We start from the raw sequence: 235803 nt of genomic DNA, 5'->3' as shown, positions 1-235803 counted from the left end.
TATTAGTCTTATTTAGTTTATAGAAGTTATTAGAAAAAAAATTGCATTTTTCTAAATAATTTCTCTAAATTCGACTAAATTTTATATGAATATTTGAAAAAAATTATCAGATAGTTTGACATGTTAGGGGAAATTTTTCCAGACTATTTGTTAAAGAAAATTTCAACATTCGTGCAAAGAAGATGCTGTAAAGACTATTCGGAACACAGTCGCGAAAATTTTAGGGGAAAAAAATACAAGGAAAATATTTATAACATTTTGTTTAACCCGTTCCACGATGCAATTATCCAGTGCTGTAATGTTGGTTGCATAATCGATTCATTTTGCAGTAAACATTGATAGCTTTGTTAAACCTAAGTTTCTAATTTGAATCTGTCTGCCGATCATCTTTCTTTATATAAAATTCTCGTCCTCCCACTCATCTCTCTTAGCCCTTAGGGATCTATTACACTCAGTCAAAAAACCAATTTTAAAAAATAAGAGGTGGTTACAGCGGAGAACGACGACATTCAACAATTCGAAACACGCTCACTCTAACAAAGGAAATAAAGCTTATATCCATGTACAAGAGCCTAATTCTCACCAGTTCACTTAAAATCAAAGATCTTAAACCCTTAGTGGAGCACTAAGAGAAAAAGACTGCTGCAAAACTACGACTTTGTTGACGTTGATGAGAAAATGACCTCTTCGCTTTTAAAAAATGCCGAATTCGTGTTTTAGGTAAGTGCATTTCGCATAAAACCCGGCCCTGTGATAGACGAGCTAATAAGCGTTAATCCCTGCCATTAATTAGCCGTCGTGTCAGCCGGCACAATCCCTCAATTTCGAGATCTCCCGCACGTGCAACAAAGTCATTACTCGCACGACAGGACAGACTTCATCAGAAATACATTATTGTACGCGATGTGAAATACCAATGTGTTTTATATCCCCATTCCTTGAGACTTATTTCCCCAGGCTGTTAGAGAAAAATTGGATTGCCGTATGCTGAATTAATATACGAAACCATTTTCCGTCACGAATAATTCGGCAAACCCTCCGAGCGGCCTAGACTCAAAATACATAATTTCGATAGTATGAATTTATCGGCGCTCTATGCGATTCAACGTAAAACGGAGACTGTTGCAAATAACCGCCGCCGGCGACAACGCAATTAAATGATAACATGGATTCTGACCGGGATTAACTGAACAACAGGGATAAAATAGCGCCCACGATGGGATCGTGCCGATTGCTCCAGCCGCCGCTATCTATTATTGCCTGTTTTAAAAACTTATTCAAATTTTATAATGCAATCTCGGAAGGGCGGCCTATATGTTATCGGAATTCTTCAGTTATAGGACTTTACACCCAACCGCTCCGGATTCGAGTTTATGTCATGTTTGGCTTTTTAGGGGTTGCCGTGTTATTCTTCTCGGGGGGGAAAATCAAATCGGAATGACGCCGCCCGACCTGATTTCGCCTCACCTCCGCCATTTATTTTTTACGCACAAAATCGAAATTATGGAGAACCCCAATTCCTCCGCTGACCAATCGCAGCCGAGATTTAGCTTAATCTTAGACGCCGCTTAAACCACTACAAACACGTGGAAAATTTAAAACGGAAACGACTCACTCTCTTATTTACTTGCGTATACAGATCCGCGTCGGCTTATGCGAAACAATTCCGTTTATAGTGTGAAAAATCATCCGAAATATGTTTACTGCATATAGGTTGCGTGTTTCGAATTTAAACAATTTTTTCGCCCGAACTCGATGTCCCTGTCGATACGGGTTCCCGGTTTCTTTGATTAAAACACGCTTTTTGTTCTTCGTAAAGTTTTGAGTGTTTTACAAGGGCGGCTTACCTCAGCCATGGTAATCTGGCTTGCTGTTGATTTAACGGTATTTATGCTAAAATTAATGGTTCAAGTTTTAAAAGTGAGGGTGGCGTTAAATAAATGTTTCCGAAAACTTCTCTAAAGGATATAATTTAATTTCGAGATAAAATATTTGTTTTTGGATAAATTCGTAAAACCCGCGCAGCTGCGCTTCCATGGTCTTCAATTAATTGTTGCTTTGTTGGTACCTTTTTCAAAAACGTTGTGTACTCACCGGCTTCCTGGGTCGTGATGTGGACGACGAAACAAAAAGAGTATAAATAAACGAGTTTTATTTTGCATACAGAAAAGTAATTAAAATTTTCAATAGTCAAACATACAGGTCCTAATAGTAGGGGTGATTGTTCCGGAAAGTCCGTCATAAACAAAATACAAGTATAAACAATAAAATATTAAATCGTAACACATGAGTAATAAATGTATCATTTAAAGCTATCCTCTGAATAGTAACAAATTTTTAACACTTCAGTCTTTGGATATGATGTGATGTGGCGTTCTCGGGCACTCCTCAAGTTCAACAACTAAACGAAATCAATGGAAACTATTTAGGCCGCTCGGCAACGTTTCGTTGATTTGCACGGTTTTGTTCGATCACTTTAGAATTTTGATATACGTATTTGATTACGGCAGTAGGGGCACACGCAATCGAACGGAATTAACACAATCACGCTTTTTTCGCCGTAACTACGCAATCAATCTAGTTTTGGGAGGGAGTCGCAATTAGGGTGGCAAAAAACGACGTTAAAATTGCACAAAATCGGTATTTGTGTTGTAATCCAATTATGGGCAAAGGGCTGATGGAATATTCGATAAGCGTGTTTGGGCCGATAACCTTTTAGTTGCTTTGATCGAACGAGCTTGACAGAGAACGGAAAAAGTTGGCCAAAATATTACCACTTGGGAGTTTATAAACTAAAAAAAAAAAATGCATACATAATTTCTTTTGAAATTTGATTTGATGTCCGAGTCTACTGTAGCTCTACCGAGGTAGTTTTCCCAAAAAAAGAGCTAAATAATTTTGTTTATGAACAGTGGTACCAATAGTAAAAAACCATTACACGATAAATAGCGAGTATGATATTGCGAGTGACGTCACTCAGAGGGTAAACACGGGCACTTCGCCTGTATTTCGTAATGTCTTTCACGTATTTTTTAGAAATTTATTAAGTGCACTTTATTTTTTAATATTTTTAATGAAATTATAACTATGCCGCTTTTGGGTAAAAAAGACACTTGGGGCCCTCGCCTCCTTTAAAAAAGTACAGTTGAGACCCCCGAGAAGGTTTCACATTCTTAAAAAAGATATTTGGGGCCCCCGAGGTTTTACATAAAAAAAAAATTTGGCGCCCCGAAAAGATTTTGCATTTTAAAAAGACAGTTGGAACCCCCGAGAAGGTTTTGCATTAAAAAAAAAAACATTCGATCCCCCGAGAAGGTTTTATATTTTTAAAAAAGACAGTTGGGGCTATAGAGAAGTTTTCACCTTAAAAAAATGACATTTGGGGCCCCCTAGAACGTTCTACATTTCAAAAAAGAGACAATTGGGTCCCCCGAGAAGGTTTTACATTTTTAAAAAACAGAGTTGGTATCCCCGAGAAGGTTTTACATTTCAAAAAAGAGACAATTGGGACCCCCGAGAAGGTTTTGCATTTAAAAAAAGACATTTGGTGCCCCAGAGAAGGTTTTATATTTTTAAAAAAGACAGTTGGGGCTCCAGAGAAGTTTTCACCTTAAAAAAATGACATTTGGGGCCCCCTAGAACGTTCTACATTTCAAAAAAGAGACAATTGGGTCCCCCGAGAAGGTTTTACATTTCAAAAAAGAGACAATTGGGACCCCCGAGAAGGTTTTGCATTTAAAAAAAGACATTTGGTGCCCCAGAGAAGGTTTTATATTTTTAAAAAAGACTGTTGGGCCTCCAAAGAAGGTTTCAAATTAAAAAAAATGACATTTGGGGCCCACAAGAAGGTTTTACATTTCAAAAAAGAGACAATTTGGACCCCCGAGAAGGTTTTACATTAAAAAAATGACATTTGGGGCCCCCGAGAAGGTTCTACATTTCAAAAAAGAGACAATGGGGACTTCCGAGAAGGTTTTACATTAAAAAAATGACATTTGAGGCCCCCGAGAAGGTTTTACATTTCAAAAAAGAGACAATGGGGACTTCCGAGGTTTTGCATTAAAAAAAAAAGACATTAGACGGCCCCGAGGTTTCATATTTTTAAAAAGACTGTTGGGGCTCCAAAGAAGGTTTCACATTAAAAAAATTACATTAGGCGGCCCCGAGAAGGTTTTATATTTTTAAAAAGACTGTTGGGGCTCCAGAGAAGGTTTCACATTAAAAAAATTACATTTGGGGCCCCCGAGAAGGTTTTACATTAAAAAAAAAGACAATTGAGACCCCCGAGAAGGTTTTGCATAAAAAAAAGACATTTGGCGCCCCCGAGAAGGTTGCATATTTTAAAAAGACTGTTGGGGGTTCAAAGGTTTCACATTAAAAAAAATGACATTTGGGACCCCCGAGAAGGTTTTACATTTTAAAAAAAGACAGTTGGTATCTCCGAGAAGGTTTTATATAAAAAAAAAAAACACATTTGGCGCAGCCTAGAAAGTTTTACAATTTTAAAAAAGACCGTTGGAACCCCCGGGAAGCTTTCACAGTATTAAAAAAATACATTTGGGCCCTCCGAAAAGGTTTTACATTTTCAAAAAAGACAATTAGGACCCCTGAAAAGGTTTCACATTCTTAAAAAAAGACATATGCCGCCCCTGAGAAGGTTTTACATTTTTAAGAAACACAATTGAGACCCCTGAGAAGGTTTCACATTCTTAAAAAGATATTTGGCGCCCTCGAAAAGGTTTTACATTTTAAAAAAAGACAGTTGGAACCCCCGAGAAGGTTTTGCATTAAAAAAAAACATTCGGTCCCCCGAGAAGGTTTTATATTTTTAAAAAAGACAGAGAAGTTTTCACATTAAAAAAATGACATTTGGGGCCCCCTAGAAGGTTTTACATTTCAAAAAAGAGACAATTGGGACCCCCGAGAAGGTTTTGCATTTAAAAAAAGACATTTGGTGCCCCAGAGAAGGTTTTATATTTTTAAAAAAGACTATTGGGGCTCCAAAGAAGGTTTCAAATTAAAAAAAATGACATTTGGGGCCCACAAGAAGGTTTTAGATTTCAAAAAAGAGACAATTTGGACCCCCGAGAAGGTTTTACATTAAAAAAATGACATTTGGGGCCCCCGAGAAGGTTCTACATTTCAAAAAAGAGACAATGGGGACTTCCGAGAAGGTTTTGCATTAAAAAAAAGACATTAGACGGCCCCGAGAAGGTTTTATATTTTTAAAAAGACTTTTGGGGCTCCAGAGAAGGTTTCACATTAAAAAAATGACATTAGGCGGCCCCGGGAAGGTTTTATATTTTTAAATAGACTGTTGGGGTCCAGAGAAGGTTTCACATTAAAAAATTACATTTGGGGCCCCCGAGAAGGTTTTACATTTTCAAAAAAGACAATTGGGACCCCTGAAAAGGTTTCACATTTTTAAAAAAGACATATGGCGCCCCTGAGAAGGTTTTACGTTTTTAAGAAACACAATTGGGACCCCTGAGAAGGTTTCATATTCTTAAAAAGATATTTGGCGCCCCCGAGGAGGTTTTACATTTTTAAATAAAGAGGGACGTATTCTCACCTTTTTGAAAAAGTGGGGTACTTTCATCAATAAAAAATTTGTAATGGAGATATACACATAGATAATGCACAATGCGAGAAAAAAAGAAAAAAAAACGAAAGGCCGAGTTTGAAATCGAACGCGCGACGTTCGGTTCGCACTCCTGACTCTTAACTACTACACCACGACCGGGATGTTAATGGTAAGCCGTTATTACACCGTGCAAAAATTTGGACGGTTAGGGAAAAACTCAAAACGGATTCGTACACCACAGTTTTAGGACTATATTGTTGCATAATAATTAAATCAAATAAACATAGAATTCTTTGAAATGACATCATCAAATTGGTGGTGGGGATGATTAGCACAATTTTCGTTAGCATTTAACCATCAACATGATATTTCTAATATACATACAAAATTTGACAATAATAGGTCCAGCAGTTTCGAAGTTTTTAGGTGTCTAATTAAAATGGATACGGACAGACAGACAGACCGGCATACGAAAACGGGAGACTACTTTTTTCGTACTTTTGGAGTCATGAAACGTCGAGAAAATGAAGGTTCTATGTCACAAGAAGTTAACGTTGAAGAATACGATTCTCCAGATAGCCCAATGATCAACATAGGAGAGATTTTGTTAAACGGTAAATAAATGTCATCCTTCTTTGACTAGGGAAAGAAATGACAACCAACAAAATGCTGCTGATTACTTAAAATTTTGTCATTTAAATAATCCAAAATATGACGCATTAGAACATTTAACAGGGTACATTTGTCATAAAATGGGGGTTACGCAGACTAGTACTTGCCAAAATAAGACTGATTTTGGCAGATGACCTACTCTTCTAAGAAAACAAAGGGCGAGTGGGTGGGGCTAGCATTTGCCAAATAACCTACCCTCTAAGAAATAAAAGGGGGGCGGGCCGGGCTAGTATTGGCCAAAATAAGACTCATTTTGGCCAAGAAAATAAAGAATAGGTCATCTGCCAATATCAGTCTTATCTTCGCAAGTATAAGACTAATTTTTGCAAATGATATATCCTATAAGAAAACAAGGGTGGGTGGGCGGGGCTAGTACTTGTTAAAATAACACTGATTTTGGCAGATGACCCACTCTTCAAAGAAAATAAAGGGTGGGTGGGCGGGGCTGGTACCTTTTCTTATAAGAGTAGGTCACCTGCCTTTTATTTTTTTAAGGCCGTTTTACACCATCAATAATTATAGCCAGAATTGTGGCTGTAAATTTGTAGACAAAATTGTGTTATTTACTTGGACACACTAATTAACTATCAGAAGGTGGACTCATATAGCCTCCTGAAGAACTTGTTACAAAAATGGCTGAGTTGGAAGTAATTTTTAATAGATTTAATGAAGACGACATCAAAATTACAAAAAACTGTTTAAAATCTGTTATATCATTTTAACAATTCCTCTGTGTGACGTCACCGCGCGACCTGTCCCACTTTGATCCGCCCGAGCATCCCACCTTGCGAATTATTGAATCGTGGTAAAAAACGGCCCCGTAAAGCCCCAGTTGCCATATTTTCCCGCCCTAACCTAATTGATATATTTTTGTTTCGTCTCAGCCCCGAAACGTATCCCAACATTATATGCTTTTCCCATATATCAGAATATTCCGCCTTTCGACGCCCCGAAAAACTGCAATAAATATCCCCATCGATAAAAATCACAAAGGTCGGAAGCGAGACGTATAAATTCTCCTTTATTTCGGACACGGTCCCCGCCGACAGATAAGCATAAGGAAAAAGATCCGCCGACCCCAAAACATTGCCACCCTAAACTCCCCGTCAAAGCCAGCGCGATTCCGTCGCGTGCATGAATCAAGTCAGTGCAAATGGGGTTGCGAGCTGCCACTTAATCGAAAACACTCCCGTCCGATTTCATCAGACACTTGGGTAGGTCCTTGGCGACGACGTTGCAGGTGTCGTTGACGTCGTTGACGATGGGTGAAAACGGCACGTTCACGGTTGCTGATTGCACAAACTCCTGGACGACGATGGCGGTCTCCGCCGCCGTCGATGGTGGATTCGGAGGCGTCGGATGGGCGAGCCGGAGGGCTACGCGCTGCTGGAGAGCATGCCGACGCTGTACACTCAGATCCGAAACGAACCGGCTTTCACCTGCAACGAGACTTGAGTGAGTCCGGGGCTGCGGTGCGGACAAGTCGGGGCTGAATTATGAATGGGGTGTGAGGGCGAATTTGCACCAGGAAATACCGGAGCAGGAATTCCGGCAGCCGGTAATCTGCCGGCGGCGATGGAGTTTTTGATGGATTCGGGCTATTTGGAGGCTGTCTAGGTCGGGCGGGAATTAGAAATTTAAATTTGGGTGGACTAGGAGGGGTTTTGCACAAAAAAAAGTATTTAGCTAAAAACATGTGCCGTTTTTGAAAAAAATCAGTCAGTATAGAATCCTGTAAAATTTCGTCAGATTTTTTATAGAAAATTCTCGTCTTCTAATTCGTTTCCGTTATTATGGACGTAACGTCCTCACTCACAATCCAGTTTTAAAATGCAAGGGATAGTTATAACGGAGAACGAAGACAATCAACAATTCGAAACACGCTTCCTCTAGCAAACGAAATGAAGCTTATATCTATGTACGAGAGTCCGACTCACATCAATCCACTTAAAAAAACACCTCCAGATTCCCTGTGGAGTATCAAGGTAGAAACAATTCTGCAAGTTGGAAGAGTTTTGGGTACCGAACGAACAAAATTATAACAGAATTTGTAAATGTTGGTGAAGATGAGTAATTTTTGGTCGTTATTTTGGGTTTCAGTTGTTCGAAAATTCCAGCAATTTTTTCAAAATTGTCTTTCATGTGAGGCCAGAGCTGATTTGGAATTCCAAGAGGTTTTCCCTACCGCTCTATCCAGTAAAGTATTTTTGAGTTTTCAGATTTTTTTTGTAGCATTTTTAATTTATTATGACTCTTTCTTGTTAACTGAGTAAAGAATGTCGTGCTTTCACTCAAACAAAACGAATAAATATTTTGAATAATTTACACAAGTGAAACATTTAAACAGCCAAAGACAAAATAAAACTTAATTACTTACATCGCCCCATGCTCAGTAATTATAGGAATATCACTCGGGCCTCAGAAAGATAAACAGCGTTAACAAACATCATCGTTCAACAATTATCAGGAGAGCTGTTTTACGCGTAATGATTAAAGTGTTTTTAATAGAGATTACGTCAACAACACGTCCTTTTGTAGACTTTTTCAGAGTTTAAACTATTTGCTCTTCATTTTTTCAGAACAGTTCAAACAGAAATTCTGTGCAAATAACAAGAGCGCCGAGACTCGCATTTAATATGCAACGACGATTATTATTAACAGTATTTTAGTTCCGGCCGACCGAATGATGCTTTTCATCCGAATGGCGCTTTTACAATCCTCGAAACAACTTATTTTAAACATGTTTGTGCAAATTTCGCAGTTAATGAAAGCAAACTTAATGCATTTGGTAGTTGTCGGCTAGAAAATTCACTTTAGTACCGGTTTATAGTTTGCGTTAGAGTGCAGGAATTTGCATAAATGCTAATAAAACATGTACAACTAAACTAAATTAACAGTGCCCTGAGATGTTTTATGGCTTTCATAGAAATCGTGATAAATAGCTGACCCGATTTATGCACGGTTTCACAATAACAATTGGAATTTATGGTTGGGAAGTAAAGTGTTTAAGTCGATATTATGGAGCTTCTGCGATAGAATGAACATTGTAAATGTGGATGCTTCAGGACTGGCTATCCTGACGATCTGATGCACAAAATTTAGTTTAAAATGAACAAGAATTCGACGCACTTGATGAGTTTTTTTTTTTGTGTTGGTACTTCCGAAAATTGACAGTGTCCGATAGGACTGGTTATCGGTTCGAAACGGAACCCGGAATCACCGTTCCGGACGTATAGTTAAAGAAGGATTTCGTTTAAAATGGTGAAAAAATTGAACAACTGATGCCAGAAAAGAACTCAGCGGTACAAAATTAGTCGAGAAATTGGCCAAAAAAATAGAAATTTGAAACTGAGAGAAAGGACCAGTTTTCGATCAATTTTATCAAACTAAATGATTTTTACAAAAGCACGTTTTTGCCATTATTTGAAAAAAAACCGTGGAAATAGTCAGATTCGCTATTTCGCAAAAATTTCTCACCAGAACATCTTTATTTTTAAACCAATTTGATGATTCTTTGAAAAATTGATAAAAATGGTGGATGCGCCGGGAAAATAATTAAGTTTTAATGTGCCTTTTAGGAAACCAAATAGCTTATTTTGGAAAAAGTTCCATAGTTCTTTAAATATTTTAACGTCTGAATAAATTGGACTAACAAATAGAAATTTTGAATTGAGAGAAAGAACCCATTTTCGGGTAAATTTTATCAAACTAAATTATTTTCCCAAAACCACGTTTTTCACATTATTTGGAAAAATACCGAGGAAGTAGTCAAAGATTCGGAATTTTGCGAACATTTCTGACCAGAATATCGTTCCTTTAAGACAGAGTTAAAAAAATAATCAAAATTTTTAATTTTTTAATTTTTTGTTTTTTCAATTTTTCCTGTCTTCAGTTTTTCGGTTTTCAATTTTCTGTTTCGGTTGTTTATTTTTCTTTATTTATTCAAGTTTTGGCTTTTTCATGTTTTGATTTAATTTTTTTTTCAATCTGAAATTATTCAATTTTTGGATTTTTTAACTTATCGATTTGTAATTTTTCTAGCTTTCATTTTAAATATGTAATAATAATTTTTAAAATTTTCACTTTTTTTTAGTTTCGTTTCTTTATTTTCATAATTTTTTCAATTTTTCTTTTTCCAATATGAAATTTTTGAGTTTTTCAATTTTTTGATTTGCAATTTTACGTTTCGGTTTTTTATTTTCTTTATTTTATAGTTATTCGATTTTTCAATATTTCGATGTTATAATTTTTTGGTTTTGCAGTTTTAATTTTTTCAATTTTTCATTTCTTCAATTCTTCGATTTACAATTTTTGAATTTTTGAATTTTTATTTTTTTTTTGTTGTTTCAATTTTACGGTAAGGAAGTCATCAAGTTTTCATTTTTAAATTTTTCAGTTCTTCCAGCTTCACTTTTTAGTCTTTCCAATATTTCGATTTGCACTTTCACGAGTTTTTAATTTTAAATGTTTCAGTTTTTCGCTTTTTCAATTTTTCGTGTTTTCAATTTTTCGAATTGCAATTTGTCGTTTGGGTTTTTTTATTTTTTTTTTCAATTTTTTGGGTTTTCAATGTTCTGATTTTATCTTTTTTTTTCAGCGTGAAATTTTACAAATTTTGAATTTTTCAATTTTTTGATTTGCAATTTTTCGTTTCGGTTTTTTATTTTCTTTATTTTATAGTTATTCGATTTTTCAATATTTCGATGTTATAATTTTTTGGTTTTGCAGTTTTAATTTTTTCAATTTTTCATTTCTTCAGTTCTTCGATTTACAATTTGTCAATTTTTCAATTTTTATTTTTTTTTGTTTCAATTTTACGGTAAGGAAGTCTTCAAGTTTTCATTTTTAAATTTTTCAGTTTTTCAAGCTTCAGTTTTTAGTCTTTGCAATCTTTCGATTTGCACTTTCACGAGTTTTTAATTTTAAATGTTTCAGTTTTTCGCTTTTTCAATTTTTCGTGTTTTCAATTTTTCGAATTGCAATTTTTCGTTTGGGTGTTTTTATTTTTTTTTTTTCAATTTTTTGGGTTTTCAATGTTCTGATTTTATCTTTTTTTTTTCAGTCTGAAATTTTTTCTAGTTTTAATTTTAAATAGGTATATGATTATAACTTTTAAAATTTCTCTCTTTTTCGTACGATTTTAAAATTCTTCCATTTTTCAATTATTGGAATTTAGAACTTTTTCATTTATTCCATTTTTTATTACTTGTTATTTCATTTTTCAATTTTTCGATCATTCAAAGTGACAGTCATTCTGGACTCTACAATTTTGACGATTCTATAAATTTTCGATTTTGCAGAGTTTGGGTTTTCCAATTTTCCGCTTTCGCAATTTTTCTTTATCCAATTTTCCTACTCATTGTTTTTTTTTCGATTTTTTAGTGTTTCAATGTTGTAGATTTTAGTTTCTTCAATTTTTCGATTTTCCATTTTTTCAGTTTTCTGGTTTTTCAATTTTTCAATTTTTGATTTTACAACTTTTCAAATTAAAAAATGGAAAAATTGTAAAACTGAAAACTCAAAGATGGAAAAACGAAAAAATGTAAAATTGAAACTTTGAAAAATGTAAAAACTGGAAATAAAGAACTTGAAAAGTTTGGAGTTCTCGTTTCTTCAGTTTTTTGATTTGCAACTTCTCGATTTTCCACTTTTTCGATTATTCAGTTTTTCATTTTTTCCGATTTTTTAACTTTTCGAATCAAAAAAATGGAAACATGCAAAACTTAAAAGCTGAAAAGTCAAAAATGAAACAAGAGAAAGTATAAAATGAAAACTTCAAAAAATCTAAAAATTGGAAATCATGAAATTGTAAAATCGGATAATTGAGAAAACTGAGGAATTGCAAAATCAAACACTGAAAATTTGAACAATTCAATAAACAAAAAATATAAAATCGAAAAAAAAATGGAAAAACAAAGGAAAAGAAAAAATAAAATCGAAAAAAAAATGGAAAAACAAAGGAAAAGAAAAAATAAAAAATCGATAAAATGAAAATTTAAAAATCTGGAAAAAGAAAAGTAAAATTCAAGAACTTGAAAAATTGTGAAAACGAAAAATTGAAAACTCAAAGGATTAATAATGAAAAACTGAGGTATCGAAAAATGAAAAACTGTAATATCGAAAATTGCACAATTGAAAAATTGAAGAAATGAAAAACTGAAAAATTTGGAAGTCGAGAAATTGAAGAATTGAAAAAATTGAAATTGTCAAAAAACTAAAAATTGTGAAAACCTAAACCTGGAAAAATGTGAAAACTGAAAAATGAAAGAAAATGAAAAAACAAAAAATTGTAAAATCCAAGAAAAAACGTAATATTGTAAGATCGAAAACAGTTTGAAAATTAAAGAAATTGGAAAATTGAATAATTGAGAAATCGAAAAGTTGCGATATTGAAAAATTTAAAAATAGGAAATTTGAAGAATGGCAAAATCAAAGATTGAAAATTTGAAGAATTGAATAAACGAAAAATTATAAAATCGAAAAAAATATTGAAAAATTAAGGAAATGAGAAAACAAGAAATTGTGATATAAAATCTAGAAAACGAAAATTAAAAAATAGGGGAAAATAAAAAATAATACTCAAGAAATTGAAAAATTGAGAAAACGAAAAACTGAGAAGGATTTCGTTTAAAATAGCGAAAAATTTGTCTAGAGACTAAATTTCATTCAGATCAAAAATTTTTATTTTGAGTTCATTTTTTCGAATTTGTGAAATTTTCAGGATTTAAACCATGTCAAACCATCTTCCTTAAACACATCTGATTTGTCAAAAAATTACTCTTTCAACTAATTTGAACTTCCTGAACAATAATCAGAGGCTAAAACATGCCTCCGGAACTTGTTGATTTAAAAAAAAAGATTAATATTCGACACTTTCCAAAAAATGACACCTTTAATTCCAATCGGACGTAGAATCCGTACTAAAAATCAACCAATGTAGCTAAAAAACTCTTTAAATTTTTAGTTTCGTTTTTTTATTTTCATAATTTTTTCAATTTTTTGATTTGCAATTTTTCGTTTCGGTTTTTTATTTTCTTTATTTTCTGGTTATTCGATTTTTCAATATTTCGATTTTGTAATTTTTTGGTTTTCAGTGATTTTTTCAATTTTTCATTTTTTCAATTCTTCGATTTACAATTTTTCAATTTTTCAATTTTTATTTTTTTTGTTATTTCAATTTTGCGGTAAGGAAGTCTTCAAGTTTTCATTTTTAAATTTTTCAGTTTTTCAAGTTTCAGTTTTTAGTTTTTCCAATCTTTCGATTTGCACTTTCACGAGTTTTTAATTTTAAATGTTTCAGTTTTTCGCTTTTTCAACTTTTCGTGTTTTCAATTTTTCGAATTGCAATTTGTCGTTTGGGTGTTTTTATTTATTTTTTTTTCAATTTTTTGGGTTGTCAATGTTCTGATTTTATCTTTTTTTTTTTTCAGCGTGAAATTTTACAAATTTTAAATTTTTCAATTTTTCGATTTGTATTTTTTCTAGTTACCTAGTTTTAAATAGGTATATGATTATAACTTTTAAAATTTCTCATTTTTTCGTACGATTTTAAAATTCTTCCATTTTTCAATTATTGGAATTTAGAACTTTTTCATTTATTCCATTTTTTATTACTTGTTATTTCATTTTTCAATTTTTCGATCATTCAAAGTGACAGTCATTCTGGACTTTACAATTTTGACGATTCTACAAATTTTCGATTTTGCAGTTTTTGGGTTTTCCAGTTTTCCGCTTTCGCGATTTTTCTTCTTTCCAATTTTCCTACTCATCGATTTTTTTTCGATTTTTTTAGAGTTTCAATGTTGTAGATTTTAGTTTCTTCATTTTTTCGATTTTCCATTTTTTCAGTTTTTTGGTTTTTCAATTTTTGATTTTACAACTTTTCAAATTAAAAAATGGAAAAATTGTAAAACTGAAAACTCAAAAATGGAAAAACGAAAAAATGTAAAATTGAAACTTGAAAGGTTTGGAGTTCTCGTTTCTTCAGCTTTTTGATTTGCAACTTTTCGATTTTACACTTTTTCGATTATTCAGTTTTTCATTTTTTCCGATTTTTTAAGTTTTCGATTTTTTAACTTTTCGAATCAAAAAAATGGAAACATGCAAAACTGTAAAGCTGAAAAGTCAAAAATGAAACAAGAGAAGGTATAAAATGAAAACTTTAAAAAATCTGAAAATTGGAAATCATGAAACTGAAAAATTGAAGAAACGAAAAATTGAAAAATCGAAAGATTAAAATTGGAAACACAAAAATTGCAAAATTGAAAAAACCAAATATAAGATCGAAATGTTGAAAATTAAAGAAATTGTAAAATCAGATAATTCAGAAAACTGAGGAATTGCAAAATCAAACACTGAAAATTTGAACAATGAAAAAACAAAGGAAAAGAAAAAATAAAAAATTGTGACATAAAATCGACAAAATGAAAATTTAAAAATCTGGAAAAAGAAAAAGAAAATTCAAGAACTTGAAAAATTGAGAAAACGAAAAATTGAAAACTCAAAGGGTTAATAATGAGAAACTGAGGTATTGAAAAATGAAAAACTGTAATATCGAAAATTGCAAAATTGCAAAATTGAAAAAATGAAAAACTGAAAAATTTGGAAGTCGGGAAATTGAAGAATTGAAAAATTAAAATTGCCAAAAAACTAAAAATTATGAAAACAGAAACATGGAAAAATGTGAAAACTGAGAAATGAAAGAAAATGAAAAAACAAAAAATTGTAAAATCCAAGAAAAAACGTAATATTGTAAGATCGAAATACAGTTTGAAAATTAAAGAAAATGGAAAATTGAATAATTGAGAAATCCAAAAGTTGCGATATTGAAAAACTTAAAAATAAGATTGAAAATTTGAAAAATTGAATAAACGAAAAATGATAAAATCGAAAAAAAATATTGAAAAATCAAGGAAATGAAAAAACAAGAAATTGTGATATAAAATCTAGAAAACGAAAATTAAAAAATAGGGGAAAATATAAAATAATACTCAAGAAATTGAAAAATTGAGAAAACGAAAAACTGAAAAGGATCAAAAACTTTTATTTTGAGTTCGTTTTTTCGAATTAGTGAAATTTTCAGGATTTAAACCATGTCAAACGATTTTCCTTAAACACACCTGATTTCTCAAAAAAATACTCATTTAACTAATTTGAACTTCCTGAGCAATAATCAGGGCCTAAAACATGTCTCCGGAACTTGTTGATTTAAAAAAAAGATTAAAATTTCTACACTTTCCAAAAAATGATATATTTGTCCGTCAATTCCACACGGACGTAGAATCCGTACTGAAAATCAACCAATGTGGCTAAAAAACTCCAAAAAATCGAATAGTGAAAACCGAAACCCGGAATCTTATCCTGTTCCGGACTTACATACTGTCAAATTTTAAATTTAGTTTTTCAGTTTGGATTAAAAAGGATTTCGTTCAAAATAGCGCAATATTCAACAACTGATGTCAGAAAAGAACTCAGAGATACAAAATTAGTCCAGAAACCGTCCAGTTTTTAACACTGTAGTCAGTCGCAGCGCTGTCAGCGAGACATCTGACAGCAGTAACTATAATATATAGTCTGAATGAATATTCATCCACGTCATTTCAACATGACTAGAAATCAACCATAGATCCGATAATATATCATCTATATTAATTATTATGACATCTGAATCCAGAACTCGGCAGAAGCCAAAGTTGCTCCAAAAATTTCCTTCCAGACGACGAAATCGAATACATTCGAAAACAAAGAGAACGAAAATAATTGCATTTTATTGAAATGCATACTCTAAATACATGTTTATTTTAAGTCGTCGTCTGTACGATTCAGTTTTCTACCTTACTAAATAAACAAAACTAGCGACTAATTCGTCGTCCTGGACTGATTAAAGCGACATCGTTGTTTGTGTTTGTTTCCAATTTACTTTTTCCCGAACCGAGTCTAACTTTACCTGATGTACTTGTTAGTTGCAGATTTCAATTCATGTTTATTCATGCAAATAACGAGATGTGTATGTCGGCTAACTACGTCGGGTGTGGTGCGGCGCGAATGTGGAATTCCACCAACAAAGATGTTATAAATGGAGTTCAAACAATGATGAAGAAACACATTTAGGGTAAGAAATTTCATAAGCGCCTCCCGACTCTTAAGCAAATAGACGTAAGTAATAGATTCAATTAAGAGCACTTAAGTTAAGCGTTCCACTCTTCCCGTCAGACCTCATAAGCGCCTTGGGGGAATACTTATATGAAATGAAATTTTATCAGATTAGGGACATCGCACGAGATAACGCCGCGAAAAATATCGATAGTGTGGGAGGTGAGAGAAGCGCCTCCAGCGAGAGCGCGCTGTGAATATGTGAAATTAAAACTCCAGAAAAGTGTAATGTGTACGTACACAGGCTGCGTCGTTATCGTTCGTTATAAATCGATCCTCGACGTTCAATTTTCTCACAAAGAGAAACCCTCGTTGCGGAAAACACTCTAAAGCCACATTCGACGTGTCACCAATTCCTCGGCTAACAATAGTCCCGCGCAAAAATAAATACTAGAGAAAATTCACCTGTCCCGATCGGCTATAGATTTAAAGACAATTTCCTGCAAGGAAACGATCAAATTTAGTTTTAAGTCTTGAGGGAAAACTCTGACCTGGAGAGCACTCGGGGCGGCGGAAGTGATGATCTTCCTGACCTCGGTTCTCATTCCCACCGTGCAACTTATCGTGTGTCGATGCTGGAGGGATAGAAGCTGTAAACGATATTTTCTAGGAAATAGACAACCCACGGCCACACTTGCTTTGGTTAAAATATTGCGCTAACCCTATCTATTGTTAGCCTTGTTACATCGTTCCGAATTTATGGGTGCCTACGAGAACGAAAATCCTGGAATCTCTTTATTCATGATAAAATTCAAATTATGGGGCCCGCAGTTCGCGTCCGGGTTCTCTGCGGCAGAGCCGTTCCTTGACAAATCTCCACGACAAGGTCGTCGGATTTAATTATTTTCTAGACAAAGATCATGCTGTTAACGTAAAAATAGACCGAAAAAGTGAATCCGGTGACACCGGAGCCGAAAGCTAAACTAATTTTCATCAACTTCACTTGTTGGTCGTGCATGCCGCGATCGCACAAAAAAATAATTAAAACTCGTGTTCGACGACATGCCATCACAGTGTACATTTTTATCGGGGGAAAAATAAACACAAACACCACACCCTCCATCCACTCGGCAACTTTCTACTTACCCGAGACGCGCAAAAACTCAAACAGAAACAAAGAAGTAGTAGTAGCACTGCGCTGGCTAACAAATAAACTGACCACGACAATTCACAGGTCCCTGAAACAAATAATTAACAAATTAGATAAAAAAAACCCAAGTGGTGTCGGGGTTTTATCGTCCTTGCCAACACCAAATTGAGCGAGAATAGGTGCGAGCAGAAAAGGCGAGAATTACTGATCCAAATCCGGGGAATGAATATTGACCGTTCAATAAGTAACTGACAGGCAATAATTCGAGGGAGACGATGGATGAGACCGCTCATCGTAAGAATGAGTTTCGGGGGCGCAAATATGAAAACAATATCTCTTCGGGGTTGATAAATTTAGAGCTTTTGTTAAACGGAAATGGACGGCAACGCAGCGATTCCGGTTTTTCTAAATTGTTTGCTAGAAAGTAGAATCGGCGGAATTTTCAAAACGTGAAGTCTGTAGCGTGTCGTCCACTGAGTGTGAGTTCGGTATCTATTTTAATAACAATTTTTCAATTGATGATCCGAGGATTTTGGTATTTGGGGATTTTGAAGTTTTGAGCATTTTGAGGTTTTAATGATTTGAGAAATTGAAGATTTTGAAGATTTAGTGATTTGAGGATTAATTCTGAAGATTTTGAGGAATTCAGGATTTTGAGGATTTGATGATTTGTTGATTTGAGAAATTTCCGGATTTGGTAATTTAAGAATTTTGAGTATCCTCGGACTTTTGAGGATTTCGTGATTTCAAGATTTTGAGGGATTCAGGATTTTTAGGATTTGAGGATCTTGAGGATTTGGTGAGTTGAGGATCAGGTAAATTGAGGACTTGGTGATTTGGTGATTTTGAGGACTGGAGGATTTTGATGAATTCGTGATTTGAGGATTTAAGAATTTGGACAATTTGAAGATATGGAGGATTAAGGAATTCAGGATTTTTAAGATCTGATACCTTGGTGATTTGAAAATTTTAAAGATTTTGAAATTTTGAAGTTTTGAGGATTCTGATGATTTGGCGATTTGAGAAAATTAAGGATTTGGTGATTTGAAAATTTTGAGGTTTGGGGATTTTGAGAATTTCGTGATTTAAAGATTTTCAGGAATTCAGGATTTTTGGGATGTGATGATTTGGTGATTTGAGCATTATGATTATTTGAGGATTTTGAGTTTTTGGTGATTTGAAAATTTTGAGGTTTTGAAGATTTGAAAAACTGAAGATTCTGAGGATTTGGTGATTTCAGGATTGAGGTTTTGACGATTTGGTGATTTGGTGATTTTGAGGATTGGAAGATTTTGTGGATTTTGAGGAATTCGGGATTTTGAAGAATTCAGGATTTTGAGGATTTAGTAATTTGAGAATTTTGAGAATCCTCGGATTTTGGTGATTTCGTGATTTAAAGATTTTGGAGAATTCAGGGTTTTTAGGTTTTGAGGATGTTGAGGATTTGGTGATTTTGAGGATTGGAGGATATTGATGAATTCCTGATTTGAGAATTTTCGGATTTTGAGGTTTTGAGAATTTCGAGGATTTAAGAATTTGGACAATTTGAAGATATGGAGGATTTGAGGAATTCAGGATTTTTAAGATCTGATACCTTGGTGATTTGAAAATTTTAAAGATTTTGAAATTTTGAAGTTTTGAGGATTCTGATGATTTGGCGATTTGAGAAAATTAAGGATTTGGTGATTTGAAAATTTTGAGGTTTGGGGATTTTGAGAATTTCGTGATTTAAAGATTTTCGGGAATTCAGGATTTTTGGGATGTGATGGTTTGGTGATTTGAGCATTATGATTATTTGAGGATTTTGAGTTTTTGGTGATTTGAAAATTTTGAGGTTTTGAAGATTTGAAAAACTGAAGATTCTGAGGATTTGGTGATTTCAGGATTGAGGTTTTGACGATTTGGTGATTTGGTGATTTTGAGGATTGGAAGATTTTGTGGATTTTGAGGAATTCGGGATTTTGAAGAATTCAGGATTTTGAGGATTTAGTAATTTGAGAATTTTGAGAATCCTCGGATTTTGGTGATTTCGTGATTTAAAGATTTTGGAGAATTCAGGGTTTTTAGGTTTTGAGGATGTTGAGGATTTGGTGATTTTGAGGATTGGAGGATATTGATGAATTCCTGATTTGAGAATTTTCGGATTTTGAGGTTTTGAGAATTTCGAGGATTTAAGAATTTGGACAATTTGAAGATATGGAGGATTTGAGGAATTCAGGATTTTTAAGATCTGACACCTTGGTGATTTGAGAATTTTAAAGATTTTGGAATTTTGAAGTTTTGAAGATTCTGATGATTTGGCGATTTGAGAAACTTAAGGATTTGGTGATTTGAGAATTCTGAGGTTTGGGGATTTTGAGAATTTCGTGATTTAAAGATTTTCAGGAATTCAGGATTTTTGGGATGTGATGATTTGGTGATTTGAGGATTATGATTATTTGAGGAGTTTTTGGTGATTTGAAAATTTTGAGGTTTTGAAGATTTGAGAAACTGAAGATACTGAGGATTTGATGATTTCAGGATTGAGGTTTTGACGATTTGGTGATTTGGTGATTTTGAGGATTGGAAGATTTTGTGGATTTTGAGGAATTCGGGATTTTGAAGAATTCAGGATTTTGAGGATTTAGTAATTTGAGAATCCTCGGATTTTGGTAATTTCGTGATTTAAAGATTTTGGAGAATTCAGGGTTTTTAAGTTTTGAGGATGTTGAGGATTTGATGATTTGAAGATCTGGTGAATTGAGGATTGAGGTTTTGACGATTTGGCGATTTGGTGATTTTGGGGATTGGAGGATATTGATGAATTTGAGAATTTTCGGATTTTGAGGTTTTGAGAATCTCGAATTTGGGGATTTTTTTAAGGATTTCGTGATTTGAGAAATTAAAGATTTTTGAGATCTGATACTTTGGTGATTTTAAGATTTGAGGACGTGGTGATTTGAGAATTTTAAAGTATTGATGATTTGAGGATTTTGATAATTTTGAGAATTGGAAAATTTTGAGGACTTCATGATTTCAGGATTCTGAGAAATTCAGGATCTTGAGGACTTGATGAGGTTTGGAGATTTAGAGATTTGAGAATTTTGAAGTTTGGGGATTTTGATGATTTCGTGATTTAAAGATTTTGAGGAATTCAGGATTTTTGGGATTTGATGATTTGAGGATTTTGAAGCCTTGACGATTTGGTGATTTAAGAATTTGAAGTACCGAAAAAGTGGGAAATTGAGAAATCGAAAAATTGGAAAAATTTGAAAATAAACAAACTGAAATGTCGAGAAATCGAAGAATCGAACTATTAAAAATTAAAAAATCGAAAAACATGAAAAAGTTTAAAAAAATGAAAAAAGAAAAATCTAGGAATAAAAATAGAAAAACTGAAAACTTCCTAAACCAAAATCCAGAAAACTTCAGAAATCAAAAAACTGGAAAGTCGAAACTCCAAGATATTGGAAGATCGATAAATCGAAAGCCGAATAAATCGAAAAATCAAATATTTGAAAAATCGAAAAATCGGGAAATTGAACAATCGAAATATCGAAATCTCGATAAAACATCATAGATCGTATAATTAAAAATTTAAAAATCGTAAACTTGAAAAATTAAAATATCTAAACTCCAGAAGTCGAAAAATCGAAAAATTGAAAAATCGAAAAGGAAAAAAAATTGAAAAATAGAATAATCGAAAAATTTAAGAATCGAAATGTTGAAAAATCCAAACACTGAAAAATTATGGAAGTATTTAAAGATCGAAAATTGGAAATTTTAAAAATGGAAAAATTGTAAAATCGAAAAATTAAGAATTGAAAAACTGAAAAATCCAGAAATCAAAAAATTGAAGTATTAAAAATGAAAAAATCCAAAAAATATGAAAAATTAAAAAAAAACGAAAAATTGAAAAATCTACAAATTAAAATAGAAAAACTGAAAAATCGAGAAACTGAAAACTCCCAAAACCAAAATCTCGAAAACTCTAGAAATCAAAAAATTGGAAAGTCGAAACATATTGGAAGATCGATAAATCGAAATCCGAAAAGTCTAAAAATCGAAAAACCCAAATATCCAGAAATCGAAACATCAAAAGATCGGGAAATCAAATAACCAAGAAGTTCAAAATCTTAAAAATCGAGAATTCGAATTATAAGTTGAAAAATTTAAAAATTTAAAAGAATCGATAAATCGAAAAATCGAATATTTGAAAAATCTAAAAATCGGAAAATTGAATAATCGAAATATCGAAATCTCGATAAAATATCATACATTTTAAAAATCGAAGAAATGAAAAATTTTAAAATCGTAAAGTTGAAAAATCGAAAAATCTAAACCGCAGAAGTGGAAGAATTGAAAAATCGAGAAATTGACACATCCAAAAAGATCGAAAAATTGAAAAAATTGAAAAGGAAAACAATCGAGAAATCCAAAAATTTAAGAATCGAAATGTTGAAAAATCCAAAAACTGAAAATTGAAGAATCGAAAAATCTAAAAGTCGAAAATTGAAAATTTTAAAAATGGAAAAATTGAAAAACCGAAAATTCCAGAAATCGAGAAATGGGAAAGTCAAAAAAAATTAAAAAATCAAAGAATTGAAAAATCGATTTATCGTGAAATTGAAAATTAAAAAAAATCGTGAAATTGAAGAATTGTGGAAAGGGGATGATGAACGAAGAAATTTTGATTTTTTTTGACAGACAGACAGACGGAAACGGTTCATTTATTTCTTTATATTCTAGGGGTCATGAAACGTCGAGAAAACATAAAAGTAGCCGGTCGCCCGATGGACTCGATTATAATGTTTTCTTAAGTTTCGTCGTGGAAGTAAAAATGGTCGAAAGTTATTCGACTGAACTTCGAAACCTGATTTTATTATTTTCACTGGAGGCGGCGGATTTTCCGTGGTCCGCCCTCAATGCGCCGCCTGCGATTTCGTATCTCGGCCGCCGCAAAGCCCGCGTTTGGCGGAAGTCCGGGTCTATTTTGGCGCGTTTAAGCGAAAAGTTCGGAACTTTTCAAGTGCAGTCGTGCTAATTTAGACAATGGACCCTATGCGTTGTAAGCGGTCGAAGTTCTGACCGTTTTCGGGGATTTATGAGAAATTTGTATTTAAAACTCTTCCCCGATCAACTTTTCCCGTCCGCTTTATGCGAAATTCGTCGCGCCCGGAGTGTCCGCACTTCAACTTTCGTCCGGGTTCGGCAACTTTTTTCACACAACACTTAACCTTTTATTTATTATTAATTTGTTTTATTTTCGGAGTCGGTGATTTAATTTAACAGCGCGGAAAGTAATTCCGGGAATAAATTCTGTCTTTGGATGTATCGCCAGGGATGAAGTATCTTCTATTGTCTCGTTTTGATTGCGAATTTGGAAAGTTGGCTAGTTTCATCAGGGAGCTGGATTTCTTCGAGAACTTCGGGCCATAAATATTTGGCTAAATGTACTCGGCCAGCGAGTAATCTCACCGAGCTAGAAAAGTTTGTAAACGCGGAGGTGGCGGACTCGAGCATATTTACTCTATGAATTTATTAACATATAACGGGAGGTATGGCGGCGCGATAAATTTCGTTTTAATACGGGAATGGCTTCGAGAGTTTATGCCTTTGCTTTTTATTTCGCTCCGAGAGAAAACGTCGAACCGTATTAAAATTTATCTTGGATTTTTTCTTTTTTTTGGAAAAATATTAATGCACAAAAATATTCGACAAACCAGGGGGAAAAAATAAGGGAAAGGTCGGTCTGAAATTTATTTTGTCGCAAAACAAATTCTTTTTGATCTCGTCTTCTAATTCCGATATGGATTTGGTTGTTCAAAGAACACACTTTGATGGAGGAACGCAATACACTGTGGGGGTGTTCCTTTCATGTTTTAACATTATTAATTTCCAAAAACGTCCCAGACAGACGGAGGGAAAAAATCGTAAATAAATTGCTGCTGCTCAACTCTTTGTTTATAACAAAACGTATCAAGACACTCTAATCTAGTCTTGTTGATCACAATTAGAACAACATAAGATGAGCAAATTTCGTCTAGTTATGCAGTAGCAGTTTGCTTTCCAACTAGAGACAGCGAACTTAAACAATCGCTTTAATAAATTTCTATTTGATATTAAGCAAGGTACAACCGTCTGCAGCAAAACTAACATTTGCATCTGCAGTTAACAGCGTCCTGTTTGCAATTTCGCGAATTGTTTAATTTAATAAGTTTCGAATTTAATCTTGTGCTAAGCTAACGGGAATCTGGCATTTCATTAATTAATTCAGCAGGAAGTGAATAAAGTAACGAGAAATGAACCCTAACGACACCTCGAAGACACTTTTGATCTCCCCAACGACAAATTACTTTTTAAAATTGCACATCTACTTCAAAGTAGCTTCCATATTTTGATCAGGTCTGATACAGTAATCTTCTCGGGAGGAATGGCAAGCTGTAATTTACTCGGGCGCACATTTGGTTACGTTAAGCTCGCCTTTGCACATTCTGATGTCTTGGCAACATCTAGTTTTATATTCATCCACAGAACTTCATACTTGACATAAATTCAATAAAATCTGTAAGTGGAATAAGCGGCGGCTTCGCGCCTCAATTTTTACCTCCCGATACACCGTAATTTCGTGAAATCCTCGTTAAAAAAATTGTTACTCGTCTCTGTTCTTCCATTAAAAGTTCAAAGTGCCGTCTCTGAATTACTGCCTTCCCGGCAACTATTTGCACACAGACAAAGGAATGTTTCCTATTTTGAGAAAAATTTTTGTTTACGACGAACAATGTGAGCATTACGCCGAACTCCGCGCCACTGGAGGAAACACAATGACGTGAATGTGTTTCCAACAAAGGCGAGTTCGTGAGCATTAGTCTTTAGCACAAGGCCGGACTCTGCGCAAATGCAGCGAAAACTTGAAATTGTAGTTCGCAACGAAACTGTGAGTTTTGTTTGAAGGGTATAATGCGCTTTGTTTAAATGTGGATTAATATTCAGGGCTCTGGATGGAAAATGCATGAGGAAGGGAGCACGTTTAGCAAAAACAATAGATCGGCTTAGGAGTCAGGGCTCGCCTTCGTCTCGTCCACGAGAGACTGTCAAATTGCGCTTAACTAAGGTCGCTTAAATATGCAACTTCTGGACCGTCCGACGTGTCCCGAACTAAACACTCTTGTTAGCTATTAAGCAGAATTTTCGATTTTACTCTTCCCTCGCAGCCGGTATTTATAAATCGAATTCGAAACTTTTATGCTTAAATTTGTACTTCGGCAAATGGAGCCGACGTGCGGACGATTTTAATGCACTTCCTCGTTCGAGGAAATTTCTAAATTATGCGATTGACAGGGCGGAAAAATTAAGCCTCTCGGGCCCGAAATCACCAATGTTTAATTTCGGCCGCATCTACATAATGGACAGCTGAAAGGGATTTCCATTTTCCATTTCGACGATATAAGAATATTATTTTAATATGAAGCCGAAATGTAGATTCCCAGAAAGTGCCCGAGTGAACTAGGTCAAGCAAACGGAGGGTCAGTGTTGTCCTTTTTTCTAAGTCGAACTGTTATGAAAGAAAACGCTTGCTCTAGATTCGAAGTATCGGAGCGTCTCGTCAAGGATCAACCGGAAATGTGGATTTACGAGTCCGTTTTTGCTGTAGCCACACATGATCAGCTTAATACGATAACAATTAAAGCGCTAGCATCTGCACCGAACACTCTATCTCCGTTATTACTAATTTGAATTAATTAATGACAAATCTGGTGCAACAGTTTTGCTTGTTGTAAATTGTGGACGTAGACGGTCTTTTAAAATCCCGTTCTTTATTCGTCGGAAGAGTACGAACTAAATCCTCCGCGTTAAATGTTTATCTTTGAGTCGTTTGAAGCGGGATCGTCGAATAAAAACGCGTCCGAGGATTTATTTTTTTAATAAGACGTCTTGTCGAAAAATAGTGCGTTCAAAGAACCTCAAGCAGCTTTTCGCGCGGCATTCAAACGGACTGTTTTCGGGAGCGATTTTGCTCTCGGAATTCCGCTAACTGAAAAATGAAGATTTAACAACAGCTTGGCTGAATCGACTTTCCTGAAATTTAATACGAACGAATCAGTTGAACAAAGTGGAGGAGTAGAGGGCAGCATAATGCCGGAGTTTCCTTACAGGTATCTCATTCACCCTTCTCGTTTCCCTTGACATTGTGAATTTTCGAGCCTATATAACGGTCCAAATTATCTACGATGTATAATTCATAGTTTGAACATGAAGCGCTTTAAATCCCAATTTAGCCGTAGGCTGAAACTGCTCTAATATTTCTAGTTTCCTGTAATATTTCGGAATTAAATTCGCCGAATGACTTTCGGGGAACTTCAAAATTAGTTTTTGTTTTATGCAGGAGGGATAGGGGCGTGTTTTTGTTACGGGATTGTTCTATCGGATCTTTGTTTGTCTTTGAAATGCGCAGCTGGCCGAGTATTGTTTTATGTTGCCGACGATGGGTTATGGGGGTCTATGGAATCTCAACTTCCTCGTCGGACTTTCATTCGCTTCATTTAAATTGAAAAAAATAATTTTAAAGATAAAATAGGTTTTTATGTATCAAGGCATAAACTTGAAATAATATCCGTGGTACATACAAAATTTTATATCGTACCGTGCAGTTTTTGATATTTACAAAAAAAAAAGAAACGGCATTTTTCACATTCTTTTACTGGTTGCATTTACTCCAGAACTCTTTTTTATGCTCGGATTTAAACAACAAATAAAGTAGAAAAATATGTTGTTGACGAATAATTTTTACACAAACACAATAAATTTTACCTGTTACTAGATACCGTGCTTTTTACATACATATACAACCAGTAATACACTAAAAATTATAAGTAATATTTGGTTTTCAGCCGACAGCGTTTTCTGTTGTACTTACTACGGAAACTATTCTTAATGCCCTAGGGTATTATTTAATCAGAAACGAAAAATTCCCAAAACAGAAAAATGATCAAAAACTAAAAATCGAAAAAAATTAAAAATCGAAAAACCGAGATAGCTAAATTGACACATCAAAACAAAAGCAAAAAATTGAAAAATGAAATAACGTAAAATTTAAAATATCAAAAAATTGAAGAATAACAAAAATGAAAAATCGAAAAAACAAAAAATACCATACTGAAATTTCGAAAAATTGGGAAATGGACATATCGAAAGACCGCGAAATGGAAAAACCGAAAAGTCGAAAAATCTAAAAATCGGAAAACTAAAACATTGAAAAATCGACACTTCAAAAGATCGACAAGTCGAAAAATCGAAACGGCATAAACTTGAAATATCGAAAAATTAAAAATTGCAATACTGGAAAATTTAAAATATATGTCGAAAAATCGAAATATCGAAATCTTGATAAATCCTGAAATCGAAACGTGAAAATTTTAAAAATGGAAAAATTAAAAACCCGAAAAATCTAAAAGCAAGAAGTCGAAAAATTGAAACATTGAAAAATCGAAACATCAAAAAAATTTAAAAATAGAAGAACTGAAGAAAAGAAAAATTGAGAAACCGAGAAGTCGAAAAGTAGAAAAATCGACAAATGAAAACAACAAGAAATGGAAAATAGAATTGAAGAACTGAAAAATCGAAAAATTTGAAATTTAAAAAATCGAAAAAATGGAAATCGGAAAATCGGAACCAACATATCGAAAAACTGAAAATTTGAACAGGAAAAAAATTGAGAAATCGAAAAATTTAATAATCTAAATGTTGAAAAATCTAAAACTGAAAAATCGAAAAATTGAAAGATTCAAAAATTAAAAACTTGGGAAATCAAATAACAGAAAAATCGAAAAATTCAGGAATTGAAACCGATAAATTTAAAACTGGGAAGTCGAAAAATCGAAAGATCCAGAAATTAAAACATCAAAAAATTTAAAAATTCGAAAAGTTCAAAAAATTGAAGAACTAAAAAACGAAAAATCGAGAAATCGAAACAACAAAAAATTGAAAAGTCGAAAAAGAATAAAATCGAGAAATCGAAAAATCGAAAAATATAACAATCGAAATGTTCAAAAATTCCAATCGAGAGAAATATCGAGAAATTGATAAATGGATAATAAATCGAGAAATCTAAAAACTGAAAAATCGAAGAAAAATTGAAGAATCGAAAAACTGAAATATCGAGAAATCGAGAAATCGAAAAATTGAAAATTTTAAAAATCGAAATATTGAAGAACTAAAAAACTTGAAAAATAGAAAAATGGAAGAATTCAAAAACTTAAAAATCGAGAAGTCGAGTCGTCGAGCAAGCAAAATATTAAAAAGTCGAAAAATCAAAAATCTAAAAATCGTAAAACACATCAAAAGATCGAGAAATCGAAATAACGAAAAATCGAGGAATCGGAACAGCATAAAATTGAAATATCGAAAAATTAAAAATTGAAAAAATTGAAAATTTAAAATTCAAAAGTCAAAAAATCGGCAAAAATCTTGATAAATCCAGAATTCGAAAATTGAAAAACTGAAAAATCGCAAAATTGAAAAACCAAAAGAATCTATACCAAGAAATCGAAACATCAAAAAATATAAAATCTAAAATTTAAAAATTCGACAAATTGAAACAGAAAATTCGGAAAACTGAAAAATCGAAAAATCGAGAAAGCAAAGAATCTAAAATTGAAAAAACTGAAAACTTGAAAAACTGAAAAATTAAAACCGAGAAATCGAAAAACAAAAAATTGAGAAATTAAAACTATCAAAAAGTTGAAAAATCTAAAACTAAAAAATTCGAAAAATTGAAAAAATCGCAGAACCGAAAAATCGAGAAATCCAAAAATCTAAAATTTAAAAAATTGAAATCGAGAAATCGGAACATTAAGGAACATCAAAATATCAAAACATTGAATAATTGAAAAACTGAAAATTTGAAAATGGAAAAAAATCAGGAAATCGAAAAGTTTAGAACCGAAATGTTGAAGAAACTCAAAACTGAAAAATCGAAGAAAAATTAAAGAATTGAAAAATTGAAAAATCAGAAACCTGAAAAATCTAAAATTTAAAACTTATATATAATAGAAAATCAAAAAATGTAGTAATCGAAATGTTCAAAAATACTAAAACTGAAATATCGAGAAATTGTTGAATACACTGAATCGAAAAATAGAAAAACTAAAAAATCAAAGAAAAATTGGAGAATCGAAAAATAGAAAAACTAAAAAATCAAAGAAAAATTGGAGAATCGAAAATTGAAAAACCAAAAAATCTAAAAATCAAAAAATTGAAGAATTGAAATTCGGTCAAATCAAGAAATCTAGTAGTCGAATCAAAACATCTAAAAGTCAAGAAATCGAGAAATGGGAAAATCAAAAAATGGAAAATTCGATAAATCTGCAAGTTGAAAAGTCAAAAAATCGAGAAATCGAAAAGCCGAAAAATCGATTAATTCAGAAATCGAAAATTTAGAAACGCCAAAAATATCGGAAAATTGAGAAACAGAAAAATTGAAAATCGAGAAATTGAAAAATTGAAGAATCAAATGACTAAAAAAATCTTAAAACTGAAATACCGAAAAACTGAAATCGGAAGCTGAAAAATCGAGAAATTGAAAATTCGAAAAATTGTTATACAGTTTTGATTTTTTTATAACAAACTACGAGAGTTTGCAAAATTTCAAAGCATTCGATTTTGAACTTAAATTAAATTGTAAAATGTTATTTTTTTTCCAAAAATTTGGATATCCACGGTTGGAACACATTTGGAACAGATTTGTGGAATAATGGAGCAAGTAGTTCCGTTATTTTATAAAATTTAGACAACGTCTACCAATGTAAAATTTGGACATGACGTCATTCTATTGCTGCTGGGGATGATCAGACAAATTTTGGTTAGCGTTTTTAACCACAGAGAAGTAGACAGAAATGACAGATGTATTTTTTCGTACTGAGTGGATCATGAAACGTCAAGAAAACATGAAAGTAGTTAGTCGTCTGATTTTTTATTGTAGCGATTCCTTTTTCATTATCTTCTAGGGTATAGTTGTCTTGAAACGTTTATGCCACTTTCAAAGACGTCTAGAAATTGCAACTATCATAACTGACTTTAAACAAGTTTCACAAAAAATGAATTTTAAGATATTTTAGAGCGTTTTAAAAATTTAAAAACCCCGTCTAGGACGTCAAGTCTGTTTACGAGTCACGATCTCCGCCAAAACAGTTTTGTTCCTTTTGTCGTCGTCAGCAATAATGGTGATTTGGCCAAATAAAAATAAAACTTCCACAGCACCGCCCTTTCATCGATGATAGCCTCGAGTACTAAGAATTCGAAATTAATTGGCTGTAATAAACGGAAATAACAAAGCCCTCATTACCTATTCATTTTAAAAACTAGTACAATGCGAAAGTTTGCGCAAAGTTCGAATTTCCCGACAGATGAATATACAATTAATTAACGATTTTTCCCACATTGTTCTCCGTTCCGTCGGCAAACTCGCCGCACTTTTTATTCCTCCCAGTGCGTGTTCGGCTCGCAAAATTAGCGTATGTAGTTATGCCCGCGGCCAAAACAGGTGTTCCTTTCCAAGGCGGCCTACGAAATTTGTATAATGTTGATCGAAACCCCAGAAATTCCTCCCCTTCCGGATACCGCCACACATCAAACGACAAGACAACATGGCAGATATCAAGGCTCCGGCGATAGGGTTTCTGGGCTAAAAGCCATTCCCGCATGGATCTTATTACTTAATATGCGGGTTATCAGAGTCGCTTTCTGAACGACAATCGCCTTAGATTATACTAACCTAGTCGGTATATGTGGCTGGAGTTTCCGCAGGACTCCCGCACTTCGCGATTGTCCCATCCCACAGGATAAACCGCAGCTCCCACCATCACGAGAAGAGCTGGAACAAAACGTTAAATATTTAATGGCCGAGGAATCATCATATCTCACTTTGCTATGACACAATAAAATGGGATTTTCGTGTCGGAAAGCCGGCGAATTTATTCCGCCTTTTTCTTATTCGATAAACAAGATGTGCCGCCGGGGCAACGGACCGGACACGACTGCCGCTAAAATAAATATCGGCCGGCCGGAGCCCCGGGGGCCCGGAATTAACGCCGAAAATTGTTTATCCTTAATGTGGACGTAAATATGGACACTGCTGTTATACGTGTGTATTGAAATACATTCTAGAGCCGACTGACTTTTTATTAAAATAAAGATAAACTCTTTTACAAAAACTACAAGAATAAAAACTTATACATTTATGACATCTCCCTTTTTAACTTAAACAATTTTCTCTAAACTATAGTACTACTATTTTGTTATTTAAATCTACCATATGTTAAACGATTGGGCTGCTTTATTACCCTTCCGCTTGATGTTTGCTCTGGTACTACAAACTTTTCATCTTCTGCAACATTTTCTTCTTCCTCTGAATCCTGGCTTACATCTATCACAGAACTGTCTAAATCATTACTACAAGATGCCTGATTATCTGTTACATTTTCAGAATTCTGAGGATCCTCTACATTACTTAATTTAATAAATTTTGTATTTCTAGTTAACATATTTCCATCATCAAATTTAATATGATATGACCTTGGCCTACATGTGGATTTACTCGCTATAACACCTTTATTCCATTTTTTCTCACTTAATCTATTTTTTACCAATACATGTTGGTTTCGTTTAAAATTAGTACTTCTACTTCTTACATTCCTATCATAATAATATTTTTGTTTATTCTGTCTTAAACAAAGATTTCTTCTAATTTGTGTATAATTGTTTTTTACAGGTTTTAATAACGAATCATGAACAGGCAAAATATCTTTAAGTCTTCTTGACATTAGCAATTGAGCTGGAGATTTAATTTTATTATCAAGAGGTGTATTTCTATACATTAACAATGTTAGATAAAAATCTTTGTTGTCACTTTTAGCCTTAATTAACATTTTTTTCAAAGTCTGTACATTTCTTTCTACTAACCCATTAGATTGAGACCAAAGAGGACTTGAAGTAATATGTTGGAACTCCCACGCATTTGATAATTTCTTGAATATTATACTACTAAACTGAGGTCCATTATCAGTTATGACGACTTTAGGAACCCCATGTTAATTCAATAATTATTTGTTCTGATGACTGGGAATCGATCAATTTCGCTATTTCAATGTATTTTGAAAAATAATCCACCACTAATAAATAAACGTCAGTTTCAAAATAAAATAGATCACATGCCACCTTTTCCCACGGCCGATTCGGAATTTTATGGGGTAACATGGGCTCTTTGTATTTATTTTTTCCAAATTGTTGACAAATTTTACAGTTTTTTATTAAATTTTCTAATTCGTACTGCATGTTAGGCCAAAAAAACATTCTCGAGCTCTGTTTTTACATTTACTGATACCCAAATGTCCATAATGAATTCTTCCCAAAATCTCGTCTCGCAACCTAGTAGGAACAATTAATTTTGAATTTTCGTACAACAGTCCCTCAGCCTCTGTAATGTCACATTTATAAGGATAATATTGCCTTACTAAAGGATTAACTTTTTTAAACAAGGAAGGCCACCCATTTCGTACATAATAAAACAATAACTTCATTTCTGGATCGTGGGCCATCATTTTTTTTATTTCATAAATTTTTAAATCAGTAGCGTTTAATCCCTTTCGTAAAATACAAATTTGTGCTTCTATTTCCTGCTCTAACATTTCATCACCCTGAGTACCTGATAAATGTGCACGCGATAACGTATCTGCGATAATAAGCTCTTTTCCTGGTTTATAAACTAATTTAATATCGTATCGTTGAAGACGCAAAAACATTCGCTGCAATCTAGGAGGACAACTATATAATGGTTTATTAAAGATATGTACCAATGGTTTGTGGTCGGTTTCCATGGTAATCCGTTTACCGTATATGTACTGGTGAAATTTTTTACAAGCGTAAACTAACGACCGTTTTTCGGTTTTTCGATTTTCGCCATATTTTGATTTTTGAATTATTTTTCAATTTTCCAATATTTTAAAATTTCTAGTTTAGATTTCTCGATCTGTTGATTTTTCAGTTTTTAGATTTTTTTATTTTAGATTTTCGAATTTTTATTTTTTGATTTTCTGATGTTTGGATTTCAATTTTACGATATTTTAATTTTTCAATGTTTTTGATTTTAGGTTTTTCGATTTTTAGTTCTTCAATATTTTTCTTAATTAATCAATTTTTTTATTTTCCCATTTCTCGACTTCCCAAAGTTTCGATTTTTCAGTTGTTCAATTTTTCGATTTTTCAGGTTTTTGATATTTCAATTTTTCGATTTTTTAAGGTTGCGATTTCTCGACTTTACCTTTTTTGACTTTTCGATTTCTCAATTGTCCAATTTTTTAATGCCTTAATTATTCGATTCTTCAATTTTTCTTGAATTTTTCGATTTTTCGATATTTAAGTTTTGGTTTTTTTTTTAGTATTTCGACTTTTCGATTTTTCAAGTTCAAGATTTTTCGGTTTCTCGACTTTTTACTTTTTGGATTTTCAATTTTTCGTCTTTTAAACTTTAGATTATTCAATTTTTCGACTCTATTTGCGCGTATTTTTTCTCCGTATCGGTTAAAGATTTTGAGGCGTACATACATGGACTATCGTTTTGCAATAAACAGGCTCCTACGCCATCTATACTTGCATCTGCTGTGACAACTATAGGCTTTTTTGAATCAAAAAATTGTAAAACCGGATATTTGATAATTTGATTTTTTAGCTCTTTAAATGCGTTTTCATGGCATTCCGTCCAATGCCACGACACTGCCTTTTTTAATAACTGCCTTAACGCAGCTGTAATCTTCGATAAGTTTTTTATAAATTTCCCGACATATGTGACAAACCCTAAATATCTCTGTAAGTCTTTTTTATTTTGTGGAACCGGCATTTCGGTGATAGCCTTAATTTTTGAATCATCTGGATAGAAACCTTCGCCGCATATCTTATGACCCATATAAACAACTTCTGAACATGAAAATTTACACTTATTCAAATTAAAGTTTATGTTATTTTTTCTAGCAATGTCTAAAACTTGTTTCAATATTCTGTCATGTTCTGTCTGATTATTTGCATAAATTAATATATCATCGATATAAATTTCTACTCCTGGAATCTCAAAAATTTCCTTAAATTTTTTATGAAATACTTCTGGAGCACAAGTAAGACCAAATGGTAGACGTAAAAATTTATACCGTCCAAACGGTGTGGGAAAAGTGCATAGATCCGAACTTTCTTTATCAAGTGGTATTTGCCAAAACCCTGACATAGCATCTAAAGTCGAAAATACTTTTGCACCTGCTAGTTTACTAGTTAGTTCCTCAAAAGTGGGTAACTGATAATGTTCTCGACAAATATTTTGATTTAAATTTCTTGTATCTAAGCATATTCTCAAAGTTCTGTCTGGCTTATGTACAAGCACTATTGGATTAACCCATTCTGTTGGATAATCTACTTTAGAAATTATGCCCTCTTTATCCATTTTTTCTAAGCATGCTTTGAACTTATTAACAAGAGCAAAAGGTACTTTCCTTGGCGCATGAACTACTGGACTAATGCTACTTTTTAATTTAATTGTATAGGGATCCCTCAGACAACCTATGCCTTTAAAAACATCGTTATAACTTTCTACTATTCTATTACAGCTAATATTATCAACCCGTTTAATTAAATTCAGTTGTATGCACGAATTAAGACCTAATATAGTAGGACATTCATCTCTTACTACACAAAATTCTAAGACATAATCATTTCCTTGGAAAGTACAACATAGCTTACATTTTCCTAACACAGGAACTCTTCTGTGGGTAAAATTAGTTATAATTAAATTAATGTTCTCCATTTTTTCTAAATCAAACCCTAAACTTTTTAATGTACTTTGACTAATGACATTAACCATTGCTCCCGTGTCTAGCTTAATTTTAATTTCTTTTTTTCTCTCGACTCTCATTACAATACTCCATTCTCTACAACTATTCTTTTTTTGTTTTTTACCTATTAAACCTACGAACACTTCTTTTATCTCATTTTCCACCGCATATACGCTTCTCTTGAAACACATTTTTTTAAAATGACCATAAGCACCACACTCACTACATTGTTTTGTATACGCTGGACATCGTTTTTTTTCATGATTGTAGCCGCATCTTTGACACATCGTAGTTTTGCTGTTGTTGCTGCCCTTTTTCGTTTTCCACCTCTTCTCACCTGCTCTTGACTTGCCATCACTATAACCACCAGCCCCACTTTCTTTACCACTGCACTTCTGTCTCGCTCGCACTATCCCTATCTCACCTTTTTCGCTGATTTCTTGATTTTGTTTTTGTGACTCTTCCACTGATAAGCACACCCTTATCGCTTTATCCAATTTCATTTCGGAATCTTCAAGGAGCCTTTCTCTCAATTTCTCAGAAATCAATCCACAAATTAAGACATTACAATTGAGATCATTCTCTATCTCTCCCCATTTGCAATTTTTTGCCAAATTCTTCAATTCTGTTACGTAATACTGAGTCGTTTCACCTTGTGTCTGTTTTCTAGTCAAAAATTTGTGCCTTTGGTACACCAAATTCGTTTTCGGCGTAAAATATTCCGTAAACTTCTCGATTAAATTTCCGATTTTCCCTTTCTTATCCGCTTCAATCTCAAATGTATTAAAAATTCTCAAACCTTCATCTCCTATGTAATGAAGTAACTGTGCACACTGTAACTCTTCCGACTTCTTATTTGTTTCAGAGGCCACAAGGTAATTTTGAAATTTCTGCACCCAAAATTTCCAGTTTTCAGCCAAATTTCCCGACATCTCAAGTGGCGATATTCCTCGCATTTCACTCATTGTGAAATTTGATGCCGTTTTTCCTTAACAAAATCACTTTATGCATTCAAAATTATCGTCGCAGCGCCATGTTATACGTATGTATTGAAATACATTCTAGAGTCGACTGACTTTTTATTAAAATAAAGATAAACTCTTTTACAAAAACTACAAGAATAAAAACTTATACATTTATGACAACTGCGAACTACTTACTAATGGTTCAGGTGGCGGATTTGCTGAAAGTGTTAATTGCGAATTACGCGTCCGTCAAAAATGAACAAGTGAAATTTACATTGGCCATTTGCCCCTTCGGCATCTAATTTAAATGAGGCCGGTGTCTGCGTCGAAACAAATTTAATCAAGTTAAAGGAAGCTTTCATGGCTTGCTAAAACCACGGCCCGTTGTGTATCCGAGTGAATTTTTTCTCGCTTTACGATAAAAACACAACTCCGGTAAATCGTCCCTTCCGCTTAAAGCCGCGTCGGGGGCGGGCCAATTTGGAGGTCAGACGCACGAAATTCAAAAGAGCAGGACGACGTTTTTCAAGAAAGTATCGTTTGTGTATAATAAATTTAAATTTCGCCTCGACAATTATCTCGGAATCTCTTTTTTGGCGTTCCGTTAGAGCGCAAGCTTTCAGTTAAGTTTTTAGCTAGCTAGCTGAGCTATTTTCATTTATTCCGCCCTCTAGACAGACAACGAAAGCTGTTAAATTGTTCTTTCTCTCCCCTCGCGGGCTCCCGTTACGGAATCTGCATAATTAAACCAATAACTTTATAAACTCTGAATACACAAATACCTAAATTAAATGATCTTGACAAGCGTTAATTTCGGCAAGAATGGAAATAGCGACCGTACAATGTTTCTTTAACTAGCGAGAGAGCTTTGCCGCTAAATTCAATTCCGATGCGAGTTGAAGCGCTCTGTTTGATCAAGACGGGCTTTGAAGCGTTTTTATTCGCAAAATATCATACCTAGACTTTGAAGAGATTTCGTCTATCATTAGACGCTCCAAGAACAAGTTTTCTTTTTCTAGGAAGTTGTATTTTCATGCTCGGGTTGCATGCTGCTCTGATGAAACGGAACATCGCCGATAAGCGCTGCGCCGCCAGACGGCGGTTTTCAACTTAACTGTTCGAATAACAGTGGATTTTATGCGAACTTTTTTGCCAAGAGAGCTGAAAATGGGTACTTTGCACGATCTGGATTCCGGTGTAAAAGAACCGCATCGAAATAAAGTGTCCTAATTGAATTTCGTGTTTGGTTCGACGTACAAAATCTGCATGATTTAAAAAAAAATTAAATTAAAATCGATGACTGGACAGCTGGCCGAAGTCTAAATCTCGTTCCTTCACACACTCGCTAAGCTCCTGTTGAGGGCGGCGCCCGATAGATTTAAGCTCGTTTATTCAGTATCGCAAAGCTCCTTATTTAGCACTCGATTACGAGTAAGCCATTTATGAGTTGAAACTCATAAACGCGTTAAAAGAAGCTTTCCACTATATTATAAAGAAATTTTCTAAGAAACTTAATTCCGAACCAATTTCGAGCGCGAAAGAAACGAAGCGCTTTTTGTTCGGAATTCCGCGAGAATCAGAGTTCCTCAAATTATTCTTCTAAAAGAGACAAAGAGTAAAATGGCGAGTGGAAAAGTGTAATCAAGTTAATTCAATATTGTTGGTCTGCGGCCTGCGGCTCTTTATCGATTAGAGTCTAATCAGATAACAAGTTGCTCTAAAAGTTTCTCGGTGGCGAGTTATCGAACCGGAAAAGTGTTTGATGTTAACGAATTGAAAAAATGGTCAAATTATATACTTTTCATTTAAAAATTTTCACGTTCGGTTAGGGCGCCATTACCGAGATCAAAAGGAAACAGTAATGGAATACGAATGGCAAGCAAAAACGCTAACTTGGTGCAAATTTAATAACCACGCGCTCGCATGTACAGGGTGTTCGCCAGACACTACAAGAAATTGACATTTGACACGAATAAAGTTTCCTTGTTTTTTAAGCAAACTGTGTTGTAGTATCACACAATAAAATATGTTCAACTCAGAAAAATTAAAATTAAGTTTATCATGGGTAGTGGTGTTTTTTTTTTAACACTCTGAGAAATCGAATAAACTGACGAATATTAACAATTCGAAAACGACGAAACCTCGGAATGAAATATATAAAAATTATCTTCTGTTTATCTTCTATTTCAATTTTGCGACTTTTATAACACGACTTAAATTTTTCGATTTTTCAACTTTTCGCGGTTTCGATTTTTTACTTTTTCGATTTTTTAAATCTTACATTTTTCGTTTTTTCAGTTTTTGATTTTTCTATTTGTTGATGTTTTGATTGCTCGATATTTTCAATTTTTCGAATTTTTAAATTTTAGGTTTTTCACTTTTTTGTTGTTTCTATTTTCGAATTTTTCATTCTCGTTTTTACATTTTTCGATTTTTCAATTTTTCGGAATTAATTTTTCAGTTTTTCGATGTTTCGATTTTTCACTTTTTCGGTTTATCGGTTTTTTTAAGTTAAAATTTTTCAATTTTGAATTTTCCCATTTTTCGATTTTTGGTTACTTCCACTTCTCAATTTTTCGACTTCTCGATCTTTTAATTTTTCGATTTCGCTATTTTTCAATTTTTCGGTTTCAATTTCTGGATTTCTCAGGTTTTCGATAATTTTTCTTCCCGATTTTTCAATTTTCCAATTTTTCAATTTTTCAATTTTTGGCGATTCTAAATTTTTGGATTTTTCGATTTCTCAATTTCTCGTTTAATGGATTCTTTCATTTTTCGACTTTGCGATTTTTCGTGTTTCCGATTTCTCAATTTTTTGATTTCTCAAATTTTTCCATGTCTATGTTTTGGAATTTTTTAGATTTTTCGACTTTGTTTTGCCGATTTTTTACTTACTCGATTTTCAAAATTTTGCGACTTTTTAAACCTTACAATTTTCGGATTTTGGATTCGTTGATGTTTTGATTTCTGGATTTTGTTAAGTTTTCAATTTTTCGAATTTTTTAATTTTAGATTTTCCACCTTTCTGTTGTTTCGATTTCTCAGTCTTTCGATTTTTAGCCTTCTCATTTTTAGATTTTTCGATGATTTAATTTTTCGGAATTAATTTTTCAGTTTTTGGATATTTAGATTTTTAAATTTTTCGATTTATCGGGTTTTTTAAGTTTAAATTTTCCTATTTATCGATCTTTAGCTATTTCGATATCTTAATTTTTCAATATTTTGGCTTCTCGACTTATCGTCGATCTTTTGATGTTTCGATTTCGCGTTTTTTCAATTTTTCGATTTCTAGATTTCTAGTTTTTCGATTTCTAGATTTCTAGTTTTTCGATTACTCGTATTTTCGATTATTCGAATTTCCAATTTTTCGACGATTCAGTTTTGGGATTTATGTATTTAAATTTTTCGATTTTTCGTCTGCGATGTCTCGATTTCTCAATTTTTCGATTTCTCAAATTTTCACTGTTTGTTTTAAGATTTTTTAATTTTGGTATATTTCAGGATGTATTTTGATTTTTAAATTTTTAGATTTTTCGACTTTGTTTTTTGGATTTTTTTACTTATTCGATTTTCAAAATTTTGCGACTTTTTAAATCTTACATTTTTCGGTTTTTCGATTCGTTGATGTTTTGATTTCCAGATTTTGTGAATTTTCAATTTTTCGAATTTTATTAATTTTAGTTTTTTGACTTTTTTGTTGTTTCGATTTCTCAGTCTTTCGATTTTTTGCGTTCTCAGTTTTCGATTTTTAAATTTTTCGGAATTAATTTTTCAGTTTTTGGATATTTAGATTTTTCAATTTTTCGATTTATCGGGTATTTTAAGTTTAAATTTTTCAGTTTTGAATTTTCCCATTTTTCGGTCTTTTAGCTATTTGGATATCTCAATTTTTCGAACTTTTAAATTTTAGATTTTTCACTTTTTTGTTTCGATTTTTCATCAATCTTACGATTTTTTGCCTTCTCGTTTTTGATTTTTCGATTTTTCAATTTTTCGGAATTAATTTTTCAGTTTTTCGATATTTCGATTTTTTAATTTTCGACTTAAGGGTTTTCTTTCGATTTTTGGCCTTCTCGTTTTTAGATTTTCCAGTTTTTCAATTTTTCGGAATTAACTTTTCATATTTTCGATGTTTCGATTTTTCAGTTTTTCGGTTTTAAGTTAAAATTTTTCAATTTTGAATTTGCCCATTTTTCGATTTATAGTTACTACCATTTTTCAATTTTTCGATTTTTCGACTTCTCGACTTTTCGATTTTTCGATTTTCCAATTTTTCAAAGTTTCAGTTTTGGAGTTTATGTATTTAATTTTTCGATTTGATAATGTTTTGATTTCTCGATTTTGTAAATTTTCAATTTTTCGAATTTATAAATTTTAGGGTTTTCACTTTTTTGGTGTTTCGACCGCTCAGGCTTTCGATTTTATGCCTTCTCGTTTTTAGATTTTCCAGTTTTTCAATTTTTCGGAATTAACTTTTCATATTTTCGATGTTTCGATTTTTCAGTTTTTCGGTTTTGAGTTAAAATTTTTCAATTTTGAATTTGCCCATTTTTCGATTTATAGTTACTACCATTTTTCAATTTTTCGATTTTTCGACTTCTCGACTTTTCGATTTTTCGATTTTCCAATTTTTCAAAGTTTCAGTTTTGGAGTTTATGTATTTAAATTTTTCTATTTTTCAAAATTTTGCGACTTTAAATCTTCCATTTTTCGATTTTTCAATTTTTTAATTTTTCGATTTGATAATGTTTTGATTTCTCGATTTTGTAAATTTTCAATTTTTCGAATTTATAAATTTTAGGGTTTTCACTTTTTTGGTGTTTCGACTGCTCAGGCTTTCGATTTTATGCCTTCTCGTTTTTAGATTTTCCAGTTTTTCAATTTTTCGGAATTAACTTTTCATATTTTCGATGTTTCGATTTTTCAGTTTTTCGGTTTTAAGTTAAAATTTTTCAATTTTGAATTTGCCCATTTTTCGATTTATAGTTACTACCATTTTTCAATTTTTCGATTTTTCGACTTCTCGACTTTTCGATTTTTCGATTTTCCAATTTTTCAAAGTTTCAGTTTTGGAGTTTATGTATTTAATTTTTCGATTTGATAATGTTTTGATTTCTCGATTTTGTAAATTTTCAATTTTTCGAATTTATAAATTTTAGGGTTTTCACTTTTTTGGTGTTTCGATTGCTCAGGCTTTCGATTTTATGCCTTCTCGTTTTTAGATTTTCCAGTTTTTCAATTTTTCGGAATTAACTTTTCATATTTTCGATGTTTCGATTTTTCAGTTTTTCGGTTTTGAGTTAAAATTTTTCAATTTTGAATTTGCCCATTTTTCGATTTATAGTTACTACCATTTTTCAATTTTTCGATTTTTCGACTTCTCGACTTTTCGATTTTTCGATTTTCCAATTTTTCAAAGTTTCAGTTTTGGAGTTTATGTATTTAAATTTTTCTATTTTTCAAAATTTTGCGACTTTAAATCTTCCATTTTTCGATTTTTCAATTTTTTAATTTTTCGATTTGATAATGTTTTGATTTCTCGATTTTGTAAATTTTCAATTTTTCGAATTTATAAATTTTAGGGTTTTCACTTTTTTGGTGTTTCGACTGCTCAGGCTTTCGATTTTATGCCTTCTCGTTTTTAGATTTTCCAGTTTTTCAATTTTTCGGAATTAACTTTTCATATTTTCGATGTTTCGATTTTTCAGTTTTTCGGTTTTAAGTTAAAATTTTTCAATTTTGAATTTGCCCATTTTTCGATTTATAGTTACTACCATTTTTCAATTTTTCGATTTTTCGACTTCTCGACTTTTCGATTTTTCGATTTTCCAATTTTTCAAAGTTTCAGTTTTGGAGTTTATGTATTTAAATTTTTCTATTTTTCAAAATTTTGCGACTTTAAATCTTCCATTTTTCGATTTTTCAATTTTTTAATTTTTCGATTTGATAATGTTTTGATTTCTCGATTTTGTAAATTTTCAATTTTTCGAATTTATAAATTTTAGGGTTTTCACTTTTTTGGTGTTTCGATTGCTCAGGCTTTCGATTTTATGCCTTCTCGTTTTTAGATTTTCCAGTTTTTCAATTTTTCGGAATTAACTTTTCATTTTTTCGATGTTTCGATTTTTCAGTTTTTCGGTTTTGAGTTAAAATTTTTCAATTTTGAATTTGCCCATTTTTCGATTTATATTTACTACCATTTTTCAATTTTTCGATTTTTCGACTTCTCGACTTTTCGATTTTTCGATTTTCTAATTTTTCAAAGTTTCAGTTTTGGAGTTTATGTATTTAAATTTTTCTATTTTTCAAAATTTTGCGACTTTAAATCTTCCATTTTTCGATTTTTCAATTTTTTAATTTTTCGATTTGATAATGTTTTGATTTCTCGATTTTGTAAATTTTCAATTTTTCGAATTTATAAATTTTAGAGTTTTCACTTTTTTGGTGTTTCGATTGCTCAGGCTTTCGATTTTATGCCTTCTCGTTTTTAGATTTTCCAGTTTTTCAATTTTTCGGAATTAACTTTTCATTTTTTCGATGTTTCGATTTTTCAGTTTTTCGGTTTTAAGTTAAAATTTTTCAATTTTGAATTTGCCCATTTTTCGATTTATAGTTACTACCATTTTTCAATTTTTCGATTTTTCGACTTCTCGACTTTTCGATTTTTCGATTTTCCAATTTTTCAAAGTTTCAGTTTTGGAGTTTATGTATTTAAATTTTTCTATTTTTCAAAATTTTGCGACTTTAAATCTTCCATTTTTCGATTTTTCAATTTTTTAATTTTTCGATTTGATAATGTTTTGATTTCTCGATTTTGTAAATTTTCAATTTTTCGAATTTATAAATTTTAGGGTTTTCACTTTTTTGGTGTTTCGATTGCTCAGGCTTTCGATTTTATGCCTTCTCGTTTTTAGATTTTCCAGTTTTTCAATTTTTCGGAATTAACTTTTCATGTTTTCGATGTTTCGATTTTTCAGTTTTTCGGTTTTAAGTTAAAATTTTTCAATTTTGAATTTGCCCATTTTTCGATTTATAGTTACTACCATTTTTCAATTTTTCGATTTTTCGACTTCTCGACTTTTCGATTTTCCAATTCTTCAAAGTTTCAGTTTTGGAGTTTATGTATTTAAATTTTTCTATTTTTCAAAATTTTGCGACTTTAAATCTTCCATTTTTCGATTTTTCAATTTTTTAATTTTTCGATTTGATAATGTTTTGATTTCTCGATTTTGTAAATTTTCAATTTTTCGAATTTATAAATTTTAGAGTTTTCACTTTTTTGGTGTTTCGATTGCTCAGGCTTTAGATTTTATGCCTTCTCGTTTTTAGATTTTTTCGATCTTTAGCTATTTCGATATCTCAATTTTTCGATTTTTCGACTTCTCGACTTATCTTTTGATGTTTCGATTTCGCGTTTTAGGTTTCAAATTTTTCGATATTTCAAGTTTTAATTTTTGGCGTTTCTAAATTTTTGGATTTTTCGATTTCTCAATTTCTCGATTTTAATTTTCCCACTTTTCGATTTCTCAATTTTCCGATTTCTCTGTTTAAGTTTTGGATTTTTCGATTTCTCAATTTTTCGATTTTAATTTTTCCATTTTTCGATTTGTCAATTTTCCAATTTCTCTGTTTAAGTTTTGTAATTTTTCAATTTTGGGATTTTTCAAGATTTCGATTTTTGAATTTTTAATTTTTGGACTTTGTTTTTTTTATTTTTTACTTACTCGATTTTTCGAAATTTTGCGAGTTTTTAAATCCTACATTTCTCAACATTTTCATCTATTCGATACTTTAATTATTGTATTTTTCGATTTGAAAATTCTTGGTTTTTCAATTTTTTGGTTTTGATAATATTTTGGTGTCTCCTTCAAAAACGAAACATCACATATTAAAAAAAAGATGCTAGGAGCCCCAAAGATTCTGTAAATTTTTTTCCAAATATAGAACTCCCCGGATCCTCGAGATTTTTTAAAAGTATTTTAAAAACATTTATATTAATTAATTTTATATTAAAAAAAAAAACAGTAGGCGCCTGCAAGACTTTCTCTTTTAAACGCACAACATTGGTCTAAAATTATTTAGACAGATCTTCCCTCGCCTCTGAAGTAAAAATATATTATCAGTACATGCTTAACTTCAATTGTTTGTGTTTATACATCGAAGGAATGCGACAATTAAGCAAAAATTCGAGCCATCAAAACATCAACAAATCGAAAAATCTAAAAATGTAAGATTTAAAAATTCGCAGTATTTTGAAAAATCGAATAAGTATAAAAAATCAAAATCACGAAAAGTCGAAAAACCGAAAAATTTAAAAGTCGAAGTTAAAAGTCTCAAAATTGAAATAGATAGAAGGTAAATAGAAGATAATTTTTATATATTTCATTTCGAGGTTTCGTTTTGTTTTATTTTCGAATTGTCAATATTCGTCAGCGTTTGTTGTTAACTAAATAATTTTAACCAAGGCGAGAAATCAGTAAATTTTGGTAAAACTGTTGAAATGAATGAAAACATTGCTATACATGTTCAAAACGGGGTTGAGAACTACAATTAAGGCACGTAATTATAAGATACCTCTCATGTTTTTCATTATCAATTATTATAATTATCAAAGGTCTTCTCTGAATAAATCGGTGGTCACAAACACCCTTTTAGTCGCCGAACATGCAAACAGCATTACGCCAGGTGAAAGCAGGCCGTCTGCGCGTTTCATTAGACCAGTTTTTGCGAAGAGCGTTTGTTAATATTTAAAAATGCTTTTAAATCTCGTTTGGGTTTCGTTTGTTGAAGTTATTGCATTAACCTCCCGTTTTATAATGCACGAAGCACGCCGAAATAATCTTCGATTGGTTATAAAATTTGGCAAAATGTAACGAGAACGGTAAAGCTGGAAGGTCTCCGAATGCGGGCAAAGCAGGTCGAGATTCCGGCGTCCTCCACCCTTAAATTTTCATTATAAAATCGGCGCTCGCTGACCGCAGAGCTCGAAAATATAACTCCGTTGATTTTTGATATAATCCTGATACGTGAATGTTTTATGAAGCTCTATCTCCGAGCTCCAGCTCGGCGTCAAAGCAAATTTCACCTCTGGGAATTCGGAATTCACCGGGAAACCTTGGAACGCATGCAGGTCTAGGGATTCCATATGGGTTCAGGGCCACACTTGATCCTCTAACCTCCTACAAAATATATGAAAATTTATTCCGAACAAAGATATCCGCCCCAGGATACACCGAAACGCGTATTTTCTAAACAAAGACGTCGCGCGCCGCAATTTTTGGTTCGAATTCCGGCCATAAATCCCCGATCCGGTCGAGTTAATTGCGCCGCGATTTTTCGCGTAATTCGCGTAATTAAACGGAATTACGGCCTTAAATAAAATGGAAATCGCTAATGAGCGCGTCGGGGGCGGCGGTGACTTTGATCGGAGTAATTGCTGTTGTCCTTCGCGCCGCAGGACTGCGTTTTTGTCCTGCACGGGCTTGTTTTGCCGGATCGCGTCGCTCGGGCGAAATTGAATTTTTTCCGCTCCATCTAGGGGACGCCGTTAAAATTTTATGGAACCCTAATGGCTTCTGCCGAATGAAGATGATCCACTGGTCACATTCTCTCTCCGGACATGTTGTTCCGTAATTATTTGTCGCTGTCACTTCCATACTTTCGACTCATGGAACAACGACGTGCTCGCAGGGTTGTTACTGTGACAGAGGGGCCGGACAAAACAGATTATAATCGAACGGGGATGTTAACATAACGCGATTGTTAGCCGACTTTTTACGTCGGGGGCGGAATCTGCACACGATTTATTATCGCCACGAGGGAGACGGACTGCTGAAGACGTCATCCGACAACCTAATCTGTCACTCTATCGAAACGAAGGGCGAGATTATAAGCGGTGACGAAAGCAGGGCGCACCTGTGCAAAGAGTACGATCAAACCTTGACCTGAAAATTTCGTCCTATAGCTTTAAAAAATATATACCTTAGGGTGATTAAAAAAAAAAAATTATTTTTTTTTTTTCGTGCAAAGAGGTTCAAAAGTTTCTTTTCAACGTAAAAAAATACCAGTTAAAATTTGAGCTCTTAATATTAATATTAAGACCGTCCGCATCGCGTTTTTCTATTTCCCATAAGAATAACATGGGAAAATTTTTGTTTGCACCTTCTGATTTTTATTGCTAGCCCGTCGTGTGTCGTGAAAAAAATTCAATCACAAATGTTTATAGAGAATTGAACGCTCTACAAAAGGTGTCTCCTATGATTGTGCGAGAAACCTGATAGTTGAAGAGTTATTTTAGGCTAAAGTTAAATTTATCCAAATTTTGACGTTTTTGATGCATTACAATAAATTTGATGGTCTTATTGGAATAAATCACCACAAAAATTTATACACATTTTAAATTTAGTTTTTTAAACAGTAATTGTTTATAATTTTATGCTATAATAAGGCCAGTAAAACTCTTTCCGAACATTTTCAGCATCAGTGGGTTAAAAAATCATAGTCAGGTTTCTCGCAAAATCATAGGAGACACTTTTTGTAGAGCGTTCAATTCTCTATAAAAATATGTGATTGAATTTTTTTCACGACACACGACGGGCTAGCAATAAAAATCAGAAGGTGCAAACAAAAATTTTCCCATGTTATTCTTATGGGAAATAGAAAAACGCGATGCGGACGGTCTTAATATTAATATTAAGAGCTCAACTTTTAACTGGTATTTTTTTACGTTGAAAAGAAACTTTTGAACCTCTTTGACACGAAAAAAAAAATTATTTTTTTTTTTTAATCACCCTAATATACCTACTTATTTCGAACTAACAAACTTGAGCCCATGAAACCTCCTAATTTATATTCATCTCTAGTGTGCAATTTTTGATGAAAAAAATTATAAACTTGACTAATTTTTAGACCACTTTAAATGGACACATTCATACATTTTTAGAAAACTCAATAACACGACTAAAAGTTTTAGCACGCAAATCCCTATAGCCAGAGTTAATAAAGGCACTGTAAAATAATATAGTAAAAAAAAGATTATTAAAGTTATTTAAACACAACATTCTCCTCCCTCGAAGCACACATAAATCTGTTTACCCTAATTATTTGTAATTTTCTCTATATATAAAAAAATAAATAAAATTTCTGTAAAACCTCGCTTTTTGACATATTTGGTTTTATGTTTTACTTAATACGGGTAGTTTTCTTTGAACAACACGAAATTCAAAAACATTTTACATGGTAATTTCTCGCAGAAAAATAAAGATTTTGTAATTAAGCTCCACCCTCTGGCTTACAACGATTAGAAAAAATCATCACGAATGAAATAGGGCGGGCGGGCGGGGCTTACATTTTGCTATTTTTATTTCTTAACTGCGAGTCATCTGTCCGCAACAAAAAACTTAAAACATGTATAAAATGGTAAATTTGTGTAGACAAATATGGATTTTGACCATTAAGCTCCGCCCCTTGGTCTGACAACAAATAAAAACTTCATCACGATTGAGATCGAGACGAATGGGTGTGGTTTACCTTTTGGCTTTCTTGTGTACTTAATACATATAGTTTTCTTTAAACAACATGATTACATAAGAACACGTTTCACATGGTAAATTCTCCCAGAAAAATAAGGATTTTGCAATTAAGTTCTGTCCTCAAGCTTACGACGAATAAAAAAAATCATCACAAATGAGATAGGGTGGGTGGGTGGGGTTATATTTTCCTTTTTGTTTTTCTTAACTACGTAGTCAGCTTTTCATAATAAGAAACTTGAAACATGTTTAAAATGGTAAGTTTTTATAGACGAATATGGATATTGCGATTAAGCTCCGCCCCTCGATCTGACAACATAAAAAATCACAATGTGTACACAGGTATAGCACATTTCGAATTCAATTTACTCAGCAAAATTGCAAATAACGTCATCAAATTTTGGGAGAGGAAACAGAAAAAAAATTATTAACATCTTGCTGTTTGGCATTCCGTAATTAAAGAAAAACAGATTTAATGCACAGAAATTGGTTCAAAGTAATTTACGTCTCCTGAAGTCCAGTACAACAGATGTTTTCAGATTATTTCTGATGCTTTCAGATCTTTTCAGACGCTTCAAGATTTTTTCAGATTTTTCTCAGATTCGTTCAGGTTCCTTCAGATTCTTTCAAATTTTTTCAGACTCTTTCAGATTCCTTAAAATTTCTTTAAATTTTTCAGATTTATTCAGATTCCTTCAAATCCTTCAGACTCCTCCACATTCCCTCAGGTTCCTTCAGATTGTCCCAGATTCTTTTCAGATCCTTTTAGATCCTTTCAGACTCTTCAGATTGTTTCAGATTCGTTTAGGATCCTTGAAATTTTTCCAGACTCTTTCAGATTCTTACAGGTTCTTTCACATTCTTTGAGATTCTTTCCCCTTCAGATTTTTTCAGATTCCTTCAAATACTTTCAAATTTCTTTAAATTTTTCAGATTTCTTCAGATTTCTTCAGATTTCTTCAGATTCCTTCAGATTCTCCCAGATTCTTTCAGATTCTCACATATTTCCCAGATTTTCTCAGATTCTTTCAGATTCTTTTAGATCCTTTCAGATTCGTTTAAGATCTTTCAAATTTTTCCAGACTCTCTCAGATTCTTGCAGATTCTTTCAGACTCTTTCAGATTCTTGAAGATACTTTCAGACTCTTTCACATTCTTTCAGATTCTTACTCCTTCAGATTTTTTCAGATTCCTTCAGATACATTCACATTCTTTCAGATTTTTTTCAGATTCATTGAGGTTCCTTTAGATTCTTTCAAATTTTTTCAGACCCTTTCAGGCTCTTTCAGATTCCTTCAAATTTCTTTAAATTTTTCAGATTTCTTCAGATCCCTTCAGAGCCTTCAGACTCCTCCAGATTTCCTCAGGTTCCTTCAGATTGTCCCAGATTCTTTCAGATTCTCACAGATTTCCCAGATTTCCTCAGATTCTTTTCAGATCCTTTTAGATCCTTTCAGACTCTTCAGATTCTTTCAGATTCGTTTAGGATCTTTGAAATTTTTCCAGACTCTTTCAGATTCTTGCAGATAAGAAGACTTTTTCGGATTCTTTCTCCTTCAGATTTTTTCAGATTCCTTCAGACACCTTCAGATTCTTTCAGATTTTTCTCAAATTCATTCAGGTTCTTTCAATTTCTTTCAAATTTTTTCAGACTCTTTCAGGCTCTTCCAGATTCCTTCAAATTTCTTTAAATTTTTCAGATTTCTTCAGATTTCTTCAGATTCCTTCACATTCCCTCAGATTCCTTCAGATTCTCTCAAATTCTTTCAGATTCTCACAGATTTCCCAGATTTTCTCAAATTGTTTCAGATTCTTTCAGATTTTTTTAGAAAATCCTTTCAGATTCGTTTGGGATCTTTGAAATTTTGCCACACTCTTTCACATTCTTTCAGATTCTTTCTCCTTCAGATTTTTTCAGATACCTTCACATTCTTTCAGATTATTTTCAGATTCATTCAAGTTCTTTCAAATTCTTTCAAATTTTTTCATACTCTTTCAGGCTCTTCAAGATTCCTTCAAATTTCTTTAAATTTTTCACATTTCTTCAGATTCCTTTAGATTCCTTCAGATTGCTTCAGATTCTTTCAGATTCTCACAGATTTCCCAGATTTTCTCAGATTGTTTTCAAATTTATTCAGGTTCTTTCAAATTCTTTCAAATTTTTTCAGACTCTTTCAGGCTCTTCCAGATTCCTTCAAATTTCTTTGAATTTTTCAGATTTCTTCAGATTCCTTCAGATTCCTCTAGATTCCCTCAGATTCCTTCAGATTCTTTCAGATTCTCACAGATTTCCCAGATATTCTCAAATTCTTTCAGATCCTTTTAGATCCTTTCAGATTCGTTTAGGATCTTTGAAATTTTTCTAGACTCTTTCAGATTCTTGCAGATTCTTTCAGACTCTTTTACATTCTTTCAGATTCTTTCTCCTTCAGATTTTTTCAGATTCCTTCAGATACCTTCACATTCTTTCAGATTTTTTTCAGATTCATTCAGGTTCTTTCAAATTCTTTCAAATTTTTTCAGACTCTTTCAGGCTCTTCCAGATTCCTTCAAATTTCTTTGAATTTTTCAGATTTCTTCAATTTCTTCAGATTCCTTCAGATTCCTCTAGATTCCCTTAGGTTCCTTCAGATTCTTCCAGATTTTTTCAGATTCTTTCAGATCCTTTCAGATTCGTTTAGGATCTTTGAAATTTTCCCATATTCTTTCAGATTCTTGCAGATTCTTTCAGACTCTTTCACATTCTTTCAAATTCTTTCTCCTTCAGATTTTTTCAGATATCTTCAGATACCTTCACATTCTTTCAGATTTTTTTCAGATTCATTCAGATTCTTTAAAATTTTTTCAAACTCTTTCAGGCTCTTTCAGATTCCTTCAAATTTCTTTAAATTTTTCAGATTTCTTCAGATTCCTTCAGATTCCTCTAGATTCCTTCAGGTTCCTTCAGATTCTCCCAGATTTCCCAGATTTTCTCAGATTCTTTCAGATCCTTTCAGATTCGTTTAGGATCTTTGAAATTTTCCCAGATTTTTTCAGATTCTTGCAGATTCTTTCAGATTCTTTCACATTCTTTCAGATTCTTTCTCCTTCAGATTTTTTCAGATTCCTTCAGATACCTTCAGATTCTTTCAGATTTTTTCAGATTGTCTCAAATTCTCTCAAATTTTATCACATTCTCCCGGATTAATATGTGGATATTGTCCAACTATTATTTGATTTTAGCGTTGTTTATAGGGATTGTGGACAAAAAAACTCATTAATGTCGACTAGTTTCGTTCACTCGCATTGTAAACATCTTCAGGACGTTAATTATTGTAAATACACATGTTATTAGTTGTATTTCTAATTACAGTCGTAGATGTTACCAAAATGGCGTACATCTTTTTTCCTTCTCTGAGAGATTCCTTCCGATTCTTTTACATTCTTTCAGATTCGTTCAGATTCCTACAGATTCTTTCAGATTCCTCCAGATTATTTTAGAATTCTTCAGATTCCTTCAGATTCCTTAGATTTCAACATTTTTTTCAAAACTAAAACAAATCTTATTCCAACAAATGGAAAAAACACACATTTTTCTTCTACGGTATTTTTCTTAGATTTAAAATTGTCTTGTTAATTTATAAAAATTATTTTAATAACATTTCACCCTATCAGTCGGAAGGACCTTTAGATTGGACTTTCAAGTGCCAAAATTGACGTCTATTGGTTCACTGTCTTGTCTTCATTTTCCGATCCAGTTTCTCGAGGCTGCCGCTTTGCCGTCTCGTTCGTTACCACACACACTCAGAACAAGATTACAATCAACGTTTGCCAAATAAACAAGCCCAAAATCAGCCTGTGTCGCCCGGAGCGTTCCTGGGAGCACCCATGGCGGAACCCCTTGCCAACTCCCAAACAAGCAACAACAGCGCCCTCGGCTGCAGTCGCCAGATCCTAACATCCAGATTCCCTTGATTGTTAAAATAGCACTCCAGGTTATACCGAGAACTCGACGTTACCTTGCGAATATATCACTTCCCGGGCGTTCCTTCTTAATCGAATTTTTGCGTCGGTTTTTAATTCGAGCGACTACAACGAGGTGCATTTTTAAAAAGCAATTATTCGTTTGATCCCGTCCCAAATTGTTTTCGATGACAAATTTCCGTTGAGCGCGGCGGTTATCGGCTCGTGTGAATTTCTAAGTTGTCAACTTCATTTATTCGGGGAAAATTCGGAGGCAATTTCCAGGGAAATTTCAAAGTGAAAAGCCGGGCGGAAATTCGCGTATTCAAATGTCGATAACAAGTTACTTGGGATTATTGTATGTAGATGTGGCATGTAAATCGTTCGAGTGTCGTTGCAGAAGTGTACTTTTATCTGGAGAATGTGATGCCTATTTGTGGAATGTAGCCCGACAATCGTACCGGGAAGTGGAAGTTTACTAGCGATTACGGATATTGTGGAGAGTTATTCATGAGTGCTTTATAACGTAGGAGTTGCAGATTTACACGGAATAAAGCGAACTAGAAGTGGCGATATCTATGATTAAATGCACAACAAAATCCAGGAAATTTTAACAATCTAAATTTTAATTAATTTCGTACGACCGATCCGGCGTTGGCGACAGCCAGAATTCGCCAACTCGGAATTAATCAATTTATGTTGAGTTTGACTATTATTTTCTTAGACGTTTTACAGATTTATTCGCCGATTTAATTCTCGATGGAACGGGATTTAATAAAATCGGTTTAATCAATGGCCGGATTTATTCAGCGAAAAAATTAATAGGATATAAACTCTGCCATATTTGAAACGTTCCAAGCCACACCGCCCAAGCAGATTTACGTTCTCGGTTCCTAGTGACTAATGGAACTCTGATTTGTGTTTCATTATGCGGAGGAATCGTCAAAATTAACTTTAATCAAACACGAGTTACGAACTGGAAGAGAAAAGTTTACAATCGACGTTTAAATTATTCTTAGTTAGCTTGAACCTGCTCTCGTTTTTAGTGTGTAGTTGTGCGTTATTTTTTGTTAACATTTGCCCTTAATCTAGTTCGAATTACCGGAAGGTTCATCCCGACTGTAGAATGCAGATTGCACCATTTATCAAATCCATTAGCTGCCGACGCTATATTTCATTTATCCGACACTTAATTCCAGTAAATTTGGATTTACGCTTTTTATTCATTACGTAGTGGTGCATAGAAGTTTTAATTAAAAGTTAGTAAAAATGCCCGTGGGTTTGATTTTGCACTTTTTAAAGTCCTGGGAAATAAGTAAATTGTTAAGCTATTGCAAATTTTACAAGCAAGTAGTTAAAACTTAAATAAAGAAAGTTTTATAATTGGAGGGCGACCGATTGTCCGCAACGTGTGCTAACGATAGATTAAAAATTAAGAAGCGAAATTGTTAATGACGCATAACGAGGAAATCCCTAGCGGATTTTCAATAGACTAACCAGGAACAAATTTGTTCAATTTTTGGTTCCCGAGCGTAAGTCAAGGAAGTATTGTGATTGAGACCATCGGGCGACGTCTACTTTAATGTTTTCTCGATGTTTCATGACGAAAAAAAACGTCTGAACGGTTTGAAACTTTGCAAACGTTTTAAAGTTATTGGAAGCATGGTAGATCCGCCCCTCAGAAATTGATACAATTTTGTCGAATAAATGTAATTTTAAATATTATAAAGTAATATTAGTCCTGAACTTGTGGTTTATGAATACCTACGTGTTGAATTTTTATCATAGATATCACGATTTTTGGAAAAAAATCAAAATAATCGTAACAATTTTTCGAATTTTCCACTTCTTGGCTTTTCGAGTTTTGGATTTCGCCTTTTTTCAACTTCCGAGTTATTAACTTAATTTTTCGGTACTTCAATTTTAGATTTTTTCAGTTAGTAATTATTCTTCAATTTTACGATTTTTCAATTTTCGAATTTCTCGATTTTCAATTTTCGATTCTGGGATTTTTCAATTTTTCGATTCTTTAATTTCTCGATTTTTTAGATTTTCGATTTCTCCATTTTTTATTTTTAGATTTCTCAGTTTTCCGATATTTCCGTTTTACGATTTTTCACTTAATCGATTTCTCAATTTTTCAACTTTTGGCGTTTCTAAATTTTCAATTTCTCCTTTTTTGACATTTCGATCTTTTGATTTACCTATTTCTCAATTTCTGGATTGTTCGATGTTTCGAAGTCTCGATTTCTCGATTTTCCAAATTTTCTTCGATTATTCAGTTTCCGATTTTCTTGATGTCAATTTTTCAATGTTTCAGTTTTTTATTTTTCAACATTTCTATTCATAAATTTTTTAATTTTTTGTTTTGATTTTTCTATTTCACGATTTTTTGATGTTTTGTTTCCCAATTTTTCGATTCTTCAAGTTTTCGACACTTTCATTTTTCGATTGTTCGAGTTTTGGTTTTTTATTTCTTCCATTTTTTGAATTTTTAACTTTGGATTTAAAAAATTTTTGATTTTTCGACTTCTTGGATTTAGAATTTTCGGTATTTCAATGTTTAGATTTTTCAGTTTTCAGATTTCATTTCTCGATTTCCAGTTTTACAATTAGCACATTTTTCGATTCTCCCATTTCGAAACTTTTTTTTATTTTCAATTTCCCTAGTTTTTATTCGATTTCTTAATTTTCAGATTTTTCCGTTTTACGATTTTTCAATTTTTGGATACTTCAAATTTTCGGTTTTTTAATTTTTTCATTTTTGGTGTTTCTAAATACTGGATTTCTCGATCGTCCTTTCGATTTTAGATTTTTCAATTTCTAAAAGTTTTCGATTTTCCAATTTTTAAATTTTCCATTTTTTAAATTTCCGATTTTTCCACTTGTCGATTTCTCGATCTTCCAATTTTTCAATTTTTCAATTTTCGATTTATCTGTTTACCAACTTTTCCATATTTCAGTTTTTGATTTTTTAACATTTGTATTCACAAATTTTTCGATTTTTTATTTCGATTTTTCTAATCCCTGATTTTACCATTTCAATTTTTCCATTCTTTAAAATCTTCGACATTTTAATTTTTTGACTGTTAAAAATTTAGATCCTCCGATTTCTCGTTTTTATTTCTTCGATTTTTCTATTTTTCGAATTTTTAAATTTTAGATTTTTCAAGTGTTTAATGTTTCCATTTTTTCAATTACCTCAATTCGCGATTTTTTTAAATTTTCGATTTCTTGAGTTTTTATTTTTGGATTTATCAATTTTCCGATTTTTTCCTTTTACGATTTTTCAATTTTTTGATCCTTCGATTTTTCAATTTTCCTATTTTTGCCGTTTCTAATAGTAATGGCTTTCTCTATACACTTTTTGATTTTTTTTTTTAACTTTTCGATTTTAGAATTTTCTCTTTTTAAAAGTTTTGATGTTTCGATTTTTTAATTTTCGGTTGTAAATTTTTCAATTTTTCAATTTTGAAGAGTTTAAATTTCTTATCTTTTGGTGATCCTAAACTCTCAATTTCTCGATTTCTCGGTATTTTATTTTTGGTTTTTAAATTTTTGCGTTTCTCGAATTTTTAAATTTTACTTTTTTCATATTTTTGAAGTTTCCATTTTTTCAATTACCTCATATTTCGATTCTTCAATTCCGCGATTTTTTTTTTATTTTAGATTTCTTGAGTACTTATTTTTAGATTTTTCAATTTTTCCTTTTACGATTCTTCGATTTTCCAATTTTTCCATTTTTGGCGTTTCTAAATATTGGATTTCTCTCTCGACTTTTCGATTTTGGATTTTTGTACTTTGAAAGATTTGATTTTTCGATTTTTCTATTTTCGGTTCTAAATTTTTCGATTTTTCAATTTTTGAATTTTAAGATTTTCAATGTTTTAATTTTTGGCACTCTTAAATTTTCAATTTTTTGATTTCTCGGTTTTTTTGGTTTTGCTTTTTAGATTTTAAAAGTTTTCGATTTTTTGGATATTCCCATTTCTCAATTTCTCGCTTTTTCAACGTTTCGATTTCTCGATTATTCAGTTTCCCAATTTTTCATTTTTTTTTTATTTTTTAATTTGTCAATTTTTCAACTTTTCAGTGCGATTTTGCGAATTATCAATGTTTCCAAATTTTGGAACTTGTCATTTTGATTTTTCGATTTCTCTATTTTTTCCTTTTCGATTTTTTGATTTTTTTATTTTCCGTTTTTCAATTCTTTAATTCTGAAACACTGATTTTCGATTTTTTTAATTTTAGATTTTAATTTTTTTTTGACAATTCAGTTTTTCGATATTGCGAATTTCAAAATTTTTGATTTTTTTCGAGTTTCCTACTTTTGGTTTTTTTCGTTTAATCATTGTTCCAAGATTTTGATTTTTAAATTTTTTGATATTTCGATTTCTCGATGTTTCGATTTTCCGATTTCCAGGTTTTTCGGTTTTTCGATTTTGGTTTTTTCGATTTAGCGATATTCTTTCGAATTTTCAGTTTTTCGATTTTTCAATCTTTCGATTTTGTAAATTTTTACAGTTTTTACATCTCGGTTTTTCGATTTTTTAAATTTTTCGATTTTTCAACACTGAAGTTTTGGGAATTTTGCAGTTTCTAAATTTTTCAGTTTTCCATATTTTAATTTTTCGAGTTTTTAAATTTTACATTTTTCATTTTTTTTTTTAATTTAGATTGCTCGATCTTTCGATTTTTGGATTTGGATAGTTTGGTTTTCAAGTTTTCGATTTTTAAAATTTTTTGACATTTCGATATTCGAAGACGAAAATTACAAAAATTTTGTACAGTATTTCAGAATAGCGGGATTTGTTCGGCTGCACTTCAAGGATGGGGGAAGCTCTATTTAAATAACTTTTGACCAATTTTTTAATTTTACATACAAAAAAACCTACTTTTTATCCATACCTAACAAGTTGTTTATGCTGTAAAGATACGAATTTTTGTTTCCACATTAGTAGTTAAAAAAATGCTAAAGGCTTATCTGTGCGGAAATCCAGGCTAGATTTTAATTAGCCGAGGCAGAGCCCGCAAAGGTCGAGCTGAGGCATAAAAATGGTGCAAATCCCCGCAGGTGGCGAGATTTAGTTAAAACCTTGGTAAATAGAGATTAGTGAAACAATGCCTTCGGTCGAACCGCGAGCAGGTCGGGCCCTCCAGGTCTTATTATACATAAATTAGCGAAATTGGCCACTTGTGTAAGTTGGGGCTTCTAATAATAAATAGCAAACCAACGAGTACCATCCACCGGAATAATAACCGTTAAATAAACTCGCTCATTTTAATTGGTTTAATCAACATGGCAGACGCCAAGCAAGGCGGCGGGCACGAGGTAGCTCGGTTGAGATGTATGATGGAAGTTTAAGCAAATATTTTCGCAATATAATTAACGTAATAAATCTAAATAATAACAGCAAACATGACTGCGGTTAAACGACCCTAGTTGCGATTATTATTAACTCGCCCCGAAAATGGAGATGAATTATTATGGCCGTGGCCGTTAAATAAGTCACAAATTCGGTAATTTCGTTATTATTATACTTTTCCCTTTATATCGCGTTTCTGCAAATATGGCATTTTCGCCCTTAAAACTTCTGGAAACTGTTCGCCGGGCTCTATTAATGAAATTTATAATCTCATCATTCGGCTCGTTTATGTGGGGCGATAAAAGGTGGCCTTTATTGGTAGCATTCCCTCTTTCATTGGAAGTCAATAAGTTGAAGCCGAATTATCGCCGCTCCGAGAAAATATGACAATTTATTCAATTTATTACGAAACACGTAACCAAAAGGGAATGCGCCCTAATCGCGAAAAAATCGCATATTCGCGCGTTTTCCATTAAATTTTATCGGGAGCCGTCGCCGTAAATAAAAAAACGCACAAATATTTAGGCCGGCTTGCATACATTACCGGCCGCTTGATTTTAATTTTCATTATTATGGTAATTTAAATTAAATTGTGTATAATAAAACGCGCTCGTTGCGAGATCTCCACAAGAGGGAGAACCTGCGACGGATCCCGAGTGCGCACCAGCTCATTAGCAAAATTGTATTTTAGTTGCTTGTAACGGCAGATGCTGCAGCTGCTTCTGCTCCAGAAGACAAGCCTTTGGGGTTGCCGGGATGACCGCTTTGTTATTCTGTCATATCGCAAGACGCTCCATTGTTCCTAATCATTCTGAATCGATGTAATTTCATATCTAGGACGACCCAATTTGGATTATGAAAGTAAATTAAATTGCTCCGAGATTGAGATGAATCGCCGAAATCATTAAAAATGACAAGGAAACGATCGTTTTCGCAAATTGGAGGACGCGATGGCACAAATTGATTAAAACATGACTGTAGGTACGAGTACTATTAAAAATGTCGGAGGGGATAATTTTTTTTATTACTGTTATATTTTACTTCCCGAGCGTAAGTGTTGCATTTCCGGAACGCCTACTGACCCTTTTGGGTCTCTTTACTTGTTTTCGTAAATACCTACATTTGTATTTCAGTACTTATGTAACCGTCCTATATTAAACATCGAAATCGAACGCTGTCCATTATTTCAAATACAACAAACAAAGGTCCTTCGAGCAATATCAAAGTACAATTCGGTAAAAACGTTGGTACTATACTGGCTCGATTTTTCAACATTCCAATTTTTCATTTTTTTAATTTTTTTTTCAATTTATCGATTTTTCAATCTTCCGATTTATAACTTCTTCCATTTTTGGCGTTTCTAAGTTTCCGATCTGTCGATTTCTCGAATTCTCGATTTCTCAGTTAATCAATTCTTCGGCTTTTCGATGTTTCGTTGTTTTTCAATTTTTCAAGTTCTCAAATTTTCGACTTTTCAGGTATTTAATGTTTCAGTTTTTGTTTTTTAAATTTTCGAATTTTCATCTCTCAACTTTTCAGTTTTTCTATTTCTCAATTATTCAATCTTTCAGTTTCGAAATTTTTCGATTTTTCAGTTTTTCGATTTCTCGATTTTTCAATTTTTCGATTTCTGGGTTTATCAATTTTCTGATCCGTCATTTCTCGATGTTTCTTTCTGTTCTTCGATTTCTCTGTTTTTGAATTTTTCGAATTTTTAAATTTTAGACTTTCGATTTCTCGATTTTGCAATGTTTCAGTTTGGAGATGTTTCATTTTCGCGTCTTTTCGATTTTTAGACTTTTCGATTCGTTGATTTTCCCAATTCTCAATTTCTGGACTTTTAGATGTTTCAATTTCCCAATTTTCAGGTTCTTAATTTCTCATTTTTCCAATTATTTAAATTCGATTTCTCAATTTCTCGATGTTGCAGTTTTGGAATTTATCGCTTTTCGACAATTTATGAATTTTTTGATTTTTGAAATTTTATATTATCCGACCTTTCGATCTCGATTTTTCAGTTTTTCGATTTCTTAGTTTTCCGATGTTTAAGTTTTTGGATTTTTCGATTTTACGATTTTTCAACTTTTCAAATTTTCAATTTGTTGATGTTTCGATTCCCGGATTTTTCAATTTTTTGATTCTTCAATTTCTCGAAATTTTAAATTTTCGATGTTTCAATATCTTGATTTTTGAAATTTTATATTTCTTGAGTTTTTTATTATTCGAATTTTCGATTTTTTGATTTTTCAATTTTTCGATTTTTCGACTTTGATTTTTCTATTTTTAAATTTTTTCATGATTCAACTTCCGTATTTTTCAATTTTTTGATTCTTCAATTTCTCGATATTTTAATTTTCCGATGTGTTAGTCCTTTTTGATTTTTGAAATATTATATTTTTGGACTTCTTTATTATTCGACTTTTTGATTTCTCGATTTTTTAATTTCTCAGTTTTTCAATCTTTCAGTTTTGGGATTTTTTTTACTTTTCAATTTCTCGATTTTTGTTTTTTTATATTTCGAATCCCAGATTTTTCAATTTTTGATTCTTCAATTTTTGATTCTTCAACTTCTCGATATTTCAGTCCATTGATTTTACTCTTTTTTAATTTTTGGATTTCTCGATTTTTGATCTTTAAAATTTTAGATTCTTATTCTTGGATCTTAAATTTTTCATTTTTTTGTTGATGTTTCAATTTTTGGATTTTTAATTTTTTCAATATTTTAGTTTGTCGATATTTTGAGTTTTAGATTTTTGGATTTTTTACTTTGAAATATTTTTCAAGTTTTTGATGTTTCAAATTCAAGGGCATTTAATTTTCTCGATTTTAGATTTATCAGTTTTTAAATTTTTCGGTTTTCAAAAATTTGTGATTTTGCGATTTTTCAATTTTTTGATTCCTAGATTTATCAAAATTTCCATGTTTTGATATCTTGATGTTTTAATTTCTCGATGTTTCTGTCTTTCGATTTCTGTTTTTCATTTATTCAATTTTTTTCAATTTTAGATTTTGGATTTTTCGATTTTTGAAATTTTAAATTTATCGACTTTTTCATTTTTCGATGTTTCAGTTTTAAATTTTTCGTTTTTTCGATTTTTCGATATTTCGGTTCCTCGATTTTTAATGTTTTTGATTTCTCAATTTTCTAATTTTTTAAATTTGATTTTTCTATTTTTCGAACACTCGATTATTCAATTTTTGAATTTTTCAGTTTTTCCATGTTTCAATTTTGGAATTTTATGCTTTTTCGACTTTTAAATTTTTTGATTTTTTGAAATGTTATATTTGTCGACCTTTTATTATTCGACTTTCTGATATGTCGACTTTTCAGTGTTTCGATCTCTCAGTTTTTCGATGTTTCATTTTTGGGATTTTTCAATTTTTCGTCTTTTCCATTTTTTGATGTTTCTATTCCCGGATTTTTCAATTTTTTTATTCTTCAATTTCTCGATATGTATTTTAATTTCTCAATGTTTCGGTTCGTCGACTTTTCTCTTTTTCAAATTTTTGAATTTTGGATTTTTCAATTTTCCAAATTTTTAATTTTTGGAACAATTTCTCGATTTTTCAATTTCTCAGTTTTTCAACGTTTCAGTTTGGTGTTTTTCGATTTCTCGACCATCGATTTTTCAATTTCTCGATTTTTCAGTTCTGTGATGTTTCTCTTTTTCAATTTCCGGATTTCTCAATCTTTCAGTTTTTTGATTTTTGAAATTTTAGATTTTTAGATCTTATTAATTTCTCGACTTTTGTTTTCTTTTTTATATTTGGATTCCCAGATTTTTCAATTTTTGATTCTTCAATTTCTCGATATTTCAGTCCTTCGATTTTACTCTTTTTCAATTTCTGGATTTCTAGATTTTTTAGTTTTTTAATTTTTGAAATTTTAGATTCTAAGATCTTAAATTTTTCATTTTTTCGATTTTTTGGTGTTTCAATTTCTCGATTTTTCAGTTTTTCGATATTTTAATTTGTCGATATTTTGAATTTTAGATTCTTGGATTTCTTCATTTTTCAGTTTTTCGATTTTTCTATTTTTCAATTTTTGGATTTTTTTTACATATGAATTTTTTAATTTTTTGATGTTTCGCATTCTCTCGCAATTTAATTTTTAGAGATCTCGATTTTAGATTTATCAGTTTTTCAATTTTTCGATTTCCAAAAATTTTTGATTTTTCGAATTTTCAATTTTTCGGTTTTTTGATGTTTGGATTTCGCAATTTTGCGATTCCTCGATTTATCAAAATTCCGATGTTTCGATTTCTTGATGTTTTAAATTCACGACGTTTATGTCCTTCGATTTCTGTTTTTCATTTATTCAACTTTTTTAAATTTTAGACTTTCGATTTTTCGATTTTTGAAATCTTAAATTTTTCGACTTTTTCATTTTTCGATGTTTCGGTTCCTCGATTTTTCAGGTTCTTGATGTCTCAATTGTCTAATTTTTTAAATTTGATTTTTCTATTTTTCGAACACTCGATTTTTCAATTTTTGGATTTTTCAGCTTTTCCATGTTTCAATTTTGGAATTTTATGCTTTTTCGACTTTTCAATTTTTTGAAATGTTATATTTTTCGACCTTTTATTATTCGACTTTCTGATATGTCGACTTTTCAGTGTTTCGATTTCTCAGTTTTTCGATGTTTGACTTTTGGGATTTTTCCATTTTCTGATCTTTCTATTCCCGGATTTTTCAATTTTTTGATTCTTCAATTTTTCGATATGTATTTTAATGTCTCAATGTTTCGGTTCGTCGACATTTCTCTTTTTCGAATTTTTGAATTTTGGATTTTTCGATTTTCCAAATTTTTAATTTTTGGAAATTTTATATTTTTCTCTTTTATTACTCGTATTCGACTTTTCAATTTCGGGATTTCTCGATCTTTCCGTTTTTTGATTTTTGAAATTTTAGATTTTTAGATCTTAAATTTTTCAATTTTTCGATTTTTTGATATTTCAATTTCGCAATATTTCAAGTTTTCAATTATCGGCTTTTTTGATTCCCCGGTTTTTCGATTTTTCGGCTTTTCGATTTTTAGATGTTTGGATTTTCCAATTTATTCGATTTTTCAATTTTTGGACATTTCGGTTTTGGTATTTTTTAATTTATTCATTTTTCAATTTTTCGATTGTTTAATTTCGATTTTATTAATTTTAGATTTTCGGTTTCTGGATTTTTCATATTTTTTATTTATCAATTTTTCGATTTCTTGATATTTCGATATCTCAATGTTTCAAGTCTGATTCCTCAATATTTCAGTTTTGAGAATTTTTCAATTTCTGGATTTTTCGATTTTAATTTTTCCGTTTGTGAAATTTTGGATATTCGATTTCTAAAATTTTTCGTGTGCGCAATTTTTCAATTTGTGGACGCTCCGAGGTGTCAATTTTTCGATGTTCGGTTTCTCGATTTCAGAGTTGAAAGAAGTTCTGACGAAATAACCTTCAACCAATTTTTTAAATATAAAATTCATTATAATTCCCTTTACAGATTTTGCTACTCGACACACTAAACTTCATTTTTTCTTTTAATATAAAGTTGGTGAGCTTCTCACAATTTTATATTTTATGCAACAGAAGGTACGATACATAATCTCAAAGCCAGAACGAATTTCCTTGGAGAGCCCAAATCGATACAAAAATGCCGGCAAAATATTTCCAGTAAAGTAAATATTTGAGTGGTCATCGAATACACGCAGCCTGCGATTTCAATATCCAGTATTTTGAATCGTGCATCTGTGTTATTAACTTTCTTGTTTCAAATAAGTAATAATTCTAACTAATTCTGTTCTTTTCGTTGTCAGTGTGATTTAATTAGCGACATGCCAAATCCTTTCGAAGGATGACTCGATTACAAATTCGCTCGCCCGATGCTTATTGGCATTATTTGTAGGTAAAACAGGTGAGACGTGACGTTTACCAATAATTCTAATGAACCTAGACAGAGTTAAATTTCCGTCGTATTTTGTAAAAGACGTCAGCTGCGCCTAGTGTCCGCGTTTCATACGTCATTCGCTCGTGTGTGCTCGAAACAATGCAGCTGCGATTGCAAGACTTATCTATCCATGACCCAATTCCAAAATCGATCCATTATTTCGCTCGTCGAGTGACAATTTTAATGCACGACGCTGCTCAAACCCGCGTGAAACCTGTTGAGCTGTCACGTTATCCACATCCTTTGACACTTCCGCCATTTTAATTCAATACAGAAGCCATTGGCATTCCGAACAATCCTCTTGCTCCGAAATGAAATTATTATTAAAGAAAATTGTTAGCAATTTCCATGTTAATTTAATTTCCCCAAAGTCCATCCGGAGTCGTGGCGAATATGTAAATGCTTTCGTATGCATGAGGGAGGTCCGTCGAAGCAGGCAACAAGAACTTCGGCTCGGACTATTAGTAGCCGCTGTTAATAAAGCGAGTGGCTTACGTCTGTCTACTTCTTGCCAGTTTGACCCTATAAATTCTTTTTTTGTCGAGAGATCTGTGTACGTACAATAAAAGCTGAAATCTCTTGAGGAATAAAAGGTCGGTGGAAGGGTACACTGGAACTCAATGAACTGTCACAAGGGTCAGAGATAAAAGTCGTGCCATTTAATCTGTCGCCATAAAAATACGAAAAAAGGCCAAATTGTATTTATGTGGGACCACGATAATATCATAACCGCTCAATATCCTCATTAAAACCTTGGAACTTGTTGCGTTCGATGGCGGCGGAATTTAATTTGGCGGCAACGTGATATCGAATCGGCAAAAAATCCTTCTCGTTAAGACGTAACGACGCAACTTTTTGAATTTCCACCACAGGAAAACGCGAAATTTTCACCTCGCGAGAAAAAGCAAGCACCTCGTAACGACGCTCGCAGATTTATTGTGATGGTTATTTTTGAAGTAATGGCGAAAGTTTCCTCCGATAAATTATTTAAATTCATAGAGTTGCCACATGCTCGTAATTTATGGGTAATTCTTATTACGATCTGGGTCGTCTTTCGTTAGTCTGAGCACAAATGGTAAAAATAAAAGGGTTGTGTAATGGCGCTGTCGAACGGAGCTTTCCAAATTGCCTTCAATTCTCGTATCGCATATGAAAAGTACGTACGGCGAAGTGGCTAAAATTTCATCTAGAACAGAGATAAATCAAGAAGTTCTGAAATATGTAAATTTCACTAGTGTTGTATTCGGCTCATATCAGTTTTCGATTTGTTTTCGAACAAGGCGTCGTTAAAGTCCTATACAGAAGCATAAAATATGTATAAATCTGTTCGAATTTAGAAGCAATAAATATATTGATGAGAGGGATGTCCTGACAAACAAAATGCGTTTTATTATTTAAAATGTACCTAAACAGACATACAAAGTTTGTAAATACAATAAAAAACATCAAAATTGTCTACAAAGCTCACATTTTTCTAAATTGGCATTTCAAATTTGACACTTCAAACGTCACAAGCGTCGTTCGGACTTAAGAGACCGGTAGCAAGCAAGGTATAGAAAAATTCAATAACGTTTAGGAAGCTCCGCTGGGAAATTCTAAACCCGGAACCGCTTTCAGAGGGTTCTAATTAGTAAGAACAGCAAATTTCAGAAGTCTCCGTTATCGAATAAGAACACAATTATTGTAGAATGTCAGTCAAGACATTTCACTAAAAAATATTTGTCGAGTTTATGACTCAGGTTAGGTTAGGTGAGGCCAGATCAGTTCAAGTCAGGTGGTCACCTGAGAACTTGTTTGATCCACAGACCGGATCAGGCCAATGTCGACTCTAAGCGTTCAAAAATAGTCATTATTAAGATATTTTATTTACAAACATAATATCACATCTCACATCTTTCACTCGATTGTGACATGCAACTGTTTTTTTGTTTAATTAAGAATTAATTCTTTAATTGTGATTGACACCAACAAAACGTCCTAAATTAGCAATACTAGCGGAACCGTAATCATGCAATAGATTTTTTTCGGAAAATGCAGTTATTTTTTTGTTCTAGACGGAGTGTGCTCTGTTTTGTATCAATTTTTACATATTTTTGGTCTCAATTTTGGTAGTTATTTATTTTCCATGCATTGTATGATATTAACATTGGGAAAACTTTTAGCATAATTGCAAAATCCATATTTCCCTGCAAAAATTCACCATTGAAGAAAAATGTTTAAGGTTCTTGTAGCGAAAAAACTATTTATTTTAAGAAAAACGAAAACAAAATATATGCCCCGCCCACCCACCCTATCTCAATTGTAATGATTTTTTTTATTTGTCGTGAGCCAGAGGGCGGAGCTTAATTGCAGAATTCTTATTTTTCCACAAGAAATTACCATCAATTTCTTACAAAATTATGTTCAAAAGAAACTGTAATCATCAAGTAAAAAGGAAGCCAAAAATTGAAAAAATTAAAAAAAAACAGAATGACGAGTTCCCAAAACTGATGTTGAAAAAAATTGAGAAATCGAAAATTTTAAAAATGGGAAAATTGAAACATTTAGAAGAACTGATAACTCGAGAAATCGGAAAACCTAGAATTTTAAACATTGTAAAATTAAAATATCCAAAAAATTTAAAAATTGAGAAATCGAAATATAAAATCTATAAAACAGTCGAAAAATTTAAAAATCTAAAGTTTAAAACACGAGAAACTGAAAATTCAGAAAATAAAAAATCGAAAAATCCGGAAGTCGAAAAATCGAAAAATAAATTTAAAATTTAAAAAATTAAAAAAAAAAACAGAAATTAAAAAATTGAAAATTAAAGAATTGAAAAAATCGGGAAATCGAAAAATCGAAAAACCAAGATGACAAAATGAGAAAATCGAAAAATTGAAAAACAGAAATATTGAAGAAGTAAAAAATCAAGAAATCGAAAAATCTAAAATTTAAAACATTGAACAATTAAAATATCGCAAAATTGCAAAATTGAAACATTTAGAAGAACTGGAAACTCGAAAAATTGGAAAACCTAGAATTTTAAACATTCTGAAATTAAAATATCAAAAAATTTAAAAATTGAGAAATCCAAATATAAAAGCTATAAAACAGTCGAAAAACGGAAAAATCTAAAGTTTAAAAAACGAAAAACTGGAAATGCAAAAAATAAAAAATCGAAAAATCCGGAAGTCGAAAATTCGAAGAATCGAAATATTGAAAAATCTAAAAACTGATAGAAATATCCAACATTGAGGAATTAAAAAATTGGAAAATTGAGAAATTGAAAAACCAAAAAATCGAAACATCGAAAAATTCAAAAACTGAGAAATTGAGAAATCGAAAAATTAGAGGATCGAGAAATCGAGGAATTGAAAGCCGAGAAGAAAATTTAAAAATTGGAAAATCGATAAATCGAGAAACAGAACAATCAAAACATCGATAAATCAAGAAATCAAAAAATAGGAAAGTCGAAAAATTTAAAAAAAGTAATATTGGGAAATTAAAAAACTAAAAATTCGAAAAATTGAAAAATTGAAATATACATAGAAGAAGTGAAAACTCGAGAAATTGAAAATCCTAGAATTTCAAAAACTGAAAAATTAAAACATCGAAAAGTTTAAAAAATTGAAAAATCGAAGTATAAAACAATCGAAAAATTGAAAAATCCCAAAAAATGAGAAATTAAAAAATTGGAAAATCGAGAAATCGAAAAATAAAAAAATCGACAAATCTAAAATTTGAAGAATGGAAAAATTGAAAAACCCCAAAATCTAAAGTTGAAAAAACGAGAAATCGAAAACCCAAAAAATCACAATAGCGTATTTATAAACCACAAGTTCAGAACTAAGCTACTTTTTAACATTTAAATAGCATTTATACGACAAGGACATCAACAATTCCTGGTAGGCATCAACGGATAAGTAAATTTTGACTAACGATTTAACATGCTTCAAATAACTATAAATTGTAAAATGTTGTTGATTTTTTTCCAAAAATCTTGACGTCTAAAATTTGATGATTTCATCATAGTTTCTCAGTACGGTTTTACGCCAAAATTTCTTCGATTTGGAAAAAATTAAATATTTGTATAAAAATAATAAACATGATTGAGTGTATATTTTTTTCAAAATTCTTTCAAATTCGTTCAAAAATGGAACAATTTCTTTAAAAAAATAGTGGGAGGTCCCAAGACTCCGATTTTTTTTTTAAAACAAAACACCAAGGTCTCTCGAGATTCTTTTAAATTCATTCAAAAAAGCACCCGAGACCTCGAAAATTTTTAAAACTCTTAAAAAACCCTAGGGGTTCTTTAAATTTTCTCCAGTTTTTTAATTAAAAAAAAAACACAAAAACCGGAATTTATTTCTATACAAAAATACTCGGAAATCCCAAGTTTCTTTCGATTAAAAAAATCACCAGGGGTTGCAAAGGTTTTTTCCCTTCTCTTAAATTGCTTAAATCTTATCTGACCTGACCTGACCTGACCTGACCTGACCTGACCTGACCTGACCTGACCTGACCTGACCTGACCTGACCTGACCTGACCTGTTCTGACGCAGTCAATCCTGACATGATACTAATTTGGCCAGTGAAGAGAGCACGAAAAAACGTAAGTTAATGTTAAGTACGGTTAGTAATCAGAAAATAATTTGTGATGCTGATGACATTGTTCCAAACATTCTGTTGAAGAAATATAAACACACTGATAGGATTTTTCCTTCTTTTCTTTCTCTTTTCAACAGAAGTGCACGTTTTGGTCAAATATCGGGCTTTTATTGTCTTCCACTGTCGAAAGAACTTGAAATCTCATTTCTTGTTAATATTTATTCATGATATTCAAAAGATGTCAGCACGAATCCGGTCGATGAACCTAGATGCTAGATACAATGGAACATTTAATTCGCTGGAGTGACTTCTTGGACACAGAGGATGCAACTAATCCTGTGAAATAGCGAAACTGGTTGATCCAAACAGTTAACGACGAAAAAATAATGAATATTTTACTTCTAAGAAGTTCGTGAGAGTGTGACGAAATAGAACTAACAACTTGTATAAAACTCGGTCGGAAAATAAAGTATTAATTTACTGATGTGACTCGAATGGAGCGCCACGATTCAAAAATCGCCTTTAATCCCAGTCCAGAAATCCGGTTGCATTCGGCTCGATCGTCGCCTCTTCCCGAATTCCTCCCGTCTAATTTGCCCACATTCGGGCATAATTCATGCGACAAAGCGACGTCCCGGCGAGTTTTTTCTTCAGAGCTTTGTAAAATCCAGTCCGCCCCTGCCTCCGTCCCGATTTTAATTCGGACCCGCCTAAATCAACCGCACAAAGCTCCCCCAGTGAAATATTCCCGTCTCGACGTGTCGCCCTTAAAAGGTCACGTATGAGGAAAAGTGCGTGCGGGTCGCGGGGCGTATAAACATTTTTTCGGGATGAATCGAACGCGCCGAGGTTAAGGGCGAAGGGCTCGAATCGCACGTAAGGGACAGATCTCTCGTAAACTGCCGAACACAACTACCATATAAAATTATCCGATTGGTTGCTTGAGTGGCCCAGGACCAATTCGGGCGCCGTAATTCAGGAATCAGTTTACGATGAGGCGCAGTTATTGCCGTTTTATTCGAAGGGAATTGCAAATTAGGCCGTAAAAATTGACAACTTGCTCGGATTGCGCGGACGGTGAGAGGCTTAATTAAAATTTTTTCCAAGTGTTGTTTTATGGCGCTCGCCGGAGCACGTTCTACAACCTATTAAAAGTTTGCCACGGGAGGAGAGGAGGATCGGTCGGATTCTTAAAAGCGCCAGAACGGCCGATTAATGGAGATGCACTTCGGCGATTTAGTCGCGCTAATTCGAATTAGCGGCGACGGATAAGGGCTTCGTTAAAAAACAATCACTTTCGGCGCATTTATTTATAATGAACTTCTGTACCGGATGCTAATTAAACAGTAAAGTGCGATCTTTATGGGCCTTTTTTAATTTGCCACAAGGAACTGGAGCACGGCACTTACTTTAATAGGGCACCGGGCCCATCCAATTTTAGCGACTACCATTTTTTAAATTTTTACTTTAATTTATGCTAAGTCGGGCAACACTTTAAACAACGATACAGCCCGATCAAAACGACGATAAAACTGTCTTGATCTAAATTCTTCCAAATCTTCTACGACCTAAGTAAGAGAAAGTTTTGATGTGGCAGTATTCAAATAATGAACGGATTAACTTTTTATATAGGGTCAAAAACACGGATATTGGTAAAGGTCCTGACAACGTCACCACATCACCGTCCGCGGTGTCCTCTCTTTTCTCTCTTTACGTTAACAATAGGCGTTAAATCGCAAACTTCCCCCAAAAATCACGTCACTTATCGCTTTAAAAACTTCCCTCCAAAAACTCCCGACTCCATGCAAAGTTCCACCATTCTAATCAATTATTCAAAACTTGCACGCCACGCCGTAACTAAGTACATTACCGCATATGTGAAAGTTCGTCGGTAATCCGGCGCTTCGCGCCTGATTACCTCCGAGTCCTTAAAATACGTACCTGCCGTAAGCTGCAAGGATCCAGCGACTCTCGCCGTCCCCGAATGTACGACGTAAGTTATGCAGCACGCCGCCGTCGCCGTCACGGCAATGAGCAAGCTCAACGCACTTCCGGTCCCCACCAGAACTGTGCTCGCCTGCCACCAAGGGCTCGGAATGTCCCAGAACCTGCGGAGGAAGTTAAATCTTAGTTTCTCCATAATTTACTGTGCATCTGAATCGGCCTGGGACCGCTCGAATGGAAAGTCGCCACGATTAATTTTCCTGCCGACAAACTTTGATATGTCTTATTATTACCATTAGGTAACTGCTCGGTGACGCGGAAATTTATCAGGGAGATGAATGATTTGGGGCCGCAGCAGACGGAAAAACAAGGAAAAGAAACGGGTGTCGGCTAGAGGGACATCCGCAGAACGTAATCAGGAATTCTTCCAGGGAGAATTAACTTCGGAATTTTCTTTGTTTCCTATTCTAGAATTTACGCGAGAAAATGCATTAGATTATTGTGCTGCAGCTGGAATTTTTCTCATGAGTGATTGTTATTTCCCGAGTGTAAGCTAAGGAAGTATTGTAATCGAGTCTATCGACCGACTCTTTTCTTTCGTGACCCCAAGAGTACGAAGAAATAAATACGTGTCGAGTTTTTTTTTTTTGGAAAAAAATTATATATAACATTTTGCAATTTAAAAAAATTAATAGGTACTCTGAATCTTGCAAACGTTTTAAGATAATCGTAATTATGGTAATTGTTAATCAAAATTTATTCGTTTAAACCCTCCCAAAAAACTTGATGACGTCATCGTAAAATTTTGCCTAATAAATCTTCTCTGAAATACGAAAAATATTATTACTCTATAGTCTATATACACATGTTTATTTACGTTATAAGCGTTATAAAAAATAAAATTCCCAAATTAAATCCTACAATTTTTCTAAAAATCTGGATTCATTTACCTTTGACCAATTTTTGGTTTTTAAAATTTTCATTTTTCAATTTTGTCTTTTTTCAATGTTTCGGTTTCATAATTTTTCGTTTTTGCAACTTTACTTTTTTCAATTTTTCAATATCTCGACTTCTAAATTTTTCAATTTTGCAATTTTTCCTAAATTCTTCAACTTCTTGAAGTTTAATTTTAATTGTTTCGATTTTTTGTCACAATTTTTCGTTTTTTTATTTCCTTTGTTTTTTCAATGTTTCTTTGGATTGTATAATTTTTAGTTTACTCAATCCTTCAAATTTTCAATCTTTGATTTATCAATTCCTCGATTTTACAATTTTTCAATTTTGGAATATTTTGTTTTTTCGATTTTGGAGTTTTTCGATTTTTGAGTTTCTCAATTTTGTAAGTTTTTGATTTTCAATTTTTAGATTTTCAATGTTTTCATTTTATCCTTTTTGGTTTTTTCATTTTTAATTTTTCAACTTTATAATCTTGTAATTTTTCCATTTTTTTGATTTGAAAACCTGAAAATTGAAAAATTAAAAATCGAAAAAACAATTGGAAAAAATTGAAAATTGAAAAACTGAAAGTACAATTTTCGATATTCCAATTTTTCAATTCCTAAATTTCTAATTTTTCGTTTCATAACTTTTTCAAGTTCTTGATGTTCAATTTTAATTTTCTTGATTTTTTATAACAATTTTTATTCTTTTTATGTCCTTTGTTTTTTCAGTGTTTCTTCGGATTTTATAATTTTTCCTTCACTCAATCCTTGAATTTTTGGGTTATCAATTCCTCGATTTTCCAATTTTAAATATTTTTAATTTTGCAATTTTTGGATTCCTCAATTATCCGATTTTCCGATTTTTTAATTTACAAAATTTCGATTTTGCCGTTTTTTGATTTTCAGTTTGTCAATTTTTAATTTTACGATTTTTCAATTTTGTAAATTCTTGATTTCCACTTTTTAGAATTTTCTAACTTTTCATTTTATGGTTTTTCGTTTTTTCGTTTTTGCTTTTCAATTTCATAATCATGCAATTTTTCCATTTTTTTTATTCGAAAACTTAAAAAATCGAAAAATAATTAAAAAATCGAAAAACAAAAAAAAATCGGAAAAAATCATTGAAAAACTGAACAAACAAAAAAATCTAAACACTAAAAAACTTAAAATCGAAAAAATTGGAAGCCCCAAAAATTTATTATAAATCCAGAAACTATTAAATCGTCGAAATTGTAAAATGAAACGAAAAATTGAAAAAAAAAAATCGACAATTTGAAGAATTAAAAATCCAAAAATTGAAAAAAAAGTTTTGAAATCTAATAAATTGATAAATGGAAAAATTCAAAAATTCTAAATTGAGAAAGAATTTTATTTTAATTATAATTTAATTAAAAATTGCAAACGAAAAAACTGAAGAAACGAAAAACTGAAAAAAAATTAAAACTGAAAAACGAAAAATTGAAAACCGAAAAATTGCAAAACGAAAAATTGAAAATTTTGACATTAAAAAAAAGGAAAAATTATAAAATCAGGAAAAACTGAAAAATTTTTAAAATTAAAAAAAAACGAAACGAAAAATTGCAAATCGAAACACTGAAAAAATGAAAAATCTAAAAATTGGAAACCCATAAAATTACAAATCAAAAAATTGCATAACCCAAAAACTGAAACACCCAAAATCGAAAAATTTAATAAAGAAAACTTGTCGAAATGGGTCTCGTAAAATTGAAGAAACATAAAATAAATGAAATATTGAAAAATTGCGAATCGAAAATTGGAACAAACGGAAAACTTCAGTTTTGGAATTTTTCAATTTTCCAATTCTTCAATTTCACGCTTTTTTTAAATTTTCACTTTCTGGATTTTGCATTTTTCGATTTTTCAGTTTTCCAGTACGATGTATTTCCATTTTTTTTTTATTTCTCGATTAAGTTATTAATTTTCTTTCTCTTTTTTTATCTATTTTGGACCTTTTGTACTGTTCGTCAATAAATCTACATTATTATTGTGTATTATATATTATTATTCATCGATTTTTCGACTTTCAATTTCTCGATTTTCAGTTCTTCGAATTTTAATTATTCAGGTTTAAGAATTTTAGTTTTTAGACTTTTAAAGTTTTCGATTCTTCAATTTTTGAGTTTTTCGATATTTCGATTTTTTGACTATTAGACTTCTGGATTTTTCGATTTTTTGATTTTCTTATTTTTCAATGTCCCAACTTTTCGAAGTTTCGATTAATCGACATCTCGATTTCTCGATTTTCTCAATTTTTCTATTCTTGAATTCTTCAATTTTTCAATTTTTTGATTTTTAGGTTATTGAATTTTCAATTTTTAGAAAAATTGAAAAATGTCTCATAAAAAAGAAAAATCAGATCAATGAAAAACCGAAAAATTGAAAAAATTAAGAAGATAAAAAACCGAAATGAAAAATTGTAAGTCGAAAAAACTGAAAAAATGAAAAATTGAAAAATCCAAAACTGAAAAATTAAAATCGAAACCCCTTAAAATTGCAGAATCTAGGAAATGAAATATCCAAAAATGAATTGGAAAATCGAAAAACTGAAAAATTTTAAAATGAAAACTCGACGAAATGCATAACGTAAAACTGGAACTTTGGAATTTTTCAATTTTTCGATTATTCAATTTCTTGGTTTTTTTAATTTCCAATTTCTCGATTTTATATTTTTCGATTTTTCAATTTTCCAGTAGGACGTTTTCCGTTCTACAATTTTTTAATTTTTGCCGTTTCCAAATTTCCGATTTCTCGATTAACTTATTATTTTCCTTTTTTTTCAAATTTTAGTTATTCAGGTTAAAGATTTTTCAGTGTTTCGACTTTTAAAACTTTCGATTCCCCGCTTTTTTTTAGTTTTTTGATTTTTCGATTTCTCAATTTCTCGTCTTTTCGATGTTTCAATTGCTCGACATCTCGATTTGTCGATTTTTTCAATTTTTCTGTTCTTCAATTCTTCAATTTTTCAAATTTGCGATTTTTTAGGTTTTTGAATTTAAATTTTTTTGAAAAACTGAAAAATCAAAAAATTGAAAAAATTCACGCTAGATGACCTTAAATATAGTGCCAATATTTGCGCTAGAGGTCGGCTCACTACAATCCACTCGTTCAGGAGCTTTGTCCCATTTTTTCATTACGTTAATACTAATTTAATTTCTTTTATTCAATGGTAAGTTTCCACATTGTTACTTTTAAGTTCACTTTACTATTCTTTTAATATTTAAGCTCTGATGATGATACGCGATAGTATCGAAACATGTAAGCGAATATAATAAATACATTTTTTTTGTGTTTTCATTCCGAGTGCTTGCCTAGCACTCGTCCGGTGCGTAATCGCTCAGCGGAATTAAAGCGCCCCGCAGTTACTTCGTCTGCCCGTGCACTAGAACGGAAAATGTTTGTCGTCTTGCAACAATCTCCAGCTCTGGCCCGACGTTTATTTATTTTCCTCCCCGACAGAAACTATAAATCAACAGAGCAAGAAACCGCAAGAAAAAACTTTTTCATAGTTTACGACACGAATTGTTGAACTCCAGTCCGTAACATTTATTTTAAACTCGGGAGCTGCGTCTGATGGTTGCATGCTTTCTCTTGCACGTCTCGAACGTATCTCTTGGACGCAATCCAGCAATGTTAAACAACGTCATTTCGCAGTTTCGCTTCGATTTGTCTCAATTACGAGGATTTATTGCGCGAAAACTAACACTATCACCTCTTCTGGATTCAGAGCACGCGGGACGCCTCGGATCTTCCTCCAGACAAACCTCATAATATTCGATCGACTGGAGAACAAACTGCTTTGCGTCTTTTGAAGTTCGCGAGTCTAGACGTGTTGCTTGTAGCGACAGTTTTCGACTTTTCGCCAGAGAAATATTTGGCCTCTGGAGGGCGCTAACGAACCGACGACACTGCCTGGATTAACCAGCTCATAATTTATTTGAAGTCCCTATAGCGAGTTTTGAACGCTTCGGTTTGATGCTTAAACTTACTTCAGCGGAAATATATGGCGGGGTGCATGTCGATGTTTGAAGTGTAACGGATGTCACCCTTGTGGATAGTCGACACCGAGGTTACATCGAAGCATAGCGATGGAAAACTTACTTTTGAAAACAATTCTATGTTACTTACTTTTTTTTGTTCTATTGTAATCGAATCTATCGGGCGACTGGCCACTTTGATGTTTTCTCGACGTTTCATGACCAAAGCTGTGTCTATTTTAGTTGCAGTAGATACAAAATTTAATTATCATCGTGCGCTTTTACAGTTCGAAATCTCCCATTCTTGAAGTTGATTCCCGGCAGGGTAATTTATCATTCTTCGGTGGAGTATAACGCGGAAATAAAGGTACTCTATATTAAATGCCGCTCGTGCTGTATAATTTTTCTTCTACTATACAATGAACCGAAATGGGAGGCTTCTTATTGTAGGAAATTTCGACTAGCTCGGTTTACGTTCAGGTAACGCAGTTCGAGTGTGTTACAACAAAACCCACATGGAAGCGAATCGCTAAAAGAATTATGAATAGAAAGACGGCGACTAAAGGAAATGAAATGTGGAAAATATGAGCCAAATTGAATTCAATTTTTCCGTAATTAATTGAATTTCCGGTCTAGTTATCCGTAACCATATTAAGGAAGAATCAAATGAGCTCGTGCGCTTTTTCAGTTTTACTCAATTATTTCGCATTTCGTAGCATTAATTAAAGTACATTTGTAAAAAGTCCGAGTTCAAACGAAGTCGTGTTGACTCCTGTCAGTATCTACAGAGTGTTCCATATCGATTCACCTGTACGAACACAAAAACAAAATCGACGTAAAAGGTTCATTCACGGCAGCAGATTCCCTCGTGTTTGCTTTTAATAACTTCCCGCCTTCGTCGCTCTTTCCGATCCCCCCTCCGCAAAAGAACGTCAGATAATGCCCTAACACGATTATGCATTAGCACGACTTTTGTTTGTCCCAAATCCAGCAAGCGTATCCCCTAATTCACTAGTATAGCATCCTTATGAAACTCTGCCTTATCTAAGACAGACCTCGTAGCAAGTTGTGAAGAGACATTCATCAAGTTTTAATCCGCAACCTCACTCGTTCCAGCGATCTTCTATCTTTACGCCTCACAAGATCCGCATCTCATGCAATCTACCGACACTAAATCATCAAATGAACTATGAACATTCGCGTCCCGAGCCTGATAAGGATGTGACTCGTTACCGGTAATTGCAATTGCAGGCGCATTGCTGTGAAATTACTAGGGGAATCGCCGGATTTTGATTAATGTGGCGGAAAGATGGCACTTTTCCGCTAATTTTTACCCGTTTGCTGAGATTTAGCGGCTAGCTAGTGTTATGACACTGTAAGACACACATTGTGAAATCGCTACTGTCACGATAGATAATATAGTCATTATAACACTATATAGATCTTCAATGGTAACTTTGACGCAGCTCTAAAAAACATCGAAATGTTATTAAGCATTTTGATAAAAAATAACAAACATAATTATCATTATTTCCGGAGAATTTAATGTCCAGTTTGACACTTCTCAAAATAAAGCTTGTATTTTAGTTAACACAATTCGTTCTTTTGGCTTAATCTAAATAATTTGCAAAAATCCTTAAAAAAAAATCTGAGATGTATCGACTAGTTCAATCGAAAAGCATGGCATTTTTATGGTCCTGAACCAAGATTTTCGAAATATTCGGTTTCAGAGACACATTTCTAAAATACTTAACTCAAACATCGTAATATTTCATTTTGACAATTTTGGAAACGTAGATGAAATTTAGAAGAAATAAAGCCGAAAAACACTTTAGGATGTCGAAATCACCAAAAATAACTCTTTGGGTAATTTTCGAACATGTTTGGACAAACTTAAAAAAAATTATACCGAAAAGTATTGAAAAACTGAACTTTCAGGAAAACTGAACAAAAATCCACCAAAAATCTGGGATATAGATCTCTACAAGTTGAAAAATATAGCATGTTGATGGTCCCGGATCAAGCCCAAAAATACTTGAAGAGGTAGAAATCAGCAGGAAATCTTGAAGCTTTAGAAGTTTCAATTTCTCGACTTTTTAATTTTCCGATTCTTCAGTTTTTCAACATTTTCATTTTCCGATTTTTTAAATTTTAATTTTTCGATTTTTCTGTTTCAATTTTTAAATTTTAGATTTTGATGTTTCCATTTCTCGATCTATCGATTTTTTGTCTACATGGTTTAACATTTTTCAGTTCTTCAATTTTTTGATATTTTAAATTTTGCATTTTTCGATTTTTAAATTTTTCAATTTTATTCGATTTTCCAATTTTTTAATTTCTAGATTTAACTAGATTTCGGTGTTTCCATTTTTCGATTGTTCAATTTTTTGATTCTTCGCATTAGCGATTTTTTCTAATTTTATATATTTCAATTCTTAATTTTATGCTTTTCGATTTCTCCATGTTTTGATGTTTCGATTTTTCGATGTTTCAGTTTTCCGATGCTTCGACTTTCCGATATCTAGGTTTTTCAATTTTTCGGACTTTCGATTCATTAATCTTCCAACGTCTTCGATTTTTCGATTTCCCATTTTTTCGAGATTTCAATTTTGGGAGATCTCAATTTTTGGATTTTTCAATTTTTCGATTTTTTCAGTTTTAGTTTTTCAGTTTTTCGATGTTTCGATTTCTCGATATTTCGATTTTTCTATTAAATTTTAGATTTTTTCATTTTTTGATATTTCGGATCTTCAGATTTTTCGATTGGGTATTCGACTTTTTAAAATTTTTGGTTTTGCGATTTTTCAGCTACTCGGCTTTTCGATTTATCGATCTTCCAATTTCTCTATGTTTCAGTTTTGGAATTTTCCAATTTCTCGATTTTTCAGTTTTCCAATTCTTCAAATTCTCGACTTTTTGATTCATCAATTTTTCGATTTTTCAATTTTGCGATTTTTCGATTTATTGAGTTATCAGTTTTCCGATATTTCAAATTTTGGGATTTTTCAACACTTTGATTCTTAAATTTTTGGATTTCTTGATTTTTTAATTTTCCGATTCTTCAATTCTTTTTTAAATTTTAATTTTTCAATTTCTTGAATTTTTTATTTTTCTGCTTCAATTTTTAAAACTTTTAAATTTTAAATTTCTTAATTTTGTGATGTTTCCATTTCCCGATCTATCGATTTTTTGAGTTCATGGTTTACGAGATTTTGGTTCTTCAATTTTTCGGTTTTTTTAATTTTTATATTTTTCAATGTTTCGATTTCTGGATTTATCGAGATTTCGATGTTTACACTTTCCAGTTGTTCAATTTTTTGATTTTTCGATTGAGCATTTTTTTTAATTTAAAATTGCTCAATTTTTCAGTTCTTAATTTTTCGATTTTTCCATTTTATGCTAATAATTTGATTTCTCGATTTTTCGGTTTTTCGACTTTTCGATGTTTCAGTTGCGATGCTTCGATTTCCCGATATATATATATTTTTCGATTTTCCGCCCTTTCGATTTATCAATCTGCCACTGTCTCGATGTTTCCACTTTTCGATTTTTAGATTTTTCGATTTCACAATTTTTAGAGACTTCAATTTTTGGATTTTTCAATTTTTCAATTATTCGACTTGTCATTTTTCGATTTTCGGTTTTTCAATTTTTCGTTTTTAGAATCTTTGATTTTTCGATTTAACTTTTTTTTTGATTTCCCAATTTATTTAAATATAAAATCCACTTTTCGTCCAATGAAAAAGGGGAGAGTGGGCAGGGTTATTTTTAAATTTTATTTTATTTTGTTTTTAATTAAATTGGACACAATTGGTCAAAATAGAATTCAATTTTTATTTCACAATAAATAAAATAAGCCAATGAAATCCAAAACTGGAGGTGGGTGGTGTTAATTTTACCTTTTTTGGTCTATATTCCAAGGTTTATCAACAGAAAGTTCACTTTTCATCCAATAAAATGAGCGATAAAAAAGAAAACTAGGTGGTTGGGCGTGGCCATTTTGAGCTTTTTTTAATTAGATTTAACGACGTGCCAAAATTGAATTCAATTTCATAGTTGGCCACATTTTTCAGTAGGTAGCATGTCCAGGTAAATAAAATAAGCCAATGAAATTCAAAATTGAAAGTGGGTGGGGTTAGTTTGACCGTTTTTGTTTACATTCAACTTTTTATTAACGTAAAATCCAACTTTTGTCCAATAAAGTGAGCAAACAAAAAGAAAACGGGGTGGGTGGGCGGGGCCACTTGGAAGTTTTTTTTTTAGTTTGATACGACTGTGAAATGGAATTCAATTTTTATTTCACGATAAATAAAATAGCCAATGAAATGCAAAAACGGGGGTGGGTGGGGTTAAAATTAAAAAATGACATTTTTCATATTGAAAATTTTGGAAGAATGGTTGAAATTTTCGAAGAATGAAAATTGGTCGAAAATTGCGAGTATTATTTTTGAATATTTCAAAGGACGATTCTGGAAGAACCATTGGAGTTATCGAAGTAATAAAAACGGATATGACTTCTGCGGTCCGAAATTTACAAGAAAATGTATTTAGTAAAATTTCGAAAATTTTGTTGAAAATTGGTCGCTTTTTGTATATTTCAAAGGACGATTCTGGAAGAACCATTCGAGTTATCGAAGAAATAAAAGCGGATATGACTTATGCGGCCCGAAATTTACAAGAAAATGTATTTAGTGAAATTTCGAAAATTTTGTTGAAAATTGGTCGAAAATTGGGCGTATTTTGCATATTTTTGAATATTTCAAAGGACGATTCTGGAAGAACCATTGGAGTTACCGAAGAAATGAAAGCGGATACGACTTCTGCGACCCGAAATCTACAAGAAAATGTATTTAGTGAAATTTCGAAAATTTTGTTGGAAATTGGTCGAAAATTGGGCGTATTTTGCATATTTTTGAATATTTCAAAGGACGATTCTGGAAGAACCATTGGAGTTACCGAAGAAATGAAAGCGGATACGACTTCTGCGGCCCGAAATCTACAAGGAAATGTATTTAGTGAAATTTCGAAAATTTTGTTGGAAATTGGTCGAAAATTGGGCGTATTTTGCATATTTTTGAATATTTCAAAGGACGGTTCTGGACGAGCCATTGGAGTTATCGGAGAAATGAAAGCAGATATAACTTCTGCGGCCCGAAATTTACAAGAAAATGTATTTAGTGAAATTTCGAAAATTTTGTTGAAAATTGGTCGAAAATTGGGCGTACTTATTTTGCATATTTTTGAATATTTCAAAGGACGATTTTGGAAGAACCATTGGAGTTATCGAAGAAATGAAAGCGGGTATGACTTCTGCGGCCTGAAATTTACAAGAAAATGTATTTAGTGAAATTTCGAAAATTTTGTTGAAAATTGGTCGAAAATTCATTTAAAGAGGTCGTAAAAATGAGCAAAAGCAACTGTTTAGGTAATTTTTGAAAATGTTCGGGAAAATGTCAAAATGTATTGAAAAATTGTTAAAATTTTCGAAGAAATAAAGACGAAAAACACTCGAACTTTGGGTAATTTTCGACCTGACCTGATCTTTAATTCGCAATACATATTATTAAGTTTGTTGGTGTGATTACAGCCCTGGTGGCAAAAATTCGGGCCACCTTCGGTGTCAATACGCGGTTGTCACCACTTCGATAAATCATTAATTATTCCGGGGGTTTTTCCACGAACTTAAAAACCCCCGGCGGCAATAACGAGTTTTGCGTGTTTCTGTAATTAATCAAAGTCTGCCAAGCAAACATTTTAAAAAATAGAATCAAGCGATAATGATAATGATTTATCGGACACTTGAAGGTGCACAGATGCCACCGCCGACTCCTACTTTCCCAAAAATGCAAATTAAAATAAACACATTTTTACTTCCGGTCGAAATATTTCATTATGAGGGACTGTTTTTACAATAGAGGCTTTAATTTTCAAAGCGTTTTATTAAAATATTCAAGTCCTTTGTAAAAACACGCCGTAATTAAGTTTGGCGGTTTTGGAATTCATAGCCCGAGAACCAGGTGCATTAATTCGGCATTCTGGAAACATAAATTTTTTTGACGAAATCCGAGTCGTACTAAACGGAGGAAATTCTCCGTGTTTCCGATGCCGTAATTAATTACCGTCGCGGAAGAAGCGGACGGGGATTTTTTGCTACACCTTTACTCCGAAATAAGGGAGTTGATAACAGATAACAGCGCTCTTCGGCGACACAGATAAGTTGCGCTTGGCGGCGAGGCGGAGATGCCGTTTGAACAGATAAACAGAAGCTGTGATAAGGCGGGACGGCTAGACGGAACATAGAAACAATCGCAATTTAATTTGCGCTAATTTAATTTAATAAAACATAAAACGATTCAGACCAAAAGGCTATAAGAGACGTCATAACGATATCGCGCCAATTCGGGATGTGGTATCGATAAAAACAACCACTTCTTGCTCTCCTGCTCGATCTTGATGAGTAAGAAAAGAACTATAGTGATTTATTTTTTATGGAATCTTAGTAAAGATGCTCAACTTTAATGGTCGTCCAGGGACCTCGAAATTTTGGAAAATCAAATAACTTTTTATAAAAATTGACTGAAAAGTGTAATAGAACAATTTCTTTCTTTACAAATTAAAGCGAATCCAGAGTAGCGTGGTCTAAATGCACAAAACGTGCTCAAACATTTGTAAATAATTTCCCCGCAAATATACGAAACAAGAATTCGAAGTAAAATTGAAGAGAGCCCTCGTTTCATTTCGGTTACCTAATTAACTTGGCTGCTCTCGAAAATTAAAAAAACTGGCAGCAGTAACTTAAATTCTCTCGTTTAATCTTTAGACGTAATTTGCAAATTAACACTTCACGTGAAACGTCAAGGAACGAGATTTTTTCCCAATTTCCTCGTACCTTGTTTTAGACAATCGGACGTAGATTTAAAGCATGCAAATTAAATAAGACAGTGTTTGATTTGCTCAATGATTCTTCAGGCTGCTCCGCCGTCAAGCGAATCGGTGTCAGATTTATTCTGCACTTTCCTCTTGCTTGTTATTATTTTATAAGCAGCCGGGCCGGAATAAAATTGTCTATTATCGGGCGAAAAAGATTGATGCCGCCATTAATTCTAGGCTCTTTGCATCCGTACCCCAGTTTATTTGTGCCGGTTTTAAATGTCTGCGACTGCCTCTGACATCTACATCTATTGTTTTAAAGCTCGCGGAGCCGCATTTCGGTAGTCGAATTTCGAACGTCTCCCGCCAAAAAGAACTCACTCTTCCTACACGAAATTAAGCTATTGTGAATATTTACTCAGCATCAAAATTTAAAACCAATTCCGAGTCTCCGGCTCGATTTTATGATTTCGTAAACAGAGCGTACCCGAAAGCTCTTTGTGCCTTTTAAAACGTGCGTCTCATTAATAATACATGTCATTTAGGCCATCGGTTCAACTCTGTAACCGTTTTATGCACTCTTCCCATCCTCGCCTAATCAATATTTATGCTCCGATTGAAAGCTTCCGCGTAATTAAGACTCGTACGGCGAATCCCAACTTTTCTAATAAGACGAAACCGACGCCTTCCCGCCATAAACCGCCCAGCGAAATTGTTTTTATTAACATAGCGTAAACAAAAACACTTGTTTCGCGGCCACTGCCGGAATTAAATTTCCTAGAAGTTTTAAAGGAGCCGGACGGAGAGGATTCGATGAAAAGTGTTCATCTTTTATTGTATTATTTGGACGACACACAACTTTGCGACAAGCTAGTGTGCTTTTTGAACTTCATTTTGTCTGGTTTTGTGGGTGTAACTTGTACAGAATCTGCCATGTTAAATGTCACCGAAGTTCGGCTCAGTCATCCGCATTCCTCGACGTCGATTTATCCTCTTCGGAAATTTTGTATCGAATTCATCTCCTTTTTTGCGTTTTTGTTTGTAATTTTATCGAGGCTTGTTAACAATTTTATTTGCCCAGCGTAAGCTGACAAAGTAATCGAGTCCATCGGGTTTCATGTTTTCTCCACGTTTCATGACCCATACACTACGAAAAACAGGTCTGCCGTTTCCGTCTGTCTGTTTGCTCCGCCGTCTGTGTTGATGTGTCTCCATGATCTCTCCCCTCCCCCCATTGATACTATAATTTTGTCGAATAATCTCAATTAAATGTTAAAAAAACATAGTCCTGTCCTTGTCGTTTATGATTCCGAGTTGAATTTTTTTCCTGGATTTCGGAAGTTTTGGAAAAATATCAAAACTATGATTTTTAAAATTTTTGAACTTCCGATTTTTCAATTTTTCGATATTTCAGTTCTAGAACTTTTGACTTATTTAATTATTCAATTTTTCAAATTTTAGCTTTTCTAAATTTTCGATTTCTCGATTAATCGATTTTTCGATATCTCGATTTTTTAAATTTGGCATTTCTGTATGTCTCCACTGTGGGATGTTTTGATTGCTCGACGTCCCAATTTCTAGATTTTTCAGTTATGTAATTTTTCGATTTTTCAGGTTTTGGATTTTTCAATTTTTCGATGTTGTAAATTTTCGATTCGATTTTTCAATTTCTAGATCTTCCATTCTTCATGTTTCTTCCATTTTTTCAATTTTTCAATTTTTCCATTTTTCGAGTTCTCGACTTTTCGATTTCCCGATTTCTCGATCTTTTGGTCTTTCGATTTAGCTAATTTTTACAACAATTTTTCAATTTCTCGACTTTATGATTTCTCGATTTTTTTAAATTTCGATTTCTCAATATTTCAACAATTCAATTTTGGGAATTTTTCAATTTTTCGATATTTTTGATTCTTCGATTTTTAAAATTTTAGTTTATTCAGATTATCAAATTTTCAATTTCTCGATTTCTCCACTTTTTGGTGTTTCAATTGCCCGAAATCTCGAACTCTTGGTTTTTCAGTTTTTTTATCCTTCAATCTTTCGATTGTTCAGTTTTTCGATTTTTCAAATTTTGGGATTTGACATTTCAGTTCTTAATTTTTCAGTTCTCTATTTTTCAATTTTTTGAATTCGTGAAGTTTCGATTTCTCGATTTTTTATAATTTTTCGATTTTTTAAATTTTAATTTTTCGATTTCTCGAAATTTCGATTTTTGTTTCAATTTTTCAAATTTTTAAATTTTAGTTTTTTTAATTTTTGGCTGCTTTCATTTCTCGACCTTTCGATTTTTTGACTGTTTTTCGGTTTTTCAATTTTTGGATTTTTTAAATTTTTGATATTTCAATTTTTCAGTTTTCGGTTTTGAAATTTTTCGATTTCTTTTAATTTTTCGTTTAGTCAATTTTTCGATTTCTGAATTTATCGAGATATCGAGGTTTCTTGATTTTTCGATTTTACTATTTTTGGAATTTTCGAATTTTTAAATTTTAGATTTTTCAATGTTTTGATGTTTCGATGTTTCTATTAATCGGCTTTTCGATTTATCAATATTTCAATTTCTCCATGTTTCAGTTTTAACATTTTTCGATTCCTCGATTTTTCAATTTTCCAATTATTTTATTATACGATTTTTTCATGTTTCGATTTAAATTGACATTGTGGTTTTTCAATTTTGAAAATTTTTACAATTTTGGATTTTTCAGTTTTAGATTTTTCGATCTCTCGATTTCTCAATTTTTCAACGTTTCAGTTTTGGGAATTTTTCAATTTTGCTATATTTTCGATGTTTCAATTTTTTAAAGCTTAGTTTTTTCAAATTTTCAATTTCTCAAATTTCTCCACTTTTCGGTGTTTCGATTGGTCGCACTCTCGATTTCTCTATTTTGCAGTTTTTCTGCAATTCTTGGATTTTTCAGTGTTTAGATTTTTCGATTTATTGAGTTATCAATTTTTCGATATTTCAAATTTTCGGATTTTTTGTTCCAGATTTTCAACTTTTTAAATTTTAAATTTTTCATCTTTCCATTTCTCGGCCTATCGATTTTTTGACTTCGTGGTTTACGATGATTTTTCGGTTCTTCAATTTTTCGATTTTTAAAGTTTTTGATTTTTCGATTTTTAAATTTTAGAATTTTTTAATTGATCGATTTTTCAGTTTTTCGATTGTTCAATTTTTGATTTTTTGAATTAGCAATTTTTTCGAATTTTACATTTTTCAATTTTTCAATTCTTAATTTCTCGATTTTGTGCTATTTCGAAATCTGGATTTCTCGGTTTTTGGACTTCTCTATTTTCGATTTCTCGATCTTTCGATGTTTTGATTTTTCGATGCTCGGATTATTATTATCAATCTTCCAATGTCTCGATTTTTCAAGATTTCAATTTAGGGAGATTTCAATTTCTGGATTTTTCAATTTTTCGAGTTTTTAAATTTCAGTTTATTAAATTTTTCGATGTTTCGATTTCTCTATATTTCGATTTTTCGATTTCTGGGTTTTCAATTTTTTCAAATTTTTAGTTTTTCGATTTTTCGACCAATCGGCTTTTCGATTTATCAATCTTCCAATTTCTCGATGTTTCAGTTTTGGAATGTTTGAATTTCTCGATAGTTCAATTTTCCAATTCTTCAATTTTGCGATTTTTAATTTTTTTTTATTTTTCAGTTTTTCTGTTTTACAATTTTTTAATGTTACGATTTAAGTCGATATTTCGGTTTTCCATTTTTAAAATTTTTCGAGTTTTCGATTTTCAAGTGTTTCAATCTTGGGAATTTTTCAATTTTTGGTTTTTTAAATTCCTCGATTTTTCAACTTGTCAAGTTTTCAGTTTTCGGTTTTCAGTTTTTAAAATCTTTGATTTTTCGATTTAAACATTTTTTTGATTTGTCAATTTATTTAAATATAAAATCCACTTTTCGTTCAAAGAAGACAGGAGGGTGAGCGGGGCCAATTTAAAGTTTTTTTTTTGTTTAAATTAAATTGGCCACTTAAAAAAGAATTAAATTTTTATTTCACGTAAAATAAGCCAATAAAATCCAAAATTGGAAGTGGATGGGGTTAATTTTACCTTTTTGGCCTACATTACACATCAACATAAAATCTAATTCTCGTCCAATAAAATGAGCAATCAAAAAGAAAACAGGGTGTGTGGGCGGGGCCACTTCGATGCTTTTCTTAAATTTGATATGACGGTTTGTCCAAACAGAATTCAATTTTCATCTCACCATAAATAAAATACCCAGTGAAATGCAAAAGCGGAAGTGGGTGGGGTCAGTTTTTGCCTATTTGGTCTAGATTCCACTGTTTATCAACGTAAAACCACTTTTTGTCCAATAAAATGAACGATCAAAAAGAAAATAATTAATTTAGATATTAGTTTCTTCATTTATTATCAATATTTGATTTTCCGAAAAGCATTTTTTCCGTTGTTTTGATAATTTTTCAAAGAAGCGGGATTTGTTCGTCGAGGAAAGTTCAGTCGAAACAACTTTCGACCAATTTTTTTGCGTCCGATTTAGGAATCCCCACGATTCTGCTTTCTGCCTCAACAATCGTCCGAGCTATAAATATAGCGCAAATATTTATCTCTATTTATGACACGAAAGATAACGAAAGAAAAACAACCGAAATAATTCATTAAACAATGAAGTTGTGCTGCACGCTTCGAATTCACTTGCTTGCATTTTATTCCCGCTCCGAGCGATTTGCATTCCGTATTCGGAGCAACAAAATACACTCTGTCGGGCTATCGAACGATTTAGACGTCAAAGTGGCTATTAAATTTGTCCATCAAACATTTACGCCTCGAAAGAATAGTGACGCGCACAACTCTAACCCAATGAATTTTAATCTCCTTGTGGATACTTTTAATTTGCATGACTTAACTCATTAAAGAATTTAAATTGGATCTTTATTCACAGCGAGAAAACGCCGAGTTTCATTGTTACACTCGCATAAATATAAATTTCACGGCTAAAAAGCTAGTACTTAGTTCATTGTTCACAACCCACAGTGCGTTGTTAGTTTGTAAATTTTAAATCGACTGCTTCCGCGAGCTTTTTTAGTGGGTTTATGGGCGACGATATTAATAATTGAGCAAAAAACTCGTCTGCATGTCAGTAAAAAGGAGCTATAATCGACTTTATCAGGCGGTGAATTTTCATTCATCATCAAGGCTCGCTCATAAATTCCAATAGTGTCCTTGTCGCTTCCTCCAGATGTAAATGTATTGTGCCCCGTCACGGGCCTTGCTAATTTGACAACGGCCATTTCGTATTCCGGCTATTACGAATAGATGGGCCCGAATTTGATTGATGCTTAGTGTACATCTGCACAGCTTTCGATCACCTGCCGGCCGTTATGTTAACGCGAAATCCCGATTTAGAGATTCACGGATCATGCTCGCTAAAGCTCGGTTATTAGTACAGTTATCCTTGGAACTCTTATTACTCCGCCATTTGCCCCCGAGGATTTATAATGAGATATCTCAGACTTTGCCTCTACAAAATGTATCTAATTCCTTTCCGGCAATAGAATTTCATTTTAGAAAATCCAGCCGAGCAGAAATCACACAGACTTTAAAAAGGCCGAACAAAGGATTATCCCTTGGACTACTAATTAAAAATCTGCGCTGTAATTGAGGTAAAAAATTTCATACTTGTTCTGCGCGAAATTAAAGTTGGAGTCAAGCCCGTTCTTAATTAAAAAAGTCCATCACGTGAAAATTAGTTGCGCGTATTGATATAAATTGGGTTTTACGCTCATTTGTTACACTAATGAGCAAATAAATCTTTTTGTGTTATGGAAGCGGTCAGCTTCCGGGCGACGCTTTTGAATCGTAATTATTTTATTATAAAATGGCAAGTAATGGACAACGCACTAATGAAACTGACAATCAATTATAATCCATATTTAATTTGATGGATAAAGCAGATTAGTCGCCACGGTTTCTGATTTATTCGACGGCGATTTTAAAAATCACGCGCACAACGAACGCAGGCAACAAATTTTCGGATTTAAAGTGGCCCAGAAAATTTTTATTTATTTATAGAGTGAGACTTTACTAACAAAAAAATTTGCTTGTGGCCAACCTTGCAACGAAAAATCTCCTCGAATCCTTTAGGTCGTTCGAGCCGAACCCACTTCACTGCGCGCATTAGACCGGATTACGAAACGAAAATAGGCTCAAACATAACTTCTGGAAATTGTAATAATGGCTCTGGATTATTAGGGCTGTGGAGATTTACATTCAAATAATGCTCCGGTGAACATATGGTGACAAAAGGGATCCATTCCGGCAAACTATTAATCAGAATAATTCAATCTAGGTGAAATTTGTGATGAATCTGTCCCAAATCGCTGCGTATCTCATCCCGTCATGAAAATTTCAAGATAACTGCCATAAAGCGGGTTATAGTGTAATTCGGTCAGTTGTGAAGGGATCGATCCAGGGCCGGCTAGAAAACATGGTGTTTATCGTCGGCCAGGATGAATATTAATTAGCGTTTGACTGGGTTGATGAAGATCATTGTTCGATTCTGATCGCGCACTAATTAAAGTTCGTGTACACGTGTTTCGTGTGTCAAAAAACGTGAAGATCAGTCGAAATTTTCACGTGTCGATATTGTTCGATAGCGACACGTCTCCCTCGACTAATTAAGCCAAGGATAGTGTTCAAACGACTTTATTTCATCCCTCGCTGGACGCAAAGCCCCATTATTAGTGGCTGCCGTGATTAATCGAAACCCCAAATTACAACTATTCCGAGTGCAGATGAACAAATTGGACGTTATTAGCTTGCTTCTGTTTTCCTGTGAACTGTCCTTTGGGTTAATTATTATGGTAATGTCTTAATTACCGATGGAATTTCTGTTGATTACTCGAAAGCGGCCTCGGGTTTGGCTGGCGAGCATTCGTGGCTCCGATTTTCGAAAAGATTGATGAGAGACCTCCCAAAGGAAGTAATATAAGATATTGCAGCCAGTTGCCAACACCAAAACCGCTCCCCGATGCACTTAATCAACAGTCGCCGGATTTTCGCCGGTGTCAACGTCGTAATATCATAATTATAAAGGGAAGAAAGGGGGCGTGGTGGCTTTGATCCACACCGTCTTTGCGGAATTTTGATATGGCTGAGGCAAGTTTGATAAGTTTTCTGAGAGTGCAACGGTGCACGTGTACCTAATTAACTCACACGTGCATTCAACAGGATGGTCGAGCTCAAAAGTGACTTTATTTTTGTATCCACTAAAATTGTAGAATTTCACTAAAACGCAACAAACCCGGAAAATTGGCTATCGAAGCCGCTCAATTTAAAATTTTAATCGTCGATATCGTGGCTGCAGATTATGTCTTTACTTTTTAATTCGATGTTCAACGGGGATCCGCTGTCTCTTAAAGCGAAATGTGGTTAATGTCAACGGCAGAAGTTACAGAGTACAAGATTCTCATTTAAATTGAAAGCTTTTAATTTTTCCCCAAGTTTATGTAATATCGCAAACACAAATTTCACCGAAGTTAAGAACCCTATGACATTAGCGGAATTAAATGGCTCCTCAATTTAAAACTTCTTGAGTTCTTCTTTGATAACTTTGGCTATTCATCATAGGAAAAGGAGGTAAATAACTCACGTTGTATTTTATTCAACTTTTGATTAAATATTTGATTCTGGTGTGTACACTCCGGGGGCCGCCGACGTTGATCGACCGTTAGTTTTAACTTGTAAAGTTTCCTACGCTCAATTGAGTACACACTGTCTTTAAAAATATAACGCTGCAAGTTTGGGTGGTTAATTTTTCAGGAGCGCCTCCGGCAAGACGAGAAGTTTAAATTTTTGCTCGTTTTTCCGGTCGACTTTAAAAAAGAAACATTACCGGACGGCACGGATATACAGTTACTGGAACTTTTAAAAACATTAATGAAGCGGACTGTGCTTTAATCACTACATGTTAGAGAGTCTTGATAGAATTGTTATCTATACTTCTATACTTATATAATAAAGCTGAAGCTGTTGTTTATTTGAACACGCTAATCTCAGAAACTACTGGTTCAAATTCAAAAAATCTTTTTGTGTTGGATAGTTCATGTATCATATCTACATATAGGCTATATAAAATCACGCTACGATCATTAGGAACGAAGTAGCAATGAAAAATTCGGAAAAACGGGAAAATTATTCCTCCTTTGACAGCTTCCGTTGCTTACGCTGCTTAAACGGTTAAAGTTACGTAAAAATCATGTATGACGAAATTGTTCCCCTCTAAAAGTTCTAAAGAAAAGTCCGCGGCAGCATATGTCTATCTTTTAAGGTCGAGTCAGTATAACCTTTTTTATGGTAATGAAATTTGTTCTAAAATAATAATGCATTATGTATAAAATTCTCGCGTCACAGTGTTTGTAACCGAACTTCTCCGAAATGGGTAAACCGATTTGTATGAAATTTTTTGTGTCTATTCGGTAGGTCTGACAATAGGTTGTAAACTATTTTTTAAACCCCTAAGTGATAAGGGTGGCCCACCCTAAAAAATTTTTGTCTATTTTTTGGACAAAATTTTTTATTTTTATTTTTTTAAGAATTGGCATCAAAAAATACACATAACCCTAAATTTTCACCTTTCTACCACCAACCCCCATTTTTTAATCGTCTATATAATAAAAATCAATTGCTGTTCCTGTTAGTCTCGCTAAGACTCAAAAACGGCTTGACCGATTTGAAGAATTTTTTATATTACGGAGATGGTTTATAAATAAAAAAAATAAGGAAAACTTAAAAGAACAGTTAAAAAATAAAAAAATTCTAAAAATTTTGTATGGGAATCGCCACTTCGAATTAATTTCAATAGTTGGCGTTTCTGACGGACTGTCGTCTAACTGACGTGTCATACAAAACTAATTCTTCCGTGCAATTGTGAAAAGTATATTGCATTTCAAATCGTTCTTTGTTTTTCGTAAAAAAAAACGTCGTTTATTTTAAGAAAAGTCTTGGTTAAAGTGAATTTAATTACACATTGCGAAAGTTTCTTATTAATTTTGATCTGCCATTCTATTTACCTATATTCACTTTGTTGGTTTCGACAAAACCTCAAACTTTACCGTTATTCGAGGATTTAATTTGAAGTTTTCAATATTTTAAAATTCTCAAGACAAAATTTACAGATTTGATTGACTGTGAAAATAATTCTGTGTCGTTTTATGAAGTTCATTAAAATGCCGAGAAGACGACAACCTCACATAGGTCCACGAATCAAATGTGCGACGAACTACCTCAGGTGCAAACCGCATTGATTTATTTCATGGGTAATTCGGATATGGAAGTTGATCAGCGTTGTGCTCATAATCAACATAATAGTCAAACATTGAAGCGAGACATTGGGTGGTATGAATAAAACTGAGTAGATACTCATATTCGAAGTACGAAGTACCTACTTCATTATTACTCTTATATACCTGAGCATCTACTCTATGTACTGAGTACCTACTGGGAAACATTGTATCTCCCCGAACACAAACTGAACATCTACGCGTTTTGTGAGCATTTAATCTAGAAATGAGCATCGGCGTGGCAAATAACTGAGCTGTCTGTAAAGTGGCTTAGAAAACCAGTAGGATCGTTGTAAGAGTGAATTTTAACTAAACATGGTGACTTTCATGAATGTGGAAGGTCGTCAAAAGGTGCATTCAGTTTGAAAAACACATTAGGAGCAAGAATATCGAAAACTTTTCATGTAATTAACTTTTATTTATTCATAAATTGTGCAGTGCGTTTTTTCTAACACTGGCCATAGAGATTCCCATCTCAAGGTGTCTACCCCATACTAACTTATATTTTGGTGACTCGATTTTTGCCTTGATGGTTGAACACTGTTACTGTTGTCCTTTTTTGTTGTATTGAGATGCTACTTGAGCATCAACTGTTACTTACTGAAGTATTAGTATCATTTAGATAAACTAGAAATATTTTGATTTGATATTCGAGTAGATACTTCGTATTTCGAGTATGAGCATCTACCGAGTTTTATTTATATCAACCATTGTCAAAAAATTGATCGAACGTTGTTTCGACAGAACTTCCTTCGCACCAAAAGTATAATGAAACATATTCAGCATTTTCGAGTTGAGTCTTTTCTTCACACAATTTTGTGATGACCTAATCAACATTTACTATCAACACGTAGATATACCACCTTGGATTGGTGCAGTGTAATACTAAAAATAACTGTATTGTATTCCCAAAATTATCTGCGAAAATCGAGTGAGCCATTCCATCAATTTTTTGGGGGGAATAAATAAATATTCTTAACAATTTACCATGATTACAATAACTTTAAAACGTCTGCAAGATCTCAAAGTATTCATTTTTGCAACTCTTGAGTTATTCACTAAAATAAATTGACTGATCCATATATTTTTTTGAGTCACTGTAAAAGCAAATCTAAAAAATATGAATGCAGTGATAAATTACGAAAATATACTGATGATATTTTCCACATTTTAGATAGGATTTATTCGGCAAAATCTTGAGATGACCTCTTCAAGTTTTTGGGCTTGATAAACAGATATATTTTGATTGAAAACCTACCATGTCAAACAGTAACTTCAAAACGTCTGCAATATTTCAAAATTCAGTTTTGCAATTCTTGATTCAATCAATAAAATAAATTGACTCAGTGATTAATTTTTTTGAGACACCCCCTATAAGCAAAACTAAAAAATATGAATGGAATGATAAATCACAAGTATAGTCTCATCCTATTTTGGACATTTTAGATAGGATTCATTTGCCAAAATTTTGGGCTGACGTCATAAATTTTTTGGAGGGGATAAGTAAATATATTTTGAATAAAAATTTATTATGCTTATCATATGTTTAAAACATCTGCAAGATTTCAAAGCATTCGATTTTGCAGATTCAAAATTAAATTGTAGGTGAAACGGAGTTCACGGGGTCAGCTAGTATATTATATGTTTGTTAACAGCTTGAAAGACAAAAAAGTCTAATTAGACTGTCATTCAAATATAAAACTTATTTATCCGCATTTCAACCGCTTATCAACCGAGCTTTTCTCCCACTGACAACACCGCGTAAAACGCTAAACATAAATCCAAAACAGTTAAATTATGGTTGAACGTTGCCACTAACAAATATTAAATCAACGACCAATACCGCAACCGTGTTTGCAGCTATTGGCTTGACATTTCCCCGATGCTGGTCGAGAGATAACGTATAAATAATTCCTCCGACATCTTACGGTATCAGTCGAGAGATTAGCCTGTCCAGAAAGAGCTTAACCGACGGAAAATTTCTCCCAAGGAAACGCAAACAGGTGAACAGTTGGAAATTTTACGAGAAATGTTTCACGGAGGCCACCGGCGTTTGATGGCGGAAAAAATGACAAAGTAAATTGCAAAGAAAACATTCTGTGCGTAAAAGGCAACATCGTTGTGCGCATTATATCCATTAAAAGCTCGAAATTCTTGTAAAAAAAGCGAACTGCTTTAATCCGTCTGGATCAGATTACGCACGTTTCAGGTGTCTTGTTGGAGCATATATGTCAAAAAAAATTGAATAGGGTTAGAACCGAAGCGATTTTTTTGTTTAAAATCGGTTAAAATGTAACTTTCGCAGCCCGGCGTCCTGGTCCAGGGTTTTATTTTTATCGGAAGGAAACGTGTGCTGAGAAAACTATCGGAGTGGTCCACTTAAAAAGTTTCCAAGTTTCTGCTCGACGTCGTTAACTCGTGAGATACAGGTTACTTTTTAAACATAAACTCTCTTTGATGCATCCAATTTACGTTAATTGAATCCAGTGGATGGACTTGCAGTTTTCGATAACGTTGTTTGAAGGCACGTGGAGGGTCTGCTTCGACTGCAATGGATTCGCTTTGTGAAAGACGTGTTTAATTGAGTTTTATCGACGACCTCTGTTTCGGTGTGCAATTAGTGCTCCTTTTCAGTTTTACAATAATCACACCTTAATTCGAAACGAAATTTCGATTAATTGTGAGGGTTTTTAAAATTTCAAACGAAGGGTGATTAAAATTTAGAGCTTTTCGGGTGCAGCTTCGATTGTGGGAGAAGCGATTTACGACCGAAACAAGACGATACATAAGTAATGGCGAAAAAGGTTAGAAATCGGTCAAGCTGCTTCCGGTTGTAGCGTTATTACTTCCTGAGTCGAATGACTTAGACCTGTGAGGAATTTGCGTCGTGTTTAGCGTTGTCAGTGTGTCATTCATTATCAAAAATATTTCAAAGGGGCATGCGTTAACCCGGTAAAGTTTGCGCCGCCCCTCCGGCAAAATCCCGAAATACCTTCCGCCTCGCCTGCACTCGAACAAAATTTGCCCGCACCAGTTCACTCTTGACTGAACGCCACTAGACGCTGGCGCATTATTATTATCAGTAAGCACGAGCTATAACTCACAACACTATGGACATTGTACGTCAGATTAAACTATTTGTGTAACAATTGCGACCCTCCGGGCCGCCCCTCCCGTCAAGAACAATAGCCGGCTTTCGGAATTTCGGTACACGGTGACAGCGAAATCTTCCATCCGTTTCGTAATTGAAATATTGACGCGAAGGCCGATCTCCAAACGCAGTTCGAGGATCACACGTATTATTGAAATGAAGCAGCTCGGCGCCGCTTTAACCATAATGCCGGAATTATGTCGGGGTTATTAAACCGTCTCATGGGTACGTTAGTTTCTGTAGTGTGTCGCGGGTGGTACGTGCTCGCGCCGAACGAAAACTTCGTCATTCCGACCGCATCGGCCTTATCTGGTTCACCTATCCACGTTCGGAATATAACGGAGGCAAATTGAGTGTTCGCGCGGTTTGCTGCTGTTGTTGGACGCCTATCTGCGGTTAACGGGACATCGCCGACGAAAAATGGGGCGGATGGGGACGGAACGATGACCGGGGAAGGACACAAATGAAGACTACTAATGTAATGATTTGAAAGCACAAAATAAAATTGCTACATTTTGTAGAGAATGATTTTTTTCATGTATAAACTTCGTTTAGAATTTAGGACAGTTATTCGATCTTTGTTTCTATGAAGGTGCACCCAAATTTTTTACAAAAAAGGAAAACTAATCAAATCTATTAAAACGGATTATCCTTTTGTCAGAATTACAACTGTGTGCTTATTTTGCCGCATCTGTTCAAATAATGGGAAACAGCACGCTTCTATTTAAAATTTAGCAGCTCAAATCGATCGAAAATGGGAAATTTATCATGGCTAAAATACATATATTCTTCTCAAATAGGTTATTTCATGCAGAACATTCTTAAAATTATCCCAATATACATTAATGAATTAATTTATTATGCCGGCGCATCCACCATTTTTATTAAAACTTGAAATCGAAAAATAAAAAAATTGAAAATTTAAATATAGGAAAAATGAGAAGTTGACACATCGAAACATCGAAAATTTAAGAAATTAAGGAATGAGAAAACAAAAAAATCCATAAATCGAAAAGTCGAAATATCGAGAAACTGAGAAATCGATAAACCGAAAAATCAAAATCTTGGAAATGCCAAAAATCGAAAATTTCAAGAATGAAACCACTGAAAGATCCCAAAACTTAAAATCCGAAAAATTGAGAAATCGAAAGTGGAAAAATCGAGAAATCAAAAAATCGAAAATTCCAAATATTGGGAAATTTACACATGAAAACATCAAGAAATCGGAAAATTGCAAAACTGAAAACTAATATCGTAATATCAAAATTGAAAAATTAAAATCATAAAAAATAGAAAAATTGAAAAATCGAGAAATCAAATAATCAGAAAGTTGAAAAAACTTCGAACAACTGGAAACCGAAAAGTCAAAAAACAGAGAATTTAAAAAATCAAAAAAATTGAATTGGAACATTGAAAATTAAAAGATTGGAAAACTGACAAATTTTTCACAAGAAATGCAAAGCGGACGATTCTTCGATCACAGAACGGCCGTCACATTCGTTTGGTAAATCAGGTAAGCAAACTAGAATTTGGTTTCGTCTTGAAATTACGATTTTGATAAAATAAAAGCTGTAATTTAAAAGGTTAAGCTCTTCGTATCCGGTATTTTTTGATGATATTTTATCTACTTTTCCCGGAATTTCCAAAGAAACGAAGCCGAAAATGACTCAAGATATCGAAATCTATAAAAAAAAATGTCTTCAACTGATTTTCGGAAATGTTTGAAAATGGTCGAAAATGTCAAAAATGACAAAATCAGTCTTATCTTAGCAAGTACTAGCCCCACCCACCCACCCTCTGTTTTTTTAGAGGGTATATCATTTGCCAAAATCAGTCCTATCTTAGCAGGTACTAGTCCCGCCCACCCGCCCTCTATTTTTTTGGAAGGTATGTCATCTGCCAAAATCAGCACTCTCTTCTCATTCTAACGACTAATTTTATTTCTGTGCATATAAGATCATTCCTTTCATTCAGATTGCATGAAATTAATCACTGAAAAAGAAACAGGGTGGGTGGGCGGGGCTAATTATGTTCTTCTGTCGAGTCGAAACTAAGTAATAATAAAATGTGTAGGATGTGAAAAAAATAGAAAAAAAAGCGCCAATCGTAACTTTTTTTGTTATACTATTTGCTATTTTTTTTTTCTTATTTCATGCACTTGATCTGACCTGTCCTGACTTCTCTATTGTCCCAAATGAACAAATTTTAACATTTCTATAAATATGTAAAAACTACAAAGCACATTCATGCAATATTAATTTCCTTTTTTATCCACAAAATATTTATAGCGAACTATTTTCACGAAATTCTATAGCGATTTTGGAAATACGGTAGAGATTTCCGAAGAAAGAAAGCCGAAAATGACTACAGGACATCAAAATCTACAAGAAAATGTCTTCAACTAATTTTCGAAAGTAGTTGAAAAGTGGTCAAAAATGTCAAAAGTGCCAAAATCAGTCGTAACTTATCGAATACTAGCCCCGCCCACCCACCCTCTTTTTTTTTAGAGGGTATGTTATTTGCCAAAATGAGTCTAATCTTAGCAAGTACTAGCCCCACCCACGCGCCCTCTATTTTTTAGAAGAGTATATCATTTGCCAAAATTATTATTATTGTAGCAAGTACTAGCCCCCCCCCCCCTTCTTCAAACGACTAATTTCTGTTCAGTTGTCCAATCATTCATTTCATTCAGATCAGATAAACTCAATCAGTGAAAAGGCGATAGGGTGCGTGGGCGGGGCTAAATATGTTCTTGTGTCGAGTGGGAGTGGAAACTAATAATATGTATTATCTTAGTCAAGGACTAGCCCCGCCCACCCGCCCTCTATTTTTTGAAGGGTATGTCATTTGCCAAAATCACTCTTATCTTACTGCGTACTAGCCCCACCCACCCCCCGTTTCCTCATTCTAACGACTAATTTCATTTCTGTTAAGTATAAGGTCACTCATTTCATTCAGGTTGGATAAAATCGATCACAGAAAAGGAGACAGGGTGGGCGGGCGGGGCTAATTTTGTCCTTCTGGTCAAAAATGTCAAAAGTGACAAAATTAATCTTATAAAATGCTGAGATTTTTTTTTGAAAGAAAAAATCTAAACTGTATAACACTTTACGATTTAACTTTCAAAATGAAAAACCGAATACTCTGGAATCTTACAAACTTTGCAACTGTGCATTGGTGAATATAAGCAATCTGACTGACGTTACTAAGATGCAGTTTGAACACTAATGCAACTAGAAGTTAATTTTAATCGATCCGAGAAAAATGATTTTTTTAATAATATGTAATAATTAATAGAATTACTTAACGACACAATGATAAAACGTGCCACTATTACATTATTAGTTTTTTTCAATATTTTCGATGCCAACTAACTCTATTAATCACCTACAAAGGTACAATGTACTTAGCTGTGAAATAAAATTTGTTTTTTGATGGTTTACGCACAAAAAAATTGCAACAATCTTGGTTTTCCGGATATTTTGTTTACGAAAAAAATTCGAAAACACCTCTGGATGGACTTTTTTTCTCATTGTTCAAAAAATTCGAAAGAATCTCTCCAGCATTTTCAAGAATCTGAAATAAGTTGAAAGAATCTCAGGAGTTCCTTGTGTTTTGTTTTTTAAGTAATCTGAAAAACTCTCATGAATTCCTTGTGCCTCGGTCTTAGAGTAATATTAAAGAGTCTAGGGCACTCCTTAAGTCATTTCAAAGATTGTTGGGGACTCCTTGTGTCTTGTTATTGAAATAATTTAAAACAACCTCAAGGGCTTGTCTTGATTTTGAGGTAATCTGAAAGGAGCTCGGGGACTTCTTGTGTCTTGTTTTTGAAGTACATTTAAAGAATTTCGGGGGCTTCTTGTGTCTTAGTTTTAAGATAATTGAAAGAATCTCGGGGTTCTCCTGTGGATCTTGTTTTTGAAGTAATTTGAAAGAATCTCGGGGGCTTCTCATTGTGTCCTGGTTTGGAGGTTATTGAAAGAATGTGGAGGCTCCTCATTGGGTCTTGGTTTTAAGGTAACTGAAAAAATCTCGAGGGCTTCTAATTGGGTCTTGATTTTGAGACAATTGAAAGAATCTCGAGGGGCTGCTCATTGGGTTATATTCTTCTCAAATAGATTATTTCATGCAGAACATCCTTAAAATTATCCCAATATACATTAATGAATTAATTTATTATGCCGGCGCATCCACCATTTTTATAAGAAGATTAAAATCAGTGATATTTATTGCAAAATTGATGATGACTCTTATTACAAATTTTCTGAGAAACAAGATTTTGTGCTTCTTTTCGCCATATTTACTCAAATAATGGAGAATGTGCGATTCTTTGCAAACAAATTTGGCCAAATCGATCAAAAACGGGAATTTTATCTCGGGTGAAATTTGTTGCTATATTTTTAATTTGTGGAAATATCAAAATATAAAAAAATGCAGAATTTCTTTTAAAATACATCATTTAATGTACAACATCCTTAAAATTAATAAATAGAATTGGAAAATTTTATTATCCCGGCGCCTCCACCATTTTTTTATCAAAATTAAAATTAATAATATTTGTTCCAGGAGGGATCATCCTTGTTATCAATTTTCTCAGGAATACGACTTTGTACTTATTTTCACCATATTTATTCAAATAATGGAAGAAAGTGCGATCCTTTGTAAAAAAAGTTTGGTCAAATCGGACAAAAACGGGAATTTTATCTTGGGTAAAGTTTATTCTTGTACTGTTAATTTGTTGAACCATCAAGATATTTAAAAATGCACAATTTCTTCTAAAACACGTTACTTAATATAGAACATCCTTAAAATTATCCCAATAAACACAATTGAAATAGGAGTAATTTATTATTCCGGCGCGTTCACCATTTTTAATGAAAATTAAAATCAGTAATTTTTGTTCTAGGAGGGATTAGCCTTGCTATCAGTTTTCTCAAGAATACGATTCTGTACTTATTTTCATCATATTTACTCAAATAACGGAAAAAGGGCTATTTTTTTTTTCTAAAAAAAAATGATCAAATCGGTAAAAACAGGAATTTTATCTTGAGTAAAACTCATTCTTGCACTGTTAATTTGTTGATCAAGATATTAAAAAATTCACAATTCCTTTTAAAATATATACATTACCTAATATAGAACATTCTTAAAATTATCCCAATAAATACAATCGAAATAATTTATTATCCCGGCGCCTCCACCAGTTTTATATGAAAATTAAAATTAGTGATATTTGTTCCAGGAGGGACCATCCTTGTTATCAATTTTCTCAGGAATACGATTCTGTACTTATTTTCACTGTTTTTACTCAAATAACGGAAAAAATCGCATTTTATGTAAAAACAAGTTTAAAAAGTCAAACCGATCCAAAAAGAAAACGAGAATTTTAACTCCGGTAAAAGTTGATTTTGTATTGTTGATTTGCTGAAGTATCAACATATTAAAAAAATGCACAATTTCTTGTAGAATACATTCTATGATTATTAAATTGATAAGTTTAAGTTCGAAAAAATCTTGAAAAATTCTTTGCGTTAATTTGATCTTCACTAACAAAAACAAAATATCGATTTAGCTAAATAGATTAAAAAACGTGAAATTTACTGTTGTCAGATTCATCCTGAATAATTTCTAAGTTCCTTGTTATATTTTAAAGTGAGGCAAACAATTAATAAAGGCAAGATACCTCCAAAATTATTTTGAAAAATGAAAGTCCGATCGATCTTACGTACCCAAAATAATGAATTGAAATGTGGTAATACTTCGAATATAAATTAAACACTTTGGACAAAACATTTTTTTTTCTCTGATCCACAAACGGTCCTGAACAATAAGATAAGAGTGATTTTGGCACTTTTGACATTTTCGACTATTTTTCAAATATTATGTGTATAAATTCCTAGATTCTATTATTACTTTCCAGTGCTACTGGACAAAAGAACAAAATTAGCCCCGCCCACCCACCCTGTCTTCTTTTCAGTGATTAATTTTATCCAATGTGAATGATCTTGTACTGAACAGAAATAAAATTAGTCGTTTTGGCAAATGACATATCTTCCAAAAAAATAGAGGGCGGGTGGGCGGGGCTAGTATTTGATAAGATAACAGTGATTTTGGCACTTTTGACATTTTCGACAATTTTTCAAATAACATGTGTATAAATTCCTAGATTCTATTATTACTTTCCAGTCCCACTGGACAAAAGAACAAAATTAGCCCCGCCCACCCACCCTGTCTTCTTTTCAGTGATTAATTTTATCCAATGTGAATGATCTTGTACTGAACAGAAATAAAATTAGTCGTTTTGGCAAATGACATATCTTTCAAGAAAATAGAGGGCGGGTGGGCGGGGCTAGTATTTGATAATATAAGAGTGATTTTGGCACTTTTGACATTTTCGACAATTTTTGAAATATTATGTGTATAAATTCCTAGATTCTATTATTACTTTCCAGTGCTACTGGACAAAAGAACAAAATTAGCCCCGCCCACCCACCCTGTCTTCTTTTTAGTGATTAATTTTATCCAATCTGAATGATCTTGTACTGAACAGAAATAAAATTAGTCGTTTTGGCAAATGACACATCTTCCAAAAAATAGAGGGCGGGTGGGCGGGGCTAGTATTTGATAAGATAAGAGTGATTTTGGCACTTTTGACATTTTCGACAATTTTTCAAATAACATGTGTATAAATTCCTAGATTCTATTATTACTTTCCAGTCCCACTGGACAAAAGAACAAAATTAGCCCCGCCCACCCACCCTGTCTTTTTTTCAGTGATTAATTTTATCCAATCTGAATGATCTTGTACTGAACAGAAATAAAATTAATCGTTTTAGCAAATGACATATCTTCCAAAAAAATAGAGGGTGGGTGGGCGGGGCTAGTATTTGATAAGATAAGAATGATTTTGGTACTTTTGACATTTTCGACAATTTTTCAAATAACATGTGTATAAATTCCTAGATTCCATTATTACTTTCCAGTCCCACTGGACAAAAGAACAAAATTAGCCCCGCCCACCCACCCTGTCTTCTTTTCAGTGATTAATTTTATCCAATCTGAATGATCTTGTACTGAACAGAAATAAAATTAGTCGTTTTGGCAAATGACACATCTTCCAAAAAATAGAGGGCGGGTGGGCGGGGCTAGTATTTGATAAGATAAGAGTGATTTTGGCACTTTTGTCATTTTCGACAATTTTTGATATATTATGTGTATAAATTCCTAGATTCTATTATTACTTTCCAGTGCTACTGGACAAAAGAACAAAATTAGCCCCGCCCACCCACCCCGTCTTTTTTTCAGTGATTAATTTTATCCAATCTGAATGATCTTGTACTGAACAGAAATAAAATTAATCGTTTGGGCAAATGACATATCTTCCAAAAAAATAGAGGGTGGGTGGGCGGGGCTAGTATTTGATAAGATAAGAATGATTTTGGTACTTTTGACATTTTCGACAATTTTTCAAATAACATGTGTATAAATTCCTAGATTCTATTATTACTTTCCAGTCCCATTGGACAAAAGAACAAAATTAGCCCCGCCCACCCACCCTGTCTTCTTTTCAGTGATTAATTTTATCCAATGTGAATGATCTTGTACTGAACAGAAATAAAATTAGTCGTTTTGGCAAATGACACATCTTCCAAAAAATAGAGGGCGGGTGGGCGGGGCTAGTATTTGATAAGATAAGAGTGATGTTGGCACTTTTGACATTTTCGACAATTTTTCAAATAACATGTGTATAAATTCCTAGATTCTATTATTACTTTCCAGTCCCACTGGACAAAAGAACAAAATTAGCCCCGCCCACCCACCCTGTCTTCTTTTCAGTGATTAATTTTATCCAATGTGAATGATCTTGTACTGAACAGAAATAAAATTATTCGTTTTGGCAAATGACATATCTTTCAAGAAAATAGAGGGCGGGTGGGCGGGGCTACTATTTGATAAGATAAGAGTGATTTTGGCACTTTTGATATTTTCGACCATTTTTCAAATATTATGTGTATAAATTTCTAGATTCTATGATTACTTTCCAGTCCTACTCGACACAACAACAAAATTAGCCCCGCCCACCCACCCTGTTTTCTTTTCAGTTATTAATTTTATTCGATCTGAATGATCTTGTACTGAACAGAAATAAAATTAGTCGTTCTGGCAAATGACATATCTTCCAAGAAAATAATAAAACAATTTCTAAGTTCCTTGTTATATTTTAAAGTGAAGCAAACAATTAATAAAGGCAAGATACCTCCAAAATTATTTTGAAAAATGAAAGTCCGATCGATCTTCCGTACCCAAAATAGTGAATTAAAACATGGTAAAACTTCGAAAATAAATTAAAGATTTTGGTAAAACAATTTTTTTTCTCCGATTCATAAACGGTCCTGAACATGTCGTAGAGCTTGTGTGCAATTTTTGAACACCCTATATAATTGAAATAATTTATTATCCCGACACAGCTCATATCTGTTCCACGAACGATCCTTACTAAAAATTTTCTGAGAAACACAATTTCTTAAAAAAAAAATGTCAAATCGGTAAAAGATTTTTCTTGGGTAAATTTTATTCTTGTTTAGTAATTTTGTTAAAATATCAAAATATTTTTAAAATGCTCAAGTTCTACTCAAATCCATCGTTGTATGTATGTGGAATATCTTTAAAATTATCCAAATACATAAATATAAATTCATTATCCCGGCGCCTCCACCATTTTTAAGGGAAAATTAAAATCTGTCAAATAGGTTGCAAAACATATAGTTATTAGAAATTTTCCAGGGAACACGATCCTGTGTTTATTTTCGGTATATCTACTCGAAGAGAGAAAAAAAAGCGGATTAAATCGATAAAAAATGGGAATTTTATCTTGGGTAAAATTTATTCTTGGTTTGTTATTTTGTTGAAATCCCAAAATATTTTAAAACATGCTTCAGTTTTACTCAAATACATCGTTTTATGTACAATATCTTTAAAATTATCCGAATAAATATAATTGAATTTTTTGCCCGGCGCCTCCACCATTTTTAAGTGAAAATTAAAATCATTCAAATCGCTGGCAAAAGTACCATACTTATTCAACATTTCACCAGGAACACGACTCTGTGCTTATTTTCCCAATATCCATTCAAATAGAGGAAAAAGCACTACTTTGTAAAAAAATTAAATTTGGTCAAATCGGTCGAAAACAGGGATTTCATCTTTCTTTGAATTCGTCCTTGTTTTGTTTTGTTATGTAAATATTTGTGTAAAATACGTTATTCCACGTAGAACACCCTTTAAATGATCGCAGTAAATATAAATCTAGAGGAGTAATAATTTGTTATGTTGGTATTTCTTGTGGGTTTCACGGCAGCACGCCCTTAAACCTCCAAACATCGCCCTCAGTTCTCCTGCTTCAACCCCGTGTCCGTCCGCCATTAGAAACCCCATAAACACCCAACTTGTTATTCTCGTGGCGGCCGTCGCTCCGGCCACGTACGAGAAATCCTGCGAAAAAAATGCAAATACGTACTTTGAATACCGTCCACATTCCTGCACTATTTCGACTACCCCCTGCGGACTCACTCGGGGATAGTTGCATCTGCGGAACGAACTGAAGTAGGCATCCACTTTCCCCAGCAGGCGGCCCTGCAAAACGAAAGCTGCTTTTACCAACTGGGACAAGAATCGGTTCGAGATGATCGAATTTTCGACGCTCCTTATCATTCGAGCGGCGTTTCGGGCACAGAACATGCTTTATAGTTTAATTTCCGCGCAACGAAATATGCAAAGAGAATGAGATTTTTGCTCGTATAAAGTAAAAACGTTGCGGCAGCCATTCGGACCGCACTATAAAATATTATTACCGCTACATTGTTGCTAATCTGATAACGCAATCGCACAATCGCGCATTATAGTGCTGGGGTGCTGAATTATATTGATCGTAAATTTGGAGCGGGAAAGATTAAACGAAAATTTCGACGGAAGCGGCGGATTGTTCGTTTTGGGTGGGGTAAATGGCTGAATGAAGGACGATAAATGACGGATGTAATGACAGCTCGTGCGAAGTGTTGCACGTTTGCATTTTAACAAAGGACGGCTCGTGCTCGAAAGCGCACTTAATTTGCGATGGCGCGATAAAACGACGCTGGAAAGGTGAAATTAGATGCGATGTGCAGGTGCAAACTTGAACAATTCGCTTTGGAAATTAAATCACCTTGTTGGCGTGCAAGTTGCTTCTATTTTCTGTTATTAACGCGGCGAAATTATACGCTGCACAATGCTCAAAAACGAACACGAGGGACTTCAGGTTCAATTATGAGCCGATACGACACAAAAGGTCGTAGTTCGGTGGATTTATATCCCACCCGTCAATACTTTATCCGATATTGAAAATTTCTCACCGTATACGATTATTGTATATAGAAAAAATTGGTGAAGGTTATTTTGAAAGGAATTATTTCGCCCCTGAAATTCAGCTTAACAAATCCAGCTTTTTTGAAAAATTATAAAAAAAATGTGCGACTTTTGTTTTCTGGTAATTCTCAACTAAAAACGAATTGCCGATAAACTGAAATATATTTAAAGCAGATGACCAACAGGAAAAAATGCTTTTCAAAATTCGAAAAACTCAAAAATCAAATTCGAGAAATCGAAAAACTGAAAAACCGAAATATCCAAACATTGAATAATTGAAAAAACTAAAATTTAAAAAATGGAAATATGAGAAATCAAAGACTTGAAAAATCGAGATATCGCAACATTTAAAAAAATCGTAAAATCGAAGAATGTTAGATGTGAGAAATAGAAAAACTCAAGATGTCGGGAAAACAGAAATTCGAAAAATCCAAAAACGAAAATGAAAAAAAAATTTAATTCGGGAAACTGAAACATCAAAAAACTGAAAATGGGAAATGTAAAATTTAAGAAATCCAAGAATTGAAAAACCGAAAAACTGAAAAATCAAAAAACCAGAAATTCAGAATTCGAAAAATAATTAAATTTATAAAATCGAAACTGAAAAATCGAAAAATTGGAGAACAGATAAAATCAAAAATCCCAAAACTCAAATGTCTAAAAACTGAAAAATCGAAACAACGAAATATTAGAAAAATCCAAAAATCTAAAAATCGATAAACCGAAAAATAAAAAAATCGAATAATTGAAAAATCGAAAAATGTAAAATTTTAGAAATAGAAAACCCAAATTTTTTTTAATGGAAAAACTAAGATGTCGGGAGAACAAACATCGTAAAACTGAAGTTTAAAAAAAATTAAAATTCGGGAAATTGAAACAGAAAAAAAAACAAAAAATGGAAAATGGAAAATTTAAGAAATTCAACAATTCAAACACCGAAAAACTGAAAAGTCAAAAAAACAAGAAATCCAGAATTCGAAAAATATAACATTTATAAAATCAAAACTGAAAAATCGAAAAATTCAACAACAGATAAAATGGCATGAAATGTCGAAAAATTGAAAAATCGAAACAACGAAAAATTGGAAAAATTTGAAAATCGAAAAACCGAAAATTTAAATCATTGAAAAATTGAAACTTGGACAAATCAGAACATGAAAAAGTCTAGAAAGAGAGAGATCGAAAAATTGAAAATTCGAAAAATCAAATATTTACAAAATCGAAAAACTGAAAAACTGAAAAATCTAAAACCGAGAAGTCGAAAAATCAAAAGATCGAGAATTAGAAAATTACAAAATGTTGCGTTGTTTGTTTGTATTTTCCATGACAACAAATTTATTGCATTAAAAGGGACTTGATACTTTATTATTCAATTAAATTTATAATGAAGAGTCTTTTTACCTAATTTTACAAAATCTTGTGTGCAATTTGATAGGAAAAGTGTCTTTCCACATTCACGACATGTTTTTGATCTCGACTTCGTCTCGATCAAAAATCTCATGTCTAGAATGTGGAAAAATGTCACTTTTCCTACCTTATTGCACAAATAGCTATTTCAAAATTCGAAAAACTCAAAAATCAAATTCGAGAAATCGAAAAACTGAAAAACCGAAATATCCAAACATTGAATAATTGAAAAACTAAAATTTAAAAAATGGAAATATGAGAAATCAAAAACTTGAAAAATCGAGATATCGCAACATTAAAAAAAAATCGTAAGTAAAATCGAAGAATGTTAGATGTGAGAAATAGAAAAATCCAAAAAATTTAAAAATGGAAAAATCAAGATGTCGGGAAAACAGAAATTCGAAAAATCGAAAAAAGGAAATGAAAAAAAAATTTAATTCAGGAAACTGAAACATCAAAAAACTGAAAATGGGAAATGTAAAATTTAAGAAATCCAAGAATTGAAAAACCGAAAAACTGAAAAATCAAAAAACCAGAAATTCAAAAAACCAGAAATTCAGAATTCGAAAAATAATTAAATTTATAAAATCGAAACAGAAAAATCGAAAAAATGGAGAACAGATAAATTCAAAAATCCCAAAACTCAAATGTCTAAAAACTGAAAAATCGAAACAACGAAATATTAGAAATATCCAAAAATCTAAAAATCGATAAATCGAAAAATAAAAAAATCGAATAATTGCAAAATCGAAAAAAGTAAAATTTTAGAAATAGAAAACCCAATTTTTTTTTAATGGAAAAACTAAGATGTCAGGAGAACAAACATCGTAAAACTGAAGTTTAAAAACATTTTAAATTCGGGAAATTGAAACAGAAAAAACTAAAAAATGGAAAATGGAAAATTTAAGAAATCCAAGAATTCAAACACCGAAAAACTGAAAAGTCAAAAAAACAAGAAATCCAGAATTCGAAAAATATAACATTTATAAAATCAAAACTGAAAAATCGAAAAATTCAACAACAGATAAAATGACATGAAATGTCGAAAAATTGAAAAATCGAAACAACGAAAAATTGGAAAAATTTAAAAATCGAAAAACCGAAAATTTAAATCATTGAAAAATTGAAACTTGGACAAATCAGAACATGAAAAAGTCTAGAAAGAGAGAGATCGAAAAATTGAAAATTCGAAAAATCAAATATTTACAAAATCGAAAAACTGAAAAACTGAAAAATCAAAAACCGAGAAGTCGAAAAATCAAAAGATCGAGAATTAGATAATTTAAAAATCTAAAATTACAAAATTTGAAAAATTTAAAATTATAAAAATCGAAAAACTGTAAAAAGAGAAATCCACAAAATGTAAAATTTAAAATATCGAAAAATTAAAGTAATGCAAAATTGAAAAATCGAGAAATTGAAAAATCCAAGAATGAGAAATCTAAACTTTCAAAAAGGACACAGACAACGAGAAATTAAAGTTTCGAGAAATTAAATAATCAAACAACTGAAAAATCGAGCAATCGAAAAATTGAAAAATCGAGAATATTAAAAGTCCAAAATTTAAAAAATCCGAAAACTGAAACCTCTAAAAATTAAAAAATCGAAAAACTGAAAAATCGAGAGATCGAAAAGTTGAAAAATGGAAAAGTAGAAAAACCTAAAATTAAAAAAAAATCAAAAAAATGAAAAATTTAACCTGAAAAATCCAAACAATGTAAAATCCAAAAATAGAAGAATTGAAAAATTGAGAAATCCAGATTTTGAAAAACGAAAGTCGAAAATTACAAAATTGGAAAAACGGAAAATTTGAAGGAATAAAACATTGACAAAATGGAGAATCAAAACGTTTTAAATATCAAATCGAAATATCAAAAAATCGGTAAATGAAGAATCTCTCAAAAAAGCGAAAAGTCAAAAAACCTAAACCTCAAATATCAATAACTTGAAAATCAGTGAAATCGAAGAACAGAACCATCTAGAAGACGAAAGATCGAAAAATTAAAGAATACAAAAATTGATAAACCAAGAAATCGAAACATCAAAAAATCGAAAAACTGAACAATCGAAAAATCCCAAAACTGAAACGTCGAAAATTTTGGAAATCGAAAAACTGAAAAATCAAATACGTAATCAAAAAGTTGAAAAATTGAGGAACTAAAAAACTGAAAAGTCCAGAAATCGTGAAATAGGAATATCAAAAATGGAGAAGTCGAAAAGTCGAAAAATGGATTAATCGAGAAATCTAAAAATAAAAAAATGAGAACTCGGAAATTTAAAAAATCGAGAAATTGATAAAAGAAAAACCGAAAAATTGAATAATCAAAAAACTGAAAAAAACCTAAAACTAAAATATCAAAAAACTGAGAAATCCAAAAATGTTTACTCTTTTTTCCAAAAATCTCGATTTCTAGGATAAAATTCAACCCTGTTTCATAAACCACAAGTTCCGGACTATGCTACTTTTTAACATTTAAAAAACCTTTATTTGACAAAATTGCAAGATGACATCATTAATTCTGGGAAGGAGGAGGGCATATTTTATTACCATCTACATGATATTCTTAATATACATATAAAATTTGACAACAATCAGTCCAGTAGTTTAGGAGATTATATGTCTAATAAAAATCCAGACAGACGACAAAGAGACAGACGGACGAAAACGAGAGACCTATTTTTTCGTACTCTAGAGGTGGGTAATGAAACGTTCAAAACGAAAGACTACCTAAGTCAGTGAAGTGAAAATGAATATTATATCTTAAAATTAAAAAAAATACAAAATTTAAAGATATGATATTTTAAATAATTATCCCGGCGCATCCACCATTTCATACGAAAATTAAATTTAGTCAAAACAGTTCCAAAAGATCATCAGAATTTTTCTCATGATGACGACGAATATCTGCTCAAATAAGGAAACGAGGCTTTTGTGTAAAAAATTAAAGCGAAAATAAATCTGTCCCTGTTTCGTTATTTTGCTCGAATATCAATATACCTAAAAAATATACAAAAATCCACAAGATTTAACTTTAGTATTATCTCGGCGCTTCTGTCATTTTTTCGAATACAATTAAATTCGTTTTATCGTAATAACTTAACTTTAAAAGACAATAAATCATGCAGCAAAAGAATTTGTGCAGCTCTTGACGTCCTTAATAATTGAAACTATTAATTCATCTTAAATGGAACTTATATTCTTGGCTATTAATTTTTGTGAAATCTGCAAGCGACGTTTGCAATGAACATGTTATTTTACGGTCAATAACCGCATATACATTCTTTTTACTTTAATATCCACTCCAGCGTCACCCGGAAACCCTACCTGACGCTAATTAAAGATCGACTCATTCAATGCTCGAACTCTTTCTGTTAAACGAGTTTAAACATGTTTCGTGCCATCGTTAATATCCTTAATGTGCCACTTTGCGTTTTAATTAAAAAATTTCGGCACACACTCTCATTTATAAGATACAAGTTGAATTTCGCAACGCAGCGTCAGATAATGACTGCAATAATTTACTACAACTAAGACACTGATGGCGCGCCGGCTATATTAAATTTCCCCGATTCCATTCAAAAGCTTCATTCGAGACACCTTGCGGAGATACTTGCCCCGGAAAAAGTCCATTTTTTAGGGTGGCACATAAAGCAAGTTCCTGATGTGCGGGGATCATTACCGGCAATTAGCCGCTACATTAAGCAACGTTAACTTTAAAGTTTTAATATAAAAAAGTGTAGTTGGGGTTAGCGTTCGTTTTAATATTCGTGATTTATGAGTCGACTTGTTATTTCTAACTTGATTAAGAAGGAAACTAATTTCTACATTAAATTACATTTCTGCGCCGCGGAAGAATACGACGTCTGGAATGAGGTTGCGGGAGAAAAAACCTTAAACTTTATTGTGGCTCTAATTTACGCTTAATGCAAACAAGACGTCGCAAAAAATGCAGTAAAACGCAACACGGACTGCTTTACGGCCTGGAAATTTTTCATTGTGTATTAATAGGAAAGTTTATGGGTCGGTTTATTGACGGCTACGCAAACGGATGGTTGCTACGCACAAATTGCAAATTTACACGGTTGCACTAATCCAGTTAACTAAACACGATGCGGATTTTCGGCCATTATTTTTACTTTCCTATAATTTTTTACGGTCCGAACGTAACAGTAAATTTATTATTATATAAAATATAAAACGGCCGTAAAAGCGGAGTGAGCACGAAAAACGTATAAAACTTTAACAGCAAATCGTTACTTCTAGGATAATCATAAATACGGACTTTAAAAAAGTGTACGCGATTAGCCCGGCGCATCCGCCACTTTCGCACCCCTTCGGGCCAGACAAAGACGGCGTCTGTTACAAATCGGGACGTCCTTTAGAAACTCCGCCATTCACCCTCATTTTGACGCGTGTTATCTCGCACTTCCCCCGTTTCCACCATAAAAAACAGATCATTGATTGGCGGAAACTCACATGTCACGCCGGAATAAAAAAACACGAGGTTTATTATAAATTTGACGAACATTATTCCGCGTTGTATTATTTTATTTCGAGGCCGGCGCTATATTTTCAGACGTCACCGTAATGGATAACTGACGATAAATCAACGCCGAATTGCAACAAAATAGCTGCACAACATGACGCTCCGCAATTATGATCCAACAAAACGTCCATTTTTCGTGAGCCGAATACATAAAATACGCTATTAGGAACTAGGAATAGTGGCGCGGAGCGCTGTCGAACCGTAAATGCAAAAATTTATTTGGACAGGGGGCGGCGCCGCGGCGACGTGACGAATGCGGCAGTTACACGGTTTACATAGTTTAAAAAAGTTTTATTGCGAGGCAAACACATTTTTCGACCGGGACAAGCGACCACATGTGCACCAATTAAATATTATCAGTGGGCAGTTGAAATTCGAAGCAGCAACGCTGGACTGAAAGAAGAGCAACGACTTGAAATGAGATAGTTGCAACAAAAAAAAAGGTTCTCATTTTTTACTTCCCGAACGTGAGCTAAGACAATGTTGTAATCGAGTCCATCGGGCGATGGGTTGCTTTAATGTTTTCTCGACGTTTCATGACACATACAGAACGAAAAAATAGGTCCGCCGTCTGTGTTGATGTTTATTAGGCAGCCAATATCCGAAAGTACTCCATCGATTGTTGTCAAAGTTTGTATGTATGTTAGGAATATGATGTAAATGGTAAAACGCTAACCAAAATTTGCTTGATCGTCCCCGCCAACAATAGATGACGTCATTTCCAAATTTTACAATAGTAAATGTGATTTAAATTTTCTAAAATAACATACTGCGCCGTTTCTGGTTTATGGATTCGCGTAGTTTTTATCCAAGATATTCAGATTTTTGAAAAAAATCAAATTTGTATAACATTTATCAAAATGTATGCGTTTATATTTAAATATTAAAAACTAACATAGTCTTGAATTAAACTTGTGGATTATGAATCCGTCTTAAGTTTTTATACTAGACATCAAGATTTTTGGAAAAAAAACAAAATTATGTAACAATTATTAAATTTTCTACACCGAAGATAATCCCCGAAACTGCAAAAAAAATCATAATAAAAAGTTTGTTTTTTTTTAACATATTAATTGTGAAAATTAATCGATTTGTCGACTTTTCGAATTGTCAATTTTTTGAGTTTTCAACTTTTGGGATTTTTGAATTCCAGATTTCTGACTTCCTCTACTTTTAAAATTTTCTATTTTATTAGAGTTTTCGATTTCTCGATTCTTCACTTTTTTTTTAATTTTCAATTTTGAATTTTGAATTTTCGATTTATGAATTTTTTACCTTTTCAATTTCTCAATTTTTCAACTTCTCGCTGTTAGGTTTTTTGGATTTTGTCACTTTTTCGTTCATTTAAATTTTTGATTTTTCAATTTTTAAATTTAACGAGATTTGGATTTTTCGATTGCTCAGTTCCCCTTTTTTTCGTTTTTTCAATTTTTTTGGTGTTTCTAAATGTTTAATTTCTGGAGTGATCGATTTTTTAACTTTTCGACGTTTAAATTTTTCGACTTTTTAATTTTTCTATTTCTCTATTTTTGGACTTTTCAGTGTTTCAGTTTCTATATTTTCCAATTTTTGTTTCAGTTTCTAGATTTTCCAATTTTTGTATCTTCAGATTTATCAATTTATAGATTTATCGATTTTTTTGATATTTCAGTTTTGGGATTTTTCAACATTTCGTTATAAATTTTTCCATTTTTCGTTTCGATTTTTGGATTTACCGAGACCTTGATCTTTCGATTGTTATTTCCCAATTTTTCGTTTTTCCAATTGTTGATTTTTCGGATTATGGACTTTTTTTAATTTTCGATTACTTTTATGTTTCTAAATGTTTGATTTCTCGATGGATCGATTTTTCGATTTCTGGATTTTTTGACTTTTCGACGGTTAAATTTTTCAATTTTTTAATTTTCCCATTTCTCTATTTCTGGACGTTTAGGTGTTTCAATTTTTCAATTTTTCGAATTTTCGTTTCGATTTTCGGTTTCTCGATTTTCTACCTTTTCAAATTTTCAACTTTTCAATTTTTAGATTTATCGAGATTTCAATCTTTCGATGTTTCAATTGTTCAATTTCCAAATTTTTTGATCTTTCGGTTTATGTTTTTTTTTAATTATCGATTTTTTTTGTGTTTCTAAATGTTTGATTTCTCGATTAATGGATTTTTCGACACTTACTTAGATTTCTAGATTTTTTGACTTTTTGACATTTATATTTTTCGATTTTTTAAATTTCCCATTTCTCTATTTCAGGACTTTTCGGTGTTTCAATTTTTCAATTTTTTATTTTTTGATTTTTCAATTTATCGATTTATCAATTTTTCGATATTTCACTTTTGGGATTTTTCATGATTTCGATTCTTAAATTTTTCGATTTTTCGGTTGGATTTTCGATGTCCCGATTTTCTACCAACTCAATTTTTCAATTTTTTGGGTTTTAGATTCATCGAGAATTCGACCTTTCGAGTTTTCGATTGTTCAACTTTTCATTTTATCAATTTTTTTGGTGTTCCTAAATGTTTGATTTTTCGATTAATCGAATTTTCTACTCTTCGATTTCTCGATTTTTTGGCTTTTCGACGTATATATTTGTCGTTCTTTTAAATTTCCTATTTCTCTATTTCTGGGATTTTCGATGTTTCAATTTTGCAGTTGTCCAATTTTTTATTTTTCGGTTTTTTAATTTATCGATTTATCAGTTTTTCGATATTTCAATTTTTTGAGGTTTCTCGACTTTCTGTGGTTTTGATTTTTCAATTTTTCGATTTTTTGCAATTTCTCGATATTTCAATTTGTTGTTTTTAAATTTTTCGAATTATTAAATTTAGATTTATCGATTTCTTTATTTCTCAGTTCTTAGGTTTTCTATTTTTTAATTTTTTGATGTTTCGATTTTTCGACATCTCGGTTTCTAGATTTATAAATATTCCAATTTTTCGATTTCCCAATTTTTCAGCAATTCAATTTTGAGAATTTTTCAATTTCTGCATTTTTCAGATTTTCGATGTTTTATGTTTTCGATTTTTCAAAAATGAAAAAATTTGGCAATTTTTCAATTTTTTGATTCTTTAATTTCTCGATTTTTTTGTTTTTCGAGTGTTCAATTTCCCGATTTTTCGATTTCTCAATTTTTTTTATTTTTAGATTTATTTAATTTTAAATTTTAAAGTTTTCAATTTTTACAATTTTTATTTTTTTAATTTTTCGATTTTATGCAATTTCGATTTATTGACTTTAGATTTCACGACTTTTCAATTTTTCGACTTTCAATTTTTCAACTTTCCAAATGTCGATGTTTCGATTTTCTCATTTATGGATTTTCCGATTATTCGACTTCTCAGCTTTCCAATTTTTCGATCTTCCAATTTTTTGAGATTTCAATTTCGGGATTTCGATTTTTCAATTTTTCAATATTTCAAATTATTACATTTTTCGATTACTTAAATTTTCGAATTAACGATTTCTTGATGTTTCGATTTAGGTATTTCTTGATTTTTAATATTTCAATTTTTCGATTTCTGGACATTTCGGTTTTTGGATTTTTAAAATTTTTCCATTTTTTGGTTCCTCAACTTGTAAACATTTCAAATTTGACAATTTTTCAGATTATTAAATTTTTTGATGTTTTTTTTAAGATTTTTAATTTCACGATTTATAAATATCCCGATGTTACAATGTTTCGATTGTTCGATTTCTCGATATTTCGATTTTTCAGTTTTTCAATTTGTCGAAAAGATTTTTTTCCCGTTGGTTTTTCCGTTGCTCTAAATATATTTCATATTGTCCGCATTTGTCCGGACGCGTTATTTACTTTATAGAAGTTATCAGAAAACAAAAATTGCAAACATTTTTTATGATTTTTCAAAGAAGAAATAACTTTCGACCAATTTTTTATTATAAGTATACTTAAAAGAAATTCATATCCCGGCGCCTCCACCATTATTACTCAAACTTTTCTCAGGATTCAGGATTAACATTTTGGATGTAATTTCAGCACCATTAAAATCAAAGAAATAACAAACATTAAAATACAGATTTTTCTTTCACATACAGAACAGTACAGAAACGTATTTAGAACTGCATGTTTTGAAGGAACCGTACGTGCTAGAAAAACGAAATGAGAAATTTGCAACTAAAAGAAAAAGAAAATTCGCGGAACACGGTTTTGAAGTTATTAATTGATTGTGCGAGTTTCCCCCCGGCTTTTCCACCAATTTTAGAACCCAGCCAGTGCGCGACTACGTAATAGTGCAACACGAGCAACAAATTTCCCCGCGCGTAATTAAAAAATCTATACCTAATTTACGAGTTTCGGCCCGTTTTTTGCATGGGATCGCGTCCCTCAGCCGCCCCAAGTAGTAGTAATGTAGCGTAATTAAACTGTCAAGAGCATCTAATTTATAATCATGCGCTGTTAACTGTGTGTTTTTTTAATTAAACGACCGCATCGGCCGATAATTCTCGCTCGATTGTGCCCCCATCGAGCAATTTGTAAAGATCCCGCCTTGCCAAAAAATCACGTCAAATTTATTAGAGCTCGAGTTTTTGCGGTGCGAGAAACGCCACGACAGGTCACCGTATTATATCGCGCCACAAATAACTAACAATGTGTCGCAATATTGTAGATATTGTTCATTCCCTTGTGGTTCAAGACACGTGATTGACGCTCAAAGGACCCGGAGGAGATGCAGGCCTTTCTGTGTGGTCTGCTGCGCCTCCACACACTATTGTTACCGACTCCACAATAACACAATATGAATCCACCCAGATTGTGTTACAATACCGCGGGCCATTACAACGGCTTTGTTCAAAATTGCTTATTTCTTTCTTCGAACGGGTAGCACATATTTTTACCAAATTAATTGAAAATTCCGGGATGACCACGGGGCGGAAAGTCGGACGATGCGCGATCGCAGTTAATTGGATTCCGCACTGATAACTGTTTAGATGTTCCTGCTTATTCAGAGGAGTTTGATATTCACACCTCAAAATTCCAATCATAATAATAATAAGTAGATAACTGTTTTATGGTATTATACAGGGTGATTCCCAAATGTATTTTTCCGTGCGACACGTAACGTCACTCCAGCTCCTCAAACGCACGATACTTCAGCCCCTCTTTTCACAAAAATTAAATTAGCGACTTAGGTATTCTATTATGACTGGTATTAAAGCCGACACATCTCTCGCATTTGGAAGTTTTTGTTATTTTACGACAAAACCTTCCAAAGTTTTAATGAATTTCGGAAATTGCGAAGTATGTTTAATTTAGATTAACTTCTTATAAGTGCCGCTACATAATTTCATCTTTCCATTAAGGAATTCGACGGCGTTTGACAAGCAAGTTTTGACATCTCGCGAAAAACGGAAGAATCCGGAGCATGTTTTAAGCAAATGAATTTATTCGACGTTCACCTCCTTTACATCAACGCCGAATTTTTTTAACCGACGTACTAAGAAATCAAAGCAAAAGCTCCACGAGACATGCGAGCTTTCAAATAAATTAGCTTTAAGCGAAAAATATCAGACGCTCGCTGAATTAATTTCGCCAATTATAGTTGAACGAGCGCTTTTAATTTGTAATAGTTGACCAACCAGATTTTGATAACCAGTTAATCCAAAACCCGAAATCCGCCTTTTTCGAACGCCGCTGAACCATGAACGCAATTATGGCCACAATGCGCGTTTTCATGTCGGATAAAAGCGCAGAATTAATAAACATTGTCCCCTCAAACCGTCGCAGTTAATAAAATTCATATTATCGACTTAAAGCTCGAGCAACTAATACAACTTCCAGACTCTATTCGGGTTATTGTTGACGTCTTAAATTAATTTTCGTTCTTGGAGTGTTTACTTAAGCTGCTGAATCTTTAGCAGCGTCAGATAGATCAAAACTTGCGCCAGTTTCCCGGTCGTGAATTCCGTTTTTCCTTTTTACCTTTCTATAAATTGAAAACAATGGAATTTTCAGCACATTTGATGTACGTTGGTGTATCGGTTTGCTGCAACAGATTTAATTAACAGCGATTTTATTTCACTCGCATATTTACACAGCGAATTTACATACTTGCCGTTTGCATACTACACACAAAGAGTAACGGCAGCAATTAATGCGACTGCAGAATGGTAGTGATTGTGTTACGCTATAAAAGGCATTTTATGGACATGTTTTAATCCTGCCGTCGGCAGGAAGACTGAAACGCGAAACACTGTTGTGCGGGTCACAACAAGCGAAATAAAAGAACCGGAGCAGTAAACTACTGGAGGAACTTTAATCGGATATTTCAATATCGCGGGAGTTAGTAGTTTGACAAAAACGTGAAATCCGAGCAGCAACAACCGACTGCTGTATAAAGGGGACGCTTGATGATGTAACTAAAACTTGCTTCAACTTATTTTTGATGGAAACTATCTCGCCAAGTCGAGATAATGTTATGTTAAAACTGTCGAAGTTGAGCTAGAAGTTTTTAATGAAATTTTCACGGATCTTTCGAAGAAGTTTAGTTAATTCTAATTAAATAGAAAAATTAGTGAGAACAAGGCTGTTTGATCCGCGTGTTTCGGAGTGCTTTAAGTAAACTTCGGAAAACTTTAAACTGCTTAAAAGAAGGGTTTCCGCGACAGGGTTTCGTTATTTCAAGCCAAGTTCTTTTTAGTGTCTTGTAAGCGGAACATAATTGTAGTGGTATTGTCGTAAGTGGAAATCTGAGAGAACTTCGAAAAGGGTTTTCAGAAAATCCGACTGACTTATCAGATTCTTCTTGAACAAAAAAAAGTTGTTAAATTTTTGTTGTTTCGTGTAATTTTTTTTTTTTTTTCATAGGCAAATTCATACATAGAAATTCTGGAGAATATTTATTTGTAAGTAATTATTATCCTGGCGCCTCCACCATTTTGTACAAATTTCGTGAGTGGCTAGACAAATGCCACAAGGTATTTTCTTCATAAGAAATTTTCTGGGTTTCACGAATCTATGATTATTTTCGCAGGAGCTGCTCAAACACGGACAAAAGTAAATTTTTATGAAAAAAATTAAAGCTGATTAAATCGATCCAGAAAGAGTAGGTACTCCAGTTCGGATTAAATTTGTACCCATTTTTTCAAGTTCAAATCTCAAAATACATAAAAAATACATAGTTTTTTGTCAAAAATAGAATTCCATGTAGGCATTAAAACATGTTAAAAATAAATATATTTATTTAAAAATTAATATCCCGGCGCCTCCACCATTTTTCATTACAAAAATAAATTTTGCCAAAATGATTCCAAAATGAAGTTCTAATCTTATTTTCGTCGTCTCTAATGAATTCAAGGATAAAGACAAAAAATAAATAAAAATTTTAAATTAATTTCAGGACGCCTCTTCCTTTTTCGGGCAAAAATTCACAGACCTAAGTAATGTGAAGGATCTCAAATATCTGAAGAATTTAAAGGATCTAGATTACCTAAAATCTCTAGATGTAGACTATCTAGAAGGATCCAAAACACTTCAGGCTCTACAGGATCTCAAGGATCTAAAAGATGCGAAGGACCAAACATCAAAATATCTGAGGAATTTAAAGAATCTAAAATATCTCAAATATTTAAAAGATCTGGAGGATTTGAAGATCCAGAAGGATGCAAAAAACTTGAAGGATCTAAACGATCTATAGCATCTCAGGCTTCTAAAAAATGTGGGGGACCTCACACAATAATGTAACGGAGCTCAAATATCTAAAGAATGTGAAGGATTTAAAAAATCTAAAAAGTCTAGAAGATTTAATTGGTCTATAGGATATAGAAGATCTAGCTAATCTGGGGAATTTAAAGGATCCATATTAGTTAAAATCTCTAGAAAATATAAAGAATATAGAATCTCAAAGATCTAAAAGTTGTCAATGACCTCACTAATTTAAAAGATGAGAGATTCGGGGATTTTAAGGAATCTAAAATATCTCAAATATTTAAAAGATCTAGAGAATTTGAGGATACAGAAGAATCCAAAGAACTTGAAGGATCTGAACGGTGTAAAGGCTCTACAGGACCCTAAAAGATCTGTGGTACGGTACCTCATGGTTCTAAAAAATGTGGAGGATCTCACGCGTCTAATAAAGAATGTGAAGGATCTTAAATATCTAAAGGATATAAATGATTTAAAGAATCTAAAAAGTCCAGACGATTTAATCGGTCTAGAGGATATAGAATACCTAGATGATCTGGGGAATTTAAAGGATCGAGATTATTTAAAATCTCTTGAAAATATAAAGGATCTAGAAGGATCCAAAATACCTAAAGGCGCTAGAGAATCTCAAGGCTCTAAAAAATATGAGCCATTTCAAAGATCAAAAAGTCGTGAAGGACCTCATGAGAAATATCAAACAACAAAAGATTCGAGGAATTTAAAGAATCTAAAATAATCTCAAATATATATTTAAAGCATCTAGAGAATTTGAGAATCAAGAAGAATCCGAAGAATATAAATGACCTGATCGGTATAAAGGCTCTACAGGATTCTAAAAGATCTATAGTATCTTAGGGTTGTAAAAGATGTAAAGAACTTCACGGGCCTAAATAATGTGAGGAATCTCAAATATCTAAAAGGATGTGAAGAACTTAAAAAATATAGAGATATATCTGGTAAATTTAAAGATCAAGATCAAGATTAGCTTAGAGTCTCTAGAGGAAGTAGAAGATCTAGAGGCATCCAAATCACCTAAAGTCGAAAAATACGTGAAGTTGAAAATTTTTCAGAATCACAAATCTGTGTTTACTTTCTTCGTACCATCTCAAATAAAACAAAAAATACCCGAATCGGTCAAACTGAATCATTCACCTTGGTTTAAATTTCCCCTTGTTGTCGTGTTGTTTAAATGTTAGGATATTTGCAAAAATAGACTATTTCTACTGGGAAATCAATTTTAAATTACTTATTATCTCGGCGCCTCCACCATTTTTTAATACAAAATTAAATTTTGCCAAAATGATTTCACAATAAACTCTTCTAATCACAATTTTCCCAGTATCACGATCCTGCTCTTATTTTCGCCGTAACTAAGTCAAGTCAAAGATAAAGGCAAAAATTAATAAATAAAAAATTTTAAATTAGTTATCCCCGGGCCTGGAACTTTTTCGCGCAAAAATTAAAAGTTCGTGAAGTTGGTTCCAAACGAAATGTTGATTATTGGAAAGTTTTCAGGATCACAAATCTGTATTTTCTTCGTACCAACTCAAACAAAGGGGAAAAGCGCGGTTTTATCCAAAAAATTCAAGTTAGTCTAATTGGTTCAACAGAATGATTCACCCTGGTTTAAATTTGTTCCTGTTTGTTTCGCTTCTTCAAATATCAAGATATTTGCAAAAAATACAATAAGTGTATTTTAAATCAGTCATTTTCCCGACGCCTCCACCATTTTCATACGAAAAATAAAAATAATGAAATTTGTTTGAGGCTTTTTCTTTTCAGAAATTGTCTCAGGATTACGAATCCAAGCTTATTTTCGTCGTATTCTTCCTAAGCCTGTGAAAAACGCATTTTTACGCATATGTGCTTATTTTATTATTTTCTCCCGGCAAGAACTTCGAAAGTAAACACGTTAACACCACAGAAACAATTCCGTGCAAAGTGGAATAATTGCAACGAGAATTCCAGCTTGCTTTTAACCACAATTCCAGTGTAACTTCAGCTAGTGCCATTCTTGTGAACACAGAATCAATGAAACTGTAAGTATTAAAGTGCACATTTGAAGAAATTGATATACAGAGAATTCCAGAAACTCTACGTGTTAGAAAAATGAAAAAGTATCCCGCAAAAAGCGTAAAAACTTGATTAGAGACAACATATAAAAAGTTGGTTTTGTCGGCGCTTGTTATCGTAACTCGAGAAATTATGTGCACGCCGAACAGTTCCCAAGTTCATTCCGATTATCGCCACCCCTCCACGCGCCCACTCGGAGCAAAACTCTCCTAAAAAGTGCCTCTCTCAGTAGTATATACTCCAAAATCCCCAATTTGCAAGATGAATCTTCGCCGATTGCATGTCTACGACTCTCCACAAATCATCATCGCGACAAGTTGCCCCATCGCCATCTAGCGCCCTCATTTCGGTTAACTTATTACCCCCAAATGGCGCTCGAGCCGCAAGAAGCCTCCGACTGCAACAATTAAGAAAAAACCGATGCGGAATCTGCACTAATTTAAGTCTGATTGAACCCCGAGCTATTTTAATTAGAAAAGTAATTTAGCGTGTAATGAGAATCAGCTTAAGGCGCTTGCCGTGACACGGACTTGTCATTTAATAACCTCTCTACCCTCGATACACACTCACTTCTGATCTAACTTTAACGGATGATTGATCGACTAAATTTCCCATCTTGCGCTTAGGTGCGAGAAAAAGCCGATCCGGGACCGATCTAATTTATGATGTGTGTTATAACGTGCTAAACGCCGGCTACGCCGCCCCCGGATTTGCGTTTTTGCGGAATTAAAACGTGATACCTCTTGACTCCATTAGCCAGAGCTGCGCGACGACAAATTCGATAAAAGTCGCCCAAGACAAGGATTTAAAGTGCATCGGGCGGGGTGCGAAGGGGCGCTATATTTTTTGGGGAAATTTGTTACAGCGGCAGCCTACTAATTAAAAGTTAATTCTGTTAATTTAGCTAATGAGTTATTAAAACTTGGAGATTCGAGGGGCTCTAAAGACTTTAATTAATTTTTGACCTTTATCCTTCCGCAGGTGCGGGATCTGACAGTACGGAATCTTGATAATTGTGAGAAAGGAGCAGAACTTCACTAAATACGGGCTGTTTTTTCTAAATACATCCGCGGAAGCCCTGGAGAACGCTACGTGTTACAAGGAATCTTGAAACTTTTTTTCTTGATTTTTTTATTTTTTACAGAAGTTAGATTAAAAACGTACTTCGCTCCTCGACGTACTTGAGAGCGGCATTTTAAAACCGAAGCTTGAACATAATTAATGGTTTTAAAGTCCTCATTTTCGAATCGAACACTGTCTGAAATGTTGATTTTTTAATCAGAAGCAAGTAAAATAAAAATTTCCTGAGCGTAAGCCAAGGACGTATTATAATTGAGTCGATGGGACGTCTGCTTACTTTTCCGTTTTCTCGAACAGAAAATTTGAAGGTACAAAGAGAGTTTAATATCTGAAATTTGTTTGAAATTTAGAATTTCAGCCCACGTAATAATTTGGGGTAAGCGTGAAAAATAAAAAGAGAAGCAATGAAAATTTCAACCTTTACACCTCCGAGCCCCGACTTGTTTTTTTGTAAAATACGTTTCGTACTTAGCGACAAACCCAAGTTTTGAACCAACTTACGGAACTTAATGCAATTAAACAAGCAACAAAATGAATTTTAAAATCCAATTAGCGTTAGTACAGAAAATAAAGTAACACAAAACAGACTAAATTAAAATCGCTCTCGGTGCACCCACTAGAAAGAACAATCGCTCCAACTTTTCCAGTTCCCTCGATATGGGTTAAAATCCGCACGAAACTTGATGCATTGCGCAATTGCAGTTCTTTCCACTCTAATGAAAATAGTGCTCAAGAGCAAAAATTTATGTTTGCGTCTAAAGCAGCGCCCAACCTGAAAACATGCATAAAAATCCTCGAAGACTGGAAGCAACAAGAAAAGCTCGACGCTCTCGAAAATTATAGGCAGTGGATATTGTACGTTTAAAACGTCTGCCACTGGAAAAAAGATAATTTATTATTATGACAGAGCTTCTGGAGAGCGTGTTCTTGAAAAATGGGGTCAAAGACAAGATAATCAACACCCTTACAGCAATCGCGCCGGCTTATTATTCCGTCAGACTCGCCGTAAAATCCACTCGAATACAATTTTACAAGTTCGATTTGCATGGCGATGAATAACGACATCGAAATTCGCAATTTTTCTCGAGCAATTCTCGTCTTGACGCAATAATTTTTGCTGGTGGGTTTGTCCGCAAACGTTTTAATTCGATTCGGCCGAAGACACGGGTATCTGCCGGTAAGCCCTTAAATGTTTTATTGATAAAGCTCCGCGGTTGATTTGATTAGTCGAGTTGCCTGCTGGCAACTTACCGAATCTCGTTATGTGATACAGCAATAACAGAAAGAAAATGGAAAAAGGAGTTCTGGTTTTTCGACGACGGGAAATTTACTTGTTTCGGACGGATCAATATGCAAACAAAACGATGACAACCTGCCCGAAATAATCCCGGAAAAAGTTCCATAAATGGTTTTAAACTCATTTACAAGTTAAACAAGCACCCGAACAAATTGGTGTAAATGCAAGTGCTCGAAAAATAATAAATAAAACGAACCGGCAAAAGTTTGAAAAAAGCGGGAACTGCGAACTTTTTTGTCCACGGGAAACCACAAGCGGAATAATAAAATTAATACAGCCACTGATTAAATTTGCAAACGCCCGTCGGTTACTGCACGATTGCGATTTGCATTTCGATTAATAAGAGACTCGCGTAAGTGTAATGGAAACAATCTATAATTCATCATCAACTTGGCAGATGGCTAGGATTTATGCAAAGAGAAAACGTCACTCGGACTACCATCGACATTATTCCAATATCGATATTAAGCAATAAAAATTCCGCTCAGGGTACCTATTGGAACTCGTTATGAAAACTATACTCTTCTCTGGCTTTTAATAATTCGCTTCTTCTCCCACAAGACACCGAGGAATTTGTATAATAGCTTCGGGGATCGATAATATAAATATTTGATGAAGTGTTTACCTTTGTAATGCCATATATTGGAAGATGCCAAAAGAAGGCATCCCGTCGGGTAAATTTTTTACCAACATTCATAACTTAATGCGAGCCCGATTTTTGTTTTTTTATCTTTTAGACTACCCAATCGAGAACAAACGTACACTTGGCAACAAAGTTCCTGGAAACTTATTATCCGAACTCTAGACTTTCGCTTCATTTGCGGCGGATTGTGTTGTTGTGAGCATTTTTAACCAGTATCAATTTTCACTTTAGCCACAGCTTTACGTAAGCTGCACTAAAAGCCATAGGACTCTTATCCATCTCGGTATTACCGTTATTAAACTTTCATCCTGCTGGGGCTATTGCGACGATACGATCCATAATTCTTGCTTACGTATTCCAATCGAGATTAAGGGAACATTGTTTAAAAAGCGCGGTTTGTTTGCGCTTTAATAGTCTTCCGATTGGAACAAAGAGCCCGAGATGGATGAGCACTAGCCCAGATATGAAATATTGTAGGAAGACGTAACATTTTGCTGGTCTTTATGTGCACGGAAGATTAATGAAGTAACACACACTTAATCGTTTTAGTTTATCTTCCATAGTTGCGTTGATCACTGTTGTGTTGTGATTTAAGGTAACCCATTCAAAGTTCGTGTTTTCGCAGCCTAACTAATTATCGTTTAGTTTGAATAGGTGTTTTGTAAATTCCCTCATTGGAAGGTACAAGGCGAAATTTAAGCCCGAATTTTAGTTTAGTTTGCCGGCCATTTAATTAATAACGTTCAGTCGACTCGGCTATTAATTAAATACGACTGAAAAATAATTAGAGCTGTTTTATGACTGTTAATTAATACAGTTCTGATTTACTAGCTGTTTAAATTTGATTGTTACGGTGAGGACACTATTTGTTTTGTAGAGCGAGCTTTGATGACCTGTTCCGCCTGGAAAACGAGCGCGATTTAAATTGTTGCTCGTTTGGAATTTTATTTGCTTGCAGAGGCGAACTATTTGAACGATTTTAAAAATTAAAAAAATACATCAGACTGATGTATTTGAATAATCTAGTTTATTAATGCAGCGTTACTTCATTTGACGGTTTGGTGGTTCGGTTCATATTTCTTTAGTTTTTCAAGCGCTTTCATATGGTCGGCAACGCCTCAGTGCGTGTAATGTTCGGAATTTTAAAGCGAAAAATTTTACCGAGAAATAGACAAAAAAAGAGCTCGTAGTCTGTTTCATCGTTTCAAACAACAAGCATGAGTAGAATTAATTAATTTAATATGAACACTGTTTACATCAAACAGGTTTTTTGTCCACTATATCTGCTATAAAGCTCTTAACATTACCATAATCCAAAAAAATGTGAACAAGAAAAACAACAAAACAAAAATATTAGAAGGTTGTTAAATTCATATTCACCACCACATTTCAGTCGTTATGGAAATTAAAAAATATATACTTCATTAATTCGTTTTAAATGTTCCACAAACTATACTAAACAAATGCATATATGTCAAAAAAAAGGCAAAAAATAAGCCCCACCCGCCCGCCCCAATCTCAAATGTGATGAATGTTTCATTTGTTGTCAGAGCGAGAGGCGGAGCTTAATTATTCTAAAATCGATATTTCCCGACAAATATTTTCAATACGTTTTAAATATGACTAAACTTAAGCCCCGTCCCTCCTGACTCACGACGATTAAGAAAAAATCGGGCGGGTGGGTGGGGCTTATGTTTTGCTTTTTTACTTCCCGAGCGTAAGCAAAGGAAGTATTGTAATCGAGTCCGTCGGCCGACTCTCTACTTTTACGTTTTCTCGATCTTTCATGACCCCTAGAAGACGAAGAAATAGGTCTCCCATTTCCGTCTGTCTGTCCGTCTGTCCGTCTGTTGTCCCGGATTTTTATTAGACAGATAATCTCCGAAAGTACTCGACCGATTGTTGTGAAATTTTGTACTTGTATTAAGAATATCATGTAGATGGTAAAACGCTAACCAAAATTTGTCTAATCATCCCCACCACTAAAGCGATGACGTCACTTCAAAATTGTACATGGTAAATGGGTTTTCAATTGTATAAAATAACATAGTCCTACACATGTAGTTTACAACTCTGAATCGACTTTTCACCCGAAACGTCCAGATTTTTGGAAAAAAAATCAAAATTATAAAACAACATTTTGAAATTTAATTTTTAATCTGCTAACCAGAATGCTTTGAAATGTTGCAGATGTTTTAAGGCTATAAAGAGCATCATAAATCTTTAGTCAAAAAATATTTGCTTATCCCCTCCAAAAACTTGATGACGTCAGCTTGAAAGTTTGCCGAATAAATCATATCTAAAATGTACAAAATATGATGAGCCTGTACTTGTCATTTATCACTCCATTCATATTTTTTGGATTTGCATATACAGAGTGACTCAAAAAAATTAATGAATGCGTAAATATATTTTATTGATTTAATCAGGAACTACAAAACGGAATGCTCTGACATCTTGCAGATGTTTTAAAGTTATAAAGAGCATAATAAATGTTTAGTCAAAATATATTTGCTTATCCCCTCCAAAAACTTGATGACGTCAGCTCGAAAATTTGCCGAATAAATCATATCTAAAATGTACAAAATATGATCAGTCTGTACTTGTGATCTATCACTCCATTCATATTTTTTGGATTTGCATATACAGGGTGATTCAAGAAAATAAATGAAAGCGTAAATTTATTTTACTGATTTACTCAGGAACTACAAAACCGAATGCTTCGAAATCTTGAAGATATTTTAAAATTATCATAAGCATGGTAAATTTTTGATCAAAACGTATTTGGTCGTCCCCCCTAAAAAATTTATGATGTCACCACAAAATTTTGCTGAAAAAATCCTATCTAAAATGTACAAAATATGGTGAGTCTCTTCTTGTGATTTATCATTCCATTCAAATTTTTTCGATTTGCATATACAGGATGACTCAAAAAAATTAATGAATGCGTAAATTTATTTTATTGATTTAATCAGGAACTACAAAACCGAATGCTTTGAAATCTTGCAGATGTTTTAAGGTTATAAAGAGCATAATAAATTTTTAGTCAAAATATATTTGGTTATCTTCTACAAAAAACTGATGACGTCAGCTCAAAAGTTTGCCGAATAAATCGTATCTAAAATGTACAAAATATGATGAGTCTGTACTTGTGATTTATCATTCCAATCATATTTTTGGATTTGCATATGCAGGGTGACTCAAAAAAATTAATGAAAGCGTGAATTTATTTTATCGATTTAATCAGGAATTAGAAAACCGAATGCTTTGAAATCTTGGGAATATTTTAAAGTTATTATAAGCATGGTAAACTTTTGTTCAAAATGTATTTGTTCATCCCTCCTAAAAAAATCGATGACGTCACCCTCAAATTTTGCTGAATAAATCCTATCTAAAATGCAAAAAATATGATGAGTTTGTACTTGTGATTTATCATTCCATTCATATTTTTTAGATTTTCTTAAGAGGTGGTTCAAAAAAATTAATGAAGTCAATTTATTTTATTGATTAAATTAAATGCAACACTTATTATTAGTATTACACCCCAACCAACCCAATTTGGTAGACACAAAATTTGTTAAAGGAAAAACTCGGTTGAAACATAAGAGTAGCACGCTTATTTACATCGACTTTAACATTACAGACCTGCATTTGTTTTATGCGCTCACTTGGTTCCGCGAATGTGAAATAGACATGTTTATAATCAACCAATTGTGAATTTCACCGTCAAGAATTAAAATAAAACCCAATGTTTTATATAATAAGCGGAAGTCGAAGCAATAAAACCGATGGTCGTTTTGTTTACAGTTTCTCTGTTTGACTCTCACGTATGCTGTTACGCCTGTCATCTTAAATTAAGAATGTTTATACATACACGATTTTCAGTTGCCTCTGATACGTATACGTGAGTAAATTGTTTCGTTATTTTATTGATTATTACAAATCAATATTCAAAACGACCCAATTCATTTTCCCGAAAATTTGAAAATATAATAATTTTATTCTTAGTATTACACTACATCTATCCCAACTGATATACGTGTCCTTGCAAAAATGTTGATGACGTCATCGCAATTTTTTTTTAAATCCCCACTACAAAAATGTAATGAGAAAAAAAACACAATAGGCATGCAGTCGTCAAGTTTCCGACAGCGAGGGAAGTACTGTCTAAACTCTTTAGACCAATTTTTCTTTTTTATTTTTCTTAATAGACATAGTCTTCTCTTCACAACGAGAAACTTTAAAATGGTAAATTTTATCCGGCACAAATCTGTAAAATTTACCATTTTAAGCATATTTTTAGTTTCTTGTCATGAAATGAAAACTACGTACATATATATATATATATATAGAAAAAATAGCAAAATACAAACATTTATTTAACAAATAATTGTGGTATCTGTAACAACCTCAAAATATCCAGCTATGTATTAAAGTTCGCATCGACACAATTTACACAATCCCGCCGGAAAGACTCAATAGTTTGTTAAAAATATTTTAGAAACTAAAATAGAATAAAACGTTGTATGCACCATGGGCATAATTGCCGATTATAGCCCTCGGGAAATTAATAGCCCTCCTTCGTCGGGCTTTAAACATTCCCTCGTGCCATAATCTCCTAATTATGCCCTTAATACATAAACAACTATTTCCCGTTGAGAATTTTGGAGGAGGATACTGTACTAGTCATGGTTTTGTGTTCTTCTCCTTGTTTCTTTAAACATTTACCACTGATCTTTTTATTATTTATATCTTTAGCGACAAAAACAAAAATGCGATAGTGTGTACACAAAGTCTGAGCACTAGTTTCTAAGCAGCCTTGTAAATCGGTCCAAGCCTTTCCGCACCGACCACGTCATTCCATCCACGCCAAACTTTCGCAGCGCTAATGGCTTTGTTACTTAGTTTACATCGTGCCATTTGTTCGACAAAACTAAAAGGTGTTTTTCTTCTGGCAACGAATTAAAGGTGTCGAGCATTCATTACCCGCCTTGATTGATGAGCTGCATTCTTTTCCACGACTGTATCATTCGAGCCAGCGGTGGCGGCAATCCATAGAATTTTTTGCTTTAATGTTAATGGCCCCCACTAAATTGGATCTTTCCGTAAAAAATCATCGCTTCCTTCCTCTCCGCCTCGCGATACTAATCAATTTAATGAGCGCACAAAATTTTGGAAGTGCGTCCGACGCAAATTTATTTGTTTAACACGTCGCTCGTCCTTTCTAATTAAAAAAAAATTCTTGGCGGATACTTTATAACCCACTTTTTACCAGCTGATTAATAACCCGGTTACGAGCCATGAATTTTTAATTGTACGAGATAAGCGACGACCAACCCCTACCGGGTATCACAAATAGCTTAATTACCAGACGCATTATTTATCGAAGTCGCAATAACTTAAACCCTTTGCGAAATTTATAGCTTACGTGTCTTCCCTGCACAATATCACTAAGCTTGTTATTATTTTTTGAGAGGGGGGCCTAATCGGGGCCGGGCGCCGGCGAAATATAAATTTCAGAAGTTAAAAGCAAAATGTGGAAGCGCCGTAGATCACGGATTTTGACACTAAATAAAAGTTTGTAGCTCAGGTCACGTAAGTGAGGTGTCCGCGAGAGCGGGAAGTCGCGGCATCCTTGGCAGGAATCATACCGGAGAAGGGAAGCGCACGAAGGAAATATAACTAACTTTTATACATATTTCACGCCTGAATAACGTTAACGACTGCAGGTGTGTCGCTTCCACGGTGGGATTTTTTATTCGCTCTTTTAAATAAAAATATCACATTCCGAGAAAGAAAAAACTACAGTTGTGCCATTCCCGTAAAAGTACGGAGCTTAGTGACCAGCATCTGCACCGCACACTCTATCCCTGTTTTTGATTACAAAGTTGCACGATTTTGGACACATAATGCCTTCAGTCATAGTCCGACTTCTTCTTTCTCTTCTATGACAAGATGGTAAGTCTTACCCTAGACGCGCTCCGATTTAAAAACACCTTTTATCTCCGACTGGAAATCGAGTTCCTTTTGAGATCGCGCCCGGGTCGGATTAAAAGGAATGAATTAAACAAGTCTCAGTGACGGTTTTTACGATGATCGCAGTAGTCGATCCGTTCAAAGTTAAAATAAAAACAGAATGAATAAAGAGTGCGTCTCAACAGAATCCCGTCATGTTTTAACAATCAAGAATCGATCAGTCGGAGAAGCTTGCGAAGTGTCAGCTTTGAGATTTTCTAGATATTATTGGCATTTTTCTTTCCGACCTTTACTTTATGTTCACGGTCTCATCGACTTCAATATCGTTTCAGTCGTTGCTCATAATGCGACAGAGACATACTTAGATCCGGCTTTTTTTTATTTTCTGCGATGACGACGCATTACCGGAACGGGTAACTAGGGGCTTTGTAACGGAGGGATTTTGTTGAATATTTACAGTTTTGGCGTGTTATTACGGTGTTTATTTTATTTGAGTACGTTGGTAGTAATGTAGAGGATACTCGGAGCGCTATAACGCAGTTATTTTAGGAGTTTCCAATGAACGTTTACAATTTTCGAGATTCAGGTGTTTGTTTGCCTGTTGAGGAGACTTTTATCTTTTAGAAAGTAAAAGAGGGACGCCTGTGTTTATCTTTCCAGGAAGTTATAATTATAAAGTGCAGCCGCTTCCAACTGCAACCGGACTTTTGAACTATATAAAGCTGCGTATTTATATTAGAAACTTAAACAGCGATTAAACAGGCAAACGAGAACAAAAAAACCGCTCTAGCTGAACTCTGTTTGTTGATGGAAGCGTCAGACTAAGTTTCTGCTTTATATTTATCTATAAATTAATAAAGTGGTCATCATTCAAGTCCTTGAAGCCACTGCATTGTACGAAAAGATGGAAAAAATGCCATCGAAAAAATTGCGAAAGGCCAACTGTGAGCGAGAACCCAAACGTTTCCCCGATCGAAATCGTACATAAATCAGAGTTGAAACGTCATCAAGTAAAAGAAAATACCTTCCGTAGCTCCATAAAAGATTTATACGGTGTTAGAAGATACTTCTGGAACAACATAAAAGATCAAATCGATGTTTCCAGCCCCATCTGTCTCTTTATAAAATTCACAATAGCTCCACACAGAACACGCCATATTTTATTTATACGAAAAAAACACGCCCGAATTTATTTACGCCCTCACCGAGAAGAAATTATAAGTTACTGTAAACTAGCATTTCAATAACTTCCCGGGTCATTTCCCATGCATGAGCAATAGATATTCATGATTGTGACTCGAATAATCGATATACATATTCTTGCATCGCGTAACCCGAAAAACAACATTTCCGTCGTCTGGCGGCCGAGCATCCACCGGAGACGAAGTTAAACAGCGCCGGTTAATGTAACACCCACTCCAAATCAATACGACTGGGAATCAAACTTTGAGGTTACGTAATTTAGATTCACCATTTTCGCGGTTTATTTGGCGTGGCGTGGGTTCGGTTTCCGAATCTCGCACTGTTGATATCATTTTATTGTCATCGGGTGACTGGCTACTTTCATCTTTTTTCGACGTTTTATGACCCATACAGTACGAAAAAATATCTCTGCCGTTTCCGTATGTCTGTCTGTTTGTCTGTCGACTGTGTCTCAAATAATTTCGACATTACTAAACCGATTGTTGTCAAATTTTGTATGTATATTAGGAATATCATGTAGATGGTAAACCGCTAAACAAAATTTGTTCGATCTTCCCCATCAACAATTTTTTTGGACAAAAAATCGAAATTGTATAACAAACTTTTACATTTTAACTTTGAAATTGCAAAACCGAATGCTTTGAAATATTGCAACCGTTTTCAGGAATTGATATAATTTTCCGAATAAATTTTATTTAAATATTAAATAGTAAACATAGTCCTCAACTTTTCGAAAAAAAATTCAAAATTGTATAACAATTTCTCAAATTTTCGAATTTTCAGCTTTTCGATTTCTCGATTTTTCTACCGGAAGTTGAAATGTTTTAAGATTTTTCAGTTTCTCGATTTTCCATTTTTCGATATCTTCATTATTCAATACCTCAATTTTAGATTTTCAATTTCTTGTTTTTTTTTGATTTCTCGACTTTTCAATGTTTCTATTGCTCGACGTCTCCATCTCTCGATTTTTCAGTTTTTCAATTCTTTGATTTTTAGATTTTTCATTTTTTCAATTTTTCCACTTATCGATTTATGGGATTTTTCAATATTTCGATTTTTCTATTTCTCCATTTTTCGACTTGTTGATGTTTGGATTTCTCGATTTTTCACTTCTTTTTTTTAATTTTTACTTTTAAGTCTTTCAATTTTTTTATGTTTCGATTTCAGGTTTCTCAGTTTTTCACTTTTTTGGTTCAATTTTTCGATTTTTAAAATGTCCGAATTTTCAATTTTTCAGTTTTGGCGTTTCTAAATTATCGATATGTTGATTAATCGATTTTTCGACTTTTCGATATCTCGAATTTTTGACTTACCTTTTTCTCGATTTATCGACTTTTCGATGATTCGGTTGCTCGACCTCTCGATTTCCAGATTTTTCAGTTTTTCAATTCTTCAATTTTTCGATTTTTCAATTTTCCAATGTTTCGATTTTTCAGGTTTTTGATTTTTTAAGTTTTCAAGTTTTCGATTTCTCAATCTTTAAATTTTTCGATTCTTGGATTCGGGGGTTTTCACGGCCAAGGTCATTGATATAAACACGTTTTCCGAGTTTGGAAAGGTTTTTATTAATTTTTCGAGATTTCAGATTTGGGATTTTTCAACATTTCGACTGTTAAATTTTTCGATTTTTCGATTTCTCGAATTATTACCTTTTTAATTTTTCAATTCGCGATTTTTTAAATTTTTCAATTTTCCGATTTTTAATTTCTCAATTACTTCATTTTTCGATACTTCAATTTTGGAATTTTTTAGTTTTTCGATTCTTCAATTCCTCGACATTTTTATTCTTCGCCTTTTTTAATTTTAGATTTTTCGATTCCTCGATTTTTTAATTTTTCAGTTTTTAGATTTGTTTATTTTCCAGTTTTTCAAATTTTTAAATTTTAAATTTTTCGGTTTTTAAATTTTTCAGTTTTTTCAGCTTCTGAATTTATCGAGATTTCAGTGTTTCTTCGATATTTGGAATTTCGATTGATCAGATCCTCCATTTTTTCGAATTTTCATTTTTTTTATTTTTAAAATTTGGATTTTCTAATTTTTCAGTTTATGACGTTTCTAAATTTTCGAAATCTTGATTCATCGATTTTTCTACTTTTCGATTTATCGACATTTTTACTTTCAGATATCTTGATTTATAGACTTTTCGATGATTCAACTGCTCGATTTTTCAGTTTTTCAATTCTTCTATTTTTTGATTTGTCAATTTTCCCATGTTTCGATTTTTCAGATTTTTGATTTTTCAATTTTTCGACATTTCGATTTCTGAATCTTCCAATTTTTCGATTCTTGGATTCAAAGATTTTCACGGCCACCGTCATTAATATAAAGATGTTTTCCGGGTTTGCATCCAGTGGAATTTAAGATTATCAATTTTTCCATATTTCAGTTTTACGATTTTTTTAACATTTCGACTCTTAAATTTTTCGGTTTTTGGATTTTTTACCTATTCGATTTTTCAATTTTGGTATTTTTTCAACTTTTTTAATTTTAGAATTTTGTATTTCACGGTTTTTAGATTTTTTAGTTCTTCAATTTTTTATTTTTCAATTTTTCGAATTCTTAAATTTTAGGCTTTTCAATTTCTTGATGATTCGATATTTCGATTTTTCAGTTTCTCAGTTTCTGGATTTCTCGAGATTTTGGTGTTTCGATGTTTCGATTGATCAATTTATCGGTTTTTTATTTTAAATGTTCCCGATTTCTAAGTTCTTCGATTTTTCGACATTGCGATTTTTTATAGATCTTCCAATTTTTCGATGTTTGGACTTTTCACTTTTCGATTTCCCAATTTCTCTAGATTTCAGTTTGATACGATTTTTCAATTTTGTGATTTTTCAGTTTTTCGATTCTTCAATTTGTCGATTTTTAAAATTCTTCTATTTTTGGATTTAGCAATTTTTTATTTTTAATGCTTCAATTTTCAATTTGTTGAAATTTCGGTTTTTTAAAATTGTTCGATTTTGTCTCAAGTTTTCGATTTCTCAATTTTTCAATATTTTAATTTTGGGAATTTTTCAAGTTCTAAAAATGTCAAAATTTCGATTTTTTATCTCTTAGATTTTTCCATTTTTCACATTTCGGTTTTCGATATTTCGGTTTTTTAATTTTTTGATTTTTAGGTTTTTCAATTTTTCGACTTTTAAACTTTCCGATTTTAGTTTTTCCATTTTTTAATTTTTCCATTCTTAAATGTTTTAATTTCTCTATTTATTGATACCTCGATGTTACAAATTTTCGATTGTTCGATTACACAATATTTCCATTTTTCAGTTATACAAGGGGCTGTGGGGTGTTATTTACTTTATAGAGGTTATCAGAAAACGAAAATCACATTTTATTTAAATAATTTTTCAAAGAATCGAGATTTGTTCGGCTGCACTTCAGGGGCGTGGGAAGTTTTATCGAAATAACTTTCGACATTTTTTTTCATGTTATTGTCCAAATTTAAATAGCTGTTTTGTTGGAAACATGCGCAGTAGGTTAGCACAAGTAAGTCCGAGTAGTGGTCACTTTTAGTCACGTTTTGACTCATGGGGGGTTAGATTAGAGAATTTATATGAATGATAGAAACTCGAAACTTATTTTATTAATCGTGGTCTTATTATCTATAATGTTAGAAAACTTGCCTGAATGCCAGTCACTTTCAGTGGTGGGTTTAAAAATATTAATAATAATAACAATAACACCACGTAAAGAAGTCAAGGCATCGGACAATGATCCCGTAATCCAATTTGCAATATCATCAGTTTGTACGATTTTAGGTTAATACAGCACTCTTCGAACAGACTTCGGACTCGCCCACTCCACAGAATAAACCTCCCGTCTTCGTCGAGCTTTCGCCAAAAAGACAAACGTTTAACCAGCTCCGGTTAAGTCGAGTTCTTTACGTCACTCAACAGCTCATGTATAATGCAAGCTTTTGCTCTGTGACCAACCGCGATATTACGCATTCAGCGTCCATTAACTGTACGAGTTCCTTCCGGATGGGTGCCTGCAGCACGGGCGCCCCCTGTCGGCCCGGATTCTCCGCCAACTGTCACGTATTCAAAGTCTCGCTGGAAACTCCGACGCTGACTTGACTATCAACGCCGCCAAGACACAGATCTGGAGAGAACAGGGCAGATATTCCGGGCAAGATGAAATTATCGAAATCGACAGGAGACGGGTCGGGGCTGAACGGCGATAAAGGAATAACGGGCGGGGCGCAGGACGAGCGGGAAAATGCAGATGGACCAGATAGAAAGAAGGCGAAGTTAAAGAAGCTTCCCTGGAAAATGATATAGTCTGCAACGTACAGCACGTTCGAAAATTAGTAGTCGAGTCGAGTCGAACCACCTTGACGGGCAGGTCGGGAGTCGAAATATGAAAAAAAAGTGCCCCATCGGCTCAATTAGCCGATGGGGTCTCCTCTTTGTCTTTCGTGGAGCGGGCTTCCGTTTGAGCAATCATCACACGAACAAAAGCACAGTCTATTTACGACACATGCTGGTGAATCGTGGCCGTCAAAGGTGGCTCCAAATTGAGAACATCAAACGAAATCAATGGCGGCCGTACCAATTAAACACTCCCATCAAATGAAATGCTTTACTAAACAATGATAAATATTTACACTCATTTTGGCAAGAATTTGTTTGATGTGTTCCGGGAGCAAGCAGGGTGGCGCAAATTCCACGGACAAACATGTCAGGGTTTAATAATAATTACAGTGCGAAGTAGTATAAATTCGGCGGTCCCAAAGACTTGTTAGCCGTAACTTTAGACGTCATAAACGTTGTAGTACGAGGGTTTGAGAACTGCGAATTGTGCGGTCGCACCGAAACGTCGTCCGACTAATTGGATAAGTTTTCGTATTATTGCGCATTTCAGCTCCCACATGGGTGATGGTTGAATGGGCTAAGTGCACGCCAACGCCGCAATGCATATGGGTACATTGTTTCGCGGTATTCGAGACATACAATGGTAGTTTATCCGACGAATGTCGAAGTTGTATTAAGATCTTTGCTAAGTTTTGCGCTTACAAATAATAACGGCATAAAACAGACAAACAGTAATATATTGTGCTGCGCTACGTTCATGCCGGGAAAAATAATAAAACTTTCCTCTCATCCATTGTCTGGGTTATTCTATATTTTTAATGCGAGCGGGAGAATGTTGCCTGTCCCGCGAGGAAAGGTATTGGATTTAGACTTTTATTTCTATTAGATTCTATTCGGTGAAAAGTCCTCAATAATGATTCTGCGCTGCTCACCGAAGTTTATAAATAAAGAAGGATCTCCACTTATAGTTGTAGGACTTTTGCGCCGGTTCTGTTTGCGAACAAATATTTAACTAAATTCTCTAGATGTCGGAGGAGACGTCGCGGCTTTCGACGTCCTTACTACAAATAAAACAACGTTTACGTTGCAACGAACAGAATTGGAAAAAAACTGAGTTTTGGAAAAGCTGAATAAAAATCCACAGAAAATCTTGGGATGATCCGAAAAACAAAAAAATTAGCCGAAAGTTATTTCAACAGAACTTCCCTAGCTTCTAAAGTATAATCCAACAAACTCTGCTCCTCCGAAAAATTTTAAATTTGATTTTTACAACAATATATAAGGTACTAGTCACAGTGTAATAAGTAGAAAAAAAGGTTACAGCTTCTTAAAAAAAAACAGTTGGGAACCCCGACAAGATTTAACATTCTTAAAGAAAGACACTTTTTTTTTTCGCCTTTAAAAAAAAACAGTTGGAACCCTCGAGGTATGATATTCTTACAAAAAAAAGATATTTGAAGCCCCCGAGACGATTTTACATTTTCAAAAAGACAGTTGGGACCCCCGAGAAGGTTTTACATTAGAAAAAAAAATATTTGGGAACCCGAGAAGGTTTTACATTTTCAAAACATATAGTTGGGACCCCCGAGAAGGTTTCACATAGAAAGAAAAAGATATTTAGGGTCCCCGAGAAGGTTTTACATTTTTAAAAAAGACAGTTAGGACCCCCTAAAAGGTGTCACATTAGAAAAAAAGATATTTAGGAACCCGAGAAGGTTTTACATTTTCAAAAAGGACAGTTGGGACCCCCGAGAAGGTTTCACATTAAAAAAAAGATATTTGGAAACCCGAGAAATTTTTACATTTTTAAAAAAGACAGTTAGCGCCCCCGAGAAGGTTTTACATTCTTAAAAAAGACAATTGGGACCCCCGAGAAGGTTTCACATTCAAGCATCGCTGTGCACCAGAATTTTGAAAAAGTCGTGTCTAGTGAAAATGTAGAAATCAGTAAAATTGAATGTAGATCAATTATTAAGTACCTGTGTTTAAAGGGGTTAACGGGTAAAAAAATTTACGATATGTGTAAAACACTTGGTGAAGTTTATCCTTCTTACGCCACTGTAGAAAATTGGGTTGCTTCATTCAAAAAGGGGAAAAAAATTAATAAAAAAAATTTTTGGATTTTTCGATTTTTCAAAATTTCGGTTCGAATAAATTTGTTCTTTTAGTTAAAAAATCGAAAAATGCCAAATCGTGAAAAGTAAAAATTCTAACTTGAGAACTTGAAAAATTAAAAATCCAAAAATTCCAAAATTGTAAAGTTAAAACTTGAAAAATCAAAAGATTGGAATTAAAAACTGCAAAATTATCAAACAAATTATCAAATGAAGTATTCAAAAGTTAAAAAATCTAAAAACTAAAGAAAATGAAAACTGGAATTTCGAATTCGATTTTATAAGATTTGTTTTTTTGATTTTCCGATTATAGGGCAGTTGTACAATTTTATAATTTATCCGATTTTTCAATTTGTCATTTTTTGATTTTTAATTTTTTTTTTTAGCAAGTGCTAACCTCACCCACCCAGCCTTTATTTGTCATCTGCCAAAATCAGTCTCATCTTGCCAAGTACTAGCCCCGCCCACCCACCCTTTATTTTCTTAGAAGTGTGGGTTTTCTTCCAAAATCAGTCTTATCTTGACAAGTGCTAGCCCCGCCCACCCACCCTTATTTTCTTAGAGAATATGTCATTTGGAAATATCAGTCTCATACTTGCCAAGATAAGATTGATTTTGGCAGATGACCTACTCTTCCAAGAAAATAAAGGGTGGGTGGGCGGGGCTAGTACCTTTTGTTAGACGAGTAGATCATTTGTCAAAATGAGTCTTCTTTTGGCAAATACTAGCCTGGCCCACCTACCTTTTATTTTCTTAGAGGGTAGGTTATTTGGCAAGTACTGGCAAATTTCGACCCATTTTCGACAATTTAATTCGGATTATCGAGGTTATACTGTAGAGCCACATATATATTGAAGGTATGTTTTTATCTTTTTTTATGATTGAACAGTACTCATGCATTGTTTTTTTGATTGTAACAAAAATAAAGGTGTTGATTTACGCCACTAGTGAAATGAAGTTGCAAATTATCGCATTTAAATTATTTTTGAAATTATACAGTTTCTTAGAAATCCGAAATTTAAAAAAATGTTAAAATATTTAGAGTATGTTCTTCCGCACAAATGATTAAAATCCAAGTTCCAAATACAAATTACCATAGTAAACATAATTATGGCTGATATGTTTGCAATAATTGTAGTTTATAACCTTTATTGATTTGACGTACTCATACGTAAATGGTACCCATCACACTGCATTTAATAACAAAGTTTCAAACCTGTTTTTCAATTTTTGGATTTTTCGATTTTTCAAAATTTCGGTTCGAATAAATTTGTTCTTTTAGTTAAAAAATCGAAAAATGCCAAATCGTGAAAAGGAAAAATTTTAACTTGAGAATTTGAAAAATTAAAAATCAAAAAATTCCAAAATTGTAAAGTTAAAACTTGAAAAATCAAAAGATTGGAATTAAAAACTGCAAAATTGTCAAACAAATTATCAAATGAAGTATTCAAAGGTTAAAAAATCTAAAAACTAAAGAAAATGAAAACTGGAATTTCGAATTCGATTTTATAAGATTTGTTTTTTTTTCAATTTTTCGATATTTCAGTTTTTGATTTTCCGATTATAGGACAGTTGTACAATTTTCTAATTTATCCGATTTTTCAATTTGTCATTTTTTGATTTTAATTTTTTCTATTTTTAGCAAGTGCTAACCCCACCCACCCAGCCTTTATTTGTCATCTGCCAAAATCATCTTATCTTGACAAGTACTTTAAATTTTTCAGGAAAATAACTAGGACGGACAATTAAACTTCTCTTCTCAACGTTTTTTTTCTTTTGGGTGACCTTGTCCATTCCAAAAAATATGAATGCATTTATAAATCACAACTACAGACTCTTAATACATATAGTGCATATTTTAGATTTATTAATAAAAAAAAAAAGTAAAATTTTGAAATAACGTCATCCAACTTTTTTTGGGAGGGGATGGAAGGATAAATTCTGATTACTAATTAATCATGTTTCCGATAACCAAAAAAACGTTTGCAAGATTTCAGAGCTTTCGGTTTTGCAATTTCAAAGTTATATATTTAATTTCGATTTTTTTACAAAAATCTGGATGCCTACAGTAAAGACTCAACACGGGTTCATAAAGTACAAGTGAAAGAGTATGTTCTTTTATAATATTACAAACCGAGAGACGGAAACGAGAGACCTATGTTTTTATATTTTAGGGACCATGAAACGTCGAGAAAAAATAAAAGTAGTCAGTCGTCCGATATACTCGATTACAATCCTTAACTTACGCTTAGAAAATAAAAATGAAAAAAAAGTTCAGGAAACTCCTCTGGCAAATTCTAAACCCTGATTCGCATTTACGAGCTTTCAATTAGTGAATGCAGCAAATCTTAGAAGTCTCAGTTACTGAAAAAGAAAGTTGGCAGATGGCAGACCGACCGACGGCAATAGGAGACCTATGTTTTCGTATTCTAGGGCTCATGAAACGTCGGTAAACATAGAAGTACTTCCTTAGCTTACGCCCGGAAAGTAAAACTTAGATATTGAAATAGATTATTAACAGAGTAGATTGCTTCAAAATGGCGGACTGTGTTCTCGGACTACTATTAATATTAGGCGATGTACTGGTGTGTCGCCGCTTGTTGACACACTTATCACTGAAATAATTAAACCAGGCAAGCTACGATCTCTAATCAGGCATAATTTTTCAGGAAACCGCAGCGTCTGCCGGTTGCCGCGCACCCGTTAATGGTATTGTTATTTGCACACCAAATGCCTGCTTTAATTGAGACATTAAAATGATTATAAACTTAATTAAACAATGTACAAAATTTAATAGAGTATCAGGCCGGGTTCCGAGGGGCGAACTACTCCTTATGCTCGTAATTAGACCTTACTTTAACTACTAGTGGCCCACATTACCAGCTGGTATCTAGATGGAAATTCGGGATGGACTTCTTGGAAGTGCGGCTATTAAGCCCCAGATTTCCAGCGCCGCCGCCGAGTCCTTACTTAAAACCACTCGAAATTCGTCACTGCTGCAAGTTTTGAGTGCGCATTTCGAAATCGGTGTCGGCGTCTCACTTTTTCGTTGTAAATTTCCGCTTTTAAGCCGCTATTAAAGATTCCTCCGAACTTAATTTCCCGGCGCTTCAGTAAATCCGAAAGATTTGTCAGCGTCGCGAGTTTTGTTGACGCGCGAAATGGAACTTATTAATTTAACAATGTTGAAGACTTGTATCGTTTCTTATTAACGGGTTCCTTTATGACGGAAGGCTTTTGTTGCGCGCCACTTTAGATAAAAACGGAAATAAATGTATTGTAATGTACTGGCGTTATCAAATTTAAGTGGCCATAACTAGACTTTCAGCAACACTGGAACTTTTGCATAATCTCCAGATTTATATCTGACACGATGCGAGAGCGCAGGATCTCAACAGTAGCGCGTTCTAAATGGGTCGCTTACTTCCAAACTTCGCAGATATTACGGATTATTAAAGATCTATATGCGAGAGCACTTTACATATGCGCCACCGAGATGCATCTACACGGCACATTTTTCGATTTATAGCCGATTTTATCGGCTTCGCATGCACCCGAGTGCCGTCGCATGAGCATCGTGTTCTTTCCCGGAATGCACAATTAAGGCGTTCCGCATAAATTCAAAGAGCGTATGACATCCATGACTCGAGACCAATTTTAAATATTAATAAATACGCCGCCGCAATCTCCAGAGCGCCAGTTAAAAATAAAATAAAAGGAACTAGGTGTTTTCCGGGGAGATCCGCGTATTGTTGTTAAAACTGGCCCCAAAAAATTGATTTGGCGCGCAACCGACGAGCGCCCCGAAGAGGCTGCAAAAGCAACATAAACACCACTTGCCGTTTTCATTCCAACAGCAATTTCTGCCCAGTTTTCCTAAATTAGTATTTTATCGTGGATTAATTTCGAAAGCGGCGTTCTGTGCAAACACGCCTTCCGTTTAAAAAATGTTCCTTGTTTCGGAAACACTCATTCAAATGAAATTTCCAGGTGAGAAGTCCGGCGAGGGCTGTAACGATGAATTTATATAGCACTTGTAACGAAAACAGCGTTACGACCGAATTTGGTTATACGGTTTGATTTGAGCTCGTTTCGCTCTTTTTTCTCGGATTTTCACTCTCGACTTGATTATTCGATCGTACACAAACTATCGGAAATCGGGCGGAAGGAGGTGCAGTCGGATGTCGCATCCGCTTAACGGTGCATTTTTATCACGCTCCAGTCAGAACGGGGCATAATTTACGAATCTTCAGAGGGGATTGTTTGAGTATCACTTCATTAATCATTCGCAGATAGGAGTGAGCTTATACAAGTGTTGCTTCACAACTGTTGTTGTGCAGAGATTTCGCATTTGTTTGTGCTACCCTGTATTGAGTCTTAGAGCAGACAGTGCTTGCTAACCCTTCATAATAGAACGCTGTTAGGAGGAACGCTTCAGATGAGATGAAGTTGTGGGATTTCGACAGGCACAACTGAATTCCCGGCAATTCTACTAGGGCCTTTTAATACGGGAAGATTATTAAAAGGATAACGCGCACTCTAATCTAATCCGGTGTTGTTTTTGGCATCTAGGCACTACAGTAGTAGTGTAGTAGGAGTAGTTAAGAGTGACAAGAGAGGTTCGGTTCTTTCGCTGTGCTGATTTTTCTCAACAATATCGCCAAAACTATTATTGTGATACGTAAGCATACTTTAGATACAGTAATCCCTGCTGAATCCACATTTGGAACGACAGTAATTTGGTAGCTGGTCGCTTTTTACCAAATTTACGGTTTTTTTCAACCAGTTTTTATTTCTACTGTTTGTAGTGAGGTGGGCTATCAGCTTCATTTTTAATGAAGTTTGTTGGGCTGCCTACTCTACTCTCAGAATAAGGATGTCCACAATGAACGTATTCCCAGACAAAGACCAAGCAATTATTTTAGGCGGAGTTGATGATCTCAAATTGTCTGAATATGTAAGTGCAGTAGGTATCCTAGTGCAACCAAAAAACGTCGTTTTCGCGTCTCGGATTGCTAATAACCGCATATGTGTTTATTTAAGCAGCAAATCCCTTGTAGACAAAGTTGTAACTGACCATCCTGTGTTAACAATACAAAATCATTTGATTAATGTAAGGCGTCTCATCAATCCTGCTAGAAGAATAATATTATCAAATGTTTGCCCTTCAATCCCGCACGATATTTTCGTCAATAGTATAAAGACCCTAGGGTTCACGGTTATCTCTCCTATGACTTTCTTAAGAGCAGGTCTTCCTGGAGACGAATATGCCCATGTACTAAGTTTTAGGAGACAAATATTTGTCCAGCCGGACGACAACATTGAATTACCATCATCTCTGCTTATAAAATTTGAGGGCACAAATTATAGAATATTTTTAAGTTATGACAACGTTTGTTATAAGTGTAGACAATTGGGACATATAGCAAATGACTGCCCACAAAATAATGAAGCAAATGCTGAAAGGGCTAATGCGCAAACTGAGCCTATTTTCCCCGAGCAGAATACACCTACTAACGATATCCCTCGGACATCATCTGCAGCCTATGCAGCAGTTGTGACGAGTAATAAAAGAACTAAAGATTCGTCTCCAGTTGAAGATGCAGGTCCCTTGGACTTTTCACTTAAATCACCCGACTCTTTAGGAAATTTAGATACGGAAGAAACGTCTCATAAGAAACTTAAACCTAGTGAATCTTTAGAAAGCTTAACGTCACTTGCAGAAAAACTTATCCCAGCAAAGCAGATTATTGAGAACACAGATCATGAATTTCCCTTGGATTTTGATCAACTAATCGAAGTGATGGACAACATCAATCAGCAACCGGATCCTATAGAATATCTCCTCGATTTTACATCTAATATAGAAGGTGTAATATTTATGTTGCATGAGATATACCCGGCATTAGAATACAGAAATGTCAAAAGTAGATGTTTAAATATTCAACGGAAGTTACGGAAGGCCTTGTCACGTCAAATGGACATGCTCAACACTGCGGAAAGCAATACTGGGAAGACACAAACGACAGCATCTCTTTCGCAAAATTCAATGTCCAACAAATGAATAATAATACTCCTAACACGGAGTATTTTACTAGCTCGGTAGTTTACACTAATATAGCTTCGCTGAATGCCAAATTTAATGAACTTTGTGCGTTTGTATCTTATGAAAAACCAGCGTTTATTTTTTTATCTGAAACCTGGCTCTCATCTGCTTTGCCTGACAGTATAATTGCCATTAATGGGTATACAGTTTTTAGGAGTGACCGTGTTGGTAAAAGAGGAGGTGGCGTTTGCATTTACATATCAGACGCTGTATTGGTCAAATTTTTTGTAGATCCTTTAAATGTTAATACCAAAGGAATTGATTCTCTTTTTTTAAAAATTTCTAATAGGTCCATCAATTTTGTCATCGGTTGCATTTATCGTCCTCCAGACTCATTATTACCTGACGATTCTAATTTATTTGCGGTGTTATCGGATCTAGCTTCAAATAATAATCACCTATTTTTATTTGGTGATTTTAACATGCCTCAAGTAACATGGCCTATAAATATTTCTCAATGCTTAAGTAATGCGTCACAAATGTTGCGTGAATTACTCATCGATAGTCACTTAACGCAGTTAGTAGATCAACCTACTCGATATAGATCGCAGCAACAACCCTCTACATTAGATCTTCTTATAACGTCGGATGAAAACTTACTAGCCAATTTAGAATATTTAGACCCTATTGGAAAATCAGATCATTCGGTCTTGAAGGCGGAATTACAGATGTGTTTTATATGGAATAGCAAGGTTATGGTATACCAAAAAAGAATTGTCGACTTTGGTGCACTGGACAATGAACTAAATAAACTAAACTGGTCATCATTATTCACCGGCTCTTCTGTATGTGACAATTGGGACATTTTTAAGCAAAAGTTGAACGACTTAATTGAATCTAAGTCTAAAACGATAACACTGAAAAAGTCATATAAAAAGCCATGGATAGATAATAGAATCCTTAAGCTTATCAACAGGAAAAGATGTTTATGGCGTAGATTCAGAAGAACAAGTAGTCAGGCGGATTATAATGTACATCGAGTATTCTCAAATTGGCTGTCAAATGTTATCAAAGATGCCAGAAGTAAATATGAGAAAACCATTGGTGAAAACAAAGATCCTAAAAGTTTTTACAAGTATATCAGGTGTGCTCTATCAGGCCCTGTCAGAACTCCACAATTGCGCGATTCTAAAGGGGTTCTTATAGATCGTCACGAAAACATTTCCGATATGTTCGTCAAGTCATTTTCTGAGGCATTTGTGTCTGAGCCTCCCACAGTCTCATCTACCGTTTACTCACCGTCTAACTCCGATCAAATTACAAATGTGGTTGTTACTGAAACTGCGGTTTATGAAAGGCTAAAAAGATTAAATATAGCTACCTCCCCTGGCCCAGATAATATATCCGCAAATGTTTTAAATAACTGCGCGACCTCACTTTGTAAACCCCTGAGTTTCTTAATGAACCAATCTTTGGAGTCAGGAGTTCTTCCACTAGATTGGAGGACTGCAACAGTTAAACCGATTTACAAATCAGGCGACAAATTTGATCCGGCCAACTACCGCCCGATTAGTTTAACTTCATTGGTGGTGAAGACAATGGAAGCTATAATCTACGAGAAAACGCTAGACTTTTTGCAGAAACATAAGATAATCCCTTCACAGCAGCATGGGTTCGTACCAGGGAAGTCTGTTTCCTCCAACTTGCTGTGCTGTCTATCGGATTGGTCACTGGAGGTGGATCGTGGCAACTCGGTAGATGTTGCATATCTTGACTTCTCCAAAGCTTTTGACCGGGTGCCCAAACGGCGGCTTTTATTCAAGCTTCAACATTACGGTATTAGAGGTCTTCTTCTCCGGTGGATTGAATCTTTCCTCACTGATCGTATTTTCAAAGTCAAGGTCGGAAACTGTTTTAGTCTTTCCGCTCCAGTTTTAAGTGGCGTCCCTCAGGGCTCCATTTTAGGCCCTCTTCTTTTTATTACATATGTCGCCGATCTCAGTGGTCTATTAAAGTCTCCTCATGCGTTTTATGCAGATGACTTAAAAATATATGGTATTTCATCTGGCCATCAGAAAATAAAAAGAGATTTGACTATAACTGAACGATGGTGTGAAGATTGGTTACTTCCTCTCAATACCAGTAAGTGCAAATTATTGTATATTGGAAAAAATAATCCTAGGCATAGATACTTTATTAATAACGTAGAACTCTCGACATGTGATGAGTACCTGGACCTAGGGGTGTTGATTACATCAAGTCTATCGTGGTCAGAGCATTTAACTCGTATTATTGCTAAGGCAAATAAGATCATTTATTTAGTATCTAAAACTTTTGTCAAACCTAATGTTGAAACGACAGCAAAAATTTATAAAACTTATATTCGCCCAATATTAGAATTTGCAAATAACGTTTGGACTCCTGTTCTGGAAAGAGATAAGAAACTATTGGAATCTACTCAACGCAGAGTAACCCGAATGCCGTATGGTATAAATCGTCCGCAATACTTGGATAGACTAGCCACCATGAACCTAACTTCACTCTCTGTAAGAAGAACAAGAGGAGATGTTATTACAACTTTTCAGGCTTTAACAACTGCAAATTCACCTATTAGGCACTTATTTTCACTCAATCCTGATACACGAACTCGAGGACATATTTTCAAGCTTCAAAAAGAGAATTTCAAAACCCGGAGTAGACAACACTTTTTGTCAAATAGAGTTTTTGATCCTTGGAACTCACTACCGGACTATGTAGTTCTAAGTAATTCTGTACTGTCATTTAAAATTAACTACGACCATTACTGTACTGAGTAACTTTATAATGTTAGTTTTATTATAGTTTTGTAAATAATAGGCTGCGCGGGCATAACAGGTTTAACCTCTGCCCGAACGCATTTATTTAATAATAATAAAATAAGCGAAGAGCGCTTCAAGTTCTCGAAACGACAACCGATTGATCAATACAGACGAAAATCCAACAGAAGTAACTTCATTATTGTAATTCCCCGAAAGCCATTTCAAATTCATAAACACGACAAGGTGGAGCTAGATCTCCTAACAGAGGTACTTCAGCCTGTTGTCTCGTCAACATCCTGTACCCGGAAGCAAGCCGATTGGCAATCACTCCGGAAGTGTATGTCCTGCACTACGAACGTGCTGTTGCATTTAACGGAATCTCTTGATCTGTCAGGTGTGTCCTAATGCCAAAGGTCATACACGAATCGCGTGCCACGACCTCGCCCATCGGCTGTATGGGAGGAACGCGTCTCGGGAGATTGCTAACGCATGTTACAAGTTATAAGAGAGTTCGAGAGACGCCCCGGACACAACGAACTAGAAGTTTTGTACAGTGTCAGCGATTCGGTCATAATTACATCTGAAAAATACGGAACTAGGAGAGGAGGAGCCGTAGATTATTTTGAAATATGGCTCGATTAAGGGCAGAGTTCTTGTAGAAAGTGGTGATGTATGGTGCGGAAAATGAGCTGGCTCTCAATACAAAGTGAGCTTCCGGGCTTTGTTAGTTTTTAGTTCTTTCGATAAATATTTGCGTACACGAGACTATATTCGCAAGCAGCGATACAAAACTAGATCCTATCAGTAAAAACTGTTACGTTCATTTATTTCCGCGGCCCGTGTTTGAGAACATGCAACGATCTGTTTTATTAAATGTCAAGCTTAGCCGGCTTTGAACCGTCGCTGACTGTTTTATGAAAGCGATATTGCAAACCATTAGTGTTTAACTTTTTGCATCTACACTGTGTGTTTGCGTTCGTGGACTAAAATATTAAAAGAGAAAAACGGCGTTCGGAAAAAATCTGACGGAAATGTCTCTTCCGATCCACTCGCATGTACCTACGTATATTTGACAAACACGGTAATCACGACGTTGACTTTTCCTGTTTCGCTTCGAGTTAAATTATTGTAAAATATTGGTTTCCATTCCGCCGACTCGCTCCTTGTCACGTCTAAGTTGGAGTGACAATCTTGCACGCGGCGCAATATTTGATCCCGAAATCAAACTTTCTTTCACGTTATTTCAGGGAGTGATTCTAGCGGAATTAGCTTTTGCAAATTAAATTCAGGTAGGAGAACGAGGCTTCACAAAGGAAGTGTTTTAATTAGAATAACCTCGACCCGAGCTTAATTATATTGTCAAATAATCGTTATAGGAAAGATCCGTGTCGCCGTGGAAAAAGTCACGCCGACTCCTCTGGAATTTTCCCTAGAATGTAATACCACTTTCCAACAATTAATCCTCTATTAACGACGCAAGGAGTTCGACGGGACTTCACATTCCCCACTTTTTCCCTGCCGCAGGTCCTGTTTAAACCTCATAACCTCCCGACAAACTACAATTAGTTATGGCCCCCAGAAAACCTCCACTCACTCTCGGTTCAAACAGTAATAGATCCTCGTTATCTCGGCCCGACGAGTGTCTTCGGAGCCATTTATTCGTCCTGATCCGTCTGGCTGCGATTAAATCATGCAACCTCTCCATTTTTCGTGATCGCGCCGACACGGCCATAAAGAATCGGGACACTCCCGATTCGTTAATGTGGGATCCGTGTAGAGTAACGCAGGAACGGATCAGGAAGCAGCATGCATTAATTAAAGGTCTCCAATGGCCGGCGTCCGCGTCCCGTAATGTGAATGGGATTAGTAGAAACTAGACTTGCGGTGCTTAATCGGATCGCGCACTCCAGGATAACAAATGACCGTATGAGGAATAAATTGTTTAACGCTCCGGGATCCCTTGGTCAGACGAAATCCCAACCTGTCCCGGATGAGCGGACTCGCCGCTAATTGATGGGGAGCACCTGATTCCCTTTCTGTCCCAAAAATCGCTGATTTACAACAGACGGACGAGGGAATGATGATTCATCGAAAACGGACGCAAAAAGGTGTCTTTGACTCAAACGCCTCGCAATTTTTTGTTGACCATTACACTTAGCAAAGGACGAACAGGACAACAGGTGAGAAAAACGAAATCTGCTAGGCGTCACGGTGCGGATGAATTTATTTTGTCGATAGGATGGTTAAATGGGATAATTAGTACGATTTATTGGAGTATTTCGACCTCAAACGGTTTTACAAAACTCGTTTACGGTTTATATCGGGTTCAACTAGTTCTATTAGATAATCAATGAGTTAGAAATTGGACAAGAGGCTAATTTCATTGCGATCGACCGCAAGCGCCTAGGTTTGGGAACGCCGTCGACAATTTTGTGCGAAATTATTGGAAATTGCATACGAAGTTACCGGAACGAGACGCGGCACGTAGGAGCCGGAGCGGATGTATCGAAATTGCTTAGACGTTTTTAATTATAAAACTAGGAAACGGATTTTCTTTACGTATTTTTTGCTTCGATCTGAAATGCTGCCATTACGATCGGACGTGTCGTAAAAGGTATGCACAGCGGCAGACACGAACGTTACAAATTTGAGAAGTTTTAATGAGAATGAGAAGTTTAATACACCCAAAGTTATTATCCTCTCAGTCTGTTGACATGAATACTCTTGTGGTTGCAGCGGACGTTTAGCAAAATGGAAGAGGAAAATCTTGTGTTTGAAACAAAACTACAAATTTTCAATGCATAGTTTTCTACCATGTTTTTCGCTACCAAATCTTGATACTTTTAAAATATCGATCAATACGTTCGTCAAAGCGACCACATTGCAGTGCTCCGGAAGAAAAATGTAAAATATTGAAAATAATTCAAAACGAAATCAGCACCGCTGTTAAAAAACGAAGACGTATTACGTGCTTGTATTTAAATTAGAAAAAAATTGTATTTTCAAAGTAACCTAAATACGATGGAGCAGCGTGATCAACAAAGAAAAAAGAGGAATTAAGAGACTTTCTTTTTCATCAATTTCTCGTTATTTTCTTATTAAATTGGGTTTTAAATCGTGTTTTTGATACACAAACACAGAGTAATTAAAAATTCAATTTGATCCAAACACCTCAGATAAAGACGAAAAAACACTGTATCCAGTTTCTCGGTATTAATTCATTACCAATTTCTTTTTATTTTCCGAGCGTAAGCCAAGGAAGTATTGTCATCGAGTGCATCGGGGGACTGACTATTTTCATGTTTTCTCAACGTTTCATGACCCCTTGAGTACGAGAAAGTAGATCTCCTATTTCCGTCTGTCTGTCTATGAATTTTTATCCGAGGCAACGAGATTTTCGGAAAAAAATCAAAATTGTACATATATATATAACAATTTTTCGAAGTTTTTTGGAAATTCCATTTTTCTATTTTTCGATAATTCAATTTTGGGATTTTTCAGTTTTTTTTTTTCAATTTTTTGATTTTTCAATTCCTCGATTCTTCAAATTTTCGATTCCACGATTTTTCAATCTTTCGATTTTTAAATTTTCGATTTTTCAATTTTTCACGTTTCTAAATTTTCGAATTATCGACTTTTGATTTCTCGATTTTTTGGTTTTTCAACTTTTCGATTTCTCGATTTCTCGTTTTTTCGATTCTTCGATTTTACAGTTTTTCAATTCTACAGTTTTTCCATTTTTCAAATTTTCGACTTTTTCATGTTCCGATTTCTCAATTTTGCGATGTTCAGTAATACAATTTTTCCATTTTCCGATTCTTTAATTTATCGATTGTTGAATTTTTCGATTATTTCAATTCTTCAATTTTCGACGTTTCTAAAATTTCGATTTTTTAATTTCTCAAATTCTCGATTAAGTGAGTTTTTGGTTTTTCGAATTCTCGATATCTTAATTTTTCGATTTTTCAATTTCTCGATTTTTTAATTTTTCATTTCCTCAATTTTTCTTCGATTTTTCAATTTTTCGTTATTTCAGTATTTCGATTCTTCAATTTTTCGATTTTTTCGATTATCAATTTTTTCTTTTTCGATTTTTAAATTATTTATTTACCAACTTTTCGATATTGTAAAAATTTTGATTTTTCAATTTCTCACTTTTTCAGATATTTTATAACCTTGATTCTTTGATACTTCTATTTCTCAATTTTTTCGAATTTTTATATTCTAAATTTTTCAGTTTTTTGATGTTTGGTTATCTCAGTTTTTCTGTTTTTCGACTTCTCTATTTTAGACTTTTCGGTTTTTGAATTTTTCCACATTTAAAATTTTTAATTTTTCGAATTTCCAATTTTTCGGATTTTAAATTTTATGATTTTTCAGTTTTTCGATTTTTCAGTCTTTCGATTTCTCGACTTAACAAGTTTATTTAGGTTTCGATTGGTTATTTTTCGATAGATTTATTTCTTAGATTTTAAAATTTTCAATTTTTAACTTTTTGATTTTTCGATTTTGGGAAATCAAAAAGTAAGAAATTGAAAAAATTAAAATCTAAGAATTAAATAAATCGAAAAATAACCAATCGAAAAATTGAACAATCGAATTTTCGATTTCCGGACTTTTCCATTTTTCGATTCCTCGATCTTTTCATCACTTCAATTTAAAAAAAGAATCAATTTCTCGATTTTTTCCTTTTTCGATTTTTCAATTTTAGTATTTTTTAACTCTTCGATTTTTGATTTTTAGATTTTCCAATTTTTCAATTTTTTGAATGTTCGATTTCCCGATATGTACTTCGATTTTCCTATTTTTCGGATTTTAAATTTTAACATTTCTCAGTTTTTTGATTTCTCAATTTAACTAGTTTATTTAACTCTCGATTGTTCAATTTTTCCATTGGTTAATTTTTTGATTTATTTATTTCTTAGATTTTAAATTTTTCAACTTTTCAATTTTTAACTTTTTGATTTTTCGATGTTGGACAATTTGGATTTCCCAATTTTTCGAATTTTAGGCTTGTGGACTTTTTCACTTTTTGATTTCTCGATTTTTTGACACTTCGTTTTTCATTTTTTTTTTTTTTTTTGATTAGAAATCTTTCAATTTCTCTATTTTTTTCTTTTTCGATTTTTAAATTTTAGAAAAACATTTTTCCCGTCGGTTGTTTACATTAAATATACAGGGTGATGAAAACATGACGCAGGCGCGGATCCAATTGCACCCATTGCCCCCCCCCTGACACACGACCGAGGTACTTTATTTTGACCAATTTCAAAATTTTGAAATCATATTTCATTTTGTAAATACAGTACAACCTCTATAATCCGAACTCACGATTGTCTCAACATCCAGTAATCTGAACAGAGGCTATTTGAAGTCGCTGCCTCTTTAATCCGAACAAAAACTCTGCAATCCGATTTGAACTTGAAAACATATATCTATTTCCAAAAATGACGCAAGATCTTTCTGCATATGTTGTATGGAATATTTTGAAATTTTTAAAAATTGCGATATTTCAAAGCACTGAATGAATTAACTAATTCTGGAAAAACGGATGAAGTTATCGGGGACCCGAAATCTACAAGAGAAAGTATTTGGTTAAATTTCGAAAATCGTCGAAAATGGGTCGAAATTTGCATGAGAAAAATTTCATTTTCGAAAAAATTTCCTAAAAATTCTGGAAAAATTCAGAGATATATATCCCGATGTGCTGATTCCAAAAATATACCATGTTTATGGGAACGGAGCAATATTTTCGGAAAATTCGCTGTGAAATTCGAATTTTTCGAAATTTTTAAAAATTATGATATATCCACGATTCTGCAAAAATGGTTTAAGTTATCGAAGAAATGAAGCCAGAAGTGACTTCTGAGGTCCAAAATCTACAATATATTTAGTTAAATTTCGAAAATCGTCGAGAATGGGTCGAAATTTGCATAATGGATGTAATACGAATACATAATGGAAAATTTTATTTTTGAAAAATTCATCTAAAAATTCTGAAAAAATCAGGGTATAGATCCCGGGGTGTTTATTCCAAAAGATAGCGTGTTTATCTTCACGGAGTAATATTTTTTCAGAATGTATCTATTATCCATTGTTGCTTAAGAATTCTTTAAATTTTGTTTAATAAAATTTAGGTTTATTCCTTGAAGTTTGTTTTCAGTTGTGTATGAAGCTGTTATTCAATTCCCTTTCAGATTTTTGGGAAAATTGCTGATCCGAACAAATCGTTAATCCGAACAAACCTCTTTACCAATTAATTAGGATTATCGAGGTTCTACTGTACACTATACAAATGTCACCCATGTTATGTGAAAAAGAGTATACTAGCTAAAATTTTATAATTTTTTTTATTTAGAACGAATTTCTGGTAGATAGGTAAAATTGCACAAAAATTGCCTCCCCCTGAACGAAATCCTGTATCCGCGCCTGACATGACGTATATGTTCGATGGCACGTTGTTAAAGAAGTTCTGAAACTCGAAAAAAGTGGTTAAAAAATCCCAAAAATTAACTGCGTAATTCTGATCTGTTTTGATAAACTGCATTAAAGTTAATTCTTCAACTTTGAAGTTCATTATTTTCAAAAATTTGGTTCAGAGGTTTTTTAAGCATTTTTTTCGAGTTCTTCAGAATCTTCTTAACAAAATAACATCGAACATATACGTCATTCTTTCATCACCCTGTATTTCATATCGTCCGCACTTATACAGAATGAAAGGGAATAACCTTGTGATGGTCATCAAAACGCAACATTTCTCGGGCGTGCAATTAACCAGCAGTCAGATTTAAATCAACTGTCTCTGACCACGATCCTGGAGTTCACAGCAAAAAAGTTTATTTATTAGCTGAAACTCGCACTTAATGACAAAAGTTGGAATAAAGGGATCAAGGCAGTTACCTCCTTGGGCGTTTGAAGGTATCTTCGGCTTTTAATTAAACACTCGGTCTGAACCACCCAAGCAATTTCCACCACGAACAAAAAATAACTTTTAACATTTAACAAGTTTGACATATCTCCAGGGTGAAATTATGATAAAGGACAACCACAAAGCAAACGCGATTAAACATGTACACGAAACGAGACCCAAACCAATACCCGACTTAATGGTTAATTGGCCAAAGTAACTTTTTCCTCACAGTCTCGCGTGGCTTTTTCAAAGAAACCATCTTCGTTCAAAGTATTCATTTATTACAACTCATTATCCGCGTTTTCGCTAAAATAAGGAACATTCCTCGGCTCCATCGGCCGACTTTCCGCCTCATTATTTCCCAAACATCGAATTCCTAATGTGTCGAACATTCCCGTCCGCTCAAACCGAACAAAAAGATTTAACCTCGTTTAAAAGTTTTTAATGTTTCAGGCGAGTCGCGCAATCGGACGGAAGGTCGTCGTCGACGACGACGACGACGCTGACGAAGGAAAAAGGCCGACGTCCGGGAAACTAAAGCATGATCCGCAGTCTGCCCATTTCAATGAGCTAAAGACCAGCACGTGCTCGGAAAATTTGCTGCGAAATTTCGGCAATAAACTGTAGCAAATGAAGAGAGGTCTAACCTTAAATCTCTTGTCATTACGCCGTAAGCGACTTCGGAGCCAACGATTAGGGGAAGGTCGAGCGAGCAAATTGCGACTCGCATCACGTAATATGGCCGGTCCCGTTCGGAACGCACCCTCGTCGCGGTCTCACATCATCGAATATTAACGTGTATTTGTTTAAAATCTACGCGCGACGTTGCGCTTAATTACCGTTACGAGGCACGAAGAGCCGTCCCAGGACGCCCCATTTCTGTTAACTCGCCCAAATGAAATTAGGGGCCGTTTTTTCGCCGCCGCTGGGAACCGACATGTGGGGCATTTTACGCAGGGACGGCCTACGTAACCTGCGAATCTCAAGGAGCGCAAAAATAAAACAGAACTGCCGGGGAGCTAATTCTAACGTTTCGTTTAATCGGGCTGTGAGTCGTTAATAAACTAAGCGAAGATTCGAGGTCCGAGGAGTGGACCTTGCAGCACTCCACTAAGTTTCAGTAACTCGGCACAGAGGGACAGCGCCTCTCGGACCTTTCGAATGGACTTTCCCAAAGTGGTAAAATTGGCGTGCAGACGCCCCCTTAACGTAATTTCCCGATTGGCCAATTCCGCGAGTCCGGCTTGTGTATAAATACGTTTCACACGCAGCGAAAGCATAATCCGCAAAACAAACGGAAGCATAATTTCTTAAATGAATCTATCAACAGAGCTCGAAAGCTGTTTACTCGTTTTATTATATCGCAACCTGCCTGAAAGTTGGGAGACACGAGAGCTTTCATGAATAACTTACGACGCTTTCGAAAGCTTTTCTTAATCAGCTTTTTGAAGGATAAACGGCGCACCGGCCGAACTACTAAGTTTGAAAATTTCATAAAAATTCCTCGCATCGTACACGTCCTGTCTTCCACTTGGCGGATTCCGGTTTCATTAAAAATTCACCCGAAAAATATTTGCTTTGAGTTTTAGAGAGTTGCTAGCGCGGGTAATAATTGTGTCGACTCCTGCGGTGGGAGAAATTACTTATGTACTGGTCCTTGTAGTCGGGAAATAAATTGGCTGTTGCGGAATTTGCGATGGGGCGTAAGTGAATATTTCATGGACTTTACGGCGTTTTATTTCCCATGTTATTTGGGACGGACATTGAAGAACTGCTTACTGTTCCCATCATATCGCGATGTTTGGGTAATAAAAGTCAAATATCCCTTTCGGGGTTGAATTTACATATTTTTTTCTATTGTACCGCTTTTAAGACGGATGTTGCGGAACGTGACCCGTAAATTTTAAGCTTCAACAACGGGGCCTGACAAGAAAAAAGAATTATAAGTAAATATTTGATATAGCTATTTTTCCGGAAAACACCACGCATCCTAACGAACGGTTTTTCTTTACCTCATTACTGGAATTTAGTTAGATCGCCTTGTTACACAACCCCGACTAAGCCAAGTAAATATTTCATAACCGAGTTAAAGCCTCTTTGATAGTTTCAAAAGGGAGCATCTAAAATTATAATGCACCCTTGCACTAAGTTCTTGCTGCACTAAAGTTGTACCGGCAGCGTTTAATATTAAATCAAGCTAAATCATAAATCCATTAAATTAGTTAGTCGAGTTTGATTCTAACATCATTACGCCCATAAATAATGCAACCGTAGCGACTTGTACGGGTGCGTTGTTTAATATTGTAAACTCAGCCACTTTCGTAAATTAACATCCCGCATTATTTTGACAGCGGCTTTCTTAGGCTCGGTGCAACGACTTTATCTCGTGTTAAAAGCCTATTCGTTTAGAATTCACGCCACTTTTTTTCCGCAGTGCAATTCCCATCATTCCTGGTGCCGCAGAAGGCCGTAAATATATGCCTGGACGAGGAAAGGGTTTGCGCATGAAAATTTCAACGAAGCTTCAAGTTTGTACGTCGTCCTCATGCCTCTTTTCATCATAGTTTTTACATACTGACACTACATGGAGGCATTAATCGTTTAGATGCAGCATGTAGGAATCACGATGTTGCGTATAAATGAAACTTCATTACAAAATAAATTCTCGAGTGGAAAGAACACCCTGTAGATCTAAATCGGCCCGCTCTGATTTCGTTCCGGTTCCTTTCGAGCTAATAACTTTCACCCACTTCGAGCGGTGCATTAAAAGCGGCCATTTCAAGGAGCAAACGCGCGATCGATCAAACGGTAAATTAATAAACGACAATCGAACCTACTTTTGTAAGGAAGATAAACGTTTTTGGAAATTGGCAACTAGGAAATTGCGTTACGCCCAAGCAATTTTTACAAACAATAAATCCCCCTGCAAGTAACTGACAAGCTAATCTAATTTGGAAATAACCAATTTCACATGGCCCCAGCTTCAATGCCTCGCCGCCGCAAGAAAAACGGCATTAATCGACTCCGATGGCGAAAATATTAACGTCGCTTTAATTTCTTGCCCCCGCAAAAAGCCGCCGCATTTCGAGCATTTTTCCGAAGGGATCACCTATCAAAAATAAATTATGCAAAACGCCCGGACAAAAACTCGAGCTTTATCTCTGCTTTCTAGATAAAGCAGATTTCTTGCTGCGTACCTATCGCAGATAGGTGCTTCTCCCGTAATGGGTTCAGTTCTAGGTTGCTATCGATTGCCTCGCCACAGCACTGACTTAATTCGAAACTAGGATCGCCCATTTTGATACTTTAATCCGGACCTGGACGCTCAGATGGAATTCGAAATGAGCGGCGCTTCCGCTCGTGTGTACTCGGATTCTCCATGCATATTTTTGTAATTGTAAGGAAAGTAATTTCGATGGGAATCATTTCGCGGCCGAATCCGATCCGGTTTGTTATAACGTCATAAATTATTCATAAATATGTGCACGGACGACGTGGAGGAGTCGGAGCATTTTTTATCGGCGGTTCACCTTATGGCGATAACAAAAGGAGTCGAGAGAGGGAACGGATTTAGGGCACTTCGGCCGAATATGTTGGGACTGTTTACTACGCACGATGAAATAACAAATTTTAAAGATCTGGACCGACGAATAAAAATCCAAGTACAAAGAATCCAAAAAAAAGACGAATCGTTAATCGGCTGGAACTGATCAAGTTGATAAAGTTAACTTCCGCTTCGGTGAATGTCGATTTCGTATGTCTTTTCATTTAGAATATTTGTTGGCTAAGAATAAATCCCTCCCGTTAAATTAAAATTAAACTTTAATGAAGCCAAAACAGGCGATTAACGCCCCTTTCTGCGATAAACGTCAAAAATTATCGATTATGAGGCGACAATTCGTCGAAAATGACTTCGACAATTGCTTCGAGAAAATTAGTCTACAGGGAAATTTTCGGGGACACGCTTTCCTCGAGCAGATACTCGAATTTAATAGTCCGGCGTGATTTGATTGGTTTATAATGCATTCCGCCCTCATCAGCGGCAGTCTTTACGCAAAACATAAAAACCCCCAACATTTTCGTTTGTTTCAAAACTGAACAATTCATTTTGAACTGTTTACATAAGTTGGGATTTCGCTGAATGTTTATCTAGGGATTTCGATGAATTAATAAAGGTTATTTATTTTAGGGGCGTTTTTATTTCATAACGTCGAGGCGGCAAAACATTTATCGCCGAAAATCGTGCGTCTATGTTGATGCAGATAATTCAGGGGAAACACGTAAGAATTAAAAGCTTTTGCGCGACTTATGATCTGTCAACGCCCTCGGGCATCACGAGGGTGCAAAATGTGATAATAAATCGACTTCCTTGAGCAAATATTTTAGAGAAATTCGGGGGAGCAGCTGCAACATCGAGTTAAATAATTTGATGTTTTATTGCCTAAAAACGTAAACGCGAAAAGTGTTTTTAAGTGTTGCCATAACCGAAGGTGGCGCTTAAGTCATTTTTTACTTCCTGAGCCATCGTGCGACTGGCTACTTTTACGTTTTCTCGACGTTTCATGACCCACGAATACGGAAACAGCCTGAACAGTTATTACGCCCCGGGTTCCGTTTTTTGCGTTAGTTGCATTAAGATCCGAACCCTGTTTTGTGAATATTTAACACAACACCCCGTATAATTTGGTTATTTTCTCGGGGCGCGAATCCCGAGTGCGTAAAATTAATTTAATGTTCCCGTCGTACTTTCTGCGTAAGAACTAAATTATCTCTTCACTCTCCCATAACACACTAAATACTCAAACTTTGGAAGTATCACGTTGAAGTTTGCTCAAATCATGACACTCGAGATAATTTTCTTACCTAGTTATGTGGCACTTTGCCGAGTTTTAAAACCCCTGACCATGTCGATGCTTCGCTACGTGTTAAAAATCCTCAACAAAGTCGGGTTCTTTGAATTCCTTCGCCGCTCGGTTTCGCAAAAATCGCGCTTTTTTCAATTCATTTCGAGCACAGCTACTGAATAATTTGCTCCTCGCCCGGATTTGTTTTTTCTCGGGGAGATTTTACTTTTATTTTTATTGACGCTGTTTGCTACGAAGTATGAATATTTCATTCATTGAAATTTAGTTATCAAATCGAATATTTTTGAGTAGGATTTTCCGCAACTCCTCATTGTTGCGGGATTTCGCGATTTCGGCGTCCCTTCCAAGATTTCGATTTTCTGTATTTATAGCGGCCATTTACTGAATCGTCTCGTTTTGGATCGCGCCCCTTCGTTGCGTCAATTTACTGATCGATTGATTAGATTACGAGAAAAATTTAGATGATATCTGGGCGCGCGACTTTGTCAAATGGTGAGCGATCTGGGGTAGAGAACTCCGGACCGATCTTTATTTCCGAGGACGATAGCGATAATAAACTCGCTAGCGCGATTAAAACCATCCACCATTTTTCAACGTGAGAGTAAACAATTCCTGGTTTTCGTTTCTTGGCGGAAAATCATTTTTTAAATTTATTTCAACGAATCCTTGAGGGCGCTTACAAAAAACCCATTTCGGCGTTTTCTGAAAGAACGCTCGCCTGTTTCAGACAAAAAGCGGCCGCAACACGTAGCGAACCCACCGTTTCTTATTGACAAATCTTCTTAGACGAGAAACGAAACGGTAATAGAAGAAACATGGCGAACCATCTCCTAATAAAGAAACTCCGTAACTCACTCTTCCTTCGACAAGTTGTTTATTTTAGGCCGCTCGTTACGTTCCGGAGTTTTTCCGAAACTCCGCGTTATGTTCACGCCAAGTGCTACGTTAAAAACAATAGCCCGTTATAAAAATACCCCATGAAGGGCATAAATAAGGCCGAACTATCCGACAGCGGCGCAGACAGTCCCCGCACGCAAAAACATTTTTATTTTTCGAGCTTATGCGAAAAATCTTGAATCCGGAATGAGCCAAATATCAGCTAATACACGTTGATGTAGGGCCGCTCGAAAAATTTCCTGTTTAAGACGGAGTTTTGCGAGGGGTTATTAAATTCGTGGCGGGTAATCTATTGTGCCATTTAACTACGAAACAAGCTTAAATATTTCCATTGAAATCACAACCCTCCTTTAAAATTACGCCCGTTGTGCGGACTAAATAATCTAGAATTAATTTTGGATGGCGGTTTTTCATTATTCCGTTTAAGGGAGGCGAATTTGTTGTTGCGGTTTTAGTCATTTCTCGGGGGCATATTTAAATATTTGCATTAATCATCCTCGCGAAATATTAAAAAAGTATTTGCGCCGCGGAGGGTTTCGGAGACAGCTCTCATTGTAACTCGTTTAAAGCAAACGAAAATAAAAATCGTATTTCTGAAATTCTACAATTCGGAAAAGGGGAGATTCGTGGCAGTTATTTATATAGTGCGACGGTGAACACAATTTATTTTAAAATTTTACTTTTAAAAGCACTTTTGCAAATCCCATATTTCTTGATGTCGCAGGAGCCCGGAAATATTTGTCCGCTGTGCCGGACGCCGAGAGATTTTCGATATGTAAATTTCAGAAAATCTTCATGATTTGAGGTCACACTACGGACGTTATATTTGAGGCAAAGATAAATCAAAGCAAAATTAGCAAAGGCGGATTCTTAAAAAAGCCAACGCTCCTTTAAAAGTCGCAGATCAAACGCTCATTAGCTTTCACAAAAATTTGAAAGAAATGGTGAGCAAATCAAAGAGAGAAAATTACAATAATGATTTCGCCGACTAATTTAAATAAATACTACATGGAAAATGTATTAGTTTCTACGAACAAAGAGAAAAAAATCTAGTACCATGGCAACGTCTCCCTAACGAGCATTATTTCAACAAATACCTCCCGAAACGCGCCCACCTTAATTTCATTACGACTTACTCCACCTCCAGAATCAGAATGTTTTGAGTAAGCCTATTAAGTTTCTCCACATGTCGCTCGATTACTTTCTCACTTTCCACTTCCAGCTTTAATCGGAAAGAAATGAAGCAATATACACTAAACGTGAGATATATTCCACTCTCTAATGGTCACGTTTTAGATTTACTCCGAATTGACTGGAAGCGTCCTACACTTTTATCATTTTTACAATAGCCTCGGCCCATAAATTATCCAAAATTCTCCAACGAGATACTATCACCTATTTTCTAAGGCCTTAACTTTATTGCCTTTCGCGTGGGAGAAGAGATTATTGGAAGTGGCCGCTCGAGTACAACGCGTCGCAAAAGTTTTGAACCGGAAGCCCAACTTTAAGCTGCGGTATAAAATTAGGACAGATCGGTGGTGGAGGACGAACCGAGATAGGTGTAACAGATTAAATTTTCAACACGAAAACATATCCTCATACGCGGTTTTTCAATCTCGTGCCAATATTTTCAAGTCAAAAATTATAAAATAGATCACTGTAATCCGCCAAAAGCAATTCAATGTACGAAGGCATTAATTATTTTGTACTTTATTTTGAATTGACGATTCTGGAAAAATGGCAGTAATTTTTAGAAACGTTTACCGATTAGATTGTACTTCAGAGGGAGGGAAATTCGTCGAAATAAATTTCGACCAATTTTTTTATTTTCTTTCGAAAAAAAAATATCGGAAAATTGAGATATCAAAAAATCGAAAATTTAGAAAAACCAAAAATTTAAAACAGAAAATCTAAAACCAGGAACTTGAAAGATGAAGAAATCGAAACATTTGAAAAATTCGAAAACTTGAAAAACTGAAATATCGAAGAACTGAAATGAAAAATCGAGAAATCGAAAAATCCAAAAGTCAAAAATCAAAAAGTCGAAGAATCTAAATATTGGAAAATCCCAAAACTGAAAAGTAAAAGAAAAACTAAAAAATGGAAAACTCAAAAATCCCGAAACTGAAATGTCCAGAAACTGAGAATCCAAAAAATTGAAAAATTGGGAAATCGAAAAATCAAAAAAGTTAAGTCGAAAAATCAAAACCTTACAAAATCGAAAAATTAAAAAATCAAAAACTCAAAAATCGAAAAATAGAAGAATTGAAGAACTGGAAAAAAGCAGCCGAAAGTCAAGAAATGGGAAAATAAAAACTTCCATTAACTGCAAAATCGAAAAACTGAAAATTTAGAAAAATTAAAAATTGAAAAATTGAAAAATCGAAATATTTAAAAATCATAAAATTGAAGAGCAAATTGAAAAAACGTAAAACTGAAATATCGGAAAATTGAGATATCAAAGAATCGAAAATTTGGAAAAACGAAAAATTAAAAACAGAAAATCTAAAACCAGAATCTTGAAAGATGAAGAAACCGAAACATTTGAAAAATTCGAAAACTTGAAAAACTGAAATATCGAAGAACTGAAATGAAAAATCGAGAAATCGAAAAATCCAACAGTCAAAAATCAGAAAGTCGAAGAATCTAAATCCTGGAAAATCCCAAAACTGAAAAGTAAAAGAAAAACTGAAGAATGGCAAACTCAAAAATCCCGAAACTGAAATGTCCAAAAACTGAGAATCCAAAAAATTGAAAAATTGGGACATTGAAAAATCAAAAAAGTTAAGTCGAACAATCGAAACCTTAAAAAATCGAAAAATTGAAGAATTGAAGAACAGGAAAAAAACAGCTGAAAGTCAAGAGAAAATAAAAACTTACATTAATTGAAAACTCGAAAAACTGAAAATTTAGAAACGTTAAAAATTGAAAAATTGAAAAATCGAAATATTTAATAATCATACAATTAAAGACCAAATTGAAAAAACGTAAAACTGAAATATCGGAAAATTGAGATATATCGAAAAATTGAAAATCGAGAAATTAAAAAAATCGAAAAATTGAAAAATAGAAGGAAAACTGAAGAATCGAAAAACTAAAAAATTGAGAAATCAAAAAGTGAAAAAAGTGAAGAGTTAAAACCAAAACCTTAAAAAATTTAAAAATTGAAAAATCAAAAGAAATCAAGTCGGTTACTTTCAATTAATTCAATTTGTAATGAGTGGTTCAAGAAGAAAAACTGAAAAATCCCAAAACTGAAACAACCAAAACTGAGAAATTAAAAAATTACATAATTGGGAAATCGAAGAATCGAAAAATGAAGTCGAAAAATCGAAACCTTAAAAAGTAAAAAAATTGAAAAATCAAAAACCTGAAAAATCGAAAAATTGAAAAATTGAAGAACTGGAAAATCTAAAGAGTCGAAAGTCAAAAATGGAAAAATCAAAACATCGATTAAACGCAAAATCGAAAAATTAAGAATTTAGAAAAGTCAAAAATTGAAAAATTGAAAAACGGAAATATTTAAAAATCGTAAAATTGAAGAGAAAAATTTAATAATAAATAATCTGAAGCATCCCAAGACCGAAATTTGGAAAACCTGAAAAATGAAAGAAAAACTGAAGAATGGAAAAACTGAAAAATCTCAAAACTGAAATATCAAAAAACTGCGAAATTAAAAAATTGAAAAATTGAGAAATCGAAAAATCAAAAAAGTGAAGCTGTGAAATCAAAACTTTCAAAAATTGAAAAAATGAAGAATTGAAGAAATGAAAAACTGAGTTTATAAAAGTCAAATTTGAAAAATTACGAAAACCAAATATGTAAAAATCGTAAATTGAAGAGGAGAAAAATTGGAAAAACGTAAAATTGAAACACTCGAAAATTGAGAAATCAAAAAATTAAAAATGGTGAAATTGAAAAATTGAGAAGTTGTAAAATCGAAAAATTGAATAATGAATAAACTTAAGAATCCCAAAAATTGAAAAATTGAGAAATCGAAGAATCGAAAAAGTGAAGTCGAAAAATCGAAACCTTAAAAAATAGAAAATTGAAAAATCGAAAACCTGAAAAATCGAAAAATTGAAAAACTGATAAACTGGAAAATCGAAACAGTCGAAAGTCAAGAAATGGGGAAATCAACACATTGATTAATTGAAAAATCGAAATATTTAAAATCGTAAAATTGAAGAGAAAAATTGAATAAGAAATAATCTGAACAATCCCAAGACTGAAATTTCGAAAAACTGAAAAATGAAAGAAAAATTGAAGAATGGAAAAACTGAAAAATCTCAAAACTGAAATATCCAAAAACTAAGAAATTAAAAAATTGAAAAACTGAGAAATCAAAAAGTCAAAAAAGTGAAGTGGAAAACTCAAAACCTTCAGGAATTGAGAAATTGAAGAACTGAAGAAACGAAAAATCGAAAACTGAGAGTTTATAAAAGTTGAATTTGAAAAATTACAAAAACCAAATATTTAGAAAGCGTAAAATTAAAGGGGAGAAAAATTGGAAGAACGTAAAACTGAAACATCGGAAAACTGAGAAATCAAAAAATTGAAAATGGTGAAATTGAAAAATTGAGAAATTCTAAAATCGAAAAATTGAAAAATGAAAGAAAAACTAAGAATGAAAAAACTGAAAAATTGACAGGTCAAAACGTCAAAAAAGTGAACAGGAAAAATCAAAACCTTAAAAAATTGAAAAATCAAAAGAAATCAATTCCGTTAATTTCAATTAAAGAAGAAAAACTGAAAAATCCCAAGAAAACATATCCTCATACGCGGTTTTTCAGTGTCGTGCCAATATTTTCAAGTCAAAAATTATAAAATAGATCACTGTAATCCGCCAAAAGCAATTCAATGTACGAAGGCATTAATTATTTTGTACTTTATTTTGAATTGACGATTCTGGAAAAATGGCAGTAATTTTTAGAAACGTTTACCGATTAGATTGTACTTCAGAGGGAGGGAAATTCGTCGAAATAAATTTCGACCAATTTTTTTCGATCTCGAAAGCTTCGGACCCGCCGCTGCCTCCGCACCTCATAAATAACCAACTATCGGTTCGGCCCTTTTAATTCCCTTCCGCATTAGCTCATTTTTGCGAGACTCCTCACTTCCTGGTTGTTGGCCCCGCGGAATGCATTCAGAGTGCTATCGACGCCCCGGAGCAAACTCCACTCTACATAATGGCATAATAATTAATATCTGCGCCCACTCTCCCCGCCGTAATTGCATTTTAAGCACTAATTCGATTTTCTTTGCGTTGCAGCGGCCCGCAGCACACATTATCTTATCTTCGGTTGTAAACAAGGCCCCCGATCCGCGCCATTAGTTCCATTAAACAACAATATCGAAATACGGAGCAGCAACTCCTCGATCCACTCGAAAATATTTATCGTAACCGCAAAACAAATGTTTATTTTTCGCCGATATTTGGTCCATGAACGTTCCCAAGAATTTAATTGAATTTGATCGGTGCGTTGTTGCGGTGCACCTTTGTTCGGTGGCGTACAATGGTTTATCGGACTTTAATGCCGAGTAATTTTATTTTAGGTAAACTCGTTTCGAGCAAAAATCGCTAACAGGATTGTCGCCCCGGGGCAGTTCGCGATATACTCGTACTCGTACCGTTCGCCACGTAGGCATCTCGTATACACCTTTTTAATGATTAAATAGATCGCCTGCAGGTGCAAGTCGTAAATATTCCGAAAGGAAGGCTGATATCTGCAGCAGACAGCGCTGATATGACGCGAGGCTCCGGGAATGAAGGGTCGCGAGCGCAAGGTAGACCGAAGAATTATTGGAAGGGCCAATTTTGGGCCGAGCTTGGTTGGGTCGAGCTAAAAGTGAGGCTTCTCGACAATAAAAGTGGGGTTTTATAAAGGCTGCAGCTATGACGTCGACGGTGTTTGTTTCGATGGAAAAAAAGTAAAGTAACATTTCTGCAGAAAAGCTGGTCCGGAAAGCAGAGTTGCGGATTTTATCAAAAAGTTTCCCACCGATCTGTTTCGTAATCCAATTTTTACTTCACGGACGTGAGCTAAGTATTGTAAACGAGTTCAATCGGGTGACTGGCTACTTGCATGTTTTCTCGACGTTTCATGCAGTACAAAAAAATAAGTCTGACGTTTCCGTCTGTATGTCTGTCTATCCGTCCGCCATCTGCGTCGATTGTTAGTAGACAGATAATATGCCTTAAAATCTTGTAAACCTTTTAAACTTATCGGAAGCATGGTAAATTGTTAATCAAAATTTAAAATCTTAAATAAATGTTGTCTAACTGTTAATAAGTAGCATGATCTTAAACTTGTGGTGTTGAATTTTTATCCTAGGCAATGAGATTTTTGGAAAAAGATCAAAATTAAGTAATCATTTTTCGAGTTTTTGGATTTTTGATTTTTCGATTTCTCGCTTTGTCAACTCCCGATTTGTCAGTTTTTCGATATTTTAGTTTTAGAACGATTCAGTTGTACTTCTTCAATTTCTCAATTTCTTGATTTTCAATTTTTCAATTTTCCGTTTCTGGATCTTTCGAATTTTCGATTTCTCGCCTTTTTATTTTTCAATTTCTCAATTTTCCGATATTTCATTTTACTATTCTTCAATTTTTGGGTTTTCTGAATTTTCAAGTTCTCGATTAATCGATTTTTCCACTTTTCGACTTCTAGATTTCTTGACTCTCGAGATTATTCGATTTTTTTATTTTCCCCTTTTGTAATTCTAAACTTTTAGACGTTTCGATTGCTCAATATCTCGTTTTCTGGATTTTCAGTTTTCAATTCTTCGATTTTTCGATTTCTCGATCTTTCCAATTTTTCCATTTCTAAAATTTTTAATTTTCGACTTCGATTTCTCGATCCCTCAATTTTTTATATTACAGTTTTAGCATTTTTTAAAATTCCGATTCTTAAATTTTTCGATTTTTCAATTTTTTATTTCGGTTTTTAGATTTCTCAATTTTTTAATATCTCGGTTATTTGTTTCTTCAATTTTACAATTTCCCAAGTTCCCAGGTTTCAATTTTTCAATTCTTCAGTTTTTGAATTTTTTTAATTTTTTATTTCTCACCTTTTTTTTTTCAACTTCTCAATTTTCCGATATTTCATTTTACTATTTTTAAATTTTTCGATTTTTCAGTCTTTCAATTTTTGGGTTTTCTGAATTTTCGACTTCTCGATTTTTTGATTTCTTGATTTTAGATTACCTATTCAATTTTTTGATTTTCTCATTTTGAATTTCTCAACTTTTACTTCTCGATTTTCGGTTTTTCAATTCTTCCATTTTTCAATTTTTCGATTTTTCACATTTGTATTTTTCAATTTTTCGATATTTTAGTTTTAGCATTTTTCAACATTCCGAATCCTAAATTCTTCGATTTTTCCATTTTCATTTCGATTTCTTACCTTTTTCATTTCCGTTCTTTCGATGTCTCGATTTCTCGATTTTTCAATTTTTCAATTCTTCATTTTTTCGATTCTTCAATTTTTCGGCATTTTCATTTTTCGATATTTTAAATTCAAAATTTTTCAATTTCTCGATTTTTCAATTTTTAATTCCTCGATTTTGCTATTTTTCAATTTTTATATTCTAAATTTTTCAATTTTAGATATTTCGATTTCTCGAATTCTCGGTTTTAGATTTTTTGTTTCAATTTGAACATTTTTCAATTTTTCCATTATACAGTTTCCTCAGTTTTCGAATTTTCAATTTTTTAATTTTTCAATTTATCGATTATATTTAATTTAAAATTTCCCAATTTTTCAATTTTTAATTTTTCGATTTTTTGTTTTCTGTCAATGCTTAAATTTTTCGATTTTTCAATCTTTTGATATTTTGATTTCTCAATGTCTCAATTTTCCGATTTCTACGTTTTTCCGCTTTTCCATTACTCGATCTTCCAATTTCCCGATGTTTGAACTTTTCAATTTTTCAATTTCCCAATTTTTGAAGATTTTAGTTTTGGGGTTTTTCAAATTCCCGAATTTCAGTTTTTCGATTCTTCCATTTTTCGATTTTTCAATTATGTATACGATTTTTTAAATTTACGAGATCTCGTTTTTTTCGGTTTTTCAATTTCTCAGTTTTTCGCAATTCTAAATTTTCCGACTTTTCGATTTTTCGATTTTTTGACTTTTCTACTTTTAGATTTTTCAATTTTCCCATTTCTAGATTCATCGACTTTTCGATTGTTTGACCTTTCGATTTCTCGATTTTTCAAATTTTTCAATTTTTCATGTTCTTCGTTTCGACTTTTCGATTTCTCAATTTCTTTACCTTTTCAATTTCTCGAATTTTTACTGTTAGATTTTTCGATTTAGTGATATTTCAATTTTTCTATTTCTTAATTTTTCGAAATTTTACAATTTTTTTAATTTCAGATTTTTCGATTTCTCGATCTTTCGATTTTTCAATTTCTCAATTTTAAATTTTTGAGTTTTTCAATTTTTCGACTTTTTTGTTTTTTTGGTTTTTCAGTTCTTCGGTATTTTTTCCGAATTTTTTTAATCTTTCGATGTTTCATATGGAAAATTGGATGTTTGCATTTCCCGATTTTTCATTTTTCAATTTTTAATTTTTTATTTTATTTCATTTCTCGATTTTTCGTCTTTTCGCCTTTTGGATTGATGAATTTTTTGTCGTTTGGACTTTTCAATTTTGTGTTTTTCCAATTTTTCAAGATTTCAGTGTTGGATCTTTCAATTTCTCGATTTTATTTTAGTTTGATTTCTCGATTTTTCGTGTTTTCGCCTTTTGGATTTATCAATCTTCCAATTTCTTGCTGTTTCGACTTTTCAATCTTGCGATTTCCCAATTTTTCGAGTTTTCAGTTTTGGATCTTTCAATTTCTCGACATCTTGGTTTTTCGATTTTCAAAATTTTTCAACTTTTCGTTTTATGGGTTTGTTAATTTGTCCATATTTTAATATTTCGATTTTTTAAATTTTAGTTTTTTTTTACTTTTCGATTCTCCAATCTTTCGACTTTTCGGATTTCGATAATTCAACTTTTTAATATTTCAATTTTTAAAATCTTTGAAATTTCGATTTTTTGTGGATTCGTCAATTTTTCAATTTTTAATTTCTTGTTATTTAGATTTTTCGAGGGGCATTTATTCCCCTTGGTTATCTGTTTTAAACACAGGTGACTATTAATGATTGAAGCAAATATTTGTGTTGGTATTTCTGAATTATTGGCAGCAATGTTAACATGTCAATTCACAGTTGACAACTTTGACAAAAGCGCACCTACAAACGTGATGAGTGCCCTAAATTTAATTTCGAAAATCAGATATGCCATCATAAAATGTTAAATATTTTGCCAACCTGACAAAAAAATCACATTAGTAGTCACCTGATATACCTACTTCATATTGTCCGCATTTGTACGGACCGGGTCCTTTAGGAATTGGTGCAGGGTCTGCGGGAGTGTTAATTAACTTTACGGAGGCGGCGCACCATCTTGTTGAAACCAAGTTCTCTCCTAAATCGTTTACGCCACGATGTATCGTTTTTGCGACTTTTTATTGATTGTAAAAGATTAAAAACACTTTTCTCGTCAATGTCCTTGCGCCAAAACTTTGACATGGTAATGTGATGGATGGCCCTAAAACGTATCCACTTCCTACCTGCCTGAAAACCCAGCTTCGGAGCAGCTGAACCGGCCCACGTAAAACGCCACTCAAAGCCGTTTTAAATTATTAAACGTCACTTTTATGAAAAAACCAAATACGTTCTCGCCTCGAAATTGTGAAGTTTGTTAGCAACAAAGCCATGCGGCTACGTAATAAGTCCTCGCCATCTTGTTAAACTGAAGCGAATGAAAAATATATGTAAACTTGTTCGGGGTTTACAAAGCCATTTCCCCCGTAACGGCCAACATAAACCACTTAGCTGGAACCAGTTTCTTTCATGCATAATTCTCGGGGTTGAATATATTCCAAAATTACCTCCTTCGGGAGATCATTCGTCTTAAGTAATTCTCGTAGAGACGTCAAGTTTGCGAAATAGGAGCACTGTTAGGGGGTAAACGAGTGTCGAAAGGAGCGGATCCGTGTCTGACGCAATCGCCAAAAAAACCTGGAGATAAGCAACTCCTTTGAACGGAAGAATAATAATCGAGTCGTGCCCGAATCAAACGCATTGTCTAGGCCGCGTTTTGCTTATGGGATTAAATTTTAGAGAGCGGTGGCGCCGCTTCCATTGTCTTCGACTTGGCAGACTTGCAATATTTCAAGAACATGTAAAGAGATTCGTGCTTAACATGCGTAGATGCGATATTTTGATTTCTCGGATAGCTACTTTAAATCGTCCGTTGTTCTGCCAACTCGCTCCGTTCCTCTTAATTTAATGTAAATTGATTCCCTCGAGCCAATGTTTGCTCGCCGTTCGATTATGGGGAAGTTTTTCGTCGACGATGCCCCCTTTAATTAAAACAGATCGCCGTTCCGAATAAAAGGAACACAATTGGATCGTTAACATGCAACTCTACGTAAATGCACCTTACAACAATGGGGAGGAGATGATCAATCTCCAGGTTGAAATGCCGTTTTCATTATACCTTTTCGCAAGCTTGCGGTCGCCGGAGGCAGGATCGGAGTGACCGCCGACGCAGGGCCGGCTCCAGGAACGCACCGTCACGGGTGACAAAAGTTGTGACGTCGTAGCGACAACCCGTTTGACTCAGACCTGTCACAACTTGATAACATGATTTTTAAATAACAATAAATGTGGCAAATCAGCCTCAAGTGAACGTCATGGCTTACTTTTGTCTAAAAACGGTTTGTACGTTCGGTCAAAAATGTGTAATTCGTGCCGGCCCGGTCCGATCCTGGCCTGTTTAAAGCGGAACTCCTGCTTACAAACAAGCAATTGGAAACTCTTCAACTTTAACCCACAATGACAAAGTTAACTTGCCCCAGTCCACGACACGACCACCATTTTAATGAAAACAAAGGATTCTTCTCTTGTTCTATTATAATTAAATCCCCGAATGTTTGAAATCCAATTACAATAGTCCACCTAAAGTCACAACAAAAATGTGCCGCCGAAATTTCGCCGAATAAAGTTTTTCGGTTCTTTTTGTTCGTGTTTTTTTAATTCGTTTAAGCGACGGTCCGTTCCGTTCTTCTCGCTAATTTAAATAATTTATAAACAAAACGAGGGGCGAGCGAGGGGCGCGCGACGCCCTCGGAATATGGGACATGATTCTGCTGAAAATGAAAGAAGAGGAAATGACGGAATTTAAGGGAAGGAATGCAATCGACATAAAGTTGGTCCTATTAAAGGAATGCCGTCTCATCGTGCTCTATTCACTTTAGATTCTATGTCACACACAACGAGGGCATTTTTCTCCCTTCTTCACGCACCTTATGTACGAATTCAATTAAGGCCGCCTCTTTATGAAAATAAATCCGCCGCTATTAACTTAATTTAATTATATACAGACTTCTTGGCGGATTTTCCGGGATAGATTACGCTAATTAATTTGCACGGTAATCAGCACCACCGGGATGTTCTATTACAAAAAACGGCACATCACTCACGTAAATTACGAACAACACAGCGCCAGGACGGATCCCTGCCCTACTCCTTCATTTTCGAAAATTGTTAACGAAGTAGCAAACACATAAAGACGTGAAAAGTTCGCTCCTCACCCTCCAACCATTCGCTTGACGGCCGCCCTTTCGTGATCCATCTCCACTCCCCCCAATAAAACACAATTTCGACAATTTTTTAAGAATCGCCGGCCTCGTTTCCCACTTCCAACCGTTAGATGGCTATCGGACAGAGGTATTGATTGCGCCCATTCTTCTCCCGGCCTTTATTTTGTTAACATTGTTCTCTTAATTTTATTTGCCCTCGATGTTCGTCGAATGAGACTGCTTTTATTGAAAAATCGCTGACGAGTACGTTTTTAAATGGGGTTAAAAGTTTCTAAAATTAAACAGCTCGGCTGTCACCCTCTCCGTGCGGAAACTATTATGTCGACCACGTTGTTACTTAGTCGGCAAAAGTCCACAAGTATCTCGCTAATCCAGCTGAATGGTCCTTGCTTTTTCATACGGCTGCCACCGATCCCGTATTCAGCACTATTATTAAACACCACCGCTAAGCATCTTGAGGAGTCTCGAAATGTCTGAGGAGGAAATTTTTAATAGTTGAGCGGTTCGAGGGCTGAGGGATGAGAGGTTGGCGAAAAACGTCCTACATTCAAATCGAATACTGGGTGATCCTGTTACATAAACCCAAATTCAATGTTTCGCTATTCCCAACTAAAAACGACCTCTTGTTCTCAAATTACATCAAAACTTCTGCCCGGAGTTGTTTAATTCATCACGCGAAAATTTTTATCGTGTCCATCATCCACAAAACAATGCCTCTACATTACACAGTCAACAAGTTTCAGCCAACACGTTTTCATTGCCGTAATAAACTCACCATTTAGTTGCCTACAGTATTGCCCTTTATGAAATATCCTTCATTAACACAGTCTTTACCAAACGTAATGCTCATGTAAAGCAGTCCTCAACAATAAAGCGTTCCTTACCCCATTTGCGTCAAAGTTTAAATTTGGGCATTCCGACGTGTTTTTAGCGAGTTCATGCCCTGCGGAAAATCGATGACGTCATCGCACACGTTCAAAGTAGTGTGTAACTGTATACACTGTCGATTGATTTTCGCTTCGGTTCTCCTCCGGGGCCCGCGTTGGCGTAAATCTCGAATTACGTTCGGTGTTTCCGTCGTACTGTAACCGGGCCTTTAAATCCGAAAGTTTACCGTATTGCGCTATAGTAAACATTTATGTGTACAGGGGGTAAGCTTCTTACTAAGCCTGTTTCGAAATTATGTCGATCGAAATTAGAGTTCATAGCATCCCGTTATTAGCAATTAGCGCACTTATCTGTCTGGAACAGCGACAGTGGCATAATTCTCGATTAGTTTATAGGGATTTCTGTCAGCGAATAGGTGGGTATGTATTGTGACGTATCGATTCGCCCTATTGCTGATGTACATTAAATTTCCTGTCAGAGCCCAGCGCTCCAGCTGCATGGAATATGGTCGGGTGGTCGGTTAGTCCATCGGGATGCGTTACTGGGATTCGCCAAATTTATAACCGACGAAGAAAAGCGTCTCGTTGTACAGTTTTTGATCGTGATGATATTTGTTGTTTGGTTAAGTTTAAATAAATAAATGCGAAATTACTCGCTCTGTTTACATAAGCCTTTTCCAGGATAAATATTGCGTAATTTAATTTTATGCTTATTTTCACTGGTGCTCCATTATTTTTTCTGTTTACGTTTGGCGATAGCCGGAGGCTGCAGAAGTTGCAATTTTTCAGATGATGGTATCAACATATTTTTCAATCAATGGTTAAAAATTAAAACTGCAAACCGTTCAGGATGTTTTTACTAATTCAAAGTGAAGAAAAAATTTCATGCCTCACTGTTGTCTGGAACATCCTGAACGGTCTACAAGTTCAAGTTTGCTGTTGCTGCCTCAACCAATCTTACACCTCTTTAAACCACAATAAAACCCGATCCTCAAAGGTTGTCTTTCCAGCACCGTCTCGCCTGCCGCCATTTTTCCTGTTATTCGCTAATTATCATCTCGGAAGCTCCGACAATGAACTCCCAGTCCGACATCCAATATTCACGGAACAAAGGATATTAAACCTCTTATTAAACTTACAACTTTTTCAGCGCTTTAATTAAAGTCGAATCGAACAAAAACTAGTATTTCTCGCGACACATGACGTTTTCAGCTGCGCCCTCAAAGCAATTAAACTAATTATTGTCCTTACCTGTATCCAGAAGGGCAGATAAAACCCGGAGCAGCACAGAAGCGCTGCAGCCAGAGAAAGCGTGGCCCAGAGGAACCCGACGCCGGTCAAAGACGTCGCCATTGTTAACTAATTAGTCTGTTAACGAAACGCACTGGAAATGTTCATTCTACCACTGAGTGCGGTCTCTTCATCACGTGCCCCCTTCGGGTTTAACAATTTTAAATAAAAACACACGCATGGCCACGCTGCGTCCAATCATCGAGGCTTCTAATAATTATCCGGGCTCCATCTGAAACAAAAACCAAGGTTATTTGGACGACGGCTGGGCTAGGTAGCGGATCATGTAATAAGCGCTTTGTTGATTCAAGGTTAATTGAACCGATTTTTTCATTTGGGAGAAATCGGGACGAGATTTTTTTTTAGAGTTTTATGATCGGTGCTTAAAACGGTTGCAACAAATATTCCTCGACGGGAAAATAATTTTCTTTACGAACAGTAAAATATCGACAGTCATAAAAGCAAATGAAAACAATTTAACTTTGCGAATACAATTGCGGCGGTATCGAGTTTTCGTTCTGAATAAAAGGCTCCGTAACAACAAAAATTGAAAAGGACAAATTACGCTTCATCAATAATAATGCTTGAAAGAATATTTGAGCGAGACGGAAGCAACAAGGCGTAATAGAAAAGTTAAAAGTTTAATCATTCTCTTCAGTGATAGTGAATAATGAGGGCGTACTAACGAACGGCTCCTTTTCATATTTCTTATTCGTTTTGAAAGTTGGCTAGAACACGTTCCGGCACAAACGGAAACCGTAAGACCGTGTCACATTTGATTATTTTTCTGAATATGTAGACCCTCCATATATTTAAGGAGAAAAAATAATGTCAAACGCAAGGTTTTTGATCGCAAATTTACAGCTACTTAAATTATCCAAAGATGACTAACAAAATTAGGACAAAATTTCAAATCTCCGTCTTTAAAAATCATGGAGCAGCGATTTTTTAGATGAACCAGACCGGCGCCAGAAAGGCCGAAATTTTGGAGTTTTAACTCCTTTCTTGTCGTAATATAGAACACGTATACGCGCCGGAATAAGAATGTCGAGTTCCAGCTACGAGTTTGGTGTCGGTGTCTGTGTCGGTGTCGGTGTCTTGTTTTTAGAGTAATTTGAAAGAATCTCGGGGAGCTTTCTGTGTATTGTTTATGAAGCATCTTTATGACCACTTGTCTTCTTTTTTCAGATATTTGAAAGAATCTAGGGGACTCCTTGTGTTTTCTTCTTGGAAGTAACGACTTCTTTTAAACGTAAAAGAATCTCGGGGACCCCTTGTGTTTGGTTTTTCAAGTATGTACATCGTTTGAAAGAATTTCGGCAACTCTCTGCGTTTTGTTTTTGAAGTAGTCTGAAAGAATCTCCGAAACCCCTTTTGTTAAACTTTTAAAGTAGTTTGAAACAATCTCGGGGATCTCTTTGTTTTGTTTTTGAAAAAATTTGAAAGAATCTCGGAGACCCATTTTGTTTTGTTTTAGAAAACACCAGGATTCCTCAAATTTTTTTCGGATACTTTCTAAAATAAAACACAACAAACTATCAGATTTTATCTAAAAAAAAACACCAAAATCTCTAAGATTTCATAAAATTCTTTCTAAAATAAAATATTAGGGTCCTCTAAACAATGGTAACAGCAGAAACACCTAACATTTTTTTTAACACATCAGGACTCCCAAGATTCTTACAAATTCATTTAGAAATAAAACACCATAATTCTAAGATTCTTTGAAAATCTTTCAAAAATAAAATACCAGGGGCCCAAAAGCTCCTTTAGGCTCCTTCCTAAAACAAAACGGCAGAATCCCAAAAATTCTTTCAGATACTTCCTAAAATAAAACACCAGAGTTCCCAAAATCTTCAAATATTATTTTTAAAACCAAATACCAGAGCTTTTAAAAAAACTAAAAAAACACCAAGACATTCCAGTTTGTTTGAAAATTTTCCAGGCCCATCCAGACAACATCGTCCGCAACATTTTTTCAAACTATTTCTAAAACAAAACGGCAAGTATTATCAAGATTTTTTAAACGAAAACACCAGGATCCTCGAAATTCTCACAAATTAAAAATAAAACACCAGGTTTTCTAAAATTTTTGCAAAAATATAAACCAGGGGTCCCTCGATTTTCAAAAACAAAACACAAAGTTGTGTGGATTTTTTCTTTTTTTTCCTAAACAGAAACAAAATTCTCCTAAATTCATTTTAAAATAAAATAGCAGAGATTCAAAAATTCTTTCAAAAATAAAAAGGCAGAATTTCCAAAAATCTTAAATATAAATTTATATAAACACCAAGAACTTTCAAGATTTTTTCTAAAATAAGAACACCAAAACTAACAAAGTTTCTTAAAAATTCATTTAAAAATAAAACACCAAGAGCTCTAGAATTCTTTAAAATTCTTCCAAAAATAAACACCAAGGCCTCAAAAACATTCTTTCAGATTTTTTCTAAAACAAAATTTTGATTTTGAAGAAGTTTGAAAGAATCTCGGGGACCACTTATGTCTAGGTTTTGAAGTGGTTTGAAAAAATCTCGGAAACCTTTCGCGTTTTGTTTTTGAAGTAGATTGGAAGAATCTCGGGGACCCCTTTTGTTTTGTTTTTGAAGTAGTTTGGAAGAACCTTGGGGACTTTTTTTGTTTTGTTTTTGAAGTAGTTTGAAAGAATTTCCGCGTGATCCCCACTACCAATTTGATGACGTCACCTCAAAACATTTCATAGTAAATGTTATTTAAAGTTTACAAAATGCGATATTCCTACATTTGTGGAAATTTTGTCAAGTTGATGTCCTCGTTCACTAGAATCTAGCCGAATCTAGTTACATAACTTTTTGAAAACAATAGGGGTTCTATGCGAATAATTCGTCTCTTGTTCCACATTACGCGCTCCTCCCCTAGGCCACGTTTCCGCCTCCCTCGCAGCCTGCTTAATAGATTTAATAAGAGTACCCATCTCACGTGACTCGAACATTTCCTAAGAATTCTATTATTAATGACACGACAAAACGGAGAGTAATTCAGCGGAACGCGATCTGGCGCCTCGCGTGTAAATGATGGAGCAACATATCTGCTGAACAAGACACTTGACACTTGACGCGCTCCGCTCCCAACACCTGCAATATTGTTGATCTTCATCAACGAAGTGGATTAGAAAAAGGTATATCGGGAGAAAAATTGGCCTGACAGTTATCGTAGCAATTTAACATCGGCGCGAAGTCTCGGAGACTCGCCTCGAACGAAAGAAATATCAATGCCGAAGGTATATGACAAGTTATGAAAGTAAGCTGAAAGATAAAAAGTCATCGCAGTGGCGCCACACTAAAACAAGTCCAAAAGGCACGCCGATCAATTATTGACACGATGTACGTTTCAAGTCCGGCAGAAAGCCGGCAATAAAGTCGACCGACATAAAATGAAGAGTAATGTGTGTTTTCGTGTTCGTGATTCACAGGGCGGGGGGGCGGGGGGTCAATGTAACAGGTAAAAAAGTGTTTACGGCGATGTCCAACATCGAAATGGAAATAAAACCACAATCACAATTATGTTGCGAGGTTTTATTTGGAATTTTTTTGTAAAAATTGATACATGAAAATTCGGGCGGAAATCCTGAGGAGTCAGGAGGAGATCTAGGATCTAGAGAGTGCACAAATTAGTGGTGTTTCGAAATTTCCAAAACCAACAGAACCATGTCTCACGTCCTTATTATAAAAAACCAAAATAGGTGGTGGTGTCGCAGCTGCACCCCTCGAAGCATTTGTTCCCGAAAGTTTGTCCCAGATCCCGCCGCGAATCCGATTAAAGTCCTTTTCCTCTTCCCCTGATTTGCCTACTTTCGCGATTTTTCGAACTTTAGTCAGCGCACGTGCTCGTAAAGCATCCTAATTGTCTATCGAAGTTTGTTAGTCGTCCGCCGGTATTTAATATTCCTAGCTTATTTCCTGGACTCCCAATTTGCACCGCACAACTTCACACAGCCTTTAGCGAAGCAATTATTTTTTAATTAAAATTAATTTTACGGCGAAAATGGAAAAAATTCAGACGAGCTTCTCCCATTCAAAAAGCACATAACCAGATCCCCGTTTTATTAAACAATAATTACGCGGTCTTAAATTACGAATAGGCCGACCTCGGCGCAGACAATAATTTAGCCAGAATTTAAACGACAGCGGCCGTAACCTGCTTAACGATGTTATCAGTAATTGCGGATTTATCGCGCCATAAATCTCCAGAGGTCGATAAGAAACGGTCGTTTTATGCTTATTGGGAATGAGCGACGTTTAATAACTTGAGCAATGAAAAATAAATACGCAAGACCTGTTGAAGTGGCGCTGCGCCAACATTATAAATATATTAGGAGGAAGGTATATGGCTTCGTGCAAAATAAAAGCGCTTTGCTGAATAAAATGTGCCGAAATGGGTAAAACCTATTCCCCGGATAAAAGCGTACAGAACATTGTGGCTAGAGTGCAAACGTATTTCGCTTTTGAAAGGACGCCACTAAAATAGCGCGTGTTTTCGGGGGATTATTTTAAAATAATTTGTTTTTTAATGGTGGCAACAATGGGCATCATGAAAAGCACAAAAGCCGGCGTTTTGCTCGAGGCGTACAACTCGATGCAGGTTTTCGAAATACCTTAATTAATTAAACTGGACGATAATTAAATTACCCACAAAAAAACGATTTTTGGTTTTTACCGTCGAATCGATAGTCTGTTCCTTATTAAAGTTATTTACACAAAACGTCCTTTCTCTTGAAAATGTTCCTTACATCGTAATGGTTTGTTGAATTTGCCGCCCACATTTCTGAGTGTACCTATTTTATTTGAAAATTAATAGATATGTTTATTTAGAACACAAAAAATTGTTTTTAAAGTTACAACATTAAAGGCAGCATTGTTAAGTTCAAAGGTCAAAGCGTGAAGGGCAAATCGAGGCTAAAAATGGAATTTGAAGAATAATTTACATTAATGAGATGATTTAAATGAAAGTTTCTGAAGCTCTGGGATTGAATAAATGATTCTCCTAGACGATACGAAGACGGGATGTATAATTGCAAAGAAAATATTTTCTAATGTGAACAGATTCACAAAAGACAGCGAGGAAGTTGGAATATTCCAACTTTCTCGAAAGACAGTGATAAATTACGTAGTTACATTACTATTAAAAAATTGGTCGAAGGTTATTTCGACGGAACTTCCCTCGCCCCTGGAGTGCAGCCCATTTATTTTCTGATAATCTCTATAAAGTAAAAACCAATGACATAAATATCCAAATCGAAAAAATTTGAAAAATCGAATAATGAATTGGACTTCCCAACTTACCAATATAAACATAAAAAAAGTCGTAAAATAGAGAAACAGAAAAACTGAAAAATCAAGAAATTGAAAAATGACAAAACCGAAATTTCGACAAATTGGGAATTTGAAAAACTGAAAAATCGAAACATCCAAGAATTGGAAAATCGAAAAATCGAAAAATCAAAACTTGAAAAATTGAAAACTTTTAAATTAACAAAAATTGATAAATCGAAAAGTTGAATAATCGACAAACCGGAAAATAAAACTGAAAAATCGAAAAAGTAAATAATCGAGAAACCAAGAAATCCAAATATCGAAACGGAAAATTAAAACTTGAGATATTAAAAAATTTAAGAAATAGGGAAGTCAAAACACCAAAGTATCGCAAAAATCGAAAAATTTACAAATTTTAAAAATCGAAAACTGAAAAATCAAAAAAACGAAAAATCGAGAAATCAAAATGTTCACATTGAAAAACTCCAAAACTAAATTAGGGAAAATTGGGAATTCGAAATGTGGAGAAGTCGAAAACCCGAAAAACAGAGCAATCGAAATGGCATAAAATCGAAAAAATATCTCTTGAGAAATTGAAACATCAAAAATCGCAAAATTGAAACATCCAATAATCTAAAATTTTTAAAAATTGAAAAATCCAAAAAGTAAAAACCGAGAAATCAAGAAATCAAAAAATTGAAATGATAAATCCAGAAATTGAAAAACTGAAAAATCGAGAATTCGAAATGGCATAAAATCGAAAAATTAATAGGTCTACTTGAAAAACTGTCCAAAAAAAAACTGAAAAATCGAAAAACTAAAGAATCGAAAAATTGAAAAATCGAAAAATCCAAAACGAGAAGTCGAAAAATTCAAAGATCCAAAAATCGAGACATCGAAAAATTGTGATATTGAGAAATCAAAAACTTTTCAAAAATCAAAAGTAAACGATCGGGAAATCAAGAAATTGAGAAATTGAAACGAAAAACTGAAAAATTCGAATATTAAAAAATTTGGAAATACAGAAGTCAAAACATCAAAGAATTGTAGAACAGACAAAAAAGAAAATGTACAAATTTTAAAAATCTAAAAACTGAAAAATCAAAGAAACGAGATCGAGAAATAGAAATTCCAACATTTAAAAATTCGGAAAATTGAAAAATCCCAAAATCGAAAAATGATGAATTTTAAAACCGGAAAAATCGAGGAATCGAAATGGCATAAAACTGAAAAATTAAAACTTAAAAAATTGAAAATTTAAAAATTGAAACAAATTAATAAATCGAAAAATTGATAAATTGAAAAATCCAAAAATCGGGAAATTGAATAATCGAAAAATAAAAAAACTGAAAAATCGAAGAACTAAAAGATCAAAAAATTGAGAAACCGAAAAATCTAAAAATTTATTTTTTTTTAAATGGAAAAATTCAAAAACCGAAGAGTAAAAAATCAAAAAATCTAAAAATTAAACAATCGAAATATATATTGAAAAGTTCGAAAACTGAAATAGGCATAGAAAAACTGATAAATCGATAAATCGAAAAATCCAATGAAATCCGAGACGTTCAGAACTCGAAATATGGAAAAGTCGAGAAATCGAATAATGGAAAGATCAAAAAATCAAAAAATCTAAAAGTCAAAAACTAAAACCAAATCCAGAAATCGAAAAGTCGAAAAATCAAAACCGCGAAAAATTGAAAATCGAAATGTCAAGAAGTCGAAAATACGAAAAATGGGGCAATCGAAATGGCATAAAACCGAAAACTTGAAAAATTTTCAACTTTAAAATGTAAACAAATTGAGAAACCGAAAAATCGGGAAATTAAACAATGGAAAAATAGAAAAATTGACAATATCGAAAAACTAAAAAATCGAAAATTGAAAAACTGAAACATCTAAAATCAAGAAATCGAGAAATTGAAACATCAAAAATCGAAAAATCGAAAAAGCCAATCTAAAATTTATAAAAATCGAAAAATTGAAAAGTCGAAAAAGTTAAAATGGAGATATCAAGAAATCGAAAAACTGAAAGATCGAGAAATCGAAATGGCACAAAATCGAAAAATTAATAGGTACTTGAAAAACTGAAAAATTTTAAACTCAAACAAATTAATAAATTAATGGAAAAATAGAAAAATTGAAAAATTGAAAAATTCGGAAACTGAACAATCGAGAAAAAGAAAAACTAAAAAATCGAAAAATTGTAAAACCGAAAAATCTAAAACGAGAAGACGAAAAATCCAAAGATAGAAAAATCGAAAAATTGTGATATTGGGAAATTGCAAACTTTTCAAAAATCGAAAAATGGAAAAATCTAAAACGTAAACAATAAAGAAATTGAAAAACGAAACGAAAAACTGAATATTAAAAACTTAAAAATAGAGAAGTCAAAACAATTGCAAAACAGAAAATTTGAAAAATCGAAAAATGTACAAATCAAAAAACTGAAAAATCAAAAAACGAAAAGTCGAAAAGTCCAACATTTAAAAATCCGAAAAATTGATAAATCGAAGAACTACAATATCGAAAAATTGAAAAACCGAAAAATCTAAAAACTTACAATTTAAAAATAAAGAAAAATTCAAAAATCCAAAAAGCAAAAAAATCGAAAAATCGTAATAAAAATTCGAAAAATTGAAAATTCGAAATACATTTTGAAAAGGTTGGAAACTGAAATACGCATAAATCAAAAAATTGAACGATCCAGAAATCGAGACTTCCAGAACTCGAAATATCGAAAAGTCGAGGAATCGAGCAATGGAAAATCAAAAAATCTAAATATTTAAAAGTCAAAAACTAAAACCAAATCCAGAAACTGAAGAACCAACAAACTGAAAAAACAGTATCGAAAAACTGAAAAATCTAAAATTCGAAAAATTATGTCTAACCACAAGTTCAGAACTGTGTTACTTTCCAACATTTAAAATAACATTTAGTCGACAAAATTATAGAATGATATCAATTCTTGCGGAGTGGGGGCCTGAACGGATAAAAGTTTCTTGAGGGTTTACCGTACTTCCTATAACCTTAAAACATTTGCAATATTCAAAGGATTCAATTTTGCAATTCCAAAGTTAAATTATAAAATTTTGTTATACAATTTTAATATTTTTTTCCAAAAATCTGTTAGTAAATTTATATGAAACATTTACTATTTATACTAAAATTTACGTCGTACCTTGTTCTTTGCACGTTTAACATATCTTGCAAATCTTTAATCGCGATTGATACAAATCCTCACTCAAACGAAAACGAAATTACGGTCCACACACCAGACACCACACCGAACCGAAAAAACCGGCCACCTATGTCTCGAGGAAGAGATCAGTCGACTGATTTCTTGGAAATCTTAAAGTAGGTCATCCAACGCAAATTCTTGGTAGGGGTGTGGGGTAATGACCATGTTTCAGGTCCCAGTATTAAGAAGAACGCGGAAGAAATAACGCGACTGATTACACCGTCTTTAAATTTAAAACAAGAAAGTGCGTTTTCACATCACATCAGAAAATGGAATCCATAAAAAACATTTCGTGTCGAGTGGTGAATCGGGAAACAAGTACCAAAGCAAGAAATTCAGATTATGCGAAAATTATTGCCAGTAAGTCGATGAAATTATTCAGGTTTGGAACTACTATCACATTTAAGATCGTGAAAATGATAGAAATCAATCATTGCTGCATCTAAATTATTAATTTTACAGCCTGTTTACTGATTAACAAACTGGGAAGCATATGGCTGGATAAAAATAATCCTCGTGACATTACTAGTTGTCAAAAATACACGTCTCTAAGTGAAACCACACGTTTAGATATGCGGATGATTTGATTAGATAGTAGCCACTTTTTGTAATTTCGCCACAAAAATTCCCAGTTCTTCAAGTGCGTTGGAAAATGTCGCGAGATCACTCGTTTACGAGATGCCCTATCGACCCGGGAAACTTTTCATCCCGTAATTCAGGTAAATTTTTTCAAGCCACACTTAGCCACTGACGCTTCGCAGATGACGAAGACGAAACCGAAAGCAAACCTTCATCAATGAGTTACAAAGAGCGACGCCGCGAAGCCCACACTCAGGCGGAGCAAAAAAGGAGAGACGCGATTAAGAAGGGTTTTGATACATTGCAGGAGTTGGTGCCAGCTTGCAAACAAACCGACGTTTCTGGTATTTTCCTTCCTTCTACTTCTTTTTTATCTAGTGCTATTTACCTTTCTCCGACAAGGTTATAAACTATGCAAGGCGAACGTCCTGCAGAAGTCCATAGACTACATTCAGTATTTGGAACTTCAGAAGAAGAAGCAGGAGGAGGAAAGGAATGCTTTGAGGAGGGAGGTCGTGGCGTTGAGAATTATGCAAACTAATTACGAGCAAATAGTCAAAGCTCAGCAGACCCAGCCTGGACACACGGAAACTAGAATTTCCGACGAAGTTAAATTTTCTGTGGTATTTTTTTTGTAGGTGAGAAACAAAGCGTGAGTTACATGTTTTAGCTGCAAGCCATTATGGAGCACCTATTTTTCACGTTCAGTAACATTTCTGTGAGCAACTTTTCGGAATTGTCGGCTGGAGTGTTCGGCTGGCTGGAGGAATATTGCAAGCCTCAAACCCTGAAGGAAACGTTAGTTCAAGTACTGCGAAGACATAACACCTACATAAGAACTCAACCGCCTAAAAAATAAAGTACCAGTGAACATATACAAATTTCTTTGTTTGTGAAAATTTTCCCTACCTACACAATTCCAAAAAAATTGGTCCAAAGTAATTTCGACAGAAATTCACACGCCCCTGCAGTTCAATCCTACAAATCCCGCTTTGAACAATCATAATACTCCTAATTTTTATTAATACTGAAACATCGGGGTGTCTATAAATCGAGAAATCGCCAAAAAAAGTTGAAAAATTGAAAAATCCAAAAACTGAAATCCGAAAGGTCGATCGAGCAGTCGAAACGTAAAAACATCGAAAAATCTAAGATTTAAAAAAAGGAAAAATTAAAATTTCGAAAAATTGAAAAATTCCCAAAACTGAAAAAATCGAAAAATATTTAATTTGATAGAAAAACTGAAAAATTGAAAAAGCGGAAAATCGAGAAATTGGAAAATCCACAATTTATAAAATCGAAATTAAAAAGTCGAAAAATTTTCAAAATGAAAAACCGCGATTTCGAGCAATCGGAAATTCGAAAACTGGAAAAACTGAAAATTGAAACATCAAAAAATCTTGAGTAAAATTGAAAAATCGAAAAATTTAAATTTAAGGAATTGAAAAACTGAAAAGCCGAAAAATCAAAAAAACGAGAAATCGGAAAACCTAAAATTTATAAAATCGAAATTGAAGAATCGAAAAACTGAAAAATACGAAAACTGAAATGTCCAAAAATTAATTTCGAAACATTGAAAAATAAGAAAATCTAAAAATCCAAAAGCCGAAAAATCGAAAAAAACGAATACCTAATTGAAAAACTGAAACATCGAGAAATCAAAACATGAAAAGATCGAGAAATCAAAAAATCGAAAAATTGAAAAATTGGGAAATTGAACAATCGAAAAATCGGAACATCGAAATATCGATAAATCGGTACATCGAAAAATTGAAAAACTGCTAAATCAAGAAAACGAGAAATCGATTAATTGAAACATAAAAAAAATTAAAAATCGAAAAATATAAAATTTAAGAAATCGAAAAACCCAAAAAATCAAAAAATCGAGAATCGGAAAATCTAAAATTTATAAAATCGAAATTAAAGAATCGAAAAATTGAAAAATAGACTGAAAAATATGAAAACTGAAATGTCCAGTAATTAATTTCGAAACATCAAAAAATTGGAAAATCTAAAAATCGAAAAGCCGAAAAATCGAAAAAACGAATAATTGAAAAACTGAAACATCGAGAAATCAAAACATGAAAAGTTCGAAAAAACTAAAAATCGAAAAACCGAAAAATCCAAAAACCGAAAAATCGGAAAATCCAATAATTGAAAAATTGAAACATCGAGAAATCGAAACATTAAAATATCGATAAATCGAAATATCCCTAACGGAAAATTGAAAATTTAACACTTTTAAACTAAAAAAAACTCGATAGATCGAAAAATTGAAAAATCGGGAAATTGAACAACCGAAAAATCGAAATGTCAATAAATCGAGAAATTGAAAAATTGAAAATCCAAAAACTGCAAAATGAAAAATCCAAAAATTGAAACAAAAAAACTAAAAATCGAAACCAAAATGTCGAAAAACTTTAAAATGGAAAAATCGAAAAATATCGAAACATCAAAACCTTCATAAATCGAGATATCCAAAAATTGAAAAACTGAAAAATCAAGAAATCGAAACTACAAAATATGTAAAAATTCAAAATTCGAAAAATCAAAATATTTTAAAAATCGAAAAATTGAAAAACTAAATAATCTAAAACCGAGTCATCGAAAAAGCCAATGATCGAGAAATCGAAACAGCAAAAAATTGATAAATCTTAAATAAAAAAATTGGAAAAATTGAAAAATCGATGAACTGAAAATTAGAGAAATCAAAAATTTTGGAAAAAAGGAGTAATATTCGGCTTTTTCTCATACAAAAAAATCTACTAAATAGCTCATTGATAATTTTTCATAAATTGTCACATTAATTTTGTCACGGCTTGTAGCAAATTTAGAAGAGTTCGTCAAAAATTATAAGAAATTGCTGATAGAGTATATTCTAGGTGGACTACATGTGCATATATTCATTTTTCTGCATATTTCAAGTGGCATTCAATTAAAAATCTTATATCTAATCATATGGGAAAAAAACTGAAAAATCGAAAAATTAAAAAACCGAAAAATCCAAAAATCAAAACGAGAAAAATTGAAAAATAAATCGATTGAAAAATTGGAAAATCCAAAAACCTAAAAATCGATAAAGCGAGAAATCGAAACATGAAAAGACCGAGAACTCGAAATAACCCGAATGAAAAATTAAAAATTGAAAAATTTTAAATTTAAAAAAATCGAAAAATCGAAAGATTGGAAAATGGAAAAACTGAAAAGTCAAGAAAACGAGAAATCGAGAAATGGAAACAAAAATATTAAAAAATCGAAACTGAACTGTCGAAAAATACTAAAAATGGAAAAACCGAGATGTCAAGAAATCGGGAAATCGAAAAATCGAGAAATCGGAAAATTGAATATTTCAAATATTTCAAAAACCTAAGAACTGAAAAACTATAATCTATAATCTAAAACCGACACGTCGAACAGCAAAAATTGGAAAATCTTACATTAAAAAATTCGAAAAATTGAAAAATAAAAAAATCGAACAACTGAAAAATTGAGAAATCCAAATATTGAAAAAGGAGCAATACTCGGCTTTTTCTTATAAAAAAAGTACTAGTTCATATATAATTGTTTTGTTGCAGCTTGTAGCAAATCTAGAAAAAATCGTTAAAAAAAAGCTGATAGAGCGAATTCTAGGTGGATTATAAATTCATTATTATCAGTCCCCGTCAAACATCCATGGATTCTGCACATTTGAAAAGACATTCAATAAAAAAACATATATCTTTTTATACAGGAAAAAATTGCAAGAGTCGTGTTATTTTCCATAATAGTAGACACATATATTGCGTGTTTTTACAACTGAGTTGATTCGTTAAATTTTCACGCTTGCATTTTTATTGTGCTCACGTTTCACTGTTGTTGTTATGTACGGTCTATTGGTTTTAAATTTTACAGTGTTTGTTTTAACAATCAATATTGATGATTAACATGGGCTTGTTTGCATTTGGCAATTATTACCGCTTTTCACCACTTCTGGCAACTACGTGCCGAGGTTTGCATCATCAAAAATAATGTTACACAGTTTTTGTGAAAATTATAGTACACGCAGCATAATAAGATATAGTGTCCAGTGCAAATGCTCGTCCTATTCCCCCACTCTTCCAACCGGTGATGTCATCGTAAAACACTTTGACAATACGGAACTAGGGGCGAGTTTCCCGTGATTCCGGCATTTATACCGTTTATTGCGCTTATACAATTCGACGAAAAAGCCTCTTCCGTATTTTCAGATTCCGCTTCCCGGGTCCAAATATGTTTTGTTTCTCTTCTCTCCGTAAGCACTCCTGCACTGTATCCGCCACAAATTAGTCGTATTGTTCGAAGAAATCTATTCAATCCGATAATCCGCAGCCATACCCAAATAAATGGTTTCGGCGGTTTGTTTCTCTGCACGCTCCGCCTACAAAGGCCCGTAATGTTGGTTTGATTACATTAGCAAGAAAAGGAATCAAAGCTCTCGAATACAATTGCCAGTGCCTTTGAGAGAGTGAGTGCCTGCGCTGCACAAGCCGGCAATAACCGTGCAATTTGCATATGCACTCTTGTAACCTCAATAATTGCTCCGTCGCAGCGCAAATCTGCGAAACGTATAATATTTTAGAGTGTATCTGCCGTCAATTTGCATTTTTATGTTTCGAGTAAAATTTTTAGCCCCGAGCGAAATGTGTCAAGCAGAATACACAAATTCCGAAACGAATCTCTTTGTTCACTGTTATTGCTTGTTTGTGATTCGTTCGTATCGCGAAAGTAACCATTTTAAAAGAAAAACACTACGTGGATGCATTTTTAACAAAATGAAAATTGGCAGGTCGATACGGCTAATACAATGTTCGAAAGCTTGGTGGATTATGGTGGGTTATTCTAATTAAGCTAATTTTCTACTTCCCGAGCGTAAGCTAAGATGTATTGTAAGTCCTATATTTGTGGTTTATGAATCCGTGTTGAGTTTTTTTTTATAAATGAAAATAATTTCATGAACGAGCTCCACCGGCCTTTACCAAATCAACAACGTCGACCACACCTGTAGATTTCATGTTAATAATTAATAATTAGTGCGTGTGGGAAGACAAGCGGTCGCTGAAAAAGCAACAATTTGATAATGCGTGAGCGCGCAAGCTCCAAAAGCCTAAATATAATTAAGCCGCAGTCAGAGATCGCAAAAGCAGATGTTCCCAACCACTCCAGTTTATTTATTTTGCTGTAGACGTTCACGCACAATGTAGGATATCACGCACATTCTCACGCAGATAATGGCCATAATTTATACGAATCGTTGAGGAAATATTCAATGGAACGGTTGCACCGAGCCAGATCGGAGCCATCAAATGGGGTAATAAAGTAACCCGTATTACCTCCGGGACGGATTAATTTCTCCCGGAAAAAATCTCGAGCCGGGTACGTGAGGGTCCAAATTAGCTAAATTGATTTAAATGGTGTAACCCTTCCTGAATTTAATATAAAATTATGACCAGCATGCGCGCTTTCAGCATAAATTGTTGACAAAAGTTACACGCTGTCCGCAATTATTATTATTACACAGAACTGCATAAATCGGTTTCGTTCGTACCTTAATGTTAAGTTCTTTGTTGGGGATGCGACACAAAGAACGGCTGCGAGTTTTGACATCTCGCAAGGGATGCAATTAACTTTTGCGAAGTTCGAGCTTCTGGAGAATACAGGTAGTTGATGTTTTAGAGCTCTTGCGCTAAGATAAATTTCGTTTAATGAATTCCCTAATTAAATTTTTGCTTTGTCTTGGACTTAATCAAATTTATTATTACGAGGGACGATATTAGCGCGAATTAAACAACAGAATGCGACGCCCAAGGCGGAAGAATCGCAAGAGTACGCAGCAATAACAGTCCGAGGAGGAATCGCAGAGCTGCAAACTGGGCCATTGAGACTATACTGTCTATAGTCAGAACGTTGTTTTTGTAGTAGTTGAGGGTACGTCTCTGGCCCGGGATTCTACCTGCTACCAATGCAGTGTCACTTCTGAATGCGTTTGTCAAAATTTCCTAATATGAAAGGCCATGAATTTAATGAATTTATTTTGGTTGTGGACAAAAGCATGAAAGTTTCATATTAATGTATCTGAAAAAATCATTTGTTTTTTGATCGTAAGTTTAGAAAAAAATTCACTTCTAAAAAAGTTGTCTCAAAATTTGTTGGTGCTATCAAAAAAACGAGGTTGGAAGTCAGTTCTAAAGCTCGATCTACATGAAAATGTATTTAGTTAAGTTTCGAAAATGATGAAAAATCGGTCGAAATTTGAAGAAGCGGACGTTACTTTTAGGGCTGAAAATTGCCATTTATAAACTCCCTCGCCAAGTTGCCGTCCATAGCAACATCGATGTTCAACTGTTGCCTTATTTGAAGGGGTTGTAAAAGAAAAATGGAGGATTTAAGTTGATTACTACAAAATTTACCATTTTAGATATGTTTTAAGTTTCTTGTTGTCGAAATAAGTCTACACATATTAAGAAAGAAACGGCAAAATGTAGCCCCACCCACCCGCCCTATCTCAATTGTGATGATTTTTTTTATTCATCGTGAGTCAAAAGGGCGGAGCTTAATTGCAAAATCCTTTATTTCTCAACGAGAAATTAAAAACATGTTGTTGAGTATCGTGTTGTTCAACGAATGCTATGTACATTAAGAAAAAGATAAAACCAAAGAATAAGCCCCACCCATACCCGCCCCGATCTCAATTCTCAATTGTGATGAACTTTTCATTCGTTGTCAGATCGAGGGGCGGGGCTTAATTACAACATCCATATATGTCTACAAGAATTTACCATTTTAAACATGTTTCAAGTTTCTAAGAACAAAAAAATCATCACAATTGAGATCGGGTGGGCGGGCGGGGTTTATTTTTTGGCTTTTTTTTCTTAATATACATAGTATTCTTTGAACAACACGATACTCGAAAACATGTTTTTAATTTCTTGTAAAGAAATAAATATTTTGCAGTTAAGCTCCGCCCCCTTGGTTCATGGCGAATAAAAGAAATCATCACAAGTGAGATAGGGTGGGTGGGCGGGCTTACATTTTGCCTTTTTGTTTTAATGTATGCAACCTTCGTTTCACAACATGCAACTTAAAACATATTTAAAATGGAAAATTTGTATAAGGAAATATCGATTTTGCATTTAGGCTCCGCCCCATAATTGCAAGATCCATATTTCCTTGCAAAAACCATTTTAACCATGTTTTAAGCTTCTTGTTATGAAAAAATGGCTGTGTATATTAAGAAAAAAAAAGGCAAAATATAAACACCGCCCACCCGCCCCCTCTCAATTCTGATGATTTTTTTTACTCGTCGTAAGCCAAGGGGCGGAGCTTAATTGTAAAATCCTTATTTTTCTAAGAGAAATTATCGTGTGAAATATGTTCTTAAGAAATCGTGTTATACAAAGAAATCTAAATATATTAATTAAAAATGAAAACCAAAAGAGAAGCCCCACCCATCCGTCTCGATCTCAACCGTGTTGAATTTTTCATTCGTTACCAGACGTAGGGGCGGAGCTTAATTGCAAAATAGATATTTCCTTATACAAATTTGCCATTTTAAATATGTTTTACTTTTCTTGTTGTGAAAAGAAGACTACACATATTAAGAAAAAAGGGCAAAATGTAAACACTTCTTATACAAAAATATACTATATACGAATCTGCTTTCAGTTTTTTCGCTTAACGTTCAAATTTTCGCAAAAACAATTGCACGGTATAATAATGTTATATTACCACCACGAGATATATGAGCTCTCTATAAAAAATTACCAATTGAAATTCATCACAACTGAGATTGGGGCTGGTGGGTGGGACTTAATCTTTTTTTTTAATGTATAGAGTTTTCTCTCAACAACAGGATAATTAAACATGTTTTCAGTTTCTTGCTGGAAAAATAAGATTTCGTATATTAAGAGAAAAAGACAAAATATAAACCCCGCCCACCCACCCAATCTCAATTGTGATGATTGTTTTTATTCATCGTGAGTCAAGGGGGTGGAGCTTAACTGCAAAATCCTTTATTTCTCAACGAGAAATTAAAAACATGTTGTTAAGTATCGTGTTGTTCAAAGAATGCTATGTAAATTAAGAAAAAAATAAAGCCAAAAATTAGGCCCCACCCATACCCGCCCCGATCTCAATTCTCAATTGTGATGAACTTTTCATTCGTTGTCAGATCGAGGGGCGGGGCTTAATTATAAGATCCATATTTATCTACAAGAATTTACCATTTTAAACATGTTTTAGGTTTCTAAAAATAAAAAAAAATCATCACAAATTCACAATTGATATCGTGTGGGCGGGCGGAGTTTTATATTTTGGCTTTTTTTTCTTAATATACATAGTATTCTTTGAACAACACGATCCTCAAAAAGATGTTTTTAATTTCTTGTAAAGAAATGAATATTTTGCACTTACGCTAGTATGATCCTTCTCTACGTATAAAAATGTCCTAATAGACAAAAGGAAAAACTTTTGTGCCGAAAATTGAGAAAAATTTCTAATTTTTTATGGAAATTTTAACGATCGCTAATAATGTAACATAAAAAAAGTTGTGTAAAATTTATTTTTCCTAAAACTTGCCTAAAGCGCCTATTTTGCCATCCCCGTTTTTATCGCCTATTTTGGGCCCTATTTTGGCTTTTTTAGTCTAAAATCCGCTCTTTAGCCGATGAATAATAAACTAGCGCCAATGCCGCAACATGTAGAGCCCAAATTGAATTTTTCCATTACCGGCGCCGTACGTTAACGGTCCCCTATTTTCGCGGGCGTAGATTACTTGAAATGCAAGTGAATTAAACGGATGTGGTTTGTGTAAAAATGGCCCGATTCAATGCCGACATAATTTTGTTATACGCCACTTCAATTCAATTACACGCCCCCGGATTAGCGAGAGCCCGAGCGTCGAATTTATGTGAAAAAATCCTGTTGTGGGCATAACGACTGATGAAAAATTCACACTTGTAGCCAGACTTTACGTGATTAGCCGGCCGTCGGTTCTAACGTTCGGAGTACGTTACATTTATGTAAGCTATAAATAAATAAATAATACTCGTGTTTGCTTGTAAACAGTAATTTGCAATGTTTACGTACATGAATTATTAGAGCGCGAATGTGTCCCTCACGGCATAAGTAATGTAACTAAATTAAGTAATGTGACGTCATTAATTCAATTCCGGCCTAATTGTGCGGATGGTGGATATGTGCTGAGGGAATTACGCAGAGACAATTTGGCTTTTGAAAATGTGCCGCTGGGGCACTAAAAACGATACGCTCGATCCGGCTCTGTATTCTCGAATTTCGGAACGCGTGCTGTCGTGTTACGTGACATTTCACTGAAGCGACTTCTTACAGAGGTCGGCCTAATACGATAATTTCGTTCAAGGGAATTAGAGAGGCAACGACGACATAATTTTCTTTTCGTTTGGAATACATTACCGAAACCAGACGTCATTGTACACGCTTTAAAAAAATATGGACGTTCTCAACTTCTCAGTACATGCTTGCTGCGATTGAAAAAGTAAGAATTATTGGTTGCATAATTCATAAGACATGGAGATTAAAAATCAGGGACATAATTTTTGATCACACAGCTTCCGTCAAACCGTAATTCCGCTTAATTCGTACCCCGGTAATGGGAACATTAATTGCCTCATTACCCCCCATTTCGAGCCAGATGCACCGCTGTCACGATCTTATCATAAGCTTATTAGCACGATGTCATTGTCTGCACCCGTAATACGTGTTCCGAGTGCACTCAGCTTAATGCACACGACCACGTCGCCAGAACTGCAACCCGCAGCGCACATTTCCAAACTTCGCCAGTATTTTTAAGCCCCCGAATGAGTGGTCCGCCCCCTTACAACAACTCTTAGCAAGCAGCAACACCGCAACTAAATGCGAACACATGCTGCTTGCATAATTCATTTTGCAAGTTTCGTCTTTGCAGAGTTGCCCAAAGACGCGAACATGTTCTCGGAAATGAGAAAGTGTAAAACAAATACCACTTTTGCGTCCGAATGGAAACGGGGTTGTGTCAGCTTATAAATTGCTGGATATGCCAGCGTTACGTTGGCAGCACCAAATAACAAGTCGACCAGATGACCGGATCAAAGTCGGGGCATTCCATTTGAATTCTGCACGGTCCGGGTTAAAAGCCCTTTCACAAAATGGGAAGTAAACGGTTTCTCTATTTAGGATTGATAGACAGTTGCCAGGTTTACGAGTCGGTGATTTTTTGCCCTTGCGCTTCGCTGCTCAAATATCAAAACAGATATACTGGATCGCGTGGAAAAGGGCCGCGAAGGGCGAGTGTCGAAGGTTAGTGTGCTTATAAAAAGGGGAAGAGGGACAACGTGCTTTACACGTTTTGAATAAAAATGTATCTCCATCAGGAATTAAATCAACGTGCTGGACGACCAGCGTCTGACAAAGAAAAAGAAACGTCCAAAACGAGATCTCGGTGTTTCGTGAAATAGTGAAATCTTGTTAAATCTTAAGTTCACTACGAAGAAAAACCGTCAAGACTTGAGATTATTCAAATGTTTCAAACATGGTAGTGGGTTGTGGAATTTGCGGCCTACACCTTTCAGTGTGCGAAGATTGATGTGTTTAGTTGGTTGCATACAAACAAGGGGCATGTAAAAAAGGAGTGTTTTTTCCTAGGGCAAACCATTAAACAAATTTAACTTTGAGGATTTTTTTTTCGTTGTTTTTCGTATGCATATGTTTCGAGTGAGTTTTCCATATAAAAATGTTTTGATCCACATCCACATTTTAGCGAGGACACGTATATCAATTTGAATAAAATGACGCCATCACACAAATTTGATTTCTTTTTTCAAAAATCTGCAGGTCATCTACATATATTTTCGTATTCTAGGGGCCACGAATTTCGAGAAAACACCAGAGTAGTCATCCGGGAAGTCAAAATGGAATAACACTTTATCTTTTCAGGGTTTATATCTACACTAAGCAAGCATTTATATTTTTGTTTCACAATTTTTAATTTTTTCATACAATGTTTTCTAGTTGTCAGTTTTAAATTTTTAGGTCTTTCAAGTTTAGAATTTCGCAGTTTTTCGTTTTAAATTTTTCCTTTCTTCAACTGTACTTACTGTTTTGCTATTTTCAATTTCAAATATTCTGTGTAATTTTTCAAACTTTTAAATTTTAATTTCGCAATTTTACATTTTCGTAATTTTTATGTTTAATTTTTGTTTATTTCAATTTTTCGATTTGTCTCCAAATTTTTAATTTTTCGATTTGTAATTTTTCAATTTTTAAATATTTTAAATTTAGTTTTTTCTCCAATTTCTCAACGTTGTTTTTCGAATTTTAATTTCTGATTTTTCAATTTTTCAGTTTTTCAATGCAAATTCTCGGTATTTCGACTATTCAGTTTTTCCATTATTTAACTTGTTAATTTTACAGTTCTTTCGATTTTTATTTTCTCGATTTAATATTTTTCGATTTTTCAATTTTACATATTTTCATTTGTCGTTGTTTTCGATTTAGAGATTTTTCGTCCCTCAATTTTTAATTTTTGTGTGTTTCAATTTTTCTATTTTCGATTTCCCGAATTCTTAAACTTTTCAATATTTCGTTATTACAATATTTCAATTTCTGATTTTTGAATTATTTTTCGATTTTTCTGGAATCATTTTTTTTCCATTTTTAGGTATTTTAATTTTTGTTTTACAATTTTGGATCCTTTTGTCTCTCAATTTTTATTTTTCTATTTTAAAATGTTTCCTTTTTTCAATTTTACGAATTTGTTCAATTATATTGTTTAATTTTTCAAACTTTCGATTTTTCAATTCCTCGATTTTTAGTTTTTCAATTTCTCGATTTTCAATGTTTCGACTTTCAGTTTTTCAATTTTTACTTCCTAAGTTTACGTTTTTATAAATTTTATAGATTTTAAATTGTGGGCTTTTAATTTTCCAACCTTTAGTTTTTTTTATTTATAATTTTTACATTTTTCAATTTCTCGATTTAAATTTTTAAATAATAATAATTTATTTACAGAGTGTTCATTACATAAAACAAACAATAATTCACTATAAATAAAAAGTTAATTCACTTTAAATTAACTTTCGATGTTTTGTTTATTTTAATTTTTCGATTTGTATATAGTTTTCGGATTTTTAATTTTTCGACTTGAAATTTTTTAATTTTTAAATATTTAAAATTTTCATTTTTTACAATATCTCAAACTTGCTATGTTCCGTTTAATTTTTGATTTTTTTTCATTTTTCAGTTTTCGGATCATTTTTAGGTTTTTCATTTTCAATTATTCATCAATTTCTCGGTATTGCGACTTTTCAATTTTTCGATTTTCGATTCTTTCATTTTCAATTTGTTTGTTTTTTATTTTCTCGATCTAATATTTTTGGATTTATTTAGATATTTTAATTTTTCATTATTTTCAATTTTGCGATGTTTCGTTGCAATTTTTCGATTGTTCAATTTTTAGTTGTTTTCGATTTTACGATTTTCCTTCTCAATTTTTAATTTTCGGATTTTCAATTTTTCAGTTTTTGGAAAATCATTTTCTCGAATTTCAATTTAACTTTTCGATGTTTCGTTGTTAACATTTTTCAATTTTTCAGTTCAGTTTTTCAAGTTTCCCTTATCCAATTCAAAATTTTCGATTCTTCAATTTTTGAGTTATTTTAATTTTTCGTTTTCAGTTTTGTGACTTTTGTCTCTCAATTTTTAGGTTGGTTGGATTTTTCAATTTTTCGTTTCAATTTTACGATTTTGCAATTTTTCGATTTTTTAAATATGTATTTGTATTAATTTTTTTTTATTTTTTATTTTCGATTATCCATCAATTTGTCGGTATTTCCGAGTTTTCAATTTTTCGATTATTTAATTTTTCGATTTTCGATTCTTCAATTTTCAATTATTCGTTTTTTATTTTTTAGATATTTTGATTTTTCGCTGTTTTCAATGTTGCAATGTTTCATCTCTCAATTTTTAATTATTAAGTATTTCAGTTTTTTTATTTTCCATTTCTCGAATTCTTAAACTTTTCCGTTGTTTCTAATTTTACGATTTTTCTTCTCAGTTTTTAATTTCTCTGTTTTTCAGTTTTTCAGCGTTTCGATTTTTATTCTATCGAATTTCTGTTCTTAAACTTTTCGATGTTTCTTTGTTACAATTTTTCAATTTTTCAGTTTTTGAATTTTTATTTACCCAATTAAAATTTTTCAATTCTTCAATTTTTAATTATTTTAATTTTTCGTTGTTTTCAATTTCACGATTTCGCAATTTTTAGATTATCCAATTACACTGGTCAACAGCTAAGCTCTAACTTTTATTATAGCAGACAATTATTATTTAATTAACAATTTTAAATGATATTATAAACGGCTAAACCAAAACTTAGCTCTCATTTAAAAGTAATCTTAAAATATTATCCTTTGAAAAATACAAAAATCGTACTATTAAGTAATAGGAAACTTTCTATAAGGTGTATTTTTTTGTGATCAAATTGCTACAAACTTCTTGGGAAACAATAAGAAAACTACGTTTAGTAAATAGAAAACATGTTATCATCATATAAAAAATTTAAAATTAACATATTCTTAAAAGTGCATTTTATGTATTCGCATCTTGATTTTTTCCCCAAAAATTATGACGACGTGAGTGACGGACATGGAGAACGCTTCCATCTGGGCATTTTGTCGATAGAAAAACGTTATCAAGATCGATGGAACACCTAAAGGCTCGCAGAATACTGCGGAACCATCAAGCGAGAGATCTCCAATGAAATCTATAGGAGGCAACCCAAAAAAACGTCAGTCTTAACTGTTTCTTTTGTTTTTTTCGTTTTTTAAACTACAATCGTTGTTTTTTTCTTAATTATGGTTGTTCTTTTGTTAATACATCACTTTTTGCCGTTAAAGATACAAAAATTAAGTTGTTTTACCTGATTTTTTGTTTTTAGCATCAAATATGCATTTTTCTTTTTAATTGAGCTAAGTCATAAGGTTTATGCCCTTTGTTACAAACACAGAGACAAATTAAACGAAAACATTACAATTATGTCAAAGTTAGAGAGAAAAAATTGAATTTTGTTGACCAGTGTTATTGGGCGACTGGCTGGCCCCACGCAATCGATTACAACACTTCCTCAGCTTACGCTTGGGAAGCAAAATGTATTTATATATTTATTGTTCTAAAGCATCGCTTTTTCTTAAGCCTTAAGAGACTTCAAAAGCGTTCTGTTGCGATATAAAAAGCTGACGCTTTAGAATTGATCGGACTGAATATAACGCGAAATTTTATCCCGTAAAATAAAGAATTCATTTTTCCCAGTGGGACGTAATGAAAAATATTCACATTAAAACGCACAAGCATTTGCTTACGTCTTCATCGTTCTAATCTTCGGTCAACACACAATGTTAACGATCCAGAGAGCCAACTAAATGACGTAATTAACCATAATTGGTCGGAATAAAGCACAATTATATAAACCCACCCATTTTTCTATCCGCTAGAGTTAATTAAGTCGATGAAATAACATTCTGTGTCTGATTTTGAATGCATTCCTCGCATGCCAGTCGTAATTATTATTAAGTACATTCATTATTAATATTAATGTTTAATGAATTATTGACGTGACTCGGTATGTGCAGCTTACATCATATGCAAATACCTAATTAAACCAAGCTACCTGGCGTCAATTATCAAAACATCAAAGAGGAATTAGAGCTTGACGTTGTACGTAATAAAAGCGAATCGTGTTTAGGTATGAGGGGAAAACGGAGCCTGAAGGTGACAGTACCTACATAAATGTCTCTGATATAAATAAAATAATCCAAAATTTGTCAGTCTTAATAACACTAACACTAATACATCCGGACGGTTCCCAGTCTCCTTTCAAGAATCCCCAAATCATTACCAATCACAGCCCGCCCGTATTACAAAAATTTCATCAAATCCAGCATCCGCACAACAATATTACCCCGGCGCGCCAATAATTCCAACAATATAAATGCAAATTTTCATTTCGGAAGCAATAGAACGATTCGACCGACAATATCAGGTGCAGAGTAGTAAATAATGAGGCGGGTATCTGTCTTTTATTCACGCGATTTGATCGAAACCCAATTCCTTCAGTACCGCCATTACTTATACTGGTTGCACACGGATTGACGGAACAAGGGCCTAACACCCTTATCGGCTGATGAAGAAACGGCCGGAATTCCTTTTATGAAAATACTTTAGCAGCGAACGCCATGTTTCCAAATAAGACTTTTATTTCAATTTTATGCGGGAAATCTGTTTAGAATAATGTATTCCGGTTCCCAGACGACACCAATTTGTAATTTGTATCGTCTCAATTCAATGATGCCGCGACTTCGCCACCAGAGGCTGGTGTGAATAAGGATTAAGTTTTCATGAGGGGCGGGCCGGAGATGCTTTTAGCTAGTTTTGGGTTCGCGGGGACGTATTTTGTTGCGTATTGAAATTTTGAGAAACGGCGGATGTTTAAAGATAAATGTGATCGGTATCAAACGAAGACAAATTATTTTAAGGTGTTTGTGTTAATAATCATGCAATAACATTGTAAATGTGCAATTTATTTAAATATCGATTAGAGCGAACAAAACAATTATTTGTTTTACTCAAAACTTCATAATCACATACCGATGTTTTTAATTCGATATTCAATTTGGGTGCGTTATCTAAATCGTTTCAAAAACGCCAATGTCAGCTGTCTGTGTAATAAATGTTGCATTTTGGTCTACTTCCGTTAATTAACTTGTCAACTGGAGTTTCTCATAATGACGTGCACGAATATTGATTAAATTCTAGTCGACAACGTTGACGTAACTTACTCACAACAGTCAAAGCTTGCAAGATCATTTTTTACAAGTACATATAAGGATATTAGTACTAATTTTTGTGAAGCTTTTTTTTTAATGTTTTGTAGAGGGCGACAAGTCCTGAATTTCAAACGGAACTCCCAAGTCAACACATATTACAGGAAGTCAGTAAGTCGCAACTTGAATCCAGCTAAGAGTTTCCGTCCAGATATTTACAACGGCGCGTTTTGTCATAATATATCTTTTAAATCCATAGTTCTTAGAAACCGATCCTCATCATTTAACTGTAAGCACACAACGCGATGTTGCTGTATTGAACCGAATATAAATTTCTGCACAGCAAGCAAGAATATTGCAATTTGGTGAATAAATAGACCGGCCATCCAATAAATTTAGCAATATTTTAACATTAGATAGGTATATATCAAATATTAATATCACATTTAGCAGCTACAATATTTATTTATAATTTGTGTCTGACCAATGAAATATATGGTTGGCAACCATGTGGAAACGTTTTTTACATCCCCATCGTAAGCTAAGGAAGTATTGTAATCGAGTCCATCGGGCGACTGGTTACTTTTCATGTTTTCTCGACGTTTCATGACCCCTACAGTACGAAAAAATAAGTCCGCGTTTCGGTCTGTCTATTAGACAGACAATAAAATCGAATGCCTTGAAATCTTACGAACGTTTTAAGGTTATTACCCGTTAATACAAGGGGAAATTTTTCGATTTTTGAAATTCATGAACTTACGGTTTTTCAATTGATGCTTTTAAAATTTTTTGAATCTTGAGTTTTACAATTTTTCAATTTTTGGCGTTTCTGAACATTCGATCTTTCGATTTCTCAATTAATCGAATTTTCGACTTTTCGATTTCTGAATTTATTGAATTTTCGGCTTTTAGATTTTTCGACTTTTTTGATTTTCCCATTTCTCGAGTTTTCGACGCCTTGATTTCTCAATTTTTCAGTTCTTCAATTTTTCGATTTTTGAACTGTTCAACTTTTTGATATTTCAATCCCCTGATTTATTAAATTTTCAACATTTGAGTTTTTCTTTGAGTTTTTCGATTTTTCAATTTATCCGATTTATCAATTTTTCTGTATTTTAGTGTTGAAACTTTTCAATAAATATGTAATCCGATTTTCCGTTTTGATTTTTCAAATTATTCGATTTTCTTTTTATTTCGATTTCCAAATGTCCCGATTTGTAGATGTTTCTATTTCATGGTTTTTCGATTTTTCAGCTATTCGATTTTTCCATTTTCCAATTTTTCGATTCTTCAATTTCTCGATTTTTTAATTTAAGACTTCTCACTTTTCTATTTTTCGATTTCTCAATTTTTCGCTATTTCAGTTTTATGATTTTTCAATTTTTCGATGTTTAGTGTTTCTAAATATTCGATTTCTGGATTTTTTGAATTTTCGAATTTTTTTGATGTTTCGAGTTCTCGACATCCTGACTTCTCAATTTATCAGTTTTTCAGTTGTTCAATTTTCGATTTTTGAATTATTCAACTTTTCGTTTTTTCCGATTTTTGATATTTGAACTTTTGGATTTTTTTATATTTTCGATTTTTCGATTTTTCAATTTTTTGATTCCTCAATTTCTCTTCTATTTTTCAGTTCTCCGATTTTCCGATTTATCCGATTTATCAATTTTTCACATTTCAGATTTGGAACTTTTTATTCTGTAATTCGATTCTCCAAATTTTCGATTTTTCGTTTCGGTATTTCTATTTCTTGATTTCTCGATTTTTTAATTTTTCTATTCTTCAATTTGTCAATTGTTTGGTTTCAAACTTTTTCGATTCTTTGTTTTTTTTTTATTTTTGGCGTTTCTAAATTTTCGATTTCTAAATTAATGGACTTTTCGACTTTTCGATATCTGGATTTTTTGATTTTTCGATTTTTTTGCCTTTCCCATTTCTCGACTTTTCGACGTCTCGATTTCTCAAGTTGTCGACGTCTCGATTTCTCAATTTTTCAATATTTCAGTTTTACGATTTCTCAATTTTTAGATTCTTCAAATTTTCGACTTTACTATTAGATTTTTCAATTTTTTCATTTTTCCATTTCCCGATTTCCATATTTGTGGATGTTTCCGACTTCTCGATTTTTCAGTTTTTCAGTTGTCCAATTTTCGATTTTTGGATTTTTCAACTTTTCGATTTTTGAGGTTTTTGATATTTCAATTTTTGGATTTTTAAAATTTTTTGGATGTTTCGAGTTCTCGACATCCCGACTTCTCAATTTATCAGTTTTTCAGTTGTTCAATTTTCGATTTTTGAATTATTCAACTTTTCGTTTTTTCCGATTTTTGATATTTGAACTTTTGGATTTTTTATATTTTCGACTTTTCGATTTTTCAATTTTTTGATTCCTCAGTTTCTCTTCTATTTTTCAGTTCTCCGATTTTTCGATTTATCCGATTTATCAATTTTTCACATTTCAGATTTGGAACTTTTCATTCTGTAATTCGATTCTCCAAATTTTCGATTTTTCGTTTCGGTATTTCTATTTCTTGATTTCTCGATTTTTTAATTTTTCTATTCTTCAATTTTTCAATTGTTTGGTTTCAAACTTATTCGATTCTTTGTTTTTTTTTTATTTTTGGCATTTCTAAATTTTCGATTTCTAAATTAATGGATTTTTCGACTTTTCGATATCTGGATTTTTTGATTTTTCGATTTTTTTGCCTTTCCCATTTCTCGACTTTTCGACGTCTCGATTTCTCCAGTTGTCGACGTCTCGATTTCTCAATTTTTCAATATTTCAGTTTTACGATTTCTCGATTTTTAGATTCTTCAAATTTTCGACTTTACAATTAGATTTTTCAATTTTTTCATTTTTCCATTTCCCGATTTCCATATTTGTGGATGTTTCGAGTTCTCCACGTCCCGACTTCTCGATTTTTCAGTTTTTCAGTTGTCCAATTTTCGATTTTTGGATTTTTCAACTTTTCGATTTTTGAGGTTTTTGATATTTCAATTTTTGGATTTTTAAAATTTTCGATTTTTCAGTTTACCGATATTTCAATTTTTCGATTCTTCAGTTTTTCTTCTATTTTTCAGTTTTGCGATTTTTCCGATTTTTCAATTTTTCACTTTCAGATTCGGAACTGTTCATTATGTAATTCGATTCTCCAATTTCTCTATTTTTCGTTTCGATTTTTCGATTTCTTAATTTCTCGATTTTTTACTTTTTCCATTTTCCGATTGTCCAATTTTTCGATTGTTTGGTTTTAAAATTTTGCGGTTCTTTAATTTTTATATTTTTCAATTTTTAGCTTTTTTAACTTTTCGATTTTTAGATTTCTCAATTAATCGATTTTCGACTTATCAATTTCGGAATTTTTTTCATTTTCGACTTTTGAACTGTTGAACTCTTGATTTTTCAAGTTTTTGATATTCCAAGCTCCTGATTTTTAATTTTCGACTTTTCGGTTGCTCCATCTTTCAATTTTTCGCACCTTCAGTTTTTCTTTGACTTTTAAGTTCAGTTTTATGATTTTTCAAAATCTCGATTTTTCACCTTTTCGATTCAATTTTTTGATTAAATATTTGTACATTCCTATTTTTAATTTTTTTTAATATTTCAATTTTTCGAATTTTCGATTCCTCAACATCTCGAATTTCAGTTTTTAAAATTTTCCGACTTTTCGATTTCTCAATTTTCGAGCAAAAATCGGAAACAATTTTTATAATTTTTCAAAGAAGATTAATTTGTTAGGCTGCACTTCAGGGGCGAGGGAAGTTTTGTCTTCGACATTTTTTTTTTTCATTTTGTGTAATAAAATAGAGTCCGCCAAAAAGTGTACAAAAGTCGATGTTCATTATTAAGCGGACTCCACTTTCCTTTTAAAGTATACAAGTTTTTTTTAAGGGGGAAAATAAAGGATTCAAGTAATAAATTGTACGATAGTGTGCGAATTCTAATAAATTTGAGAATTTAAATTTCCATCACAAAATTTAGGTCCCATCATCGGACCACTTCTACACCAAACAGTGAATGTGTTCGTCACATCCCGTGGGGGTTTCCTGCAGCTCAATAGTAACAATTACGTCGACTTATTGTCCCTTTAATATGAAAACGGCTTTTGTCTGACACAAAATATTTCTTATTAAACCATCTTTGAGTGCTTTTGTGCGCCAAACAACAAAAGCCAATCTTCTTTTAAAATCACCGGCATTAAAGCTTGAAGTAAATAAATTTTATAATCGCGAAATTTGTCTGCTTTAAAAATTCGTTAAACCGATAATTCGGACGCTTTGTTTCCCCGATATTTGCCTAATGGAAATAGAAAGATCTACGTTAACCCTTTCCCGACACATTTCTGGTGGCTGTTCGCTAAATTCTTGAAGATCTACTTACGATGCGAAATATTGACGTAGAGGGACAGAGTAAGATTACAATCGACTTTTACGCAAGAACTACTGGATTTTTTCACGTCGCCCGTGCACTATTATCATTTCGATTTTGTTTATTTACCTCCCGGTGATCGGCTGCCAGCTCTAAAAATACCCCGCACCTTCTCGCATTCGAAATATTTACGGAGTCAATAGTGTCTATAGTAAATCCCGAAAATAGACGTACACGTAATGGAGCAGCGTCTAAACCGCGCTTAAAGCCAATATAATAAATCATCTCATCGTGGTTGGGCTCTCTTTATTATCGGCTCCTCGAGGAATCCGTCCTTTATGAAATTTCGAGCGATTTCGCATTCACGTATCGGGTGTTGGCGTGACAACTTCATAACTAAAAATAGCCCATTATTCAGTAATTGGCACAAGTAGATGTGATTCGGGGACGAATCGATAATGAATTTTTATAGTGCGTTCGTGCCGCGATGAACTTGTCACGTGTTTAAAGATCCGGAAGGAAATCCGGGAGCAAGAAAAATCGGCGCACTTTGTACGCCAGCGGAGCGAAACTGTTACAAGCTGTGCTCTTACTTGGCTTGTTTTTGCTCACAAGTACGCCGGAAAAGTGGGCGCGAGTACTAATTCGGGTCAGTGGGTGGGACGGAAAGATCATCTTTGCTGGGGAGTTCGAAGTTGGAGACGAAATGTTGAACGGGATTTGAATAAAAATGTTTCGGGAAATTTTGACTGATAACTGTGTTTTGGCATGGCTTTGTACGAGTTCTATTCTGAAACTGGTCGACAATGACAGTTGTTTTGTTGGGTGACTCATAAAAGATTAATTAAAACCGACTCAGAGAATGAATGCTGGTCAGATTTTGTCTTACGTCCCACGATTTGTTCGCTATCGACGACAGTTTGTCGTTGGAACAAATTCAATGGTGTCAGTTGCAAAGACGACACAATGGGAGAAAACTGGTGTCTCTACGTTTCATCCTTTCTGACATTTCAAGATACAAAAGGAAAACATTCTGAAATTTTAAAAAAATTTTCAACGTGTTTTGATCATTTTCACTTAATTTCACATTAGGTCATATAAATATTTGTTTATATAATTCGTTTCTCTCAAAAAAATGTTAATACTTCTTTAAGCAGTTAGCCATAATTCATGTTCTAATTGTCAAAAGTTACAAAAAAAAATTGGTCTAAAGAGTTTAGACAGTACTTCCCTCGCTGTCGGAAACTTGACGACTGCATGCCTATTGTGTTTTTTTTTCTCATTACATTTTTGTAGTGGGAATTTAAAAAAAAATTGCGATGACGTCATCAACATTTTTGCAAGGACACGTATATCAGTTGGGATAGATGTAGTGTAATACTAAGAATAAAATTATTATATTCTCAAATTTTCGGGAAAATGAATTGGGTCGTTTGAATATTGATTTGTAATAATCAATAAAATAACGAAACAATTTACTCACGTATACCTACGTATCAGAGGCAACTAAAAATCGTGTATGTATAAACATTGTTAATTTAAGATGACAGGCGTAACAGCATACGTGAGAGCCAAACACAGAAACTGTAAACAAAACGACCGTCGGTTTTATTGCTTCGACTTCCGCTTATTATATAAAACATTGGGTTTTATTTTAATTCTTGACGGTGAAATTCACAATTGGTTGATTATAAACATGTCTATTTCGCATTCGCGGAACCAAGTGACCGCATAAAACAAATGCAGATCTGTAACGTTAAAGTCGATGTAAATAAGCGTGCTACCCTTATGTTTCAACCGAGTTTTTCCTTTAACAAATTTTGTGTCTACCAAATTGGGTTGGTTGGGGTGTAATACTAATAATAAGTGTTGCCTTTAATTTAATCAATAAAATAAATTGACTTCATTAATTTTTTTGAACCACCTCTTAAGAAAATCTAAAAAATATGAATGGAATGATAAATCACAAGTACAAACTCATCATATTTTTTGCATTTTAGATAGGATTTATTCAGCAAAATTTAAGGGTGACGTCATCAATTTTTTTAGGAGGGATGAACAAATACATTTTGAACAAAAGTTTACCATGCTTATAATAACTTTAAAATATTCCCAAGATTTCAAAGCATTCGGTTTTGTAATTCCTGATTAAATCGATAAAATAAATTCACGCCTTCATTAATTTTTTTCAGTCACCCTGCATATGCAAATCCAAAAATATGAATGGAATGATAAATCACAAGTACAGACTCATCATATTTTGTACATTTTAGATGCGATTTATTCGGAAAACTTTTGAGCTGACGTCATCAGTTTTTTGTAGAAGATAACCAAATATATTTTGACTAAAAATTTATTATGCTCTTTATAACCTTAAAACATCTGCAAGATTTCAAAGCATTCGGTTTTGTAGTTCCTGATTAAATCAATAAAATAAATTTACGCATTCATTAATTTTTTTGAGTCACTCTGTATATGCAAATCCAAAAAATATGAATGGAGTGATAAATGACAAGTACAGGCTCATCATATTTTGTACATTTTAGATATGATTTATTCGGCAAACTTTCGAGCTGACGTCATCAAGTTTTTGGAGGGGATAAGCAAATATATTTTGACTAAACATTTATTATGCTCTTTATGACCTTAAAACATCTGCAAGATTTCAGAGCATTCGGTTTTGTAGTTCCTGATTAAATCAATAAAATATATTTACGCATTCATTAATTTTTTTGAGTCACCCTGTATATGCAAATCCAAAAAATATTAATGGAGTGATAGTTCACAAGTACAGACTCATCATATTTTGTACATTTTAGATATGATTTATTCCACAAACTTTTGAGCTGACGTCATCAAGTTTTTGGAGGGGATAAGCAAATATTTTTTGACTAAAGATTTATGATGCTCTTTATAGCCTTAAAACATCTGCAACATTTCAAAGCATTCTGGTTAGCAGATTAAAAATTAAATTTAAAAATGTTGTTTTATAATTTTGATTTTTTTTACAAAAATCTGGACGTTTCGGGTGAAAAGTCGATTCAGAGTTGTAAACTACATGTGTAGGACTATGTTATTTTATACAATTGAAAACCCATTTACTATGTACAATTTTGAAGTGACGTCATCGCTTTAGTGGTGGGGATGATTCGACAAATTTTGGTTAGCGTTTTACCATCTACATGATATTCTTAATATAAGTACAAAATTTCACAACAATCGGTCGAGTACTTTCGGAGATTATCTGTCTAATAAAAATCCGTGACAACAGACGGACAGACGGACAGACGGACAGACGGACAGACGGACAGACGGACAGACGGACGGACAGACGGACAGACGGACAGACAGACGGAAATGGGAGACCTATTTCTTCGTCTTCTAGGGGTCATGAAAGATCGAGAAAACGTAAAAGTAGAGAGTCGGCCGACGGACTCGATTACAATACTTCCTTTGCTTACGCTCGGGAAGTAAAAAACGTGCACACAGTAAAGACATTTTCCAAAAAAATATATAAAGTGAAGTTTATTCTAGAAAATATTATCCATTCGGGATTTTTTTCGAAAAAATCTGTCAAACAAACTGTCAAATAAACATTCAAATAGCTACAGTTCCAACATCATCATTTTAACAATAAATTTCATGGCCTACCAAAGGATTTTTTTTCGATGTCGTACAATTATTTTTGACCAAATAATCGCCATGTTTTAACAATTAATTGAAATTATTTGACATTGACAAAATTAAACTTTTTGTTTACCTGATTAAAAAATGCATCTGATAAATGGAACAGAAAACTACCAAACCAGCTCAGTTTGTCCAACAAATACCATCTGAAAAGAAAAAACTCGTCTAGGAAGCACTGAAATTTAGTGTCAAAAAAATATATGTTGGTATAATACCAACGCGGTCGTTACGCGGTTTTGACAGATACGGCCAAATAACTGCCAATCGCCGCATTAACATAATCACTTTATTAAAAAATTTCATGGCCTACCAAACGACTTGTTTTCGATGTCGTACAATAATTTTGACCAAATAATCGCCATTTTGCCCAGTTTTTCACAATCCTACTCTACGTCGAAAAAATCAAGAATGGATACCACATGATTAAAAAAAAACTCGTCTAGCAACCTGTGGAATTTATGTCAAAAAAATTGTGTTACCAGCGCGTTCGTTGTACTGTTTGACAATTACGGTCAAATAATTCTCAAATAACTCCAATGCATCATCGTTTTAATAATAAATTTCATGGCCTACCAAACGACTTTTTTCGACGTGAAACAATTATTTTTTACCAAATAATCGCCATTCTAACCATATGGCCACAATTAATTACAGTAAACTAATTTTAAGTTCAAATTTACATTAAACTTTCGTTAAATAGAATGACTGACACTAACATACTGTTGAAACAAAAAATCAGTGGTAAAAATGTGACCCTTGTACTTTTGAGCACATAGACCAGCAATAATAAATACGAACAAAATTTTCAAACCCAAAACACGGTTTCTCGAGTTCTTATACGTTCAAAAACATGTACGTATTTATAGGACTGTTATAAAAATGAAAATATTTCTCATTGAAAAGCCCCTTTGTAATTCTATGACTGAATTACAAAAACTTGTTAAAAGCTCTGTCCATCAATATGTAGAATCATCTTTTTTAACAAATCAACATTATTTTTTTATGATAAGTTATAATTCATCCCTCGATTACTAATGAACCACCATAAAAATTACATTACTGAAACAACTAAATTCTTGAAGAAATCGATACAACGTAATAGAGCCAACTCAAGGTTACCGAAGAACACAGAATCTTGGAAATTGTCTAACTCTTAAAAAATTAGTGTCACAAAAAAATCAGCGAAGGTCATTTCGATGTTTGTAAACACCAATATAATAAATTTCGTTTTGAAAATATAAAAAACAAACCCAGGACAAAGTGTGTTTTTATAAATAAAACACCGACAATCACCCCCATCCTAAGACGAGCCGCATCCGACCACCCCCGCCCTCTGATCTGATAAATCACCACAACCCATACGACACGCACCAACGCAACAAACGATCACAGGAGAAGAGATAATAATCGCAGACCCCAAAATAGCCCCCGTAATTAATTAGGCACCACATAAACCAACCCGGCGACGACGAATCCCCTTCAATTTACCTTGAAAAAGCGCCGATCTGGCCCTGCCTCAAACCATCACGACCTCCACCACATGGTAAGTCCCACCTCACGTAGTCACGGGGTAAGCTTGACTGACGAACACACCACCCAGCGTCCGAAACGCGACTGAACCACGGACGCGGAGGCTGGCGAGATCCTCGCGAGATGCATAAATGCCCTGCGCCACTGTATCGGGACTCTTAATTCCTCCTTTTTTTCCGGAGATGCGTTAGATTTTTTGCAAGCAGCGAATCATTTGTGTTAGAGGCCGTCGTTACAGGAGGGATTAAAGTGTCGCGCCACTGCGAAATTTATGGCCGGTGATATTTCAAGGGGGTTAGGAAACGACCGAAGTTGCGATTGAAGTTTATAGAATTCGGGTTAGCAGTTGCGGAAAGAAGTCGGACGGAGACCGGTGCACCGAGCGAGGTTTTGGAGGTGGAGATGATTAGAAAAACGCGGGTTTGGGATGCTTAATTGGAGTGGTTTATGCGGGTTATAAAAAGAAATTTGTTGTTGGGTCGGCTTTGGAAAGTCGATCGACATAGATCAGGACCAATTAGAGGTTTTTAAAAAAGACAACGGAAAAATCGGGTGCCTCTGATTTTGTTCTATTTTTATGTTGGACTTGAGTGTAAAATTGGAACGATTATTCATAAATTAACAGCGCGAACGGAGTCGAAAAAGCGGAAATAATCATTTTTTCTGACAGAATCCCGACTACATGAAACATTGTTAACTCGTTTGATATTAAAGGAAATTAAAAAGAATTAAAAACGGTTTTAACTTGTCACATAATTTGTGCCACCTTTTTCTTACTGAATTATTAAAATTGCTTCTTGGGTTTTTTAATTTTTAATTAAAAATTCTTTTCTTATGAATCATGATGACTAAGCACATTTAAAGTATCATAGAACTTATATTCCTTTCAGGCAACATACTTAACATAATTTGCAGTTTTCCGAAAATTGTGTCGATCTCACCAAAAAAGAACAACAAAAGAAAGTTTGTGCGCTCAAAAAACATTTTTTAATCATTTTTATAACTTTCCTAATTTTTATAATTTTTTAAATAACGTTTAAAAACAGATTTTGCGTCCACTGAGTCGTTTTGTTGGTGTATTCTTCTCAAAGTATTTTCACTCTAGACTTCTAACAAGAATAAGAGATTCTTACTAACATTCTAGATGTAAAAAAACATAAGCGGATGGAAAAGCTCTTAATTTTTTTCCATGTTTTTCCACGACTGTGTAACGTACATCAGTGAAGTTCTTGGTGCTTATTTTAAAGCAATTTGCTACTGGAATAGAAAAAGCAGAGCTGAATAATTTAGTTTTTTGAAATCAAGACTTCTTCCATTTCGTGTATTCACGTTATTTTCTCTATGTTTGTCTTGCTCAGTTAATTTCCCTATATTTTTATTCAGGATCTAAAAAAATAGTTTCCACGACATTAATTAACATAATATTCACATCTGTGCAAAGTTTGATAAAATGCCTTAGCAATTACCATTAACCTTGATATATTAATTTATTCGCAGCCACTAGTTGATACGGTAATGAAGCAATTTGTAATCGGCTTACATTGGACAAGAAACCCTCTGAGGACAGCATCCAATAGTAACTAGATCGCATCAAATAAAATTTTATTAACAAGTTGACATTTCCTCAATGTAGCTCAAAGACGTAGTGTATACGGAAATTAGAAACTCTTTACTATATTCCAGCAAAAACCATAATATGTACATTATTGAACACCCTGTATATCTTCGACAACATAAACAGACACTTTACAGCAAATATTATGGTCGAAACTTGCAATAGTGCAAGTCTGTTATCAAAGTTTGCATCTCCTCACGATCGTAACAATTAACATTTTACGGTTAAGTTGCACAAGCTGATGGAGCTAACTTCACCGATATCCGTACGTTTTAGAAGATGAGCTTATTAGAGTTAGAAAACGACCTTTATCCTCTTCACGTACATACCACTCCAGACGTGTTCAAACTAGTAACAATACACTATTATTCCACTTTATGCCGATCATCTACTTTGTTGCATATGGCACACTTCTCCGTCTGCTGCATTCGAAATATGTTATTTCTTGGAGGTTTTCCGACGAATCCGACCACTGCCAGCAAAAAATGTCATTACTTTTTTAAACAATATCGTTAGCGTCTAGCATCTGCGTGGCGCACTCTACCTCTCCCTAAATAACTCTAAAGCGACCAATTTTTCTGTTCTGCAGCTGGCTTTAATTTATGCGCACACCCAGCAAACATCCTCCCCCGCGTCCTCGCGCCCACGCCCCAAATCCGAAGTTTGCGAGGTATTTGCTGTTTGGGGTCATACGGTTACTAAACACTGTCAAAGTAAACACAATGCAAACTCTAAGAAATTTTAATAGGGGTATAAGCGCAGTAGTGAAGGTTGTGGGAACTCTGCGGCGTGCGACCAACCGCACCCCCTCGCTCGGAAAACAGCTGTTTGATAACATCATGCCTCCCGAAGAGCTTGTCGATAGTGCAGCGGCATGGACGCGGGGAAGTACACGGGCGGTCTGGGTTTTTATTGATGTATGGTTTTTGTTATGAGTGCTAACGCAGATGTCTGTCTCGCGATGATGTCATGTGTAAGAGTTTCATCCATCACGAAGTGGAGAGACAGATAAACCTAAGAATTTTTTATCAGCGGCGATGCCTAATAGTTTGTTTTTCCAACTTGCTGTAATAACAATAAAATAAGTGGGAGGGGGTGTGTCGGCGATGACAAATTGGGCACGGAAGCTTGAGGTAAACACGGGCTGGGGGAAGATGGCCGAAATGTAACGAAATGGGGAGTGCGGAGATCTTTTGTCGTGGTCTTAATTCCGGTCTGAGAGATGTTGTTCGTGGCACCAATAGTGTACATAAATCGAAAATCACAAAAAGAAAAAACAGAAAATCGAAAAATCGAAAGTCCGAAAATCTAAAAGTAACAAAAATTGAAAACACGAAAAATTCAAGAATGTAATGATTGAAAATTTAAGAAATCGAACAGTAAAAAAAATGAAAGAAAAGTCTAAAAACTGAAGAATGTAAAAATTGAAATCGAAAATTTAAAAAATCAAAAATCGAAAATTCGAACAATCGAAATCTTGAAAAATCGAAAATCAAGATTTCGAAAAATAGAAAAATCCAAGAATTAAAATATAGAAAAAACGAAATATCGAAAGTGTAAATATAGAAAAATCGAGAAATCGAAATTGAGAAATTCGAATATCAAAAAAAAATCGAAAATTGGCAAAATGAAAAATCTAAATTTAGAAAATTGAAAATTTTAAAGATCGGAAAGCCGAAAAGTCCACGAATCTAAAAATCGAAAAGCCGAGAAATTGAAAAACCGAGAAATCGAGAAATCGAAACGTTCAGCAGTCGAGAAATCGACAAACCGAAAAATTTTAAATTAAAATACACATGTATCGAAAAACTGAAACATTCAGAAATAGAAATTTTCCAAAATTGAAGTGTTGAAAGGTATCGAAATCGAAAAATTTTAAACATTGGAAAGTCGAAAAATCGAAAATTCGAAATTTCGAAAATTGAAATTTTGAAGAAACGAAAATTCGAAAAATCTAAAAACCGAAAAATTGGGAAATACATTGAAAAAGTGAAACATCGACAAATCGAAAAATCTAAAAATCAAAAATTCGATGAATAACATATTCGAGAAATCGGAAACCCGAAAATTCGAAAATCCAAAAATCAAAATATAGAAACAACGAAATATTGAAAATCGAACATTGGAAAATTCTAAAATCAAAAAATCGAAAAGTCGTAAAATGGAAATATTGTAAAACCTGAAAATTAAAGTTAGAAAAAATCGAATGTCCAAAATTTGAAATTTCGACAATTGAAAATTTGAAAAATCCAAAAGCCGAAAAATCGAATCGAAAAACCGAGAAACTGGGAATTCAAAACATCGAAAAGAAAACAAATTGAAAATTCGAATATCGAAAAATCGAAAATTCGATTAATCAAATATATTCGGAAAACCGAAAATTCGAAAATCTAAAAATCGAAAATCAAAATTCTGAAAAATCAAAAATTCGAAATTCTAAACTTCAAAGAATCGAAGAATCCAAGTATCGAAATATGAAAAAATGAAATATTAAAAATCGAACATTGGAAAATACTAAAATCGAAAAATCGAAAGGTCGTAAAATGGAAAAATTGTAAAACCTAGAAATCAAAGTTTAAACTATTCAAATATCAAAAAATCGAAACTTCTAAAAATGGAAAAATTTCGAACACAGTAAATTGAAACATTAAAAAATCGTAAAATGGAAATACTGAAAAATCAAAATATGTGAAATTAAAAAAGCAAAAAATCGAAAAATCAAAAATTCCATGAATCAAATATTCGAAAAATAGAAAAATCAGAGAATCGAAATATAGAAAAAACGAAATATAGAAAATCGAAAAATCCAAAATTCTAAAATCGAAAAGTCAAAAAATGGAAAAATTGAAAAATCGGGAAACTGAGAAACTGAAATTTAAAAAGGAAAAACCTAGAAATTTGAGAATTCAAAACATCGAGAAGGAAAATTCGAATATGGAAAAATCGAAAATCCGAGAAATCGGAAAACCGAAAATTCGAAAATCTAAAAGTCGTAAAATGGAAAAATTGTAAAACCTCGAAATCAAAGTTTAAAAAAAAGTCGAATATCGAACAATCGAAAATTCTAAAAATGGAAAAATCAAAAAATCGAAATTTTGAAAATTGAAAAATCGAAAAGCCGAAAAGTAGAAAAACCAAGAAATCGAGATCTCGAAAAGTCAACAAACCCAAAAAACCTAAAAATCTAAAAAATCTAAATATCGAAAAATTGAAAAATCCACAAGTAGAAAAATTCCCAAAATTGTTGAAAAGTTTAGAAATCGAAAATTTGAAAAATCGAAAAATTTTGAACATGGTAAGTCGAGAAATAGAAAATTCGAAAAGTCGATAAATTGAAATATTAAAAAAATCGAGGAATTAAAATGTCCAAAGATGAAATTAGACAAAATTGGGAAACCGAAAAATTGAAACATCGAACAATTGGAAAAATGAAAAATATTTCGACTTCCCAACTTTCTAAAATTGAGAAATCGGGAAATACAAAAATCCAGAAGTCGAAGTGGCCCAAAATCGAAAAATTGAAAAATTTTTAAAACCGAAATGTCAGAAAAGACGGAAAATCGAGAAATCAAAAAATTTAAAATTTAAAAAATCAAAAAATTAACATTTTAAAAAATTGAAGACTCGAAAAATCGACTAATCGCAAAGTCGAGAAACCGAAACATCGAAAAGTGGAGAACTCGGGAAATGGGAAAATCAAAATGTCGAAAAATCTAAAAATCATAAAGTCGAGAAGTCGAAAAATCGAGCAATCGAAAAGTCTAGAAATTAAAAAATTAAAAAATCGAAAAGTTGAAAAATCGAGAAATTGCAGAATTAAAATTTTGAAAAATCCCAAAAATGAAATATGTACCGAAAAACTGAGTAATCGAAAAACTGAAAAATTGAAAATTCAAAAAATTGAGGAAACAAAAATTTGTACAATTCCTAATTTCTCCAAAAATCTCGATGTCTAGGATAAAAATTCAAGACGGATTCATTTTATTTTTTCTTTTTATCATTTAAGTAACATTTATTCGACAAAATTGTAAGATGAATTCAGTTCTTGGGACGGAGGTGAGGTTGTGGGGCTTCATGAATGAATAAATTTTGATTGACGATTTACTATCCTTACGATAACCTTAAAACGTTTGCAAAATTTCAGGGCACTCGCTTTTACAGTTTCAAAGTTAAATTGGAAAATGTTATTATACAATTTTTGATTTTTTCCAAAAATCTAGATGTCTAGGGTAAAAACTCAACACGAATTCATAAACCCCAAGTGCAGGATTATCTTATTTTATAAAATTTAAATAAATAACATTTACTAACGTAAATTTTAGATTGAGTGAGTGGTGGGGATGATTAGCCAAATTTTGGTTAACGTTTTACCATCTACGCGGTAATCATAATATGGTTTCAGAGGTTATTTGTCTAATTAAAATCCAAACTAATAGCAGACAGACAGACAGACGGACGAAAACAAAGACCAAATTTTTGTACTCTAGGTGTCATGAAAGCTGCCGGTCGTCCGATGGACTCGATTACAATACTTCCTTAGCTAAGCTCGGGAACTAAAAACCGTGCGATTTTCCCAATCAATGCGAAAAAACTTGATGGACGTTTTGATTCGTGAATGAATGCGGCGTAAATGTGGCAAACTCCTGAATTGAAGGCTGTAATAGACCCGTATCCCGTATACATTGGTCAGCTCGTTTAGCAAACTTCAGCCGCCACTTAATGATTATTGATTGCAGTCCGGTCAAAGGAATGAGGACTGCAAATTACAACTTGTTCATAATAGCGAAGCTCTTTGCAAGAACACGTCTACACGTAAAAACTCCCCCTCCGATCCTGCTGCCTTTGAATTAACGAGTTAACTCTCGTGTTGGCCTGACTCGTTTCTTAAAATTTATACGTAGTAACTGAATTATATGTTTATTTCGAAGCGAGCGAATAGAGCTTTGATAATTCCGTATGTAAGTTTGGCTTATTCACGGTTCACTGTTAATGCAAATATGAAAATTATGTAAATACGGCAAAAATTTACTTTTCATAAGCAAATTCTAGGGAGGGAATAAAATGTGCCGAATAATCCTAAACAAACGCAAAGTGTTACTAAATCACCTCGGCAAGCAGATTGAAATACGTTTTCAAAGCTTTGTTACGACGCCAGCCTAAAACACCTCGCAAACATATTTGAGGTTATTAATTATACGGAGCTTAGTGCATATTTGAAATGTAAACATCGCATCAAATACGTTTGTAAATTTCGTAACGTCTATTCGGAGTGAGAATTCTAAGGTCGCACGACGTGGCGTGTCGCCGAGCTTTCAAATTAAAACTATTAACTTTGCATAATAACATCCTGCATATTGAACAGACCTCGTTTCTATGCTCATAATTTAGACAGCAATAAGGACGCACTTCACTGCTCGACGAAAAAAAAAATACTCGAGTCCCAATCGAAAAAGTCAAATCTTCTAGAAGCACAAACAGTACTAATTCGCTGCGCTCCAACCAAAATTCAACCGATTTTACTCTGAATAATTAACTACGACGAGCTTCATATTTTGTAGATGATAACGAACTGCACGAATTTTCACCAACACAACACCCTTTTTTATTTAATAAGCTCCGTAATGGAATGGTTTACCAACTATCGGTTAAAATTTTATCGTAGATGGTTGTTATTGTGTACCAGGATTAACAATTCTCGTGTTAGCATTAGTTTAACAATGACCGCTCGAAAATTAAATTGTCGATACACAGGGCTATTCAGGGGAAATTATAGTGATAATATATGCGATAGCGATGTATAGCATGCATGATGTAACTCATAATTGTGTAAAGCACGTATGCAAAAATCTCTCTGAAAAACTGCATTAAAACAATGTTCGTTCACGCACTTGTACCCTGAATTTAATGGAGTAAATTTTTTGTTGGAAAAATCTCGGTTGCCAGGCGTGAGCTGAGGATGTGTTGTAATCGAGTCCATTGGGCGACTAGCTCCTTCCAAGTTTTCTAGATGTTTCATGGCCACATAGTATGAGAAAATAGGTCTGATGTTTCTCCCTGCCTGTCTGTTTGTTTGATCGCCGTCTGTGTCGATTATTAATCAGAGATAATATCCGAAATTACTGGATCGATTGTTGTCAAATTTTGTATGTATATAAGAAATATCATAATAATCAGCAACAGTAGAATGACTTCATCCGCAAAGTTTACAATAGTAAATATTGAATTTTTACTTCCCGAGCGTAAGCAAAGGAAGTATTGTAATCGAGTCCGTCGGCCGACTCTCTACTTTTACGTTTTCTCGATCTTTCATGACCCCTAGAAGACGAAGAAATAGGTCTCCCATTTCCGTCTATCTGTCCGTCCGTCTGTCCGTCTGTTGTCCCGGATTTTTATTAGACAGATAATCTCCGAAAGTACTCGACCGATTGTTGTGAAATTTTGTACTTATATTAAGAATATCATGTAGATGGTAAAACGCTAACCAAAATTTGTCTAATCATCCCCACCACTAATGCGATGACGTCACTTCAAAATTGTACATAGTAAATGGGTTTTCAATTGTATAAAATAACATAGTCCTACACATGTAGTTTACAACTCTGAATCGACTTTTCACCCGAAACGTCCAGATTTTTGGAAAAAAAATCAAAATTATAAAACAACATTTTGAAATTTAATTTTTAATCTGCTAACCAGAATGCTTTGAAATGTTGCAGATGTTTTAAGGCTATAAAGAGCATCATAAATCTTTAGTCAAAAAATATTTGCTTATCCCCTCCAAAAACTTGATGACGTCAGCTCAAAAGTTTCTGGAATAAATCATATCTAAAATGTACAAAATATGATGAGCCTGTACTTGTGATCTGTCACTCCATTCATATTTTTTGGATTTGCATATACAGGGTGACTCAAAAAAATTAATGAATGCGTAAATATATTTTATTGATTTAATCAGGAACTACAAAACCGAATGCTCTGAAATCTTGCAGATGTTTTAAGGTCATAAAGAGCATAATAAATGTTTAGTCAAAATATATTTGCTTATCCCCTCCAAAAACTTGATGACGTCAGCTCGAAAGTTTGCCGAATAAATCATATCTAAAATGTACAAAATATGATCAGTCTGTACTTGTGATCTATCACTGCATTCATATTTTTTGGATTTGCATATACAGGGTGATTCAAGAAAATAAATGAAAGCGTAAATTTATTTTACTGATTTACTCAGGAACTACAAAACCGAATGCTTCGAAATCTTGAAGACATTTTAAAATTATCATAAGCATGGTAAATTTTTGATCAAAACGTATTTGGTCGTCCCCCCTAAAAAATTTATGATGTCACCACAAAATTTAGCTGAAAAAATCCTATCTAAAATGTACAAAATATGGTGAGTCTCTTCTTGTGATTTATCATTCCATTCAAATTTTTTCGATTTGCATATACAGGGTGACTCAAAAAAATTAATGAATGCGTAAATTTATTTTATTGATTTAATCAGGAACTACAAAACCGAATGCTTTGAAATCTTGCAGATGTTTTAAGGTTATAAAGAGCATAGTAAATTTTTAGTCAAAATATATTTGGTTATCTTCTACAAAAAACTGATGACGTCAGCTCAAAAGTTTGCCGAATAAATCGTATCTAAAATGTACAAAATATGATGAGTCTGTACTTGTGATTTATCATTCCATTCATATTTTTAGATTTGCATATGCAGGGTGACTCAAAAAAATTAATGAAGGCGTGAATTTATTTTATCGATTTAATCAGGAATTACAAAACCGAATGCTTTGAAATCTTGGGAATATTTTAAAGTTATTATAAGCATGGTAAACTTTTGTTCAAAATGTATTTGTTCATCCCTCCTAAAAAAATTGATGACGTCACCCTTAAATTTTGCTGAATAAATCCTATCTAAAATGCAAAAAATATGATGAGTTTGTACTTGTGATTTATCATTCCATTCATATTTTTTAGATTTTCTTAAGAGGTGGTTCAAAAAAATTAATGAAGTCAATTTATTTTATTGATTAAATTAAAGGCAACACTTATTATTAGTATTACACCCCAACCAACCCAATTTGGTAGACACAAAATTTGTTAAAGGAAAAACTCGGTTGAAACATAAGGGTAGCACGCTTATTTACATCGACTTTAACATTACAGACCTGCATTTGTTTTATGCGTTCACTTGATTCCGCGAATGTGAAATAGACATGTTTATAATCAACCAATTGTGAATTTCACCGTCAAGAATTAAAATAAAACCCAATGTTTTATATAATAAGCGGAAGTCGAAGCAATAAAACCGACGGTCGTTTTGTTTACAGTTTCTCTGTTTGGCTCTCACGTATGCTGTTACGCCTGTCATCTTAAATTAAGAATGTTTATACATACACGATTTTCAGTTGCCTCTGATACGTAGGTATACGTGAGTAAATTGTTTCGTTATTTTATTGATTATTACAAATCAATATTCAAACGACCCAATTCATTTTCCCGAAAATTTGAGAATATAATAATTTTATGCTTAGTATTACACTACATCTATCCTAACTGATATACGTGTCCTTGCAAAAATGTTGATGACGTCATCGCAATTTTTTTTTAAATTCCCACTACAAAAATGTAATGAGAAAAAAAACACAATAGGCATGCAGTCGTCAAGTTTCCGACAGCGAGGGAAGTACTGTCTAAACTCTTTAGACCAATTTTTATTCTAGACATCGAGATTTTTGGACTTCTTGGATTTGTTCGGTTGCACTTCTGAGGCGAGGGAAGTTCTACCAAAATAACTTTCGAATATTTTTATTATTAAGAACTGTAGGAGAAGGCTTAGTTTGACCATGTATGACAGATTTTAGCTTCTTAATTACTGAACTTTACAGAACATGTGAATTTTCAGATAAAGTAGAATTATCGAGAAAAATCTAATTGAATTGAAACTGATGGTGTGATAATAACAAAATAAGAGATCACATATTTCATCTCTTGGGTGTTTATGTGTTAAAATCGACCACCGCCGTCGACCCTGATAAGAAATTAAAAACATCTGTCGGAAGTCGTCGCACGTAACGCTTAATTTTGCGACAAACGATTGCAAATTAAACTTTACGTCCGGATTGAGCGTGCATGTTTTATAATGTAATCAAAGGTTAAGTGGTTGTAACAATGTAGCTGCGAACAATTACCATCTAATAACAGTGAAACACCATTTCCAGCGATCTTTATCACAATGGTTATGTGGGTAGCCGTTGCCATTTTATTAGAAACAAACATATTGACATCGCAATGGCGCCCTTTGTGTCGGCGAAACACCGCAACTCCGGTCTCGACCGGAGTTTATGTCAACCAAGCCCGTTTAATCCTAACACTCTGATTGCGTGCAATTATTACCTGCTCTAATAAATATTCCTCGGCCGTACGTAAGTAGTTTGGGCGTTTTTAACTCGGAAAAATGTGCCAGCGAAAATAAAATTTACAATTATGTAAACAACTCCTTTGAAAAACCCTTTTATTACTGAAGGAGGCTGAGAGCCAGCTTCCAGGATAATTTGTGGAGGTTTAATGCGAGCGTTTTGTATACTTTTTTGTTCCATTTTAAATTGGCTATTGTGTTAACCAAAATTTTCTTATCTGCTGCATTTCCTGCTAAATGTTTGGGGTAAATTAAAATTGTCGACTTTTAAACGGTTGCACTAATCTTTATTGCTAAAGTTTACGAGCGCCAGTTTCACTTAAAACACAAATTGAAGTCTTCGTAACGTTGCAGAACTGCGACCGGAATAAAACCGGCTTTTGCATCTACTCACTCCATTTTTTTTATCGGCCGTGTTGTATTTGAGGCAAAATATCTGTTTGAGACGTGCAGCCTCGTTTTTACATCGGCGAAAAATTGTTTTTTACGGTTGCGGTTTTACTACAGCCAAGTCTGTTCTTTGCTCATTTTAACGACTCTTTCCCGAACAAAACGGCCCAAGTTATTGCAATTATTTTGTCACAATTACCGCAGAGGAACAATCGTCCGTGCCTTTATTCCACACACACGGCATCACCTTATTGCCTCGCAAATTTTATCTTTTTACAACCACAATATTTTCACACTCGTATTGTTTGCTGCAAATGAAAAAATTCAAAGCGCGAAAATTGTGTGTGGCGAAATGAGGACAGATAAAACATGATTGAAAAAACACATTTACAAAGAAAACTTCTAATTTAGATGTTTACAGTGAAGTTGAAAGAGAAACGCAATTTCCGAGGCAATATGATATCGCGACAGTGGCGTAGGGGCCCGATTTTCACCAAACACATTTCGAGAGTTCGTTCGAGATAAATAAGATAAACTTTTTTGTAATTAAAAACAGCGCCAACGTTCCGTCGAAGTAGCACACCCGGTATATCGCGACCGCGATAAATTCGTTTCGCTCAGCCTTCGCCTACAGCCGCGCCAAAATTAAAAACATTTTCGCATGTTCGAAAAAACTTGGCGGTTGGCATGAAAAATTAATTAAACGTCCCTACGTCTGTGAAAAAATTCAATCAAGTTTTTTCGAGGCACAAAGCCGTTCCCAGGATTTATTAAGTTTCTACGTAGTCCTCGAAATGACCCATTTCGTTTTACAGATTGTTTTGACCTTTGAAGTAATACATTTTTCCACGTTATTCCTCCATCCAATCACGTAAAAGCCACGACGACGCTTTTCTAAAAACTTTGTTTACGTTCGGCTAGGCCGTTCCACGAAATTATCTGTATAGATACATGTTTACGTGTACCTGCGTCCAATTCATCACGATTTTTCCCGTTCGCTAACGTTCTCCGTCGATAATGACGGCCTCGTACGTTTCGAGGTTTTTTCCCCTTCAGGGGCGTCGCGTGAGGATGCTCTTGTGGCTGTTAAGTTCGCTAAATTGCACGGTCCTCTCCGGCTCTTCTGGCGTGGGTTAGTTACGCTAAAAATTTCGTACTTGCGTCTGATCTGGATTCGTTGTATCTTAAAATTAACAAAATTGAGTCCAGGGGACTTCATAATTTATATTCATGTCTAGTGTGCAGTTTTTAGTAAAACAAAATAAACTTGATCAATTTTTAGACCACTTTGAACGGACACGTATGTACATTTTTTAAGGAAGTGCTGCAATTCTTGGCGTTCTGAGATTGGAGGAACCCGAGGGGTAATTCGCTGGGGAAGTTTGGTGTACACGGTAAGGAAATATGCAGGAAGTATAGGAAGTTTTATAGAAATAAGCAAAAAGTAAGGAAGTACAAGGAAGTATAAGAATGTACTAGGAAATATAGGGGTAGTATACAGAAGTGTTAGGGAAGTATGGTGAAGTACAGATATTTTGTGGAGGGGATATGTCGAGTTAACCTCACTGTTAAAATGGTCGTTTCACTCGGACAGTTTTTATGCAGTTAAACAATGCGTGGTGCCCCGTGAATGTAATTGTAAGAAGCTGTCTTTAGTAGTGAAATAAGTTAGTTTGCTTTCCATTAATATACACACCGGTGGTCAACTGAAAATTGAATAGCACTTGGATTTTTGCAAGTTGTCTCCCACAAGTAAGTAACATATATTCATTTTTCCAAATATTCCTCTAAAAAGAGTCACGATTTTATAACTTTACACACATTAATTAAAGTGTAGTAAAAGTTACGTTTTTCTAGAAATGGCCAATGCCGTTCCCTCAATCACTGCTGACACAGACATTCCTGAGATATGGGATTTCTTCAGAAAAGCTGAGATTGCATTAAATTTAAACATCCCTGATACTTTGAAAAATATATTAATTATCAATGGTTACGATAATGAAGGCATCATTGCTCGAATTAACGAATCGTCACTACATGAAATCGAAACTTTCGTTAGAAATGATTTGCGACAAATTTTGGAAAAGGAAGATTTACCGAAATATTATGGACCCTTTTCAAAAAAGCCCGAGTTATTTAAATTTGTAAGTGGCCACAAAGAAGTGCTATTTACGGTTGTTAAATATGCTCAAGAGATCATTGCCAAGAAGAACAGAATGAAGAAGGACACGCCTTCGTCAAATCAAAAATTCTCACAAAATTCCCTTGCCTCGTCTTCGGGCTTCACGGCGTCTTGTGTTTCTCCAGCACAAGTTGATTTAACTGAAGAAAATGCTCAAATATCGAGCAATGTGAAGAAGTGGACGAAAAACAAAGCTAACGACGCTACATGGAAAACTTTGTCGGCACAATTTGACAATTTGATTGTAAATACCACGTTTAACAGCAACGATCAGCTGCAGTGCATCATTACGTGTTTCTGCGGTGCTAGAACGAAAATTCAAAAATTAGCTAAAACTTCATCAACTTCGAAACGTTGGATATATTCTAATTTTTACAAACACATGATAAAGCATATCGAAGCTAATCCTCAGACAAGCAAGAAAACTAAAAGTCAATCTATCAAAACATTCTTTACGCCACCAGTTTGTCAGTCGCCTAAAATTAAAATAATTTCAGATATTAGTATTCCGTCCACTTCAGTTAATGTCGCCGCAAAAGATTTTAGCGAGGATTCCAGTATGTTAGCCTTTAATTCTATCCAAGATAATGAATCTGCCGAACTTTATACAAACCCCCATTTACAACATGCGACCACTCAAGAAGAAAAACTCGACCAAGAACCTTATAATACGCCAGATATGAAGAATCATGACAAAATAAATCATAACGTTGAGAGTTCTCCCACGAACCGTCTTAATCATGAACATGCCGACGGAGACGACAAAGTAGAAAACTGTTCAAAATGGACCAAGAAAAAGTACCAGAGATCTGAAAGAATTCGACGAATTCGAGAAAAATATGATAAGGATCAGACGCTAATAACAGATTACTTTGAGTTAGCTGGACAAATTAGCAATGTTATTCTAAACAATTTGGAAGCAGCCAAAATATTAGAAGAAAATTTTGACACGAAAAATGTGCCTTGTAGTTCAAATCTAGACCAACAGCAAGGAATTACTCAAAGCTTTCTTCGTAAGTTGTTAGAATTATCTTTAAAAAATTCTAAAGGTCCTCAGAATCGCAATAACTATGATGACGCCACAAAAAAATTTGCTACATACCTTTATTATGTTGGAGGAAGGTTATTATACGAGACCTTACATGCAAATTTGTTAAATGTCCTACCCTCAATTTCTGCACTTAATAGGTATATTCATAACAAGCGTTCTCCAATAGAAGAGGGTTTCATGGATTTCCAAGGGCTCGTCAAGTTCTTGGAAAGCAATAATCTTCCAAAATCTGTGTGGATATCAGAAGATGGCACTCGAATTACCGAAAAAATTGAATATGACTCCAGAACAAATAAAATAGTTGGATTTGTTTTACCACTAAAAAATGGTATGCCTCAGATAAACACCTATGCTGCTACATCATATAATACTATCAAAGGTTACTTTGACGCAGGTATTAAAGCCTCGTATGCCTACGTGATAATGGCTCAACCACTCAAACATAATTCGCCGTCATTTTGCTTAAGTCTTTTTGGGACGGACAATAAATTTACAGCCGAAGATGTACTCCAAAGGTGGGCATACATTAAAAGAGCAGCCGAAGAACATGGAATCTGGATTGCTGGATTTTCTTCCGATGGAGATACTAGATTATTGAAAGCTATGCGTATAAACTGCAGCCTCCCGGTGGCAAATAATGATGAACAAGAATGGGAATGGTTTCAGATGGACCAGAACAACGTCGAAGAATGTTATTTACAAGACACGGTGCATATATTGACGAAACTGCGAACAAGAATTTTGAAACCAGGTATTGTTTTGCCACTGGGCAACTTTAACGTCACTGTTGATCATCTTAAGCAACTGATAACGCAAGTCACAAAAGATAAACATATGCTTACACCATCAGATCTAAAACCTGACGACAAGATGAACTTCTTGGCTGCCCAAAAAATGTGCTCCAATCTGGTCACTGTTAACTTAGAGGCTATTCCTCACACTGAAGGAACCAGAGCATATTTAAAATTAATGAATTTTGTTCTATCAGCATTTTTGGATAATTCATTAGATCTGTCAGCTCGATTGTATCGAATATGGTACACCGTATTTTTTCTCAGAGTTTGGAGACATTGGATCAAACAATCTAAAGAATATACAATCAAGGATAATTTTCTGACGAACAACTGTTACCTCTGTATTGAACTTAATGCACATAACATAATCAAACTCATTTTAAAATTTAAACATTCAACCACAAGGCTTGCTCCAGATATGCTTAATCTGACTGATTTGAGCAGTCAAACTTGCGAAAAACTATTCCGCGCAGCACGATCAATGCCCTCGACATTTTCCACTGTAATTAACTTTAGTATCAAAGACTTAATGCATCGTATTGATAGAATCGGGGCTATCAACTCTATTAAAAATGATTTGTGTGGAATATTTTCATTTCCAAGGGATGAGAAAAAGACGCTTGGTAAAACAATAGCTCGATATACTGAAAGTGATTTCTTGGAGGTAAATATTGAAAAAACAGTTCTGGAAGCTCTAAATGACGCATTGGAGGACATAAAAAATTTCGGAATTACTTTGAAATCCGATGAATGGAAATATATTGACATACCCATTTGCAGTAGTCAGTTTGTTGCCGGAACAGATGGAATAGAGGAACAAGAGATCGATGATGAGGTTCAAGTTTTTGATGAATACCCTACTGTGGATATATTTGCTGACATTGCAGGGAATTTTGAAAAAGGTGACGACGAGGGTGATGATCTTCAGCTCAAAGATTATTCAGGCAAAATATCAGAATTGAAAGAAAATTGTCCATTTGTTAGAATACAATTGGAGGGTAATAAACCGAAAATTGTCAGGAAATCATCTTTGTGCTGGTTTTTCGATGAGAACTCGAGTAAAGTTAGTACGGATAGGCTACGACGGTTTATAACCAATACAAACGGAGTAAATCAGAGAAAAAGAAATAAGACAGATAACAATAGTAAGAAACAATTAAAAATCAGAAAAATTTATAAATCAAAAAAAGATTCAAGTTCATCCGAAGATTTGGCAGACGAAAATATAATTTACGATGATTCCACGGATACAGAACAGTTCTGTTCTGATGACTCCGCTGTAAATGAATTATCGAAAATCGATAAAAATTCGAAACAAGAAATATTCTTGGAGAAGTACTATTCCGTGTACTATGAATCAAACTGGTACATTGGTCGAGTTATTGAAAAAACTCAAACAGAACATTACAAAATGAAATTTCTTAAGTTTGAATTAAATCACTTTGTATGGCCAAGGCCTGAAGACGTGGACACCATAGAAAAGAAATACATCTTCTACGGTCCTATAGGGTTGATCGGAAATGAACCGTTTTCATTGAATCAAACAGATTTTTTGAATATAACAAAAAAGTATAAAAGAATGAAAAGACTGATAAGCGACTAAAGTGGTAGAGTTGTTTTCTTACAAACTTTTTCGCATATTAATTGGTTTATTGTAATTTTTCTTTATAAAAATGAATGATATATTTTTATTTTTGTCATATTTGTTGATATTGAAGTTTCTTTTTGTGTTCAAGTTTTTCTAAATAAAAAATATCAAAAAATTCTTGTAAAATATTTTCTGCAAAAGATTCTTGATAGAAGTTATAAAATTTGGTGGAATTCTACTCGTAGGGCGGTTTTTTTTTACCAAATATTAACGGATACACGGATTTAAACTTCGAAAAATTGTGTTTATGTGTTTGCTAATACTACAACGTGTGCACTAGAAAAATCAAAGAAACGTGATACTACAAATTTTGTAAGAAGTGTATTAGAGCATTAGCGGAAGTATAGGAAGTACACCCCAAAGTGTGGAAGTAGACAAAGAAGTATAAGAAGTATTTGGGAAATATGGGTAGTACCGAGGAAATACTAGATATAGTACTCAAATGGGAGGAAATATCAGGAAGTATAGATGTTAAAGGAAGTAGTGTACATGTTTTTGATCAGCGATTTACCCCTCGGAGGAACCCCGACGTTTCTTGAGGTTTACATACATATCTTCATTTCAACTTATAACAGTTGTCATAAAAAAAAAACTGGCAATTTAACTTTGAAACTGCAAAACCAAATGCTCTGAAATCCCGCAAACGTTTTAATGGTAATTTGTTATTCAAAATTTATTGGTTTATCGCCTCCAAAAAAACTGATGATGCCACATAAAAATTTTTTCTGATAGTTATTTTAATAATTAAATCAAGAACGACTCATTCCATTTTTCCCGAAAATTTCGGAACAAAATACTGATATTATTAGGGTTACACTGCATTTATCCAAACTGATGTACGTCTCCCTGCAAAAATTTTGATGACGTCATCACAAAATTTTGTAATGGAAAAACTCACTTGAAACAAACGCGTAGCACGCTTCCTTATACTTACTTTAACACTGCATACATACCTTCATTTTACTTTATAAGGGTTATCATAAAAAAATAAAATTCGCTAAATCAAATTAAACAATTTTTCAAAATAGCTAGATTTGATGTATTGTACTTTATGGACGAAGAATGTTCTGTGGAAATAATCTTCGACCAATTTTTTAACTTACTTATGCAGATTGTCACAAAGAAATGTGATTGTGAATAAATGACTGTTGATGACGTCATCATAAAATGTTATAATGGAAAAAACCACTTGAAACAACCACGACGAAGAAAGTTCTATGTACATATAACTGTAGACCGATTTTTAAATGTTTGTGATGTAATTTTACAAATGGTAATAAAACACACGCAGTACAAACTTACCACAAGCAGAGCCTCCAGAAAATCTCTGTTCCATTCGGCCGCTAACCTCACTTTATCCACAAAAAACCGGAATAATGTTTTTCAAGAACCGTTTAAACTTCACTTTAACACTTTAACTACCGAAAACCAAAATTTTTTTGCGAAAACCACTCAATCTTTAATAAGTTAATTGTAATTAATAATCGAAGAGACATTTCCGTTTCGGTGCATAATTACACCCCCTCCCAGCTCCCGGGGCGACCTACCTTTTCAGTCCGCGATTTCCAAGAATCGAGTCGTCCGATAATTTCCAAGAAATTCGTCGCGCGTTTTTTTCAGAGAAATATCGATTTTTTATACATTCGCAATAAACACAACCCGTTAAAAAGAAACTGCAAAAATCAAATTTATTTATTTTTTTAATTCCTTAGCCTCGAAATAGACAACATATTTTTTTAGTATTTTGAAATCCCTAGTGATTTACTTTTTAACGAATTTAATGTTTTTTTTTAAAGAATTCTAAAGTGTCCAACAAAACTTTACACATATTCCTTTAGCAGCTACTAAGCCAATTGTTTTGAAATTTAGCACGTATGTTAAGGTTATATCATAAATATTTTTTTTTATATTGGAAAAGATTTAAAAAAATGCAAAACGTAATAGAAAAATCTGAATTCCAAATTCACTTCCTGTTAATTTATAGAAATTATTTTAGTAACATGTTTATCCTATCGAAAGAATCACTTAAATTGTCTGGGATTTACAAATAACTGAAATTTTATAGTTTCGTTTGTCATTTGGAAATTCGAAATAGAGCATATACTTTATTTAAGAAATTAAAAAAATACAAGTTCATGTTCACTTGATATCTTTATTTTTTAGTAAATTTAAAATGCCGTTCCATGCAGTTCACCACTGAAATATTTATTAATTTATGTTCAATCGTAGTAATAATTCACGTCGATTATTTTCACGAAGTGTACACTCCTCACTATTTCATTATTTCTAGTTCTAGTTTTAATACTAAGAAAAAATGCAAAGACTAGACTTGTATAGTTTTTTAAATAGCATACACCAAAATTATGTTAGTAATTAGTTTAATACCGAAGGATAATTTAAAATAAGCTGAGTTTTCTTCCAGTTATGGGAGAGTACGAAATAGCGATCTGTAGAATTCGACCTTTGCCGATATCTTCAGTAACTCGCCACCAGAGGACAGCGCCTCTCGGATCTTTAGAGCAGACTTTACTAAACTGGCACGCAGACGTCCCCCTTAAGTTTGCTAAATTACTCGCTACTCTCGGTTGTTCTGGCGTGCTCGTGAATTACCGTTGCTGTTAGTTACCGCTGAAAATTTCATACTTAAGCTTTCATAAACATTCATCATAAAGTCGGATGTTGTTTCTGAAATAATTCTACACAAATCAGATTTCTGCTGCAATGTGTGGCGAAATCCTATTTGTGCCGCTTGTCTGCGGCGATGACAGCCACCGTGACGTTGTTTCTGTATGAAAAGAGATCAGAGAGGCAAGAGGGTGGCATCAGACGTTTTTTGACAGTGATATAGCAACAAAGAAAGCGCGCCACTGAAAACTTTCGTTCTATGAGATTTTGTTCATGAAGCTTAATTCCTTTTGTGATTTTACACAGTTATTTACTTTTTTAGTACATGTTTTCTGACATTTACTTATTTCCCACTTACAACATGTGTCAAAAGCAGCTTTGAGCTTCACTGTTAAATTGGATTCTACTTTCGCCCTAAATTGTAACGTTAACAAAGATTTTTGCTTCGCAAAATTTACACCACAGATTCAGCTCGCTCTGGTTAATTATCGGGATGAATTAGTCCACTTGATTGCTTGTATATTAATAACTCAATTAGTTGCAATACGTACACATGTTCCATATGCGGGCCGTATTAATGAGGCATGTTACAACGATTGTAAATTAGAGTCGTGCTCGAACTCCGATCTATATACTCCTACACTTTACTTAACGATGTTTGTCATGTTTGCCATGTGTGCCGATGTTTGTACGACACCCTCGTGCGTCACTTTCTCCGCCTTTTAGTTTCTTGGGGGCGCTTCTGAGGATATTAAGTGATGTGATGTTCAACAATATATTCCGCACAAGAAACCCCTGATGTCCCGCCATTATTGCGGCCAAATCCTCCGTTCTGAAAACATGGCAGAGAATAGAGGAACTAGGGTAGAAGAACGGTCATTATATTGACACCAGTTTTTGTGGAAACTGTTTCTCTTAAAAAATCTCAGACGGTTATGGGGAGCCGGACGTTCAATATATGTTTATGGGTTTTCTCGAGCTTCTTCATTCCGCCAAACGGCCCAAACCTTTTACTTAATTTCTGAAAATAAGCATTTTCAATTTGAAGCACAACACGGATACATAAACCACAAGTATACTATGTTATTTCGTAAAATTTAAATAGCAAGAATCAGTCCAGTTTCGGTCACAAACGACCAAAAAAGAAATCTGTTTTAGACATCCGTTTCAGTTTGTGAGCGTCAGTGACACCAAATTAAAGTTTAATTCTCGACTGGATCGCCTTGATGTGAAGTCTACGGTAATTAATCTAGTGTTTAGTTGAAATTTACTTTGGTAGTTAGTATAATTAGTGCCGAATATTTGTAACGTATTCCCGCGAGGTTTAAAGTCAGCCGTAATACAACTAATTGCATTATTAATATATAGGCAATCGCGTGTGTTGATTTACATAGTTAATTAACCGTAAGCTGCCCCTGAGCTGGTTCCCGATGCAGGAAATCCGTTTTTGTAAACATGTTCATACAAGTTTATTGTTTGTTGTAATGAACTGACGACTCGAACGTATCGCTCGATTTCCCCTAGGATCTCATTTTTACAGTTGAAAGGGCCATTACCTACTTCATTTCGCGGAATTCTTGAATGCCGGCACGTAACTTTTCGTTTAAAAGTAGTACTTTGGGAGCTGGAGTTTATGCAGCTGCGGGTTATGGATATGGCCGACGTAATGTTGATAATGGGTACATCTAATGCACCTCTATATCTTGAACTGTTACATTACGAAAATTGCCTCTCTTCGACACACCGTGTCGTATTTATTTGCTTCCTAAATCCAATTTCTCCCGAGGAGGCTTTAACGATCTAACTGAGAGCGCAGACGAATTTGAATTATTGATTCTTTTCTTTAATAACGCGAAAATGTTGTTACACTTTGTGATTTTATGGATGATGTAAACAAAACAAGGGAATTAGAGAGGTTTTCCGGATTTGAGTTTTTTTCATTAAATCGTTGTTTTTGCTGAAATTGGCCAAATAAAAATCGGCGATCCGAACGAAGCGCTTTTCACCACATAAGAAAGAAGAAAATTTGAGAATAATCAGAAGTGTTATTTATGGCGGCGGCAGGGATCCTTCTTATAAAAACGCTTATACAGGTGAACATAAAGCGCGGAATAGTTTTTGCTGACATACAATATTGTTTTAGGGTGAAATGTTTAAAACATCCAGAAACAGCGACCTCCGTTTATCGATACCCGCAGAATCGGTTTCCGTTTTTAACAATATCAGTAGGGCGTATTTTGTCCAAAAGTAAAATTTGAGCAAATGTCAGCAGTCGCTCAAACTCAACTTCCTCTCATTCGTCAGTGACAAGTCGATGAAACTTTTGCTTATTGCTGCCGGAGCTTAACTCGAATTTGAATTTCAGATAAATACATTAGAATTTTAATGTCAACGAAGTAGAATGCTGAAAAAATTCTTTATTCCGGGATGGAAAAATGCATAATAATTTCGCTTACTTAAATATTTTCACGCTCGAACGATTCCCCGCAACGCTTTAATGAAAGAAATCTTTGCATTCATAGAATTAATTACGACTCGGTTGAAATTAATTGCACTTCATCACTCCAAACTAAACACTTTGTAAAAAATACAATCATAACAACGGAAGTTCACTTGAAAACGCAATTAAATAAAAATGCTCGCGAAGGTTACTTGCTGTACAGTCGAACAAAATTATTATTTGCAAGATTTCAGAGCATTCCGTTTTGCAGTTGCAAAATATTGTTATACTTATATTACACGATATTTCTAATAGACGCTCAGGAATTAAAAAAATGAAAAATCACTGTCAGCCGCTAAAATCTCCTCTTAATTGAAATCGAAGAAAAGCGAGCCAAAAATACCGTCGACTTTCCACTTCGCGATGCTTTAAATCCTAGCTTCGAGCATCTGCCCGCTTAGTCAACAATCCCCGTCCCATCAATTATACAAGGCACTTTCGGCCCGTCTTCTTCAAATAAAGCTATATTTTTCCGCTATTTACATTCGCCTAATTCAAGAGCACGCATCGGCGCCAATTGCCTCGTGCTCCGTATGCGTGTTTAAATTTTATTAATTTTTTCGCGTCCCAAACAGCGACCCTTTCCCGTTTTTACAATGTAATAAAAAATAATTTTCGAGTAAAATTAACTTACACTCATGAAAAATTTGGCGATATTTCATTTTGTTTATTTACGCGGCGTAAAATTTATTTTCACTCTTTTCGTACCCTCCGGAGACACGTACTATGCGTTAGTAATGTTGTCTTATCCTGCGTCCATTTTTTCTTTACAGCAGTTGCGGATCTTCGGAGTGCGGAGGGAGGGTTTGCTTTTGGATGCGGTGTTTGTGAAGAGCGACGTTTGTCTGAGTCAGTTTCGAATTAAAAATAAAAGCGGGGCGTTTTTGAGAATTCTGCGTGATTAGGGCGTGGATAAGGGTCCGGGCTCGAAATAAACAATATATCTGATGGGGAAAAGTCGTAAATTGTAGTAATTTCGACTACAAATACGGTAGATTTAAATCTGAATTGCGCAAGTTTATAGTTCGATATCCAATAGTAGCGTTATTCATGCGAAATAATTTAAACACGATTATGTATGAGTTCATTATTCGGAAATTTTCAAGAGAAAGTACTTAATTATATATACAGCAACACTACTGATTACAAAAAGTTCTTGATTCGCGATAATTACTCCGCTTTACTTTTTCAAAAACAGAACGCGATAATTACGTTACACAATCAGCTGCGCTTCGCGTAATGGTTATACAAATTCGGAGTCGAGCTCGGTAATGTAGCATCGATGTTACCTAACGGAAGTAAAATTTAATTAACTGCTTAGTCGCAGACGTAATTCCGCCAGCACGATCTAGTTCCTTGTTAGTTTACAAATAATAGAGCGAGTTGCTATTTCAGAAACGATTTTCTTGTTTTGCACTATCTACTTTGTACCAAGTTCAAGTTAAACGAGCAATGTATAACACATTATTTATTTCGACCGAAAAACACGTGTAAATATGGTAATGAAGACGGATTCGGTTTTAAGCGCCAGTCTTATGAACCTGATTAAAAAGAGCATTCGCAGTGGCATTGGACGGGTTTAATCCGGAAATTGTATTTAATCGGTTCGTTCATCGAGAATTAAATTTATAAAAGTCTTTTTACGACGAATCCGGCACTTTATGGAATTATGAAAACTTCAAAGAATCGATAGAATTATTGGAGGCTGGATTTTCGACCGGGCATCAAAGATAAGAGATGTTGCAGCAAAACCGTTGCTCGAAATCACTTTGCAGAGAAAATATTTTACCTAGCTTAATAGAAAAAGTTGAGAGCGGGTGTTTGTTAGGAAAACTTACAAATCTCCGCCGGATTAAAACGCGTTTTGTTTTGTTTGGGCCGGGAGACAAGAGATTGCGGATATTTCGAACTTGACAAAACGAATTGTGTCAGAGGGCGAAAAAGAACCAATTAACTATTTCCATATTAACGAGAAGGGTTTCGGATAGCGGAAGCTTGCAATTCAAATTTTCAGACTGAAGTTTTATTTTAAAATAAAAAAAATAGATTCGATGCTTGTGACTACCAACAGGGGTTTTTAGTTTTTAGATTGATTGTTTACGTATCAAGGAATTAAAAGTGGTATTGCTGTAACACTTTTTGTTCTCGTGTCACATACAAAATTGAACGTTACCATTACTATATAACACGTGTTATTAATCTTTACACACATTTATCAACAAATTAACTAGGAAAATTTTATATAGTGCAATATTATAAGAAAAAAATAATTTATAAAATTACAAAACTCACCACTCATAGAAAACTTCAATCAGTTTGTTCACAATCGGCCGGAGTATTTTCAAACAATTCATCGTCGTTATTATTAATGTTCACTATATGTATTTCTTTGCTGTTGTACCCTTGAACACGACAAATTACATTTCTTTAACGATATTTAAAAAAATGACAAATTTTCGATAATCGCTTATGCAACACAAAATACACTATTTCTCGGAAAAGGATCTCGGGAGTTCAGAGTGTCTTTTGCTTTGTTACACAATCACGGGAGTCCTGAGTGTTTTCTGCTTAGCTGCAAAGAATTTCGGAAGCCATGATGTCTTTTGCTTAGTTGCAAAAGAATCTTAGGAGCCTTGAGTGTTTTTTACTTAGTTGCATAAGAATCTCGGGAGCCCTAGATGTTTTTTGCTTACTTGCATAATAATGTCTAAAACATGGTCTAAAACACTGATTGTATTTTGCTTAGTTGTATAATAATTTCTGGACCCTTGAGAGTCTTTTATTCACTTGTAAAAGAATCTTGACAGGCTTGAGTGTTTTTATTGAGTTACAAAAGAATTATTGAATTAATTTTGTGAATCGCGTGTTATTCGAAAAAAAGATTGAACTGAGTGAAACCGATTTCTTCAAATGTCAAATTTTCGAAATAATCGCATATGCAACACAAAATACAATATATTCTTTCTTTGTTTCTACAAAGACCCTTCGTATATGCTACCTTTTGTTAACACGGGGTCGTAATGATTCATAACAGCCCTTGAGTCGTTATAATAGAAATTACAGCTTAGTTATTAGGATCGTAAAACCATTTTAACAAATCAAAGAACGAAAAATCGTATTTTTGCTCCGTCTGTCCATGCATCAAGTTCGCTGTCTCCTAGATCACCCTCTGCATTATTAATTTTACGCTTTTGTTTTTTATTTGAAGATTTTCCTTAGTTTGCAGCACTTCTTAGAGTAACTCGGCAGTCTGCATTTTCTCCACGTAACAATAACAAACTATTTTCTTATCTGTCTCCTTAAAGTTTGCTCAAAATCTTTTCTAGAAAATGTTTGGTGTTTATTCAACACAAGGTTATCAAAGAGAGTAGTCTTGGAAGCAAGAGTGTTTTACTTTCACTTGGATTTTTAAACCACGTATGCTTGCGTAGCACTAACGTAAAAAAAAGTTAGTCAGCCTCGAGCTCCCAATCTAGGCAATCAAGTTAACTCCGAAAATCCTGTTTAATCTATAACGCCCTGAGCCCAGCGAAGCAAGGTAATTAATTTGTGACTTTCAATAATTAATTTATGTTTTTTTTTTTGAGGGAGAAACTAAGTTATATCAAACCGAGTGTGGTTAGAATGGCGGATGCGCCGGGAAATCCTAAATCACTTAGGTCCGTTTTGACAAAAAAGCCAATTTACAGTAAATTTGAAATTCGTATTAAGTTATTTGCGGCGAGTGTAGCGAATAGCACGTATAATCGGTAACAGGGTAATGCTTAATATGTATGTAGGCAGGTATTAGATCAGGAGCGACGCCGTTAATATTCCAGTCATTAAAGCCAATTAAGATTATATCAAGCAACAAACTGGTATGCAAATGATTATAATATTATAGCATATGTAGTCCAATTTACGCCCGAGTTAATTACGAAATAATCTCCCGCCCATATCCTCACCTATTTTATAAACTATTCGCGCATATAAAATTCCCCCATTAAAACAGTTCAGATCCCATTTCATTTCTGCGAATTAACGCCGTGTTGGAACCCGAGATATGCCCAATGTTGCCGTTACTAACTTGGAGCATTAAATAATTATTTGAGTTGGCTGACTCGATTAAATATGAGGAGTTTAATCCTCACACAAACCTGCATCTCTCTTACAACAAATTAAGTATACCGCTCGCGAAAGTTCTATTTAACTTAGTTTATTGTAGCAAACACCATCGATTCGGTATTAATTGTTTGAGCAAACTGAGAGGCAGTTAGGAAACGGATCGTAACTTTAAATCCATATTTTAAACAACTCGGGCGACTATCAGCACTCAAACAACGTGATCCGTCTCCCAGAATGTATGGTAACTACATGTCAGGATAAAGTTTATTGTCTGAAGACAGTTTCCTCTCTTAAAATGGAAGTTTTCTTATGAATACGTAATGTCGAAGACTGAAACAAACTACAAAATTTGGCCAAAAAGTTTCCTAGTACGTGTCGTCTGAGGAAACATTACGAAATTAATGATGGCGGTAAGGGGTTTATTACCTTGCCGAGCCGTAACGCCACTTCATTAAATTAATTAAGAGGATCGGATACTTCAGAAACGAAATCGGAGACGTCGCACTAGGACGGAGACGCGGGGGACTTTCTTCAGTTGGGTTATACTACTTCGGTTTTTCCGACAAGCTGTGAATTTACAACAAAGTATCGCAGAGGCGTTTTCGATTCCAATAAGCGTGGAAGTGCAACATTTTACTCGGTCGTTTTGAAGGGATGATGTTAAAACAGGCGCCCGACCACCGCGCTAGGATGAGAATTACTAGGTTAATTTAAGTGCCGGTGATTGCGTTGACATTTTACGAGATAGCAGAAGCGTTATCGCGGTATAACAAATGAGTACAGTGTTGTTAGTCTCTCATTTAAGACGGGGAGTTCCGGTCGTTTGTTTTAATAAAAGTGTAAAGTCCGGCGCTCCGCTCCGCGTCTGTCGCAAATCAGCGAAAGAATAAATATTAGAGGAGCGGCCTGCCCCGAAAATCTAAGTAGATGAGGAAGGTTTAGAGGGTCATGACGCTATCGTAAAATTTTACGAGGAATTCCGCGTTCTGCAAGGAAAAATTCCACGGGCCGTGTGAGGTTATTATTTGTAATGGGAATTGAGAATAGTGCGCGCGTTTTCGCTGCAAGCAGATGGCCTGTCTGCTCCAGGCTCGAACGAATTTCGCATACCGGCCTTTGTACCGGTGAAATATGGTCTACGAAGAATGCTCCTTTGTCTCATTAAAATTTACGCGGCAGGTAATTACTACACATAACTGCAATAAAATCTATACCGAATTCGCCGCAACTTCTTTTGCATCGATTTGTCGGTAAAGTGCTCCATCGACACCGCACCGCCGCTACCCTTTCCGAAGTGTTTTATGGCTTTCTTGTGTAACGGTGTTGTATCCGTAATGTCTGACACGCACCCGTACCGGCTGTTTTCCCCGGTTAAAATTTCACAAACTTCAACGGCGGAGTTCGAATTGAGTCAAACGCCGCGTTAATTATTCACTCGATAAAAAAATTACGGCCGTTGTAAAGTTTGCTGCTTTGTCTTCGCGCTTTCTTTCGCTAAGCTCCAACGTCTTTCGAATTTAAATAACAATTGTAGCCGGCTTTGATGGCGAAGTTTAGGCCAACTGCAATGGCGCGTTAAGCAGGATATCCTGCGAGGATATTACGGTCCGGAGGATAATTCTATAACTCACTCCGGTGCAGCGGGCCCGATGCATATCGACACGCTTTACGCCAAATTTACCAAAACTGGTGTATTTCGACTAATTTTCATTTCATATACACCGTTCGGTCCATCATCACTGCTTTCATTAAGACGAGAGGCAGGTTTGAATCAGGCGCAATTTGTTGCCCTAAATGCAACCAGCAATTCTTCCTGAAATATACCCGGGCTGAAGAGTGTATTATTAGTGAAGAAATACAAATGTGAGAATTCCTCTAACTGACCACCTATCTGCCACCCACCCAATTTGTCCTCCCTCAGGAAGATGGCTTGTAAAGGGTCGATCCCAACCCATTACTTCGAGAAAAGTATCTACTTACCAAGATTTATTTATCACCGGGAAATAACTGTAGTGAATACAAAATTGCAACTTTAGAAAAGCGGCGTAATTTATTTGGATCCCTTGCTAGTTACTGTCACTTTACTTGACCCGGTGGGAAGTCGTATCCTTATAATGAATATTTATGAGATGTTGCTGCTACCGCTATTAAATGATGATACACGTCAAAATCATGAGCCAGATAATTTCTTGATAAACCTCAAGCGGAGAGTGTTTCAATAACTGAGGATGGAGCCCGCAGTCTAGACTCAGAGTTATGTAAATTTCAGCAGACCAGAACTATCGCTAACTCGCCGGTGTAGACTTGGATTGTCTTTGTGTTTGCCTAATTTCCATTTTAATTGCATTATTATACTTTGATTAGTATTTCATCTATATGTTAAAACAATTCGCGTGTGCATGACTTAGGAAAATCAGGAGTGACAGCGTTTTTTGCAGAAATTACACTCGAACTCTGCTTTCGAGTCAAAAGCTTACGACGCACCATGTGCGAATCCGCATTTACCACAAATTCTTTTAGAAAACACGCAAACGAGTTTTAACAGATATAAAATTCATCAGTAATTATAGTCGTATTTAAAACAGTGAACCAACCAAATAAAAGCTGTGTACATAAAACAAAGCGAGCGAAAATAATTTCATTTGTTTATTTACAACAAACTGAAATTTTAATTAACGATGTCAGCGTTGTTTGTATTTATTTGTTTATATTTTAATACATTGCAAGTCTCGTTCGAAATTGATTTTGTTATTTTTAACTTCGCTACCCATTTTTTGCGAACCATTGCAGCTTTCAAGAGCGCAGTAAACGGCTCTAACGTCAACAACAGAAACCTCAGATTGCTGCAAGATTTTATTTGCATCCCGTCTTTCCTAAATGCATAAATAACGGTTCCGTTGGCATCTAGGTAACACTAAGTTCATAATGCCAGTCATTGTTTGTTTTGTTACGACCGGAACAGGATTGTGCGCATCCTTCGCGCAGACGAAAGCTTTAAGCTGAGACGCGATAAAAAATTCACCTTCGAAACGTAGAACAAGCTATTTGCTTCATTTAGATATTCCGCGTAACAGAAAAATAGAACCTAAAACTTTTACTGTAAATTGAATCACTAACGCTCTTTCCGGCACAAGATAAAAAACATGGACGGCTTTAAGAGGCGAACACGTGACGTGAAATGGAAGTTTTTTGAAACTGTAAACAACTTTATGGTGAAAGAAAAAGTTACTATTAAGAGAACGAAAGTGGAAACAATTTTTCAAGCGGAATCATCAAAATATGCGTCCGAGACAGAGCTCAAATTCCCCCGCTAACTAGCAAGAAGTGGAGTTATAAACTGTAAAGAAAATTTTTGTTGAACGATTTCATTAAGAGATAAACATTTTAGCCATTCATTTCGTGTTTACGACTTCGTTTCGGGGGAATTTATAGAAACGGTAATTAACCGCAAAATCTCCGCTTCCGGAGAGTAATGTCTTCTGATTATTTTCTACCTATTAATTAATTATTCTACATGACGATAAGGGCGAGAAAACGGCTCATTTACATGGCAGGGTCGAGAAATGTTTTTGCAAAGATAACAAATTAATTAGGTAAAACAAGGATAAAACATGTTCCGCCGACTGCGTGGCGGTTGCGGCGGTATCCCCTTTTATAAACAGTTACGTTAGATGGGGAAATTAATTTATTAGTTCTTGTTCTCGGTGTTTTGCGAGGGACAATTATTATGATATATTCTGCCGAGGAATGACTTTGCGAACTCAACTACGGGACGAGTTTGCTGTCGGGGACAATTAAAAATTGACTACGAGTGCCACTCCAGTCACCGCTTTCTCCGGAGTTCGGCTACATTAACCACCAACAACAAACAAAAAAAAAATACACACAAATCTCGAAAATGCATTTGTCGCACCCGGTGCCGAACTGCGTCGCGTTGCATTCGTGTCCATTCAATTTACCAGCGCCAAATTGTCC

General features: G+C 33.8%; 2 protein-coding genes across 3 annotated transcripts; one reads left to right on the top strand and one right to left on the bottom strand.

The window, feature by feature from the left end:
• Positions 1-6699: 6699 nt before the first annotated feature.
• LOC135139786 (LHFPL tetraspan subfamily member 6 protein-like) lies at positions 6700-205564 on the bottom strand. Of its 2 annotated transcripts, XM_064070121.1 has the most exons (7): positions 205457-205564; positions 170921-171191; positions 102409-102524; positions 68615-68781; positions 30250-30348; positions 17495-17586; positions 7573-7695 (listed from the first exon to the last, which is right to left on the bottom strand). In XM_064070121.1, exons 2-7 carry the CDS (start codon positions 171020-171022, stop codon positions 7669-7671), a joined length of 603 nt encoding a protein of 200 aa, XP_063926191.1. In that variant the 5' UTR covers positions 171023-171191; positions 205457-205564; the 3' UTR covers positions 7573-7668. The 2 variants fall into 2 exon arrangements, with proteins under 2 accessions (XP_063926192.1, XP_063926191.1); XM_064070122.1 differs by lacking the exon at positions 17495-17586 and having other exon boundaries at positions 6700-7695.
• On the top strand, positions 180119-180924 carry LOC135139791 (max-like protein X). The gene is made up of 4 exons (XM_064070128.1): positions 180119-180195; positions 180247-180408; positions 180467-180687; positions 180735-180924. Exons 1-4 carry the CDS (start codon positions 180138-180140, stop codon positions 180921-180923), a joined length of 630 nt encoding a protein of 209 aa, XP_063926198.1. The 5' UTR covers positions 180119-180137; the 3' UTR covers position 180924.
• Positions 205565-235803: the final 30239 nt, after the last annotated feature.

Source organism: Zophobas morio, unplaced genomic scaffold, assembly GCF_036711695.1.
Source record: "Zophobas morio isolate AGI-343-1 ecotype UQ-CSIRO unplaced genomic scaffold, CSIRO_AGI_Zmor_V1 ptg000033l, whole genome shotgun sequence".
NCBI classification, from domain to species: domain Eukaryota; kingdom Metazoa; phylum Arthropoda; class Insecta; order Coleoptera; family Tenebrionidae; genus Zophobas; species Zophobas morio.
This window is presented reverse-complemented; position numbering and strand designations above follow the sequence as displayed.

Coding starts and splice junctions, on each gene's coding strand:
- LOC135139786 (XM_064070122.1), bottom strand. CDS start 171,022: ATGGCGACGTCTTTGACCGGCGTCGGGTTCCTCTGGGCCACGCTTTCT. Junction 102,525..170,920: donor ATCTGCCCTTCTGGATACAG/GTAAGGACAATA, acceptor TTCGTTTTGCAG/GGCCGCCTGCTGGGGAAAGT. Junction 7,696..30,249: donor CAGCCACATATACCGACTAG/GTTAGTATAATC, acceptor GTCTCGTTGCAG/GTGAAAGCCGGTTCGTTTCG.
- LOC135139791 (XM_064070128.1), top strand. CDS start 180,138: ATGTCGCGAGATCACTCGTTTACGAGATGCCCTATCGACCCGGGAAAC. Junction 180,409..180,466: donor CAAACAAACCGACGTTTCTG/GTATTTTCCTTC, acceptor TTCTCCGACAAG/GTTATAAACTATGCAAGGCG. Junction 180,688..180,734: donor ACGAAGTTAAATTTTCTGTG/GTATTTTTTTTG, acceptor TACATGTTTTAG/CTGCAAGCCATTATGGAGCA.